The 288,358-nt window shown below is 37.6% G+C and overlaps 1 protein-coding gene across 8 annotated transcripts; it reads left to right on the top strand.

Annotated features, from left to right (window-relative positions):
• Nucleotides 1-46,582: 46,582 nt before the first annotated feature.
• Nucleotides 46,583-214,901, top strand: LOC309806369 (histone-lysine N-methyltransferase MECOM). Of its 8 annotated transcripts, none has more exons than XM_082625161.1 (16): nt 46,583-46,737; nt 154,480-154,614; nt 166,699-166,801; nt 170,418-170,634; nt 175,767-175,914; nt 177,222-177,378; nt 181,700-183,056; nt 185,665-185,752; nt 191,394-191,420; nt 197,513-197,679; nt 198,759-198,836; nt 202,330-202,499; nt 204,431-204,575; nt 208,152-208,388; nt 209,223-209,406; nt 213,342-214,901. In XM_082625161.1, exons 3-16 carry the CDS (start codon nt 166,753-166,755, stop codon nt 213,474-213,476), a joined length of 3,159 nt encoding a protein of 1,052 aa, XP_082481287.1. In that variant the 5' UTR covers nt 46,583-46,737; nt 154,480-154,614; nt 166,699-166,752; the 3' UTR covers nt 213,477-214,901. The 8 variants fall into 8 exon arrangements, with proteins under 8 accessions (XP_082481287.1, XP_082481289.1, XP_082481290.1 ...); XM_082625163.1 differs by having other exon boundaries at nt 177,225-177,378; XM_082625162.1 differs by lacking the exon at nt 46,583-46,737 and adding an exon at nt 150,966-151,581.
• The last annotated feature ends 73,457 nt before the right edge of the window (nt 214,902-288,358 follow it).

Here is a 288,358-nt window from a genome sequence, read left to right on the forward strand (position 1 = left end):
GCTCTCTAGGCCAGGCACAGAGATAGCATGTACTAAATGTATGTTGAACAGCTGAGTGAACGGTAGTGGAGATAGAGACATATCCGTTTTAAGTTGGTTCAGCTACACATTCCATGAGTGAAACTTTCTGAAAATGCTATCAATGTGTGTCATTCTATGAAGACGAGTGAATGGCAAGGAACTTTCCTGTTCTATGGGAAGGGGGAGTGTTAAATTTTTGATGACACTACAGATTATTGGCTTGGGATTTGTTGAGTATATGGAAAATTGTTTCTTTTTTCCAGTCTTTCGACTGGAAATCCTAAGACCTCTCTTACCAATACTTGTAATTATCCTGTTCTCTATGTGTTCTATTTAACCTTTTCCTCCCCACCATCCTCATCCTCATCAGGACAAGTTGTTCATCAAGCTGATTGGTGATGTGAATTAATCAAACAGTGTTGTTTTTCATGTGACTTTTTAAGGTGATCATTGTCTTAAAAAGGAAGGATATGTATAAGAGGATTTGTGCCACTTCTATTCAAATAAGAAGTATTAAAGTTGGGAAAATAATCCGAAAGAACCCCCCACCTCATTGTGCTCAGGTTTTGGCTTTGTTTAAAATTAAAAACAAAACAAAACAACAAAAAAAGCTTTTAGACCAATTCAGTAGAATCTTGGTTGATTCTACAATATTACACTTTAAAATTTCATATTCTTTCACTGCTTTCCATTTGTTCAAAAATATGTTTATTTATTCTTTCAATAAATATTTACCAAATACCAATAATATGCTAATCATATGAATTCACAAGATTTCTTTTTCCTGTTGTTTAACAAAAATGACAAAAGAAAACATTCACGCAAACAGGATAGGGCACATGAAACAAACTCCACCAGTTGCACACAGTAGCCACCAGGGTATTTCTGGTCCCTGTGCTTTGCCTTGAACGAGAAGGGCAGATGGTGTGTGAGGACGTGACCTTGGAGCGCTGATTGTCTGCTATTATCTAACTTATGCTACCTTTCAAACAGGGCTTGGTGCATGGATTGCTTTCTTCCTTTTCTCTTGCCTGCTTTGAAGTCACAGATACAGATTCTGTGTGTTCAAGTTCAGCAAGTATTACTGGAGTGCCTAGTCCCTGCCCAGCCCTGAGCTTGTTTAAAAAGACAAAGTAGTGTAACTCTCCCATATTCCACATCCTAAAGAGAACATTTTACAGCCTTCCCTGACATTTAGACAGGCATGTATACACTAAAAAACCCCTGTCTAACATCTCCTAGAATAACCACATTCTTCTAAACATCATCTGGGTATTTAAACAAGCTGCACTGATGTTGGTTCCAAACCCCCTCTCCTTTGTGTTGCTTCCATCATATTGATTTATACTTGAAGGAAACTGACATAAAAGGATCCTGTGTTTGGGGTTTATAAATTTCCTGGGATAGTTAGGCTATAAATGAAGGATTAGTTCATAAGTTTCACCTTGGTACTATTCTGAATAATATAAATCCTGTACACATACTTTTTTTTGATCAACAGTGGTGAAAACTGTCATCAAAATTAGCGTATCTTTTGAATAGCAGAAGCATCTTACCTCTTGGTAATTATGTTACATTGATTTTCCTAGAGTAATGGGGAAGAATTTAATTTTGTTTAAAATATGAATAATGTTCACACCTGCAAGCCATTATTCTGCCTCCTTAAATTTCAGGGTCTCATTCACATCATCTTACATTTCATTGCTTTGTTTGGGGATGGTGCTGAAAAAGTAAAATCATGAGACGTGCCACTATTGTTGATTCTAAGTGAAAAGCCATAGGCTATCAACACTGCTAGTGCTTATTTTCTGTATTATGATAGAAAAAATAAAAGACATATTTTCTCCCAGCTTTCCCTAGGGTGGATTGGGTGGCATCTTACTTCATGTGATACGAATCATACATTTTTCTTCTATGCAGAAATCTGTATTCCTGTAATCACTTTGTCAGCTTTAAGAGGGAAAGGAAAATGTTTTGATTGGAGAAAAAAAAATTCTGTTCAGGTTGGACATAATCTAGTCAGACACTCACCTTGTGCAGCTGTTTCAGTTTCAAAGAATAATCACGACGTTGTAGAATGATGATGAGATGTGTTATTACCTAACAGAATCACAGTGATGTTTAATTAATTCCATATTAACCAACATGACAACATGTTAAACAGCAAGAGGTATGGTCAAGGTTGGAATACTGAACCCACAGAACAGTTCAAGAAACGGAGTTTAGAGAGACTGCTTCAGGTTAATCCATTAACTAGTAGCAGCACGCGAAGCAGGAGTAAAATTCATGAGTTAGTTTGGGCCATGTATTGGGCAAGGCCTTGTCAAATCATAATATAACCCAACAAGGTGTTGGAGTGGCTATAAAAGCTAATAGAACCCCAGACTCCCGTATAGAAGTACAGTGACCAGATTTAATAGGGGTAATGGTTAGCTGTGTGTACCCTCCTCTAGTTAGATCCTATTTGGGTTATTGTCTTTATTCGGGGGGTAGTTTGTTTTAAAAGAGATATTCATGGACTGGAGAGCTTCTAAAGAAAGGGCCTAAGATAGCAAGAAGTGAGGCTATTTAGAGAAGAGAAGGCTTAGAAGGAACATGGCACTCACTTCAAATATTTAAAGGGCTGTCATGATGTAGGTAGCACGGTTAGACTTATTCATTATTGCACAAGCCGGTATAGAATTAATTAAAACTGTGAATCTAAAATTTTAAGGAGGCATAGAAAACTTTGACAGAACTATTTTGACTGAACTGAGCTAACTCAAAAAGTTGTGAGATAGCGTAACCATAGGTATTTAAATAGATGTTGCAAGACCATTTGTTTTACAAATAATTTTTCTATTTTAATGTTTTATAAGAGAGGATATCACCTAAGAGCTCCTTGTTCTAAGATTCTAAGGCCTCTTCTAACTTAGCATGAGCATTTTGATGATTCGATATAAATTATAATTCCTTCTCTTATTATGAGAGCAGAAACGCAATGTTTAGTGGCTTGCCTTTTCTTTATTAACAGAGTCAAATCTGTAGGTATGACAGTGGCCTGGACTTCTCTTGAACAAAGGTTGTGGCTCCTTGACAATAGGCTGAGGGCCAAGAGATAATGATCTTATGGGGACATAAATCTGAAACACTCCATGAAAATGTTGAAAAATATTGTCAGAGTGCATTCAGTTAAGGCTCCCATCTTAAGCAGAGCGCAAACAATGAATCCCTTAATCTTTGCAAGGCGTTTGTGAGAGACGCAGGGCTCTGTTGAGCATGCAGGGGGAGGGGGTGGAGTGGAAAGGAAGGTGAAATGAAGTGGAAGGAATCAAGAATCAACAGGTATGTGACATTCAAAATACAAAAATTTTGAAATCAAAATCCGTATTCATATTGATAGCTTTCTCTAGCCCATATTTTAGGAAAAAATTATGTGATTTATTTTATTTTTGTGCATGATTTTTTTGGGGGAGGCAGATAGAGAGTGGGAGACGAAATATATTAGTATCAGGACTCAAGGTGCATTCCCCAGAAAAAATGTGTAGCTACACTAATGAATACACAAATTGAATGAAAATATGGGAATCAAAATTCCCAGAGTGGCTAAACCGTATGCTGGTATTTTTGGAATGGGGCCATTGATTCAGCAAGTTTTGCAGAAAAAATAAGCCTCTGTGGATCATATTCTGATTCATAAGGACTTTGAGATGAGCTCTGGTCTGATTGTAGTGCACTTTATTTTGAAAGACCTTAAATGATTTGCCCAAGGTCATGCTGCTAGTAAATGGCACAGTGGTCACTCAGACCCAAATCCAGTGACCTAATCCTATTCTCCACACCTAATCCTCCATTTAATTTCATTTCAAGAACATTTTGATCCTGGTGGAATCAGACGAGGAAGAGAAAGCAACCACAGCTTTCTCTGGGTGGGGAGAGAAATCATGAGAAGCCCCAGCATGGGTGTGTGCTGCATGGGGAGCCATGGCCCCATCTCTTTGCCTCAATTTGGGTGCAGGTTTATAGTCTCTCTTCACACTGGGAGAGCTGCTTTTTGAACCATTACCCATCTGTCTGCAATAAACAAGTCCCTTGAGTGCGATGTCTTGGGTCCTAATCTTTGAGTAATGATTATAGGTGGAAAGTGTCTTTGAGGCAATTCCTATTGAGAACTGAGAGTCCTAGAAAGGCTCTATTTATTAAAAATCAGCCAACAGCAATTTTCCCTTCAACTGTCTTCTTTGAGTCTTTGCTTCTTAAATATTCATGAAACCTGCAGTGATTTCAGATTAATCTCCACAAGATGAGTCATTCCCGGAATCTTACATCTATGGTGGTATTTGGATTTGTTTCTAAGTTTCCCCTGTAATAGTTTAAAATCCCTTTGCAAAGCTTGTATTGCTTTCATTTACTGAAAATGAACAATGCTGAGCCGGGCCCAGAGGACATTAAAACCCCATTATAGTTCACTTCCTGAAACCATGGATTTGGTTAGCCTACAGGTAAAATCACTTCCCCGTGTGTACAGGGAAGTGTAGTGTTTCCTTCTCAGCACAGCTGCAGTGTCTCTAATATAGTGCCTTTACCAAGTGTTTGTTGACCGAACAAATACATTCAGATGATTCCATGCCCCAAGCCTTCTTGTTTTGATTGAATTTGGTTCTTAGAAGAGAGATGGAATCTATGTGAAATATTCTGTACTACATATCTTTAAATCATTACAGTACGCTAGGATCAAAGTCAATCTTTGATTTTAGTTAAATACTAACGTAATTAAATACTAAAATAATAGTTAAGAGACATATAAAAAGAGAAACATTTTATATTCATTTTCATACTGGTAACATTTAAAGAGAAGTATTTTGATATCTATTTCCATTCCATTTATTCTGTAAAGTAGATGGCATATAAATACAGATCCAACGAGGTTAATCCACTCCTTAAATAAAAGATGTTTTTATAACACACAGATTTTTCCAAGAAGGAAATTGGTTCTTCTCCCACCCTCTAAATTGCTCTTTATGAAAAAGAAAAGTGTTTGTTCAGTTTTATTTCTCTCAATGCTGGATGACAGTATGGCTGTGGATGAGGTATAATCAGTTTTTATGAGTGATGTTCCCACAAAAGGGGTGGTTTAGAAGTGAACGAGTTACCCTATGGTATTCAAAGTTCTCACTTTGTCATATTGGACACTCATCTTACTCTGTTTCTGTTTGTGGTTTCAAATCATAATGAACTTACGTAAATTTGTTTCAGGTATTTGAGGTGATAATGAGCCTTTCAATTTTTTCCTTGAAACTCTCCTGAGGGTTTGTGCATTTGCCACGAGAAAGAATTCCAATGGCAACCCAGCAGCCTTGTAGCTCTCTGACTTTGTTTTTCTGAGGTATTCCTTCCTCTTAAGTTAGTCAGTGAAGCTTGCCATAAAAATTAACACAGATGTCAAAAGTTGATTTTTTTTTTAAAGTATGAGTATCAACAGCGTTTGAGTCATAAAAGAGACACCTCAGGTTGAACTTGGGGTAAGTTCTCACCCATCTTAGTGCTATTGCTTCCGTTTAAAAAAAAATCAGTTGCAACAAACCAAGGCAAAACAACTTTAGATATTCAATAGGAGTTTTAATTGCAAAGATTTCCTCTGACGTGAGTGTTAATGACTGTCACAGCAATAGCATAAAAAGACATTACTAGTTTAATGATTGATAGACTAAGAAAAACACAAGGTCTTTTGTCAGATAAATGACTACTGTTTGGTGTTCCTTTACCTTAGGAATACCAAAAGTGATCTCAGGATAGGTAATAATGGCCTAGGAGCAAGGCAGCAAGTCATTATGTAGCCTGTTATAAAATAACCAAAGCAGAAAGGCTAATTACTTGTTTTCTCACTTGGCAACTTTGACATTATTTCAAGTTTTTGGATTTGTTTGGATTCTCTGTTGAAACTTTGTATTTCTGAAGACTTTAAATAAACATATAAAATTTTATGCGATTGGCTTTGTATATCTACAGTCTATGTGTATCACCAAAGAAAATTTAAATATTGCCCCAAATGTTGGAAGAGCACAGCTGGTAGTGTTTGGTTTTATAGAGATGATGCTGTGACACAAATTTATGAGACAAAATGACAGTAGGAACATCTAACAATCACAAAGTAATGGTTATCAAAGAGTTTTCTTTTAAGCAATAGTTTAAACTATTTGACCAGTATTTGCTATGACATGTTCTTAGCATGCTGAAAGACTTAATGGTGACACACATAATGCTACACAATTCAAATCAACTTCTGCTCCGTGTATTGTTAAATATGAGAAACTTTGTAGGTTAGTTCTCATTTTTATCTCGAGAAAACACCCTAAATTTCAAAAAGTGCTATGTTGATTCTTGTTACTTCCTTGTCCTCACTCCTCTATTAATCTCATTTCATTACTTGTTTGTAAATCAAGTCATTTTTTATTCCTGTAGTTGCCTCCAGGAAAAGCTGGTAAATAATACTAGAATGAGTTTCAGGGAAACTAGGCATGGATTTCAATGGCAAACTATGCCAATTTGCCTAATTGCTCTTTGCTCAGAATACCATGCGCCTACTGATGGTCTAGAAGAACTTGTAAGATGCAATCTTGCTGGCAAATCCACATCTGATACAAAATAATCTTGGCATCCTAAGGAGCAAGTTTACTGCAGCTGTTGAGGGGCCATGAGACTTCTTTCTTCTGTGTCCTCCAGGCTGCCACCAAAAATATTTCTTTGGCATTGTTACCCTCACTCCCGCTCACTCTGTTCTCCGCAGATCTGGGAGTGTTGTAGGATGTCCCTGGTCTGTCCTGTTGATTCTCTCATGTCCTGACTGCCAACTTAACCTAAGATCATTGCTATGAGCAAGGGGACAATAACTTCCGGGTCATATAGCCAGAGGAGAAGGGCAAGGGGCATCACATCATGCTGGGGAGGGGTCTCTGTGGGTCTGGACAGAGAAGCAACTGAGAATGGCAGGGCTCGGGTTTCATTTCCTTCTTCGCTCTCCAGGTGCTTCACTTACTGGAACTGATTCCTGAAGGCTAAAGGTATTGTACCTGAACAAAGTATTGTCAAATCAGGCCATGGCAAGGTTAGTGTGGTTAAACAAGACAAAACCAATATAATATATTACTATTATGTGAGAGCTGAAAGGCCTGAAAAGGAAGAAACCTCACTTTCTTCCTCCATTCCTCCATGAATGTGCTTGTTAGTCCTTGTTTTCTGTTCTCTTTGTTCAGTCATTTATAAAGGTCTGTGAGAAGGTGTCTTTGGTTTTTGCTTTGTTTTGTTTTGGTGGAGGTGGAGAGTAGCCTAGAGGGAATGTCCCAGACAGAATTTATCCAGGAACTGAGTATTTATATTGACTCCAAGAATAAGAAGAAATGAGACTTTTCCACAGCTTTTTGAAGATAAATAATACTGATGTTCACACATTAAAACAGAGAGAATTCTGTTAGTTTATTTACCTTACTGCAATGTTGGTTTTAAGGCACAATGAAAACATTTTCTATAAGTAGTATAAGATCCAGACAACAAAGTAATTCTTTTATGGTACCTTTTTTTTTTTTTTTTTTTTTTTTGCAGTACATGGGCCTCTCACTGTTGTGGCCTCTCCCGTTGCGGAGCACAGGCTCCGGACGCGCAGGCTCAGTGGCCATGGCTCACGGGCCCAGCCGCTCCATGGCATGCGGGATCTTCCCGGACCGGGGCACGAACCCGTGTCTCCTGCTTCGGCAGGCGGACTCTCAACCACTGCACCACCAGGGAAGCCCCCTTTTATGGTATCTTAACTCAAGTGCTATCACATTGCATTTTGAAAGTGATGCTGTAGTTTTTAATGTATTTTTCATAATTATACTTAATCCTCTGACACATTTCTGATAGCTCTTTATAATTTTAGGATAGTAGATTCAACTTAATCCTTCTGCTAAAAATTTAAGTATGTTGAAATTTGGGTATGCTGCCACCAGGTGGTGGCAAATCCTTTGAGTCATGTGTTATTGTAATTTATAAGTTTTTTTTAAAAAAAACTCTTTTAAATAAAAACAGTAAAGATATTTCTTTAAACAATATCTTACTCAGAAGCTTTTCTATAAAATAGATAAAGTCAGCTAAGTTACTATGGTGAGAATGGGGTAGGAGTTTCAAAACCCAATGTCTGTGTCCACCTCTTTTATCTGATGATCTCAGAGGAACCACAGGAACACAATTTGAAACTTACCAATTTCAATTATAATGTTCACTTTTTTACCTGGCATTAAGAAATGAAGCATTTTTAGATTAAAAAGATAACTATTTCAACTGTTAAACTGTAATCTTCTAGAGCGAGAAGGAGAGTCTAGGAAAACACTTTTTAAAGTTGGGGGTGGAGAGGAAATATCCTTCCTTAGGAACCCATATATTAAGGTGAGAGGAAGAGACATGAGCAAGAGCACAAATGTAAGGCCAGACTACTGAGAGCCCTGTCCAAACAGACCAAGCTCTATTTGGGCAGAGTTAGGACATACAGGAGATTCTGGAAGAAGGAGAGGTCCAAGAGGGTGTGATTTTTCTGAGAGTCAATGATTGGTTGAACTTCTTCACATTTTTAGATTCATTATTGTCCAGTTAGTTAATTAGTCCCAGAGCTGGAGCCTGGGATCCCAAGTGGGAGGTCACCATCTTCCAGACTGTCAAGCCCTGGGCAGTCTTCTTTCTGTTTTTCTACTACCTTCTGTCCCAGGTCACTAGAGAAGACAGTCAGAGAGCAAACTACATGTCTACCTGCTTACCCACTCTGTGCAATGGGACTCCCCAGGCTACTGCTGCTGCCTGTGTTGGGCCACGTGTTGGCTATCATTTTTGCTTTGTCAGGGACCACACATCAGCTCCCTCCTAAACGATCAGTATCTTAGTTAAAAGCGATGTTTTTACTTTGTATATCTTTGCCTGGGAAACACATGCCTGTAGAAATGGCAAACTCTCCCAGAAACTACTTGTTTCTAAAAGCATTGTTTTCTCTCAAAATATCTTTAAATACAGAACCTAATACAACCTTTGAACAGAGGAGTAGATAAGGCAAGTATAGTAATATAACTATCCTACTATACAGGAAACCGAGATTGTGGGACGGTTGAATGGGAAAAAAAAGTCACCAACCAAACAAATGAAAACCCCAAGAAACAGTTAATGATAAACCAGTAAAACAACCAGGGTGTCTTACTAGGGTTGTTCTAAGTTACATAGTTGCTCTAAGAAATATATATTCAGAGAGAAAGAGAGAGAGAGAGAAAGAGACTGAGGAGAGATTGACTGGTAGTTCATAAGAGTGTCAATTCACTGATTCAGTGAATATAAACTGAGTACCTACTATGTTCCATGCAGTGTTGTGGAGTCTAGACAAATTCCATGCCCTCCTGGAGTGTTTTAATGGGAGAGAAGACAGTGAACACAAAAATGGGTCAGTATATAATGCTTGGTAAGGAAAACTGCTATAAAGAGAAATGAAGATGAGCAAGGGGACAGAGGGTAAAGGGGGAAGGGTAGCATGCAGAGGAATTGGTCCTTAAGAGAAGGAGCAAGAACAGTCCCTCTGAGAGGGGACATTTGAGCAGAGACCTGAACGCAATGACAGAGTGAGCCATGTGATAACTGTTGGAAAAGGCTTCCAGGCTAAGGGAAGAACAGCAAGGGCAAAGAGCCTTGGGAGGAGCAACTTGCTGTTCAAAGAACCAGTGACTAACCACTCTAGGCCAGAGAGAATGAATGAGGGAAAAGTGGTGAGGTAGGAGGTAGGGCCTCACAGGCCATGGTGAAGGGTGTGCATTGAGCGTGATGTGAGGACAGGGCAAGACCTTGACTACTGTGTGGAAACAGACTGTGGAGAAACACAGAAGCACAACAGTGAGTTAGGAGCCTTCTCTGGGATCCCAGGTGAGTGTTGATGGTGGCCTGGATTGGCAAGCACTGCTCATGCCAGGCAGCTCTTTCTCTCTGAATCTCTGCATGCTCTGTTGATGTATTCCAGCTAACTTCTCCTGGGACAGGTATTCACAAGACAAGTAGTAGCCATCTGTTTGATAGTCATGGAGCTTCCTGCTGTGGGTTATAACAGGGATCCCCAACCCCTGGGCCAAGGACCAATACTGGTCTGCGGCCTGTTAGGAGCCAGGCCGCACAGCAGGACGTGAGTAGTGGGCGAGTGAGCGAGGCTTCATCTGCCCTCCCCATCTCTCCCCATGGCTTGCATTACCACCTGAACCATTCTCCCACCCCCCACCCCGGCTCCCATCCGTGGAAAAATTGTCTTGCAGGAAACCGGTCCCTAGTGCCCAGAAGGTTGGGGACTGCTGGGTTATAAAATGGCCTGCAACTGAGGTCTTGGCCAAGTCACTTCACCTCACTGAGTTTAGGTGGTCCACATAGCATCTTTCTCAGGTCTGACATGCTCTGAGTCCTAATTTTTGTGATTGAACCTTAATGAGCTCCACCACCCATGATGACCACAAGGGTAATGGAAGTCATTAGAATGCCCCACATGCCTCTGAATTGAATATAATTTGATCCAGATCTTTTCCACTCCTTGGGAGCCTGCAAACATTCTGTGATGCCCAAATTCAGATCTTCAATCTCCTATCAGACTGATTTGAGGAACTCTGATGACAAGAGTTGTCACTGGGTAGAGGAGGCCCCACCAGAAATCCCCTCCCCTACTGTCATACAGCCTGTGGCCCTTGTGAGCTTTTTCAGAGCCCTCCTTAATGTTCATTTGAATCTGACCCTGAGGGTCTGGGAGGCACACTGGGACTTGCTTGCATCTTGTAGGATTAGCACAGAGATCACAGTGAAATTCTGTCATCATCTTCTGCAAACAAAAAGTAAGGGGACATAAAAAAATTTTAGTCATGAGTTTCAGGAAGGGAGACTGCAGCAGTGTTTTGTTCTTCCACGCTAAATAGATGCTGCTTCATCTGCTATCAGTTCAATCTCTTTAAAATGTAAAGTTCTGAATCATTTCTAAGCATTTGTGGTCTAGTATCAGGGTCATGTTTCATGCCCTATGCAGAAAAGTTAGGCAGTAAATTAAAAAATATAAAGCTGTTGACCTAAATATCAGCTCTTGAGTTTTGCCTGAAGTACACGGCTCCGTCTGGCATTAGTCACATGATCCAAATCTGATTCGGATCCCTGATCTTCAAAGTGACAGTCTAATTTGGACAGAGACTACTCTAATACCTGATGTGAAACATGCAGAATGGTCATCACCACCCAAAACAAAGCAAAACAAACTTTTCTTGGGTCTGCGTGTATGCACTGCTTAAAAAAGCCTTTCAGAAAAGTTTGTACATTTGAGGCTTGAAATGGAGCCCACTTTCAATAAATAGATGCTCCGATGAGGACTGTGGGCTCATTAACTTACCTTTTCGTTTTGGAGATCTTGTCTTAGGTTACAAGGGAACAGATTTCCCTGGTTTTAATGTGTTCCATACCAGACATTTGCCTACTTCTCCTAAATATAAACTGGTCTCCCCTGTCACTGACGCAGAGGAGTGAGCATTTCTAAAGCAGGCTGAGGTAGTCAAGGAGAAATTTGAGAATTTCCTGAGGAATTTAGAGGAAGGCATAAGCCAAGTTTTATGGCAATTGTATTTACTATTTAAAATGAATAATCATTATAGTCTTTCATAGTATGTAATGTTATAATTAGTCATAATATATGACTAATTCTCCCAGGAACTCAGTTATTCCTTGACAGTGAATTGGAGGTTGAGAGTTACAGAGAAAACCCTGGGGAGTTGGGCTTATTCAAGTGGGGGAAACGAAGGATAAAGAGTGATTGATTGACTATTTACAGATAATGGATTTTTCCCATAAAGAGGTGATGTCGGACTACTGTTCAGAGAAGTTTGAGTAATATGAAATGAGCTTCAACTGAAGGATGCAGGATTTAGGTAAAGTACACAGAAGGATTTCCTTTTAATAAGTGGAATTCAGCATAGATGGATTCCTAGACCACAGAGGTGGTGGTGGTAGTAGGAAGGTGGCTCGTAACTGTTGAAAACATGAGAAAACCACCCAAAGTAAATGAAAGTATGGAGTGTAAGCCATGATTTTGCTTGCTCTGCTACATTCTGCAAATTGAAAATTTTTCATCAGGACAGAGCTTAAAACCACCACCATACCCAAGTACAGTCCATGCCCCATTGAAAGAGACTCAAAATATAGAGTGAAAACTGATGTTGCTCAGCCAGAAACTTAAAAAAAAATTTTTTTTTTACCATTATCAAAGGATGGTTATAGTATTTATGAATCTAGAAATATTGCTTTATTTCACTTTCATGGCATAATCTATTTAAAATTAAAATATGTCATCAGCATCATTAAAGTTTGTTGTGTCACCCAACAGATTTCAAGAGCATATGTCTTCATTTCATCCACAGTATCTGAGACATATCACTTTCAAAATTTGCCTATGTGACTGTCACTAGGAGGTTCATCTCAGGTGCAAGTACCCAATCATATAAATTCAGAACTATTTATTTTTTAATGTGTCCTATGGGTGTGTATTCATGGACTCCACAAAGTAATTTTTTGCTGTATACTTTTAAAGGTTATTTTATAAACTTATTTATTTATTTATTTTTGGCTGCGTTGGGTCTTTCTTGCTGCGCGTGGGCTTTCTCTAGTTGAGGAGAGCGGGGGCTACTCTTCATTGCAGTGCGCAGGCTTCTCATTGCAGTGGCTTCTCGTTGCAGAGCACGGGCCCTAGGCATGCGGGCTTCAGTAGTTGTGGCTCGCGAGCTCTAGAGCGCAGGCTCAGTAGTTGTGGCACAGAAGCTTAGTTGCTTTGCGGCATGTGGGATCTTCCCAGACCAGGGCTTGAACCTGTGTCCCTGCATTGTCAGGCAGATTCTTAACCACTGTGCCACCAGGGAAGCCCTTAAAGGTTATTTTAAAATTATAGTGCAATCCATCAAACGTTTGCAATTGTCAGATTATATCCAAAGGGAAAGCTAATAAATCTGGTTTAAATGTTGTTGCCTCTTCTTTTTTTTTTTTTTTTTTTTTTTCCGGTACGTGGGCCTCTCACTGTTGTGGCCTCTCCTGTTGCGGAGCACAGGCTCCGGATGCGCAGGCTCAGCGGCCATGGCTCACAGGCCCAGCCGCTCCGCGGCATGTGGGATCTTCCCAGATGGGGCACAAACCCGTGTCTCCTGCATCGGCAGGCGGACTCTCAACCACTGCGCCACCAGGGAAGCCCTGTTGTTGCCTCTTCTTAAAAATAATTTCGGTATGTGACATCTATAGCCATCCAAATCAACTTTGTTTTCAGTTTTTTTTTCCAGCTAATGAATTTTCCCCCCAAATTATCTTGAGCATGTTCCTTATAATATAAAGAGACTTTGTTAACATCTGAATATAGCATGTTTTCTCTTTTCTAAGGGAAAACTTGGGGGGAAAAGACCTTTCATCAGGTCATATTAAGGCATCTGTGCTCTCCCAACACTATTTTCTATGGTGGTATCAGGGTTGATATGCTTAAAATGAATGATGTTGGCTTGTTAAGATGTAGTCTAAGCACAGAACCTTTCATTAGAGGGCAAAGCTACAGCGATCCAAAACAGTTACAGCTCCCAGAGTCTTCACTAGAGGGGAATCATGTCCTAGAGCAGGGTTTCCAGCCCTGGACCAAGGGCCGGTAGCGGACTGTGGCCTGGTAGGAGCCGGGCCGCACAGCAGGAGGTGAGCAGCGGCGAGGAGGCGCGAAGCTTCATCTGCTGCACCGCATGGCTCCCCATCGCTCACATTACCTCCTGAACCATCCCCCGCCCGGTCCATGGAAAAATTGTCTTCCATGAAACCCGTCCCTGGTGCCAAAAAGTTGGGGACCGCTGTTCTAGAGAATGGCTCACAAAGTTGCTTTTAAATTATGTGTCAATCTGATGATTCCAATAGATTTTAACCTCACTCAGAGACAGGGTTTATTTTCAGGTTTCCAGATACGAGGCACAAAGAAATGACTACCTGAATAATAGTTGCTACCTAACATTGGATGAAAAGTTGGAATTCCTGTTTTCATTTACTAAGCTAAATCCTCCCCTGTCTCTATCCAAGTGATACAAAATTCATCGGGAATTAATTTTTTTTCCCTCTAAGTGGTGATCATTTGATTTTAGTCAAATTCCAACTGGCCAATGTAAATGCCTAGAGAGAGATAAGGGTTGCATAGCCTGTCAGGAGTAGCTCAAATGGCTGTTTGTTCAAAGTATGTGCTGAAGCAGAAACAACCCTTTTTGTTTTGAAAGTATGTTAATGTGATAATGAAATGCACAAAGCAAAGAGGTTCATCCATATAAATGGGTCATTTAAATAATGAGCAGGGAGGAAGGATGTGGGTTGGTGTCACTACTGATTAATTAGGACATAAAAATAAATAACCATCCCCACATTGGCTGCCTCCCTTGAAACTTACTCTATTAGTGGGCAATAAAGTTAATGCAATTGACAATATAATTACAGGTTAGTTAACAGAACAATCCATGAAGAGGCTCTTGCTTCTTCTACAGCTTTAATTAGCTAGATAGCATCTCTGTTAATTTTCTCATCTCTATCTTGCTAATCTGATCCTCGTAGAGAAATTTAGTGTTTTCAATAAATGTCTCATATTATATTAGGTATTGGATACAGATAGATAATATTGTTCTAGGTATTCAATTCAAGCAACTTTTATTAAATGTCTTTTATGTGACATTCTCTGTGCATGCACATGGTAGTGAGTTTATACACTTCAGAAAAATGCAACAATGTTGACCAGTGACTTTCTTCTACTATTACCCTTTTCTCTGGAATCTTTGCACACTTCATAGGTATATTGTCAGATTTATTCCCTCACCAAAGAGGTGAACCTTGAGGCAACTTTATTCAGTCTATTTTACACAATCATAATTGAGGATAATGTAAGGTAGTTGAAAGTTAATAATCAACTCAGCTTCAAATACTCAAAGAACACATAACCTGAGATCAGTTAGCATCACTAGAGGTCACTGAGACTACTGGAAGGGTACTTGGAACACATACGCAGACACACAGACACACAGACACACACAGACACACACACACAGAGACACACACACTATACTACAGAAAACAACAAAACCTCACATAAAACCACTTGAGATGCCTCCCTATCCCCATAGTATACCAACAAAGGTGAATGTGATTTGGTTAATATCTTCTTGCTATTGTTAAATGATGAATCTGAGGCTGGTTTTTGCACAGGACGAGTCAGCTGTAAGTTGGTGGATATTTTCAAAGAACTCATTTCATTGTGATAGAGAGAACCCTTTCAATGTTATTTTCAAAAGCCTATTTCACCCCTCCAGTGTAGACATAACCTTCTTAATCAAAATCGAATTGTGCTTTTGAGAATAAACAAGAAAAATGCTCTTCATGTTGCAGCAATGATTGTCTTCAGATCCCTTCTCTAAGATTTATACTTTTATTTATTTATTTATTTTCCCCTGCATAATTCCCCAGGTTTTCAGTTCAAAGTAAAGATTTTCTTTACCAAAACTGGCCCCTTTCCTCCTTCCCTCTCCTTCTCCCTCCCCCTGCCCTCTCGCACAGTGTAAAACATGGATAAAGCAGAACATTCTGTTTTTTTCACAATGGTTCATTTGTATTCTCTGAACCCAAGACTAAGACAGGTTCTGGTGTCTAACTGTTTTATATCACCATTGAGGTAGCAGTGACATGCTGGCTGCTGATGAATAAATATATTTATCTGGCTTCTAAACCTGCATACACTGTTGAATAATGAGCAGATGTTAACAATTACTTTAAATGTCCTGGATATTTTGTAAAACTTTTATCAAACTTAGAGTGGTTTATTGATTTTGTCAGAACCATGCCTTGGGCACAAAACATATTGTCATCTGGGATTCAACATGGGCAAAATGGATGTCCATTAACATTTTAAACTCAGACACTATGGTCTTGCTTCTGGAATCTTCTGAACAATAGGTCTCTCTAATACGTCCTTACTCTTCCTGCATAAAACAAAGTACATCCATTGGCAAATTTTCTATAGCCTCACCTTTTAGGATATGGCACAAAAAAATTAGGACTGAGAGGTAATGAATATGAAATTTGAACACCAGCTCCATGCATTTCACGTAAACATTACAACCCAGCTCGGTGAAAACGACCCGTGTTTGTTTTTAAAAGAAATGAACAAAAATCTATATTCCCATTTCTCTGGAGTTATGTTTTGCTTTTTTGTTCCTTTTTGTAACATCTAGCCATTTGAGTGGAATGATACAGAAAGTCACTTTGGATTCAAATATAAAATAAGGCCATCCATCATGTTAACAATTTAATTACCTGAGTATGTATTTTTCTAGCAAAAAACCCCATTATTTGTTGTGTATCTTATTACTGAGCCATTGCCCGGGGAAAACTTGGCTGTCGCCTTGTGGTAAGAAATGGCGAGATAGGGAGCAGATAAGCCGAGCTGTCCTCTGCTGCCCTGCCAGGCCCGCTCGGAGCCTGTGTTTGCTTGAGGCCTCACCTGTTAGAGCCCCTGTAAGCTTTGCTGCGACGGTGAAATGGTGACTTGTAAAGGCAGCCACGCGTGACAGCGAGACTAAGGGGCGAATGAAATAGAAATGTGATATTTTCTATCTTCCGAGGGCCCAGGAAATAGGACCCCTGTTGCCGAGCTGGGGCTTGACATTCGCTGTCACACTGAGCGCAAGGGCAGTGGTCAGATTGACTGTTCAGGACTCGAGAAAGAGGCCAAGCACACAAGGCCCGAGGTTGCTCTGATCGTTTAAGCATCTGCCTTCCCAGAGATTGCAGATTAAGGAATAAGTTCATCGCTGAGGAAATGAGGAGATTAGACTGAGGGAGGCAAAGTGGAAAAGGACAGCTTCTGGGCCTTCTCAGGGCACCCCCCAGCTCTCACCAGGTGGTGGGCACGTCTGGGATGCCAGCCTGTTGTTGGCTCTTTTCTTAATCCCATGCCCTGTTACAAATATGTATAACAACATAAGCTGATAACTTGATAATATGGCAACAATCCTATCTGTTTAGGGGTTTGATGGGCATAAGGTGGCAAGGACATTTTTTTCCTGCTTTTACAGGTTTATGCAATGTGGTGTGGTTGGCAGTTAGATTTTGGTCTGCTCCCTTGCAGCAAGCATTGTCAACTGAGGAAGACAGAAAACAAAGACCAGACTTCAACCAACCATTTGTACATGCTGCCTGATTCCTGGCTGGATAATGTTACAAGAGAGGAAGGTGTTATTCTTATTAAAGCTCTGAATTGAGGATAATTCTTGCATTTCAGAGCAGAGGCTTGGTAAATGATAGAGACAGTAAGGCTTGGTGGAAAACTCTGGGTATGAATCTTCCAGGTAGCAGGGGGCAAGCTGCCTAGTAGAAAACCTTTGCTTCTGAACCTTGACCAGGTGGTCCTATTGGGTCTCTCTCTCTCTCTCTCTCTCTCTTAGTTTCAGGACACATAATTCTAGAAATAGGCTCACTCCAGTTCTTGCCTGAAGAAGAAATGCCGATCATTTTATGGTTAAACAAATGCATGGAAGTTTCTTCCAAGCAGATTTCAGTGGAGATGATTCAGCCAATGATGACAAGGAGAGGGTCGTTTGTCTTATGAGTTCCTTGATAACTTTACAAATGCGTCTGATTTTCACAGCCAACGCATGTTTTCATAAATGGAAACAAATAAAACAGTAGGCAAGGGCTTTCTCAAAAGGCTTGCCAAGTACATTAAACACACAAAAGTACATTCACGGTGAAAGTTGGTTGAAAACAGCTGTTTTAAAGGATTTTGGGTGGATGCAGTTAACAGCATCATCATTATAAAGGCCTGAAGCGAACGTGTTACTGATTATATCACATTAAGAAGTTGGAATGTGTTCCCACAGCACATGCTGTTTGAAAATAACAAACAACTCCCAAACACTCAGCTAAGACTTTCTTAGGGGTTGTGCAGCCTATCTATAAAGATAAAATTCTCAGGAAAATGAAAGTACATCTTATCTTAACCAATCAGAATATTTTTATCAGTATCGTGTGAGTGGAGTTTTCCTTAACGTCTCTCACCTTTTCCCCAAACCTTCTCTGCCTTCGCCAGTCGTACACTCTGTTGAAGTTGTGCAAGAAACCAGATATGAGGAAGTTTAGGGCTTCACTTGGCTATAGCATGCAAATCTAGCTGGCCAGTTTGTTTGACTGTAAAACGTGATGCAGTTCTATGTCAGCCCCTCATGGAATGTGTTTGCCCTGGGAGGAGAGAGCGCCCTTCAGGGTGGGTGGGAAAGCTGTGGTGGGGTCTGTGGGATATGGAAAATTTAATAAGGACCATGGGATTACTGCTCCGAGAAGTAATATTCATGTGTTGAAAAGGCACTGTCAGAACGCCACGGAAGCAGGGCTGCCGCATGTCTGCAGCTCGGCTGTTATTGTTCGGCCTGTGTCTGCACTGCCCGTCCACCGTGGCTCTGAAGGGGTTCCACAGCCACTTTTTATAATGGCCCTGAAGCCTCCCCAGGGCCATTGGGGTTAGTTGGGAAGGAATTTAAGTCCCATACTCGGTAAGGAAAAAAAAAGGGCTTTTTCACCTTTCCACACATCTGAAAGAAGGGTCAGATTTCTCCTAGTGATGAAAGAGTCACCGCTGGGGACTAACCTCCTTTCCCCCCACCGTGGGGGCCACTCTGGGGGTCGTGTTAGGAAGGGCAGCCTCTCCTCTCCTGCTTCCTGAGCAGGGAGGGGGAAGCACCCCGATGTCCAGGGAAGTAAGGGCGTCCTACAAGCACATGAAACAGACAATTGCAGCCATGCTAATATAAAAATATGATTATATAATAAGAAATTTCTGACTATTTCACTTGTGTGAAGCATGAGTCCCATCAATGGGACTTTAATAAGCTCTATAAACTTTGTGAGCCCCTGTGTGCTTATTTTTAGAAAGAGAAAAATAAGACCTACCGTACATAATTTTTGTGAGCAGCACATACTAAGCATATATACAGATATGTATATGTACGGATGCAGCACATACTAAGCATATATACAGATATGTATATGTACGGATTTGTATATACATATACGTGTACAAGCACGTATACGTATAAATGTGCGTGTGTTTTGTGTGCACATATACTTTGTAAAAATGTATGTCAGCAGTTTTGCTACCAGAATCCCTTGGGGATTTGGGGACCATTTGAGATTTCAGATTGTGAGAGAGGTCTAATTGTTTGCTCACGAGGAGGAGAAGGGTTCCTGGGGAAATCCTCCCCCAACCAACTGGGAACTTTGGAGACCCTCAGGGTTAAGCTGAGGCAAAAATAGATTTTTTAAGCTAGAGCACATCCCTGCTCAGAGTGAGCAGTGATCCTAATCTAAACACTCAGGATTCCCAAGGCTGCTAGAATGTGACCTAGGGATTCCTGAAAGGCTATTACACACCAGATTGTAATATCTGCAAGCATGGGGGTATCACAATGCAGTTCCCTGCATGGTAACTTCGGATTCTTTTTCCTTGATGGGACAGTGCTCAGAGGGCGGAAGGCTCTGTTCCAGCAGAGTCTTGATGGGGGCGTTCTGAACTCAACAGAGAAATCTGGTGGCAGAACCTGGCAAATGGTCTGTGCACCTGAAGGAACTGTTTCTGATGGGGACACACTTTACAAAGCGCCCTTTGTCCAGGCCGACGGTGAGTGGGGGGGAAGCGGGTGGAAATGGTGATAAGTTTATTATACCAAAACTTTGATGTAACAGATAAATATATTATTGATAACACTGCAACCATGACTCTTAGGAAATGTTTGTGATAACATGACACAAATATTAGTATTACCAACTATCAGTAGAAGTCGTTTGACACAAAGAAAATACAGTTGATTTTGAATAAAGGGAATGGCTATAGGTGTCAGCTATGGGGCTGTGTAACTGTGTAACTATGTCTCTCGCCATTTCCCTTTTCAGTGAATTATGGGTAAGGTAAATAATTTTAAGGAATCTACATGGAAATGCATTTCAAAAACCATTTTTTTATATTAAAATTAATTTTTTGTGCATTAAAAAAGAGAAGAGGGACTTTCCTAGTGACGCAGTGGTTAAGAATCCGCCTGCCAATGCAGGGGACACGGGGTTTGAGCCCTGGTCCGGGAAGATCCCACATGCCACGGAAAAACTAAGCCCATGCGCCATAACTACTGAGCCTGCACTCTAGAGTCCGCGAGCCACAGCTGCTGAGCCTGCACGCCTATAGCCTGTGCAGCAGCAAGAGAAGCCACGGCAGTGAGACACCCGCATGCCGCAACTGGAGAAAGCCGGCGCACAGCAACGAAGACACAACGCAGCCAAAAATAAATAAATTTATTTAAAAAAAGAGAGAAGGAACCCAGGAAATTGTACCCAGAAATTTTGGAGGTGAGATTTATGATTAGATATTTCAGCTTGCCAAATGGAAGTGAGCTGGAGATGAGTTCTTTTACATAGGAACTATATTCTGTTTTATTATTATTATTATTATTTTAATAATCAAGATAATTTATTATTTTTTCCTGACAAGCAAGCTATTTTCTCTTATTGTACAAATAATTCTTTTATATAGCACATATACTCATTGTCTCCCCTCACCCCTCATTCTTCCCTTTCCCCCTCAATTCTACAATCATTTACTGAACATCTACTGTGCCCTAGGTGCAATTTAAGTTACTAGACATGCAAAGAGAAAGTAGATTGAGTTTCTGATTCTGAGCAACTCATATAATTTCTTTTGTTCAAATTCTGGAGGTGATGGAAGTAATCATCTCTTCTGAAAAACATTGTCCCCATGGAAAAAAATCTCTCTTAGAAATTACTCTAAAAGAGGGATCTCCCAACTGGGTGTTCATATGCCAGGGGCTATAAAAGATGATCTCTTAAAATCATCTTAATAAAAATATTAAGACCTGTTTTTACTTTACTGTCATATTTTAGATTTGGATTTATCAGTATTATATTACTATTTATGTATTAGTACATTAGCATAAGGAATAATATAAAAATAAATATATACACATATTGGGGATGCATGCTGAACAAATTTTATTCACAGGGAGTGTGATGATATACATTTGAGGACTACTTTCTAGGTTATATTCTTCATGAAGGCAGAGAGCCTCCCCATCTTTTTTGGTCCTTTACTGTGAGTGACAGTGTCTGGCACATTTGGACACAATAAATATTCAGCAAAAGAATCAATAAATGAATGAGTAAACCAACAAATGGCTTATGTCCCTTTCCTTCAGAGTTGCTAAATAAAAGCTGCTTACTCTAATAAACCATTAACATGTGGCATATGTTTTTTAGAAGACTCATATGGAAATACTATCTTTTCCATATATTTGAGTCTAACTGTGGGTCTGTACAACACCATATTAGAGGGGAAATCTTCTGGAGGGAATAAAGACTTGTTCTCCCTCAAATCACACCTTATGGGCTACTGTGCATGCTGTTTACTTGCTTGGTCTTGAAAATAGCCTATCATGGAGCTAACACTTGAAGGAACTCAAAGTAGGTCATCTGGTTGACCATCACTTCCTTTCTAGGCAGGACGATATGGACAAATAGGTTTGCACTCTAAACAATCTTTACATCCTCCCCCAGGAACCTATTTTAATGCTGGAATTTGGGTGTCCTTTTAAATATAATGATTATTTGACCAGGAAAAAATATGGTAAAGATAAGCTCCTTAGGCTTGCTGAATGAGCTTACCAGGGTCATCCTTTTTCCTCTTGTTTGTTTCAGTAGCAAGGAGGAGGTAGGTTTTGTGACTTCATGGAAAGCTTGGAAGTATAGCAATATAGTCCAAAGGAAGTAATATGCAAAAAATTCCAAAACAAACCAAACAACCCTGCTGGTTAACACTCTGATGTTTTCTCTGCAAATGTGTCCCCTTTACCATTTTTACATTTAGGGTTCAAAGAATTCTTTTTACAAACAAATAGAGCATATGATTTTGTTATGAGACGAGATGATCACAATGACAAAATGACCTTACATCTATCTGGTATGTGCTTCAGAGTTCATGAAGCATTTTTACACTGGTTATCACATCTAACTCTTACAGCTAATCACTACATGTTTCCCAATTTTATGGAGGAAAAAGTGGGAATTCCAAGAAGTAAGGCACAGAACCAGGACCCCCTCCCCACTCTTTCTAAGCCCAGGGATATTTCCTTTACATCAGTACTTCTGACTGTAATGCGAATGTGTTTCCCTCAGGCCTTGTTAAAATGCAGATTCTGACTTGGCAGTTCTGGGGTGAGACTGAGATTCTGCATTTCTAACAGGTTTCCAGTTAATGCTGATGCTTTTATCCATAGTTCATACTTTGAGTAGCAAGATTATGCTTGATAACTGGTTCCTATGTGATGTGGTTAAAGACAGGCTTGCTGAGGAGCTTGGTGTAGTGTGTTTAGGATAATGAGAGCAAAAGTTTCAAAAATGGTTATCACTGCTTTTCAGCTGGGCCATCACAACAATCCCAGACTTTAGTTAACATCTCTTCCCTTCCCCGTAGCTTCCTCCACTGCCTTCAGTTTTTTTCTGTCTAAAACACAGTCTCATCATGCCATTCCCAGCTGTAAAGGCCCACACTGGTGCTCCATTTCCAGTAGGCTGAATTGCATCTTTTTTTTTTTTTTTTTTTTTTTTTTTGCGGTACGTGGCCCTCTCACTGTTGTGGCCTCTCCCGTTGCGGAGCATAGGCTCCAGACGCACAGGCTCAGCGGCCATGGTTCACGGGCCCAGCTGCTCCACGGCATGTGGGATCTTCCCGGACCGGGGCGTGAACCCGCGTCCCCTGCATCGGCAGGCAGACTCTCAACCACTGCGCCACCAGGGAAGCCCTGAATTGCATCTTTTGAACACTGCCTATGAGGGCCTTAACTCTGCCCCTTTACCCTTTCACCCTGCTACAGCCTACACCATGGCCACACCCCTCTCCATCCACATCTGCTTTATTCCATCCACCCCAAATACAACATGCTTGCTCTTTTCCTTTCACGGAATTTCATTTCTAAATCGGTTCTAGTTCTTCACACAATTATTTGTTTATAAACTTCTCTCATTGGGCTGAGAAAAGTTATAAACAACTATGTTTATAAACTTCTTACAAGGAATTTGTAGGGTATTGTGTGTGTGTGTGTATGTGTGTGTGTCTGATACTTGGCATTCTTTATATAAGGAACATACAATAAATATTCGTGGCATGGATACACTAGATGCCTGATACAACCACAATCATGTTGGATTAATATGTGAGATTGGTGAATTGTTCTAAAACTTGAAAGAAAATGAATTGATTAGGTTCAGAGAGTTGTCTGGATTTTATAACAAATTGCTCAAGATAATCATTTTATGGTTAAGGAAATGCATGAAAATCACAGACATATCAGAGCAGTTTTTTTAGCTGGTTTTGACCAATGAATAGCATGTTTAGAGTAAGAGAGAAAGATGGCTCTAGCTTGAGATTGTGCCTCATCCCATGGAATGTTCCAGAGACTTTTCTCCCCCTTCCTGCCAACTTTATTTCACTCAGAAGAGTTATGGTTTGGGCGACTTATGACCAATAATGATAGCTGGCCCATTTGTCTTTCTCCCCTCTGCCTCTCTGTCTTGTAATTTCTATCTGTAGGATTACTGTTCATTTCAAAGAGATCTCTGTGGAAGAACTTTAAAGGGTGGTGCTTTTAAAAATCTTGACCCTTTCGTAACAACAATAAAACACTAGCCTTTGGTTTTGCAAGCAAAATAGCAGAGCATTTGTGTTTGGGGAAGCAATAGAAATGTCAATAATCAAAGGGGTAAGCTTGTTTCGTTAGAACAGCAGTACTGGTTAAGAAAAGAAACAAAACAACTAGTCACCAGGCGACCTTATTGTTAATTAAAATGTAGATTAATATTGAATAGGATTTATAAGATGTACTTAAATAAGTAGATATTAACTAGATAGCATTATCTTTGATTTTGGTATCACGAAACAAAACTATATGTGCATACAGTTATATTTTCACACCCACAGACACATATACATGTACATATACAAGCATGTAAAATATCTTTCATTTCCTGGAATGAATTCTCAAGCATTTCTATTGCTGGGAATCCCGAAGGCTCCCTTTTTCTTCTTTTCCTCTCTTTTCTGCTCCCCCAACTTTCCCTTTTTGTGCTTCTACCACTATCACCCACATACCCACTCTTCTCTCCCCTCATATGTATCACATATTTCCCACTCAACAACTTTTTTTTTTTTTTGCGGTACGCAGGCCCCTCACTGTTGTGGCCTCTCCCGTTGCGGAGCACAGGCTCTGGACGCGCAGGCTCAGTGGCCACGGCTCACGGGCCCAGCCGCTTTGCGGCGTGTGGGATCTTCCCGGACCGGGGCACGAACCCATGTCCCCTGCATTGGCAGGCAGACTCTCAACCACTGCGCCACCAGGGAAGCCCTCAACAACTATTTAACAGGCAACTTGCTCTGGTCTTCATATGTGTAGTAGGAGGAGGGAAGGGAGAGTGGTATTGAAAAAATTTACCCTGTAAATTCCAATGTTTCAGCCAGGCAACAAGACCCTGATTCTAAATACAAGGCAAAGGCATGACTCAAACCACAAGAAAGATTGGGATTTGTGGTCAGGCCCTAGCCTGACTCTAGGTTGCTGAGGTCTTGGTATTATGGTGGTAGATGAGGTATAGGGAAGCAGAGCCCCTGACCAATTTGGAGGAAATGCTTAGAAATTCAAAGTAAAGACCAAGTTGGAAACACACTTGGGTGAACTAAACCAACCCTGAACGGATCACTCAATTTAATTTTATCTAAAGTTCTGTCAAATAGTGAGGGTAAAGACTGTTCAACTTTTTCATTGAGAACCAACTCAGGTAAGTACACCTGAGCCTCCCAGGACAGGGCATCAGTGACCCTCTACTGGGAGGAGTTGGGAGTGGCCAGTAGTGCAACATAATTCATGGTTGGAATGTCCGTGTTTTCAAAGTGCTGAGTGTTTTCTAAGTGTCTTGACATCTCTGGAAAGACTCGAGAGTGAGTGAATCACTCGTCAGAGCCCTTACTGCTCCCTTTGGACCGTGCTGGCCGAGACTGCTCTAATGCAGCTCCCTTTGACCACCCGGCTTCCCCCTTTTCTTATTTTGTTGTCTACCATCCTAACATTTTAGTTATCAAAGAATTAGGGAATTAATATGAATAATCTCGCAGTTGTATGGATGAACCTAATGAAACTTTACATCCAACCTTTGGAAACAACCTCCATAGAGTAATGTTTCTGAGATTATACAAACGCTTTTATTTTCTATGTTGACTTTTATGTTACTACTTTCAAAATAAATTGGAAGCCCGCTAAGTATTTACTGCATTAATTTGACACACTGTGGTTTAAAATTTACCTTCAAGCACTAGAAATAAATTGGTCCTCAGTTGTAGGAATTTAGGATTGGATCTGGATTTGCAGAACTGAACTTGTCTAAAATGTAGACTGACCAAATGACCAGAGATTTTGGCAAAGTCAAGAGTTACCTTGGAGTGAGCACAAAACTGTGATGGCAGCCTCAGGTATATCTGGAGGCTTAAGGCTAATAGAGCCCTTTAAAGAGAGAGCAAGAAATAATGGAGCATTTGCTTACATATTTGTACAGAGCCTGGTGGAAAATATAAATATAATGTACAAATGAGATCCCCATACATCATATTTGTAAAAATGTGCCATCGTTCATTCAACAACAAATGCTTCTTGAGAGTTTGCTTTGTTCCAGGAACTGTGGTTGTTGCTTTGTTTATAAGTGTAGCATCTACGATGCTTCTTCACTAAAAGAATCTTGAGTTTGTCCACTCAGAAATACTTTGAACCAGGAGAATAATGAAGATTTCTTCAGGGTGGGCTTCCCTGGTGGTGCAGTGGTTGAGAGTCCGCCTGCCGATGCAGGGGACACGGGTTCATGCCCCGGTCCGGGAAGATCCCACATGCCGCGGAGCGCCTGGGCCCGTGAGCCATGGCCGCTGAGCCTGCGCGTCTGGAGCCTGTGCTCCGCAACAGGAGAGGCCACAGCAGAGAGGCCCGCATACCAATATATATATATATATATATATATATATATATATATATATATATATTTCTTCAGGGTTAGGAAAGGAAACTCTGAGACTGCCATGATTAATGGAATGGATCTGAGTTTTGCTGGAGCAGATGGCATAGGAGCATCTCTTTGGGAGAAACCCTGGTTGGAAGTCAAGAAGAACGGATTGTGGTGTGAATTCCCTTGTTACAGTCTTATTTAGTAGTTGGAGCAGAGTTCACGTCTGGAATCCCTCTGAGAATTAGCCATTGTGGAGAACAGAGAACCAAGAGGAAAGAAAAGTAATATATATTGAAAGGCTTAACCTGAGCTCTTGCCTGTCTTCAAAGGAGGCTTCATTTGTAAAGGACATGCATGATCCTGAAGAAAGGACCCCCATTAGGCACTGAAGAATTAATGAAAGACTTTATGTCCAAAGCCTCTGGTACAGGGAGGTTAAGGGACTTGCTCTGTGCCCAGTTGGGAGACACGATGGAGTGGGACTAAAATTCACCTATTGGATCCTTTGCTCAGTAGAGCACAATTCCTTTCTTTTACTATAAATTAAGATTTATCTGACAAGATCCTTCCACATGGGAAACAGAAGAATTAGAACCTGGCAGAGCAGGGTTCATGCTTACTCGATTTTGTTGGCTTCTTCTCTCTTATTCATTTCTTTGTTTTGGGGGAGGGGTTATGTTTGAATTCTCTGAGTGCTTATAGAGTCAAGGACAAAATGAACTATCCGTGAAAGCTACTAAGGGGGAGGACCAGAGAAACACCATTGAGGCAGATCAAACACACATTCCACATCCTCTCCTACTCTATTGTGTTTGAAAAATATCCTCATGATGTAAAAGAGCAGAGGAAGCCTCAGGCAGTGAAAGGAATCTTGAAACTCCTAGAAAATATGTGGTGTTTGTGTGTGTGTGTGTGTGTGTGTGTATGTTTACCATAAATTGGCTCATACTGTATCGTTATGCAGTGTTTGTTTATCACTCTCTGGCTCGCTCTCTCCCATATATCTATATCTATATCTATATATATATATACCCCTCCCATATATTGGTAATAGCAAAAATTTTATGTATAGTGCTCATTCTGTGTATGTACTTTCTAAGCACTTTAGATACTACAAACTATTTAATATTGACTTACCACATCTTTTAAATTATAATTAGTTTGTTTATTCCCTGAAGGTTGGATATTTAGGGTGCTTCCAATTTTTTTGTTGTTGCAATGAAAAATGCTGCATCAAATCTCCTTATCTTATGCATGCCTTCCAGGATATGTGTGAGTAGTTGTGAAAGAATAAGAAAGATCTTGTGCACATCATTGCTGATAACAGTAGTTGCCTCTGAGGATGGAGAGAGGACATGAATGTAGCTGTGGGTAGAGGGGCTTTAGCTTTATATATAATGCTGTACAAGATTTTCCAAGGAAAATGCATTTCATACATTGCTTGTGCAATTAAAATTAATTTTTAGAAATTAATTCTTGGCTAGAAGTTCTTAGGCATATATCATAATGAATCTGATCTTTTTCTCTCACTTTTAAGATACCACCTGCCATAAAATCCTGGATGTGGAGCCATGGCAGACAAATGCAATGTGAAATGTTACAGTGCTTTGTAAGATGCTATATGCATACATTCAAGTGACTCTTATTCTAACATACCTGGATTTCAGTCAGTGAAAATAACAGAGAATCCACAAGAAGTAAATGCTCCAGGGAGTATTCCCTAGTTTTGAAAAAGATGTCATCTAGATTGAAATAAAAAGGAATTTGAGTTGTATTAGTAAAGAATCAATTCAATATGATAACATATAGTTTTGAAATTTTGTAATCACTGCAAGTTTATTTTATTACAACTGTACTAATTAGGATTAGGTATACTTTAAAGTATTTTCACTACAAACCAGTTCAATCTCAGCTCACACTGGATATGTAATTTCTGGAGCCTTAGATCTGTACAGCTGTTATAACCATGTGACCGTCCACACGGGCAAGCATGTGGGCACACACATTATCAAATGGGAGCAGTAAAAAAGAAAAAAAGGAAAAGAGTGAAATCAAATAGTGTATTTTAAATTAGTATTTGTGTTTCATTGGAAAACTAAGATATTTACCAGGATATCAATGTTCCAACACAGAGAATGACCTTGGGACGTTATCAAGCCCTCCTGCTCACAAGATACGGAATACTTTAAATATTCCAGGCATGAGATTTTCCAAAAACAGACCCAGTGACAATACCTGGATAACCATTTCAATCTTGAGCAGATTTCGATAATAAAGACTGCTTTGAACATTTCACCCCATGAAGAAAGAAAATGCCTACTTTCTCTATTCTGTTTAAGAATGACACTTTCTCTAGCAATCTGTTTTGAGGTCAGATCAAAGGGTGCCAGGTAGTTTTGACTTCTTGTTTTATTTAAAGTCCTTGCCTTAATGTCACTATTCTGGGCCATCCACACCATTTTGGCAGGTCCTAGGATGAACATTTCTCTGTACAAGGTCATGCTTTGGACACCCCAGAGGATACTGGCACATGCACATGCGCACACACACTCACATTCACACACACAAACTTACATCTGTACCTTTCCAGTATAAAAGAAGGACTTCATTGTGAACTCTCCCTGAAACTTGGCTACTTAGCCTAAGTATTGCCCTGCCTGTTCTCTATTTTTTTTTCCTAAAGATTGAGTCAAAGCAAGAATAAAAGTTTTTTATGGTTTCAATATGCTACTTCCTATTGTGCACTTTGTGGAGTCATGGCTTTTTATTTCAGCTTATACTGTATATCCATGCTCACTTTAAAGTCCATTATGAGCTCTGGAATCTGATCTGTCCAATAGAACTTTCTGCAGTGATGAAAATGTTCTATAATCTGTGCCGTCCAATATGGTAGCCACTAGTCCTATGTAGGTATTGAGCACTTGAATGTGTCTAGTGCAAATGAGAAACTAAAATTATTCTTTATTGAAGTATAGTTGGCTTACAATATTGTGTTAGTAGTGAGTTTTAAATTGTATTTATTTTAATAATTTTCAGTATAAATAGTCACATATGGTAAGTGACTACCGTATTTGACAGTCTAGCCATAGATCATTTTGTCACATTCATATAGATCTAGAGAAACTTCAACATTTATATTGTAGCCTTTTCATGTGAAAAAGCTACTCCTTTGGGTCTGTTTAACATTATTTAATTTGCCTCTAGCATTTGGATTCTAATCTTGTCCTCCAGGGTTTATCTTGCTCTAACCTTTTGATTTTTCTCTGCTCAATCCCCATACTACCTTCAGCTAGTAGCTGGTTTTTTGTTTTTTGTTTTTTTTTTTTTTTTTGCGGTATGCAGGCCTCTTACTGTTATGGCCTCTCCCGTTGCGGATGTGCAGTCTCAGCGGCCATGGCTCATGGGCCCAGCCACTCTGCAGCATGTGGGATCTTCCCGGACTGGGGCAGGAACCCATGTCCTGCCCCCTTTGTCCCCTGCATCGGCAGGCGGACTCTGAACCACTGCGCCACCAGGGAAGCCCAAGTAGCTGTTTTTTTGAAAACTTACATTTGGAAAAGATGTAATGCTATGAAATAGGAAAATATGCTTAGTTCATGAAGTATATAAGTTTACAGAATGGCTTTCTTAGATTTCTAGTTCTTATGATCAAATTTACTTGAATTTAAACAAATAATGTTTCTCGAACATTATCTTATCTTTCCTTTCTTGAAAATCAGACCGATTTTACAATGAGCACTAGTCCTCACTCATCATTAAGGAACTTTGGAGAGGTGTGACTCATTCCTTCCTGCCCGTCCAGATTTAGAATGGGCTGACTTTAGTAGCCTCCACACAGCCATGACTTAGCACATCAGGGACAAAGCACATCTTCCTCCCAAGGTTTCCAAGAACTAAACTGCCAGTAAGTAGGAACTTCCTGCTGCCCTTGTGGGGCTTAGGATGAGCAGTAATTATCCAGAAGTGGGTAGAATGTTGAAGCAGTAAACATGCAGATTGCATGCTGTCCCCACCCCGTACTTCACACATGCCGCCTGGGACAATAGTCCCATAGAGAAACCGCAGGCTTCCCAAGTACTACTCACAAGCTCCTTCTCTTTACTTAGAGACCAAGCAGGATGCACAGAAGACATAACTGATACCGCCTAGATAATTATTGACTAGTTTTAGTATTAATGATGGGGGCTGCATTCATTTTCTCTTCCTGGTTGTGTTTCATCTATGTAGTTTGCTTATTTCTATGTAGAAGCATGATGGTTTTCACTCCTTGCGATGAGAGCTTCAGTGACCCAGACAAAGGTAATTTGCTCGAGTGCCCCTACCTCATACAGGGCTTTCACATTTCGAAACGTTCCCTTTAAAGTTCATCTTTGTGGTTTTGAATGTGCAGGTGGTGGCAGATGGACAGAATCGTATAGCATATTTTGTATACCTTTGCTTTTTGACAGATGCTGTGCATTGTGAAGATGCCTTATTTGTGACAAAGGGGTGCTATGGAGATGCGTCTTTATAAATATCTAAATGTTCACATAAAACAGCACGTGGGCAGCTGAAAAACAACTCACTCAACCTTGTTTGTGTGGAAGCAATTTTCCTCTTCTGTAGCTGTCTACCTCTTTTCCTATGCTTGTGTCTTGGGGAGATAGATGTTTCCAGCAGAAGTTAATGGGGTAAGATATCTCTCTTCATCCAGCCTGCTCCCTCCTGCCCCAGCTCGTGCTCTTCCCCATGCTCTCTGCCTCCCCTCCCCCCGGCCTTCAGCAGATGTGAGGGAGGTAGAGTTGACCTCCTGCACACGGTGCCCACACCATGACCCTTTGCTCTCTGTTGGAAAAGTGTGAGGCGTGGGGTGTGGGGAATTACATTGCCAGACAAAGAGGAGATGCTCAAAAGTGTATGTTGGGGCTTCCCTGGTGGCGTAGTGGTGGAGAGGTCGCCTGCCGATGCAGGGGGACATGGGTTCGTGCCCCAGTCTGGGAAGATCCCACATGCCGCGGAGCAGCTGGGCCCGTGAGCCATGGCCGCTGAGCCCGCAAGTCCGGAGCCTGTGCTCCGCAGCAGGAGAGGCCGCAACAGTGAGAGGCCCGCGTACCGCAAAAAAAAAAAAAAAAAAAAAAAAAAAGAGTGTATGTTGAAGTCAATGTGCAGCCACTGACTTTCCAAGGTCATGGAGGGCTAGCCAGGTGTGTAAATCATTTGTGTTCCCTTTGTTAGCGCTCTTACTGTGAAGCCGCCATCCACTTGCAGCTTGGGAGATGGTCTCCTTCGTGTCCCGATATAATTTAAAAATTATACCAGGACCTTATCAGAACGTATCTTAGGGATTATCTTGATACATAATATTTTATCCTCATTTACTGTTATGTTTCTTTAATCATAAAGTATGATATTTTCTTTCTCTATAACCAGGTTCCTTCAGTCCCTATTTCTCTCACCACAAAATACTTTGGGGCAGTGGAGAGAAAGCTAGACTGCGTTTCTGTCACTAACTAGTTGGGTGGTGCATTGAAAGGGCTGTGCTAGGTAATCACTATGGTTTCTTTACCTCCAAGACTCTGCAGTTCTATTTCTTCCAGAGCCTAAGAGGCACCCCGATTCCCATCTCAGCCACTTCTTCTCTGTCTCTCATGAATCATGTGAGACCCCCAGCAGTCCCTGGGTCCTACTTTGGGAGCTAATGCACTTTCATAAGCCTCAGTAGGGACTCTCTTTGCATTTAGCAATGTGAATTCATACTGCCAAAGGGTTAATCTTCCTAGACTAAATGCAGATTGGGTAGAATAAGAGAAGATCAGTGGTTGTACCCGGCCATGAGTGGGGTGTTCAGTCATGCAGGTTTCTAGCCAGATTTTTAGAAATCTGCATCACAGAAGTCACCTGGGTGTCACACCCTGAGGAACTCTAGGTTAATGTGTGGTGAACAGAAATATCAAGTTTATGCCCATAGGGTAGTGTTCATTGGCATGAGCTTAAGCACAGAAAAATATGGCCTTGATAGTGTTAATTTTTTTATGGGCAGTTGCACCATGGCTGGTCTTGGAATGTTATCAGCACTGTTGCAGAACTAAAAATGTTACCCTGAGACATTTTAAAAGGGCAATAAATATCTGGTTTTAAAACACAGACATTAAAAGCAGTATAAACTTGGAAAGTCTTTTTCGGTTGTTGTTGTTTTAACTTTGGAGTGTTAAAGCTGCCTTTTCCTTCCCTTTCTCAATAAGCAGTTGTTTGGCTTGGTAAGCTAAATGATTCTTTGATGATATGACATTGAGATGCTTCTACTTTGACAAAAAAATGTCTGGTGATGAGACCCTGTCCCCTTACCAGGCCACTTTGGCTTCACAGGCCGTGCTTAGAGCTGGGGCTGCACACTCTCTGTGTGCTGTGCCAAGGACAGTCCTTTGATGTAGAGGGAGTGGCTCTCAGGGAGAATGGACATCATTTCACACCGCGACCGCTTGAGTTCAGCACATGCTTAGAAAGCCAACTGCCATACCAGGGGCACCTGGGGATAGCTGTCCTCTGGGATTGACTCTTACTGGAGAAATGAGACTAGTCCCTACTACTGTCTACAGAGAGAGGGGCCTCAGGACAGGGAGGGTCGTACCTCACACGTAAATGTGGCCAAGGAAGCCTCAACTTCTTGTCCTCACTTTTAAAACATAAAAGCAGTATTATAAAAAAATTGAAAAATTGAAAACAACTTTACTCTCTTATGTTTGGATTGACTCTGCCTGATTAACTTTCTTACCGTTTCACCTTTTTCTTGCTTAATGTTTTATCCTAAATATGGGCTTATATTTTCCCATTAACTTTATAATTATTTTTGCAATTATGGGTGTTAGTCTATCTGTGTACAATAGTTTAGTTACTTTTCCCCCTATTATTAGTCTCTTGCATGATTTATAATTTTATACCATGAAATGTAACACTACAAATAAACTAACAAATGTAACTTCTACCTGTCATTGGTATGTATTTAGGAAAATTTCCAACAATAGAATTATAAAGACAAAAAGTATAAACATCTTAATTGTTTTGTACATACTATATGTATTTTATGTATCTGTATCTATTTCTTTCCTTGCTTTTTTACAGGTTTCTAACAGTTTTCAAAGCCTCTATCATATGAGTGTACTTACTTGCACTGAATTTAATATTTAAAGTATATTTTAATATATAAAATTTAAAATTATAATTAGATATACAAATTGTATAAATTGTATATATATATATATCTATGTATATCTATACAGATATAATATGGAATACTAAAATTTCTTTGTTATGAACTTCAATTATCTTGAAGATGAGTAATTTGTTCATGTACTTAGGATTTGTTTTTCTCTTATTTGAATATCTATTCCTGTTCTCTCTCTATTCTAGTTTTTATAAATTTGAATTAGCAAGTTAGCTAGATGCCAACCCTTTGGTATAATACATCTTTTAAAACTTTATCATTTATTATCTGGATTCCAATGCTAGACACTAGTACATTGTTCCTTTCTGACTGGGGGTCAGTGAGTTTGTAAATATTTTGTATTATCCATTTTTATTGTGTGTGCTTGAATGTACACAGTGAAATAATTCCTTTTTTTGTTTGTTTGTTTTGTTTGTTTTTGTTTTTTTGCGGTACGCGGGCCTCTCACTGCTGCGGCCTCTCCCGCCGCAGAGCACAGGCTCCGGACGCGCAGGCTCAGTGGCCATGGCTCACGGGCCCAGCCGCTCCATGGCATGTGGGATCTTCCTGGACCGGGGCATGAACCCATGTCCCCTGCATCGGCAGGCGGACTCTCAACCACTGCGCCACCAGGGGAGCCCTCCTTTTTAAATGACCGTTAGGAAAATGCTCACAACACCTATGCTTTGGGCCAAGTGAGTGTGAATAAAAATTAGATATATATTTTGAAAATTTAAATATATAAAAATTTATATATATGATAGATATATATAAATTATAGATATATACATATGAATATGAAGGCAAGACTTAGACAACACTATTGCTGAGTCCACTTAATGGCAAGCTGTGCCATAATGAAGCCTACTCTCTTTTTAAAGTCCAAGTAAAATGGAAGACACCAAAGGTTTTACGTACTAAAAAGAGCACTGAAGAACTAGCATAATTAGCTTTAGGTGTCAGAGAAGTCTTACACAAGTTGAGGAGCTACTCAAGGTGTACTTGAACACCAGAGGTAAATGATACCTTCATTTTCCTGGCATCAAGTGAGGCTGGGGTTAGAAACACTGTTACAGAGAGCATGACCAGCACTTTTACTAGGCAGGGTGCCGAAAGGTTAGGAAACCTGTTCTAATTTGGCAGGAGATTACCTGGAATCCACTTGTGTTTTCTGCCATGGTTAACCTGTAAAGCATGGTGATAGTTTTCATTTTTCAGTCACACCGTGAGTGTGTTTTGAGTTCATCATAACTAAGCTTAATGCATTCGAAGTAGAGCATTTTGTCCGTTCCATATTCCAAATTTGTTAGCAAGGAGATTTTTTAAATAGGCGACTTCTATCACAACGAATCCATCAGCTGATATATTTTCTTTTTCAAGCTGGATACAAAGATATAAGATAGAGAAATCAGAAATCTTTTTCAGAGAGTTAGAAACTTGGCCCTGGGATGACAACCCTCATTTAATCATTAACTTAACATGCTACCTAAGGTAGATACAATATTCAACAAACTCTCCACGCCTAAGCATATTAATCTTAGAAAATGAGGGCAGCCACATAATGGCAGCCTGACCACCAAGGAGCAACATTAGAACATGCAAGTAAGCACATGGAAAATGGGCTTTGGTGTACTGAGAGTAACGCCACTAACAGTATTATGATATAGTAATTTTATATATTATATATCTACATTACAGTAATGTATATAGTAATAATGCAAAGTATTATTCCAAAACTGAATAAGAGGTGCTTATTCCCTTCACTCCTTAAAGAACTCCTTGACAATTCAGCACCTTGGTCTAACAATTCCAGACTTGACTTGCTGCTGTTTACTAATTAAATCCACTCAGTAATTAGAAAGAACTTGTGTGTCTCCCCTGTCCCCATCCCCCTCCCTGCCTGAACTTCTTAAACAAGCATCGGGTATGTGGTAAATGGTGCGTTTTAATAAATGTTTTGTAAAGGCCAATTATTCAGTCAATATTGAATCCTGTGATAGGAAATACAGCTGCGTAGCTACAGGGAAGATGTCTACATACTGTTGGCATCTGTTTGCTAGGTAATGTTCTTAAACGGCCTGGCCTTCCTCCAAACTTTGATTATTCATAAATCTGTTGAGTGTGGTAAATTGCACTATTAGCGTTTAATCTTTTATTGAAGCAAACTCAGGAGACTGAAATCTATTTGCTTTAGCAAGCTTGTTCACTGATAAATATATGATTTAAAATTTTCCTTTTGTGAATTCCTCAGTGCAAGAAAAACACAGCTGGGCACGGCACAAATCATATTTATCTTTTCATTAACTAAAGTACAAGAAGATAGTATCATTGGAGGCTTATAAGGAGGGATTGCTAAAGAACAGTCCTCCTCCTGTTTGCACACCCACTTGAGAAAAACTTTCCAAACAAGTATTTGAGATACTTGTGAGAAAAGCTGGTTGAATCGTCAAAAGAAGACCAAGGGAATGTATATAAGGTAGTTGGATTTCAGATAACATTTTTCCCCTGAGTGTTCAGATTGGTTAAATATTAGAGGAAGGGAGATAATGACACTGTTTGCCGCCATAAGCTTAGACATATACCTTTTTTCACAAGGTTGGTTTGAAAGGCATATCAAAGATTTTCCATCCCAGATGCTTTAGTTTCAATGTGGTAAAGGGCATTGTAGGTAGAGAAAGATTGCTTGGCTCTGCCAGACGGGGACATAGAAACTTTATATATAGACTTAATAATAGATATAATTTTTTGCTTCTTGTGAATAAAACAATAAACTAATTGGCTGTCATTGTGGGATTTTTAAATACACATATTTAAAATTTTTCAGCATTATTCCCTCTGCTAGCAGGAAGGTTATGAAAAATTCTGTGAGATTTTTGAGGGTGCTTATTTGCAATGTGCACTAAACCAGGCCATTAGGGGAAATCTTCCTGAATGGAATAAGTGACTTCTGGCTTACATGTGTTAACAATAAATTCTTCAGTTGGGAGAGTAAGATGAAATTACAGGAGTCTTCCCCAATTTTCCCTGCATCTCTGGATCACGAGGAATGACATTGTGTTTCTCTAGTACCTCCAACCCATGGCAAAATGACATATACACAGTAGGTGGCTAATAACTACAGATTGTGTACCTCTGCAGAACTGTTGGTCTCTGCAAAAATGGACTATGCTATAGATATGTTCTTCTGTCGCCTTCCTACCACACCCCAGAAGCACTCAAGAAGAAGTAGGGGGACTAGAGAAGGGAGGCTCCTTTCCAGCCAAGGGCAGCAGAGCTCCAACCACCTTGAGCTCCACCCTGACCCAGGGCTACCCCCAAATAGGCTAATGCTCCATCGTAAGAGTGGATCAGCCTGGGCCGGGGTTAATCTCTTCCCTACTTCCCACCCTCTAAGGCTCCTAAGTCCCTTTCCTAAATAGAGCTAAAAGAAGGCAAAGGCAACTCCTTCTTGCCTCAGTTTACCTATCCTAGTCAGATTCTTCGAGAGGCCAAAATATTTTCTGTTAGTGATGGCATTTATTAAAACATTAGCTTACTTTAATTAAAACTTGTTTAAACTGTCATCTGCTGGTTTGTGGATTCTAGGGTTTGTAACTACTTGTCCTTCTTATTCTTCTTTTATTTTAAAATTCACCAACCCAATATTAAGTTTTTTCTTTTTCACATGGACATTTAAGGATGGTATTGGAAAAGTAAAGATGGGTAGTTAAAAAAATCACAACTAGTAAAATGAAAGGTGTTTTCTTAATATCATTCAGCCCAACTCAATATAAAGAGAAGATAACTGAGGTCATGAGATGTAAAGAGAGTTTTTCAAAGGCCACATGGTTCATGGAAGGGCAAGGACTAGAAACCAGGCCTCAAGCCAATACTTTTTCAACTTCCTTGTTTTTATCTGTATGAGTAACAGAAACTCCAAAATAGTGGCTTAAAATTTAAAAGAAGTATGAAGGCTGGAGGCCAGTCATGGGTACGGCAGTTCTATGTTGTCATTAGGACTCCCAATCCTTCTAGCTTCTGCTGTACGGTTATTAGGTGTGACCTCCACCCGCACGTTCTCAAGATGGTTGCAAAGTGCCAGCCATCTTGTGCACATTCTAAGCAAGAAAAATGTTAAGAACAACAAAGAAGAATGGTGCATGCCAGTAAGTCAGTTCCCCTTGAAGGGCATTTCTGGAAGCCCCTACCCAGTGATAACTGTATATCTAATTGACCAGAACCAGTGCAGCTGCAAGGCAAGCTGGGAAATGTATTCCTTCCTTCCTTCCTTCCATCCTCCCTCCTTCTCTCCCTCCCTCCTCCTTTCTTGCCTGTCTCTCTCTCTCTCCCCTACCCTCTTTCATGCCTTAAATAATATTGGATCTGTTATTAGTAAGGTCAAAAAGAAGAATTGATATTGGGCAGGCAACTTTTTGTCTCTACACCCCTATGTTTCATATTAAGCAATTATTTTAGGGTTTAGAAGCATAATATTTTACAATATTTTTTCTTTAATGGTATTTCTTCAAATTGCCAGTATGAAAAGACCAAGTATAATATGGGATCAGGTATCACTTTATGTGAATGAAACAATGGGAGGATAACTTAGGAACTATCATGTCTGAATTGTGTGTTGTCTTTCCCTGTTCAGTGAGACGTTGTTTCCATTGTTTCCATTGGCTTGAAAGTGAGCCTGACAATGAATACCACGCTGACCTCACTGAGGCATGCTTCGTAGATAACTAATGAAGACCATTTAAATATTTAGAAGTAAATAGCAAATAGTTTGCTTACTTCACCCTGCATATTTTATGCGTACATAATTTTCAAATGCCTGAAATTGCAACTCATATTAAGTAATTTAAGATCATGACTAATAATGACAGAATCTCTCAGGCCTTACTGAGACGAAGTAAACTCACTAATGCATAACTTTACCAGCAGATGCATTTGTGGGCAGCACCGAGGAGAATTTATTTGCCAATATCTTCATTGGTCATGAGATTTATGGTGCTGTCTGGCTATGAATTTGTCTCTAACTAAGGTTAGTTTCCTTTGTTAATTCCTTTTATTTATGTTGATTTTAATCTAAGATAATCATTTAGAGTGAGAAAGTGAAAACCCTCCTGAATGTCAGACTGGCAGCTGTGTTCCTCGTAACTAGCACACCCTATGTATAGTGTTTGTTCTTGGCAGGATACAGATTAGAGACTTCTGAAGACATCAAGGAGGTTTCGAGAAGCAATAATGCTGGGAGGCTGCCACACCCGGAAATCCATTAATGTCACTGTGTCCTCTTAGTGGAGAGTGGCTTTACAGCCTGGCGCTCCCGACTCCTTAGCCACTGACTACCTCAGTGCCATAGTGAAGAGGAAGAATTGGAATGTGATATGTCACCCGGTGTGCATGGGAAAATGTAGTCAATAATGGGGTAGAACCCAGCCTCTTCCATTAGACCTTTCGTTAAGTATTTGACTCCATATGCGTTCACTTACCACTTTGTTCTCCTTCTGGTGTTCTCTGATGTCACACACCCCTTCACTCCAATCTCTAACCCAAAAAGAACCGAACAGCAAGGCTTGTGAGCCTGAATCTTCCAATGATTATTTCTGTGTCAAATTCCAAACTCACCGTTTTGAAAATTGAACCTTTACAACTACAAGTTAGAGACATTAATATTAGTATCTATAAAACATTGGAGTGCTTCTTAAGTGTACTTTGCCAGATAATTGTTGCACAGTTTTGCTATCGAGGAAGAATATTATGAATATATTGATTTTCAAATAACAGAGTGTCTTTGGAGCCCATCTCTGTCTGCACACACGGCACGTCCGGCTGCCTGTCTGGATTCCATCATGCCAGCTGCCATATCTTATCAGTGCAGAGCCCTATGAAGAGGATCCTATATATTAGCCACAACATGACCTGTGTGACCAGGATCAGCCCCGCCAATTACCCCACTGATGGTGCAGTGATTTAGAAGGAACAGCTCAAGGATGCCATTATTTACCATATATCACAGCCCAGGATAATGTTGACAAAATCTTTCCCCAAAGATTGGGGTTTTATATATCAAGAATATTGGCAACTGAGCTTTCTCTTAACTTCTTTCTGTTTTGCTGCCGCTTAAGCAGATCCTAATTGGTAGAGATCCTGACAGGTCTAGCCCCTGACTAATATAACTACTCAGAGCAACAGTTAGTCCTGAGCACACAGTCCCCAGCCAGGCTCCTGGCAGGAGTCCATGGGAATAATATCCTTCCTTTGGCAGCTGCCTGAGCAACAGTCTATGGAAAGGATGAGAGTGGGTCTCCGTTTAGCACTTTAGGTTGAAATACTCGTTCTTTACCTAGAAAGCTTCAAAAACTTGTGAAAAATAAATAAATTAAGCCAATATAGTATGTGCTGATATGGACATTGTATTTGAAGCAGAGATACATCTCATAGTGAAAGGGAATGAGATGCTACAGGAGAAATGGCCCCTAATTATCTGTGTGTCTTAGGTAAGTTACTTAACTTCTTTGGATCTGCTTCCTTATCTACTTAGCAAGCTTTTGGATTAGATGGCTTCTAAGACCCCTTCCCTTCTAACATTCTGTGGTTCCATTTGGAGTAGATAGTTTCAGAAATGCAATCCTATTTGTACCTGACACTTAGCTGTTTTAAAATTAAGTGGTTTTTAAAAATTTATTGCACCATTATTTCCACAAAGTACTTGAGGCAGCTTACAAGAAAAATACAGGTACCAAAAAAAAAAAAAAACCAACCAAAAAACCAAAAAACAAAACCCAACACTATTATCATAAGATAAATACTGAAGAGTAAAAGAAGAAGGGGGAAGGCAGCATATATAATAACCAATTCTGGAAAGAACTATAAGAAAGTACTGACTCTTTATCTCTGAGCTTCCCAGCAACCAAAGCAAAAATTTATGGAAGAGAAAATGGCACATGGTGGTGTTTATTTTCCCATGTTCCATGTTTGTTAGATTCAAAATTTCCCCAGGGATTTAGAAGTTAAGTATATCATGACATTGGGAAAAATCTACCTAGATTTCAGGTTTAAATTCTAGGGCTATCAATCATGCACTTAGAATGCCTAACATTTGAATCTATCCTGCATGGAAGTGTTCATATTCCTTTCAATCTGTTAATTAGTACCATAGTTTATTTTCCTATCTCTACATTTACTTTAACTAGCGTCCTGGGCCAGACTTGTTTTTTTCCACATGGAATAAAAAATAGTTTTGGTTTGTTATCTTTCTATCAATGTAGTATGAAATTTAACATATTAAAAAGAAGCAAAAATAATTTTACTTAATAATAAATCTTTCATTAAGATTGTAGGATTTATACTCATGTTCCCCTATTTCCCCAATTCCTTTATGCTAAATCAGGGAAAGGGACATTATTAAACAAGCAACGGCTCCTTGTTTTTAGCTATTATAAGCAACCTTTTTTTTTTTTTTTTTGGCTGGTTAGGTTTTTTAAAATTTATTTTATTTATTTATTTTTTCTTTTCCATAGTAATTTATTTGTTCCCTTTAAAGTACATTTATTTTTTTAACATCTTTATTGGAGTATAATTGCTTTACAGTGGTGTGTTAGTTTCTGCTTTATAGCAAAGTGAATCAGCTATATGTATACATATATCCCCATATCGCCCCCCTCTTGCGTCTTCCTCCCACCCTCCCTATCCCGCCCCTCTAGGTGGTCACAGAGCACCGGGCTGATCTCCCTGGTACGCAGCTGAGCTATTATAAGCAATCTTTTCTAATCTTTGATAGTCTAACTTCCATTTACTTTAAGAAAGCAAACATAATTTTCTTTAATATTTCAGCAGTGAAATTAATTGGAATCTAGAATTAACTTTCTCCTTTCTTTCAACCATCCTATTTATGAGTGAAAGAATGTTTAAAAGTAGACTGTGTGTGTATGTGTGTGTGTGTGTGTGTGTGTGTATGTGTGTGAAGTGCTCTGTATATGATCTAAAGAGAGATTTACACACGGACCTCCTGCTCCTTCAATTTTCAGTGACAGGACTTAAATACCTTTTATCTTGAAGAAAAAGTAACAAATAGTTCATGTATACTCAGCTCATTGTTAAAGGGTGATTTATGAGTTTTCCTGTTTTGGATCAAGAGAAAAGACAGGAGAAAGTGTTTGGGAAAGAGGCAGCCAAACTGGGGAAAGAAGTGCCCATCCCCAGCCCTGCTCCAGCCACTGTAGAGGTAGTAGCAGCCTGGTACATCTTTAACATCACTCCTTGTTTCCTATGTAGGAGATATGCCTCTTTGGGCAAAAGCAAAACAAGTTCATTCTTTCTGTCACTGTATTAGTCACAGTCATTAATGTCAGTTGCCTCAACAGACAATTCCCCCAATCTCATGGCTTAACACAGCAACAGTAGATCTCTCGCTCCATCAGTGTTCAGTGCTGGTTGGTGGAGGTTTCTCCAGAAATGAGCTTGAAGACTCAGGTTTCTTTGTGATGCTACCATTGCAACACAAGCTTGTTAATTACCCGGGGAGAGGAAGAGAGCAATGGAGAAGAATCACCGACTCTAAAGTGCCTGGACTCAAGTGACTCATCACCTTTGTTTACCTCCCATTTGTTATATTCAGTCACATGGCTCTAGCCCAGTGCAAGAAAAGCTGGGAAACAAGGGGATTAAATAAGGAATTGATGTGATATGAGAATTGGAGACATCATTTCCTTGATATCTGAGAAACATGTTGTGTAACCTAAAGTTGATTTCCATAATGAGTCAGAAGTCCTCCTGGAGGAAGCATTTGAGCTGAGCTTTTTCATTTGAGTAGGAGTTTGGTCAAGAAGGGCACGTTAGGCACAAAGGCCTTTTCTCCTGTTGTGATAGTCAAATACCAAAGTATGTGCCAGTATGCTGTGAAATAAAGGCATATTGTTATCAATAATGTGACTTTGGTCAGCAGCAGTCTTCGGCCAGGAGTGGCAAAGACTTATTATTTTTAAAATTTAGGATGTTGCTATTAGAAGTTACAGTGGAAGCTCCTATGGAGCACCATGTCTTCTGATCTATCCACCAACTTTTCCAAGCACCTGGATCAGGGCCTGGCCCAATGTAGACATTCCATAATTATTTGATGAGCAAATAATGGAACTTGCAAAGGACTCAGCCCTGTGTGTCTATTTCCTTTTTCCTGCAAAAAAAAGAGAAGCTGACTGTGGCTGATCTACACAGAACTTTGAATGTCTTACATCAATAATTTGACACACTGCACAATTAGTCAATAAACATAGTACTCTCCATGCACGTAAAATCTGATATTGAATAAAAGCCAAAGAAATATAGTTTAGATCTTTTAGTCAAATAAATTTTTTGTCTCTAGAGTATCACTTTGGCTCTTATAGCAATGTAAAATTACATTAATTTAACTTTAATTTAGGATCTACTATTTCAGACAGAGGCTGTTAATGTTTACACTGTTTATAAAGAAACAACTTGAGAGGAAAATTTATTATGCAAGTAGGATTCCAAAGAGAATGAACAAACTACTTAGGGAAAAAGTAGTCTATGATCATGGAATGTTTTTCATTGTTTCTTTCTCATATCCTTGGAATCATATCCTTGGAACCAACCACTAATCTATACACTGAATTCTGACACACATTAAGGGCCATCTTTTCATTAATGATTTGTTGAACATCTGTCCTAAGTATGACTAAATAGTTTAAAATATTCAGTGACAGAATGCATTAACAAATGACAACCAAACCTGTTTCTCCGCCTGCAAGGAAATTTAAGAATAACTATTTATCCTGTCTTGTTTCTCTCAGAAACTCCTGTATTGATGAACAAATAGAAAAATCTAGATTTTGTTTCAACATATATTATCATCCTTGACAAGTGTAGAAACTGAAAAAGAGGGAAAAATAAAGCTCAGTGTATAGCTATTTTAGCAGACTTTGATCATGTTGGAATATGGGCAGTGAATAAAGACTGATAAACTCATAGAGTTCTTTGCCATGAAGGCTACTTTAGCGTGAAGCCAAAAAAATGAGAGGGGTAGGCTGACTTTTCGCAGATTTAACCAAGAACAATGACACCATTTGCAACCACAGTACAGAGCCAAAAAAAATCATTGCCAGCATGCCAATGTATACTCCCTAGAGAATAACTGGAAAATGAGAAACGCCTGTCAGAGATTAAGTTCTATTTCTAATGGAAGCACAGAGCAGACTGATGTCTTTTTAATGAAAATGAACATATCACAACAGATGAGTTTTATTTGTTAGTTTCAATGTGAGCTCTTTAGAACTCTGGTCACTGGATATATGCTTTTTAAAAGGCAAACTTCACAATGTGATAAGTTTAGCCAATTTTGGAACCAATGTAAATGAAACATTTAGTGGACCAAATGTAAGGGAATATAGCATTATCAAAAAATAAAGGGACACAAAGCTATTAATACCAACTGATACAAGATTAGAGATTAATGACCATTTTCTCCATTTTATACATGCTTTCATCATAATAGGTAACATGTAAATAGTTACTTTGTGTCAGTCACTATTCTAAGCACTTTATAAGCATTAACTCATTAAACTCTCCTAAGAACCCATTTTACAGGGGAGGACACTGAGGCACAAATAGATTAAATAACTTGATCAAGGTCACACAACTAGTGAGCTGTGAAGTTGAGATTTGAATCCACATAATCAGGCTCCCGAGACGGGGCACTTACCTCAGTACACTCCTCTGCTTTTAGTGACTATATTCTTTGTTGAATGCTTTGGGTCAATATTCCCTGGACTCAAGTAGGCCTTACACTGAAAAATAGAAGACATTTTGAGGAAAAGAAGAAAAAGCATGATCACAACAGAACCAAAAAACCTAATCATAACATTAAATGACGTTCTCAGGACTGATCTTTAAGCCAGACATATTGGATAACATAAGTTTTCAGTCACTACCTTAAGATATGTGGGAAAAAAAGATTGAACCATGGAGAGTTGCAAAGTGGTAGCTATTAGGGCAGCCCAGATTGTTTCTCCAAGAGAAAGTAGCCAGCATTTAAGGAAACAAAAACAAAAAAATGTGTAGGACATTTTGCCCTATTGTCTCGGCTTCTGTCTTGGCTCCCTTGACCTGGTAAATATGACACAACTCATTAGGACAGACCTTGATAGAGGAAGTGTCAGCCATAGTAACTCAGTATTTCAACTTGAAGAATTTTATTCATTAACGATAAAGTAGACAGTGACTGAGATTTGGGATTCCAAACCCCAGATACCACATTGTCAGTGTCCAGTGTGTGGCCTCAGTCTTATCTATAAAATAGGGGGCTTCCCTGGTGGCGCAGTGGTTGAGAGTCCTCCTGCCAATGCAGGGGACACGGGTTCATGCCCCGGTCCGGGAGGATCCCACATGCCGCGGAGCGGCTGGGCCCGTGAGCCATGGCCGCGGAGCCTGCGCGTCCGGAGCCTGTGCTCCGCAACAGAAGAGGCCACAGCAGTGAGAGGCCCACGTACCGCAAAAAAAAAAAAAAAAAAAAAAAAAAGGAATGCTAAAATGGTCACTTTATTCGTTTTTTTTGAAGTGTTAGATGAGATTTAAACATGTGGGTACATTATGAAGGCACTTTTTAACTGAAAACAGATAATAGTTGATATTATTAATCTTAAATACCTCCATGTGACTTGATAGGTTTTAGAATTCTTTAGGGCAGTGGAGGTGCTTAAATTCTTTGTGTAAAATTTTCATTTTGTGACTTTGAATGACATAGGCATATTGATCACTCCCCATTCACAGAAAATTGGTACAGGTATACTCAGAGTTGCTAGACAAAATCCCTGAAGTAAGTATCATCTAAAAGGTGAGCTAGTACAACCTAACCAAAACAACAACAACAAAAGGAAGACAAAAAAAAACCCCAAAAGCAATAACTACAGCAACAAACTCAGAAGCACAAAGGTCAGAGAAAGAAGCCAAGAAGGATTTGGTGAAGGGATTAGAGCAGGAGAGGTTAATCCTTGGTTTAATATGGCAATCAACTCAGCAGAATTCAGGAGAACAGCAATGGAGATACCAATGGATTTATCTTTTTTAAATGAGCAACTGGAAATAATCTATGGCTTAGGCAAGTTGCCTTACTTCCCTGGGCTTCAATTTCAAAGCTGTGAGAAAAAGGTGATTGTGAGTAAATAAACTCTAAAGTACCTCCTACTCCGGTTTTTACGATCTTTCTATGATTCTACCCCAATGTATTTGTCATGAGTTTCTAAAATCTACTTTTTCTTTTAATGCATTCATTACCTCTGTTTGCACATGGTAGTTGCCTCCTTGTGAAATAAGATATCAAGATAAGCATGTAACAAAATACAATATATATTTGACATCTCTAAAGAAAGTAGAAGCAATTATCCACATAATTCAGGCAGCTGTTCCACAGTTCACTGGTTTTACCTGATGGTGGAGAAAAAGCCAAAATATTATGTGATAGAAGGAAAAAAGGGAAGGGAGAAGAGAATAAACCAAGGTCTTTCTTTCGAGAAGTAATTATTTTCACCCTCCTTGGCTGAGTTGCCATGGTCCCCAAATCGGAAGAATTAGTATCGAAAAATTGCGCAAAAATTGGTCTACACGAAGTTTGGGGATTTTCTTCAATGAGGCCCTGACTAAAAACCTTAAGATTAAATAGCTGACTAGCCTCAGTCTAACACTGCATAGAATAAACTGTTACTCCAACACAAATACAGAGTGGTAACAGGAGATTGATCAACTTTGGTAGAAAATTTCAGCTTTGATGCCAGAAATTCAAAATTATCCTGGCAGAGGAGAAGGATACACTTAATGTTTTCTGGATGAAGCATGTAAATTACCTCATTCTTAAACATTCCCTGGAGGCCATTATTATTTTTTTATCCCATTCCCAAGTATTACTCACAAAGTGGTGGAAAGGGATGACCAATTTCTTAAAATGCTCTTGACAGTGTTTGGTGTTTATAATGTATATTGTAGCCTTAGCTGAAGGCCAGGTACATTTACACCAGGCTATTTATACTTCTCTAGCTTTGTTCTGTCCTTTCCTTTCCTTTCCTTTCCCTTTTTCCTTCCTTCCTCCCTCCCTCTTTCTTTCTTTCTCTCTTTCTTTCATCATGGATATCGTTTTAATTCATTTTTTTAAAACCAGCTCTAACATCTTATGAGTCACTCGTCTTACATCCATTATCACTGTGCTGGCCGTCTCCCTGGAAGGCTGCCATGAAGCAGTCTCTGCCCAGCTCCAGCTCTTCCTGCCCTAGGACTTATTTCAAGAGAATCAGCATCTTGGCATCTTGGAAGTTAGATGGCTGTAAGCCTGCTCTGATGGGACTGGGACCCTTGGAAATTACACCTACGTTTCCACATCTGTAAGATCCTGGAAATGAGGGTATGAGAAGGTAAGAGCAGGGAGCCTCGACACTCTCTTCCATCTTTCCTGTCTGTGGTTCAGAGCTTACCTTTCTGAATTTCCTTCTGCTGATGCCTGAGCATATCTGCTGGATCCAGCTTAAAACATTTTGATATCAACATCCAACAACTCCCCGAGTGGAAACATGTCTCCTCTTAGACTAGTTCCATCTTCTGCCAACTTGAAATCTGTGCTATTGAATCCATTTATTTTCCTCTTACTTTCTCTCAGTAAATGTCATGTCCTGCATAGCACTTGATTCCTTAAAATCACTGTTAGAAATATTTGATCAAAGAGTGAAATCATATGTTGGTGCTAGAATGTGTATGCCACTGAATTACTTTTATTTCAGGATAACTTATATATAACCTGGAATTTTAAGTTCAGTAGAACAGGCAATGTATTTGTTTGGAGGGCAGGACCATTAAAGTCAACTATTTTTTTTCTTGTTTGAATTGGATAAGATTGTACTATGTCCTTTACGTCACAGTAGCACCCTAGTGGTTATCATATTGCATTAGTTACATGAGTTTTCAGGGAACATTATACAGTATATACTGCCTCCAGTAAATACACCAGTCATGCTTATGGTTACATAGTCAGAGCCAGGAAATTTAGGATGACATTCCCTGCAGGTTAGTAATTCTACCCATTATTTATATTGGTTTGATTTGAAACTAGATGAGGCTAAGTATTTTTGAAGAGTTTTCTGACAGAATTCTAGAAAAACTAGAGAATGAATATTTAAAATGGGTGAAATATCTTTGGGTTTTCTTTTTTTTTGAAATCACCTAAATTTTGTCATAAAGTCAAATTATTGAGAAAGTCAGGAGAGGACTTACCTGGAACATAAGGTATAAACACATCTCATCCGTAAATTGAAGCCACTCATAAATAAAAGTCTGACTTGGGTGTGCACTTACAGCCTGCTCCAGGGAAACAAAATTATCCCAATTCTTAAAAAATGGAGAAAAAAATTAGTAATGAGGCTGTGACAGAGGAGTTGAAGCAGATGTGGAAATTGTGGGACATCATCTTGGCAGTTGAAGTAAGCTTACCAGCTGGATGTCTTCTGAAAGTGGGAATTTATCACGTTTAAGCCACAATACAGAAGTCAGGGCTTGAAAATGGTTGTCATAACAACACAAGATTTTGATGCAAACACTAGAGAATTGTAATTAATTTGACCAATAAAGTCTGTGCCGCCATAGCAAATTAGGACTAGATTATTTTGAGCTTCTAAACTAACATCTTACTTCCAAGGAGATCAAACTAGTTCACATCTTCTAGCCTATTTACCTCAAGAAGAAATAGAAAAATAAAGAGGCTGATCATCGAGGCTTCCCCTGAGCTACACCATTTTGTTTTGTTTAATAATCTACAACTACCTACGTCCCCCGTGAGAGGGTCCCTATACCTAGTGTCCAAAAGAGACAATACAAGCACAGAGAAAAACCAGATTCTGCAAGTTTGTTTGTTTGTTTTGGCAGTTTAGGTATGGTATCTGACTAGGAAGGATTGCATGGGCTTCTAATGTATAAAAGGGATACTACTTAGTTCACAAGATTGGTGTGTTAAGTGAGATATTGTGTTGGTTTTGTATCCTGGGCACTTGGTGGATATCAGCTTTCCGCACTTGGTGGATATCAGCTTTCCTTTCTCTTCCACTTAAGCTGTTTGCTTCTCTGTCAATTATGAAAACCATTGCAAGCAACGTGAAGCATTAGTAGCTGTGTGACCATGGGCAAGTTATCTAAACATGAAGGAGTTGGATTATCAGGGAAGCCAAATAGGTTTCAACTCTCATGCATCCTTTGCTTTGGTAGATCTCTGATCCTTTGGACAGTTTCAGAAGCTGTGATCTGGCTCCATGGTCTGCTAACAGCAAAGCTAGCCACGCGTTGTGAGGAGAGAAGGACACTCGTGGGTCTTGGTTTTGCCATTGCTGGACTAGGTGAAGTTTAAGACTACACCTAGAGCTATCATTCTGCTCTCCTGTTTGCATCATTCATCAGCCTTCTCTGTCCACTTACAACATTTTTCATTGCTCTAGAACATTCTAAGTTTTCTGGAATGTTTCCAAAAGTTTTTTTTTCTTTCCTCATTTTCCTTATGATACTCAATAGATATCTTTTTCCTTTTTCATACCTTATGTGAGGGTTTATCTGAAAGTAATATTATCATGTTTGTCAAGAACATGAAAATTTGGGAAAGTAACATTCAATGTGATTTCTTAATATTAAAAATAAAATGAAATGCACAAAAATCATTTTGTTTCTGAGTTAATGTGCTATTAAAGTGGTGAAGTCACTATTAGAATGTAAACTTCAAGAGGGCAAAAACTTTGGTCATGAAGAGTGTCCAGAACAAAGTAGATGTTTACCAGCATTTGGTGAATGAACAAATGAGTATCTGCTGAATTGGGTTAGGAGAGACTCTTGGAACATCTCTTGGCTTGAGAATCTCAGACAGTGACCTCACCACTCTAACAGCACATTGTCTCAGGAACAAAAAAGAAACCAAGTTGAATAATACTTTCCTGAGTTTTTGTGTTCTTGACAAACATGGTAATATTACTTTCAGACAAACTCTCATATAAGGTATGAAAAAGGAAAAAAGATATCTATTGAGATATCTATTGAGTGTCATAAGGAAAATGAGAAAAATGACTTTTGGGCTAGAGTAAAAGCTGAAAGTTTGTTCCTAGGTTTAGAGGCCGAGTCCTTTGATGATGGGTTCAGGGGATTGCCTTCCTGGAAAGGTATTTGGGATATGCTAGATGACTCATCACACCCATAGACCTCAGCCTTTCTTTTGCTTCCCAATGACAGCTTCTGGTTGATTTCAGATGTTCACTCCAAGATTTTCACTTTCTCCTCCCTGAAACTTAGTGCTATAACATAGTTGTAACTTAATGGCGATGGGAACTCAGAAGAGAGAATTTGAATTGATAAAAAAATGGCATCACACAATAGTTATGAGGAATAGCTTATATATATGATTTTGACAAGAAATTATTAAATATATTAGAGGAATTACAGTGTCATTATTCTTTGGATCATCACAATGTAACTCATCACTTATGCTATCGGATTCAATTCAACTTAATCTGATAAGAGTGTATTGGGTGCCTGCCATGAGCCTAGCTGTGTAAAATATGGCTGGGCTACAAAGTATAAAATGTGATGAGGGTAGGCTGTCTGATTGCTTCTTTGTTAGGGTTGCTTTTCTAAATATGTTTATATTGAATTTATATGTTGGCATTAAGTTGTATTAAGCCATTCTAAAAATTATCACTGCTTTTTTTTCTGGGAAAAATGTTCTGCAAATATATAAATTCAAAAAATAATATGAAGTATACACTGATGTATTCCATAAGCAATAAAGTTTCTGAATAAATATATAATACATAAATCTATGTCTTTCTATCATGAAAATATATAACTTTAAGGTCCTGATAATTAATTTATTTCTTACTGGTATATATTCCAAACAATTTTTAGAAAATGAAATATAATAGCTAAAGAAAGAAAGAAACAGCAGTTGCTCATTTTACAAATGGATGATGAGAATTCCTTTTGTGAAATGCTGAAGAGATGTTTCTTGCCCCTCTCATTGGTCAGCTTTGGTAAAGTTTGTTTTTTAAAATTCAAATTCTGTCAGTCATTGTCTAGGTTCAGACAGATTCACAAAGGAATATTTTTAAAAAAGTTGTGGGCACTTTTGTGAAGTTGAAGTTTCCAACCAAATTCAAGCCTTTTGGCATTGGATTAACATATTGTATTCATGTTCACATTCATTTATACTTGGCAGATTGCGACTTCCTGTTTTGAGGGGGGGAAATGCTAAAAACCTTTAGTTTAAAAAATAGCTGAAAAACTTCTAGTTTTAAAAAAGACTCACAAGGCTTTTGAATGTCAAATGGCTCTTAGAGAAAAATATTTGATGAGTTAAGTGTAAAAAAATAAGAAACATATGGATTAAATTTCACTGAAAATGCACATGGGCTTAAAAATTAAGGGAGAAAGTACTTGGCAAAATGTGGTTTTGGTTTTGCCAAATCCAGAGTTTGAAAATAGATTAAGACATTGAACAAACCCAAACCATACCTGGCTTTAGCCATCTGCTAGCCTGCCATCTACAAAAGCCTTCTGACGAGGCCAGGCCTTTACAAAACTGTTGATGACACCTGAATTTGCCATGTGGTGTCGTTTAGTGCCTCTGTAGGCCAGCTACCTAGAAGGTGTAAATTCACAGCCTCAAACGTTGTTAACAGATTTGTTGTGACGATACTTCCAAGTGTAAACTGTTAATAAGGAAGGAATTAGTCTGAGACATAATTATTATTATTTCAGTGGATGTTATATTTAAATATACAAATTAAGTATTTATAAAACTATACATTATAGTTGTAAATGTTAAACTTGTTTTATATCAAATTTAAATATTTGAATGTTACTATATTTAAATATTTTACTATACTGTAGTACAGAGTTATTAATAGTAATATGCCCTTGGGCATATCCCATAAATCTCCACTTTCTGATCTACTGAAACACCTTTTCTGTTCTCTTCTGATGTCTAGCATTTAGAGCATTTATCATGGTAATCTCCATGTATGTCTTCTCTCCCCTCTCAAACTTAAAATTGATTTTGTGAAGAATTTTTGTCTGATTTGTATTCTTATGTGTCAAAGATACCTAGACTAATATATCTATCTAAATAAATAACTAGATGAAATTTATTGCATGTAAGGATAAATATCTTACAAAATATTTTGATGTAATCTTAAAAATGAACTATTATACTATCCTGTCCAGAGCTATCTCTTCTAAGTTTCTTATAAGTTTATAAATAGTGTAATTTTATATTTGATTAAAACTGATTTACACCCACTTCTGAGCAAGAACAAGTTTATAATACATTCCAACATCAAAATCTCAATTAAATAAATGTATACCAAAGACTATACAACAGGTATACTATACACGATATAGATGGTTCGGATTGTCTTTTTTCCTCTGCTTTTTCAAAGACGGTGTAGCAATAAATTCATATGCTAAGTAATTAGAACTCCCCTGAAACACACACATGCTCCCACAGTCAACAAGGCTTTCAATAAATTAGTACCACTTCACTATGCAAGCAGTAGTATGATGTGCCTACATTTTAATTGCACACATATTCAAAAGTTCCACATCTCTCTGTAGTGCTGACCACATTTCATGCCGGAGACACTTGGCCAAGACTCGATTCATATGTCCTACAGGGTTACATATGATGTGGCTCCTCTCCCACTGGGTTACACAGGATATGAGCTGGATCCTGGCGGCTTCTGAAGCAAGAATGAGAGAAGCTCTTGTGAAGTGAATTTAAAGAGAGAGAAAAAACCTTTCTCTGGCATTGAAGTCACTGGAAGTTTGGCATGTCTAACTGGGAGTAGACCTTGGCTCACAGAACTGAGAGATAGCTAAACAAAGATTTGTTCAATTTGATAAACTCCCTGGCTGAGACTGCCTTGCCAACTTTCTTTCTAAAGCAACTTTTCACAGCTGAATTATAAAACCTTGAAAATCAAGGGTTTGTAATGGAAATGCTGACAGATGCAACTAATGTGAAGTTGTACCAACCAAGCATTGCTATCATATTTTATAACTGTCTGAGAAGCTTTTAGAAAGGAATGGTACATTTGCTTCATGGAATCCATTTCCTTTGCTAAAAACTACCAAATGGCCTCATGGTAGACTCCGTCACACTTAGAACTGTCTTGATACTGTTTTTTAATAAAGAGAAATGTTGAAACTACCAACTTCCTGCAAGGCTTGAAAGCAACTGTTGCCTCATCCTATATTCTGGTTTCAAATTGATAAAACTCAGACCCTGCCATTGGTGCCTCAGTATCCATTATTTATGTGTCCTTGGAAAACCGTTCAACTTTTTAGCAATTTTATGAAGAAAGATATTCATAGAGATGAACCTTCTTGTGACTTTTGACCAAATAGAAAAATTTACTGTAATATCAAATTGTCCATTGTGGGCCAGTAAGTGAAAGAAAATTTCAATGCAGTGTTACCATCATCTTAAATGTGGTATAATTTTTATACAGATACGGAAGTACTAGGTTCCATTATACATCTTTTTGAATTCTTATTGCTTTTTTGTCGATTCTTAAATTTTATCTAAGGCCAAATATATTTTTTAATTAATTAATTAATTAAATTATTTAATCAATTATTTATTTAGTTTTGGCTGCCTTGGGTCTTTCTTGCTGCCCACAGGCTTTCCCTAGTTGTGGCGAGTGGGGGCTACTCTTTGTTATGGTGTGCGGGCTTCTCATTGTGGTGGCTTCTCTTGTTGCGGAGCCTGGGCTGTAGGCATGAGGACTTCAGTAGTTGTGGCACATGGGCTCTAGAGCACAGGCTCAGTAGTTGTGGCACATGGGCTTAGTTGCTCCGCGGCATGTGGGATCTTCCCGGACCAGGACTCGAACCCATGTCCCCTGCATTGGCAGGTGGATTCTTAACCACTGTGCCACCAGGGAAGTCCCAAGGCCAAATATTGACCATATTTTATGTATGCTCATATTAGATTTCATAAACAATTATTGGTTAAAGACCACAGTCTTTGGGAAATAATTACTCACAGAAATAACAAGCTACAGTGTTACTTCTCCCTCTACAATAGCTGATGACACTTGGATTTCTGAGAAAATCAGAAGGTTTAAATATAGTTTAAGTTCTAGAAAAATCGGATGGATATCATTTACTCTAATATTCATGCAGGAGAAATGATTGCTCTGGAGGCAAAAGAAGGGCTGCTTGGTCAAACATTTACCTTTTGTTCTTTCATTTTTGCATAAAGGCCTTCACTTGGTTTGTGGGTTCCTCAGCAGAAAGGAGAAGTTACAGTTAACAAATTAATGAAAACCAAGTGATGCCTTTGAAGAATTCTTAAGTGAACCTTAACCAATGCCTTGGGCTACATGTTCAATGTGAACAAAAAAATTAAGGTGAACTGGCCACTGCTACTAAGAGTCAATTGACAGAATACATGGGTCATTAATTTTGTGTCCTTTGTTTTGTCAGTGTGTTTTCGTGAGGCCTGGTAAAGAAAGTAAAACCACTGAAGCTGAAAATTGTCTGCTCTGTAGCTCATTTCCCCTCCCAGCATGCACTGACCCAAGGGAGTGGGCTTCAGGTCACCTGCCCCCATTTCCCTTCAAAACATTCCTGGCTCCTGCAAGTTTGATAACAGATGCAATAGGTTGGTGGAGTGGTTAATTCTTTGCAAGTTTGTGCTTAATCGTATGCAGAGTGTAAGTACCAATAAAAATAAGATGTCCGCTCACACTGTTTTATTGTATTTTTAAAACAAATTTTGAAGGAGGCTCTGTAACCTCAGTTCCAGTCAATTATAGAAGGGGAGAGACTGAAACTTAAATTGCTTGGTTCACCTTCATTCCCTATTGTGTCATTACACTGTGTGTAATCCCTGAGGGCCACCTTCTGGCTTTTTGCGCTATGAATGAGTGATAGAAAATGCCCATAATACGGGGGTGGTATCCTAGGACTCTGTCTGGCATTAAACTATGTTTAAAGTCACTGTACCCAAAATGTTATTACTTATCAACACTTCCATAATTCTATATCGATGCAATCCAGACTTTCACATTTTATTACCACATAACTTTATTTAAAAATAGATTCTTAAGGATCAAAGTTTTTAAAAGCTCGTTGCCATATCAGGCCAGATTTTCAAATCTCAGCAACACTTTGACAGTCCTTAAAGTAGAAAGGATACAGATTGGCTTGAATTAGAGTGAACATACCTCTGCCACGGGCAAGGAGCCAGGGAAGATTTGCAGATCTTAAGCAAGGAATATTTGTAGGGTTTTTTGATTGGATTGTGCAGAGTAGTCCAGAGATCATAGAACTGTGTGTTCTTCTGTCCTATTCTTTGGATATTTATGTCCGTGTGCTTTGCTTATCAGTGGCACTAGTAGGTGGCACTACATATCAGGTGTAGGGTTTTGAAACAGTCAGAAAAGGTTCTGTTATGGGAGTTTCTCTTCCATTTTTTATAAGCACTCATTTACTCATTTTTCATTTATTTGACTTAGTAATCGTTTTGGTGTTTGTTCATTCATTCATTCACTCATTCATTCAGCAATTATGCCAGGTACATGGGTAGATGTTAGGTAGACAAGGATAAATTAGATAGTCTCTAATTTAAGAAATCTCAGTTTTGTGGGCTTTCAGACATGTAAATAAATGATACATTATAGAATGTGTTGGGCGATAGAACCTTTGTGAGAGAGGGGGATCCTGGAACCCTACCCATGGATGAGTCAATGAGTGGGAAGATGAATGGAGTTGAATTAGTTTTCTAAGGTTACCATCACAAAATACCACAGACTGCAAGGCCTTTCTCCTCGGCTTATGGATGGCCACCTTCTCTCTGTGTACTCACATGACCTTTCCTCCGTGTGTGTGTATCTCTGGTCCCTCTTTGTGCATCCAAATTTTCTCTTCTCCTGAGGACACCAGTCAGATTGGTTTAGGGCCCACCTTAATGACTCATTTTAGCTTAACCACTTTTATAGACCCTATCTCCAAATACAGCCACATTCTGAGGTATTGGGTTGGGGTTAGGGCTTCAATATATGAATTTTTGGAGGATGTAATTCAGCCCATAATGGTACTGAAGGAAGAGATGAATGGAGAGAGGTCAAATAAATATGAGACAAAAGGTTATTCCCTGAACAATGCTTAGGAATGCATTCTTGAACATGTTTTACCATGCGTAGAAACAACTCTAAGATCAAGAATTCATGCAATGCAAACTGAGAGGTAGATTTAGCAGTTTTCTATTTTATTTGATAATTGCACATCTACTATATGCAAATCACTGAGCTAGGCTTTGCTGCAGGAGAACACAAGGAAGTAACCAAAGCAAATCATTTGGGGGTTTCCAATCTGTAGAATTTTAACATCTTCATCAGAGGGTCTCAATTCTAGCTACACATTATATTTACCCTCATAGATTTGGATTAATTGGTTTGGGGTAGTTTTCACAAATAATTTTAATATGATTCCAATGATGTTAAATGGTTTAAAATTTGTTAAAAATTCTGAAAGCAAACTTAATAAAAAAATAATAGCTAATATATTATTTTTATGCTGTGCCAGATACTATCCTAAGCTCTTACATGTATTATCTTAATAATCTTCATAATGATTCTATGTTGTAGGTATCATTATAATAATTCTCATTTTAAAGACGAGGAAATTGAGCAGTTCAGTAGAGCAACTGGTGAAAATCACCTAGCTAGTATCATATTGATTCAAGCTTTGGTTTAATTTTATTCCATCACATTTTTAACAGAGCAATTTAGAGAAAAATATATTTTGTGTAGTCAGACTTGGTGTCCCAAAATTCAGTTTATATATATGCCACTAAGGCTTTTTTAAAAAATTTCTCAGGGTCAAAAGTACTATAACATATCCATCACATTTTAGTCCACATTTTGGGGGTTGTGAGCTAAGCACATAGTAAGTGTTTAATAAATGTGTATTGTCTAAATTGCTAATAAATTTTAGAAATTCTTTTAAGGATTTACAATGTCACAATGTAACATTGTTACATTGTAACAATGAGTCTCATACATTTCATTATATGCTGTTACATTGTTATAGTAAAGTCCTTTGTTAATCCTGGAGTACAAAAATTAGGTAGTTAGCTTTTCTTCCATACAAGGATCTTTTTAAATTCTAGACAATTGCCAGAGAAATGGGTGTATGTTTCCTAATATTATTCATAGGATCTGGAGCTAGTGCACTAGTAAACAAAGAACTGGCCCTATGTCTTTCATATGACGAGAGATCTTACTGCAAAGAACAACAGCAATAGGAAGCAGACACATAGGAGGAGAGGTAAACACTTGAAAAGTGTATATGCACTGTTTTAGTTAATAGATGGGATGATTTACTTACGTTTTATAGTATATGATAGCATTTAACATATTTCTAAGAGTGGTAGGCTTGTGTGCTGCATCCTAGTAAAGGGATGCTGTAACAGCTGTGGCTTGGGATGTACCTGTCCATGGAGCCTCTTGCCTTCCACATCAGGCATCATCTGCCAGATAAAGAGCTTGAGAATGTTGTGTAAACATAGTCTGAGCCTGAGACTGCCAGCCTCTCTTTCGCACCATTTTGTATTTATGTAGCTTACAATGTGTTTTTCTAGGGGATGAAATAACTTGTTCAATGGCCTTCATTATTTATCAAAGCAAAAAACTGTTTTGTTCATCTGATAATGTTTTTAGAGAAAGAGTAGTTTTAATTTTTTTTTTCAGTTAGGCTCAAAACTTTCCCCTACAATATGGATTATTTTTGGAAAATATTTTAATTGTATGGTTGCTTATTATCAATAAATCAGGCTCAGGGTCAGTATCTAAGAATGTTCCATTAACTCCAAAGAGAAACGTTCACTTTTATTTGGGGAAAAAGTCTTGGCAGACAAGTGGGGAACTACCAGATGGCGAAAGCTGTGCCTCATGGATTATAAGTTTTTCCCTCTCTTCTTATTGATGTCTTAAGCTGAACATGTTCCATCTGTCCACTCTCAATAATGAATAGCGACTTTTTTATTGTAAAGGTAACAAATTCCATATAGGATAAATTAATTCAAGCATATAATGAAATGTACAAGACTCAATGCTCTGTACTGTGTAGATTTTGAGGATTATGTGGGGAGGTGTGGAAATCCAATACAATTTCTAGAGCAAAGCATATTTCTACTTGGGGAAGGCATTTAAAAAATTCTCTTCCTAGACCTCAATTTTGTTCTCCTCTGAGGGATTAAAAATCTGAGTGATCGGTTGTAGGTATTGTTTGAATCTGACTTACCTTTTAAAGTATTAGTTTTATGAAAATGATCATTTAAAACTAACTAATTTCCTATCTCCCACAGTAAGTTATTTTCCTGTCACACGGTAAATAACCGAAGAGCTCTAAGTCACCTTCCGTATGTGTTGACTACTGTCTAAATCCAGCTTGTCATATGTAATATGTAGATAAGTTTTAAAATTTCTTTATTCATAGCTTTGGTCTTTTTGAGGCTAACTCCTCTGGTTTGAAGTTTTTCTTCTATCTTGTGGCAAGGATGGTGGTTTTTCTATATCTAAACACCAATATTCTGTTGCTTTTTACATATTTCATTATTGATGCTATTATTATTGATAACACCTACACTTTAAAATAATAATGACAGATACTATTTAAGTTTTGCATATTTTAAATAATTTTGGCAGGACTGAAACTTTCTTCTGTCTCTTGTTAAATGGGTGCCCCAAACACTTCCAATGGAAAACCAATAAAAGAGTCATACCATTCTTTTATTGTTTAAGCAGGATTAAAATTTAAGCAGCTGTTTGGCCTGGTTACTACATGTATTTTTAAAGCCTTGTGTTTTTTTGGGGGTGGGGGTGGGCGTTGTATATGTCAACTATTTGTGGCAATATGCTTTGAAATGCTGACTCCTTAAATAGCTCAAGACCCTTGGTTTTAATTTCTGTTGTGACAATCTTTCCTTTCTGTGAATATTTTTTTGGTCCCCCTTAAATCTGGAACTGGAAGTTACTCTTTTTTTGCTTACAGATAATTGAAACCGACCAAACTTGTTAAAGTCAAAACCAACAACGCCAGGCTTTATTACACGCTCCCATGTTTGGTCACAGACTCTGGTAGATTCTGCAAATGGCACAATTTATGCAGTGGCATGTCAGAAACTTAATGCTGTGATTTTCCTTTTCCTAATGGAGAATTAAGAGTCTAAAGGGCCTGAGCTGTTCACATGGACTGAATCCCCACGGCTTGGGTGCAGAGGTCTCGCAAAAATGTAGTAAGTGAGAAGGAGAACAAAGATTCTTAGTTGGAGGGGAAAAAAATTGGATCGCCTGTGGCTGAGAAGCTGAGGGGGACAGGTACGCACAGTGGGGTGCAGGATAATGAGGCACATGGCAAATGTGATGCACAGATGTGAAGCCAACTGTAGCTCCGGCTCCCAAAGTTGTGCATGCCACAGCACCATGCCTGGGGGCTATGTCTACACCAGAACATTTGGAGCAGTAAACGACAGCAACATTAGGTTCAAATTAATCTATTACTCCAGAGCTGTGAAATGTTGGTTGCTTGTTTCAGAATTACATTGCCTGTGGGTGAAATGTTTTAGGTAGATTTTAATGCAAGCTCATGGCTTGCTGAGGAGATTAAGAGGAGAAAGGGAAATTAGAACAGTTAGGAGAGTTGCAGAGGGGCACATTTCTGGTTAAAGTATATGAAAAAGTATCACATATTTCACAGGCAGGTCTGGTCTCCTGTTGGCCACCTGCTGGGACTGAAATATCCCACATCGTAATGAAGGCAGGTTTGCAGAAGTCTTGTAAATACTTGAGCCCTGCAATTGAAGAAGGCAGACAAAGGCGGCTTTGGGGTCTCCTGGAGACTTTTGAGGGTTAGACCTGTCAAGCGGGTGCTCCAAATGAAGTTGGTAATTTATTATTCTGCACTTGTTAAGTGGAACATGTAAAATTTTGCATTTTGGTTTTTACCTTATGAATTTAAGTAAACTCCCCAGTATCGGGTAGCCTCATGACTCTTCAGAGTATGTTACAGAGTCATCTTGTCCCCCTCCCTCTGCCCTGGTTCCTTCACTGATATTGGCAGGTCCATTTTCCCAAACCTGTGTGGGACTCCAACCCTATATTCTTCCAAAGTGGAAAAACTAAAACTTGAATTAACCTGGAATTTTTCTGTCAATTAAATAGAGTTTATTCAATCAGAATGGGGGAAAAAAAACTGTTTGGAAGTATCTATAAAGAATTTTTTTTTTACAATATTGTAGTTTTTCTTATAAAAACACTTAATTGAAATGCCTAAGAGCTGCCCAGCACAAAAGTCAATAAAACCCTAGAATAGAGTTTATAAGGGTTGTCTATGTACATAATTAAATCCTTCAGGCACTTTAAAACTTTGCAAAATAAATGGTTATGCAAGAATAGCCTGCTGAGAGAAGAAATGCTTGTATCAGCTTTAACCAGCTGCCCTGTGTTCCATGTTCCTGGGTTGGAATGAGAAAGCTATTAGAACACTGGAAGACTGCAAGCCACATACAAATCATCTTTGTTACTGACACTTGGGGGAGTACTTTATAGTGGCTGTCAAGACCAATACAAAACATGGTTTGTGCCTGAAAAAGTCAAGTGCCATTATTTAAGAAGAAGATGTTAGTAATCCGAATAACTGAACAACATCCAGGATCTTCATTGAGTTGAGCTGCTAGAGAAGCAGATTTATTACTGGGTCTGACTTAAGTAAATGAACATGGAGGTTTGCATTCTAGATTTGATGGAATAACAAAGGTTAATTACTTGCAATGATCTATGCTGGAAAAGGAGTAAAAGGGGGAGAACTGTATTGAGATTTAATTTCCCCGTTCTTTGGGGAACACTATTGAGGGGATGGGATTATTATGGGGGGCAAAGGAAGGAGTGCTAAGAAAAAAAAAAAAAGGAAGGCAGTCTAATGAATGTAACCAATAGAAAAATTGTAGGTTTGTTTCTCTCCCTGGCCCTCAAAGTTATGATAAATGATAGCACAAGGAAAAGATAACCTACCATGAGAGTAGGATCACCAAGGCCAAATACTAAAACTCCCAGCTGACTGGCCCATACACTGCAGCCTCTGTTCGTGTTTATTTTTTCTGCTCACTCTTGGTTTCGTCAATCAGTATGATAGACGATAAGTCCTGACTAGAGCAGCCCGCGTCCTGCTCTCTCACGGTGGGTAGCATGTTGTGGTTGGCGCCAAGCAGTCGGAGGATCGCCCGCATCAGGAGCACCAAGGGGATGAGGTTCCGAGCAGTCTTCCAGCAGCCGGCTCCTTGGAGAATAGCAAGCAGGGGCGTTATCAGCCGAGACTGGAGTTGCCAAGAAACTGACCACACATTAGTAGCTTTGTTTGGGTAGAGTCTAAAGGGGCTGTAGCTCACCGACTTGAGACACTTTCTGTTAAATCATCCCTGGCTTTAAGTGTTAAAAGAAAGCTTGTTCAAAAAGAAACCATGGGCTGATTGCCGCAGGCAGTCCTATGACAAGGATCCTGAGTTAGGGATTTCTGGAATTACTGTGCTGTGAGGTGCAGACGGACATCAATTTAAAAAGAAAACTAGGAAGAAGACTCCTTCCTTGGGTCTGCCATTCACTTCTAAAGAAACTATCTCCTAATGTGCAAAACGATGTTAAAATGCCTTTAAAGGAAATCTGTGCACACAATGGGGAGCTTTAGCTAGCTGGTGACATATGAAACACTGCTTGGTTAGCCAACAGCTCATCAGATAAATGGAATTTCCTGAATGCTATTCACAGATCACTAATGTTGTTTATCTACTCTCTCAGCACTAATACATTTTTACATTTCATTCTAGAAGAAGAGTTTCACTTTATTTCACTCATTGGAAACTTTTAGAAAAATTTTAGTATCACTAATTTTGTTTTAAAAATTCATTTTGTAGAAGCTCGAGACTGTGAAAAAATCAAGAATGTCCTGACTTGATTCACTGAAGTAGCCAAAGTGAAATTCTTTTGATATCTTGTGATGCAACATTGGTCAAACATTTCCTGTTCAACATTTTTTTCCTAGGTATTAGTGGTTCTTTTCTCAAGAACAAATGTTTCGGAAATCTGGTGCTCTCTATTTTTGTAGGAAACTTCAAATAAGTGATCAGCCCACCTTCCCCCAAAAGTAATGCTTCTTGATAGAAAAAGCAAGGGAAATTTGACAGTTCTCTCTGTGTAGATAATTTTTCTCCTTTTTAGAAATAACGTGAATGCGTTAAGGAATGTCTCCCCTTACCTTAAGGTATATTCCATAAACAAAATGAATACTTTCTGATTATAACTTTTTATACCTGGTGTTATTACTTATAACTGCTGATGTATGTTAAGGTGAAACTTAACACTGGAATATTAGTTTTATTTCAGTTAATTATGTTACTAAAGGCTCATGAACCCAAAGATTTAGGGTTGGTCTGTTTCTAGTTATCCTGCCAAGTTTTGTACTTGATGGAGGGGGTCTGTTTCATTCTACTTGGCCTCTCCACCTTTGTAACCCCTGGTTTCCTCTTTTCCTGAATCACAAGTTTACGTTCTCCCCTTCTGTGAGAAGATTGAACGCTTATTCAACTCCAAAATGACTATGGTCACAAAATATCAACAGTGATTTTAATAGATCTTTGCCTATCAAAATATTGTTGCTGAATAATAGGGTAAAGGTAGTTGTGGCTGCTGATAGGAAGGAATCTGACTATTAATAAAAAGCAGACAAGGATCTTGAAACAGTACTTCCACTGTTAAAATTTAGACACTTTATATTACTTTATTTAGTGCAACACCTGCAGCTACTCACATTGCTGGTGGCTGAAATAATCCAGGTCCATGCTGAGAGAGTATTACAATTTCATTGTGCTGCTCGTGCTTACTGTTTAAGCCTTTCTCACAGGAGAAAGCATTAGCTAAGTGTACAGTAGATAGTAAAAAGGGGGATTTGGGCTCATCTGTTCCCCTTAAATCTAATAAAATCTCCCTTTGTAATTAGTATTTGACTTCTTCTCTACCACTGGCTGGCACCTGGAGGTGGGTGGTGGCACAAACTGGCATTTCTTGAAGTTTTATCAAATGTCCCCACATTTCATGGTTTTATGGATTATGCCCTCTTCTAAGCCTTGGAAACAGTACACAGTTCCTAAGATCCACTTCTGCAAATGCTGTAATAGATGTTTGCGATCTCAACCCCACAAAGAGGGTGCCTCATTTTAAGGCAATAGTAACGAGCGATTCTTCATCTTTAATTGATAGCTTAACTTAGGTTTCACATGGGTCCCTTTTAGGGATGCACTAGTTTACTTTTGACCAAAAATGCTGATAATCATGGATCCAAGAACATAGTCTATAAAAAAGTTCAAGTTAAGCGAATTTCTACTTTAGGCAAAAAGATCTAGTGGAGGGTTTGGGGGCATGCTGTAGGCTAAAACCAAGCCAGGGGTAATTTCTTCCTCATCTATGTTGGAACAGCTCAGAGTTCAGGGGGATTCATACCCTTTTGACTTTAATTGCTCTGGGCCCACTGAGGCAAAGCAATGGTGCTCTATTTGTTTTGGGGTCAAAGAGGCAATCACAAAGGCCTTCAGAATATTTTCAAACATTTGGGGGAGATAAACAGTTTTCAGGCATTTTATAATCATAAAACTAGTTTCTAGATAGTTGTCTAATTTCCTAAAGTATGCTTGCTGAAGTTTATTTGGTTATTGAAACATTAAGCTTAACCAGTCATGTTCTTTTTATTTTATGAAAATGTAGACAGGAAATTATCAGCAAATTGCTCGTTTAGAATTAAAGACAGGAAATGAACTTCAGCAGTTGAATTCTTGTAGTAAAATCTTCTACCTAAAGCAGAAGTAAAGCCAGCAAACCTTGCTTTTGTTTTTAAGTCTGGACTTTGTTATATCAACACAATAGATTTAGATTCTCTATCCTTTTTCTCCTCAAAATTTCCACGTTGCTTTTTATAGTATCCACAACTGTTTCTGTTAATAATTTCTCTGCAATTTTTAAAATGTAAGTGGTGTTCTATTCTTTACTTATTTGGGAAAATACCATTTCTTGGATTACATTAATACATTAAAGTAGGCTATGACTCAGAAATAGTAACTTTGTTCATTTATTTATTAGGGCATCAAAAAACTTGAATATCTCCTTAAGTTCCCATATTAGTTTTTTATCTGAAATTCCAGAACTTCGTATTTGAAATCTTGATTATATTTTAAGATATATTCCTAAATAGTTAATAGTTTTCCCTTCAGGTTAACTTTTGGAGCTATTCTTTTTGACAGTTATTACTTAGATTTTATTCTTTATATATTATATTGTTAGTATGACCAATATATCAGTGGTATGTACAAAATTATTCCTGTACTTAATTTTCTTTTATATTTTTGTATTGCCATTTTTATTTCTCTATATATTTCAAATACTCTAATATTCCTTAAAGTTCCCCTTATTGGTATTACATTATTTAAATAAACCACAGACATCATTCTCCTCCAACAAAATTATTTGTACCATGTCTGACTATTTTGATTACCTTTAAGGAAAAATGAACTGCTTTGGATTAAACAAGAAAGAACCTCAAACTTTAGCCAAACTTTGAACCATTTATTCAACTTAGCTTGAGGAAGTTAGAAAATTCTGGTTTTGTGATTAGTTTAAATTTCACTTTAACAGCAATTCACATCTCTTACACTTCTTTCAGTATTTTGGAACCCATAAAAGGTGAGAATTCCTCTACATTACAAAAATATATGTTATTAATCTGGTATTATAGATTCTTATTACATACCTGTGATGCTGAAGATGTAATGTATTCAAATAAGATTTAAATAAGCACAAGACATTCTTGTATTTATTTGGTGTTAAAATTTTAAGGGCTCAATTATATTAAATTTTAGCATTCATCAGTTTATAATCTTTTGTTAAATGACTAAATGCTGGATGTAAATAGTCATAGGTGTTATTCTATCACCATTTTGAAAGTGAAAACTCACATTTTTCTTTCTTAATATTCAAACTGAAATTTCCTTAATTGGAAAGGAAGATCTTATTTAAGAGGAAGTTGACTTTCAATCAGATTGGGTTTTTTGATCAGTTTTATGTCTTTTGCAAACTTTTAAAACAAAGTCCAGGTGATATTCTAGCTAACCTTTGGAAGAGATTGCTTTCAAATTGTTTTATTTAATAATTACTTTGTCCAATAATTATTTTGTCCAGTCCAGTTTTTTTGTTTGTTTGTTTATTTTGTGGTTTCTGTCTGAGTTTTCCACAGTAATCTGAAGTGCATTGTAAGTTTTAGCTGGAACATTCTTAAGTATAAATATTTTGTGGTCGTTTCAGGTGGCAAAACATTAAACTTGGTATTCTCTAATGTTTCATAACACTTTTCATATCACTGTGAATCTAAACTAGTTTTCTATTATATGAATCCAGAAATCTAATGAAAGGAACATGACTCTTCTAATTAGCAAGATGTGTGACTTAAATCTTAAATCTGTACTAGAGCTGGCATTTGAGAATAGTAATCAGCATTGATTAATCTTAGAGATTTTGAGAGGGGTCTTTGTTTTTGTAGGAGAAAAATATCTTAATGGTAAGAGTAATAAAAGTAAAATAAGATGCCAATATTGAAAACCTCAGGATACATTTTAAAGGGTATTGGTCTTTTGAAAAATGGGTGAACTGTAATTAAAACTTTAAAATTAGCTAGGAAGATTTACTTTAGACTTTTGTTCTGGTGTGCAATTATGTAAAGTGATGTTTGGAGAGGACACTTGCATTTATGGTAGACATTCTTTTGTTTATTCAACGAATATTCAACAACTAGAAAATGCCAGATGGTCTTTTTGGTGATGGAGACTCAGCAGTTCCCACAACAGACAAATTTCTTGCCTTCATGAAGCTTGCACTCGAGTGGGGAAGGACAGATAGCACATCAATAAAGATTATTTCAGATGTTAATTAGTGCTACAAAGATAATAAAACAGTGCTATAGAGAGTGAGCAATTAAGGGTGATCAGATAGCACTTAACTTATACCCAATTTTATATTGAATACTATAGTGAGTTACACAAGCTTTATCTAGGTAAAATCTTTTGGTCCCTCTTACACAATAATTCTGACTCCCATGTTTGAGTAATAAGATGATAAAATTCAGTATTACTTACATTAAAGGTGTTTCATTTTTAACTGGAGTAATTTAGTTAGTTTTTTTTTTTAAATATGATCAGACCAGAGAAATATTCTCTGGAAGTGAATTCTGCATCTTTTGCTTATAGCTTAACTGTTATGAACTATTTTATAATAATTTGATGTATCATGGTCATTTCTTTAAAATGTTATTTTTTACCATTTACATATCATCTTAATGGGTAGCCAATTATTTTCAGACATCTTGAAATGTTTGGTCCTATGTTTCATCTACTCAGACTTAATTCAGGAGGAGCTTCATCCAGATGTTTTGTTTATTTTTTCCCCAATTACATGTATGAGATTTCAGAATTTATGAGATCACAGGTCAAGTGAAAGGTCACAATGGAGAGGTCAAGTGAGAAGCTAGAATTTGCAAAACCAAAGAAATGACAGGACAGTGCCAAATGAAAGGTCGAAAGTCAAGTGACAGACTCAGCGTAGATGAAAGCGAGTGGTATGTTTGTTGAACGTCTGAGCACAGTGAAGTGTCTCAATATTCATGCACACAAAGTCAAAGGTTCTTAACCTCGGAATTCACAATTAATGATCACGTGCCACTTGTTATTGTACAAGTATATGCTACTTATTCACAGAGAAAAGCACCGTTACATAAATTAAAAAAGTGTTTTTGTTCACTGATTATCATCCATCAGGGTTGCCCTTTTCCTATGATAGCTCTTTGAGATACACACAGAGTACCCAATCTGGGACATTCTGAATAGATTTTTGTTTTTGTCAGTGTAGGAAATATGCACATAGCTTATCATCTGAGATGTGAAAAAGCTTACTTAAAATCAGTCTGGTAGTGGATTTCTTCTCTTATAGACTTCTGATTGATACCTCCATGTGGTTTTACTTCTCCACTTTATTCATTTATTTCTCCGTTTACTTGCTTATTTAAAAAATATTCATTGAAAACCAAGTCATTGTGGTTACTTATACTGCAAAACTCTAAGAGAAAGTTTATTTGTGAAGGAAAGTTTCTGCTTGAAATATGGCTGGGCCAGCATTTCCAAGCTTTATGTACTTGCTCAAAATTTCTTGATAGTACTTATTTTTTAAGCCAAATGTTTTGATGCTAGGGCTTATTAGTGAGAGGTAGTAAATTTTTTGTTATTTGGGGGAACTAAGAATGAAGATATAAAAGATCTCTGTTTTACATGACTATGACATATTATTATTAATTAATTCATTTGCTCTTACTATAAACAAAATTAATACTTTCCTCTGTCTGCCCTGGTTACAGAAACAGCAATCTGTAGTTCTAATTTAGATATGTTGTCATTTATCTGTAGAACCTATCACTTTATTTTTGAGGAATAGTAAACACTATTAATATACTTGAGAGTTGTGTGTGTATTTGTGTGTGTGTGCGTGCGTGTGTGCATTTGTCATTAACAATAAATGGGTCTTTGGGATTTAGGGGAATTTTGTCAGTGATTTGTTTTATGGGTCATATAAAGTGACCATTCTTCAAAAGCTAAGTATTTTTATTTCTGTATTCTAGAAATAAAAAGCAACATTTTAAGACAAACTCAAAAAATAAATTAATATGTTAAGGATCTCTAGCTCTAAAAGAGAAATTCACCATAAGAGAATTTGGTTTATATAGAGCCCTGTATTTTTTGCTGATAGAGCGCATTAGGCTGGTAGCTTATTTACAGGTAAAAATCTCATTGAGGATCGTAGAAGTTAGTGGAAAATGAATAGGAGTTTAATCTCTACCAAACTATAAAATCAGGCTTTAAATCATAGAATAAGTACTATCATTGTCCAAAACCAGTGTTTATTTTTCCTAAGTTTTGCCTTTCATATCACTCTCATAAATTTTTTTTAATATATACTTTGAAAAGTTAAGGGCAAGCCCTGAAGGGTGAAATATTGCAAACCAATTAAAAACAACTGAAGTGAGATTCTAAAATACAGGAGTTTTCCAACTCATGAACAATATTTAGAGAGCTGGTTAATTTTAATTCCTCTGGGAACCATAAGTCTGGGCATTAATAGGCTTAGAGTGATAAAAACGGCCATATACTATGCACATATAGATGGTATTGTCAAAAAAGAAGCAATTAGTGGCAAAGAAAGCATAAGTATGTACACATATGGTGAGCAGGTTGAAATGTGAAATATGGCCAAGAATAAGAGCCAATGACAAAAAAGAAGTGGAAGTTGGGCTACTGTTTTAACTTACTTACACAATGGCAAATAAATGATTTGCACACAAACAGATCAACTTAGTGATTGCAAATAACTAAAGGATTTTTAATGTTTGTTAGAATTTTCTTTAACCAACATAGAATCTACAGTAAGTGGATTCTTTCATTTCCTTCTCTTTCATTTTTCTTTTTTGCTTTTCTTTCTTTCTTTTACTTTTCTTTTCTTTCCCTTTTCTCCTTGTTTTCCTCCTAAATTGCTTTTATATCTCTTATCTCTAGCCTGCCTTCTTTCTCTTCCCAGCATTTTCTCAATGACATAATTGACTAAATTGATAGTTTAATTCAATTTGCTTAAAGATACTGAATACTCTTGATGGAATCTAAAATGCTGATTTTTCCCAACCAAAAGAAGACAGCACAGAAAGGGGCCAGATGACCCTTGACATCATTCCCAGTGTTTATCGTTTGGATGGCACAGAGTACCTCTTTGGGGGATGGTGAATGCACAGCTTCATAAGCCCCTTATTTTAGGGCCTGTGTGTCCACCCCCAAAATCTGTCTCATCTTCTTCTTTGTAAAAAGTTATACCACAAACATTTCTGTATGAAGTTGACCCAAAGGGACACTTTTACATTTCAGTTTTTAAGTTATACAGCTGTCACTATAAAGTGTAACAGGCAGTTTGTAACCTTATCTACTATGTTATAGATTTTGTGATACTTTCAAGAGAAAGAAGTGGATGTGAAAGGGAAATACATTTAAATATCTGATAACCAGCAACACATATTTTACTCCTCCAAAGTCAGGAAACTGGGGAGACATGCACAGGTTCATTTCCAGCATGAAAATCGTATTACTGTGACTAATTTAGGTGCAGAATGCGCTTTACAGTGGAAGGTCCTGTAGTATGGAATAAATAGTAATAATTTTTAGTATCATTCTCCATCTTAACCCTGTTTGTTTTGGCTATGATTCTCTTGGGGGATGTCATCTTTCCCAAAACACAATTGACAAAAGCTGATTTCACTGGCAGAGAAATAAAAAAGACAGTCGAGGGAGGTTTAGAGAGCACTGCAATTAATTCTGTGTGTATGGAACTGCTTATCTGCCCACAACTGAGTCTGAGGAAACTCTGCTTAGTATTTATTAGGAGTTGAATTTATATGAGAAAAAAACAGATGCTCAACTTTGCTACCTTTCCTTTTAAAGTTTAATGTGCTGTAAAATAAAAGGATCTGTACAATTAAGAAGGTGCTTTACCCTTTAACATGTGCCAAATGCCTCTCAACTCCCTTTTCTGCAGATGCTCTCCTGTTTCTACAAAGCACCCAATAATAAGTCCATCTCCAGATGAGATTCGCAATTCCATATGACCCAGGTTGCCAGAATCTAGGCGACATGACCTGAAGAGTTATCAAATGTGATAGCTGGAATCATTTTCTGTATTCTCTGGTGTTAGTCCAGGATTGTGCACTATGCTGGGGATCCAGGTACTATAAAGAGAACCCTTCAAAGGCAGCTCCAGGGTGCCCCACAATAATTGAAATGTAGGAGAATCAGTATCAGACATCAGTATCTTTCGTTTGGATTTGGAAACAGGAAATGAGTTGGCATTTCTAATCTTAACTGGGAGACAGGCCCTGACTCCACAATTACAGAGCATAATTACTCCAAGCTCAGTCTACGAAGAACCCCCAACTGCTTGTTGAGGACCTGCCAGGAAACTGACCTGGGTGAATGCTCTGGAAGAGAACATGAGGTGACAAGAGGCTGAGATGCCATTTTCAAGTAACTCTACATGAAAGGGCTGCTTAGAAAGGTAGAGGTTGTTAAAATCAGCTTGGCACAGGGGCATGCTAGAGTTTACGCTGAGAAAAACTGGCAACATGCAGTGTTTGGGGCCTGAATCAAATATTCATTGAAGCTTTGAATAGTGTGGTTAATAGAAATCTTTTCAAGAATTTGATTTTTATAAATTCTCATTTTGAAACCACACCACAAACATCGTTGAGAACGATGTATATATGTATGTATGTTTTTCAAATAGTTACTGGATTTCCATGTAAAATGGGGCCATAGTCCCCCATAGTCCCTCTGTGACTCACTTCCTCCTGTAAACGTATTACTCTCTACCAATGTGCCTGATGCTACTCTCTCCAGATTCACAGCTCACTGTGTAATTCTTATGCCAATTTCAGTACTTACGTTCTCTGAAGATTCCTGCCCCATTTTTTGTTTGTTTGTTTGTTTTTAAAGATCAACCTTTCAGCTATTAAATTGACTCCTAACAAAAGCTTTTGTTGTGGTTTGCTTCTATCATGCTTGGAAGGACAGCAAATAATAGGTTACAGTAGTGCAGCTGGAAAATTTCAAAAAAACATGATTCTTGTGTCCAAGTTGTTTTTCACTTTGTTGTAGAATGGCCTTAAAATGGCAGTTTTGGGTATGGTCTTTTAGGAAGCCCACCAGAATTTGGAATAACTCAAAAAGGTGAATTCAAGAGAAAAATGAGAAATTCACAGAACCCCTGGAACTGAATTCCTTCTCACATGACCAGAGAAGAGGAAAAGCTTTAAATCTCTTCTGGGGTCTAGCTACACTGGCCCGTCATTTTGTCCTATATGCATTGGGTCAGGGGCAATGTCATCTCCAAGTACAAGGGTACCATGCAAGGTGGGCTTCAGCTCCTCAGAACTTGTGCAGAATGGCTTTAAAGTGGCGTCATCTGGTGTCAAATTTTGAATGCTGAAAAGATAGGACTAACAGTTAGAATGAAAAAGACCCCTATTACTGAACTTCGTGAATTTGTGACAAACTAGACCAAATCTATAGGAGAAATTTACATTTGCATGTCATTTCATTAAGCAAACAATAAAAAATATAGTGAGTACTTGCTATAAGGAATAATATCCAAATTCTTCCCCAGCCATGAGGCCACAGGTTATTTGTCTTTTTACCTCTTTTTTTTCTATATATATACATATATATATATATATATTTTTTTTTTTTTTTTTTTTTTTTTTTTTTTTGCGGTACGCAGGCCTCTCACTGTTGTGGCCTCTCCCGTTGCAGAGCACAGGCTCCGGACGCGCAGGCTCAGTGGCCATGGCTCACAGGTCCAGCTGCTCTGCGGCATGTGGGATCTTCCTGGACCGGGGCACGAACCCGTGTCCTCTGCATCGGCAGGTGGACTCTTAACCACTGCGCCACCAGGGAAGCCCTGTCTTTTTACCTCTTGATCTCCCTTTACTCACTTTGTGTACTCCAACCACACTGGCTTCCTTTCTGCTCCTTAAAGATTTCTCTTTCTGGGGCACCTCTTCCAGATTCAGGTCTTGGCTCAAATATCACTTCCTTCGTAGAGACTTCTCTGACCACAGCTGTCTAAAGTTTCCTACTCTGTTTCTCCTAATCACATCATCCTGTTTGCTTTGTTTTCTGCATGGCAATCACCATGGACCACAAGTATCTTGCTAGTTTATTTATGCATTTCCTTGTTATGGTGTGTTCCTCATGCCTGCCCAGAATATAAGCTCCTGAAAGGCAGGGCACTCGAGTGTCTTGTTTACTTCCTCATCCCCAATACTTGGCCCGGCTCCTGGTGCAAGTAGGTGCTCAATAAATGTTTTTTGAATAAATGAGTGGATGAATGAAAAAGTGAATAAATGAAAGAACGAACAAAATACATACATTAGTGCATGAAATGTGTTTCTTTTGAGAAGCTTTCAATCTGATTCAATAGACACAACAAAAGGAAAATAGGAGACTATAATTGAGAGAAATCTGAGAGATCAAGACTATAGATGTAATAACACCCAGAACTGTGAGAGACATCATTGCGACCAAGAATATTTGGGGACTCCTTTAGAAAGGGCATACTTCTTATGATGGAATGAAGGATAAGGAAAGAAAAGGTATTTAAAGAAAAAATGTCTGTGAATGGTGGTAAGATAAAAGTTCCAAAGGCAAGTTAACATAAGTTATATTATTTATGCTGCTGTGTTAATACTAAGAACAAATTTATGCTCATGGTGGGAGAAGTCACTGAATATCCTGTGGGGAGGGGGGTCAGTGAGAAGTAGTTCTGTATGTGGCAGCAACTGTCCTTGTCTACTGGGAAAGTGAGTCAATGATTGGCCATCACAATAACCAAGGAGGAAATAAAATTAGGCCTAAGGTAAAAGTTTGACTATGGACCCTAAAAGGTGAAAGCCCCACTTTCTCTTTTCAGCAAAACCCTTGAGGTCAAACCCATCAGTCCCAGTACTGTGAGTTCCTTCAGAGCAGGATTTAACCATTCTAAAAAAGAGCTCAACGTGTGATTTGGGTTTCTGAGGAGAAACCTTAATTTAGAGCCTGATAGATATTCATTAAACATCTTTTTAATGATTGAATAAAAAATGAGGAATTAAGTAACAATGAATTGGGATCTTGAAAATCCATCCAAACTTCCTTTAGGAAGACTGGTCTATTTATAACAATCCTCATGAAGACCACCTTTGACCTAGTTTCCTAAAGAAAAGCAAATTGTCCTCTGTGTAAGGTACAATCACTGCATCATCATATCTTCAAGGAGGCAAGATGCTTCCTATTCCATTTCTCAAGAAAGGAAAAACTGGTATACTTGATAAAGGGAGCCTGCAAGGCAGAATTTTTTTTTCTTTTTTTTTTCGGCACTAACAGAGAACATTCAGAGAAAGGCCAAGATGGCAGATTGAAGTAACAAAGGTCTGGCTTAGGGGGAAGTAAGGTGAGTATGTGAGTTAGTGGCTTCTGAGGTGAGTATGTGAGTTAGTGGCTTCTGAGAAGAGGTAGCTGCCTCAAGACATCCCAGAAATTTTTTGTAAGATGAGAGGTAAATTCCCAGAAATTTTTTGTAAGATGAGAGGTAAATTCAAAGAGAACATTTGTGTATTCAAGTATAACCTATAAAGGGCCCCTTGAAGTAATTCTTCCTTGACAGAAAATGCTGTGGAGTGGAAGAAGACAACTCAAAAATGTAATTAAATTGAGATCTTTAGAAGTTTTTAATCTTCTTTTACTTGGACTTTTCTTTGTTTAGGTCTGTTGTATTTAATCAATTCCATGCTTCACAAATATTTTTGACCCACGTTAGATTATGACATGAAAATAATTCATAGCTGAAGGAATAGAGAATCAATACAATTAATTAGAAAATAGTCTCATATTTGTATGATTTAAAGCACAACAGTGCCTGATTGTAGAGGCTTCTGAGATACATAGAATCTCATCCTCATGGATCTTGTCAACAGGGCATGATCAGAGTAGCTGCCTCAGCCAAGCTGCTCAGAGGCCCAGCTTTTAATAATGACCTGCATGAGGGGACCAGAGGCTGTAGAGAGTGGCAGAAATAGAATCCACATCCAGGCCCTCATCAGCTCAGTGGGCCACTCTCACCTTGAAGGACCCTCACCTGACTCCTTATCTGGTGACCACCACTGACCTGGGATAGTATCCTCAGCCTCTCTGTGTATCCAGGATGAAGCCTCTCCTGCCTCTGGAAACTGAAGGGCAAGCAGGTGGTGCCATGGCCAATTGGAGAATGTAATCTCTGGGCCTTTGGTTTCATTATTTGGGATTAGGATGCTATTGTGGCTTCTTTGGTGTCTGCTGACTGCCTTTTCACTGGCCTGTTTGGGTGGCCACCAGCCATCTCACAGGCAGGGATGGTACTTTCCAGCTCAGTATGTCATATTTTCAGATGGCATAAGGAAGCTCTTCAGCTCCTGTGTGAGGGGTTGGTAAGGTTGGTAGTTTCTTTCACAAGCAGAGCAGACTTTTATGGAATCCCTCTGGAAGATTGTACTCTAAGTAAACGGACCATTAACCAGAAAGCCACAACCAGAGTTTTCAAGCCAGTGCTGTTAATGCTCATGTACATGTGAGTGTGAAAAGCTTCGACTATATAATCAGCATGTATTTTATCAAGTGATTTTGCATTTTATTTTAAAAACATTGAATAGCATCTTCACTGTGTCCGATGTTGTCATACCCAGTGAACCAAAATATTAGTGCATGGTGTGAGCTCCAAGAGCGCCTCAGTTTGGGATTTAAAAAGTACATGTGAGTTAAAAGCATAAAAAAACCTTAAACTTTTAAAACTGCAGACTATTGTATCTTTCTAACTCCAGAACGGCTCTGTCTAATGTTGTCCAACTTGGCAATAAAAACAAAATGAAGAAAGCCGAAACACTTTTAGACTCACACCAAGTATGCAGTATTTCAGCCTGACAGGATTATTCCTTGCCTGAAGTGACTTATGTTGGAAAGGGAAGTTTGCATGGAAATGACTTTGAGGTTAATTGTCTTGTCATTAGCGTGATGCTATAATCACATCTCTGAATTTCCTTCGTAAATTTCTTTTCTATTTTTATCCTGTTTTTATTTTTAATATACTGCTTTCTTGAAAAAGTCTACTGTAGTCTTGCAAAAATACACCCCTGTTTTTTTTTAAGCCTCTTGAAAAACTGGTCTCTGCATAAATTATAGTTTATAGGAGCACAGTCATCTGTCCTCTTCTACTTTTCAGTTCCTTTTTATTCCTTGATCATAACATCCACACACATAATGAGTGATTTTAAATGATCAAATGTAAGTAGTAACAGGTATTGCACTGAGACTAGGAAAAATAAGTCATGTGCTAATATTTCCATTATGACTTCCCGCTAGAGTATCATCCGAAATATGGCTTAACCACCATAGATAATTCTTTTTAAGAAAATCATCTGTTGAGCCAAATCTGTGGTAGATTTGCGGCACAGACTACAGTAGAGGAGGAACTCCGTTGAAACCACAGAAATTGCTCAGGAATGCTGCGAGATTGTTCTCATCAGATCCCTTCAATCTCCTTGGGCTGTTGTCAGTTCTCTCTGTGGTGACGGAAACACCGGGGAACTCGCCACTGGGTTCCCTGGAGTTCCCAGCATTGTCTGTTCACTTGACCTTTGAAAGCATTTGTCTCAATTGTTCTTGAGCTCTGGGAGAAAGAATCTCAGATGAGAAAACAATTGTTCCCACCCGGAACACTGCTCCAAACCCACCCTTTGTTTTGGGCTCACTTTTACAGTGATGAAGTCCCTCTGGCCTCATGCATACTGATTCCCGCTTCTGGAGACATATCTCGAAATAATGTGCCTCATCATGAAATATTGTCATGTTTCTAATCTTGTTTCCTTTTCAAAACAGGCCACTTTATTCCAGGCTTTGCACAGTTCTACATCTGTATCAATAACTTTTTGCACTGAGGTCTCCCCTCCCAATGCATTTCCTGAGCAAAATAATGGATCCAGGCTGCCAGTCAGGAATGGCCAAACTGGCTAAGTTTGCTGAGAGCAGATCTTAAAAGTTCTCATCTCTCAGGTGTGCTACTTTATGGTCCTAGTTGGAGTCAAAGCCTGTTCATGACATCCCTATCCCCATAGCCAGAAAACCAATCACACTGACTGATTACTATCAGCTCCTGTGGTCTGATACAGAGAAAGGAAAACCTGTACAGAATTTTTCAGTTAGAAGCATTTACCCAATAAGGCATTTGGCAAATACATTCCTGGTAGAGGAAAGATAGGATATTATACCCAAATCACATCAAATAGGAGACAAAATTTTAAAAATAAGAATTGTGAAGTTCAGAATTCATATGTGTGTGCTCTCTCTTTCTCCCCCTTTCTCTCGTATGTCTTAAAATCAAAATATTACAGAGAACTTACCTTTTGCTTTTTTCGGATTATAAGCACTTAAAAATTTTTTGTTCAATAAAAACTCTCTAGTCCTTTTCCCATTTGTAAATATGAGTACTCTGTGTGTACAATATTAGTACAATCTTAACCTATTTACTAATCCATCATCATGGGCTGCTTTATAAAATAAAATAGTGAGTTTGACTAAAGAGCCCAGATATTCTTTTTCAAAGAAGGAAGATTCAGTGTTCAGTCAGTGACTTGCCTAAGGCCACGCAGTGAAGACAATGAAGACTGATGAGGTTAAGCCCCTCTTACAAGGGTCTGAGAGTGGGGGAAGGGAGCCTTCTTATGGTCTATGAACATCTTTTCTCAAATCAAAAGATGTCAAAGGCTCTCCTGTCCAGTGCCACGGATACAACAAAACAAAACTTTTCTTTGGAAAATGGGGGAAATAGAAGTACTTCTAGTGCAGTTCTGAGATACAGCACAAGTCAGTTAAGTTCCTTGCAGTCAATAAGAGCTTTATGTAAAATCTCTGTATGTGAACGTCCCTGGATAACTAGCTGACTTCCCTTTCCATTACTGATCATTGCATATAATCTCGTGAATAAAAAGAATACATTCACATTGTATGTAGATATCTAAAAGGGAAAAATGTAGTTTCAACCCTCTGTTAGAGTGTTAGTTTTATGACCCTGGGCAAGTTACCTAGATTCTCTATTACTTCATTTCCTCATGTATAAAATGGAGGGAATAACTGCACCTCCTTGGCCCATAGTAGATGCTTGATCAAATATTAGCTCCAGGCACAGAACCAGTATGAAGAATTTATGGAAAGGTTTAGGAAATAAAATCTATGTAACTCATGAGGTTTAAATAGGTAAAACGCTTTCTGGGAACTTCTCACAAATTGCTTTATGCATCTTCATAATAGAGCTAGAAAAAGAGCTTCCCTTAGAAGCTCTGGGCCCTGTGGAAAACCACACTCTGCTTCTGTCCCTTAGCCTTTTTTATCCAGGTAAAATTAGGTCGAATGATTCCCTTAATGGGTTCATGGTTACCCATAATGTTCGTTTCATCCTCCTTGCACTTGGATTAAGAAAGAAGTGTAGAGCGTGGGTGGGGAGAACACAGCTTGAAGAGAACAAGGAGATAATTGGCCATCAAGGGCAGTGTGTAATGGAATGGATGAAAAGAGGCAGTGGAAGCTTACATGCTGAAATCAGGAGCCCTTTGCCAGCTTCTCCTCTTCTATGTCACAGGAACCTTTTGGAACCATTACCGTTGTATGTTACTTATTTCCCTTACCAGTCTGTGGGCTTTCAAGAAAAGATCTTAGGATAAGCCAGCTAATATTTCATCTCCATCTGCAAGACAAGATGATGGAATGGGGTGCCATTGGGTATGGGTCCTTTTTTTGTTTGGTATTGCACATTTGGGAGAAGATACATCTAAGACCACTAACCCTTGATAAGGCAGAGATGTTTCTCTCCTACGTGCTTCAAAAACACAAGCAACTCTTCTTACTCTTATTGACCCACTTCAGCTTACTCTGTCCCCATTGGTTTTCTAGATAGTGAGTCCAGGCATGCACCTCTAAGCAGCTGAGGCAGCAGAATCCTCACTTACCTAACGTTAGTTCTTAACGTACAGGTTATGGGATATTGAAAGTGAAATCCAAATATCTCTACACTTAGAATATATTTTGAATTTTTCCCATAGTTAAATATTCTTAATATTATATAGTTGTGTGGCTTTCATGCTAAAATTCACCTATTGATACCGAATGATACTGTTTCTCTATAAAATTCATTTTAGAGCCCTCCCAATCAACACTTTCATTAGGATTGTCAATATCATCTGTCTTGATTTACCTGAATACTGTGTTCAAGTTAAACAAATATTTAAGTATGTGAAAATCTGAGCAATGTATTTAACAGACTTTGTGAACTTTTTTTTTTTTTTAATAAAACTTGGTTTTGGAAAATACACACATACATTTTGCCAAGACTTGCCCCTTAATGTTTAATCTTGTGGCTTTCAGGGGAAATCTAATTTGTATCCTTCGTTTATGCTCAACTCAACAGATTGTTGCAGTGTTAGCCAAGTGCTGGATGGCCTTACGGCCGGTGGGGCTTTTCAGGTTTCTTGATTCTCTGTGGTCCCTGTTGCTTTGCTTCTCGATCCCTGGTGGATCACAAATACTGTATGTTTTATACTCAGCCTCTCTATTTAAAAATTAAGTCACACTGTAAACAATGGGCTATCTCAGTATTTACAAGGGCTGGGAAATTATTTGTCGCCCTTCTTCCGATCCGCAGTAGCCTCACTCTATTTTTACTGTGAGGTTTGTTGAGACAGGTCTAAATATGAAGACTGAGGCATAGGGTTTTCCACTGAAGTGACTGACTTAGGATAGAATTGTGTGTTTCTGGGTATGGATGGCAGCGACCTGTTAAATGTCTTGGGGCTGGGTTTTGAGAGCACGTGATGTCATGGTTTCTCCTTTAAGCCATTCAAACACAGAAACCACTCACTTGGATGTGCATTGCTGGATGACCACCGAACCTCCACCTGACTCCTTGCCGTTGCTTTGAATTTCTGTCCACCTGCCTTCTATTCACATGCTCAATCATGGCTGGGTCTTTGTTTTTCCACAGATACTCCATGGCTGGTCTCGAACATAAGCTTAGGTAGCAGTAGTGTTGGTGATGAGAGGTGTAGCGGGGGGAAGACTTGAAATGGGCCCTGCACAAGCTGAAGTTCTCCATATCCTCTTAGATTATTCTCCCCCTAACCTCTAAGCTACTTTCTATCGTGCTTTTTAGTACAGCTGTCCCACCACATCCTAGATTAAAAACCAGAGTCGGTGTGTATAGTTTGGTTTTTTCCCCTGAAATACAGTCTTTTTATGTTTTGGAGCAAAGACTGGGTATTCCTGGCACTTAAGCAGTCTTTGTCTTTTTCTACAAGGTATGAATGTTTTTTAAAAAGTTCTTTTTAAAGTTTTTAAAAAACTGGGAAGAACTCTAGGACACAGTAATCAAATAGAGCATTCCAGGGGCTCAAAAGAAAATTCTAGAGTCACTGTTTTTCTTTTTCTTGAGAAAAGCTTCTGAGTTTTAAACCTGTCATGAGTTCTAGGTCTTCCTCAGTGCTTTCCCTCCCATGCTCAGAACTTCCCTTTCCCCACCTTCCCTTCATTACTGCTGCTTTGCTTCTCTTGGTTGGGCCCCTATCCTGCTGGAGGCCTACCTGAGGTCCTCGGAGTCACTACTAGTGGGTTGGAACTTGAAGGATGATGGAGGGGCTGCAGAGTCTTACACAAAGGAGATACAGTTTCTGATATCCAGAGTAAAGGATGAATAATTTTTCCCATATATGTATTATTGAATCAAATGATTGTTACTATCAGTAATAGAGTACTTGTTCTATCATGGTACAACCATATTTCTTTCTTTTTTTTTTTTTTAACATTTTTACTGGAGTACAATTGCTTTAAATGGTGTGTTAGTTTCTGCTTTATAACAAAGTGAATCAGTTATACGTATACATATATCCCCATATCTCTTCCCTCTTGTGTCTCCCTCCCTCCCACCTTCCCTACCCCACCCTTCTAGCTGGTCACAAAGCACCGAGCTGATCTCCCTGTGCTATGCGGCTGCTTCCCACTAGCTATCTATTTTACATTTGGTAGTTTGTCCATGCCACTCTCTCACTTTGTCACAGCTTACCCTTCCCCCTCCCCATGTCCTCAAGTCCATTCTCTAGCAGGTCTGTGTCTTTATTCCTGTCTTGCCCGTAGGTTCTTCATGACCTTTTTTTTTTTTTTTTTTTTAGATTCCATATATATGTGTTAGCATACAGTATTTTTTTTCTTTCTGACTTACTTCACTCTGTATGACAGATTCTGCATCTATCCACCTCACTACAAATAACTCAATTTTGTTTCTTTTGAGGGCTGAGTAATAGTCCATTGTATATATGTGCCACATCTTTATCCATTCATCTGTCGATGGACACTTAGGTTGCTTCCATGTCCTGGCTATTGTAAATAGAGCTGCAATGAACATTGTGGTACAGGACTCTTTTTGAATTATGGTTTCCTCAGGGTATATGCCCAGTAGTGGGATTGCTGGGTCATATTGTAGTTCTATTTTTAGTTTTTTAAGGAACCTCCATACTGTTCTCCATAGTGGCTGTATCAATTTACATTCCCACCAACAGTGTATGAGTGTTCCCTTTTCTCCACACCCTCTCCAGCATTTATTGTTTGTAGATTTTGTGATGATGGCCATTCTGACTGGTGTGAGATGATATCGCATTGTAGTTTTGATTTGCATTTCTCTAATGATTAATGATGTTGAGCATTCTTTCATGTGTTTGTTGGCAATCTGTATATCTTCTTTGGAGAAATGTCTATTAAGGTCTTCTGCCCATTTTTGGATTGTGTTGTTTGTTTTCTTCTGCCCATTTTTGGATTGTGTTGTTTGTTTTTTTGATATTGAGCTGCATGAGCTGCTTGTATATTATGGAGATTAATCCTTTGTCAGTTGCTTCATTTGCAAATATTTTCTCCCATTCTCAGGGTTGTCTTTTCATCTTCTTTATGGTTTCCTTTGCTGTGCAAAAGCTTTTAAGTTTCATTAGGTCCCATTTGTTTATTTTTGTTTTTATTTCCATTTCTCTAGGAGGTGGGCCACAAAGAATCTTGCTGTAATTTATGTCATAGAGTGTTCTGCCTATGTTTTCCTCTAAGAGTTTGATAGTGTCTGGCCTTACATGTAGGTCTTTAATCCATTTTGAGTTTATTTTTGTGTATGGTGTTAGGGAGGGTTCTAATTTCATTCTTTTACATGTAGTTGTCAAGTTTTCCCAACACCACTTATCAAAGAGTCTGTCTTTTCTCCATTGTATATTCTTGCCTCCTTTATCAATGATAAGGTGACCATAGGTGTGTGGGTTTATCTCTGGACTTTCTATCCTCTTCCATCGATCTATATTTCTGTTTTTGTGCCAGTACCATACTGTCTTGATTACTGTAGCTTTGTAGTATAGTCTGAAGTCTGGGAGCCTGATTCCTCCAACTCCGTTTTTCTTTCTCAAGATTGCTTTGGCTATTTGGGGTTTTTTGTGTTTCCATACAAATTGTGAAATTTTTTGTTGTAGTTCTATGAAAAATGCCAGTGGTAGTTTGATAGGGATTGCATTGACTCTGTAGATCGCTTTGGGTGGTATAGTCATTTTCAAAATGTTGATTCTTCCAATCCAAGAACATGGTATATCTCTCCATCTATTTGTATCATCTTTAATTTCTTTCATCAGTGTCTTATAATTTTCTGCATACAGGTCTTTTGTCTCCTTAGGTAAGTTTATTCCTATGTATTTTATTCTTTTTGTTGCAATGGTAAATGGGAATGTTTTCTTAATTTCACTTTCAGATTTTTCATCATTAGTGTATAGGAATGCAAGAGATTTCTGTGCATTAATTGTGTATCCTGCTACATTACCAAATTCATTGATTAGCTCTAGTAGTTTTCTGGTAGCATCTTTAGGACTCTCTATGTATAGTATCATGTCATTTGCAAACAGTGACTGCTTTACTTCTTCTTTTCCGATTTGGATTCCTTTTATTTCTTTTTTCTCTGATTGCTGTGGCTAAAACTTCCAAAACTATGTTGACTAATAGTGGTGAGAATGGGCAACCTTGTCTTGTTCCTGATCTTAGTGGAAATGGTTTCAGTTTTTCACCATTGAGGATGATGTTGGCTGTGGGTTTGTCATATATGGCCTTTATTATGTTGAGGAAAGTTCCCTCTATGCCTACTTTCTGGAGAGTTTTTATCATAAATGGATGTTGAATTTTGTTGAAAGCTTTCTCTGCATCTATTGCGATGATCATATGGTTTTTCTCTTTCAATTTGTTAATATGGTATATCACATTGATTGATTTGCGTATATTGAAGAATCCTTGCATTCCTGGGATAAACTGCACTTGTTCATGGTGTATGATCCTTTTAATGTGCTGTTGGATTCTGTTTGCTAGTATTTTGTTGAGGATTTTTGCATCTATGTTCATCAGTGATATTGGTCTGTAGTTTTCTTTTTTTGTGACATCTTTTTTTTTTTTTTTTTTGCGGTATGTGGGCCTCCCACTGTTGTGGCCTCTCTTGTTGCAGAGCACAGGCTCCGGATGCGCAGGCTCAGCGGCCATGGCTCTTTGTGACATCTTTGTCTTGTTTTGATATCAGGGTGATGGTGGCCTCGTAGAATGAGTTTCGGAGTGTTCTTCCCTCTACTATATTTTGGAAGAGTTTGAGAAGGATAGGTGTTAACTCTTCTCTAAATGTTTGATAGAATTCACTATGAAGCCATCTGGTCCTGAGCTTTTGTTTGTTGGAAGATTTTTAATCACAGTTTCAGTTTCAGTGCTTGTGATTGGTCTGTTCATATTTTCTATTTCTTCCTGGTTCAGTCTTGGAAGGTTGTGCATTTCTAAGAATTTGTCCATTTCTTCCAGGCTGTCCATTTTACTGGCATATAGTTGCTTGTAATAATCTCTTATGATCTTTTGTATTTCTGCAGTGTCAGTTGTTACTTCCCCTTTTTCATTTCTAATTCTATTGATTTGAGTCTTCTCCCTTTTCTTCTTGATGAGTCTGGCTAATGGTTTATCAACTTTGTTTATCTTCTCAAAGAACCAGCTTTTAGTTTTATTGATCTTTGCTATTATTTCCTTCATTTCTTTTTCATTTATTTCTGATCTGATCTACAACCATGTTTCATTGTAACATCACCTATAACTGTGATGTACCATGTGTCACATGGGAAGGGAAATGTATCACATTTTTTTATGGGAAAATGTGTTCTAATTTCCAAGCAAGAAATATATAGTTGGACTTATACAATCTACTAAAATTTTTAATTGGGAGCTATTTTATTCCCAAACCTCATATTAAAAATAGAGGACTTTGGACATGAGATTTGCCAATAGAGAAGCATGGATCCTTATAGCCATTCTTTTTTTTTTTTTTTTTTTAAGAAGATGTTGTGGGTAGGAGTTTATTAATTAATTTATTTATTTTTGCTGTGTTGCGTCTTCGTTTCTGTGTGAGAACTTTCTCTAGTTGTGTCAAGCGGGGGCCACTCTTCATCGTGGTGCATGGGTGTCTCACTATCGCAGCCTCTCTTGCTGCAGAGCACAGGCTCCAGACGCGCAGGCTCAGTAGTTGTGGCTCACGGGCCTAGTTGCTCCGCGGCATGTGGGATCCTCCCAGACAAGGGCTCGAACCCGTCTCCCCTGCATTAACAGGCAGATTCTCAACCACTGCACCACCAGGGAAGCCCCCTTATAGCCATTCTTATACCACAGAATCAGTGGTTACCATATCCAGTCCCATCACTTCATAGATGGAGAAACTGAGGCCCAGAATGGTGAAGTCATGTCTTCTCTGAGTCCTTAGTATTCCCTGCCTTTGCATTTTCTTCAAAAAAAAGAAATGTAAAAAAAACCTAATTGTCCTATGGAAGAATGCACTATTCATTCTTAATGGAATTTCTTTTTATTCAATTTTGCGGTGTCCACAATGAGATTATACAAACAATAATTTGATTTAGAAATCTTTCCAGCTTCAGCAAGGTTACTTTGTGGAGTTGTAGATAAATGACCAGAAGAAAACTTCACAAAATTAGCGTTTACACTTAATCTGGCAAAGAGCTATAATTTGATTGGTAAAAAATTCATTTGGTGTACCTCTGGCCCTTTGCTGCTGGATAATGAAAATTTATATCTGTGTTTTAGACATCTGGGGAGGGCCTGACAGCTTTGGGGCTGAATGAAAGATGATGTCACACTGACCCCTGTCAACATTTCCTCACAGAGTGGTTACCCAAAACCCAACAGCAGTCACACTTTTTTTTCCCCTGCCAGAGCAGACTCTCATTTTATTTTGGAAGGTTAATGACACTGTAAATCTAATAGGCCATTTTAGTGCCATCATGTGGATATTAAAAAATCATGTGACCAGTCAGGGCACCATATGTGGGGTTCGCTGTTGTCTGATGGCAGGAATAAGAGGCTGTAACAAGGCACTGAGGGCAGCCAATGTTTGGAATTAATTTCAAAACCATAGTTACCTTTAAATTAATTTGGAATCTCTGCTAATGATTACTGCTTGCTATTTCAATTAAGTTTGCTTTAATAAGCTAGCTAATATTGGACCCCAGAAAATTCTTTGTTACTTTTAAACTTATCAGTAACTCATATTCTGGGAGCAGCGCTGACCAAGAGAACTTGCTGTGATGATAAAAATATTCTCTCTGTGTGCTGTCCAGTATGGTAATCTCTGGCCACATGTGGCTACTGAGCATTTAAAATATTGCTTGTGGTCTGAGGAAATGAATTTTTAAATTTAAATAATGTAAATTTGAATAGTGACATGTAGTTAGTGGTTACCATTTTGGATAGGACATCTATGGAGCAATTGTAAGATAAGATCAGGAGTATCAGAAAACAACAACAGAAATACCATTTCACTCATGTCTTTAGTCTGCCTCTCACTGGTGCCAAACTACTTGGTGACACAGATGAAGATGACCTTTGTACAAAGGTCTGTACAAAGATGACCTTTGTACAGAGTCAAATTATGTAGAACAAAGGAATGGATAAATGAATGAATGCAGTGAATACATGGATAATGACTAAATGAAAGCAAGAAATGTAAGTGATTATTCCTGTTTTACGTTTCTCGCTGCCCTTTCTCTGAGTGACAAGTTAGGCAAATATCATAAAATTTAAAAACCAGAAAATCCTTAATGATCACTTAGCCCAACCCATTCAAAACCAGACCAACTGACTTCCAGAAGGTGCCCGCTGACCCTCCCTGAAACATCTCTTTCAGACCCTGAAAAGCCCAAGGGCCCAAGGTGGCCATAGGCAATGAATGGACGGTTTCTGGGCAAATACTTCAGCTCCTTGCACGGGAAGAAGTTGAGGAGGGAGGAAGCAATTCTCTTTGGATAGTGGGATCTTTGATTGTGTGGCCAGACAGAAGTATGTAAAGAGACACGAATAATTTGTGAATTTACTCCAAAATGTCATTTACTGAAGTATTTTTATTGTTTTTAATTTATTTTAATTCTTATTCTTTGGCCTTGCCATGCGGCATGTGGGATCTTAGTTTCACTACCAGGGACTGAACCCCCTCCCCTTGCAGTGGAAGCGTGGGGACTTAACCGCTGCACCACCAGGGAAGTCCCTGAAGTATTTTAAAATACTCATTCATGGGCTTCCCTGGTGGCACAGTGGTTGAGAGTCCGCCTGCCGATGCAGGGGACACAGTTCGTGCCCCGGTCCCGGAAGATCCCACATGCCGCGGAGCGGCTGGGCTCGTGAGCCATGGCCGCTGAGCCTGCGCGTCCGGAGCCTGTGCTCCGCAACGGGAGAGGCCACAACAGTGAGAGACCCGCGTACTGCTAAATAAATAAATAAATAAATAAATAAATAAATAAAATATTCATGATTTGTATCTAATGCTACCCTCATAAAATTATGATGAGGAAGGTGGCTATAGTCATGATGATAATAATAATAGTAACACTATTAGTTAACATATAGTTACTGCATACTGTTTCAGAAATGGTGCTAAATTCTATGCAAGGGTCGTCTTTTTAATCCTTTTAATACTGTGAGATAGTTCTGGTATTTCCCCCATTTGAATGATTAGGAAAAGGAGAGGGTGTACATAGCTTGCTCAAGGTTATGCAACCAGAAAAAGACAGAAATGGCTTTTGAGTCCAACCAGCCTGAAAGCAGTACCTACACCACTGAGCGTTATTCTATACTGCGTCTTTCCCTAACCTCCCTCTTTGGTTTCATTTATTTGTTCATTCATTCAGCAGATATTTTTTTGAGTCTCATCTTTGGGCCAGGCACTATTCTAGTCTCAGGAAATACACTAGTTGACAAAACAGACAAATATTCCTGCCCTCTTGGACTTTTCCTTCTCCTGATAAGAACAGTCAAATAAATTAAGAAAAATATGTAGCTTATTATATAGAAATAAGTGTTAAGAAGGAAAAAGAAAACAAGTAAGAGGAATATAAAGTGTCAGCAGGTGGGGGGGGGACAGGTAGAAACTCTTCTCACAGTTAGGTCTCACTGAGAAAAGAAGTAAGTTTTATTTTCTAATTATACATTAAGGCTCCTAATTTTTTGCCACAAAGTTAACTATAAGTTTACCTTATAATCTAGGAATGATCTTAAGATTTTTAAGAAGACCTGATATAGAGTGATATTCAGTAGAAGCAGAACAATTGAAAACTCAGTACCTTTGCCCTTAAAAGTATTTGCAAGTGACTCCTTTGATTCTGTGACCCTTCAGTGTTTGCTTTTATAGCAAGTGAGGATAATGTGCTGAATTTTACAGCTGCTGCAAAAATGCAGTGACACTGGGAGGTACAGTGTGCTACGGATGTGGCAGGTACAACACACTCAGGAGCTTACCCGTAGTTCAGGATATCGGAGAAAATCACACACGCACACACACGCGTGCAGCTACCCAAGTGGAGCTGGGTGAGTGGGAGGAAGAGAGTGTTCACTGCTGACTTTGCAAGCCCACCCAAACCCATTGTCATGATGAATTTAAATTCAATAAGGTACAACACTCTCTGTCAAAATAAGATTGTAAAATTAATTAAAGAGAGCAAATTTAAATCCCCAGAATGAATATAGGCAAGAAGTAGCAGGCTTTTGCAAACCTAATTCAGGATGATTAAGAAATACAAGTTAACAGGGATACAGATCTCACTTGGTAGTATTCAAACACAGAATAGAAACTTTTACTAACCTGACATAATATTCCACAGCTTTTGAAGTCAATGTGTGTGGCCACAGGTTGTGGGCTTTCTCAGAGACACTGCCTCCCCCTGCCCCGCCTCCCCCTGGGTGCATAGCACTTGGAACATTAAAATATTCATTCCAAGCAAAAGGGAAGTGTCCTTTTGTGATCCCTGGCATCACTTCCTGTTTTTCCTTATAAACTTCCCACCCAAGTGTGGCATTATTGGGATCACTGCCTAAAGTAACTTTCCATCACATTGGCAAGTCCTTAAGGTTTTTAGTGCCTGCATACACCTGATTTTAGAGCCCTCCATTAAGATTTAAAAGATTCTACTACAAATTAAATAGTAGCCCTGCTTTTCTGATGACTCTGCTGAAAGTTTTATTTTCTTATATTAAAATATTTTGTCAGAATGTCACAAATTGTCACACAACTTTGATTAAATGAATCGTTTTTTCTGTAACTTTTCAGAATTCATGGATTTTTGAAACTTTATTTTAAAAGCACAAAGTAAGACTCCTCTTTCCTTCAATATAAAAATGTAATTTCTAGATCCCCAGCCCTCGAGCTATATTTTGAAAGCTTTAGCCTGGCATAATTTAAGTGGTCAAATCATTGCTGTCATAGGCATTAACTTCACTCTACAGTTATTAAAAAATATTTAATCAGAAACACTGAGAATTTAGGATGTATAATGAAATTGTTGTCAGTGCCTTGGCCAGGCTCTAAATACCTATTATGTTTGTGGGTGAGTGAGATAAACTACTCTATGTTGGTATTTTTATAACTTTTAAATTACAGACACGATATTTATTTTGTCAAGTATTTCATGTGAGTAGTTTGTTAATTGTGGACAGTTTACCAAAATACTAAAGAATTTGTTACTTTGTCTTTCTGAACTTGAGCAGTATGAAGTGCAATGTTCTAGCTTAGTACAAGCCCCAAATGGAACCCTGTAACTGAACCTTTCCTCTTTTTGTTTTATGCCTTCTTGAATCCACAGAAGTGTTTTATCAAAAATCAAAGGAAGTATAGCAGTGTGTACATGTCAATCCCAAACTCCCTAACTATTCTTTCTCCCAGTAACCATAAGTTCAGTTCTCTAAGTCTGTGAGTCTGTTTCTGTTTTGTAAATAAGTGCATTTGTATCATTTCTTTTTAGATTCTGCATATAAGTGATATCAACGATATTTCTCTTTCTCTGTCTGACTTACTTCACTCAGTATGACAATCTCTAGGTCCATCCATGTTGCTGCAAGTGGCAGTATTTCATTCTTTGAGTAATATTCTGTTGTATATATGTACCACTTTGCTTTGCTGTACACCTAAAACTATCACAATGTTATTAATCAACTACAATATAAAATACAATTTTTTTTAAAAATCAAAGGAAGATGCCAGGAAAATAAATCCAAGTCTAGCTGTAGTTCACTTGCACAGGCAAGAGATAAGAAATTTGATCTGTGGGGGTCAAACAGAAGTGAGGAGAGAGCCACATGGTCAGTGCTTACTCTGGCATCCTAATCCACATCATTTTGTCACCAGTTCATCCTCTAAGTCTGTGGTGCCCACTATCTGTATAGTGGGTAACCTGCCTTCCTGTTACCTGGCTGTGCAAGAAAGCCAAGGTCAACCCATGGGGTAGGGGTGTCAATTGTTCTACATGGTACTATTCCTGTTTGTGTGGCTATTAGTGGCTAAACCCTGTGGTGGATTTTTATGACTTTTCAATTATGGAGCAGTATATTTATTCTGTTTTAAGTGGTCTATGTTAAATAGTGGATAAGGAGAGGGCTTAATGTGTATTTTTGTTTAGAGAGAAGTTTGCTTAAATAAGTAGTGCATTCGTTTCTCCTCATTTTAGAAATAGCAAAAAAGATGAATTCAGGAAGCTGGGGGAAAACCACACCACCTCATGACCTGGTGGCCAGTGATCAAATGTCATTTAAGAGATTTGGGAACGTTTCAACTATTACTTTTAAGATACACCTACACCTAAGCACTGCTAGAAGCAACACAATTGATTTCTATATTTAGGTTCAGTAGGATACAAAGAGATGATTTTTATTTTCCAAAGAAATTCATCTATGTCTCCCATACCCATAAGTTCTGAATAAGTAAAAGAGGATTGCTGTGAATCTGGTTAAAACAGTAAATTCTTTGGGGAAAAAATAGTTTTAATGGTGGTCATTTTGACATCAAACAATGGCAACCAAATGTTATTTTCGCCATCCTCCCATTAGAAAGGAGAGATCTGGAACTTAGGGATCGGTGATAGCAGACAGCAAACTTTCTTATTGTGCAACAAACAAGAGGTGGAAACACTGCTGAGCTGACTCCACTCAGAGGTCCAGAAAAATTAAGGTTGACACTAAAATAACTTTGGCTTACACACGACTCACAGCGAACGCTAAATAATGAAAAGATATGTCTTTTAGGTCTAAAATTTTCTGGGTTGTGAGAAAATACGGAGCATAAATCATATCAAACTATTCCTGGCATTAGGCCTTCAGGATGCATTTGTTTGAAATCAAGGGCCAAATTGTCTGGAAGAGTGAAAACTGCTAGATGCCAGCGGAGGCGGGATGCCGGCCTTGGAACTGAAACGTCATTTCTGGAGCGATCACGACCCTAGTTTGCCTTGAAAGTGGTTCCCTTGAATTGCTTTTGTAAATTAACAATATTAGGCCTTCTGTAGGATAGAAAGTGCATTAGTCACATGGCTCTTACTGTACCCAGCAAGGAAATCTATTGTTCTTTTGTAATAAAATGGTCCTGGGGGGTGGGGGTGCGGCGGGGGAGGATGATTTTGCCACATCGGGTGAAAGGAATTACATTCCGTTTTCAGGCAGGTTTAATGAGGAATTTTAATAATGAGAGTAAAAATCAACAAGCATAACTTCACTAAAAGACTCTTAAAGGGAAAGTGATCTGACTCCTGTTTTTACAAGTGTATGTAACCCTCGTTGAATGGTGCCAAGCATCAATTGTTCCTAGTGAGTAAGGACATAGGATATGGCAAAAAACTCACAGCAATTTATTACCAGAAATTTATTTATTTATTTTAATGTTTTAAAAGAAATGGAGGATTTCAGAAAAGGAGAGTTTCCATGGATTCATGTTTAAATTTACCATAAGTGATTAATCTTTGTGTTCTATTTTTTCCCCAAGGTCGGTTTTACACACCATATAAAATTGCTTCTTTAGAAGAAAGTCTGCTTTTTTCAAAAAAGGAAAGGGAGGGGAGAGACAATGAGTCTTCTGGAAAGTACTTCATAAGACTTCTTCTGATTGGTTTTTTGTTCTTTATTTAGGGAAGAGTTTAATCCAAAGAATATTGTGTAGAGAATAATTACATAGCATGGAACTTAATATAAACTTAAACAAACATGGCTTCTTTCAGTGAATGATACTGGCTTTTTAAAAATTGCCCTTCTATTTTCAAATGTCTATAAGAGAAGCCTGGGCATTTGGCTTTCTGAATCTCCTGAGTTTTGCAGAGGGAATTCTACTTGGATTTTAAAAACATATAATATATATAAATAATATAACACTATATACATATATATATAATATAACACTATATAATATATATTTTATATATTAGAGAATATTTTTCCTTGTAAACTTTCAGACTTATTTTTTTACGTGGTAGAAAATTATAAAATAACAATCATTATGTTGGCACCTCTAATGAAGGGAAATATACTTATTAATGAATCCAGGTATATATAGCTATTTTTCAGAATCATCCACTACAACATTTCTTAAGACTCATTTTGAATTACTTATCTTGTAGGATTTATTAGTATTAGGTTACTCAATGACTTAAAGGCTAAAGAGAGTTAAAAACAAACAACAGAAAAAACCCTTTTCCTCATTGAAATGTGACCAAGAACTTGTGAAAGCTATACCTGAAAAAAGATTTACGAATTTGTTTTTCATCAAAACGGAGTTTCCTAGCGTTAGTTTTCTTTTTTTTTAAGTTAGTAATAAATGTAGTGCTCCTGAGCTCCATTCTTCCTGTTTGCAAACGTCAATGTGTCCCTTCAAATGTGTCTTTTCCATTATTTAATATTAAAGACCTAATTACATGATTAAGTTAAATTGGACAAATATATGCTGGGCATCCCCTGTGTGTTTAGCTTTTGGCTGCTGGCACTGCAAGCTGAGTGAGGCCTGCTTAATCCCACTGACACCCATACATGTTACTTTTCTTAAATGTTGGCTTTTACAAAGCCACAAAAAGGAACAAATATAGCTGTTGCCTGCCTTCAACCAAAATGCTCTAGCAGTTGAAAGATGGGGGCAGTGTAGACACTCAAAAATGCTTTGGGATCTTTAGATGAATGGTATCATACAGATGTGTGTTAATGCTAATTCTTTGCTCTCAATCACTTGTTTTCAAGGACACTAAAATCCATGTAGCCTCTAAAAAAGATAAATAAGGGCAAGTCACTTTTCTTCCTCAAGTCACAGACTAAAGAAATTATTTCAGATAATATATGGCCCTTCAGCCATGAGAGCAGGAAGTGTTTACTGCTGAAGTCGGGGTCCCAGTTGGTAAAATAAACGGAAACTTCTGCTTCAGGTTTAGGACCCTCTTTCAAATAAAAACTTCATTTTCTCTGGGTAAAAAAAATTGACTTAATTGTATATTATTAACAAAATATTAATAAAGCCGGGCAGTTTTTAAAGAGTACAAAATATAACTATGCTCTTTTTTTTTTTTTTTTTTTTTTTTGCATTAAGGGCCAGCTAAGTTTGTTTAAAAAGAACCTAAAACCATCAAAAGAGCCTATGGCATTTCCTTCTCTGACGATCTTTAAAACTGGTTCAGGCTCATCAGTTTGGAGTTAATCAAGTGTGTCCTTATTTGAAGATGGACCCCCATCTCACTCTCTCAGTAAGGTGAAAGTTGAGATGTAGAGTAAAAATGGAGCAAAGAGATGATTATTTCAAATGGAATAAACATTTTTTAAAAAGGAAAGTAAAGGAAATTATCAAAATACCAAAACAGGATAAAATTAACTAAGCTCTCATACATTCCTTTCTAATTTTTTTTCCTTCTTTTTTGTTTTTTGATCTTCCAAAATACTTTTAAATTTGAAACTTAACCTAACTCTACTTTCACAGGCATATTTCTCATTTTTTTTTATTACTATAAAGACCCATTACTTTAACAGCTATATTTTGAGCACTTACAATGTGCCTAAAAGCTACAGGTCAAGCATAAAGCAGATAGATATTATCTCTGGCCTCATGGAGCTTCCCTTCCTGCTGTGAAAATTGATATTCTATTAGTAAATAAATAAGCAAATTCCAAACAGTAAAAAATACAAAGAAAGCAACAAAGTGAGGTAATGTGACAGTGCATAAGGTTAAGCTTTGTGATGGGGGGTGGCTACTTTAAAGGAGGAGGTGAGGGAAGGTTCCCTGAGAAATGGGTTGAGTGAGGTCTGAATGATAGAAGGATCTGGTGATGTGAAAATCAGGCAGGAGAGCATGTCAGGCAAAGGCAACATCAGGTGCAAAGGCCCTGAGGCAAGAAGGAGGTTGCCCTATTTGGGGAACATCAGAAAAGCTAGAAGCATAGTAAACAAGGGGAGAGTGGAATAATAGAGGCTAGTTGGGGGCCAGAACTGTACACAAAGTGAGGTAGCTGATTACTTCGGTTGCCTGTGTTGTTAGGTCTTCACACTGTTTTAGAAGACAGTGTAAATGGTCACTTGTTAAGTTTGGTCCCCTTACAAGCAGTTAAGCACGTGTGTTGCACCCTGTCCCTTTTATTCATTAACATTACAGTTAACTACAAGCCCTGTTCTGCAAGCAGGGGAGTATGGTAAGGCTGTATAGGTCATGGTATAAGTCTGAATTTTATTCTAGATGCAATAGAAAGCCATCAGAGCATTTCAACAGGGGGGATGGCATGACCTGATTTATGTTGTCTAAAGATCACTCTGGTTGCTGTGAGGAGAACAAATTGTAGGGATAATAGTGGAGCGACTGCTGCATTGAATGGCGATAACTTTGAGGAGGTGGAAGAGGGAGAGAGAGAGACATGCAGACAGTTTCTAGATATATATGAAAGAGAGAACTCCCCAGAGGCTTTTCTGATGGATTGGAGGTAGATAGAGAGAAAAAAGAGAAATTGAGTCTAACTCCTATATGATTGGCTTGAGGTAATGGATGAGCTATTTTTGGGGTAGAGATGAGTGAGACAAGAGAGGCTTAATGAGGAGTGGGTGGGGAGGGAGGTACTTCAAGAGTTCTGAATGGAGGAAACGAAATTTGAGATATCTATGAAACATTTAGATGGAGATGCAAGTAGGCAACTGGATAGAAAGGTCTGGAACTCAAAAGTGAGGTCAGGACTGATGATATAAATTTGAGAATTGTGAGCATAGATGGTCCTTAAAGTCCTGGAACTGGATGAACCATTTTCAGAAGAGAGTGCAGAGAAGGAAGAGAGCTTAAATCTAAACTCACAGGTACTGTAACATCTAAAGAAGGAATCAGTAAAGGAGACAAAGTCAAGGCGCTCCGTGAAATAGAAGAACCAGGAGTGCTGTGTCACGCGAGTCTGTGAGAGGGCATATTTTAAGAAAGAGGTGGTGGTCAGTGGTGCTGCTCAGGAAAATGAGATTGGAGAAGACATCTTCAGTTGGTTAATTTCACAGGAACACAGAAAGCATGGAAGAGACCCCTACCTTCCCTGCCAGACAAAGACAATAGAAGACAGGCCGACAATTAGGATGGTTGATATGTAGCATCGTGTTTTTGTTTGTGTGTTCATTTATTTTTTTTGTTTCTGTTTTTTGCTAACCTGTCTGATCATTGAGGTAGTGTCTCCAGCCTCAAGGGGCAGTATTTGGCCCTTGGAGGTTGAAAAGTGTATCTTAAAGTAGAGAGATCTCATATATGGCTGGTGGGAATGTAAAATAGTGCCTCCACTTGGAGAAACAGTTCAGAAGTTTCTTCCTCTGTAGTCCAGCAATTCAGTCCTAGTTGTTTACCCAAGAAAAATGAAAACTTGGGTCCACAAAAAAACAGGCATCACACATTCACTGTACTGTTAATCACAATATCACAGAGCTGGAAACTACCCAAATATCCACTAATAGTTGAATTAATAAACAAATTTGGTGTATCCTGCACTGGAATACCACTCAGCGATAAATAGGAATGAACTATTGATATATGCCATGCAGTGAATGAATCTCGCAGACCTTGTGTTGGGCAAAAGAAGCTAGACACTAAAGAGTATATACTCTCTGAATACATTTATATAAAATTCTAGAACAGGGAAAGTAGTCTATACTGATTAGTATAGAAAAACTAATCTATACCGATTAATAATTGCCTGGGGAGGGTCATGGAGAAGGGGAAATTGACCACAAAGGGACATGAGGGAGATGGAACTGTTTTATGTCTCAATTGTGATGGTGGTGATGTGGCTATATACATTTGTCAAAAGTCATTGACTTACTTAAAATGAATGAATTATATCTCAATAAAATTGATTGCTTGATTGAGAGAGAGAGAGACTGAGAGCACTGTCTCTTCTGATTAGTTAGCCCTAAGTCATTTTCTTATCACATTGGTAACATATTCTCCTTGATTACTTCGAGAACTCTCTTTTCTACTGCTTAATATCTGTCAAGGTGTCACTCAATTACTGATATCTATTGTATATTGATATCTATTGTGTATTTCCATAGAATCCTTAACAGTAATGCCTCTATGCCTTTAGAAATACGCTTCTTCACCTTTACATGGCTATTTTGATCCTTACTTTAACATATACGCTGATTTAAATAAAATATATCTAAATATGTTCTAAGTGCTAACACCATTAGTTTGCGATATCTATAACAATGTTATTGACTTGACAAATTCCACTCTTTTTTTAATAACTGACATCTTCAATCAAAAACAGAGGCTGTTATGAGCTTTTTTGAATAGATAGGAAACTGGAGGGAGAGCATTTTATACAAGAAACATCACAAATTTCAATAAAAGTACCCAACTGTTTCGTTTAAAAAATTATAGTGTATATATATAATATATATTATATTATAATATAATATATATATAATATAATATAATATAATATAATATAATATATAAAATATTATATATATATATATATATATATATATATATATATATATATATATATAAAATCTCTAGCAGAGTGCATTATAATAGAAAGATGAAGGGCTTTGGAATACATCTGGACTTGAATCTCAGCTTTGCTACCAGCCAGCCATGTGAGTGTGGGCAAGTTCCTTACTCTCACCGAGTTTTAATTTCCTTATCTGTAAAGAGGTAAAGTAATAATTAGTTTTCTATCTTGTTGTAAGATTTAAAGATAACACATGTAAACTTTCCAGCACAGTGTCTGACTTGTTATAGGGGCTCAAATATGAGAGTTGAAATTCTATGTGTAACTCCTGTTATCGTGCACATTGTCAGCATGGTGTGAGGTGGGGAGAGGAGGGAACCGAGAAGAACTGCTTCTGAATTTTTAAAGGACTGCAGAAATTGAGTAAAATATCTCTGAGTTCTAAACTATAAGCTTTTCAATGTGAGGCCACATTTGATGAATCTTATCAGAAGACATGAGCAATTAAGCATTAATTACCTAAATCTTTTGTGAAGTTCATGATTTTTTAGCTTTGGAAATAGAGTATCAAGAAAAATCATCAATATCATCTACACTAGGAAGCATTCTTTTATTCTTAGAAACAGATAGAACATCATCTGCATATAACACACATACACACACACACAAATATACATTACGTATATACATGTACGGTTTTTTTGTTTGCTTAAGAAAATTATGTATTTAGCACTTGTGCAACCAGGATTCTGAAAGCTAATAAACGTCCCTGTTACCTTGTAAAATTTTGTATAGTCTTTCCATTAACATAATACCCATATTTTTACAAAGAGCTTCCTACGTGAGTAATTGCTGCTCTTTGGATTTTACCAGATATTAATTATAGTTTATTCTCTGCTTAAGCTCAACTCTTACTGTAAATGTGACTTCCGTCTTCTGTGTATCCAGATGGGATATTCTGAGATAGTCTCTTCTTCCTGAGGATATGGAACTCCTTTCCAGGAAACATTGAGAACTATTCTTAACCTGGAACTCCTCTACATCTTGTGTCATCCTTTAGAGATACTGCACCTTTCCTTGCTGCCTGACCTGTCATTTATGTGCTCACTGTTTATTTCGCAGCTATTTTAGGAAGACCTTTCTTCCTCAATGATGAAAGCACATAACCATGAAGTGAGTAGCTATGGATAATCTTTTAACTCCTTCGTTTAGGAAAGAGGTCACTATGTTTCAAGATCTTTTTGTTCTTTACCCTCTATCATCATTTTGTTTATCGAGAGACAGTTTAAAACTGCTTTTCAAGCCAGTTTCTATTACACATAATTTTCCTACCCCAAAATATGTTTAATATTTCCATTTGAATATAATAAAATAGTCAACTACCTTCTGGACCAGTACCTGTTAACCCTGGCTGTTCACTAGAATCATCTAGGGAATTGTTTTGCAAATATTGTGCCTGAATCTCCCACCTAGAAATTCCAACTTAATAAATCTGTTGTGGGACTCAGGCTTCATAATTTTAAGCACTCTGCAGGTGATTTTTGAGTGAAGCCAAGGTTTGAGAAACAGCGTTTGAGACGCAAAAAGGTTTTGAAAGAGTTAAAACACTACACCCTTTGGAATTATAGAGGTTTTCTCATTCCTCTGAAGAGCCACCGAAGTATTCAACTAAGCATTCTATAAATTGGATGGCAAGGGGGTAAAGGAAGCCATAGTTGCTGAAGACCCTGAGTTTTTTGAGTTTTGCATTTATTTTTCTCTGGGCTCATCTTTCACTCAGCAGGGAATTGACCAAGGAAGGGAACTATGTTGGGGGATAATGTGCGGATAGTGCAGAGCGGGAAATGTGTTAAGATTTGACCTTACTTTCATCCCAACCCTGCCACAAACAAGCTTGGCTTCCTGGGCAAGATAATCTCCAGACAGGATTCACAAACATGATGCATCAGGGGCCGGGAAGATAACATGAATGTGTGAAACAGGAAGAGTGGACACTGGCACAGCAGAGGACTCACTCCCATTCTACAGGGAATTACCGATACTCATCTCTGGCCAATCATTTCTATGGGAGAATGCAAGTTAAGTGTGTTCAAATCTTTCCAGTTTTTAAGAGAAATAGAAGTTCTCCTTTTGGGGTGAAATTTCCCAATTACTTATTGACGTCATTAGATGCCAACCTTTTTATGTGCCTTACTTATATTATGGGACTTAATTTGGACCCCAGGCCACAAGTTTGCAATGTCTAGGTTCGATGATTTGTAAAATTCTTTCAATTTTAACATTCTAAGATTCTAAGAGACCTAATTAGGAAAAAACAGAAAATACTCCCTTAAGATGGAAAGTTCCTATTTGCATATGTGCTTCTGTTAATTTTCCTCTTCTTGAATCTTCCCATTTCCCCCTTATTCCACGGGTCCTGACAGTTCACTCTTTCTATTCTGACCTATCCTAGAGTTGACATCTCAAGAATGTATACAACTATTGCTAACACACTCTCTTTACATTATATAGAGGATCCTGGTGTTATGTCAGAGGAAAAGCTTGTCTTAACTTTTCAGAAGGGAATGGAATGTACAGTACGGTGTGGCCTATAAATCATTTTCAAATTAGTATTCTGTACATCTGGAGAAGAGTACATTTCTACTCATGCATAAATTGCCTATGAACACATTTCAAAACCTTACGCTTAATCTCAGCAATGAACATTTCAAAAAGTAAATTAATATCTTCAAAGGGAAGAAATACAGTATATTAAACAGGAACCCACTAGAAACTCGATAGTTAAGAGTCTGTCAGCGTTTTCATTATAAACCCTGTTTTTGAGGGGTTTATAACTCACTTATAAAAATTCATCCTAGGCTGGGACTTGGCATGTAAGGTCTCAGCCCGGCAGCTTGACGTGATATTAGGTCTGAAGGACCTCAGATTCTTGTCAACGGGATACTATTTTAAAGCTCCACGATGAGGTCTAAATAAAGAGAAGGAGTTGATTTAAACCTGCAGAATCCAGGAACTGCAGAGTAAAACTAAAATAACCGCTCTAAGATCAGCAGGCCGTGGCTGGTTTCACAGAGCCCCTCAGCGTGGTCTCCTCTGAACTGGACGTCTTGTACTGTGTAGGGCGGAGTGGCTTCATTTCTTGTCTGGGTCACACTCAATGTAACTGTAATTCTCCTTTTAATAGCTTAATATATTGTCTGTTGAGGTTACAGGTTTAGATGCACGTTTATAAATAAGGCTAATTAACATTGAACGTGTAACTCTTTTTCTTTTCTTTCCATTTGAAAAAAGGTATTCCTAGGAAGTAGGGTTGGATTATAAAAATGTCTTAAGCCACTGTAAATTTCTTGTGTAGATAGCTCTGTGATATGTTGCAGTGTTTAAATTAGCACAATATGTATTCATTTAAATATTGATCTTTAAGGAAGTAATGTAATAAATCTGAATACTCTTTTGCATTACTGTTTACATTAGGTCTACTGTAGATTAAGAGAGACCGTTGCCTTGTAAATTTGCTTGAAGAGTAAGCAGGGACATATAAATAATTCTGTTTCTAATTATACAAAACAATGATGATAAACTGTTGGGAGCTGGGAAGATTGTGCAGAGCTTGGCTGAATCACAGACCCAGACCAGGCCTGTGAGTAGCTGATGTGCAGCTGGCAATTGGGACTATTGTTTAGATCAGGAAACCGATGAAAAAGTGGCACAGAACAAAATTCTATAAATGTAGCTCCATCAAGATGTAGTTCCTTTCCAGCTGTGAAGTTTCTAAAGAGTCATCGAAACTATTTAAAAATATAAAAACACAATTGTTTGGCTTGGTAATGGTAGCAATTTGTCTGTAACAATGTTAGGTATGTTGTGGTAACCTTCATGGGGAAAAGCCCTATGGATGGACTTGGTTGTGGTTTGGGGTTTCCACCTTCTCGCAGCGGTGGTTCTTGGGCTGTGGCATGAACTGGACTTTGAACAATTTGATAGCTCAACCAAATTTCAGCTAGGAATGTTAAAACATAATAGCTGGAGATTAAGAATAAATTTACACCTAGGCCATATAACTCCAAGGCCAAGATCAACCCATTCCCCTTAATGTTCCCATCATCTATTCAGGAGTGTAAACATTCACATGGAAGTGAGGTTGGTTGAAATGTTTAGTTTATATTGGAAAACATATCTGCTAAGCAGCTGAGAAATGTATTCATTTCAGTCTTTCCATTTGACAAGGCTCATTCTCCCAAGGAAAATACTAAGAATGCAATGACAGCAACTGAAGCCGTTCCATTTCCTCTTCTGACTTTAATCTCTCCCTAGGAAAAATATTTCTAGAAATGCTATAATGTGTGCATATTGACACTCTTACTTAGATTTTTAAATAGTTTTGACCTTCTATTTATTCCCTATGTCCAGCAAAGTTCTTTTAATGTTTTTTTTAAAGGGTGTCTATTATTATTCATGATTAATAATGATTATTATAATCAGACAGTGTTTTTCAGTGTTATAAAGTGTGTTCATGTGCATTATTATATCATTACATCATGGTCATCATTATAAGAACTTCAAGAAATGAGTTGGATCAAGGTTGTTATTCTTTTATACCAATTTTTTAAAAGAAGTTCATTGAGGTTAAGTGATTTGTCCATGTTTATACATCTAGTAAGTGTCAAGCCTAGACTCCAATCCAGCTATTTGAACTCTAAGCACCATGTTCTTTCCACTGTGGTTTTAAAATGACCTGTTTTTTAAAAGAGCTGCAGTTAGCATGGGGAGTCCCATGGAAGACGAGTGTCGATCAGTTGCCATAATGCACATCAAGGATTCTTGCCATTCATCTCTGTGCTGCTTCCTGTCGAGGTCAAGTGGGTGGTGTGAACCACAGACAGTTCTGAAATTTGTTGTCAAAGGCTCCAACAAAGTTCGTGGGTTCACCTTGACCGTGTTTACCTTCAACACAATATGAAAATGCCTAGTAATATAGTGAAAAGGTGGGAAACAAGAGGAGGTTGGTGAGAAAGGCTGAGTGATGGCTATGGTTAGTTCAGGGCTGTTTTTGGTTTGCTATTTTAGGATGTCATTTGGTTGTTCCTTGCAGTCCCTTGTATAATACATTTCAAGAATATATGCCTAATAAATCCATCTGTTTGCCTGTCAGAGCTAATTTTGATTCTCAGAATGTTGGACTAAATTGTTAATTCTAAACTTTTACTAGTGGCAAGGTATTTTACCAGATGCTCTTAGTATTGAAAGAGCTTTGGGGAGTGAGGTTTAGGGGGGATTTTTTGAGATGCATGGAAACTGAAGTGGTCCATTGAGCACTATCTCCCCAGACATCAATACATTCTTACACCATGGCTGGTTAGGGAGGACTGTACCATAGAAATGATAACCCTGTTAAAATTGTGAAAGCCTCTCTATCAATTATCTTGGGGAATCAAGAGTATTATGTAACTGCATTGGAATAAAACTTTGGATGCTGGAATCTTGATATAAAAAAGCATCAAACTTTAGCAAGTAATATGGAGTTTAGTCTATTTTGTTTCAAGCCTTTCATTTAGTAAAGATTTTCTGGCCAGCTCTAGGAAGGAAAACATTCTATAGTAAAATAAAACACTAATGACTCAAGAATACTATTTGACACCTAATTTGATGATTACCACCCAAAATTACTTTCACCAGTTATAAATCAATTATGGGGCATAGTTATAATTACATTAATAACACTGGTTTGCTTTTCCAAATCCAAATATTATATGATGAGGAAATGTTCTGACTCTAAATGGTTTTAATTAAAAAACCAATCTTTTTTTTTTTTTTAAGGTGGTAAGGAAGTATATTATTTCTCTTCACTTTTGTTTTTTGTGCCCATGGTTTTCAAGAAAAAGGAAAGTAATGATTAGAGTAAATTACAGGAGTCAGGCAGTGGGGTAATTAACAGGTAATTATCAATAAACAATTTAACCACAAAAGCTTGGATCCCACCTACCACTTGTCAACAATAAAAGCTTAGTAACTCTGCATGCCATTGGAAACAGTGTCTACAGGGAGCCCCAGAAAGGACTGCTAATATAAATAAACAATTCTTTCTTGGGAGCATACACAAAGGCCAGGCTGTGAGTGACCACATGGAAGAAGGAAAGAAAAATCCAGTAGACAGGAAAAATATTAGGAAACCAAACATTTGGTTTCAGATTTAGGAGAAAAATATGAATGTGCTTGGTACTGAAGCCAGAAAAATTATCTATGAATATCTTTCTCATCCCATACATAAATTTTATATTTCTTTAAGCATGGTTAGAAGTGTAAGATTATTTAGCCAACCTGGCATTTTGACATATGGAAAAAATGGACCTTATCCAGGTTTAAATATAGTCAGCATGCTTTATAGATGGAATGATTGGTGAGTAATCCACCATAAAGTATATTTATTATAGAAATCTACAACAAGGTTTTGAAAGCACCTTTAAACTTTATACAAACCCTGATTTGAAAACTCTTTTTAAAATGGGCTGGGTCTCTAGTAGTACAGCTTGAGAGGATGAAGTTTTCTAATCAGCTAATGAAAAAGGAACCAATTAATTCAGACAAAAAGACCTGACCCTACATAAAATGGATAATAATATAACCCTCTATTTCCATTTCATTTTGGTTCTGTTAATGTGGTATTGGGATATGGTTTGAAAATAGCTAAATCAGGGATTGAATTTTACTTCAGAGGAGATTTTCTCTTTCTGAATTTTATTTTGTCTACACATACACACACACACACACACACACTTCTTGTGTGTCTAAAATGACATTTGAATATGTCATAATCAAACACACTTGTTGAATATTTTCAGCACCTGGTGGCATGCTAAGAATAATGCAAAATGCATTAAGTATATATATTCTCTGTCATCTAAGGTGTGAGAGATGAAACTGTCATAGAATACATTTGAAAGATGTACATGCAACTGAATAAACTTTGAGCAGATGTACATATTCAATAAAGATTTCATTATCTACAGGCCAAGGGGTAAGTGTACATTGTGGAGTGATGAGAGTGAGACAGCTTGGGGGAGCTGCAAGGTTTGATAAGGGAACCTTGAGGAGAAATCACCATCTGACCATAGATTAGTCAGGAAAGTTTGGGGGGAAGAAGGTAGATTCCATGTACCATTTGAATGATGGTCTGCAACAACCCTGGCACACCAGGGATAGGGAGACCATTCCTGGAGAGGGAGGGCAAAACTGGGATGAAACTCTGGCCTCAACAAAAGGCACAAGCCTGGGCAGATGGTGCTAAGTGATCTGGGGTAGACCTGACTCTAAAGCAACATTTTTAATGTTTAGTGTGATATTTTAAGTCTTGCAAGACCTAATTGCCAAAATACCTGACTCTACTGTGCACTACGTTTTGCCTGAACTTCACCTAAGATCGTTTTCATTTCTCTCTTGCTTGGCATTATGTCTGTCTAAATTTTTTCCTTCAGATTGCCCACATCCAGTTGCATTCATTAGAACTTCGCTAAATGCCAAGTTTCCCATGGTTTTCTTAATTCTCTTTTGAATTTTTTTTTTGAGACAAACCTAGATCTTGTTAAAAAACCCTCCCACTGTGTCTTCTGTTACTAAAAAGTAATTAAATAAAAAGTGAGGTTTGGATCCATCTATCATTTAATTTGAAATTACATATGAATATAGAGAGGAAAAGTGACTTTGAAAGATCAATTCTCAAATTTTGATTTAAGAACTGTGTTATTAGCTGAAATAATATGAACTGAGTCCATTCTTTTGACCTTTGCAAAGTCTAACCTAGTCAATTATTGCAGCCGAGCAGGGAACCGAAGAATGGCTTTGAATCGGTCAGACCCAAACTGATTTAAGTTTGCATGTGGTTAAATAGACATTAGTTAAAAATAATTAATGCTGTCTTTGACCTTTGAAATGAGGAAGGACATTCATGGTCCTCCCCCGACTCCCACTCCATACATATGAATCTCCTTAACTCATTTCATTGCTTAAAATAGAGAACATTTTAGTATTCCTTGATATTAAATATCTTAAATAACACAAGCAAAGTTGTATTCTTCCCAAATGGATGCTGTCAACAACTTTCCCTTGGATATTTAGACCCTACATTTTTCACAGCTCACCAAGCTGACTTTTAAAAACATGTGTATATTGAGACTATGTTTTATGAAATGACCACTAATCAAATTTCTTTAACACAGTTTGGCAAGATTCCCCCTTGGGGTGTTATAAGAAGGCCATTGCTTGTTCCCTTTCTGGGTTTTGTTAAGACCCAGAAATGGATGCAGTTATGTTGTTGTATATGTCAAATATATAGTGTTTAGGGAAGAATTTCTAAAGTGCATCACAATGCTAGCTACCAGAAAGAAGAGTGAGGTGTTCTTTTTTCCCCTTTCCTCCCATCATTTTTCCTTCTCCACCAGTCCCCACTGCAATGTGAATGAGGGGGCCCCCATCAGCAGGAATCCACTCAGCTATTGCTGGGGTGGAGACAGAAGGGAAAGAATAGAAGTATCCCCAAAGCAGGCTCTAAACAAACAGTAACCTATAATGTAGTCTTCATTTCATTCTCCACTGTTTCTAAAATTAATTTCTAGGTCAGGTTTATTTGGGGATTTTTTTTTAAATCTATGCACTCTAATTTCCCAAATATCACAGTTTTAAATCAACAAATGAAAGACCAATACAGGTGACATAGGAGACAGGTAAGATGTAGGCACATAGGAGGCCATCAGTAAATAAGTAGTGAACAAATGAATAAACGAACTTCACCTGGGCCTTTATACATACCACCCCTGGTTCCCTCTTCTGTATCTAGAAAACTCTTATTTGTCCACTGGGTTTCCATTTAATTGTTACTTCACAGGAAAAACTCTCCTGACTGCTCTTCACAGACTAAATTATGTTCCAGTTATTTGTTACCATAACACACTCAATTTCTACCATATCTTTTATCAAATATTATTGGGATTTAGTGTTCAGTGCCTACCTCCCCTCTGCTGCCCAGGCCTGTTATGTGTGGTGTTCCGTCCCCATTTCCCAGCATGGTAATTAGCAAAAAGGCGCTTGAACCCGAAAAGGGCAGGAGGAAGAGTGGCCAGGAAGTAGATTTCTACTGGAAGGAGCAAAAAAGAAATGAACAGTGGGTTAGGTCTGCAAAGGAAAATGAGTCGATGGTAAGGGAAGAAAGTAGATAAAGGAAGAGAGGCTGGGAATGGAATGAGGGGAAGAGAAATAAAGACTTTGCGATGGGACCTTCGTGCCTAAGCCATGGAGGAAGCTATGGCACCAAAATAGAGGGAGGAAGTAAACCATAAGACAAGTGAAGAATAACTTAGAGCAATAGTAACCAGAATTTATAATATTAAACAACATAACAAGGCGGATTTCATCCACCTATTTTTATTTCTGACCTCCCCCCTGCCCTCCCCACCGTCCAGGAAAGGAGAAAGCAACGGGAAGTGACAGTTTTATATAATGATTTGATTTAAGATATGTATTTTCCCCCAAAGTAAAACCCTATTTTGTAATAACTAAATATAAAATATTTAAACCGTTTTAATAAAGAAGGCATCTGTTGCTGTGAATTGGTCCCACCAACTTGACATCCTCTTTTATTGTCATAAGAGTCATAATTAGTTTACATATTTTTAAATTATTTTTTTAGCATTCACACATATATAGTTTTAAAATTTAATGTTGGTGAATAAAATCTATGTTTTAGGATTTCCATGAAAACATGCTCTTTATATCATTTTGCACAAAGAGGACATGATTTGGTATTTGTTTTAACAAATCTGTCATTCACAGAGATGAGCTTTACCACAGACTTTTTACTCTGCCTCCAATTAGAAAACTATAGCTCGTAAGAAGTGTCTTAGAAAGATCAATGATAAATCAAATGCATGTCATAATATTACATTGTTACCTCTCCTGGGGTGTGAGGGGCAAAATGTTATGTCTGCTCTGGCACAGTGCCAGACCAGGGGTTTTAAAAAGGGACAGTCGGGGCTTCCCTGGTGGCACAGTGGTTGAGAGTCCGCCTGCCGATGTAGGGGACACGGGTTCGTGCCCCGGTCCGGGAAGATCCCACATGACGTGGAGCGGCTGGGCCTGTGAGCAATGCCGCTGAGCCTGTGCGTCCGGAGCCTGTGCTCTGCAACGGGAGAGGCCACAACAGTGAGAGGCCCGCGTACCACAAAAAAAAAAAAAAAAAAAAAAAAAAGGGACAGTCATTTTCAGAACATTTTAGCCCTTAGTCTTTATTGAGCTCATCACTTCAGAAACCTCAATTTTCTTCTTAGTTTGCACACATACAGTGAGCTTGCACACCCTCATTGCTCTGCAAGTCCATTTGCCTTTCTGTAGGCAATTCTCAGGAGCGCCTATATGATTAGAGAATTTTATGATGCAAATACCAGTTTCTTGTGACTCTACTGTGGCTCATCTGGCTTTAAAAGCACACAGTCTTTGATGGTCACTGACATTCTGATTGGGATCACCTGTATTCAGAGAAACACGGCTACAGTCCAAAGCTGCAAGAAAATCTGTCTTGAAACCTAGGAAACCTCGGGACGAGCAGACATCATCTGAAGTGGCCTGGGACATACTGACAACTCTATCCATTTATTATATTATAGGTCACATATTGTACTTTATTTGTATTTAAAGTGTGAACACTCCCCATTTTTGTTTTTGCCCTCATTACTGCTGAAGCATGATCCTTGTTATCAAAACTTCCCAAGAAGTAATTCCAAAATGAGAAAATGGTTCATAAGTGTACTAAGCAAAAATCAAAACGAGACCATGTTCATATTAAAGCTTTATGAAAATTTGAGGCATTCTTAAGAGTGAGGGGTGTGTGTGTGTGCGTGTGTGCTTATATACTGGGCTGGCTAAAACGTTCGTTCGGTTAATGAATACGTTGTTCAATAAAGTTCTCGGTGAAAATGAAAAATGTGCGTTTTATTTTACTTAAAACCAAAAGAACTTTTTGGCCAACCCAATATTTATCACTAAACCATTCTGTGTCTCTAACAGCTCTATTTTTCACATTAAGGCTCTATTATTGTTGCTGTTCTTAAATTTTTCTTTCCTCTTACTTAAAAATATCTTAGGACATATGATACCTGAGAATTGGGAAGGAAACAACTTATGAGCACCAAGTGAGATATAGTTATAAAACGCCATCTCATGTAGGTCAGTCATATTTAAAATTATGTTTCCTTTAGCGAAGAATGTACCCATTGATAAGCTATCTCAGATAATCAATGGGCGTAACTTCCACTGAGCTCTACTCATGCTGACTCCCTATAGTTAATTAGTAGTAATAGGAAAGAAGGAACTTGAAATACTCTCTTCTATTTGATAACTGTAGAATCCTGACTAAGTACAAGGTTTAGCCAGAGAGCATATTGGTTTCAGCAGACTATGGTAAAGTTAATTAAGGATGATTAATGGAGCATTTTCCTTCCAATGATATCTGTGACAGAACAAAGCTGTCTGAGGCTTGTCAAGCAGAATTTGAGTTGAATGAGTATTTATGTGATCAAATCTGAAGTCTGCCTCTTGACAGAGCAAGGATTCATCAATCAATTGCTCCAGCTCGCAGTGGTGGGAAATTGGTCTATTCCAGTAGGTTCTGCTCCCATCCCCCGTTTTTTTCATTCAATCATCCCTCGGGCTACAATGCATCTTTAGCTTTTACCTCTGACCACCTTAAGGGCTATCAGAAAAAAGTAACGGTGAGAGGGAAAACATCTATTATGATGGTTATTTCTCAGCTGAACTCATGCAATTGATTTCTTTTAAGCAGAGGGTTATAAAGTGACACAGGGCTGTGCAAGGAATTAATTGGCATTAATAAAAGTTATTTTACAGCCTGACGAGAAATGATTGTGGGCTTAGTCAAAAACTATCTGTCACTTAGCTGTACCCTTTTTGTGCTTGTACCTTTTTTCCTTATAAAATTGTAAGCCATTTCGTATGCTTCTGTAAAGCCAGTTAATTCTAATAATAAAGAACAGACACAGCTAACACTTCAGGTTTTTGCTTTTAGCTGTATTCTACAATCTCCAGTGGTCAGATTTGGATTCTACATGTGATGGCCACTCGCCCTGCAAGGAAAGGCACAGCTGGCCAGATCTACCTGGACAGTGGGCTCATTTTCACTCAGGATATGCAGATTCTTGTCTAATTACAATGGAACAGTGACAGTGCAGAGATATGAACGGGGATTAGCTGAAACAGCAATATTTATTTTGCAAGGTTTATTTATTCAGGTGATTTCCCATGCATTATCTGATTTGATGCTCACAAAAAATTTATGCAAACAGGGGAGCTGTAAGGATTCCTATTAAACAGATGTGGAAATTGAGGTTGAAAGAGCTCTCATAGCTTGCTAGAATAATAGTTGTAGGTGGCTGAGATGGGACATGGGTTCAGTTTTGGGCACTGTCACCATGTCCTTCTCTTTTGTGTACTATGGTCTTTTGGGGTCGTGGCTAATTGCCTATTTGCTCTCTTAAATGGCACAGTATTTGCACTCAGAATCTAAGTGTAATCATGTGAGTTTGTAATAGTAAAAGCCATTTGAGCAAGTTCAGTCTGATATTATGTTAGCTGATGCTATATTTAATTCTGAGGTTGAATGATTGAAGCTGGGAGGAGACTATTCCTGGTACAGATAAGCCTAGGACTTTTGGTGCTTTCAGGAGTAACACCCAAACTGCATATAGTCTCTTCATAGTGTCAGCATGAAATATACACACAAATGCAGCTTCCCAGAAGAGCAATTCCTGAGGCATGTTGTTCAGAAGAAAAAAATATATGCATACATGTCCATATTATTGTTGTTGTTATTTATTGAGATGTTTATAAAGAGGCATTTTTGAGGATTTGGTTTTTATATAGCAGAGAAGATACTTTTTGTTATTTATCAGAAACTTTTACTTGTTTCTCAGATGATGCTTACTCATCTTGAAATGTTCATTGATTTTAAAATCTACAGTCTCACCACAATGTGAGTAAACATACAATAAAATTCACATTTGGTTTTACGTAAAAGTGTTGTAATCATTTACTAATACCATATTAGTATTTGGGGGGAAAGTTTTGTTACCTTTGTTATGTATTTTCAGAGCACAAAGTGAAAAAATAAAAGGAGAAAAATTTAATAAAATGAAGCCATTGGATTAGATCAATTTCAAATACAAGTTATAAATAAGCACAAATGCTGTTTAGTTTTTGGTACCTAAACAAATACCAGTGAGTTTAGATTTGTAACATCTTTTTGAAATCAGTGATTAACATTCCAAAAATTCAGGATAGGCCTTAGCTTTTCCACCCTGTAATCTTTACAAATTACATTAAATGTTTATTATTTAGTATTTTTCTTCAGACGTTTTTCTGTGAAAATATTGAAGTCTTGCTTTCGTTTGTTTTCCTTTTTCACATATTTTTGTGTAATAATATGGAAGACCTCTTTTGTGTTTCTAAACATTTTTAGACTAATATTTCTTCCTTCTGTAAATGTTTTAGGATATGAAAACTTATTTATGTTAGCTTTATAGGAAAAATCCAAAGGGCAGAGAGGGTTGATTCAAAGACCGCAGCACAAAGAACTGACCTCCTCAGTCCTTAGTTTATTCACTCTGCCCATTTGATGACATCATCAATACCAGGGATGCCCAGCAAATGCAGAGAAGAGAACTATTTTTTCCCTTGCTGTGAGCACTATATTTCTAAGAATACTCTTGGACTGTAGTAACTTTTTGGGTAATCATATCACAGTCTGAGCTATAGAACTTGCAGTAAAAAAAATCCCTATGTCTGTGTCATGAAAACTATGATAGTCAGGTCTTTCTCCATTCAGTATTTAGAAAATTAAATTTTTAGATGTAAGTGCAGGACATTCATGTCTGTTAAATTTTAAAAGTTAATTTAAACATATAGCTCTGACCTAATATCTAGGTTCTGTATTTCATTGTCTTTCTACTTTTACCCAGGCCTACTCCGTTTCTCAGGTTTCCGTCACTTGGATATCATCCCCTCCTCACTTCATCCAAGTCACTGATAAAATGACTGAATGGAATAGGGCAATTTCCAGGTTGCTGTTGAGCCATTGATTGTCTCTGTTTGCATATCCTTGAGCTCCAATATCCAATAGACTCCAATGATAAAAATGAATAAACAAGATATCACTTTCATATCTTGACTGAATGCCTATGTCGTTTTCCAAATTAGAGTAACAGTATAGGTAGTAGTAATTCAGGGTGGATTTTGCAGCAGGTTTGGTGAAATGCACTGCAATTGGAAAATTGGTATTCACGCTATCTGTGACAGTACGAAAGCACTCCCAAATAGGGTAGACAATTTGGTTATTCAATGGACATCATTAATGTGGCAAGCTGGACCAGTCTGAGTTCTCTTGATTAATCCTACATGATCCAAAGTAAGTATGGCAAGATACTGGTTTGGCAGTTGACAATTTAAAAATGAAAAGGAATGTCAATGCATACTTTTTTGCATATTCTTTTACAACAGTGTCCACATTCTTTTTATAACATTTTCAACTGGGTTAATTACAGGATAATAGAACAGAGAAAATTGGTCACAATTTTCATCACATGGAAGGCACAGGAGTATAGGTAAAAAAAATTTTGATGAAAAATTATTTGAAATTTTGGAAAATGCTAAGAAAATTTTCTCAGAGAGGAAAAATTATATATTATATATGAATATATAGAGAAACATATAAATGGGAATATATATAATATATTCCTTTAAAATATTGGTAGTTATATCTGAATAGTGTCATGTCTGATATATTCTGCATCACTACCTTGAATTAGTAAACATATTTTATAAGATTACAACCAAGAGGTATGGGCTCTGTCGTTCCAATTCAATATTTCTAGAAAAAATCTTGAATCAAAAATAAACAAACATTAAAACATGGGTTCTCAGTGAAAAAAATTGAGACTTCATTCCAGGCCTACAATGAATCCTTGGCTGTGATCTCAAAAGTTATGCCCAGAGTTTTGCATTTTTAGGTTGACTTAGTGGCTGAACAGTCTAGTAGGTAAAACTTTTTACTCTAAGGCCAGACAGAACCAGCAGATGACAGCTATTTGATGCCACTGAAATGGCGCTTACAGGCTTATTCTATCAACCCTAGTCTTTAACCCGAACCCCCAATGCACATGCATTTTTTTCCCAATTTTTCCGAACAATCCAGTGTATTTATAGTGTAAAAAATTCCACCAAATCAGGTTTTGAGGATTTTGCTCCTATTTTTCCTTTTTCTGTGATGTGACAAGGATATTTTTTTCTCTCTCTTCTTCCCCTCTCTTCCCCCTTTCACTGACTGTCTCCCCACTTTCTCCCACCACCCCAAATAAAAACACCCCAACATATTATTCATCATCTCATCTCCAGCCTCTAAGACACAACACTGCCCTCCTCCATTTTATCTGGTCAATCTTACTTTCCTTTAGCTTTTAACTTAAATCTGCCTTCATCTGGGAAATCTTACATATGCCCTCCTGGCCCTTTGCCTGCCACCCCACACCTGGTGCAGGCAGGCGCTCTTATCTGCTCCCTTCGACCTGACAGTGCCTCCTTATGTTTCTGTATTTGCCAGCTTAGTAGGTGCTCCACAAAGCCTAGGCCTACGGCTACCTTGCTGATGGTCACGTAGATTGGCATGTAATAGGAGCTCAATAAATAATAAGGAATGAGAGAAAGCAAGGAAAGAGGGGAGAGAGGAACAAATGCCATTTTATAGAAAAATATTTTAAGAACTCTCTCAAATGCAACTTCAGTTGGAGCACAGCTACCTACTAGGAATCTGCCGTAGAGGTGGGAGAGGAGTTAGCACTCCAGATGGGAACAGGCCCTCCTATTTAGAGGCTGAAACAGTGCACCAAATCACAGATTTCTTTGTAAAATCATCCACTTTCGCACATGCTGAAAGTCTGAGAGTAGAGTTGGCTCCCTAGTAAGGTAGATTTATATTGATACACAACATAATTGGCTTCAGGCCCCTCTTCCCAACTACCAGGCTGGTCATTTGTACAGGCTTTGCCCCCATACCCTTTTATCACTGGCTCTTCTTTCTAAGTTTGCTGAGGTACCATGGTTAAGAGAACTGGCACTTGTTTAGGAATCAAAAACCTCTGCTCAAATCTTGGCTCCAGCATGTATGAACGTGTGACCTTGGACAAGTCACTTCTCTGAACTGTATTTTCCTCATCCGTATAATTGTTGGCCCATGTTCAGGTTTTTGAGATGACCAGACTCACTTGAAAACAGTTGCAAACTCTAAGCACTATCAAGGTCACAAATTGATACAAATTGACAACAGGGTCATGGACCCCATGTTGTCCATCAAGAGAGATATTGAGTTTCCTCTATCGTGAGAAATAGATCCTAGTTTAGGAGGCTTTACTTAATTCTGGAATTATAGGTGGTGGGGTATCTGTTTAAAGAGATATTCATAAGCGCCCTCTCCTGTTTTGAGTACGTCTGGAAAAGGCCTCTTACTTTATCGTTTGCTACTCTAAAAATTTACCCAGATTTTTAAAATACCGTGCATCCTGAATGTTTAGATTTAGATTATATTTATATTCTGGTTGAGCACCATTCTTTCCTTGCCTAGATATGTGAATGCTATTTTTGTGTGCGAGTAAGCTTAAAAATTGACTGTCTAAATATTTAACCAGAGTTATTTTAAAAGAATTTCATTATTTATCTTCTTTATGATTTATATTATCACATTCTGTGTCTGTCGTTATGGTTTCTCATAAGCAGCCCATCTGCTACGACAGCCAAATTGGAACATTCATATAAGATGAGTTCAGATATCATAAACATGACAAGAGATGGATTACATTTAGTCTTTCTCCATGTTTAACCAATTTAATTTGTTTCCTATGCAGAAGAGGCTCTAAATTTACTTAATATATGTTAGCACTTAGGAACATAGTTAGAAACAAGGCGAAGGTCTTAACCTATTCGTAAATAAATGAGAAGATTCCTGTCGGAGTGAAAGAGAGAGAGAGAATTTATGTCAAACAATCAGGAATTTAATACATAGTGGTCTTTTAGGATGTCCAGTTTGTGTACATACTCTTAAGGCGTGATTACGAATAACTTCACTTCCTATAAACAATGTGACTGGAGAAATTACTCACAGATACAACAAAAAGGGGAAGAAAGGTAAGACGTTTTAACTAAAGCCAATAAGTGAATTACTTTCCCTGAAAAGGTTAAAAATGGCAGATTTATTTTTCATTGCCATAATATTTGTCTTTGTTGGGCTAGCTATCTGAGGTATTCTCCAGAAGATTCAGGACTCATTGAGACATCACCATATGACTCCAAGTTCAAAGTTACAGCACAGTCCCGAAGGATTTTTTCCTTCTGCAGTTTGGGGACTCAAGGAGCCCTAACTGAAGGCTAAGTCTGTTGGCTAAATGAAAGTATTGATAGCGCTGTAGGCAAAGCTTTCAGCGATTATACTGGATTTCCCTCTGCCCTTGGTAAATGTCAAATAGAGGACTTTTTAGTGCAAGCAAAAGAGTCATTCATTTGTCACTCTTTAGGTAAAGGACTTATGTCACATTATTAGTGAAAATGTGATTAACTGTTAAAGCAACATAGGCCTTAATGATATCTATAAAGCCATTTCTCTCAAAGTTATGGATTCATGGCTCTGCAGTACTAAATATATGTTGTTCTAGGATCATGCAAGTCATGAATACTAAAAATAAAAACAAACATATTTCTCTGATGATGATTTATTACCAAACAATTTGGAGCTAATACATTCACATTACAGGATGCAAATACAAATGTGACACAACTGCGTGGGCCTTTAAAATGAAGTGTCATTACTTTAGGAAATATGGGCAGTGCCTCAACTTCATCACAGCCTTTGCAACATAATGTTCTGAGAATCTGTGACTGATGTTTCAACTTGCAGCAGTTTGGTTCTTAAATTCCATGCTTAATAAGAGAATGGTTTCATTCAGCCTTGTTGATGACCTAAAAACCCACATGTGGGGATATTATGTGACATTGAGAATTAGAATTTCAAGCTGGTAAATGGGATTGGGTGGCTCCTTTCGGGTAAGACTCTTGAGTTCACAATGTTTGCACAAAGCAGAGCCATGCAGCGGCAGACTCAGCAACAATGGTACCATAAACCTCTATCCATAAGAGCAGGCACCCATATTCCCTCTACAGGTGTCAGAAATACTCCTGTACTGGTGTCAGCATCTTGGTTATACATGGCGGTGATTTTTCCATATCAGGGTAAAGCTGTCCAGTTACTCCCAAATTACTCAGCAAGGTAAAAAGCTATACAGAAGCTGAGCATGTGTATGTCCAGTTGACTTTTTCTTCTTTAAGTCTCCACCTCTTGTCTTTCGAGGTCCACAATTTCCTATTTCTCTCTTCATTTCTCTCATTCTTCTGTTTATTTTCTTCATTCCCTCTCCTTTTCTTTCTTTTATTTTTCTCTCCCCTTTCCTTTCTCCATTTCGTCCTGTTTCTTGCTTTCCACATCAGGGTGGGAAAAAGTTGACATTAAGTATATTGATAGTTAAATTCTTGGCACTGTCAAGAACTTGCTTAAAGGAAAGAGGTTTTCTGGTATCAAAATAGAATCACGTTCCTTAAAACTGCATATGTGACTCTTTTCCAATTCCTATTTTGGTGTTGCTAATTTTATTACTAGAATTTATATTTACGTTATTTTCTCAGCATTTTTCCAGTGGGTACAATATGAATAATAAGAGAGTTAAAACAGTATCTGTGCAAAGGCCTTTAAAAAAATAACTTAGCAAGTAGGAAGGAGGACAAAAGGAAGCAAATGATGCAGTGAAGTACACATTCTGTGAGCACTGCAGATGACTGTACAGGTTAGACTGCCCCAGTGTGCGTCTAATTTATGTAGCTGATAACCCAAGTTAACAGAGACCCTGGCACTATTATGGAGGTAATATTTTCTCAAGGATGTACAGTCTTAAACAACTTCCTCCTGTATTAGGTTCATACATGCTTTTCTTTAACATAAAGCAGGTATGTCTGTTCTCTTGTTCCATTTCATTTTCTTGGAAAAATAAATTTATTGCAGGTCAGCTGAATGGAAATTCTGCTTACTGTTTACGACTGAAGTTGCTCTCCCCCTCTCCTGTATTACCCAGGGAATTAGTTCAATATAGAGTCTTGTTCCACACCCATTTCTTTATTTTTCCTCTCTCCATCCTTCTTTTCAGGGTTCTGTTTCCAAACCTATATTGCCGCAGAGCAGCTGGTAGCATTTAGCAACCACCTGCACAAGTAGTTCTGTTTCCAGTGGAAGAAAATTTAGCTTACATAAGGCAAAAAACTGTAAGGTGTCGGCTTTTCCATTTTTATTTGTATTTGTGTACATTTTCTTACTCATTGATGAATGTTCTGCTAAGTGAAACTTAACTCCTTGGTAGAGAATGAGAAACAGTATGGTGTAGCAGTCATTTGTTTCAGTGAGGTTTGGCTAAATTGAAACTCTGTCAGTAAGGCGAGAGGTTGATCATAGCCAGGAAGAGACTGAAAATCTGTAACTTCTTTGAAGGGTGAGAAGGCACCCACTTGAATTGGAAACCTCTACCGCAATTTTCCAGGCAGTAGTCCCTGTTGAAGAGTATGACAAGCATCATGACGTGTGCTGGGTTCCCATGAAAGGCATGTACACTCAGACTTTCAGTAGCTAACGGTAAATAAATTACCTTCCTATTGCTTGGGAATAAGTTTAAATCTCTAAGTTTTTATTAAATTGTTTACATAACTATACACTGAATATTGATTGTAACTGCACTAGCCGTGACTAATGTATCAAGTAGTGACTTTGCTTAAATCAAGGTAGCTGTTCTGTAAATGAAACTCCCACCTAAAAGCTGGCCACCTACAAATATTATCTGATGACTAACTTATGTAAAGCCAACGGCAGCTCATAAGTTATTTTTGCTGCTTACCCCCTCTCATTTACTCCTCTGTCGCCATTTTTTTTTTCTAGGTAGAGGAACTGAATTGGAGGAAAGCTATGTCATTTGGTCAAGGTCACTTAGGTGTAAGTGTAAACTCATCCAGACTTCTAGCATAGTCATCTTTTAAGGAGAAAAGTTCAGTAGGTAATTGTTTTATTAAGGCTTAAAAGTTTTGGGGAGCCATGGAATATAGTTATGGAGTTATTTTATCCAGAAATATGAAGCATATGTAAACGCTGGATTTCTTTTTGAATCTCATTGTAAGATGGAAAGGATCCTAGAAGAAAATTAATATGATATCATGGCTTTATAGATTAACAAACCAAAATGTAAGACCAAGGTAACCCTCTAGTTAACGACAGTGCTGAAACTAGAAGCAAATTAAATTCACTCTTTCTTCTTCCTTCCTTCCTTTCTTCTTTCCTCTTTTCCTCTTCCTTTATTCATTCCTCTCTCCCTTCATTCTTCTTTTCTCCTCTTTCCTCAAATATTTGAGCCCATAATCTGAGCCAGTTACTACTCATCTAAGCTAGTTATTAGAGATAATCCATGTATAAGATATTAGGTATGGGTGATGGTTGGAAGGGACATGCAACCAAGTCTAGAGGGGGTCAGAGAAGGTTTCCTAGAGGGAGTCTATCTAAACCAACACTCGAAGGATGATTGACTTTGTTCCAACGAAGGGGAGTTAGATAGTAGTGAAAAAGAATGTTCAGGTATCAGCCCAGGGGCAAGAGAAAGCATGGTGGAGTCCATGAACTAATAAAAGTTCAGTGTGAGTGTTGGAGGGCACAGAGAGTAGTGAGGGAAGAGACTGAGTTGAATTCCCTAGAAAGATAAATTGAATTCAACAGACATTAGATGCTTATAAGATACCATTAGGAGCATGAAGTTTACAAGATAATGCTCTTTAATTATAATAGAATAATCTAGAGTAGTGAGTGATAGAGTGATAAGTCCCCAAACAAAGGACACAGATTATGAACCTCCCTTGGAGTTCAGAGGAGAAAGTGGTCATGGTGGGCTATGGTAAGCAAAGAAGGCTTTAAGAAAGACTTTGAAAGATAAGTAGCATATCTATAGATTTTTATCTTCTTGCATTCCTTTTCTCCACGAACAAATAGGCTTTACCATTCTGTCTTCATTTCCATTCTGTCTTCATCTTATGACAACCCTTATTTTGCCTGTAATACTTGAAAAGGTCAGTAATCATCCCAACAGCCAAATCCATGGTGTTTGTTAGTCCTTGGTCCACTATAATGTTCTTTCTCAAGACAATTCTCTCTTTCTTGGAACCTATTCCACCTCTGGCTTCTGAACCACCACTTACTTCAGGGTTCCCTTCTAATTCTGTCTCCTTCTCTGGGTTCTCCTCATCTTCTCCTTCACAGACCTCAAATGGTCCCCGGGGTCCAGACCTCAGCTCTCCTTTCTTCCTGTAGTCTTTAATTTCCCTGGATGATATTCACCTAAAGATGCCATCTATTTATCCATCAAGGACTCCTAAACTTTTATATTAGGCTCCACACCTACAATTTCAACCTCTTGCTGAAGATCTCTACCTGAGTGTCTTGCTCCACTTCTAATGAAGTGAAATCCATCCTCCCTCCCCTTATTCCCATTGCAATTAGTGGTTTCATCATCTATCTTATTTTGCAAGCTAGAACTTGGAAGTCTGCCTTGGCTTCTTGCATTTCATTTTCTCTTCACCCCTGTTCAGTGATTTGCTAAATGTAGTATTCTACACACCAGAGATAGTTCTTGATTCTGCCTGATCCCTCAAATCATACTGAATTCTGAGCTTCACCACCTATTGCTAAGACTGGTCTCCCTTCCGTTTAAGACCATCCTTCCTAAACATCAAACATCAAAACCGAGATAGTCTTTTATTTGCTTAAGGGACTACTATAAGATTTTGCTTGGGAACAAAAAGTGTTCTGTGGCTAAAAACTTTCAAAAATTAGGAAGCCAAACTCTGTAGCCTGATAGACACAGTCCTTGGTGATTTCGTTCCAAACGCTCTCCCCTTGCTCTGGCCCCCACCCTAATCTTCATTCACTCAGAGTTCTCCTGACAGCCCTGTGCTCCACCACCACTGCATGTCTTTGTTTATGCTGATTTTCCCCCTTGGAAGTCTTCTGCGTTTGCTCTCCATTTTCTCCACCATCTCTACGTGGCCAATTCCTGATGATTCAACTCAAATCTTGTTCTCACAGCTCTCCCTGAGAGAGGAACCTGCAGAAAGGCATTCTTCATAAGTCTCTTCTACAGTCCCTAGCACATCAGTGGCCTCCCCCTCCAGATTGTTTTCCGCATGGCAGAGAGTGAGCCTTACTTCTATTTGTAGCCCAGCTGATAGCCCAGCAGCTGTGATCTAGGAAGTGTTGCTCGCTTCATGTGAACTGTGGCTGTTCCTCCTCTTGCTGCTGTTGCTACAATGGCAAAGCCAGAGGACATTTTGGGGCAAAAGAGTGAAATATCAAGAATGGTATTTTAGGTGTTTAAGATGATTGATCTTAAAAGCAAGTGCAGAACAGGTAAAAGTGGGGAAAGTCTGGAGTCAGAGCGATGGGGTCTCACAGAGATTCTCAGAATAATACGGTATGAGTTAGATTAAAATCTACTACAGACTCATTACTGAATTGATGGGATGAGAGAATAAATCTCAGAGGATAAATGTGGAAGACCAAAGTATATCATTTTCTTTGGCAATCCCAACTACGGCAATGAGTGCTTCTGTTCATTCCCTCACACCGTGTATTCACTCCATAGATAAACTATTTGCTTCTACCAGCCCTCTCCATCCCCATCGCATCTCTGGAGTGGCAGTAGCAAACAGCAACAATGTGCCTTTGTTACTACGGGTCAAACGCTGTGCCGTACACATCACTCACATTACCTCATGAGAGTTAGTGAGATAAGTACTATTGTTACCTTCACTTTATTTTGTTCTATTTTAAAAATATATATATTTATTTATTTTTATTGACGTATAGTTGATTTAGAATGTGTTAGTTGCAGGTGTGCAGCAGAGTGATTTGGTTATACATACATTTTTTTTTCAGATTCTTTTCCCTTATAGGTTCTTACAAAATATTGAGTAGAGTTCCCTGTGCTATACAGTAAGTATTTGTTGATTATCTATTTCATATATAGTAGTGTGTATATGTTAATCCCAAACTCCTAATTTATCCCTCCCCCCTGTTTTCCCCTTGGTAATCATAAGTTTGTTTTCTACGTCTGTGGGTCTGTTTCTGTTTTGTATATAAGTTCATTTGTATCATTTTTTAGATTTCACATATAAGCGGTATCATATGATACTTGCCTTTCTCTGTCTGGCTTACTTCACTTAGTATGATAATCTCTAGGTCCATCCATGTTGCTGCAAATGGCATTATTTCATTCCTTTTTATGGCTGAGTAGTATTCCATTTTATATGTATACCACATCTTCTTTATCCATTCATCTGTCGATGGACACTTAGGTTACTTCTATGTCTTGGCTGTTGTAAATAGTGCTGCAGTAAACATTGGGGTGCATGTATCTTTTCAAATTATGGTTTTCTCTGGTTATATGCCCAGAAATGGGATTGCAGGATCACATGGTATCTCTATTTTTAGTATTTTAAGGAACATCCATACTGTTCTCCATAGTGCTTGTACCAATTTACATTCCCACCAACAGTGTAGGAGGGTTCCTTTTTCTCTCCTGCTCTCCCCAGGATTTATTATTTTTAGACTTTTTGATGATGGCCATTCTCTTACCTTCACTTTAGAAATGAGGGGAGTGAGGCTCAGAGACGTTAATTAGCTCAAACAAAGCCTCTTAGCTGGGAAGTTGTGGACCCAGGGTAAGAACTCAAGTCTGTCTGACTCCACATCTGACCCCTATTCCACTCACTGCTCAATCTCAACAAGCTCTGTTTAGCCAAATATTTTTTGGATCAAATATCGGAATACTCACAGGTGTTTGGGTAATATTTCCTTTATAAATGCAAATCAGGGAAGTTAGTGTTCCAAAGAAACGAGTTCTCTAGATATCTGAAACTCACATCCTTGAGCTCCGTGGCTTCTATAATGTTACCACAAAGGATGAAACCTTTTCTAAAATCATTAGTCCAGGAAACCAGAGAGCCAATCTTGTTGGATTCTTTTCCTAAATCAAAGTAAATTGGCACTAAATGACTCTCTTTTAAGAAAAGTGTATAAGCTTTGGCACGTGGGCTTAACCTCTGTGCTGCCCAAATTAAGGGCAATTTTCCTACACTTTCCAACATAGCTGGTGTTGTTTGATAGCATCCCGGCAGATGTAGACTCAGAGCTTGCTTCACTGCTTTAAACAAGTTAAATCTCTTAAACTTTTCAAAGTGTGGTCCATGGACCCCATGCATCAAAAATAAGGACACTGTTTTAAAATGCAGATTTCTGGACTCAAACTCAGGTCTACTGATTTAGAACCTTTGGGGGTGAGGCCCAAGAATCTGCTTATTTTTGTGAAATAACAGTCACAGTGAACAGGAGTGTTGATGGTCCTTTGAATCAAGTGAGACTAAAAGTGCTAAGCATGGTTGTTAAAGTACGCAGACATTTAATAATAGCTGTTAGCCTTGGCAGCTCTATTTTATATTATGCTCTGCCAAATGCCTTTCAGCTAAGTGACCTTCTGTGGTAATTAATCGTAAGCATATCAGCTCTGTAAATGTTTAGACTCAGTTCAAGCAGCTCTAGCACCTGCCTAAGTGATCCCTCTTCCTACCCTTCTTTATTTTGTTGTTTAGTTTTGGTCTTCATTTCTCATCTCCAAATACATATAAGTCATTTTCTAAGAGGCTCCTCTGAGCAGGAGCTCTACATTTATCTCATTTAATTATTGTAAGATCCTGCTAAGGAGACATTATCAGTCCCATTGCACAGATGGGAAAGCTGAGACTTTGCTCAAGGTCACATAAACAGGGAGTTGGGACTAAAGTTTAAACCCAGATCACCTGACTCCAAAATCATGTGACTCCATAAGCCTTTCCCTGGTATTCCGGGTTGCTTCATCTCAGTTGGCTTCTTTCCCAATAGGTGCAGATGTAGCTTCAGTAAAAGCATCCTGTCCAGGACCTCTGGGTGCCACTGTCATCAAGACTGTTTCTGTGACACATATGTCTGTGGTACTTTTCAGATCCTCGCCTTACAAAGTTATATCCTAGGGAAGAGGAAGTAAATGGTATCACTTAAGCTTGGAGGCATAATTAAAATCTGGAATTATTTTTAGTAGTAGTTTTGTTTGTATATTTCTTTTTCCCAGTTTCACTAACCTAATGTGCGTGTAGTTAAGAGATGACCTTTTCCCCTAACACCACTGCTGAGTTTTTAGGGATCTTCTGCAAAGACAGAAATGTTCTGTATCTGCATCATTCAGTACTTTTGGCACTGGCCACATGTAGCTATTGAACTATATGGCTAGAGTGACTGAGGAACTGGGTTTAAATTTTTAAATTTAATTAATTTGTTTAAATTTAAATATCCTCATGTGGCTAGCAGCCACCGTATTGGATAGCACAGGCCTCGTTAGGTCTACAGGAAGACGATGATGTCCGGTTGCTAAGGATTCAGATCTAAAGACAAACCGGCTCATCAGCCTGTGTGACTTTGTGCAAGTTATTTGATATCTCTGTTTTTCATTACTTTGAATATAAAATGACAATAATCATAGTGTGTGCCTCACAGGTTAGTTGTGAGGATGACATGAGCAGTTTTATGTAAAGATAAGCACAATGCCCAGCACATAGTAAAGGCTCATCAATCTTAGCAGCTGTTATTTTACCATTACTATTATTAACTTCCTAAATAACTTGAAGTTGCTTGCCTTTTTTGTGATGTGAAATCTACTTAGAAGTGCTGACAACATGGGAGCTGCTTCATAAATATTCATTGAATCACATTTTTGAAATCTCTCAGATTTAGGACTTTTGATGCAGAGAATCTCAGAAAATGCCTTCCCTTCTTCAGATATGCAGTTAAAAAGTGCAAGTCTGTTTGTTGGTCAAGGTGGATGAGAAGAAAAAGAAGTGAAGAGACTCTAATTCTTACTAAGAAAAAATAAAATTCGCTCATCTCTTGTCCCATTCTCAAATACACATGATCTGAAAAAGTCCAGGTTTGGCATGTGTGAGAATGTGATCAAGGGAAAGTCTATTTTAATAGGACACGTGATAAGTAGCAGGAAATCATTTCTCATCAGGCATATTATAGATTGATCTTTGTGATTTTTATTAGCCAGTCAGTATACAAGGACCTTGTGCATCAAAATAACTGTACGCACCTAAAGACACTTGTGCACCACATATAGTGTGTGTGTATATATCTGTTTGTGTGTCTGTGTACAAATATTAATACTGACATTAAAATTAGACAGTAAAACCTTTTCATTTAGTGCCAACTAAGTCTGGCCACAATAAATTGAACCTTAGCACTACCTTGGCATGCCTTCACTCCATAAGACCTTGTAAATGGTGATACAAATATTTTCTAAATGGAAACTCTATTAGACCTGAGGTTTAGAGTACTGTTGATAGGAAAGAGAGGTAAATAATTGCCTTTTTATTTTGTGACCATATTATAAATGCCAGACAATGGAAAAAGTCGTAAAATTAAAAAGGAATTCCTAAAGTAAAACAACACACTGGCTCATAAAGTATCTTTCTTCTTCATCTGCGATCGACGTTGACTACATTCCCAACAACTCAGTTTCATAGGGAACCACTCAGACTGCTGAGCTTAGGCTGGGCTGCAGGCCTAGGACAGAGATGGCATTGGCGGGGGGACGGGGAGGCACTCAGGAGTCACCATGCTGTCAGTGAGAGCTCATGCCTTCTTGGCTGACAGCTTCAAAAGAGAGACCGACCACAGGACTGAAGGAAATAGAATATGTCCTTTTAACAAGTTGAATTTGAAGAACTTTTTCAGGAAATGGGAACTGAGCTCCTTCTGAAGGGTTTTGCTGATCACAGTCACCAGCCTACACCTTTAATAGCTGGTAAAAGGTGCCCAGCATAGATATTTTTCAGTTTCCTATGAAGTAATTCTCTCCTTTTAAAACCTTTCAGTGGCACGCTATAGAGATGGCCCTGTTGGTACAGCCTGGTTTAACTGTTGACTTTGTGTCGATTTTATTATTCAAGGAGGCCCCGCCTATTGTTTCAGAGGTCAACGAGCTTTTTCATTGCATTTCATCTGAACTGTAGCCTTTGGTCAACCACACTCTTTCTTCTTAGGCAAACATTCTGCAGCAGCTGGGTTGGAAACTATCATTCCACACATCACAGCAAATCTCAGACAACTTGAGTTTAATTATTCCCTGTTGACTGGCTTTGCCATTACTAAAATCTCTTTTAACACACTGACATTGAGAGTGGAAGTGTAGGGTTTCTGAGCTCTCAGCACAATAGCTTTTGCATTAATATCTCATGGTTTATTTCATATAGCAAAGGCCTGTTTACAGTGTCTAAAATTTGTTTAAACATAAATGGCAAAGAAAGGCAGGGCTGACACAATATAGCTATCTATAGTGAAGAGAAAGGCTGTGAATTGGCTTAGATACTTTTTAAAACGTACATTCCTTTTATAAAAAAAATTTTTTTTGCCTTTCAAGTGCATGTCAAAGAGATTTTAATCACCCTTTTGTTTTTGTTCATTTTTAAGAAACATTTACTTTTTATTACTCTGCTAAAGAAATAATGTAGGTATAGTCTATCCCAAACTGAACTTTTCATGGTTTAACACACTGTAATTTCGTGATTAATAGTGCCTAATCTGAATGCCCCATGAAAGCTTTGTGCAGTGAGAGGTGTTCAGTGTTACTAAAGGTTAGCAACCTCACAAAAGGGACAGTTTAGTGATTGTTTCTAAGGAGCTTTATGGTCTCAAGAGTTATAAGAAAAACAGTAAAACTTTGGCATTGGATAGCTAGCATAACATATCCTAGGATTTATTACTACCTAGAAATTAAGTAACACAGAGAGAAAGAACTGAACAATTTATGTTTTAAAAATTCATTTTGAAATATTAAACATGGGAGAACCTAGCACGTGGGCACTATTGTTCCAAAGATAGTGTGTGTTTAGTGAACTTGATCTTAGCTGCCAAACACTCCCTGATTCCACTAAATACATGGCCAAAACCTTCTGCTTCTTTCCTGGCCATACACTATTTTCCCCACCCGAGCTCCATGCTTCTAGCTTCTGCTTGTAGAACCCATTGAAATGTGGTAGGATTGATTCTGAGGAACCAAGGTCCTTCTTGATGGTGACATCTTAACTTTGCTCTATTTGCGGGTTAGGACCTATCATCAATTTCACAAATAATGTTAAATCTGGATTATGTCTGTCTTCTGTCAAAACCCTCCTCTGTTGCATTCATAATAAAGTTCAACATTCATATCATCACTTATGAGACCCTCCATCATTTGACTCTCCAGCAAACCTCTCAGCTTACCACCTCTCTCCAGTCTGCAGCCACTGTTCCTCTCTCAGTTCCTTTAACAGCCCACAGTCTCTTAAATATTTTGCACATATATTTGTTCATTCATCCATTCATTCATTTCTTCAATATCTATTGAGCACTGACTGTGCCAGGCATCATGCTGATTTTTAAGGGCCATGTCAAAGGGTAAATAGACATGGTGTGTACCCTCTTGAAGTTTACAAACTAGTCAGGAAGCCAAAACCAGAATAAATAACTACAGAAGCTGTCCTCTCAGACAGTTTTTCTTTTGCACATGGCTATCTCATTCTTATATTTCATGTCTCATTTAAACATCCTCTCCTAGGGAAGGCTTCCCTGATCCTTCCTCTAGGTTAGAGCCTACTGATATATGCTAAAGAAATAAAACAGAATCAAATTAATAGAAGCTAGATTTGCAGGCTTTATAAAAGCCCAGTTTGACTCTGTGGTTCTGGGCTCCCCTTTAGTCTTCACTGGGCATCTTCATTCACTTGGTGGTGTTTAGCTCCTGTGGTGTAAGGGCGTGCCTAGGTGTTTGGGTGAGGGGCTGGCATACAAGATAGAGAGGAATGTCTGAAAAAGCTAGAGGGAATCATTTGTTGAGTACCTATCCATCACAAATATTTTACCCCTATTAAAGGAGAATTGACCCTTAAACAACATGGGTTTGAACTGCATGGGTCCACTTATATGTGGATTTTTTTCAATAAGTATGTACTTTAGTATTACATGATCCAGATCCACAGATGGTTGAATTGCAGATGTGCAACAGCAGATAGGGAGAGCTGACTATGAAGTTATATGCGGATTTTTGACTGGGCAGAGGGTGGGTCCCCCTAACACCCCCATGTTGTTCAAGGGTCAACTATATTTGATCCTTATGCAAACATTGTGAAATGAGTATAGAAAAAGGGAAGAACATAGAACTACAGCCTCAAACTCTAGAGACAGACCATTTAAATGTGCCACTGGGACCTCTCTGTTTCCTCAACTATAAACTGGAAATAATAATATCTGTTTCTTAGGATCGTTGGGAGAATTTTAATTATATAAGATAATATTCACAAAGCCATCAGAATATGCCTGGCCCATTTTAAGTTCTGGCTCTTATTGTTATTCCCATGTTATAGATGAGGAGAAAGGGTTGGAAGGGTTGGGTAACTTTTGAAGATCATAAAGCTAGAAATAGAAGGCAACAGAGGCAGGGTTGAGACACAAGTCTGCCCAGCTTCAGACTCTAGTATTTACTCTCTACACTGGAGCAGATAAATATCCACCCAGTGAATGAAGTTCACAGAAAGGCAATCAGTAGTTACCAGAAGAGAAAGACTCTGCTTTTAAAAGCCTGAGTTTTAAGAAGTTGTCTTCATGTCTGGTTTCTGTGAATAAAATTGTGCTTGATTTCCTAAGTAATGGGCAGCAGTGGTCATGTGAGTAATATACCAGATGGTTGCTTAAATCCTTAGGAAGCAGCATATTCTTCTGTTTAATTTAAAAATACTATGTGTCAGGTTGAGAAGGGAAGATAAGAAAGGAATGACCTTGTCTTGTGCTGATAAATTGCTTTCTCCAAATATACCTTCAGGTGGACAGCACTCTACAGAATCTCAGAGCTGGTGTCTTTCCTTAGACGGTACAAGGAGTCATGGTTTTTTAAAAAGAAAAATCTCTGCATTAACCTGATATGGACAAAATTTCTTTTAAAAATTGTCCGTAATTGATGTGACTGATAATTTAGGTGTGAAATTATTGAGTGTAGATTTTTCTTTATATAAAGATGTTTTTACACAAGATTCTTTTTTGCAAATGATTACAGTTATTTTTTCTACCTATCCTTTGTAGCAGTCCAGAGTATTAAAAAGAAAACCTCTATAATTTTGATGCCATGCATCCATTCCTGTCCCTTACATTAGTAATGAATAACAGTGCTGGAAGAAAATGATTACTGGTAGGACCATTACTAATTTGTTCAAAATTTAGTCCCATTTTAATTGAACAACTAATATGAGCCAAGGACAAAGGTATCAGACATTTTCTCTGGTCTTGGAAATCTTAGAGTTTACTGGTAAATATACATAAATATATATTAAGAAAATAGATATATGGCTGTGAGGGTGTGGAAACACAGCAAAATGCCCACCATTGGGATTTTGGGAATTTGTTGCACATTTCTGGAGATGAAGTCTTTAAAATGATGAACATGAGTTAGGCGGGTAAATAGAGGGTAGAAAGGGTGTGCTGAGAAGGTGGAGCCTGCCCAAGCAAAGGCTCAGAACCTGAATGTGAGGACTTAAAGACTGGTTTGTACTTATAGACTGCAAAGCATGAGGTAGGGAATAAGAGGACATGAGTTTGACACAATTGGTGGAGGCCACATGGAGTATTCTGGGTGTCATGTTCAGTTCCTTGGTCTTCAGACAGTCATTTATGACAGTCACTGAAGGATTTTAACCTTGAATTAACATGGTTTGATTTGAACACAAGCTAACTCACTGGCTGCATTTGGCAGAATGGGTCTACCATAAGCAAGCCTGGATGAGAGGAGTTGAGTGTGATAATTAAATAGAGAGAGAAGACAAGCAATGGTGAGAAGCACCTGATATGAGAAATATTTAAGAAATACAATTGATGAGGCTTGGGGACTGGCTGGATTGGGGACATGAGAGGAGTCTAAGATAGTACAGACCAGAGAAAGAATGTGAACACAGAATGTTTTCAGAGTTGGCCACGCTGAATTTAAGATGCCTCCAGGACAACTGGATATACCAGTCTGGAGTTCTGAGTGGAGCTTATGGTTAGAGCCATCAGGGAGTTACCAGCCTAGGGAGGGAGGAAGGATTAAAGCTTTGAGAACGGTTGGAAGAATACCTAGGGGGCATGTTAAAGGGATAATGGGCTGAAGACAAAACCCTGGAAGAAACCCAGCATTTACTCAGCAGGGGGAGAAAACGACCCCGGTGGAGGATCCTGAAAAAAAATCCAGAGTAGAAGGTGAGCCGGGAGAGAGTGAGTCATGAATGTCAAAGAAGTAGACCATTTCAAGGAGGAAGTGGCTATTAGTGTCGAATGTTTTCACTCACTTTCACCTATATTTTATGTTTGTTCCTACGCTAAATTTTTTTTACTGCATTTGCTAATGATGAAAACAGGTATGGTACAAATAGGGCCAAAATGTAAAAATATTTCCTCTCCTTAGGATAAGCTAGGGAAATACAACATTTTCATGTAAATAAAACAATTATAGTAACAATCCTTTAATTGATAATTATATGGAGTTTATAAAGTGCCCTGATATCCAATGTCATTTTATTTTCACATGAGTCCAATAAGACAAGCATTGAGACCTCAGATTTCTCCCTTTTTTCAAATCATAGAAACTGATGCACTGTGAGGTTAAGGGATTTGTCACAGCTAGCTGCACGTGAGTTGTAGAGCTTGGACAATACAGTGTAATGTCCTCAGCCTCCTGACCCACTAGGCCTTCATGAAAGCATGGTAGGAATCCAAACATGACAAAGAATAGTGTATATTCCTTTAGCCCATGGACACAAAATATTCATATCCCTTCTTCAGATTTATTACTTTCCTCCTAATCATGAGCATTCAAAACCTTCAATTTCATAAAATTGCAATCATTAAAATATCTATTACCTTTCTTACATAATCTCTTTTCTGTTCCATTTTCCATATCCTTAGAAAACAATTTGCAGTCACAATTTGTTTCTTTTGAGATTAAGTTTATTTGAGGAATAACGTCCAGACGCTTAGGCCTTTAATTATATTATCTACAAGGTTATCTGCAGATAACAGATAGTGAATAAAGTAAAAACCCATAATACGGTAGAAAGAAAGAAAAGAAATTGACATTTGTCAGCATTTTGTGGAATATTGGGAAACATTATACTGAATAAAATAGAGAGTAGTCTGTATAAGACAACTCAAAAAATTAAATCCATGTCTTTGGAGGTGGCATGATTACATTACTTGGTACAAGGTATCTGTCATCCTAGTTCTTAAACATGAGTAGCATTTCTGAGTCAGGTAAAATCATGGACAGACATGAAAAAAATTTGTTTTTGCATATATTCCTCTTAGTAAAAATTTATAACATCCTGGACAAAAGGAGAGTTCCTCTGGTTTCTCATTCCTCAATTCTTTCTTTGTCAGTGTTGCCTGTTAGATTTCATATGAGTTTCCTGTCTTACACTGCACTCTGGATGGAGCCCATTGAATGTTGGTTTAATTTCCTATTGCTCACTCTGAAGTGACCTGGTGTTCCTTTAGCATTAATGTTTTTTCTCTTGGGAACTTTCTATTTTGCTGGAATCAGTTTCCTGGCTTCCCTTGAGAAAACTAAGGCCAGTAGTTCTTCCTTGCCCCACCCCTTCATCTATATCTTAATAGTTTTCTCTAGTACTTCTTCCAGGCAAGTTTCCCTGTTTCTCTTAATGGACTTTTCCATCTTACAATAGTTGAGGAATAACTTCTTATCCCTGTTATTATGTATTTTCATCATTTCCTTCCTCTGCCTCAGAGTAACGTGGAGTGCTTGACAAATGAGTATCGAATTATTTATTCTAACAATCACTTATTTCATTTATAATTATTTTTATTTTCTTTTGAATCAATTTCTAAATACATTTTTAAGATTATTTTTACACTTCTCTTTCAAAAGGACTAAAATGGCCATGCTATAAATGTTAAAGAGCTTAATAACTGTGTTCTAACATAGTATTTCAAACTTGTATTCCCTCAGACATGTAATGGGTACCTACTATGTACAAACCACAGAACTAGGCATTAAAAGAGATATAAAAATTACAAGAGCCATGTCTCCAAGAAGAATAAAGTCTAACTGGGTATTCAGGATGAATGAAAATCTAACAATCTACCTTGAATTATTATTGATTATTAATAGATTTCTTCATGAAAACCAAAGTAATTTATTCTTATAACATAGAAGAATACAATAACATTTTACTTGCAATATTTTCTTCCTCCAGGTCTTCACTATTGCTTCTCCTTTGCTAGATGAATAAATAAATAAAGGATTTTCTGGTAGAAAATTGGCATCTTTAAAATTAAACTATGCATGTCTATACTTAGAGAAGAGATACATTCTTAAAATAATGCAAGGAATTTGTAAGCATACAGTGATATAAAAATAAAGAGAAATTCTAGGAGCACAGTTTGAAAATTTCCTGGTAATTTAACAACATGGAAAGCAGAATATCCAGTTTGGAGTTTTATTGTATGCATATGGAAGACTGTTCTATAATTTACAAATGAAAAACATTGCCCACTGGATTTAGAATTTGTAGTCTCAGAATGGAAAATCAAAAAATCTACAGTGTTGGCCATTTCTTGGTGGAAAAGAACATTATGGGTAGAATCTCAAAAGCTCCAGTAAGTTTATTTAAAATAGGTTAATATAGTTTGATTTTCCTATTAAACTGCCAAGTTCTCCCAATCCTAGGTAAAGTCTTGGGGGAATTCCCTTTGGAGCTTTGTGCAATGTTTCCAGAATTAGAGAGGCTGGCTTATAATGCAGAGTAGAGAAATCACCACAGCATTAGCCACTTGGTGCAGAATGGAAAAAAAAAAATTGGAAAAATTGGCCAAGTTCACATTTTTGGTACTCACAAAAGTGTGTTTACCTTTGAATTGTGCCTTCATTTGGCTTGGAATAACTAAGTGCCATGGGAAACAATATAATCTGAGGGTTACTTCTGAGAGAAAAGGGAGGCTTGGTGTGGACTTTTAAGGTCTGAGTTGGAACACACAATCTTAATGATTAATTTTAATGATATCACTAAATCAACAGAGGTTAAAATAGAGTGATTTGATCAAAAGAGGGTTTGCAGCATGAGGAATGTATATGAAATAGCTTTTGTAACAGTCTAGGGATTTGATTTCCAGTACGAACTACATAAATGGCTAAATATAATTTTCCTAAAATATTACTTCGTTGGGCCAGTAGTAAGATATCATCTTGGCTTTTGTATTTTGGCTGGCTGATATTTTCTTCTTTCCCATGAAAAAAAAAAAAGGTAGAACTGCCCTCATAGAGAATTGAACAGAACAGAGTATCATGCTGCCCCTCTCTGTTTATTAAGATAAACTTCTGATAAGATGGTTAAGCAGGAAGTTGGAATGGTTCAGGGAAACCAAAAGCTACTTCTTGCTCTCACTATCTGGGACATATTATTTTACAGTTTGGACTTCTATGTTGAAGGTTTCTTTTTCTTTTTTTTTTTTAAAGTACAAGATGTACTGAGGTTTGAATGATACTTTAGGTTTCTTTTCAGTGGGTATTGAATAAGTGTAAAAAATGTCAATATTTTTATTTGTATTAACACTCTGAGGTCAGAGCAAACATTTAGTAATATGAGAGAAAATATGCCACTTGGATTCTGGAATGTTTTCAAAGGACATAGCAGAACACACTTGGAAGTATAATTACCATCATTTCCATTGATAAATAACTTTTATAACATATTGATTATTTCTGTCCAAATTAATGAGATTAATTAACTTATTTTTGATAACTCCAGACGTTGGGTTTCTTATCGTAGTTTCTTCTACTTAGTATTTCTGAATTAAGGAAAGATTTCACTTATGACCCAGATAAGATATTAAGTATTATATTTCTGCTAGAGATCATGTGTATTTTTTTTCCTTCATTAAATAGTAAAACAGAAAACAAATTCCCCTTGATAGTTATTGTTCTCAGCTAAGACACATTGTTAAATTTAACTTAGTCTATGCTTATGGAGTGAACTTATGCTAGATAAAGGGGAAATATTACCTATAAACTTTTAAAGAGTAGAAACCAAAACCTGAGCATGCATAATTTTCTTTGTTATTCCTCACATGGCAATTTTTCTATTAATAATATGTCTAAATTTAATGTGGATAACTTTTATCTCTAATCTGTTCTGAATCATAAATACTTTGCTTTTACTATATCCTTTGAATTTTTATATATGTTAAAGAAGGTAACTCTTTGTATGGAAATTTGAATCTTTTCCTAGTGTTCCAACTCTTCTATGTGACTTGTCACTTATCTAGTTTTAGTCAGAAGAGGCTCCTCAATGAAAACCATGTACTAGTTCATTATTTTTAGCTCAGTCTGACTATAAGGTTTAAGCACCAAGGATCTCACAAAGTGGACTAATAAAGTCTCCAAGACAGTTTTGATATGGAAAAAAAAAAAAAAAGATGAGGAAAAAAAGAAGATGAGACATAGGGTCAGCACAGAACATTTAAGTCAATATAGGAAATGAATTTAGAAACTTTTTGGTTTGCCCATAAGCAATTACAATGCAATTCATGTTAACAAACCTGACCTAGCAGGATTTTAATCTAGAAACTGGCAACATTTACCAATTTCACAGCTACAATTCTTTAACCTAATATATCTCAGTCAAACCAAAATAAAACTGTACCATAATTTAATAAAGAACAAAGTAGCTTAATTTGAAGCAGCATGAAAGAAAAAAAAATAGGTCTCTAAGATGGGAAATTAGCAGCATTAGTTCTGGAATCTGAGGCATTTTCAACAAAATCTCATTATGAAAAGTCTAAAACTGATTTTTAAAATTCTTCTAAAAGTGATCAAATTATTTACCAATAGAATTGCAATTGTTTTGAAAATATCTTTTTTCCCTACCAATGTTTTCACATGAGAAGCTGCCATTCTCTTTCATTTCTCAGCAATATTTTTAATTTCAGTTATTTCACTTATTTCATTTCACAGAGAATATTTTAAAGACATATTCTCTGAGGGGATCAGAGGCAGTAGCTGGGTGGATAATAACACTGTTGACTGAAGTATGGAACCTGGTAGGACAAGTACTCAAAAGCCATTTAAATGTGTGCATTCTGGTATGTTTTTATGTTAAAAACAATGTTGAAGCTGTGGGGTGTGTATGTTTGTGTGTGTGTTACACACAGAATCAATTTTTGTATATGAGGGTTACACGTCTATTCATAGATGTATAGGTCATTATATGTATTAAGTGAATTTTCAATTATCCAAGAACAAGTTAACTATTTTGGGAGTAGAGTTTGGAGTGTACAGATCAACCATGGTGAAAAGCAATCATAGAGGATTTGTGAAAGCAATTTAAATGATTGTGAATCATCTACCTGTTAAGAATTGTTTACTATTTTGAACTTCACAGTAGGTAATAAATACCACAGCATCTTTTCTTTTACCATGTGGAACTTTTGAGTTTCCCGGCCAATCAGATATGTCATTTAATGGATGCATGTTGTCTTCCTCCACTCTCTGCCCGACCTTAGAACTTTGCAGTGGCCCTTAGTAAAGTCTAGAAGGTCCCATAGTTTGCAATAGGATGGGAGGAGGTAGTTGAGGAGGGAAGGCACAGGGAATGAAAGATACATTTCCATTCAATTCAACCCCTAAATTCGAGATAAATAGATTCAGAAAAAAGTGACATTTTCTAGGAAACAGAAGTAAATAACAGATTATAAAAATAGACAATGACATTTTTGCTATTTCTTGCCAAGCAGTTTACATAATTTATGTATATTTATGAACATAGTTTATTTACATAGTTTGTATATTTAGTGTAGGCAAATGTTTGAACTATTGTTTTTACTCTTTTGATTGTAAAACAGTAAACCTGCTGTTAAATGTAAGATGCACTTTAACTCAGTACATTTGCATTAAGTAAATATTCTATAATTTGGGGGCTTTTTTTTTTTACAATGATTATTTTTGTTGTCACGTGGAATTGACATGTGTGATTGCCATTCACACTGTCTTCATTAACTTACTTATTACAGTCACATAAATAAGTACTGACACATAGATACACTTATGTACATCTACACGTACTTATGTGCTTATGTAAGTACTTATGTACTCACCTGGGAAGGGGTTTGAAGATAATTGTGAAATAATTAGTTTTGAAAAAAACTCCATTTGGGCATATGTCTGGAGTAATGTTGAGAGAGTGATAAAATATTAAGGCAGTTCAGATAATGTGTACTGTAATGTTCATTAGCACTTTTGAGAAAGCTACAAGAGGTCCTGAAAATAAATGGAATCCCCCCTCCCTATCACACAGTTATTATTATTATTCCAATATACACTCACCTGCTGTTTTCTACAGCTGCCACACAATACATTATAAAAATTAGCATTTTTGTGAAGGAAAATTTTATGTTTTGCTCAAGGGAAAGTTCTTTCAGCAATCACTGCTGCAAGCATGACCTATGAGAAAGCCGTGATAATAATGGAAAGCTATTTAGATGAACAGGCAGTAATAACAGCAAGAAAGAGAGGAACCTCTCGGTGCAGGGAGGGAGATGGGACCCTTCAATGAGAGTGGAATTCATGCTACATCGTATGGCCCAGCTGTTTGGGAACATTAAAAATCCCTTCACTTAAGCTGTTGAAAGCTGCAAAAAAGACCAAATGTTTTCCATCTCAAAACACATTTTACTTAGCTGTGTTTTGAAAGCTGTTATCTAAACATTAAAAAAAAAAACCCAGCATATTTTAACATGATTTCTTCCTCGGGTGCAAATCAGCAGTTATAATTTAATTTAGGAAAGAGTGAAAAAGGTAGAAGGGAAAGGCACATTTGTTCTCCTACCTTCTTGTTTATCTTTCCTTAAAGTACTCGAAGGACATAAAACTGGGAAATAAAAAAGTCACTAGTATACAGTTTTGTTAACTTATCTTGTGAACGTTAAACATTATGCCTCAAATTTCTTATGGTACATAAAGCGTTTCGCCTTGCAAGATTGTGTATACAGCACTTCAAAAAAGCCAGGAGGACAGCTCACTAAATGTAATGGATGTGTAACAGCAGATCTTTAGATCTCTTGTATTTAGCATGACAACTCTGGGTTCTTTAGGTGCTTTAAACATGATATCTAAAACCACATATTTTTTTCCCCTAGTGATGAAAAACATAGACTAATTACAAACTTCTCTTACACTATAGATGGCTTGAATGTCCGGTGCAATTGCAACATTTTGATTATACTCTATCTCCTATGGTTGCTGAAATTAATCAGCTTCACAACTTCATTTTCTTAATACATTTTCATGTTAAGTCTCACTAGAATGAATACCCGCTGAGCATAGTCACAGTGGAAATGTGTTGTCTGATGATGCAATGAACAATTTATTTCTATTAACAGTTTTAAGATAGGAAGACTTAAAAGCTTTCCTATTACGCACATCCTGATGTGTCTTCACCAAAATCTTCAAGAACTCTCATTAAGCAGTTTCAAAAGATATCTTGAAACAGAGGAACTGATTCCCACTTTAAGACTTACTTTTATAAACCAATTTATTTCCTATCAAAACTTATGTTGGCTATTATGTTGACAAAACTTTTGTCAGGAAACCTTACTGGGAACGTGGCTTAGACAAGGAATATGACATGGGGTCAGTGCCTTGCACCCAGGATGCAGACCACAAGTGGTTTTTGATGATAAAAGCACAAGGAAGTTTCAAACAGTGTAAATAATCAGATAAGGAAGCAGATAGCAAGGGCAGACATGCTAGATTTAAGAGGAAACCACTAAAAACCCCAAATGACCTTCTTTGGGCTATGAGACATAATTATGGTTTAATGCCATAATGTTAAAAATCAAATTTCAGGCTTCCCTGGTGGCACAGTGGTTGAGAGTCCGCCTGCCGATGCAGAGGACACAGGTTCGTGCCCCAGTCCAGGAAGATCCCACATGCCGCGGAGTGGCTGGGCCCGTGAGCCATGGCCGCTGAGCCTGCGTGTCCAGAGCCTGTGCTCCACGATGGGAGAGGCCACAACAGTGAGAGGCCCGCATACCGCAAAAAAAAAAAAAAAAAAAAAAAAAAAATCAAATTTCATTGTTTTTATTAGCATCCCTATTATGACATATTTATAGTTGTGGACAGAAAAATAAGAAATTGTTTTATCTTCTCCTATTTTTACCTTTATGCTTTTACACAAATCTAAGTGAAGAATGTAAGATGAGGATAAAAGATACATTTTCTAGGGCCACTTTTTGAGAACCTTAGTAGATGAGAATTTTACTTCTAAGTGCCCCTCTTCTTTACTTCGAGTACTGAATTCCTTTTTCATGTGTATTTTCCTAACAGACTACAATGAAAATACATTAATCAATGACAGGGTAATTGAAAAAATGTATGATGCCACAAACCAAGCATCGGTTACATTTATTCTTACTCCTATTATGATTTAGGTTTGGGAAAATCAAGTTCCTTCTCTGGCCTCTGTTTTCACATCCACAAAATGACTGTGTTATTACAAATATGCAGTATGGGTGCACTTGTGTCTCAGGAGTCTCTATTGGTCTTGAAAACACCCCTAGTGAATACTTGCTTTATGTATCTGATATTTATTATTAAACTGAGGTTAGTCTTCCTTAGGGTCCCTGTCAGTTAGTGGTTGGCCCAGAGTGATACTCATTGCCAACTCCCAATATCAGAAAGATGACATCTTTGGCAAGTTAGCAGGGCAATCTTTTAGGTCTTTATGTCTGAGGTATTGTAGCTTTGGGTAAAGATCACAGCAAAATATACAGTCAGATTAATTAGAATTTGAATCCCATCTTTAATACTTACCAGCTGTGTGACTTTGGGCAAGGTATTTACTCCATCATACTGAGTTTGTAAATTTTGTCATCTGCAAAACAAGGATAATAATCACTTATGGTGGTTAGTGAGTTGTTAAAGGAAATGATGCATAATAAGCACCTGACATAGAGTGGACACTTATATTCTACCATCTTGCCATCATCTCTTGCTTCTATTACTTCAGTAGCTTGCTAATTGGTCACCAGTATCCACTTGCTGCACCCCAATACGTTTGCCACATTGTGGCCATTATGGGTTTGTTTGTTTGTTTGTTTGTTTTTTTGCGGTACGTGGGCCTCTCACTGTTGGGGCCTCTCACTGTTGTGGCCTCTCCCATTGCGAGCACAGGCTCTGGACGCGCAGGCTCAGCGGCCATGGCTCATGAGCCCAGCCACTCCGCAGCATGTGGGATCTTCCTGGACTGGGGCACAAACCCGTGTCCCCTGCATCAGCAGGCGGACTCTCCACCTCTGCGCCACCAGGGAAGACCCCCATTATGCTTTTTAAAGATGAGGATTTGACAAAGACCATGTCTGGTTTCTTTTCAGAATGAATGAATAAATGAGTGAAATTAACAGGACAGACTAATGTTAGAAATAAACTATTTAAATAAACAGTTTTTTAAAAAAGCTAATGGATATATTTTGCCTACATTTCCAATCAACATCAAATAATTTACAAAAAAGTGATTACAACACAGAAAACAGCAGTGGGTTGTATGTATTTAGGCATTGTGCTTATGATTTAAAGTGTTTTGTGATTTTTGTTATTGTTTTTATTGTTATTGCTATTAAAAATGATTTGACTAGGTCTTCACTGTTAAACAAAATAGGAAGACTCATTATCTGAAACAAAGTGTTTCTAGTTTATCTACAAAGCACTACCTAGAGGTGTACCTTCAGTATGTTAACAGTTATTCTTAACTTTAAAAAAGAATTACTCCAAAAATTTCTTGACCTTACTTACTGCTTTTAGATTTTATCAGAACAATTATTTTTCACTGTTTCTTTAATTTATGCTGGCAGATTCACCCAGCATAAATCCATTTATGTATTAGAATCCATCAGGAAAATTAATCTCTTTGTTTAAAACACACACATGAATATACATATACCTAAGCTACTACAGTCTATACTTCAAAAACATATGGGGATGATTTGGGGATCATAAGGAACAATAGGATGCTGAGTTTTATCAAAGAAATTGAACAAACATTGAAAATACCTTTAACCTAACTCTAGCACATCGAAAGCTCCCCAGGAATATTCTTTTCCACTTCTGCCCAGTCTTTGAATGAGTGAAAGTCTCACCCTTCCATAAAGCTTCCCCTACCACACCAGCATCTCTTTCCTGCCTGAATCTCTGTAGCACTTATCATTCGAGCCACATAATTTAGTACTTAATGACTTACAGTCTTGTACTATTTGTTGTTCTTTCAAGTAGCTTAGTCTTGTCTCTCTAAATAGATTGCCTGGGCCTTAACAGCAGGGACAATGGTTTATATTAATGTTTCACTCCTTTTGGCTTCTAAACCTTATCTGGCAGCATATTTAGTAGGTCATTTCAACCTGTGAATCAAGAGCCAAGGAATTGAAGAGAGTGGTGTGGGATTGGGAAGAAATCTCAGAGTTATTCTGAAACCCAAGAGTCCTTGTAAAACTGTCTGTGTGTGCATGTATGTACATGTGGCTGTATGTACACAAAAACAAATTAGAAAAAGAATTTTAACTTAGATATTATAGACTTTTAAACTTGTAGTGTGTTTGTGATATATTGTCACATGCAAAAAAGGAAGTTATAGAATAATACGTAAAGTATAACTTTATTTTGGTGAATTTTTAAAAATTTGGTGTGAGCAAAGAATACAACAAGAAAAAACCCACATGGGACTGAATATCAATTACCTCAGAATGGTGAATCACCACCGTGTTGTGTTGTTTAGTTGGTAAAACAGTACGAATTGCTTTTATTATTTGAAAGACTTCCAAGAAAATGTTTAAAAATGAAAACTTCAAAGGAAATACCAAAGTGAAGTGAAGTGATAAATAAAATTACCAGGTCTCTAAGAGGAAAGAAAATTAAATTTAAATTCCGCCTCTTTGCCTGGATAGATGGAGAAGCACTGGTACAGCAGGCAAAAACATTAGCTAAGAAGTTCTATCTTCCAGCCGAAGGTCTACCACTTACCAGCACGAGGACCTTAGGCAAGTTCTCTAATGTCTGCATCTTTTTTCTCATTTTTATTGTGATAATTTTACTTGTCATACCATCTCATAGATTTGCATCATTTGTGACTTTTAATTAGCTAATCTAGGTGAAAGCCCCTTGCAAAGGATGATGTGTTATCCCTACCATGCTCTCTGTCACATCTGTTATGGTTTGGTTGGTAGTTTTGAAAACCTGGCAATCTCTCTGGGAACCTGTGGGAATAGCAGCCCACAGCTACTTTATCAGAAGTGGTTGCAACTCCCAGGAGAGCTCCTGCTACCACAGAAGAGGGGCAAGGTTCTAGTCCATGGCAGTGATGGGAAGGGAGAGAAACATTGATTGCTAATATTACTTTTCATTGCTGCCTTTGGCAGTGATACTGTTGTATTACCATTTTTCTAGGTTTAAGCTAATGTTGAGGGAACTCCTGATAACCAGTTTATCAGAGCCCCTTTACATTCAAAGATCAACATCTTAGTCATTTTATACACAATAATGAAAAATCAGTCTGAATCGGCAAAGCAACTTAGCCCTAATTTGGTACATGCTGCCAAACCCGTTGAAAGTTCATGATACACTAAATGAGGACTCTGGAAATAGGGAAACAAATCTTTCTGAAATCTGTTGTCATAATATCACCACCCTGAAACTTATGATCGCTGCTTTTTCTGCTTTCAATCCAAGATAGCCTAAATTCCAACAGGCTTTAGAAAGCTTTCCATAATTTGGCCTTATCAAGTCTTATTCACTGATGCTTCTCAACTTCACGGCTCTTGGGATATCCTAACGAGTTTATTGAGCAACAGTTCATGAGAGGAACCAGAGGCGAGTATTTGTTAGATGGGGGTGTGAAACCATCTCTTTCCAGCTGCAGGAGGGAAAGGGCAGGCTGAGGCTAAGTGCAGGCTGGGACGGTCGGGGTGCCCCTTCATGGGCCAGAGGTCTCTGACAGTCAGAGGACGCCAGGTGACTGAATTCTCCATAGGCACCAAAGGTCTTTGGCTGGTGTTTTTGGTATCTATTGCTGCATAACAATTTACCCCAAAACTTAGTGGCTGAAAACAATAATAAACATGTATTGTCCTCAGATTCTATGGTTTAGAATTCAGGAGCTGCTTAGCTAGCTGGGTTGTTCTAGCCCAGGGTCTCATCAGGTTGCAGTTAAGACAACAGCTACAGTCATCTAAATATTTGACTGGCTCTGGAAGATCCAACCCCACTCACCGCCCACTCACATTTCTGCCCCAGCCAACAGAAGAAATTTACACACCCCAAACTGAACAACCTCTGCTGAGATCCTCTAGATTCACACGAACATCTTACTTTGTGTGTGTCCTCTTTCCTTTTCCTTGAATGTTTCACCTCCCATTTTCCCCATTTTATTCACATTTTGAAGAATTGTATCTTTTAATAGCCTACTTTAAATATCGACTAAAATGTACTGAATTTCTGTTCAAGGTCTATTTTGAAAACATGAATCACTTCAATAGAATCATGAAGATTCCAATTTCTCTTCATGTGTTTTCTCTTACCTATCTCCGAAAATATTCCTTTCTTAGGAAATATTTCTCCCCGCTCCCAAGATTGGAATTCCTAGCTTAGTTGTTAGATGCCATAATGAATTTGCATTCTTGTCAGTTATTTTGGTTCTTTTCCTCTGCTTCTATATGTTTCCATTTTGTTTCTCAAAAAACAAACTGCTGCCTGTGTGACAGCAGATAAATTAGGATAAGAAAAATGCTTATTCCTCTTCTGATGTAGAGATGTCTATGGAAAAAAAAACATAAAGGGCGTTTATATAGAAGCTAACAGCTATTTTATAGAGTTAGAACTCCATTTAATAATAGTTAATGTTTATTAGGTGCTTATGTTCTAGGCACTGAGCTAAGTGCTGTGCATGGATTATCATGTTTAATCCTCTGTAAGATACTATCATTATCCTCAATTACAGATGAGGAAACTGAGGTGATAAGTAACTTGGCACATGTCACTCGCCTAGCACGTAGTGAAGCTCTGATTTAAATCCAGGCTGTCCTACTCGTGTCTGTACTTTTAATCACTATACTATTTCCCCTCCTTTTGAATGTCTACTATGTAGCAGGCATTATACTAAGAGCCATATATATATATATATATATATATATATATATACATATGTATATTCTCCATTGTTTAATTCTAATAACTTCCTATGCTATAGATGCCATTACCACAATTTTAAAGATATTGAAAGAAAAATTCAGGAAGTTTAAGCAGCTCAGTATCACATAACTAGCAGCAGATTCTATCCAGGGCTCCAACATCAGAGGGCTACAACTTAGCAGGAAACCGGGGAGAAACTGATTGCTCATGAGCCCAAGTGATTTTAGATTTGCAGAGAGGAAACCTGTGGTCTACTGAGCCCTGGGAAGAAGATCTTCTTGCTTCATTACGGCAGCTAACCACATTCAGCCCATCGCCTTCCCTGCTAAAGGCCACAAGATGTGGCATATTTGTGAAAACAGGTGATAGCATTGCCACCACATCCTAGGTGTGAATGATTTGACAGCAGGTTCATGTGAGTCATGAGCCACTGGGATCACCTGGACCATATTAAACAAAATCATTGGGAACAGGGAATAATTAGAGAAGAAATGTTGGTTTGCCATCCACAGGTTCTTTGACTGGAAGATACTTTATTTACCTTAATTATTTATCTCATCACTGCTATGGAATACTTTTCAAAGTCTAAACCAAATTCAGCAAATTTGCATTTTACTGAGGGCTTAGATTCTGCAGTGAACCAGTAATTGAAAATCAAGTGTAATCAAAATTTCCCTTGCTCAGCTCTTAAACCATCCAGTATGGACATAGATCACCTTGGCTTTGGTTGACCATGGAGAAAGTGGTGTTTTTGCATTCAGGTGCTGCATGGTGTGAAAAATACATATCTCTAAACCTAAGAGTCACACTCAATGCAGCAAGATACTCAATACAAAATACATTTAAACACTGATTCCTACTGAGGGAACAGATGATTCTTTCTCCATCTGATGCTCTTTTCTGGATAAAGGATCATTCATTCTCATTCTTGTTCTTGTTCTCTCTCTTTCTCTCTCTCTCTTCTCCATCTCCATCTCCCTCTTTCTATCTGTTCACAGTAGTTGAACATTAGTAACTTGAACGTGTATATGTTATGTTACAACACCACTGGGCTTTCCAAGACTGAAATGTAGCAAAATATACTTTATAAAGACTTTTAATGACTTTCTTGAAATATTCCAGCATTGGTTACCAAAGAGATATGTATAGGAAATGATAAACATTTATTATGATAATTTCTGCAGAGACAACAAAAACCACAGAATTAATACAAATGAACATGCTAAAGGACTTAATGAATCATTTAACTTTGATTCATCCAACTTCCTTTTTTTGAGGACATATGAACTTTGCTAGCTCTTAGAAGAGTGGAAGAGGGAAGAATATAAAACTATATTAGATACAATGTAATATTACACAAAAGCATGAATTTAAAATTTAAAATCTATAGCCATTTCGATCTTACCATCCTAGGCTTATAATTTTGACTTTCTCCATCTCATGACTGGATTCCATGGTTTATTTGTAAATTGATAGTCCAGATCACATGGGGAGAGAAATTATGTGTGAATCAAAGTGTGTTTCTTCTTTTCTTTTAAAGTATTTATGTCACTTCTGGCATTCTCCTTTCTAGTTGTAGGCACTGCATTAGCAAGCCTAGATTTGTTTTCCAGTCAAGAACTACATACCAAAACACAAATACCTATGAGAATCTGCATCTTGGAAATTGACCGGTACTTAATTCTGGAGTTTATAGACAGGCTATATTAGGATTTTATTTGAAGTTGAAGGATTGACTCAACAAAATTAACAGAAATATATTTTTAAAGCCACACCTGAAATCATGTCCATGTTTTCATAATGATACTGAGATCTTATTGGGTACTTTAACCACTATTGGAATATTTTGAAATTTTACTATTTGATATGTATCAAAAGATATGACACCCATTAAATGGATTATAAGCCTCACACTTTTCTGGCTCTACAGAGTTTTTATTTTTAAAGTGTCTAGTTATAGTCATTGACATAATAAAATGGAATTTTAGGATTTCTAATATAGGGAAGAGTGATATCTCACTACATCACTGGTCAGAACTTAGCATATTGATTGTTTTTTGATAATTCTGCAACTGGGACATCATAACTAGCATCCACCATCAGAATGTTGAAATAGGGCAGTAATTCTGGGCCAGAAATGCCTCACCATGCCTCCCCCTTTGTTTAGCACAGGCTTCTTTAGTTAGCAGTGAGCACTTCCAATAGATCACAAATTAATCACAGCCATTAGTGCTCTTTACAGAGGAGACTGTGTGGTTGCTCCTGCGAAATGTTCTGTTCCGCAGGATGATAGTTAATTCATCTGGAACAACGTTAGTTCATCAAGGTTTGTGGTTTATATAAAGATCAAATTCCTGTAATTTTGTACGCCATCTGATTTAATGTCCACTTAGTTTAGCAGTTAGACAGCCATTGGCAGGCACAACACAGGAATCCAATATCAAAAACTGGAGAAAAGGCCAGTTTAATTCTTAAATGTTTAATTCAGGCTTTGGTAGACTAAGATTAAATGACTGCTTTTCTTTCTCCTGGGGAAATATATATCTAGATAATGCCAAATCTTATTAAGAAGAGCCTAAATAATATAAAACATTGTGTGTAAATATGCCCATGGTAAAAAATCTATGCTTTAGAAGGGCTTATAATGGAAGAGGATAGGAAGGTGTGGGTTGATTTTGAAAGGAAATTGTACACATTTCTTTGGAAGGTTCTCAGACCAGATACTCAAGTAAAATTACAACAGTTCACAGGCAAAGGATCAGTTGGAGAGAGTTTACTGATAACCTCCTTTCTTTGTGAGTTTGATAGACCTTCCAAATGCTTTCAAGCTGAATGAAAAGTTGAGGCTTGCTTTTGTCTCTCTTTATCCAGCACTATTTTTTAGTAACAGTTTTGGTCAAGAGTGAAAACAGTCAATTAATAGAAAAATATTTAGGCAATACTTAGCAGTTTTTACTAGTATCAGCTTTGCTGAAACAGATGCAACATAATAAAAAGATTTATTTCCAAAATTGTTCCCCTTAGGTGTTCAGTGGAAGGGGAAAGGGGCTTTCATACATGTTTAACTATCTTTATTGATGCTCTATTAAACAAGCCAAAATAGGTTTCTTCACTGAAGGGCTTCTTAGACTTCTAGAGTCTTAGAGCATTTACCAGATTAATGTTTATTGTGAAGCTCCAAGATGGAGCTATCTTTACCTCATTTGACCACGGAACACATTTTCAGAGAATACCTGGTAACAAGTCATTGATGAGAAAATGCTGGTGTAAAGTGCATTTCTTGCCATCAGACAACTTATAGGTAGATCAGCAGATGACAGAAATATCCCAAATGACCCTAAATATGATGACTGACAAGTGAATGTTTTTGATAATGAGCACTGTAAGAATTTCAAGGAAAGAGCCTGGAGGGCTGTGTATGAGCTTGATAGATAAAACTCTGACTTCTCCTCCTTGAGCTTTTGTTTCATCTCCTGAATGCTCTTGAGTATCAGGGATAAGTAAAGCAAAGGGCCTGCGTGAACACAGTTAAAGGGCCAAGAGCTTCTACTCATCTCCCTAGTTAACCAGAACTTAGATTTGTTTAGAGGGAAGAATCAGACCATGGGCCTGGAAAGATAAATTTGACATCCACTTATAGAGAAGATTGCATTTTGAATTAGGAGCTTTATTTTCTAGCAAATTAGGAACAATTAGGGTTTTATTAGTGTGGTTTTTCTTTTTTAGCTTTTGTTTTCAAGTAAAGCAAAACATTGTCATAACTTTTTTACTCAGGAAGACTAATTTTTCATGTGAAGATGCCACAGAATTCAGGCCTAAAATGACAAGGGCCTGCATCAGGCCAGTGCCAGTGGGAAGGTGAGGGCCCTAAAGAAACAATGTAATAGCCGGTGACTGCTCACTGGGGATAAGGAAAAGGGAGGCATCCCAGATATTGTCCAGGGTTGGTACCCAGGTAAAGGGCCAACTCAGGTAGTTGGTATAGAAACACAAGTATGGGTGCATGGGGGGAGCAATAAAGTGCTACTCCTGGGAAGCAGCAGTGGTAGAAATTTCTATCTCTAGATTCCCTAAAAGAGAATTACCAGTGCATCAATTGATTCCCATGGGGGAACAGTGGTAAATAGTCCAGTTTCCTTAGATATTAAATATAACAATTCCTGATACAGTTGGCCATAATTAATTGATTCTTGCAGCGCAGTTCAAAGGTAGTTTAGCCTATTCTGAAAAGATGCTATTCAAGATGTGAATATGAATCAAACTTGATTCCATCCTTAAGAATTTTACAACAACCCTTTAAGGAGGACCACTGACAATTTTAATAATGCACACTGAAGAGCATTACAGATACAACTGTAACGTAAGGTAGAACTGACTGTCAACCAGGAGATGATTTGGGATAAAAGATGAAAAGGTCAAACCTGGTAGTTAGGGACCAGTGGTCATAGAAAAAGAGGTGGCTTTGAAGGATAGATAAGATTTCATCCAAGATAATGATGGCAAAATAAATTATAGGCTGAGGAACAATAATGATTAAAATTATAGTTATATTAGCAATATCAATAATAATAATAGTTATGTTTTCATTGACCATATGCTAGGTGTCATGCATGAGTCTAAGTAATTTACATACATTACCTCATTTCATTTTCAAAAAATACAATGAGTTTATACTGAATTGTTAGGCAACTGGAACCCATTGAAGGATTTTGACCAGGGGAGTGAGTAACAGCTGATGCATGGGAAGATGAACAGTGTTGAGCATAAACTAGTGGGCGGGTGAGTGATGGTCAGAATAGGAAGTTATTGTGATAATTCAGACTAGAGGTAACAAGCATCCGAGCTAAGCATCCAAACTACATAGGAATGAAAATCAAGGAAGAACCCAATACACTTTTTTCAACAAACCCCTACTGAATACCTATTCCATGTCTGACGTTATGTTAGTATCTGGGCAATAGAGGCAAATGAGAGAAACCCAATTCCTACCATACTGGCACTTAAAGTCCACCAGAGGACGTTGCAGAGAATACATTGATAATGTATGTCCAATGTATGTACATTGGACCTTGATAATGAATATTGACCGAAAACTAGTCTGGATGTGTGTGTGTGTGTGTGTGTGTGTGTGTGTGTACATGGCCTCCTACCCCAGCTTTTAGGGCTCTTGGATCTCAGTGGTATTTCACCTCTGTCTCAGAATTCTCCCACTTACTGATTGGCAGAGAACACAGTGGGTGGGACAGAGCAGACTCAGCTGCAAGCCAGGCAAAGACGGACATCTTTGGGGATAGCACAGCTTGAGAGAAAAAAAACATTTTTCTTAAAATTCTTCTCTTCCATAGGTCAGGGTAAGGATTAGGGCAACTGACACTGGAATGGAAGAAAGAGGATAGAAAAATACTTATACTTTGCTGTTCCCTAAAGTACAAACCAGACTATCTTCCTCATTGTGTGTGTATGTAAGTCTAGTCTAACCCATTACCCAAACACAAAAACTGTGAAACTTAGTGTTTTGACCTGTTCCCACGAACTCAGAGCAGTTCACACTCATATTACCCAATTTATTTTCCCAACACTCCTATTAGGCTGATACTGTGAAACTTTCATAGAAAGCGACTCAAAGGTTAAGTGACTTACCCAAAGGCAAACAGGTAGGAGAAGAGATGGGAGCAGAGAAAGGTCTTCCAACTCACTTCTTCCACAAGATTACAAGTCTAAAAGCACTCTGAAATGGTGTTCCTAAAGCCTCAGGAAAGAAGTTGACTGTGGATTTATTACATAATGTGCTAAATGCTGTCTTGAAAATTGACTTAATTTAAATTGATAAAATAATAAAAAATTAATTCCTAGCAGTTGAGGTTAATTCCTAAAGCCTTAATTTAGGACCTTAATTCTTTGATCTAAAGTGAGGAAGAATGAGAGATTTGGCTTTTTGGGACAACTTATAATCAAGATCCAAGTTATCTTTTATAAAATAAAAAAGATTATAGTAATTTTTTTCCAGTGATCTGAAAATGCTTATTGTCTGAACAACCAGGTTGATGTGTTATGTGTTCTTTTATGAATATTTATCTCAGTTTTGTGGATATTTATTTCCTCATCATTTTTTTCTTGAATATATCTTTTGAGGCATATGCATCATTGTATTAAACATATATACTTTTGAGGGATAAGAAAGAGAAAAATAATGATATTTTGACTCTTTTTCTCTACCAAATTTTACTACGACGTATTTTATTAAAGTTTTTATTTTATCACAATGTATTCATTTAAACTTGGTATAAATTTTTTGTTGTTGTTGTGCTTTAGCCACAAAATAACCACTCAGCATAATGGCTTAAGACTGAAATACATCAAAATACCCCAACAAAAAATATTTTAAATATGGCAGCCTTAATTGGAGTTTTGGAAATAAATCTTTGAGTATAATAATTTTTCACTAGAGCTGTTGTCTCAGGAAAGTATTTCATCTTAGTTTCCAAAGAGCTGCTATCATTACTAAATATATTTAAAGTTGAAGCAGAAAAAAAAAAAAAAAGGATCACGTTTATTCTGGGCAAATATACTATAAAACACTCATCTGTTAAGAAAGTCATCTGCATTTTTTAAAAAAGATCAGATAGGTGATTATGTTTGTGTAGTTAATTAATAAAAAGGGAAGTAGGTAATGATTCACTAGGGAAACTTTTCTATCACAGTATCTGTTAGGAGGGATCCCATGCTGGAGGGACAATAACGGGGTGCTAATTCTGAACGCACACAAGGCTGTCCTACAAAGACATCGAGATTTGTAGGAAATCAACCCTCCAGCAGTCCTGGCAAGCCAGACTGACCCCAGCAAATGAAAATAATCAAAAGTAATTAGAAGCGTGCTGGACTACTCCTCGGAGAGCCAGGCGGGAGAGTAAACATGCCTGAATCCTCGAGCCACTGCGAAGGCCCATGTCTGAGCTGTTAGGTGCCCTGACCTTGTCCACATAAAGATGTGATTTATGAAGTGCAGGGCACAGCAGCAGGGCTTCTGTCTTCTCCTGGAGAACCAAATTACTGAGGTGGAGATTAACATGCTTTCAGTCGGGCCCATTTCCAGACCAAGGGAAATTTTTTATTTACATTTTTTTTTACCTTTAATTTCCTCTTTTCTTTCTTTCTTTCTTTCTTTCTTTCTTTTTTTTTAACAGTTTCCCCACCCCCATAGAGTTAAAAAAAAAAAAAGTCCATCAAAAGAGACCAGAAATATCTCTCCTGAGCAGTGGTAATAACGTATGCTGGTGACCGGACATCCAGAGCACTTTTTATTTGTAAACTCTTATTGTGCGTGACCGTTTTTTTTGCTGGGTCTACCTACCCAACATAACAGGATTCATCTTTAAGTTTAGGGAGCCAAGCTTGTGGAATACTCCCCTGACTAAAACATATAACTTAAAATTAAAATATTACCTTTGATTCCATGGCTTCCCAATCTAGTTTATCTTGCCTATGATTCTTCATTACAAGGCTTACCTATTAAGTAAAAAGATTTGACAGAAGAAATTGTAGGTGGTCAAGAATTTGGAGGGAAGGAAAGAGGAGAGACAAATTGGAGTTTCTGTATTGGGAGAAATATTTATATGCAAATCAGTGGGAAATCTCTTGAGTCCTAAAGATGTACTTATATTTTTTTCTTAGCTTTGTATCAGTTAAGTTAGGTAAGATTTTACAAAATCCGATTCTGATGTGGAAAAGGAAGCATTGATTTTCTTTTTAAACACACATCAATATCCATACATGAAGCTAATTTAATTAGCAAGCAGTTATTGTTCAGCCAAATGTCAATTTCTCAGATTATTTCATGCTTCTTGATGTGAGCTGTAAGCAACAGGATTTAACAGGATCTCTATGAATGAAACTGAACTTGAGAAAGTAAAAATGCACTTGTATGTTCTTGAAAAGCTACAAAAAACAAAACAAACAAACAAATAAAAAAAAACCACCAAAAAACCAAAAAAAGAAACCCAAAACAAAACAGCATTAAAACAAAAATGTCAGGCTTGGAGCTCAGTGTATATTTAGTGGCCTCAAGAAACCCAAATCTACAGAATTAAGGGAACTCTACTTAGGCTGAGGTTATAAAGTGCCTTCCTCTATAAACTAAAAACATAATGTCAGGGTGAATGGGAACATACTTTATTAACTTTATGGTATTGAAAACTGCCAGCAAGTTGTCTTGTTTTTAAATATTGTCCTCTGTAGAGTGTTACAGGGTTGTTTGTCCACAGGAAGCCTATTAAAAGTGGACAGTGCAGTCATTTCATCTGGCTTTGGCTGGACTGCTTTTCTTTCCTTTAATGATGTGCTGGAATGTACCATGCCCATAGGGTCTCCATTAGCAGAACTTTTACTTCTGGGACAACCATGAAGTTTAAGGCTTAAAAGAGGCATCAGCTTACAGTCTTGTGGGAATCACTTGAATACTGGGGTACTAACTTCTTACTGCTTTAACTAATATATTGACTTATTTTAAATAAACAGTTACACAATGAAGGCAGAGCCAGTGGCCTTATTGGAAATCTTTGAGCCTTTTAAAAATTCTGCAATCCACGCAGATGGGGGAGGAAGGAAGGGGCCTGAGGAGGGTTTATGCCCTTTTCAGGCCAGGAAGAAAACACATTAACCTCTCCCACCCCAGCCCTGCCATCAGCCAAAGGGGGATCTTTACAGCTCCCAGAAAATCTATCAAGTCACACTCAAACCTCATATTTTCCAATGACTTTTTCCTGGTAAACAACAATTAACAGAACAGGGCAGAAAAAACGATCATTCCTTCTGGAAAAGTGTTTTTAAAGTATGATTCTTTTTTAAAAAATTGCCACCAAATCACTCTATGTTCTGCTTTTAAACTGTACATTTGTTGTTGTATGTTCTCCTATTCCGTTCCCTTAATACTTAGATCATCTGTGCTGATACATGTTTGCAAATTAAAGCTGGTTTGAGATTATAGTAAAACCATTATTTTTAATAGCCCATTTCAAGGGCAGCGCTAAACACTGCAGAACACGCATGTTACTGATTACTGCTGAGCAGACAGCAGCTTTTGCAGACTAATTTGTAACTGGGAACTACTGTAAACAGATTTCACCAGAAATCCCAAGGAATAAAGGGAATTGGTGGTGGTATTTGTCTCCTTGTATTTGTTTATTGTTTTAGAAAACTCCTGATGTTGAGCCAGTTAACCGGGGAGCAAAGCAAGCCCCCCACTGCAAAAAACCTTTTCCTACAGCCCTCCGGCTTCTCTTCCGTGTCACTTTTGATCAGGGGAGGGAGGTCAGGGTCTTGTCCTAAAGGGTTATTATTGAAATAGCCAGAGGCTCCTTTCATGAGAATCAAGGCCCTTCTAGCTACTCCGGGATTTCAGGACCCCATTTTTAAACTTCAAGTTGCGTCGTCAGGAAGAAGCGAGGTCCGTGAAGTTATCACAGTATAGTCAAAGAGGGGAGGGGGCGGGGGTGGTGGAACGAGAGGGAGAGGAGAGAGAGAGAGAAGAAATACTGAGATCTGATGTTTGCCGAGGTCCTTTAGTCTTTCTCACAAGTTATTCAGTGGAGAACCTGACTGAGGATGATGACATTAATAAAATAATAATGATAAGGCTAAATAATCCCCTATCTCTCTAGATCAATCTTCCAAGGACTTAGAAAGAAAGTGTTAACTCTTTTGGGCTCTATCTGAGGAAGAGAATTTCATGCGTAACAATAGCCTTAGCTCAGGTCCGTGTCTGCGGGGCTGGACTGCAGGGTGCACCCATCCGGGCTTGAGGCTCCGGAAGGCGCAGGATCGCGCGGGAGGCAGAGGGCAGAGCTCGGCTGCCGGCACCCGGCGGGAGGCAGCGGGTTCACCTGGGTGGCTGGAGCCGCCAGCGCCGCTACTTAATTCGGGGCGCAACGCCATCTACCGGCCTCCTGACGCACCTGCAAGTGCTCAGACCTTGAAAGTCGCCCCGCCTCCCCTACCCCGAACCCAATATAAGGGAAAAAACTCCGAGGCCCTTTCCACGATTCCTAATTTAGCCAGGACCTGCCACTGATTCCATACGAACTTCTGTTTATCCACCGACGTTTCCTCCTTTTCAGAGCAGCTTTGTAAAGGGCAAGGAGGTGGGGGCCAGAGACAAGGGCAGGGGATTGGGGCGTTGAGCTCTCAGACCCCCTGATCAGGCCGCACTGTCTGAAGCAATCGGTTCCCCAGATTACTTGTATTTAACACACAATGCATCATAAAACAAATCCCTCATCCTGACAGGAAGAAAATAGAACAGCTCATAGCTCGAGCCGGTCTAATTTATGGCTAAATTAAAAAGAAAAAAAGGGGTCGGGGGAGCTCCTACAATGGGCAAGTTGAGGAAGGGCAGGAAATCAATGGCAGCAGCAAGCCCGGAGCTCTTAAAGGTTCTCAAGCGCCGAATTCTATGGGAATATCTGACCGGGTTTTAGGTTATTTACAAAGGATTTTTCCTGTCCTACCTACCATTGCTGTGCGATTTTCCCGCAAACAATGGCCATTATCTGAAATAACAGTTCAATGTCACAGATAACAGGCCACCAAAACGAATTAGTCACCACCTCTTGTCATTTTCTCCCTTCCATCCCTCCCTTTTGTTACTATTTTTGTTTTTAAATCAGCATTTTGAGGAAATACAGATCTACTAGATTTACACGTCTATTTGCACTTGGAGAAAACAAAAAGGGACTTGTACCGTCTCCGTTTGCAGATGAAGTTTAACATAAACGCGCTTTCCATCCCGTCTCTCTCCACCCCTCCCCCTCAAGTGTCCCTTGACTCGCTTACTTTGCTTAACTTTCCATTGTTGAGCTGAGAAGTTGGATTTTGTCCATTTGTTTTTATGAATGGAGTTTTGTGATAAAAAGCGTTTATTTCCATTTAACCGATGGATTTTACTAAAATCTCCAAGCTTGGCTGGAGTAAATCCGTAGACACTTTTATTTTGCCATGCATTCCCTATATTCTTTCTTCCAATGTTGTTTCTGGAATGTGTTGATAAAAGCTGACCATATATATTAGAAAATTATTAATCACCATATAGTACTGATTCCCCCAAAACAACAGTTATGATGTTAAAAGTTAAAAAATAATCTGAGTTATCAATTCCACTTTGGAGCATTCATGATGTTTTAGTTAATGTATCAGAGAATATAGCAAACACTCACCAGACAATCGTCTACTTCTCTAAGCCCCTAATACGCTATTTGGGCAGGTTATATGCAAATAATGTTTCAGATTTTTAAATTCCTTCTTCTAAGAAAAATATGGTTTAAAAAGTAGCATGCTCTTCTGCTGACCTAACTATGATAATGAAGGGAAAAATCAAAGTACGAATTTCAATAATAATAATAAATACTTAACAGAAAACTGGAAATGTCCTTTTCAACTTTTTAGGCTACTGTTTTCGGAGAATTTCTAAAGTAATTATGGTTAGCGTGAGCCAGCGTCTCTTCACCCTAAACCTCCTCCTCGTCCCCTCCAGCGCCTCACCCCCAGCCTCGTGCACACACCCTCACACCCCGAAAGCCCTTCTCCACCCCAATACTCCCACCCCCAACACACACACACACACACACACACACACACACACTTACACTTGGGCTTTCAGGACACCGAAACAGAGGATATTTCCCTGGGGAAAGAAATCCTGCCTGGCGAGATCACCCCATTGGTTGTTTACCCAGAGAGATCTACATGTTTAAGGGGGATGGTGCATCCGTAATCAGTCTGTCCCTATAGGACTGAGTCTTGGCGACCTTTTTGTGACCTCTCTCGCCAGAGGAGGCTGCTGTCACTTTAAAAATTTACTGAAAGAGGAGCCTGTCTGGCTTCCGATCACTCTGGGCGGCGGGAGATAGCTCCCTTTCTCCCTCGCCCCGGGTTCTTTCTGGATGGCCGAGCAGATCCTCTTTAAAGAGACAGTTCATGAAATAGAAACCCGGCGGCTGAGCTACGAGTTGCGAAAGGGGACGATCCCGTGAGGGTCTAGGACCGGGCAAGGCTCAGCGGAGGATCAGAAAGGGGGCTAGAGCTCCCCTCGCCTCCCCAGGCCCCCCCACCTTTTCAAACTCTCCTCCTCCTGCTTGTATCTCCCCCCACCCCACCCCCCACCCCACCTTGGAACTGGGAGAGAGAAGTGGAAGAAGTTTTAGTGGGTTTCAGATAACTTTCATTACACATCGGGCTGATAAGAGCAAGAGAAAGTGAGAAAAGAGGGAGGTGATGTGAACCAGAAGGAATAGCTCGGAACTCATTTAGGAAGGGGGAAAAAAGCCAAAACACACCAAACTCGGGTCACCCAGACGAGAGGAGACTTCATTTCTGGTCTTAAAAATACACTGTTGGCGGACAATAAATCTGAAACTCGTGGTCCTGGCGAGCAGATCCTAGAGACGGACAAAGTTATCAGAGACCATTCGGAAATCGAGACGCGAGGCTTTTTTTTTTTTTTTTTTAAACATCTCGAAATGTGGCTCGGGATCGTATGAAAGGATTTTCGTGCAGGAAACCTGGGGGCTGCTGATTATTTTATTTTGTTTGTTTTAATTCTTCTGTGATTGCCTTTTATTGCTGAGTTGAGGCCATAGAAATCTTAAGGTAAGAGAACTCACTTTAAAAAAAGAAGTCCTGGCGATGTGCATAGTTTGTTACTTGGGACAGTTTCCTGCCTTGACACCCCTTCTCCGGGGCGCCCCCCGCCCCCCAGCCTTCTTTTCCTACTTGCCCGCAGTCTCGCGGAGCCCTGTGCTTATCTACGTTGCCGGGACTGGCGATTTCCTTGTTCCTCCTGTGCAACGGTGTGGTCTGGACGCGTCTCCGGGGTGGGTCGTCCGGCCTTCGGTGGGTCTCTCTGCCGGCTGTCGGCCTCCTTTCCTCGCGCTCTTCTCCTCCTTCCCCTCCCTCCGTGTGTCTGTCCGTCGGTATCAGGGACTCAGAAGGTGGGGTTGCCAAAATCTGAATTCCTGGCACCGGCCACGCGACTTTGGAGCCGCTTTCGGCCGAGTTCCACCTTGCCAAGTAACAGCTTTGCTGTCCAACATCGTGTGCTGCTTCGCGAGAAAGTCACATTCGAACCCTTTGGCTAGATTGTGGGGATTTTTTTTTTTTTTTTTTTCCTTTCGCTGTTGGATTTTTGAAAGGGCCTTTCTCTAAAGTCCACCTAAAGGGAATTTTTTTTTAAAGCTATCTTTGGAACTTGACAGCTTTTAAAAACACAGGAGTGTGTTCGATGAAATGACGGAAGATGTGTTGTTACTTTATTTTATTCGAGATTTCCGAGACGATTAAGACATTTGGGAGACAAATGCAGTTGTGTTAGCAAATCAGAAGCGAATAATTCACCCAGGGGGGAAAGGTTTCTGGAGAAAGTTAAGCTTTTGTCTTGGGGCAAGAATACGGAGAGTAAGAAAGTTAATACGTTGGTGAAATATTTGAATAATCGTATTGCATGTATGTAAAAAGACATTCTTTGGAAATGAACCTGTTTTTAAATTAATTTCACTGTTGACAGTGGCAATGGCAATAATGTTAACACAGAGTAAAATTACACCTAGAATTTTTATGTGCATATGCAGTACTTACCCTGCCCTTGCAAAAAGGGAATGCTAGAAAGCTAAGGGAATAAATGATTTTTGACTTTGAAATTAACAAGTTTCCCACATCTTTCTGCAAATATGAAATGGAATTGGTGTTGCATTTCACTGCCTTCACCCTGTTTCCTTCATTAAACATTTCTCTAGTGTGTTAGTAGAACTACCTTTTTTGGGGGGGAGGGGGGCTAGTCAAGAAAACAAACAACAAATATCAACCAGAAATCAAAGAAACCAAAAAACAACAATCCCAACCTTTTACTCTTTTAAAGTGTGTATTGCTGATGTTATTTATGCTCCTTCCAGACATGTGAGGAGGGGGGTAATCTCAAGTTGCCATTTAAGCTGCTCAGCATTGAAAATTGAAGAAAACAACTTAAAGTTTGTAATTTTATAAATGAGAAATTGTTAAAATCTGTTCTTCTCACTAGAGAGGGTATTTAATATAGACTTTTTGTTGGTGGTGGTGCGAAGAGGCCTCCTTGAAAAAGACTTGATTTGTGTGTGTGTGTGTGTGTGTGTGTGTGTGTGGCAATTATCATTCCTATCTTATGTTTCAATTTTTCTTTTTAAAATTGTGGGACTACTTATTGCCCTTTAATTGCCTCATGGCCAAAGGCTTATTCATAATGCCTCTTGACTAGAGCCCTCAGAGTACTGGGCTTCTTCTTGAACTTTGTGGTGAGTTAATGACTTGAATCTGCAACTGGGTGATTACCTGAATTCTGTGCAAAATTGCTTTTGGTCTATGCACCTGAGTGTATAGTTTTAACTTTTATAGGTATAGATACAGCAGAGTTCTGGGGGGGGGCGGGGAGGGGGTTATTTAATTCATCAATTAATTTTCTAGACTATATTGTTTAGTCTTTGATAGGAAACTCCCTCAAGTTTGTGCTAACTGATTGACATTAACATTACCAGACTTTCTAGCTATTTACCACCAGGTCAACAACTATGCAGCTTTTAATATTGATGTTTAAAACATTATTGCTACTATTGATTCCGAATAGCCTTGTTTAAGTAGACAAGACCTTAAAAATGGACACTTCCCATCTTAATTTTTCTTTAATAGGTATCCTGAGTAGTGATTAATATTTAGCATAGGCCAAACATAAAATCTCATGAAAAATAACAACACTAACATACACAACCATATATAATGATGGCAATTTATGTCAACATTCTTACATATTTTTTACTTGTTCACAAGCCAGTTTTGGTATTTTACTTCCGAAACATAAAATTGAAATGTGCATTGGCATGTGTTACCTAAAAATTTAGGTTGACATATTTTGCACAAGTGTTTACCAATTATTTATTTTCATTTGTTTTTCTTTAGTTTGGTCGGAAGCATCAGTGAGACAAATCTTATTATCTTCTTCAATTACGGGTGTGATTTGTTTCACAGTAGTGCAATGCAAACTGAAAAGGAATTTGACAATATTTAGATTAAAGTTTTTAAATTGCACTAATTTAAAGTGAAAAAAATGTGAAAGTATACACTTACAAGGGAAGATTATCTGAACCTAAAATATTGACTTGTATAGTTTAGAAATATTATGTTAATATATGCTGTTCAATATTATTTTTCGTAAAAATCACATTGGATAAAATTAAGGCAATGGCACTCATTCATTCATAACAAGGAATCGAGCATTTTAAAAACCAATTAATCAGTTTTTGTAATAATTTACAATTGCTTTGTTCCTTTAAAGGCAGGACATTGCCACTTCTAAGATAACTTATTATTATTCCTTCTTTATTAATATGCATGCTGTCTGACTTTTTTTCTCTTAAGGATCCAAAGGAGGAATCATATATTTGAATAAAATATTTTCAAGCAATTAACCATTCTAATGAATGAACTGATAATGGAAATTGATTGTTCTCGTCTTCTTCCTTCTAGATCTTAGATGAGTTTTGCAATGTGAAGTTCTGCATAGATGCTAGTCAACCAGATGTAGGAAGCTGGCTCAAGTACATCAGGTTTGCTGGCTGTTATGATCAGCACAACCTCGTTGCATGCCAGATAAATGATCAGGTATGTTGTAAAGATTTTCTTGTCTTTCTTGGAGAGCACTAAAGTATCAGTGAAGCCTGAAGAATAAAAATAACAGTGAGCTTCAGTAGACCCTTGTGGCCTGTTTGTCGATATGGTGAAAGGTAATGCCCAAATATAAGATGCATAAAGTCATTTTCAGTACTTCTTTTTTGGGTAGTTTTTTCATTTTGTGCTAGTAAACTTCATAAATGCTCTAGTTTTCTGGGAATGACTGAATGATTTAAAAACTGAATACTACTTATTAGTAGCTGTTCTTTACCTTTTTTTTTCTTTGCTATCATAATAAGGAGACATTCATAGAAAGTACTGAACTAATCAAGAACATTGAATTTATGCAGAAATTGGAAGTGATACACTTGAAATATTATATAGATTTTATTTTAAATAATAGGTAGAGGTATATGTCTGATCTATGTGTGAACTTGTCTGATTATGCATTTGATTTGCCTAATTATAAATGAGAAACACTTTTAGATTAATCAAGTAACATTTTTTGTTGTTGTTTATGTGAAATGTTTAAAAGTATCACTGCTGGAAATTGCTTTATGGAGGCTCATGCAGTGAGGTTAACTTTAATAACAATAACTATGAAACAAGATCATGAAAATATCAAGAAACATAGTTTGCACTCAATAAAGTGAGGTTATGAATCTTGTAACTTAGTATGACAATACTTAAAACAACAAGAACTTCAACCTGCTAAATTTTGTTTTATAAACATCGTTGAGTTAGAATATAGTTATATTATCATCGTTTATTCCTTTTAAACCGATGGTTATGTAAATCAAATATGTTTCAAAGACCATATTAAAATGGTTGCTTGGCAAATCTACTATGAAAATCACCACCAAGAAAAAGAAAAGTTTAAATTAGATGTTTCCATTTGAAAGCTGGTAAGTAATGCTAGCGTCATATGGTCTAAAACTCTGTTTCAATCATTGTTATGAGATTATTCTTTGGCATTTTACCAGCTACTAGATAATTTTTACTGACTAAACTGTATAAGAGGTAGTAAATATAAAATTAGGTTTAGATGGGAGTTATTTTAAAATCTTCAACATATATCAAAAATAATAAACCAATCAACTGTTTTTTTCCCTTTGTTGTAAGAAAACAAGAGACATTATTGACAAAGGAAAACATTATTAAATTAGCTATTGATCGTAAGCAGAAAATATCCCAAGTCCGTCATATGAGTTACTGTCACCATCAACAGCAAACATTTCTGAGCACTGACTATATGTAGGTGTGGGAATTACATAGGTGTTGTAAATGAGTGAATTGTGCGTGTGATGCTTCCTAAAAAAGGAACTGAAAGACCTCAAAAGGCAGCTGTAAGATGAAATAATGTAATTATATCATAATAGTTATTTGCTATCCATATTTACTGACAACAGGAGCTATTTCCTTAGACAGATAAAACTGTTGTAGGATCAGTGAAAAGATGGTTGAAGAATGAGACTTGTGGCCAATACATTTTTTCATTTAATAGTTATGGGTCTAATATTTTTTAATAAATATACTCTTGTCCTTGGGAATTGTGATCTCATTAAAAAGGAAACTATTTTGCTGTTCTTAAGTATGAATTAGATTGCTTATTAGAGTAGGCATTTATAATTTTCACATGGTTCCTTTTGAGGTACACATTGTAAAAGGCATTGCTTTCGAAAGAAAATATGATGGTTTTGTATCTTAGTGAAGAGCATGTTTACATATTTTAACTGAAGAATCAGGGAAAATAGTTAATCAAGAAAACCATAAAAGGCCAATATTAGACATACACTATTATTTCTGTAAGTTCTCATTTTAAACTTATGTATTATGCTGGCAGAAATCTAAGATGGTAAGAGAGTACATATCAAATAACATAGTTGTGAAATTGACATTATATGGTCAAGTACATTCACCCATAAACAATGAGAGGAAAGTCAGAGGTAAAAGTCAGACTTGTGTGATAGACATATATGCATACAATCACACTTAACCCAGTTGACAAGACAAACGAGAGCAGACATCAAAATAGTGTATGCATATATTATAAACATACTCATCTATAAGCATGTATGCATCTTTTCTAAAAGCCAATTAAGACTAGCAATTCCAGGCAGCTTTGAAATGTGAATGTTGGACTAGGTGCAATGATAAAAGAGCTGACTAAAGAGATTCTCTAGGTCTACTTTTTCACTCTGTTTTCTGTGAGGAATAGGAGCTGCCAAATGGTGAATAAGCACAACTCATCTCATAATGAACGCTCCCACTGTGTGAGATATTATTTAATATCCAGATATAAAGAGACACCCTGGATCAGGAGTAATTATTAAACATTAACAACATCAACTCACCTGCACACACAAAAGCAAATTAAGCACGCGACAAAAAACTGTAAAAAGTGTTCCTCTTTGCTCTGATTCTTAGATAGAGCTCAAGTTTATAAAATGAATTTTAAATAAGTCCTGGGCTTTAAAAATGAAGAATTTCAGGGGAATCTTTCAACTGCAAGCTAGTCATTGTAATAATTAGGGCATCCAACAAAGAGGGGAGAAGATGACCTAAAACAAAAAGGAGGGTATAAATTATAGTTTACTTTTGCAAAGATATGTATTTTTTAAAATTCTAATATTAAAGATCAAGTTTAGTCAATTTGGATCAGTTTTATAATGATGTGAAGGAGTTCTACAAAAGAGAATTAATGTGTCTGCTAAAGATGATAATACAGTTTGATAATAGTGGGACAGTCAAAACACGTTGTCTTGGGTAAAACTTGTATTTGATTTGTTTGGGGTGATGAGGTACTTAGAAACAGCCTAGGTTTAGATTTTCAGGTAAAGCTGATAAAGCGTGCAATCTGTTTTGTATCATAAAGGCAAAGGCTATTCAATGAACATTTTCCTAATACCTCTCTACAAGCATTTTATTTGAGGGGATTTTTCGGAGTTTAAATCTTCCAATAGATTTCTGCACGTTATTTTATTGCAGATTTCTTTTTTTCAGGCGAGAGTGAGCTTTGTGGCAGCTTTTTTCTTGACAGTGCTGCCTAGAAGACTCGAGTTTATTGTTTTTTAGATGTCTTTTTCCTTTCATGTTTTCAAAATTATTGCAGTGATGTTTTTGGAGATAGAAATTCTGAAAACATTGGCATACTTGCTAAACCATAATTTCTAAGCAGCTGCAGCTTCTGACTGATATCCTTATTCCCCCCTGAAAATATTGTATTAACTACAGTAATTTATCTTTGTAAAAGAAGGCCGCACCAAAGACACTAGTAAATTAAGTCACACTCCAGTCATAAAATAGTAGATCCACTAAAAACACCCAAGGCTCTTTATCCTTGAAGTCCTAATTATTTTTCCCCTTATTCCTTAAAGTTTTTGTACAGTGTTACATAGCTATACTACTGTGGCACAGCCTTTAGCTGGAAATTTTTACTGAGACAGACAATGCTTCAATATCTTTACATTTTAATGGTCTGAATTATCCCTGGTTGAGGATCCAGAACTGGCACTGGGAGGTAGATCAGGGCAGAAGCAAAAGCGGAGAATTGGATAATGAAAGTTCTTTCCAGAATAGGTCCTCAAGAGGACCAAATATGTAGAGGAAGCATGAAAATTGTTTATTAATTATTCAGAGATTTCATTACATCTGGAAGCACCCATGTGTTTAACGTCAAGTGGGCCAAACACCTAGATGATTTACTGAGTGTTTTTTTTTTTTAATCTGGATATTTTGATGTCCTTTTCTTTGTTGTCTTGTAGATATCTTACTTTTACACCCATTTTGATGGGTGGATGGAGCATGTTGCATTAGATTTGTTCTCACCCTGCTCCCGCCTTTCCCTCCATCCTTTGATGAGTTTCCTCAGACCTCCACATTGCTATACCCTTCACCTAGATCAAAGGCACAGACCCCTAGGTACCTCACATCAGGCCAGTTCTTATCTAGGATATGTTCATAAGTTTAGTGTACTTATGAAATAGCTCTCTGGACACAAGTTTTCCTCTAATACTTCTTCATGGTGAAACCATTTTGGTTGTAATCAGGTCACTATGGCCCAATTCATGTAAGTGAACTTTTTTGACTTACACAAGACCTACCCTTCCACTCATGATAATGAGAAAGATCTGGGCATGTGATTTGGGGTAACATTTTATAGGTGTGCATCACAGAAAGGAACACAATTTCATTCAAGCTCTTGGCCTGCCCTAACATGGTCTACAAGTGGAATAAAGTTCTCAGAAACCCAAGACATTATTAATCTTGTCATTTACACAAGGTGATAAGTTCTTTCATTTTTAAACGGGCCCTTGACAGCTGGTATTTAGTAAGTAGACTGTTCCCTCTGAAGAAAACAAAATGTGTCGATAAGAGACTATCTAATGCCTGATGTATATTTTGAAGAAATAAGATCTAGAAGAAGGAATGCCCTTCAGAGGATACAAGGTCAGAATTCACTTAGGGGATTCTGCCAGCTCCCTTGTCGTTGAGGAACAGCAGCAAGATTCTACAGTGTTTTCAGTTGGATCAGGCATTGTTCTCGTTTGTGCTTTACCTTATAAAGTTTTAACTGCTTCCAGGACCATCATGGCTGAACTGGCACACCCACTTTCCCTCTCCCTGGGTCCACGTCAGCGGTGCTATCAGGCTGCTGTGACACTATAACAGTATTATTACTGCAGGCTTATTATGGACTCAGTTATCAAGTTATTTTCTTTGGCTTTTTACTGAAAAAAAAAATGTATGCCTACATCATTCAATTAATGCAATTTGTGCAAAAAAGCAAAATGTAGTATCTTAGCCTCTCTCTACTTTTTAAACATGTTTGCGTCAACTGTCAGGTAATTTGTTAATTTGCTCTTCCTTTACAAGGATTTCTGTCCACATTTTCTATGACCTCTTTTGATGTTAAAATTATTATTGGCTTTGGCCATTTTCTTTGCTTTGCTTTTAAGTCAAGTTCCACTTTTATACCAAAGTTGTGCTCTGCTGTTTTAAGATGAATGCCAGCTGGCAATACCCAGAGACTGGCTTTGTGAACGGTGCCTAAGCTGACTTTGGGGGGATGCTGTCTGGCTGATAAGTTACTTCCTTCACCCGAAGATGAAACTGTCTCAGACATAGTCTGTCATTTGATATTTACATGATAAAACGAATAGCATCCCCTCCCCACAAAAAAGTTTCCCTCATGTAATTATACCCAGCACACAACCCTGCCATAGCACTACACAGCCTAGGAATTTTTACCAAGATCCACAAACCACATAAATTGAAAAAAGATGATCTGCACATTCTAAGTAATTAATATTTGCATGTACGCAACACTTTTCATTCAGGAAGATCTAAAAGCATCACAACCATACCAGACTCCAGCTATTTCTGGAATGGTACCAAAAAGATAGTTGTCAGAATTCATTACAAGCCAGTCATCAGGGAGGAAAACATGTTGGTCAAGAACACAAGAAGCACCTCCAGTCTAATAAAAAACCCAAAGAGGATCTTTAGCTTCCTCGCTTTCCAGGCATTCTGAAACTGTTCAGAATGATCAATTTTCACAGAGTCAGACAAAATGACCACATTGAAGACAGGTGGCTAATGAATATTTCTTGTGGGGTCTGTAGAGAGATCCTTAGAGGTTATTTAACAGGACAACTTGCAAGGCTTCCAGGCTAGGTACACTGTAGGCTCCAGGTATAATAATGTGTATCTTTATCACTTGCCCTGTTCTTGCAAACTAGAGTCAACAGTCAATCCTTTCTGTTTTGTTTCATCCAATAAATTACACTTGGCTTTCTCTTCATGTTCTTAATGAAGAGATAAAAATGTGTGGAGCAGAACTTCTCCTTCATTAATATTTTTGTTCTGAAAATAGCCAGTGGATACATATAATTTTGTTTTGGAAGCAGATACAGCAAGACAGTACCTGACATTTCTCAGTTAATATTTTATAGTCTTTAGACTGTTACCTTAAAGACGAATTCAGGATACTATGTCTTTGGAGGAACTAAGGAAACTAAGGATGGTTTGCTTTAGCGAAGCTTGGCCACGATAATGCTTCCATTCTGTTGGACAAATATCTTTACATTCTGTCATCAATCTCTGTCTGCTGAAGATACTTTTAGTTATCTCTTACTAATCAGGATTAGAATGTGTAATAGGGTCCTTCTTTCAGAGGTTAAAAACTTGTCACTCCTGCCCTCCTGAGTAGGGGTTTCCCATGTTGCTATGGAAAGATCAGGGGTCCAGAGCAAGTTTCCTAAAGCCAGCACATATGCACACGTTGTCTCTGTGGACATGATGTTACCTCTGTAGCACCAAGACTGACAGATGTGTTCATATCAAATATTGACTTTGTTCAGACATGCAAATGGTCACTTATCTCCCCTTCTATCCACACTCTAAACATTAAAGTTCCATTCAGCTTTTCCTAGTCTTCGGACTGGTAAATTGAATGAAGCTATAGAAAATAAAGCATTCAGGCTGATTGTTGGGAGGTGGGAAGGAAGAAATCAACTGTCTACTTCAAAGTGAAAAGACGGCAATAGTCTGAAAAAGCTGCCTCTCGGTACAGATTTTGCAGGGAGTGTACATTTCTCTATTATTTCAATTATTACAACTTCCTGAATAGGTTGAAGGTCACTCATAATTCACACTTCTGCCATTTTCAGACATGCCAAATGCAGTCTATTAAGCATAAATAAAACTTCCAGTGCTTGACCAGGAAAAATAAATGGGAATTCATAACAATGAGTCCTTATTCATCTTTTTAAAAGTAAATGATGTTTTCTTTCTTTCTTGTTTTCCCTCTGTGCACTGAATTTTTCTTCTGTCTCAGTAATACAAGCATAATACGTTGAATCGATCCAAGCATAGCAAACTAGACAGCAAGTCTGGTCTGACAGATTCTAGATTTTTCTATTTTATAGGATAATAAACAAGAACCCACATTATTGCCATTTATAAATACAAATGGTAGCATCATCAATTTGATGGAGGAATAGGTTGAACACAGGCTGTGACAGTACAAAACAGAATTAATCTGAAAGTCTTTTATAGCCTATTACCTTTGCTATCAGAATGCTTATAACTGTCCATACTCTCTTTAGTGGCTGTCCTCTTGGGCTTAAATAACAAAAGGAAATGAATATTTAATAAAGTGTGATTAATTTCGGTTCCAACTGTATATAATAAATAGTTATCTATAACACATATTACATATAATATGCAATTTATAAAATATATAATTGTATATAACTTATATGATATATAATAGAATTAATCATGTGCCATTAAATATTAATTTATATTAATATGTAAAATATGAGATTACTAATATCTTGTGCAGATTTTAAAATGTCCCTAAAATGTATACTTTGCCACACTTATAAATCACATATAAATATATAATATATCCAAGCACATATATACTTATATATAACATTGTATGAAAATATTCATTTTGGCAGTCTAAAATTTGCTAAATCAAATCCACATCACCACTGCCTTTTACCTTTAGCTTAGCCTTATGAATATTAACTGAACAGATATGCTTTTGACATTTGGAACCATTTCAAGGTTTGATTAAAATAAATTAAGAATAATAATTATTTTTTAGAGTAATTCCTATATACATGCATAATATTATATTTATGCCTTAAATTGTGAATTTCACCAGTAGTAAAAGTGAACAATTTGAGGGATTTCTCGTTTTATCTTCAAATATCTGAATGCTTTAGAATTTTTTTAAAAAATATTAAGAAATTTCACTAGCGTGATATTTTGGCAAATTTTAAAATAAAGAATATAGAAAGATCTATTAAACCTTTTACTATAATATTTATTCTTATAAATTAAAGTATTCAGGGATTTAGTTATAATATCCATACTTACAAGGACAGAGATAAAGCTTTCTGGAAAAATTAAAAAGAGTCCAGCAAGATATTGGAAAAATTAAATTTTTCCTATGGTAAAATGAAAAGACTACCTCAACTTTCAAAAGTTTCCGATATATGGAGAGTTAGGTCATGTTCATAACATGTTGTGTTTCTGGAATTTGGTATTAGCTACCAAATAGAAAACTCTAAAGGAGTTAACACAGTTTAAAAATATTTATCATGACTTTTAAAAAATGGGATTCTCATATAATCCTATTTTCTTATACTAAAAGGCCCCATTCCTCTAATTTTTCACCTTATATTGGGAGAGATTGTGTTCTCCCTTCTAGTAGAGCATTCTGAGAGACATACAGCAAAATAATAAATCAACAACCCTTTTGTATCCATTCCAACTTTTTCTAAGTGGGATTTTGAGCCCCTCTTTAAATACCTGAGTTGAATTCATCACAAAATCCCAGATCCAGGACATTTTTATTTTGGTTCCAGATAACTTTTTCCATAAAACTCCCTGATGGAAGAGACCTGTTAACTCTTTTATGGAATTTAACAGAGGAATTGATTCCCTTCCATTTTTATCTAACACAAAACCCGGAGAGGTTATATTAGTCGTGTCTCTGCTTCGGGTACATAACTCAGATGACATGTAATTCATAGGACTGTAATATATAGCCGAAATTTTGAGAATACACTGATTTTAAAGATGTTATGATAACATTTTTATAAGCATGGTCAAGCATACTTAATAGACAAACCTGCGGGAGAAGCTACATAAATCACTTCCATTCTTTATTATATTTTTAGTTGCTGAAAGACCCATTTTCTAATATAAAAGCATAGATGCGATAACGTTTTTTTCTGAAAGGCTTGATTCCTCCAACATTACATTCCATCTTTCCCCCACATAATTGTTTTGAGGCAACAAATTGTCATTATGTTTTCATTTAAACTATTTCTCTCACTTCTCAAACGCCTGCTGGTATATTGTTATTGCTAGAACATAAACCAACTTTGTATGTAGACATCTCTGGATTCAAGCATTCAAATTACACTTTGGGACCATTGTAATTATAAGAGCAAAGACATAATTTTGCTTAAGTCTCTGTAAAATCCAAAGAGTTGAGATATAATGAAATGGCAAGTGGTGACAACACCTTGAAAAAAGCACTGGATTTCTAAGGGTGGTAGATGGGGCTTCAAGGCACATTCTTACTGCGATATGAGGAAGCATGCCCAGAACCTGCCCTCATTACTTCGGGCTCTTGCCAGTTCTTTTCAAACCTCAGTTTCATGAGCACCATAAAAATTCACTTAAAATCGAAAAGAACACCTTGAAGTTAAAACCCACTCTGCTTTGCCTTGCCTTTCGTGGCCTGGAATGTCACCTTTTACCTCCAGTAAATAAAGCCAACATCAATGCTCTTCCGTGTCTTTTATTTTTTATGCGCTCAGTATTGTTCACATGACAATCTGGACACTTAAAGGGAAATTACAGTAGTGATCTATGTCCCGGCAAAGAGAATTATCTTTCTAATGTATAGTTACAATGTATCTATCACTTTCTTTTGTTTCTTGGACTGTTCACACTGGATTGAGTAAATCTAAAATGGAATTAAAAGAGACATGATTAATAGTGGACTCTATTATTCAAAAGAAATAATGATATCATAATACTTTCTTCCAATGATCTGGCATGTGTGTCTCTGCAGCATTCCCCAACAGAGACAATTGTACTGTTTTACGGTCTTTCGGAATATTGTCTCTTTAACCTCACTGTTTCCGAGAAGCCACTGAAAAGTTCTAATATGTCACAATTCAAATATCAACATGTTGTTGGAAAGGAAGCTAATAAGTTAAACCTTTGAGAGATGCCAAAAGAAGAGGTGATTCAAACTGTTGAGAGAAGTCTATTGTTTTCTAAGGGGAAATAGAACTCTAGAATGAAACAGGGCACTAATAAGCATTTAACTGGAAAGTTTAGGGGGAAAAAGCAAACGCACACTTTTTTTTTTTTTTTTTAAATCTGGTAACTTTTTGAGCAGAATTATTCCTCTGAGTGTACTTCCAGAGAAGGGAAAATGTGAACGTTAGGGTTAATAAGATACAAACTGTTAATTCTCTGGTTTTTATAGAATCACCACATAACAAAGAGTAATTTTCCTAAGATAGCCTGGATTTTATCTAAGGATAGAGATAAAGAATATTAGGTTATATTATATTAGGGCAACATTTTATGTTTGGCATTATTTTCTATAAAGCAACTTCATGTGGTTAAATTACTGTTGCATGAAAAAAAATGATTTTATTTTGACAGGAAAGAAACTAAGCAGAAAATACTCCTCATTGAGTTATTTTTTGAATTTAGCACAGTTTTGTACTCTGGTCTTTTTAAAGAAAAATAAACAATTGGAGTTTAGAGCCACCTACTGGAATGAAGAGGCACGTACTTATGTTTAATGTCCTCTGCTTTTCAAGAGATAAACAGATAAATATAATTAAAGCTATGCACATTTCTGTTGATCTTATAAAACGTTAAATTACTCAACTTTTCTCAGTTTGAAATAAGTGGTCCTGTAAGAAACCACAGATAGAGCAATGTCTTCTCAAAATAGATCCTTCCCATTTCTTAGTAGGGTGTGCCAATTTGTGTTATGTGGTTTTTCTCCCCGTTGCATTGAGACTGAGCAGAATTGAATCCCTAGTTTTATTGTTGCCATTGTTGCTTTTGGTGGTATGTGTGTGTGTGTGTGTGTGTGTGTGTGAGTGTGTGTGAATGTAATTGTTCTCATTTTCACCAGTTAACTGTATAACTTTATTCTTTCTTTCATAACCTCTATCTGGTTACAGAATCATTGTTTAATAAATAATCCTAGAATAGAATTAAAAACTAAGAACATATTATCTTAAAAAGGAAAGGCACCTCAAATATTTTCATGATTAAATCCTTTTTATATTGAGATATAATTGACATATAACATTATATTAGTTTCAGGTGTACAACATAATGATTTGATGTTTTTATATGTGGCAAATCAGAATTAAATACTTTTATAAATGAAGAAACCCGGAATCCTGGACAAGTAGATTGGGCAATGACCTACCTAGGGTAACCACGCGGGTCAGGGGAAAGGTAGGCAGCTCTTGGAAATTATAGGTCAGGGTTTTTTCCACAGTTGCTCCACTGCTTTTTAGTCAGTTATTAATGGATTTCTTAAATCCTTCCTCTCATCAGCATTTTGCTAGAAAGTAAGAGGAGTAAGCACCACCCCCAAACCCTGGTAAAGGAATCAATTGAAGGCATAATGCCTGCTTTCAAAGAGTGGGATCAGTATCTGGGTCATGAAGGCAGGTCCTGGACCTGTGAGTGGCACTTTTTTTTTTTTTTTTTTTTTTGCGGTACGCGGGCCTCTCACTGTTGTGGCCTCTCCTGTTGCGGAGCACAGGCTCCGGACGCCCAGGCTCAGAGGCCATGGCTCACAGGCCCAGCCGCTCCGCAGCGTGTGGGATCTTCCCGGACTGGGGCACGAACCCGTGTCCCCTGCAGCGGCAGGCAGACTCTCAACCACTGCGCCACCAGGGAAGCCCGTGAGTGGCACTTTTGATTGGTAAAAGAGGGATTAAGTTTTTAAAAAACAAAATGCTCTCCTTTGACTATGTTCTACACAGATTTTGTTGTCATGATTCTTTATGTTGTGTCCCTTCAGCCTATTACCTTAAAAGCTCCTTGTTGAGAAGGTGCTACTTTTGAGAACATGCTCGAGGGGAGTAATTGTGCCCCTGCCAGTCTTTGCTAGTCCACTGCTGGATAACGCAAGACACATTCAACTCTCTGAGTATGTGTGTGGCTCCCTAGAGTAAGGAATTCAGAGAAGGGATTGTTCTTTGTTAAACATTACACAGGGTGTATGTGACACAGCAAGCCTCGCATTAAGAAAATTTGATTTGTGAAGTGGGAGCTGGAAAAGATTTATGAATTGGCATGAGAGTCACAGCTTTCCATTTGTCATCAGAGGGCTAGTTCTCAGTGTATAAAACAGGAAAGCTAGTTCTTTAGATGAAAATAAAAAGGAATATTTTTGTTAAGGTATGGGAAAATGTACAGCTATCTTAGTGTATATCTTGCCCTTTCTTAATATTCACTTCTCTTTCTCTCCCCCCACCCCTTCATGGTCTCTTGAAGATATTTTATAGAGTAGTTGCAGACATTGCACCAGGAGAGGAGCTCCTGCTGTTCATGAAGAGTGAAGACTATCCCCATGACACTATGGCACCGGATATCCACGGTTAGTACCACTCATGCCACCATCCGCGCCACCCTCATTTGGAGACTGTGATGGAGCATGCCAAAGGGTCCATCACACTTGGTACTTGTTAGTTTCCCTGGGTAGTCAATGTCAGTTTTAAGAAATTCCTTCTCACAGAGTAGCTATTTTCTTGGTCTGACATCTGGCTAATATTACGGTGAAGCTAAAGTAAGCAGAGGTCTTCTCTGAAATGGAGGTCAGAGGAATTTTGAATATTTGGACTGAGACATCACATAGGTAAACCTTGTGTCAGTGCCTTAGACTATAGTGAGAGTCCTTTCACTGGACAAAAGTCATTTCAGGGAACTTGGGCTTGGGCTTTTGTATATCTAGCAGTTGTTTCTCCCATCTAATGTTCTAGTACTGGGAAAAGTATTTCTACTTGAGTAAAATCCTAGCCAACATGAGCATATGGGAGAGGGCTGGAGGGATGAGGATTGGGAGAAAAGTAGAGATGAGGAAATTTTTGAGCCAGAGGAATTTGTATTTGTCAGAGACCTATTCTAAATTAAAGAAGGGGGGATCAAAAAGAATTATAATTACTAGGGATGTATATTCAGGTAAGAATAAAAGGAAATTTTATTTGTATTGATTTGTATCATCGGGATGAACGTTTAAGACTGTTTTCTTTCTTTTTCCTGTTTCTCTCCCCTCATATAATGTGATTTGATTTAGCATAATCTAGTGGTGTCTCTAGAGTGTTTTTATAGTTGGAAGGACCACTGGGAAGGGTTACCAGTGAGAGGTGAGGATGGCTCCACTTCCCATCTCTCTGGCATTCCAAACAGGAGAAACTCAGCCTCTGCATCTGCAGCTCCTGCAAAGAAAGCTACCACTGTTGGCTGGCTCTTTACTTGAACATTTTTCTCCTTTGGCTGAGCTGCATTCTGCCTCTTTGTAGATTATACCAGTTGTATTTTGAGGAGCCTTTTGGAACTTGTTTTCTTCTTAGAAACTGTGACAAGTCAATGGCCTCAGAAACCCAGACTTCTTAACTAGCCTTGTAGAATTTGAGCCTGAATGGGGAGCCTGACCCAGTGGGAAAGGGCTCTTTGACAGCAGGGAGTGCTCAGATGATTAAAAAAAAAAAATTAATTTGGGCTGTCTCTGGTACAAGGCATCTTTCATCAGTGAATGTTTGCTTTAAAAAGGTTTTCAAACAATTATTTTTTTTTAAATATAAATGGTTACTGTACTATTCTAAAAAGCCTAAATAGAGGTGACTATTTTTCTTTTAGGGCTACCATTCATAAGTTACCTGCCTTTACAACACTCTGGAACCCATCGGTTGCTTTTCATTTTCACTGTGTCATACCCATATCCATACATATACCCGATATGTTAAATATACTGTTTATAATGTTTACATGGTGATTTGTATTTCATACTTCTAGGATTTAATGTTTCTTAGAAAAGAGAAAATAAAACACATGCATTGTACACCTACTGTATGCTAGATATTTTATGCTCTCCATTTAGTGTCTCATTTAGTCTTTTAGACATAGATCAAACCTGTAAGAAAGGAATGATTTCCATTATACAGATAGGAAAATGAGGCCATATAAGACTAAGTAAATTGGCCAAGACCACATGGCTAGAAAGTGGTAGAGGCAGCATTCAAACCAAGGTCTTGCTGTCTCTAAAGCCTATGCCTTTTCATAGGCCTGGAGGTTGTTTGTGTTCAGACTGCTGGCTGAGATCCTAAATTTAGATCTTAAACATGTGAATAGTGTCACAAACTATAGGAAACGTTTCCATTACCTAGTTTATGTTATTGAGAAACCTGTCTTACAGCTGAGGTGATTTATTTTAAAATAGCTCCCTCTTCTTTAACCAAGTCCAAAGGTGACAAACCCTACTGAATCTACATACTAATTTCTTTACTTTTCTGGCCCCTGTGTTATTGGTTTAGTTTAAACTAAACCAGTATCGTATATGGATCACAGCAGCAGCGACCCGTTTGACCTCTCTGCTTGGCTTCTCAAGCTGCAATGGGGCATTCCAACTTTCAGTGGCTTTCTGTACCCTTCTTAGCATGGACCTAAAAAGCCCCTAGTGACCTGCTACCCTCTCTAACTTCATTTCCCACTCCTCCCCTACATGCACCCTATAAACCTGTCACACTTTACTATAGCTTTGCCTTTCCACGAGCCTGCCCTGCTCTTTCTTGCCTTCATCATTGGTCCATGCTATTCCCACCGCCTGAAATGTCTTCCCTCATGCTGCTTCACCTGGCTGATTCTTCCTCATTACAAAATCTTTGCTGAACCTCTCTTCCTCAGGATAGATGGATTTGGTATATTCCTCTGGGCTCCTAATTTAGGCCTGTGCATGCATCTGTCATAAGATGTATCACACTAGTTGTTCACATGTGTATCCCCTTGGGTTTCTTATGTATTCATTCCCTAGCAAAATGCCTCACATTCAGTAGGTGACTAAAATATTCCCTCAAAAACGTTCGGTCAATGAATAACTGGATATAGGTCCTGGCTGCAGGTCTGTAACCCAGGGATGATGTATCGTGTTGTTGTCCTCTGTGTCTTTCAGCATTGTGAGCTGTTTGCAGGACTTCTGTGATGATATCTGTGTGATCAGTGCATAGTATGGCCTCATGAGTGGGCTGAAAGCTATTCCAATAAAAAGAATAGAAACAATGGCGTCACTACCTGACACTCCATAGCCTTGTTATCTCTGGTCCCCACTATTACCATTTATTTATCTTAGTGATTTAAAGTGCAAACGCATGATATGCTGGCTATTTAACGAAGCCATGCCAATTAGCACTCTCCCTGAGGGAACATAAATGAGCCTAGAAAAGTGCTAAAATCATGCTGTGTCACATTATAAGTAATGACAAATGTCACAGCATTTCCAAGTTTATTGATATTAGCCAGGCTTAAGTATGGCTCAGATAGGGACTCTGTCCCATGTCCCGTCCAGGTAACATGGCACAGCGACAAGGGTATGGAACGGAGATGTGTGTTCAAAGTCTGACATAACCATTTAGCTCTATGATCCCTGACTGGTTACTGAACTTCTCTGAGCATCAATACTCTCATCTGAAAATTGGGATACAAATCTGACATATCATTCCTCACAGTCAGGTTTTAGGAATATCAATAATCCATGTACAGGATTGAGGACATAATGATGCTCAGTAAGTGGTCATTATGACTTTTAATATCCTGTGAATATTAAACCCTGGAAGGGTTTCGTCATAAAGTTTTATCTGATAAGAAAGCTATACGAGAGCCACAGCAATCACTTCTGTTATTATTGTCCTGGCTTCTTTACATTTATTATTTCTTTTTTTCTTTTCTTTTCTTATTTTTGCCACACTGCACGGTATTCGGGATCTTAGTTCCCCGACTAGGGATCAAACCCGTGCCCCCTGCAGTGGAAGTGCGGAGTCTTAACCACTGGACCGCCAGGGAAGTCCCTACATTTACTATTTCTAATCCATGTTAAAATGGAAGTGGTGGAAAGGACAACCAAATAATTTCTATTATGTCTTCCGTAATTCGATAAGAACTGCCAGTGTGTGGTGGCACTTCCTGATCACCTAGTTCTGATAACACCTGAATTATTTTCACAGAAGAACGGCAATACCGCTGTGAGGACTGTGACCAGCTCTTTGAGTCCAAGGCTGAACTAGCGGATCACCAGAAGTTCCCATGCAGCACACCCCACTCGGCATTCTCAATGGTAGAGGAGGACTTTCAACAAAAACTCGAGAGTGAAAATGACCTCCGAGAGATACATGCAATTCAGGAGTGTAAGGAATGTGACCAAGTGTTTCCCGATTTGCAAAGGTTAGACATGGCATGTTGCACTACAAAAACATGTTTATTTACTTTACAGTAAAATGTTTATGCTGAATTTTCAGAATTGATGCAAATGGGAAATTTGGAACAGCAATGAGCTGGACAAATGTGTTAGTCACACGTTCGGAAATCATTTCCCCCTGGAAATTCTCACCTGTCAAATATTTGCAGTGAAGTTAGAATTAGTTATTTTGATGCCAGATAGAAAATAATACTTTCATTATTTAAGGAGGGTTATTGGCAATTGAAAGTTTAACATTATAGTAAAACCGTAACTTAGAGGAGGTATCAAGAGTAGAGGAGGCAGCAATGATGCTAATTAATCTAATTATACACTAAACAGAGAAGCGACCCTCTAGAAACATTTAGACAATAAAAAAGAGACCGTGCTGGTACTTACTTAATGAAAGATAGGTAGTCTTTTGATAGATCAGTGTAATCTATGGATTTAATTTCAACTATTTATCTAAACTGCACATATATAAAAGAATAAGAGAAGCATGTTCAGTGAAGAAAATATTGAATTTTCAAAAAGGGAAAAAGTAAACATGATCTAAATGAAATAATTCTATAATACTTATTTTTACCAAAACGAAAATCATATTTCAGTGATAATATTAACTTTTCATAGCCCTTTGAATTTAGTTCAAGAACATTTTTTAAATTTCTGTTAAAGAAAACAACAACCCTGGAACCTATGTTTTGAAAACTATATTGAAAATTATGCTACAAAATGGTCTTTCAGATCAGAAAGGTGTTTAACCAGCTAATAAGTTTTTTGTTTGTTTGTTTGTTTTTTCTACCTAATGGTTTTTGCCTTGGTCCACAAACAATTTTAATAATTGTATTCATTACTTTGCTTTTAAATCTGGAACCTATAATCAGAATTTCAACTGAACATAAAAACACTGTGTTTAAATGGGTATGGGAGTATATCAGCCGGCCTTAGTCAAGGATGTGAATTACTCACAGTTTGTCTTGGACACCTCACCTCTTTTAATTTACCTTTTTGTTTCCTTTCTTTCCTTAGTGCCTCCTCTTCCTCTTTCTCCTTTCACCTCCGTTGATTGCCCCGCACCTCTCTTCTCATAGGAAAGGGTTTCATTCCATTTTAATGCATAGATGACCAAAAAGGCATCAAGTATAACCCATTCCTTGAGGAGACTGAGTCAAAAGAATGAATCTGTCTAGCTTTGAAAATTCAGGCTTAATCTAGCTATTAGAGAGAAAACATTTTGGGGGCTAAGAGGGTTTTCCCAGTACCCTTTAAACTTATCTTTACTACTTAATAAAAACCCACATAGAGAATAAATCTGTTATGTATGTTTGGTAAAACATGGATTTGTAATCAAAAACCGTCACAGTATGTCTCCTAAATACATTGTGTCCAAATTAAAAACCAAAATGAAAATACTTTCCTTACCTGCTACTAAATACCAGCAGGTAAGAAAAGTACTTATACTGTAAAGCCATATGATGCCAGAGAGTAAGTATATCTCTTTCTATTTTGTTATAAAAAATAATGGACAGCATTATAAAACAAAAATTGACAGACTGAACACTAAAATGTTGGGTATAGCAATACTTCTTAGGTGGAGAAAACTTCTTACTCTGACTAGGTATAAGATTAAGCCTGAGTCAGTGCTACTCAATGCCAAAACCAACTGTCAATTTAGCTCCTTCAGTCAAACATTCAGTAGAAAACAATAAGGAAACCTAATTATCTGGCATTGGATGAACCCTCAAAACTCACTTTTCAGTAGCTCAGCCAGATGGATATATCATGTCACTATGTGGCCTGATATCAGTCATCCAGGTGATATTTTGGGTTATATAATTTAGCCAGTGCAGAACCTATGTGCCCTGAATATTTTCCACTTTATTGAAACTGATATTGTTTTATACGTTAAACAAATGAGAATTCCTTTCTTGACATGATATATTATTCTGTTCTGTATCTTTTGTGTAAAATATTAAGAAAAGAATACCATCCTCCAGAAAAAAAGGGGAGGGGCGAGAAACAAAGGTTGAACACAGAAGGCTAAGCAAAGCTCTATAAATTGGGATAAAATTCTATGAAAAGTGAAGTTTCATTAATGACTGACTGGATACTTCTGTGTTTATGAAAGCAATGAACATTTGCTTTTGCAAGAACCACTTGCCTTTTTATTTTCTATCACTGATTAGCTGACAGCTGATCATTCCATGGAACAATGTGAGTTTTATGCTGGATTAGAAGAAGCAAAAAAAAAAGAAAATTTCCTTTACTTTGCTATCTTTTTCCCCCTTTTGTGATATGTACTATACTCTTAAAACAATATCACACCCTTGGAGTTAGGAGGCAAGAAAAAGTCTCAATGTATAGGACAATCTTTTACCACTAGGTTTCAGAGTTTATGATTTGAGATGCATATTGGAATATAATATATACCATAAAATGGCATGCCTTGATAGTTTGCTAAAGACAGTAGTACGAATAGCAATCTGTACAACGATTTTGGAAGATGTCCCTGACTCAGTTCAATGTTAACTGCCATTGTTGATATCTTTCCCTTAACTCTCTGATTAACATTTCAACTTGTGTAACAAACAGAGGATTACATATTGTAGATAAAGATAGGGACATTCTTGTGACTCCACACACCTGTACTCTCCTGGTACCTTTTGTTCACAGAGATATCACCACTGGTGCTCAAATAGAATAGCATTACCAAGTCGACTGACTCATAGGGCAGGAAAAATAAGTTCATGTGCCAATATGAATAGAAGTGGAAGGAGGAAACTGAGGAGGAGAAAAATATGGAAAGGTGTTTCTAATTTATCAAGATATGAGAAAGGGCATATCATTTTTTCACACACACTCCCATGCACATGGTGTATACAAACACTGGATAACATATTCTAGGCACACAGAGGTCTTGATTCTCAAACTTAGAATGTTCATTTCACAGAAAAATAAAATATAGGGAAGAAACAGTGCTCGCATGCTTGGTAGTTAGTTTTTTTTTTAAATAACTTTTTATTATGGAAGATTTCAAATACACACAAAACTAGAGAGGGTGGTGTAATAACACCCATACACTCAGGTTCAGTAATTATCACACGACGCCTATCTTGTCTCAGCTATACTCGTTTTGGATTATTTGAAACAAATCCTGGACATTTTGTCATTTTATTCATAAATGGCTTAGTATGTGTCTGTAGAAAGTAAGGACTATAAAACATAAGTTCATTTAAAAAATAATGGTTCCTTAATACTATCAAATATTCAGTCGGTGTTCAAATTCCCCCCAGTCATTTCATTATTTTTAGAGTTTTCTAGTTTGAATTAAGATCAAAATAAGGTCCATAATAGCAATTGGTTGACGTCCCTCTTATATTTCTTAATTTATAGGCTCCCCCAGTCAAAGCCAGTAAGTCTCCCTCCCTCTTTCTCATTACAGTTTATATGCAGAAGATACTGAGTGTTTTTTCCTGTAGCATTTCCTCCAGTCTGTATTCTGCTGATTATATCCCCTTGGTATTGTTTAACGTCTTTCTCCATCTCCTCTGTTTCCTGTATACTCATAGTTACATCCCAAGCTGTGATCAGGTTCAGGCCCAGTATTTTAGGAAGAATACCTCATTGATGGTATCATTTATTTCCATCAGGAGGCATATAATGGATTGCCTAGATTCATTAATTCTTTAGGGGCTGCAAAATGAATGTATTCTAATTCCCCCGTTCTTTTATTATTTATTATCTGGATTAATTCTATGCAGAGAAACTTCCCCTCACTGTTTATTTGCTCACCCTGAAGTACAGTTTGTATAGGAAAGGCAGGATGTGTACATGAGTTTTCCCCTTTATTTACTAGTTTTCAGAATAATGATTTGGCTTCTCAGCATCTTCCTGGGGTAACTAGTGAGGTTCCGTTTGTTTCTGAGTATCATTATCGTTGAAAGGTGAGATTATTACTCTTACTGATGCTTAAATTTCCCCATCTTTAGTCAGTGGGTGTCTCTTCAGGTTGGCACCCTATTTTTTTTGACACGATCTATAACTCTCTTGCTTTTTGCCATAACAAGATGTTCAAGGCCCATCTTGTGTATTTCATGCTTCACATTTGAAACAGGCTATTTCTCTGAGGAGCTCTGGTTACTTTATTTGGGAGTAGTATCCTGATGTGTTATGTGTGTGTGTTTAATTAACAAAAATGTTGCAGACATCTTCTGAATATCACAGTAATCCATGATCTATAATATGTACTTTTCATTATATTCATGCAGATTTCATATTCAAATTTTAGAGAGAGAAGGAAACATTTGAGAAGGTAAAATAGTCTAAGCTTTAAAACATAGAGAAGCTATGTTTGTGAGAAAATTCTAACCCTGTTTTTCTTTTGAGGGGCTTTACTAGTGCATCCACTTATAATATGATATACTTTTCTTTCCTCCCTCATTCATAGGTTGTATATATATAATCTTAGGTTATAGTATATATACATATATATATTTTTCTAGTTAATGTTTCTATCTATATCTACTTCTATATCTGTATGCATACATGTTCATTCATCGGTCCATCTGTCTGACCATCCATTATATTGGTTGTATTGAGAAGTTGCTTGTTGAATAGTTAGCTTTCAGCTCACTTTCCCATATGGTGATTTGAGTAGGAATAAAAGTGCTTTTTTGAATGTAAGGGTTATATACATTAGATAGAATAGCTTCCTGCATGTTCTTAAGCACTTTCTTAATGTTTCCTATTTGAGTGTTTGTGTTTGAATTAAGTGGGTAGCAGCAATACATGTTGCGGCTAGAACTGTGTAATGAATCCAGAACTGGACAAATCGCTAGTTGTTTATCATTCCCCTAAATTGGCACCTAAACTCTACTAGCTGAATCAGATTTATTTCCTAACAACAGGGGTACTTCTCTGTATTGCTGAGAGACACAGTCTAGGGAATATAAAACGTACTTTTGTCTGTTGCAAGCCTGTTTCCTCTCTTTCTTCTCCGACTCAACTCCTTTCCCTCTTCTTTCTTTAATTGCCAGTTGGATTAGTAATAAAGTGACGTTCTGTTTATGAATGTGTTCTTGGTCACCATGTCCTATTAAATCAATTGTTCTCTTAACAGCCTGGAGAAACACATGTTGTCACATACTGAAGAGAGGGAATACAAGTGTGATCAGTGTCCCAAGGCATTTAACTGGAAGTCCAATTTAATCCGCCACCAGATGTCACATGACAGTGGAAAGCACTATGAATGTGAGAACTGTGCCAAGGTACAGTGAATTTGTAGACTACTTGGCCCCTCTGTGTCATCCTGCTCTCTCTTAATCCATCATTTGCCACGGTATATAAAAACAAGCCTTGAGAGGGGAAACTATAAATATCCTGAGAAAAGTAGACGGAGTGTTGTGTGCTACAAGGCATTAGTACAGTGTATAGAAACACTTAGTGGGTATCCTTTTATTTTTGTAAGGGAGGAAGCAAGGCTTGATGGTGAGTTCCAGAACTAAGTGTCAGACATCCTTGGTAAATTCCTGGTTCTGCTACTGGCTTTCCAGCGTGGGGTCGTTTTTTAGCCTTATGGAGAATGAAAATTGTATCCAATGCACATTACTAATTTCTTTTAAGATCAGTTTGTGAGGAAATCCCATAAAGTTTCTGAATGCCTGTTCAGAAAGAATGGGAGACTCCTACGTTTGCAGATTTTTCCACCGAAGTCCCCACCATAAATTATGACTCGGTTCTAATTAAAAGTGTAGTGCCTTAGTGGCCAGGGCTGAACAATGTTAAGAGTGAAACGAAAGCCCTTCACCTTGACCATAACTCTGAACAACGGGAACGGCAATTCACATCATTGAATTTTCATGTTTCTCAATTAACTAAAAGATGTCCTGGTGTCATGAAAAACTGAGTTCTCTTTCCAAAAACTTTTCATAACATTTGAATATCTTTTCTCATGCCAGTGGAAATTGGGACATTTGACCTTATCTTTAGAGATGTTTTGCTCCCTGATGTGTGGGTAGCTTTTTCTTTTTCCTATTTCTTTTTTTGTTTGTTTGTTGTTTGTTTGTTTGGTTTTCTTAGTACCATGTGGAAGGAATGATTTTAGCTTAATGGTAACTTAATGAAACACTGTGTTAGAATTTATACCCTAGAGGAACTCCTTGAATAGATTTGGGATACTTTAGTCAAAATCCCCCCAATATTGTACATAGTGTGTCTTTGTTTAAAGCGTGTAAATAGCACACCATTTTTTAATAATGTCATGGCCTGCATTTTATTATCCAACTCTATTCACTCTAAATAGAATCAAAAAGCCCTTGAATATGCTCTAACAATGCCATTAATTATTCTGTTCAACTGATACCAACGGGTACTTTGTGCTAAGTATACAAAACTGAATAATTTGTAAGTCCTGACCCTAGAGAGGCTGACACTTTGGAAATATGACTTTCTTTCGGTCTTTGGGTAAACAAATAAAAACAAAACAAATACACAAAATTCCTTCTTGAGTTATTCCCGGTCTTCTTTCTTGTGTCCTAGAATTAAGTTTCTTGATTAATCAGTACTCATTTCCTAGCAGGTTTTCACGGACCCTAGCAACCTTCAGCGGCACATCCGCTCTCAGCATGTTGGTGCCCGGGCCCACGCGTGCCCGGAGTGTGGCAAAACGTTTGCCACTTCGTCGGGCCTCAAACAACACAAGCACATCCACAGCAGTGTGAAGCCCTTTATCTGTAAGTTTTTCACACTCCAGCCCTCCTTCCTGCAACTGTCTCTTATCCAAAAGGCACTGTGATCAGGAGGGTGGGCCACGCATGGCCATGAGGGGGGCCTCTGGATTAGCGATTTATGGTCTCATCCAGTTGGGCTATTTTCTATTACAAGAAAGTCTTTTATAACCAGATCTATGGTGTTTTGTCTATGATGCCTGGGGTGTTTTCTATTAGATGGAATCAATAACAGGTAGAGAAGTCGTTAAATAATGTAAAGGAAGCCTCCCCAGATTGTGGGATTTAATAGAGACAACGAGATTTGTCTCATACTGAAAATGTGTGTGGCTTTGTAAAACAGCAAATCGCAGATACCACTAAACAAGATGAAGTGAGAAAAACCTGTTCTGGATCAGAAAGAGCTAGGAGAACCCCACCTGGCAAGGAGGCTTATTAGGACTGTGTGTGTGTGTGTGTGTGTGTGTGTGTGTGTGTATGTCGGGGGTGGGATAAAATGCCCTTTAATCTACCCTTTGTTGCTGATCACAGGTTGCAGATCGGTAGTTCTCAGTTACTTGAAAAGCAGAACATATTTACTTTGATGCTGGACATGCTGCTTCTATAACCCACTGCACTAAAGCAGATTTACGGGCAGTGTATTTCCAGGGGACATCCAATCTGACCACCTACTTAGAATATCCTTGTACAGAGCGCTTTAGTACAAGTACAGCTCAGCCCTCATTTGCCTCTCTTGTCCACCCACCCCTCTTCTCTGTATTGTGCTGAAATGTTTCATATGGAAAATCAGTTGTTCTTAGTCCATCTGGGCAACGACTCTGGACTTCTTTTCATCTATTGCTCGGCTGGGCATATAAACGCAGTGACTCACTGAGCTGTGTTACAAAATTTAAGACAGATTTTGGATCCAGATAAGCATAGAACTGGATGAAACATACTCAGGAGTTGGCAAAACCTCTGACTTGGGAACCCTTGCAAAACAGTTTCTCTGACAAATATTTGATGGTTTGTAGTAGGTATATGAGACACTACTACAGGACCCAATGGAAAAAAACCTAATTTTCAGTGCCAACATGGAGATGCCAGAGACTAGCGCTCCTCCTTTTTGCCTTTACACAGCCCTCTTTTGTGTTTCCAAGCACCAAGAGAGCTTTTCTTTCCCTTTCCAGCTTACCCTAGCATCCTGTTTTGCTCATATGTTCTTCTGTTCCCTGGTGGAGTAAAGAGGCCTAGCAGAGAAACAAAAGGGTGCTCTCTAGTCTCCCTTGAGGAAGCACTGTTGAAAGTCATGGGAAATAAAGTATACAATGGAAATTTTAGACTTCTTGTCTCAAAAAGACATTCCTGACTCTAGGTCGTAATGCCCTAAAATGTACTTGCAAGTGCTACAGACATACATAGTTCATTTATTTCTGATTTTTTCAGAAATGAATTTGGATAAATTTCTCATGTTTTGGTGGAAAATAGGGAGGAATTGACCACAGTGAATTATGATCACCCATTTAATGCTTTCTTTATTATTTAAAGTAAAAGTCAGAAAATAGAAATTCCTATCATCTAAAATTCTGGGATCTGTAATTTTAATTGTGTTGAAATCAAGTGTTTTGCTTTAAAGCACTATAGGGTGTCCCTTTCCAATCAGATTGTGCAGACTATTTCCCATGAATGTATTTTCAGTAATTATTGGTAAATTTAAATAGCAGATGGCATTCTTCAAATATAAAATCTGACAGAGGACCATGGGGTAATTGTGAATAATAGCCGTGTAATTTCAGAACAAAAGAGGAGTTGGTGTGGAGACTTTGGAGTGGAGGAGGTTCACCTAGAGTTGATATCTGTTTCTCACCAGAAGGCCACACACCACGATTTACCCCCCCTGGTGTGTTTATGGCAACTGTCTCTTATTACAGTGTGCCACCAAGCTTGAGCCCAGAGTCATCAGTGCTAAGGCAATTACTCACTGCCTTTACAGAAACCTCCAGCCTTCCCAAATAGAAACCACATGCTCTAATAGGCTGAATATATTCAAAATACCTCTTAATTTGTTTAATAACTAGAAAAATGCAATGTTAACTGCTGGCTAATTCCTTATTACTGAGAAGATTACAGTAGAGTATAGACTGCAGCATCAATTGAGCCACTTACCTGGAGGCCTGGTGGTTTGTGGTGGGCCAGGCAAGATCTTCAAGTGAGAAAAACAAAGCCTCTGCCTAAGGAGACATCCCAGATTCTGTGTTCTTGGGACCTGATACAAACACCATTCACTGGTGTAACAGAGCCTATAACCAGGAAATTCAGATGCACCTCTGTGACTCTTGATTTTCTTAAATCTATCCAGCTATTAGAAAGAAGTGTAGAGAGCAACATTTCTTTGGTAAAACATTGCTAACCTTTCAAAAACTTATACCTTGTTTGAATACCCATCAAGATCTTTTCTCAACGCCTTTTAATGCCCAGAGGAGAGGTGTCACTTTCTTAGTGAGTGCACATGTATAATTCCATCAATATTTTATTTACTGTTTCTTGTTATTGCTCATAGCTGAATTAGTATAACTAGCAAAAGTCTCATGTTTCTACCCTCTACTTCATATGGTTTTAATTAGTGTATCAAAGAATTTAAACAGTATGTGTATTTATTGTATATGGTTAACTAGTATATATTTTTAAAGCAGACTCTGGTCAATATTCCAGTAGAATAACTTGAAAAGAAATCACTCACATCTTCTCTTCCCATTAAAATGTATGTTATAGTCTCTACAATGTCATAAATCATTCCACAGTTGAAAGCTCCTTTAATATTACTAAGCACATTGATAAGTGTAGCAATGCATTTTAATTGTTAGTGGTAAAAGAAATAGACATAGAATCACTTGGTACTTCCTGTTTGGTTGTGTGTGGGGTAATCCAAGTTCTGTCTGGATGAGTTTTGTATGACTGAAGGTCTATAAAATCTTCTTTGAATTTTCTTTTTAAATTGTTATTGTTTTGACTTAGGAGCTTAAAGGCAGTCATCACGTGAAAGAAATAAATGTTGCATTTTGTCTTCAATTTAATTTCTTATATAAATTGGTTTCAACAACTACCAACAAGGCATATCATGTTTCTGCATGTATTAAACATGCACAGAAGCATGAAAGTAAGCTCACACATAAAGGGAACTCATCTTTATTAAAGTAACGTAAAAGCTGTGATGCTTGGGAAATGGATACTATAATCCTGCCAGGCGTGTATTGAGTAAGATTCCTACCTAGCAAAGGAATTATTAAGGGTTATGGATTTCCATCTTAAAATGTACTTAGATCTATTCACACATATATGAGGAAGAAGATGTTTTACTTTTCTGGCAAATTCTCGGGGACGAGAGTTATTTCCCAGCTGCACCCACTGCTGTGTTCTTACTGGATTATAGCATTCAGCACACTCTCCCCTGCTTACTGTAGTTGGCTGTACCACATAGAAGTCAAGCCCGGAGATAACCCGTGAAGATATGACAACAAGTGGACATGTTTCCCAAGGACGGGGTTTCATAAATGCAGGAAGGTTAGCACAACCACTGGTGTGAGGGGAAGTCAGAGGACGTGATCATAGTTCATGGGAACCAGCAATGCAGGATGGGCTACATTCAATTTAGTTTCCTTTGCAGGCTTAAAATAGCGCCATTGTAAGTTATGTCAGTCTTTCTCAAATCATGAAAATGATTGTTAAAAATGTCTCAGAATACACAATGTGCATTGTTGTGTGGCTTTGATGTGTGAATGATGAGAGCATATGATATAATACAAATTAAATAATAGTAGAGCAGTCACGGGCTTTTTCCCCAAGGGGAGAGGGAATAAAGGTGAAGTTTCTAGTCGAGGGAAAGGCTGTTTTATTTTGTGTTGATGCCTACAATATAGAATTCTTTAAGTGGTCTAAAATTTTAAAGGGGTTCCTGTTCTGTTTAATGTTTAGTACATCTTAAGAATTTAATCGTAAAGATTCTGTTAGTGTAGTAATTGGGTGGGGAATCAATGCATGCTGGAATTTGACTTTTTAATTAATATTTAAATACACAAATATGATACAAAATATTATGCAATGGGGATGACAGAATATTTATATATATATATGAAATATTTGTGCTGTCTCAAGACATTTGTCAGGTTGGATGCCTTGCTTTGGAATCTAGTGAAATGGGGTTTTCTGTGTTTGGAGCACCCACTTTGGTGCCTCCAACATCTTTTCCTGGCTTCCTAATTGAAATTTGGGGTAAACCAATTGTGATACATGCTAAATTCAGAAGCAATTGCCATAAAGCCTGAGATTCTTTTTTGTTGTTTGCACACAGGTGAGGTCTGCCATAAATCCTATACTCAGTTTTCAAACCTTTGTCGTCATAAGCGCATGCATGCTGATTGCAGAACCCAAATCAAGTGCAAAGACTGTGGACAAATGTTCAGCACTACGTCTTCCTTAAATAAACACAGGAGGTTTTGTGAGGGCAAGAACCATTTTGCGGCAGGTGGATTTTTTGGCCAAGGCATTTCACTTCCTGGAACCCCAGCTATGGATAAAACGTCCATGGTTAATATGAGTCATGCCAACCCGGGCCTTGCTGACTATTTTGGCGCCAATAGGCATCCTGCTGGTCTTACCTTTCCAACAGCTCCTGGATTTTCTTTTAGCTTCCCTGGTCTGTTTCCTTCCGGCTTGTACCACAGGCCTCCTTTGATACCTGCTAGTTCTCCTGTTAAAGGACTGTCAAGTACTGAACAGACAAACAAAAGTCAAAGTCCCCTCATGACACATCCTCAGATACTGCCAGCTACACAGGATATTTTGAAGGCACTATCTAAACACCCACCTGTAGGGGACGATAAGCCAGTGGAGTTCCAGCCCGAGAGGTCCTCTGAAGAGAGGCCCCTTGAGAAAATCAGTGACCAGTCAGAGAGTAGTGACCTTGATGATGTCAGTACGCCAAGTGGCAGTGACCTGGAAACCACCTCGGGCTCTGACCTGGAAAGTGACATTGAAAGTGATAAAGAGAAATTTAAAGAAAATGGTAAAATGTTCAAAGACAAAGTAAGCCCTCTTCCGAATCTGGCTTCAATACATAATAAGAAAGAATACAGCAATCATTCCATTTTCTCACCATCTTTAGAGGAGCAGACTGCGGTGTCAGGAGCTGTGAATGATTCTATAAAGGCTATTGCTTCTATTGCTGAGAAATACTTTGGTTCAGCAGGACTGGTGGGGCTGCAAGACAAAAAAGTTGGAGCTTTACCTTACCCTTCCATGTTTCCCCTCCCGTTTTTTCCAGCATTCTCTCAATCAATGTACCCATTTCCTGATAGAGACTTGAGATCGTTACCTTTGAAAATGGAACCCCAGTCACCAAGTGAAGTAAAGAAACTGCAGAAGGGCAGCTCTGAGTCTCCCTTTGATCTCACCACTAAACGCAAGGACGAGAAGCCCTTGACCCCAGTACCCGCCAAGCCTCCAGTGACGCCGGCCACAAGCCAAGACCAACCCCTGGATCTAAGTATGGGCAGTAGGAGTAGAGCCAGTGGGACCAAGCTGACAGAGCCTCGTAAAAACCACGTGTTTGGGGAAAAGAAAGGAGGCAACGGTGAACCAAGACCAGCATCTGATGGTTCCTTACAGCATGCTAGACCCACTCCTTTCTTCATGGACCCTATTTACAGGTAAGGGTGGATGGGAGACCGCTAAATGTGGACAGAAGAATGAAAGGTAGTTTTCACACTATAAAGTTACGGCTTTTAACAAACCTTTTTTATTATTCTTATAAAGCAGAAAGTAAAGTTGTTTGATCTGGTGAGTTCATTTTTTATTCGGAAAGTCAACTCATTAGGTTTGGACTTATTTTTGGATGTCTCCGAATTTGGGGTTTTGGAATAGGCCCACAGAGTTCTTTCCCTTGACAATAAATTTATTTTTAAACACATTTTTTTAAGTGGAAAATATGGGAAAGCCATATTTAAAGCAAGTTGTCAAGTGGCGGAAGAATGAGGCTCCTGAAGGATTAATGCAAATATGTGTTGGTACTTGAATGGGTCAGGTTATTTGGAATGAGATGGGACATAGCAAGCGTTTCCTCTTTGTTAACCTACCAACACATCCTTAATAAGTACTGGTCCTATTCTGTTTCTAAATAAATCTCCTAGGAACCCCATGTAACTGAAATATTATTCACAAAAATGCTTTGTATATAATGTGAGTGGTCAGCTTAAAAAACACATCTCTGTTTAATGCCTTCATTATCCAGTTTCCTTTGGTGCATCCAAAAATTTTTTGGGGGGAATATATGCTAATAAACAGCCTCTTAGACAGTACTCTGTAACACTCGACCATTCAGAAAGATTTAGTTTTTAAAAACTAGTCTTCTTCAAAGTGTATGAATAACAATAATTAATTTGCGATGTATTTTAAATATTACCACAAATTTTCCCATTTACTTTCTCATTCAAATCGTGAACATTGTCAAGAGTTAATGGAAAATGTGGATAATTTTTTATTGGACTTATTTAAGCTGGGAGAATTTGATATTTTTGCCTGATTCTTTTTTTTTTATCAAGAGACAATTTTGTTCAATTCCTTCATTCAACAATATTTTTTTTTGAGTGCCTATGACTTAATAGGTACCACAGCTGCAAACTCTTTTCCCTTCAAACTCTTTTTCTACCTTTATTATCTTCAATGCATTAACCAAGGAACATTGCCAGTATGTTACTTGAACATGACAAGGGGCATAGAAAAGGACAGTACAAAAATGTCTCAGAGCCATCATTACCATGCTTGGGCACTTTTTTTTTTTTAAAACAATTATTATATTTTCATTTCTGTGGCAGAGGAAGAAAAAGAAGGAAAAACAGATCTTCCATATTTTGTGTGTAGCTCATATGTTACACATGGCCAGTAAGGTTGTATTTCCAACTCAGCAGTATGTCTCAGCCCTTTGTGAAGATAAGTTCTCAGCCTCTCTTTCTTAGACCCTTCCAATGGCAATGGGCTTCCAGTTCCTTCATACACCCATTCCACTCTTCTCCATCACCTCCTGACCTCCCTCCTGCTGTCTCTAATCTCAATCTTTTCTCTGGTACATTAGTGTCAATTGAGGCTTTAGGCATGTCACTTTACCAAACTCATGAAAGACCTAAACTTACCAGTTTTAGTGTAAGACCTGGGTTGAAATCTCAGCTTTCTCATGTCTTAAACTTTTTTTAATCCATCAAATGGGTATAAGAGCACCTATTTCAATAAGTGAAATAGTATATGTAAAACATAGCATACGTACAATTTCAGGAAGTGGGAGGGCTTCCCTGGTGGCGCAGTGGTTGAGAGTCCGCCTGCCGATGCAGGAGACATGGGTTCGTGCCCCGGTCCGGGAAGATCCCACATGCCGCGGGGCGGCTCGGCCCGTGAGCCATGGCCGCTGAACCTGCACGTCTGGAGCCTGTGCTCCGCAATGGGAGAGGTCACAACAGTGAGAGGCCCGCGTACCGGGGGAAAAAAAAAAAGTGGGAGCTGTTTTTATTCGTTTTGATTCTATTTTAAAGTATACTTATTTCACAGTTTTTAAAAGGAAATCACCAACAGTTCATGAAGGAAATTAATTCAGTCCACGATGTCATTTCCTATATGATTAATAGAAAATAGAATGACAAACATTTCTAAAGCAGAAGGGCTATATTATAAGTTTGATAATGTCTCTCCCCGTCTTCAAAAAGTTCCTCATCCTCTCCCTACCACCCCCCTTTAACCTACTCTGTTTATCAGCAGCAGTATCGAAAAGAAGATACCTATGCCTGAGAGCGGCTAGCAGGGTGTGTAGTTCGCTTAGAAACGCTCCTGCTGACATTCACAAATGTAGAAGAAATATGATGACGATTTGAGGAAGCACCTTCTTGATAGAAAATGACTTTAATTTTTAAAATGAACCCTGTTCTTATGCTTTTGAAATCACCAAGCCTTTTTGTGTACATTTAAAATGGAAAGGTACAAATTTGTGACCAAATCCTCTGATTTCATGACTTCATTTTTTACATTTCCTCATTATTATTATTACTAGTCATTCAATAGGATTTTCCATTATAAAAAGACCCTTCTTTCTCTGAGCGCCTAGAAGTGCCAGGAGTATTCTTCAAGAACTGAACAGATGTCTTTATATTTTTATTAGTGTGCTTCCCAGCAACCTACCATTTGCTTTATTGTTAGCTGTTTAAATGTCAGCGAGTATGCAGGGATTGATATATGAGACTGATTCATCTCCAAAATCTAATTTTAACCTTTCAGAGTAGAGAAAAGAAAACTAACTGACCCACTTGAAGCTTTAAAAGAGAAATACTTGAGACCTTCTCCAGGATTCTTATTTCACCCACAAGTAAGTATGTTGAATTTGAGACTTCAAGCTTGTAAACTAACTTGTTGATCCTGAAAAGCAGGTGCAATGAAATGAAAGAAATCTTGAGAACACTAGGATTTCCTATGACGCTGGTGTGGAAGAACACAGGAAATTCTAGCAGAATTAAAACCCAAACTCTTTAAAGAAAAAGTAGTTAATATATGTGAAAAAACAACATGGTTTTGCTGTTAAATTATTCTCTATTAACTACTTACTGAGCCAAAGTGTATTTTAGGGTGAGTAGAATTCAGTTAAGAAATTAAATATTGAAGTTGCCTTTCATGTTTAAAAATTTGTGATCGTAAGAAATGGATCGTAGTGTGACTTGTCCCAAACTCATGAAGGTCGCTCATGTTCTTTCAGTGCTTAGATAAAAACAGGAAATGAGTCTACCTGACAAGTTGTTACCATAGAGGGTGAAGGAATTTATCTAGAGACCACTGGGCATTCCAACAAAATTCTGTAATTGCACAAGAATCCACCACAATACACAGAGCTATTTGCTGGATGGAGTTGTGTCCATTTATCAAAATATGTACAGTTTCTCACTGCAAGGAAAATACAAAGCAGCGTTATCTAATTGGTTCATCTTTATGTCCCTACATATTTGGTCATTTTTTAAAAAGCTGACTTATGTATCAATAAATATGCGGGGAATTTTATTGAAAGAAGAAATATATAAATATCTTGAGTCTGGTTTCTTAATGATATTTTATTTTTTGTTTACTTATTATTAAGGATATGTGCTTTGGTCTCTATAGATAGTAAGCAAAATTTTTATGAAAATGCTTGAAAACAGAGTTAACTGATTTGTTCTGTTTCAATATATTCAAACCAAAAATTACGCTTCTCTAATAAAATTGGTGGAATTCTATGCAAGCTGTCTTATAGAACGTTATGAGCTAATTAAATTAAGTCATGGGATATGACTCTTCCTTCCACCTTTCACGCCCCTGCCACCACCTCTTCTTTCTTCATTTTTTAAAGTACTTTCCTAAATTCTGGACAACAAAGTATGAGAGCTGAAATACCATATTATGGGTTAGCTGGAGAAATCTATCATTGCTCAAAAATTCTCTCTATTTTAAACTGCAAAAATATATGATTTAGTATTAAAGGGGTTAGAAATATTCCAGTTAGTATTCATTTTGTGTAGGAAGACTAAGGGATGATATCACTTATTAAATTATTTTATGGAAAAGAAGCAAGTTTTAAAATAGTAAATGTTTATCGGGTACTTATTTTCCACATTTAGGTTGACCTAAATTGCACTTGCCAGCCTCATGGGCTAAAAAAACTGAACATAATGTGTGTTTTGTGTCAGATATCACCCCAAAGTATGTCTCTCTTGATAACTTCCTAACTAAATGCTTATAAGGATATTATAATTATCTACATTTAATCACAATAAATCAAGTGGTTTTCATATTCTAATTATCTTTAAAATCTAGTAATTAATCATTTCAAAATTAAGTGCTGTGAGTACATGGTATAAGGGAGGGAAAAAAAGCCACTGGGATTCAGTGTCCTTGAGTGACTCAGTCTACTGGCTCTTAGTTTCCTTACCTGTCAGATGAGGGAGTTGGGTGTAAGGTCCCTATCCTCTCTGAAATTCAAGATTTCTAGCTAGCTAAGGTAAATTTACTGGTTCAGAAGATGGGCAGTGTTATCTATCAATATCTTTACATGTGCATGCAGCTGCTGTAAATATAGTATATACATGTATGGAGGTTCCTTAAAAAGCTAAAAAGAGAACTACCATACGACCCAGCAATCCCACTACTGGGCATATACCCTGAGAAAACCATCATTCAAAAAGAGTCATGTATCACAATGTTCACTGCAGCACTATTTACAATAGCCAGGACGTGGAAGCAACCTAAGTGTCCATTGACAGATGAATGGATAAAGAAGATGTGGCACATATATACAATGGAATATTATTCAGCCGTAAAAAGAAATGAAATTGAGTTATTGGTAGTGAGGTGGATGGACCTAGAATCTGTCATACAGAGTGAAGTAAGTCAGAAAGAGAAAAACAAATACCATATGCTAACACATATATATATATATATATATATATATATATAGAATTTTTAAAAAAATGGTTCTGAAGAACGTAGGGGCAGGACAGGAATAAAGATGCAGACATAGAAATTAGACTTGAGGACAAAGGGAGGGGGAAGGGTAAGCTGGGACGAAGTGAGAGAGTGGCATGGACATATATACACTACCAAATGTAAAATAGATAGCTAGTGGGAAGCAGCCGCATAGCACAGGGAGATCAGCTCGGTGCTTTGTGACCACCTAGAGGGGTGGAATAGGGAGGGTGGGAGGGAGATGCAAGAGGGAGGAGATATGGGGATATATGTATATGTATAGCTGATTCACTTTGTTATAAAGCAGAAACTAACACACCATTGTAAAGCAATTATACTCCAATAAAGATGTTAAAAAATGAATTAAAAATATAGTATATACATGTTTTTAATCAAATAATATTAATATAAGAAAATCTGCTATGTTTTAAGATTCCCAAAGTTAATGAAGGACCACAAAAGATGAGGCACATGTTCAGTGCTTGGAGTACAGTAATCACTCACTCAGACCATTGAAAATATGCCTGTGAGAGTCACAGTGGCAGAGAGTTTTCTTCCCACACCAGAATGTCGCGTCTTGGTATAAGGGACTGCCCACTGCTGCGTGTTGCTATAAGAACAGGACCTAACAGTGATACTCAGCTATTTAACACATCATATGTAATGACTACTGATCAATCAGAATGGACTCCTGCCATTCTGGAGCCAGGTCCTGGAAGCCCTGGCTGCACCAACTGTTCATGCTTTAGTTGCTGGCCAGTGGGCTGTCTGAAAGGTCTTTTGGAAGGAGGCCAGGGCTGCAGGAGGATATTCAGGGTAGTTGGGGCAGAGGCTATTTACCAACGACTACAGAAATATTTCATTATTTTGATAACCATGGTGGCTATTTTCATGTGTAAGGGCTGTATATCAGTGGAATACAGGTGGCATAAAAAGCGTAGCCTGAGAGAAGCTCGGGTCACTCAGTTTTCACCAACCGTTCAGACCAGTCTGTTCTTTCGGAAAATCTGCCTCAAATGTTCTGAAGTTTCTGCAGAACGTTTTTGTTCTTTCTAATCCTCTATCAATTCTGTCCTAGCCTCAAGATCTACTTTCCTACAAACAAACAAATGAAAACTAAGAGAAACTGCCCAGGATTGGGGGCCAGAAATAACTGCTTTAGAACTGGCTTTCCTACTTATTCACAAAAATGTTTCAGTTTTGTGCAATGTAATTCATCTCTCCGAGCCTTCTCTATCAGTGTAATGGGAACACCCCTCCAGCCTTACCAGGGGAGCTGCAAGGATTAGTGATCACGTACATTATGTGTTTAGCATTGTGCTTGGCATATGGAAGGACCTAGATGAGGAAAAGCTCTTATTATTATTGGTTGCAGAAGTATTCCATTTTGAACATAAAGGGTGTCAGTAAAACACCCTCTGCCATCCTCTGAGCCCAGTCTTTTTGGTGGGGCTATACCAAGTATCTAGAAGTCCTTGGAAAGGTGCTTACTGTGTTCTTCGTGCTGCCTTGTTGGGCGGCAATCAGGGTGGCACAGAGCAAGAAGCCAACATGGAAGGACTTGCCTCTGCTCCCAGGGCTTGCCATGATTTTGTAGCTACATAAGTGCTTGGTTAAGACCATTCGCTGCTTCATTTTTCATTTAAAGTATATTGGAGCAAATCACATGGTCTCTCTGGGCCTTCTGTATCTTCATCTTCAGAATGAGAATAATACCTACCCTATCTACTTCTCAGTGATATTATAATAATAAAGAGGAGACTACATGTTCTTGCCGCTTCAGGGAAAACCTATATATAGATAGATATGTAAATGCTTGGTAGTGGTGTTCTCTGGGCAAGGCTGATTTTACAATTTTTTGTATGTCTTTGTATTCTGCCCTCCTCCTTCCCCAGTGAACAGTGCCTAATCAATGAAAGTCAAACACCTCAGTGGGTATTTATTAAATGTTATTGAAAGATTATTAGGCCATCTTACTGCTTTTTGGAATAATGTGTATTTTTCAAATCCTTGTCAAAAATACCCCAAACATATAGGAACACATACATCAAAATCAAAAGGTAAATGATGGTTTTATCATTCTTAGGGTCTAAATTCCTCTCAGTTCAGTTCTTAAAGAAGTATGTTTGCTCTGTCGGGCCACTGGAGGACTATTTAGCTTTATATTTTTCTCTTATAAATAAGTTAGTTTAATATAGGGGTGAAATAAACACTACAGAGGTTCTTCCTGAATATGTGGTTGAAAATTACTTGTGGAGTCTCAGATTATAATTTTGAAAAGAAGATGACAGCCACAGGAGGTGAGATGGAGGAAATGATATTGCCATGTGATCTTTGGAATGTCCATTTCATTGGGTACTTTGCATTTTGGGTACTTTGCATTCACTTCGATAGCTCATTTGAATTGCCATAGATATCACTTGGCAATTATACTGTTATAAAAGTGGCTATTATTCCTTTGTTTGATTTTCCTATAGTTTAAATATTATTTTTGGTTATTTATGTATTTCATTTTCAGATGTTTGGCTTTGTGTTGATCTGCAACAGAGACTCTATTTTACTTCCATTTCTGTCCTTTATGCATTCGTTTTTTGAATTTTCTTCCTTTAAAATGTCTACTTGCTACTGTATCCCAAGGAACTGGGAAAAAGACTAAGGTCTTTTCCCAAGTTATCATTTATACATGGGTGTGAAAATCACTTAAGTCTTTTGCCTTTCATCTTCTTTCTTGCTTTCAACAAGTGTTTCCTGTGTTAGATTTCTTCTGTGATAAACCTTTTATCATTAAAAACTGTGCATCTTCCTTATTAAAGATACCATAATCTAAGAAAGCAAGATATATCCCCTTTAACCAATCAAAATGATATTTTTAAAGATGTAACATTTGTGTTTTCTGATAGTGCTTCTAACTCACTGAAGTTTTCTCCATTGATTCTTGTCATAAGTTGTCATAAATAACTCGACATTTGTAATTCTTTTCATTGATATCCTTCGGTGTTTGGCCTACTGATGGTCTCAGTCCCATCCTAGTAGAAGTCAAGCAGTTTTTTTCCAAGGACATTACCTTTTTGTTACTCGGTGATTCACATTTGAGTAAATATCTTATTTTCTTTGTTACTAACATTGTAAAAATGCAAGAGACTCTCTTTTTTGCAGGAAATTGCTTAATTTTTAGTTATTAAAGTAAAATTTAGGAATCTTGTTTTGCAGTGAGTAAAACAAATAAAAAGGAAGTATCTACTTTGCTATTTAAGATTTGATAGTAAGTAGTGTTTAGCTTTCTTGGAAATAAGCACATTCTGGTTTATAACCATGATTCTAAAATTTAATTTAGGTAAATAGAGGAAACTCAGCAGTGTTATAAAATTATTAATTTTCACTTCCAAAGCTTTTGCTCAAGATATAGTTACATGATAAACAAAAATTACTTAGTATAAATGTTAATTTCTCAAAGGATAGATTGCAATAAAGATACTGATACAGAAGTAATTTTTTGTTTTTTGTTTCAATTTTGCTCCCAGTTCCAACTGCCTGATCAGAGAACTTGGGTAAGTTTCCTACTTATATTTTTGACTAAAATAACGTAGAATTAAAAGGAAAACAACTTATAAGTTGCCATACAGACAAAGAATTCTGAGCCCTCTCCATAAAATGATATGGCTTTAGCAGATAGATTTCCAGCTTTGTCAAGCTGCAGAATGCTTTCAGTTATAATTGGGCATTTAGTGTGCTATAAATTGTTTACAGAAAGAAGTTTATTCTCTAAATCTGCCCCATTCCATGTAATTATACCTTGATGTAGAACTCTTTCTGGGCACTTGGGAGCATGTTGTTAAAAGGGACTTCGAGATGGGTCACTAAGTGGAAACAACCATTATTTGGGGGAGCCTGACCAGCATGTTAAAGATGCTTATGATGAAGCCTTCAAAAGGATAAAACCTGAACTTATGTGTAGACACAAGATGACATTGGAATTCACATTCATATAACCCGGGGCAAAACTTGGTTCTGGCTATGTGGAGTCATAAGACTAAATGTTTAAAAATCTTTATCTGACTAGTGAATGTATCCTTTAGCATTGGGCCCATTTCCTCAACTTTCTTTTTTTTTTTTTAAGTTTTAAAAAATTTTATTGGAGTATAGTTGATTTACAATGTTGTGTTAGTTTCAAGTGTACAGCAAAGTGAATCAGTTATACATATACATATATCCATGCTTTTTAAAGATTATTTTCCCATATAGGCCATTACAGAATACTGAATACAGTTTCCTGTGCTATACAGTAGGTTCTTATTAGTTACCTATTTTATATATAGTAGTGTGTATATGTCAATCCCAATCTCCCAATTTATCCCTCCCCCTCAACCTTCATTTAATGTTTCCAGATACAGTCAGTTGTAAGTTGACATCAGTAGGGGAAAACTTTATTTTTTATTCAAGATACAAAGAATACTATTTATTTAGTTTTCACTACCAAACAAACCTTGAGTCCATGGAAATATATGTAAATAACATATATTACAAAATCTCCTCTAAGTGTATGTGCTTTTACTCCTTCATTCTCCTCTTCACTCAAAATTATACTGATTCTGAAGTATGGGTAGAATCTTGGAATGTAGTTAAATTTTCCTTTAGTCACCATATAATTATATATAAATTATTTTAAGTTAGAGCACTTTGGCAGTTACCTATTTCCTCTATCTGATGTTAGTTTTCCTTTTAGAACAGAAGTTCTTCTATTTTATTTCTTCTGTGGAATATGTGATGAATTGTGATTTTTCTCATCCTATCAACTTTTAAGGATTAAGTTCATTTATTTCAAAAGTATAAGAGTAGAGAGACAGAAACTTCCTTATTAGGCAAAGTTGTGCAGTAGGCAGCGTTGTTCTTTCATTATCCTCGCTTATATTTCCAGTGTTTCTTGTCTGCCTCTCCTGGCAAAGGTCTGTCTAGAATATCGTACATCATTGTCCTCATTATTTCTAATGTAGAGTATTACTTGCTAGTAGCTTTGCTGTTAGGTGCTTCAAGCATAAGGTGCTGTCTCCTACACAAATGGCCAGTGCTTCTACCAACTTACAAAGCCAGTTCAGATTTTAAGTTAGACACCCTTTCCTGATAGTACAATGGTATAGCAACTGCCATTGCAATGCTTTGGAAACACTCCCATTCTTTGAATCATAGGTTTTTCAAAGCAATAATTTATATTTGTACTATAAAATATAGATGTTAGTGGAAAGTAGTAAAATATTAAAGTTTATAATTTTTAGTAGTTAAAAAACCCTATAATTTTATAATCGTGACTGCAGAATGTGATATATGGAATGAGACAACCATAAAATATGAATATGTATTTCTCCCCCAAATGGCCATGATTTGAAGATTTCTCTAGATTATCAAGTGAATAAATATAGAAAACTACCAAATCTACAAACTTTCCCATCATAAGTTATTTATGAAAAGTTAGTTATTTTATGATAAAGCCATGTGTAATCTAATTTGTGAAACATTAGGTCACATAATTCATGGTGCCATTGGATATATCATTTTGTATAATCAGATCGTCACTTTAATAGTTTTAATGAGAAACTTCTTTATGTCATCAATTATTGGCTGCCAGATAAAAAATGTTAAGCTAAGTGCTTCAGACCCAGTTGATGATATCTTGCCTGCTGAAATGTTTTTACAAATACTAACTTTATTTGACAGGAGAGATAACTACATTTTTTGGTAGGAGCTAGGGAATTGTGTCTAAATATTAGTTTGCGTCAGTATAAAGTTAATAGCCCCTTGGGGACTGGAAGGGGGTGAAATGACTTCCTTTTCCAGACATCTGGCTGCAGATACCATCAACAACTACAATATATGTAAATAAAAATTACTGTTCCATAGGAAAAAAGCTGCCATTTACTGATCGGAGATTAGCCTATGACATTAATGGGACAGAGGGCAATACGTTTTTAAAATATATGATGTGATTTTTCCTCCTTTTTTCCCCCATTCTCAGCAAATATCCTCTTCATTGTAGTACACATTGTTCCCCCTTCATTGGTTTCTTCATAGTTGAAAAGTATATCTAGCTAGATTCTGTTTCATTTATCCCAATTCATCTCGATTTTTAAAATACCAAGTCAGACTTTAAAATGAATGTCAAAACTTACCACTTCTACAAAATGCATGTTATTCCAAGAGGAGTATCACATGAGTCAGCCCAGATAGCTAGAGAAAGTTGAGGTTTGGACCCATACATTAGATAAAACTCATCTTAATCCAACACCTTAATCCAAGATATGGACCAGGGCTGATTGTTGGTCACATAATGGCTAAACTACCCCAACTAGCAGACGTCTAAGTCACTTTTTTAAAAAATAAATTTTTATTGGAGTCTAGTTGATTTATAATGCTGTATTAGTTTCAGGTGTACAGCAAAGTGAATCAGTTATACATATACATATATCCACTCTTTTTCAGATTCTTTTCCCATATAGTTCATTACAGAGTATTGAGTAGAGTTCCCTGTGCTATACAGTAGGTTCTTATTAATCTATTTTATACATAATAGTGTCTATATGTCAATCTAAGTCACTTCTATCTGTCCTAATGCGGAAACTTACTCTTTTCAGCTGATGTCAAGTGCTGTGAGAGCAAATCTTTGGAAGTTGAGAGGAAGGATTCAGTGATGGCTTATATGTTGTTTCAGTGGTTGCTAGCTGGAAAGAAAGTGGAGAGGGGGTGTGTGTCTGCATATGTGGTGTTAATAGCTACCCTCAGCTCACTTCCCATCTTTCTTCTCCCCCCCTTCCCCACTCTGACTTAATCCTCTTTTCATTTGACACCCCAAGACAAAGGTGGGGGGTGGCTTATAAGAGAGGCACTTGGGTAACCCCATTCTTTTTCTTATTATCTTTAAGAATGTTGTTATTTAGTCATCAAGTCCATACTATATTTTATTATTTCTTAATGCTTTTCCCAAATTGAAACAGTTTGAGGTAAAGTAATCACAGTGATCTTCCTTTAAAAGGAGCTATTAGCAGCTACTAAAGCAAGACACATTTCTCAACAGCCAATTGCTCTTAAATAACTTGAAGGACTTGTAGTTTATATGTGCTGGAGATGAAAGCCGAGAATAATGATAGTCATGAGTAAGCTATTTTCCATATAAAAGGAAAGTGTTTCTACAAGATGTATTGCCCCAGGAATCTGCGTGTGTCGGCAGGGCGGACACTCAAATGATTTAAAACCACTAGATAATGAAACTTTACTCAAATATTAAATGTACATAAATAAAACATTTATAATCATCATCCATGCACTTACTATTTTTCCCAATAAATATATGCGATCATGCCCCTTACCCCTGCTAATCAGCTTGAAGGCCAGAGGTCATTTTTCACTCAGACAATTTATTCCATGGAGGGTGGAATATCAAAATGATTTTCTGCAAGCAACAATTAGAAGGAATAAATGCAAATAAAATAGTATCATAAAATATTTCTGGATTGATTTTTAATAAATAAAATCCAAAGTAATATGAAAATGCTAATGCTCTGGTTAGAGGGGTATAATGACCATATTCAGCAGGGACAGAGTTTCCTTCAACCTCTCTGAGCAGCAGCATCATTTTATATCTCTGCCCTGTGATCAGTATGTGTCAAAATCCTTCATAGTGACAAATGTGCTGTCCACTTGCATCTGTGGAGAATGTTTTAGCAGCTGAGTGATTATGAATCAAACCCCTGAGCTTATAGCCCCTACTGCCTCCCAGTGTGTTCACATTTGTCGTCTGACAAGTAAATGTATCTTGACTTTCCTCTGAGATTTTTTTTGCACCGTGTTTGATGAAAGACACTTGGCAAATTGGCAGTGGTACCCTGTACATTGCAATTTGTAGCTAGCATTAGGAGTCTGGGCATGAAATGAGAGGGCAGGCTCCAGGATAAAGGGAAAAGAAAGAAAGCTAACTACAACATGAGTAGTCATTTGAAGAATCAAGCATACAATATTCCCTTTGTAAGAATAGAATCATGTTTAGGCCATTCGGTTAAGATTTTGCTCCAGCTTAAGAAGTCAGTGGTATTCTGTCCGGTTGTGTGTCTGCGGAGTATAAATTTTGTTAATTTTCTTTTTGAGTATGAAGTGTTGCCTTTTATTTTTAACCTGGACTCGTAATAAATTAGACTTCCAACTCTGTCTTACCATCTTATCAGCAAAAGAATCTTTTTCTTGGGTTGATCAGTTGCTTGAATGTATAGTTGCTAACATTTTTAATCCTTGCATGGGGTCTTCTGGTCTACTGCCCCAGCCTTTTGAGAAACATTCAGAGTGCATACAGAACACAAACACCTTTTAAACAGCTTTGTGAGTTCTCCAGTGGCATAGTGCCCTGAGAACCAAATAAACAATGGGTGAGTTGATTTTACAAGATGGCCTAAGAGTTTGCTTTTTCTTCTTAAAAATTCAGTAGGAAGCAGCTTCCAAATAAAATGTGAGCATGAGGGAAACAACATTTTGGGAGAGTTGAAGGAAAGGTGAGAGAGTCTGTCTAACTATAGACAGTAAGGATCAAGCTGCCTTTGAATGTAAATGCCACCCTCTGTTTATGACTCTGTCGAATACGTGTGCAGGTAGACAAAAAACTTGAAGATTATAAGCAAAATAAATTAGGTTATTTGAGGGGAAGAACCAGGCAGGATAGTTTTTCTTCAAGAATACTGCTCTAAGAGTTTGGTCTTACTTACAATGCCCATGACAGGTTATGTGAAGTTATGATAATATATCATGAACTGTCATTTCAACTTAATCTTTGTCCAGGACAAATGAATATTTCACCAAAATTCTTTGTACATAATCACACTTAAAACTCTAGTATATCCAGATATTAATTTAACACAAAGCACTGTTTACACATTTAATTTTTTCTTTCTGCATTACATACATTTGGCTAAAGCTATAACTTTGGAACACCTGATGTTTTTCATGCTGTGAGTTCTTTTCATGGGTCTCCCTACTTCCTATGGTTTTTATTACCTAGACAAGGCATACAGGATCTCTTGCTATAATTTCCAGTTTACTATTTTTTTACTGTTTATTTGGAAATCTCACAGACCGAGAAGATGGTGGACTTGTGTCCCAAAGAACCATCTTGCCAGAGTTAGATTCAAGCTTCTTTTATACTAAAAAGGGAGGGAGTAAAGTCAAATATTTCCTGGTTCCAGTCAGCCTCTGGAGGGGATGTATTAATTTCTTCCTTCCTGCAGTCATTCACAGGTGGGCCTGGTGATTGTTGATAGCATGATACTAATGCTGTCTCTTAATTTAATAAAAAATCTAACGGTTTTATTCTCTCTCATGTATTTCATTGCTCAATTGTATATCAACTTATTACAAAATGGTCTAACTAAGGGCTTATGGAAAAGTTCACTTGGCACTTTGTAAGCTTGATTCTACCTTTGTTATCTTTAAGATCAGTGAATTCTCTCATTTGTTTAATATTTGGACACTACAATCTCTTTCTACAGCCCCTTGCGTTCAGCAGATTTGATGCTTCCCTCTTATTAATCTGTTCTTGGTTTGCTAGAGATGATTACAGAAGGAAGGATGTCTGCCCCATCCTTCATGGTCTTGTGCTTTTGCCTTGCAGATGTCAGCCATTGAAAACATGGCGGAGAAGTTGGAGAGCTTCAGTGCCCTGAAACCTGAGGCCAGTGAACTTCTACAGTCGGTTCCCTCCATGTTCAACTTCAGAGCTCCTCCCAATGCCCTGCCAGAGAACCTCCTGCGGAAAGGAAAGGAACGCTATACCTGCAGGTAACTGCAAAGTTAATCATGGCCTGCTTTCCAAAAATCTCCCCTCTGATTTCAAAAGGCCCTGCTGTTTGTTTTGGAAATTATTCTTGATTGGATGATTAATAGCAACCATGATAGATCTCAGACACTTCAAAGTACTCTTTATTTAGTGGGATATAAAAATAATGGTTTAAAAAATTATTATTAAATGAAAATTTTAACACAGGCCATTTGGTTGTGATAAATGAGGTTGGAAATGGTCCAAGTGCTATCTACTTGTTTCACTTTGATATTTATGAATTTTCTTTCACAGTTAATTATTTTCATCCAAAGGTATAATACTACTGTCCTCAAGCATATATTTATTAATTGTCATGGCATTGAAGAATAAGGCTATTAATGAAGGACAAATAAGGTCGATAAGTGAAGAAAACTAGTTAATAAGTTTCTTGTTACTCATCAGTAGTACAGTAAAGCTCTTTTTTAGTTTCTGTTTTCTTTTTTAATAAATCATACTTACAATTTCTGAATTGTCTTCAGAAATTTGTGGCATCTGACTCAGGCATATCAATTTATCTGCTGTTTGGTAAATGTGTCACTTTCTTTCCAGAAAAGCTTTTATAGGAACATACCTTGATGGATGAGGTCTTAGAATCTTGTCTGATCTGATACCACTCAATGTACAGAGAGTTGTCACTGTGCCTAACATGTAAAATGAGTTGAAACATTTGAAATCTGTTTACATCAACCCAGAATCACAGGCTCTTGTCATTTTTTAATCCCCTTGTCTGGTTCAGTTTTGTGAATGTAAAGACACAGAGTTAATAAAAGAGGAGCATGGGGGTCATCAAAACTCAAGTCTGTTTTCATAAACTGCTTGCTTATGCATGAGCAAATTCAACCGGATCTCATAACGCAGTCTTTATTTGTAGAGTTATTTATATCTGTAGAATGGCTTTGTTGCAAATTTTAAATACCAAAGACATGTGAGTTCCATGCAAGATTAATTAATTCAGGAATAAGCATCTGGCTTCTATGCAGCTTGAGTGGAATACAGTCAATTGTGCTGACTTTCTCTTATAAACATCTTTTCATAATAGATACTGTGGCAAGATTTTTCCAAGATCTGCGAACCTAACACGGCACTTGAGAACCCACACAGGAGAGCAGCCTTACAGGTTTGACAATGATTTTTACTAAATACCTTGATAAATATTGTAATAAAGTAGGCTCATTGCCACAATTTTAAAAGAGGCTATTTTTGTGAATGTCTGAATGTATGTCTGTTCAAGTTTGAGTCAAAGAAGAAGTAACTAATGGATGGGGTTAAAATTTAGAAAAGTCCTAATTTCTTGAATCATCTTCTTATATCTCAGTTTAAAAGTTCTAACAGTGTCTAGTATAGAATAAGCGTTTAAGAACTGTCAGCCATTTTTAAAATTAAGTGCTCTCTCTCCTCAGTGATTCATGCCATTTTAATTGACAATAATCATAATCTTGCAGCCTCCCTCTTCCAAGCCTTAAATCTCTGCTAGGAATTAACAACCCGGATATATCTTTGTTTTCCCAGTACAGCTAAGTCAATGTCTACAGGTCCCATTAGGAGGTTTAAAGAATAAACTTTAAACCTGGAGAGGAGGAAGAAAAGGGAGCTAGGGGTAGAACAGATAAAATAGAATATATTATAGGAAGAGAGCAATTCTGTCAACAATTTCTCAAGTGCTTCTTAGCTTATTCTCTTAAGTGTCAAAATTAGCCATATGACACATGGCACCTGTGTTTAATTTTAATATTATTGTTTACTAACAAATGAAACTAACCACAATTCTCCATTCCAGTTTTAAAATATCACCTACATTGTTGAATGTGTAATGCCTTGCACACAGTATTAGGTACTCATGAATATTTCTTTAAGGAATGAATGTTATTTACCTTAAGTAATATTGTAATTTTATTTTGCTTTGAAACTCTTATGCATTGCATATGTGTAAACTTATTTTTGTCTGAATGTTTTTGTCATTAAAATAAAGCTTTCAAAGACTTTTTTACATACGAGGATAAGAAAATGGGCAGACCAATGTTCATTTGAAGATTGTTCAAATTTTAGGAGAAATTTTAGGAGAAAACTGGAGGGACTTAAACTCAGAAAATAATAAAGTATTTTCTTAAATTCTTTGCTTTCCTACATGTTTTATAAATCGCTAATCATAAGTGATATTTATATGTGATAGAATGTGCTTGATATAGTAGGTCTCAGAGAGATATAAAAATGGGAAGTGTTAGATGATTTCCCTTTTTTGAGAAAATGTCATATCCAAGGAATTCTGCTTAAGTGGAGGAAAGATTTCCACACTTACATTTTGTTATGGCCAAGGGTCTGGTATGCAACTATAATACCATGCTCATTTTACTCTTTTTTTGTACCTGAATTCAGTGGTTTCATTCTACCCTGTAAATGGTGCTATTATTGTACGTATATTTTTAAAAATGCAAACCAGAATTTTTCATAGCTGAAGACCTTAAACAGTTATTTGTCCAGCTCTTCTGTTTTATAAGTAAAAAAATTTAGATCCACAGATGCTAATTGCCTTCTGTAAAGTCTGGTATTAATAGACCCAAAATTAAAACCCAGTTCTGGAACTCTCAAGTCAGCGTTTTTAATCTCATACCATGATCTGAAAGGCTCCCTTGACCCCTGTGTTTACATCCAGTAACCAGGAAAGCTTAATCGTGTATGCTCACGAGTGTGTTATGTACTCCTCTTTAGAATTTCTGAAACTTAGGCTCTGAATTGAGCTGTTTCTTGGCCACCAACTAATTTACTGGAATAGAATGGAATGATTATTATTTAGGAGCACTCAGACATTTGGCCAAGATATTAGCAGAGGAAAGATACAAAGTAACAGATGGTTTTTGGTTAAAACTTCCTTATTGACTGATTATATTAGAGTGGATGATATTTATTGGATTTACAGCTTCTGTGCCTATAAGCAGACAGTTGGAAGCATGTCAAAGACAAAATCTCTCTTCCTCATGATATGTGCAGAAAATATTTTGAGTGAAACTTTTTCTAAAAAGTTTGATGGGAGTGTAAATTTTCTCTATCAGTGTTTCCTAGGTTATTCTGCTTAGGACAACACAACTGTGCTAACTGTATGATGGTCCTCATTGCAGTGGGCCTTGGAAGTTCAAAGAAAGCCAAGAGTCCATATATATCCATATATATATATTTTCAAAAGCAGAGGCTTAAATATTACAACTACTATCAATGTGGGATTTTACCCATTTTAAAATTAATATTATTAATTTAAATTTGAGGAACCTCCTGATGCCAGAATGGTTGTTTAGGAGGGAAATTAAATCAGGCCTTGAGTTGGTTTACTGATACTATGACAAAGTAACTAGTTTAACAGATTTATTTCCCCACTAAACTAACTAGACATCTGGCATCATGTAGAGACAGCCATAAAGCCCAAACACTTTGAATGGAGTGAGGTAGTTTCTGATGTAGAGTCCCTCGAACTGCTGAGCCTGCATTCAGAAGTGGGAGAAGGGCCCTTCACACATGGAAGAATGAGTTTCAGATTTTTTGGCTGCTAATTTAGAAATTTTCACTTGAAAGTTATCTAAAGAAAGTTGATTTTTCCTTTTACGCAACACACGTACAAAAAAAAATCATATAAACAGACAATGCACTCTTTAAAATGCCAGAGGAGAAAATCTTGTCAGTTATCACTTTTCTTCCTCACCATAAGAGCTGGTGGGAAGGGGAGAGGGTGGGAGGTTACATTTTTATTTTGTGACTGAAAGAGAACTTCAGTAATTTATGAATTTTTATCTTAAATATCATGGAAGGCAGAAACAATTAGCCAGGCAATAATATGTGCTTTCCTGAAAAAACGGACCTGGTTCAGAACTGCCACAGACTCTAGGAAAAATAAAAGTGGAAAACTGGGAGGAATCCAGAGAGAGGAGGGTTAGCAAAGACCTTGTGTTTTTATCCGAAAAGGAGAATTTAGTGGTACTCTTTCTTTTGTGATGGTTTAAACGTTAACACAATAAAGGCTTTGGGGGGCCCTAATAACTATAGATTATGAAAATCAGTATCTTTGCTATCAGACTAAACTATTACATTGCCCCAGTTTTAAGAGTTTGGAACCTTTATTGTTATTTTGGAGAAGATAACAGAATTTCTCCTTCAGGATTAGCAATTGAGAAAGTGAATTTACTAAGAAAGTATTTAATCAGGCTCAGAAGTTTTGAATTAAAAAATGATCTTTTTACTTTGTTTGAACAATATGTGAATCTGTTTCATGTTTGTTTACAGAAGATTTAATTGTATTGTCCTAAGCAGAAGATAAAACAAAACTACTATTTCTTGATGTTTTTAATTTCGTGAGCTTTACTTGAAGTATTAGAACTGATTACCTTCATAAACTTGTGATTTTATTATGGTGTTTTATGAAGTATTTTATTATGGTTTTTTATGAAGTCATGAAAATCTTTAATGCAATCAAAGTCTATTTATTGGAATTGAAATTTTGGCTGTGTGGATAGTAATCTTCTCTACAGTGTTGTTTTATGGGTGATAATTTTGGAGATCTGGTTTGCTTGTCTTGAGAAATATCTTTTGATTTGCTTGTGAATATTTGTTCTGTGTTTGTTTTTCAGATGCAAGTACTGTGACAGGTCATTCAGCATATCTTCTAACCTGCAGCGGCATGTTCGCAACATCCACAATAAGGAGAAGCCCTTTAAGTGTCACTTATGTGATAGGTGTTTTGGTCAACAAACCAACTTAGACAGACATCTAAAGAAGCACGAGAATGGGAACATGTCTGGTAGGTCATCAATTGTGTTTTGAGGAGGAGACGGTAGCTTATTTTTCTTATTTTAAAAGACAGCTGTGATCATTCTTTTGTTCCACTTTGACACGAGAATCAGATCCTGTTGTGCAAATTTGCAGCACGTTTCCCTTGAGATTTTTGAATGAAGTGAATGATGTGATCGTTGAATAATATACAACTCAGAGCTTTATTTGGATGATTTTATTTTCTCCTGGATCCATCTCAGTGGGCAATCTCAAGCAAAGAGAACCATGACCCGAACTCACCGGAGACTGATGAACCAAGATTTCCTAAATTGCAGAGAACAATATTTCCATCTATTGGCACGGAATGTGGCCCCCAGCCTGGCAGGATGACCACAGTGGAGCCCCAGAATACCACGCTCTGAGTATTAACCTAGAAACCATGGCTGCTTTTGCAGAAGGCCTGCAGTTCAGAGGACCTCTCCAGGGGACCTTGTTTAGAGATGAGTGATAGAAGACTGTCAACATGATCAGAGTAGCCCGTAGCAAATGATAGTGGTGTGTGGTTTTGGTCACAAATTCCAATGTAGAATTAAGTTAAAAGTGGCAAAAAACTAGACTTCCCTTAATCCAGACGTACCAGCGCATAGTTAGCAGAAGACATGGTAGGTTTTCTTGCCTTTGGCTTCTAATACTTAGATAATAAACCATTAACGAATGTTTAGCAGCTGGCATATGTGTGTGAAACCAACTTATGTAGCCATAATTTGTTTCTAGAGAATTAAGCAAATGACTTAGAAGTGAGGAGAGGGGTTGTGCACGCAGCTCCTGAAAAGGATTTTAAGAACAGAGAAAAGTTGGGTTTATACAAAGTAGTAATCTTTACTGAAGGAAATTATTTTATTATTAATCCATCCTCTATTGTACAGGAACATTGCTTATGATTTTGAATGAACTATATACTGTTCGTTTCCCTTAAAGCCAAAAATCTAATGATCATTGTTTTAAAATATTGGATTTTAGAGGCAGAAGTCTAATCCAATACACAAAAGTGGCTACACTTTCTTACAGTATACCACTATAATTTTTCTAGTCAAAATTATTTCAGAAAATAAGTAAGTTAAAGATTTAATGTGTCAAATTTGAATACTTGTTTGTTGGTCCAGGTTATAACTTTGTTAAGCTGAGGGGTGTTCTAACCTCTTGTTTTTGTCATCTAGACTATTGTGATGAACTATTATACTGTAGATATTTTGTGGGCACGCTAAACAGCATGAAGCAAATGTTAGTATAAAGTTTGACCACATGTTATAAAGTGTTTATAATTTGTAAATTTATGGAAACTTTGGAATAATCTGTGATACAGGTATTTTGATTCTAATTTTATAGGTAAGGAAGCTGACAATCATTCTGTAATCCACAGACTCAATATTGTCCTCTTAATACTATACCACAACTGTCTCTCGACTGGTGTGTCCTGAGTCTACCCACGGCTTAATCCACCAAATCAAAATGCAGTATTTCCAGCATGTGTTCAGTCTTTATTTGATAACATACTTTAGCACAGGGGCAATAAATACATATTGACTGCAACCAGGTATACAGTTTCTTCTGCAGAATGTATGTAAGACCTCTCTATAATTTGCCTCACCCCATATTCTCATTCTACAAATTAAAATGTTCCCATGTCACAGTGGGAAAAGGAGGAAGCTAGTGGGAGAAGCGGCATCTTTGGGTGACTGTATCTCACTATTTCAACGGTTCAAAATAGTCCCCATTACTCACTGGCATGGGTACTGTGGTAAAATTGGGAAGACCTTGACCTCCTAAAGTTATCATTATTAATATTTGAAAAAGCCTGTTTTAGGAAACAACACTGATCAAATGAAGAAGGTATGAGATTCAGAATAAGTTGCCCTATAAATAATAGTCTTTTTCACAAAAGGCTTTCTCTCCCCTCAGGTACGGCCACATCGTCGCCTCATTCTGAACTGGAAAGTACAGGTGCGATTCTCGATGACAAGGAAGATGCTTACTTCACAGAAATTCGAAATTTCATCGGTAATAGCAACCATAGCAGCCAGTCTCCCAGGAACACAGAAGAGAGGTAAAGCTTGTTTTTTTCCTCTTTAAAGTCGATGATTTCACAAATGAACGTTTTCAAATACATTTGCAGTGCTCACTCTTGTGACACTACTTTACTCCTGCCACCAATGGCTGGTATTTATTTAGTGCAGATTAAATACCAAATGGTCTTCTAAGCACTTTATATTATTAGTTAACTTAATTACCCTAATAACCCTATGAGATAGCGACTACTGTTTTATAATTTTATCAGTGCAGGAATGGAGACATCGAAGGTTAAATAACTTGCCCAAGGTCACCTAAGTAATAAATGGGATTCAGCTGGGCTCTGTGGTTCCAGAGCCCAGGCTTTTACCACCGTTCTGTTCTGCCTCTCTTGATAGCTAATTAGAGTATTTTATCAAAACTTTCCAACTATGGCTTCCCTGGTGGCGCAGTGGTTGAGAGTCCGCCTGTCGATGCAGGGGACACGGGTTCGTGCCCCGGTCCGGGAAGATCCCACATGCCGCGGAGCGGCTGGGCCCGTGAGCCATGGCTGCTGAGCCTGCGCGTCCGGAGCCTGTGCTCCGCGATGGGAGAGGCCACAACAGTGAGAGGCCCGCAAAACAAACAAACAAACAAACACAAAAAACTTTCCAACTAGAAGGGAAAGCCACCACAGGAGTTCAGTTGAATCACTGGCTAACAGTGGTTACTATTATAGATCATATGATATATCATGTATACAGAGAGTATATGATTATGTATATTATACGACTATATATATCTGTATGTATATGTATCTGTACATATTTATACATACTGTAGATATTTACATATAAAATGCTTATTGAATGTCATCCAAATATCTTTTTAGAAACGTTTGCGACTTCTGAATAAGATTCTATCCCTTCCTTATATGCTCTCAGGTGCAACCTCATTTAATTCTAGCATGTTTGTTTCGGTGGGTATAATCATCCTTGTTTTTAAGGTGCACTGGTTCCCTCTTGTCATTATCAACATCAAGCACATATGGCTTAATTCATATAGAAAAACTTTTAATGATGCTGATAATGATAATGAATACTTATCTAGTATTTTACATTTTATGTGATGTAAATGAAACATTATTTTACCCAAACTACTGGGTTTAATTTTTCTTATCTATAAGTTACAATTAAATATCTGATATTGAGAACTATGTTGTTCTGAATATAGCTATCCAATGGCCTATTAAATTAGGATGCTGCAATGTACCTTTTAATGTAACAGGAAATTAATGAAAGTTCCATGACTTTTTATCATGCAAGTGTTATTGTTAGTGTTTTCTGTTTTTGATGCTATTAAAAGTCAAAGTTAATTGTTCTAGGTACTTTTTTCCATTAAGGCAAGTATCAAATAAACATTATTTTCCAAGATAACATAAAAATATATGACCACTCTGTTCTTCAACTTGTATAAAATTGTTTCTACGGGAACAAGGAGAGAATATCTGCTATTGCATGACTCTTCCCAGCCTCTCAGAAGTCTGATAAAACTATAACTTTGTGCAGTTGGATGTCTTTCCCTCTGCTTGCTCATGCGTGTGTGTGTGTGTGTGTGTGAGAGAGAGAGAGAGAGAGAGAGAGAGGTGAGGAGGCAGATATCAGAAGTACAAAGTACTAAGGACAAGTAAGAAAGACAGTCATGATCTTTTGATAATTTTGACATTTTGTTAATGATAGTTACATGATACAAATAAGAAATAGTGAACAAAAAGCACCATTTGTGTTCTGAGACTCCTATTCAGATTTCGAGCCCTTAGCTGGAGGTTTGTGAACCATAAAGCTGCAACATCTGGCTTCAACATGTCTAAACAGCATAGAAGTAAGAAGACTGAGTCATCCAACTTTTCTCCCCTCAACTCCTATCAGACTACTTTTGATGAATAATTTAACCCCCATAAATTGCCACATTTGAAAGCATAATTAACAAATAGGTTTTCTTAATCACGTTGGCTTTGTTACTTTTGGTTTTCATCCATGCACTCTTTTGTTCTTTTACTTTTTCTTTCATTTCTTTAAAACAACAATTTCGATCCATTCAAGCTAGCAAGTTGGCAGTGTAACTGGAAACTAATAATTTATGTCTGTGCAAAACATGTTTTCATCATTCTTTGATAAAAGAGGTTAAGAGACGGATTGTATAAAAAAACTTAATGATGATATGACTTTTTCTGGTCAAATGAATTTTTACTGTGTGCATCTGTCACATCCACAATTGTTTTATTTATGTGTTTTTTTGCCCTGAGAAATCTAAGTATTAAATTATACTCATTTTTTTAAATGTGGGAAAGTGATGGGGGTCTATCGCTGATACCTGATTTTCCATAATCTCAAAAATAGTTACATTAAATGTGAAAATTGTACATGACTGTAACAATAATTTAGCAGTCTCAGCAAGTTTTCTGAATTAGTAAATAGGTAAAAGAGCGAGACAAAATTGAAAGATTCTGAATGGCCCAGGAATCAGGACACCTGGATGCCTAGGATGATTTAATTTCTCTCAAGCTTTCTGTACTTGGGCAAGTGCCTTAACTTCCCTGATCATATATCTTTAAAAGGAGGAAGTTAGGAGGAGAGATTCAAAACATTTATAATTGTTTTATAACACTTTCAACTTTAAAATCTTACAATGAAACTTAAATTCAAGTTACACATATTTTAATGTTTACTTTAAAGCCCGAAAAGCTTATCCTAGTTTCATAAATGCCCTCAAAGTTTTAAACAGGGACTTCTGTTATTAAGGGTTTTTTTTATAATTAAACGTTCGAATCACATATTGCAATCCTTGCCACCACCGACTAAAATATTACAGATGACTTTTTAAATATAATAGCCTTCTTTTGCATCATTATGTTATACACATTTGCTAAGTAAGCTTCAAAATATATTTGTACAATTACATTTTTATATCATTTCCCACCCCAACGTTATCCTGGGAAACAAGGAATTTTTTTACATTCAGATCATCCAGGATAATTTGAACAAAGTACGAATAAATGAACACTCAAACACTTTCAAGTCTCAGTAGAGTGTTTAAGTGCCATATGCCCACCAATGTCACCTAGAAATAGCAAATACTGGTTAATCCTTGGCAGCTATTTTAACATTTTCTTTGAACTCTTAGATTCACTTGAAACATGTGTATTGAAGCTTTGGCAATGTTGCTCAGGGGTATGAGTTTTCCAGAAATCTATTCTTTTAAATGGTGCGTACTTATATGGTAATTAGGTAACTTTACTTAGAGAAAACTTTTGTGTGCTTTTTATATCCTATATAACAATATCATTTATCAAGCAAAGGCCTGATAAGAAATAGGAGACTGAGATTGTTTTCCCAGTTCGACCAGAGGCTCTATTTATAATCCGAATAATCACACAATTATTTTTTTTCTTCATTTTCTCATTTGTGAGGTTACATTGTTTTCCCATGGTTGCCATAAAGCATAAACAATAAAAAATTTGCTCTAGAAATGTTGAAAATTAAATTGTTGCTAGGAAGACGTGATAATAGAGCTAACTGCATGTTTAAAAATGATACCAGTAATTGAACCTCTTTCTTTTTTATGCTTTTGAAAGAATGAATGGCAGTCACTTTAAAGATGAAAAGGCTTTGGTGACCAGTCAAAATTCAGACTTACTGGATGATGAAGAGGTGGAAGACGAGGTGTTGTTAGATGAGGAGGATGAAGACAATGATATTACTGGGAAAACAGGAAAGGAACCAGGGACAAGTAATTTACATGAAGGAAACCATGAGGATGACTATGAAGACACCAGCACCCTGGAGATGAGTTGCAAGACGTCCCCAATGAGGTGAGAAGCAAGAGTAGATCCACATAGGGTTACAATTCCTGCTGCTCTGTTCTTCCATTAGTGCACTATTCCAGGTGATAAGCAATTTGCGAACAATAAATTATAAAAACTAAACTTGAATTAGCAAGGCATACACAGTGGATTAATTTTTAAAAGATGGAAACAAAGTGGCCATCAACATAATCCACAAGCATAAGAATACATCAGTATTTGTGGAACTCTGATTAACCTGAGGAAGGAAGGGTAAATGAAAGCTACACAAGTACACAATCACTTATTTAGACTCTACCTATTTCTACTCAAAGAAAAATAGAGATTTCAACATTATCTAATTTATTCAATTTATCTGGTGTGTTATTATTCAAGTATCATTGAGATAAATTTCACCTTACTTGATATATTTGGAATCTATATAGATGATAGATATTTAAGTGGAAAAAATTAGCCCAATAGTTAAATTGATGGGAATATTATATTTTCATATGGATAATTGGTGCCAAACGAGTATAATCGTAACTGGCTTTATTTTAAATGGAAATTATAAACATATGAATTCTGTCTCCACTGCACTGCTGACTTCCCATGTCATTGACTTTAATTCTTTATCTCAAATATACTCTTGCTTTAGTCATGAAAAATCTGAAAAGAAATATATTTATAAGATAGAATATTTGTAAGCTTTTTAGAGAACCCAAGAATTGATGCAGGCTACTTTCTACTGCAAATATAATATGTCTGACAAGTGTATAGACTCAAATGAAAAGTGATTTGGTTGGATATCAAACTGAAAAAGAAAAAAAAAAACCTCTGTGCTTTCCCATTGGTTCATTTTAGGTATAAAGAGGAAGAATATAAAACTGGACTTTCTGCTCTAGATCATATAAGGCACTTCACAGATAGCCTCAAAATGAGGAAAATGGAAGATAATCAATATACTGAAGCTGAGGTGTCTTCTTTCAGTGCTTCCCATGTGCCAGAGGAACTTAAACAGCCGTTACACAGAAAGTCCAAATCACAGGTACATACTTTCCTGCAGTATAGCATCCTGATGACATTGTGCCTTTGACACCAAAGGCAGATACTTTTTGCAATGTTCTAGAATCTGAGCAGGCTCAGGTGCTTTACTCAAAACGTTCAAATCTTTGTCTATGACCGAATCCAAAACAGTCAACCCCTACAGCAATTAATATGACTGGATTCTGCACAGAAATTTCTGTGTCAAACCCTGACCTCCAATAATCTTCCCTTTCCTTTGCAATTACATTGCCTTTGTATAGATGGTCCATAATGTTTGCTTGCACCTATTTGTATATTACTTCAGAATTATTTTCTAATGCTTTGTGTCTATAATTTTTGTCAACCTAATTGCATTTTGAGATTGTTGGAAAGTGAATTCTGTCCTCTATTTTTGTTTCTTACTGTACATAATTAATAAACAAGTCATCTAATGATAGAATTTAGGAGTAAACAGAGGGTCAGAGATGAAATGAATTGCCAAAAGTCTGTAGCAACTTAATGGCAAACCTGGAAATAAACCCTATCGATTTTTATTGAATGAATGAATGAATGAATGAATGAGTGGTACCCAAGTTCATTGAGATCTATAGCAATCTATCAGCACTATGGTAACCAAAATAAATCCATTTAAGGATCTATAACTACCAGTGAACATAGCCTCAGTTCTTTTTTCACAAAAAAGGGAAGTCAGTCCTTTCTACTTGACATCTGCACTCAACCAGGTTGTTTATTCAGGTCCATTTCTTTCTTTAGAAAGAAAAAAGAAACTTTCTGTTGTTATATCTGTTGGTCACTTTGGTCTAACTGTTTGATCCAGAGTTCATTTTAACGGTGGCCTGACATATCAAACCATGTGACCATATTAACTCCTACATTTGGAAATTTCTTATTTGGATGAGATGTTTTGCACTGGTCTTAACAGCAAATGTGCTCATATCGCAACTAAAGTGGGGAAAACATTCCAGTGGGATAATACAAATTTGAAAATATCAGTAAAGTCAATAAAAAGTCTTAAGATATCATGTATGGTAATAGGCAACATAAATGTTCTTTCTGAATTGAAGTGAAAGCACCCAGCCTCAACTCTGGAGTTGCCTAGCTGCATGAGCTTGAGAACATCACTTCACAACTATGGGTATCATTTCCTCATTGTAAAGTGGGGTGAGTGGAGAAGATGTCTAATATCCCTTCCTGCTCTATCATTGAATGAGGATAAAAATGAATTTTTCATTTTCTAACATTAAAAGTAAACCAGCCAGAGAAGACATCTCATTTTCATGTGGAGACAGCCGTAAGAAGTGTCTAATATATTTTTTTAACTCTTGATTTCCCATTCTTCCTTGCTAGTGGATCAGAGAAACTGGGGGAGCCAGCTTTTCTTTCTTTTTCTAAAATTTCTTTTAATTAATCCACCCCAAATTATGACATTATAAGGCACAATACCTAAAAATTCCTGAAACTGTGAAAGCAAAGGGTCCTGGGAACTTAAAGATAATGGAAATGATGTATTTCAGTACCAGCATTTTGATATATAAAGTCCCGGCCCAGCTGGGCTAACAATTACCTTCACAAGAAATACTTGCATTTTGCAATTTTAGCTCATATTTTTATTATTACTTGATAATGTCATATATATATATCAATCTGAAGATGGTCGTGCCTTTTTGCAAACTGACTTTGTTTCATGAGACTTTATTCATTCATTCAGTTGTCATTAACTGTCAGTTATGTGCTCAGCCCTGATCCTTGTGCATGAAAATGTTTATTTCCTTTGATTACCAAAAGGCAGACATTCCATATTTATCATTTTCTAGAACCTGAATAGATTCATATGCTTTACTCACAACTCATATATTTACTCTGTGATTTTTATAGTGATTGAATCCAAAATAGTTGACCAATACAACAGTGGCTGCCTTCTGTATAGAGTTTTCCCTGAAAAATCCTATCCTACAAAAATTAGTTTCATGATAACAGGTACTATTTACATCAGGAACACTAAGCTAAGCACTTTATGTAAGTAAGTACTTGTGGTTCCTCCACAACCATTGGAGCTAAGTTTTTGTTATTATTATCCACATCTCATATGAGGGAAGTAACCCTGAAAGATTAAGCAAGTTGCCCAAGGTCACGCAGCTAGCTAAATAGAGGCAGGTTAAAAGCCAGGATTAAAACTCAGGATTTCAGGACTTCCCTGGTGGCACACTGGTTAAGAATCCTCCTGCCAATGTAGGGGACACGGGTTCAAGCCCTGGTCTGGGAAGATCCCACAATCCTCAGAGCAATTAAGCCCGCCAGCCACAGCTACTGAAGCTCACGCGCCTAGAGCCCGCGCTCCGCAACAAGAGAGGCCACCACAATGAGAAGCCCGCACACCACAAGGAAGAGTAGGCCCTGCTCGCCGCGACTAGAGAAAGCCTGTGCGCCGCAATGAAGACCCAACGCAGGCAAAAGTAAATTTAAAAAAATCAAAAAAAACTCAGGATTTCAATTTTTTTTTCTTGTAATCCCTTTTATTTTTCCACATATCAGAATGAGTTTTTTAAAAAAAGAATGAGTTTTGTTAAAACCATTTCAGAATAGTGTTCATCTTGATCTCTAAATGTGGGTATTTAATTGGAATAAAGTTCAATGCTCACTTCCCCCATACTTTAAACCCTACAGAGGACAAAGACTCTATGTTATTTATTCTTGATTCCCTGGGACCTAGCACAGTGCCTGGCATAGAGTAGATGCTTAAGAAATATTTGTAACATGTCTGCTGAGATTTTGTGGAGGTCCAGAAGGCAAATAGCATACATAAAAGTCAAATGTGTACATTGAGAGCAATGACCCAGCAAATCAAAATCAGTCTGCGAGAGCAGATTTTCTAACTGAATGCCATGATTACGGAAGAAACCACAGACCGGCCACATGTCTCAGCACGACTCCCAGAGATGAAATTCTGCTTAACAACGGAGGCATTTTGTCTTTGTTTACCGACGGTGGAATGTCTTTGGCAGGATTTTAATGATTCCTCTTCAGCAGCATTTTGACAAGCAAGTTTAGCAGTGGATGAGACCAACAAATCAACAGTGAAAAGTTCACTACTAAGTCAAGACCAAACATTTCATTTGAAAATTTTACTTGGCAGCAAATGGGGAGAGTCTCTGAACAGTTATTTAGACTTTGACGTGATAATAAGGAAGAAAGAGCACTTCTCCACAGAGCACCCCTGTGCACCTTCTGCTGGCAGATACTGGAGCACAGGGGTTAGAACTTTGTTGGGTCTTGTGCTTTGTTTCATTTTTTGGTAGAACCGACTTGATTTACCTCGACTTTCAAGGTCTTTGAGTGTCAGCATTGAATACTTCAAGCGTGGAGGGGAAGTACACAAAGCATTTAAAGCTGGGCAGAAATAAGTTTTACTTATGCCTCCTACCCTCTAGGTGAGTGACCTTGGGTGAGTCATTTCATCTTCAGGGCTCTCAATTATCCAGTGCAGGAGTCCGTGGGACTGTTTCCTCTGGACCACAGTACTGTCAAGGCAGGCCTGTCTCTTATTTGTATTTGCAGTTTCAGTTGTAAGCATTCAGTAATATTTTGGGTGAGTTGAACATGTACATAAACAGTGGATGGATGGTTATTATAGTTATGGTCGGGGAGGGGGGGTGACTCCTATTTCTTAATGGGGGCACTGTTGTCATTCTCGAGGTTGGGTCATTAATTTTTTTGTTCTGCAGATTGTGTCACTTTTGTGGCCCCGAGGCCATGAAGGCCAGCAGTAACTCCATGTCATTATAACACAAGAAAATGTCCCACACTCTTCCAAACACACCCATGAGGGATGCTCCTTCTCAGGGTCCCTTCTCTTTGTAACATTCACCAAAGATATCCTTCGAACAAAAAGTGATGTTTTTCAAATGCCATTTACCGAGTCTCTCCTTTTTACCTCAGGCATATGCTATGATGTTGTCATTGTCCGACAAGGAGTCCCTCCATTCTTCATCCCACAATTCTTCCAACGTGTGGCACAGTATGGCCAGGGCTGCGGCGGAATCCAGTGCTATCCAGTCCATAAGCCACGTATGACATTCCCAAGGTCGACCAGAATGGGACCAAGTCCAACGGTAGCATGGCTTTTTCACATAGGACTATTTAAAAGACTGCTGAGCAGAATGCCTTATAAACCTGAAGGGTCACTCATGTAAAGTCTGGGGACCTTAAACTGAATGATTAAAAAAAAAAAAAAAAAGAAAGAAAGAAAAAGAAACTATTTATTCTCGATATTTTGTTTTGCACAGCAAAGGCAGCTGCTGACTTCTGGAGGATCGATGCGACTTAAAATGATTCAATAAAAATGAAAAACTTGCTGGGCAGAAGGCGTCTTCCCGTTCACCTTGCCCCTGGGAGTGGGTGGGTGAGAGGAGTAGTTAAGATGGCAGCATTGATACGAATGAACACTCCATAGAAACTGAATTCTTTTTTGTACAAGATCACCTGACACATGATTGGGAACAGTTGCTTTTAATTACAGATTTAATTTTCTTGCTTTGTTAAAGTTTTATGTAATTTAACCCTTCGAAGACAGAAGTAGTTGGATGAAATGCACACTTGATTATTATAGAAACTGATAACAGGGAGTATTTTTTTCCCATTAACTTTTGCCTTCTTTAAGTACATTGTTTAAAACGAGGGAACAAGGGTATGTGTATATTGTAAACTATGGATGTTCAATGCTCAAAGAGGTTAAGTCAGTGAAGTAACCTGTTCATCACCAGTACCGCTGTACCACTACGCTAATAGAAGGTTTGCCAAATCCTTGTAATAACATCTTAATTTTAGACAATCATGTCACTGTTTTTTAATGTTTAATTTTTTGTGTGTGTTGCGTGTATCATGTATTTATTTGTTGGCAAACTATTGTTTGTTGATTAAAATAGCACTGTTCCAGTCAGCCACTACTTTCTGACGTCCGAGGCACACCCCTTTTTGAATTTCAAGGACCAAGGTGACTCGACCTGTGTATGGGAGTGCCAAATGGTGTTTGGCTTTTCTTAACATTCCTTTTTTTGTTGTTGTTTTGTTTTCCTTCTTAATGAGCTAAATACGAATAGATGCAACTTAGTTTTTGTAATACTGAAATTGATTCAATTGTATAAACGATTATAATTTCTTTCATGAAAGCATGATTCTCCTGATTAAAAACTGTACCCCATATTTTATGCTGGTTGTCTGCAAGCTTGTGCGTTGTTATGTTCATGTTAATCCTATTTGTAAAATGAAGTGTTCCAGACCTTATGTTAAAAGAGAGACGTAAATAACAGACTGTATTCAGTTATTTTGCCCTTTATCGAGGAACCAGATTTGTTTTCTTTTTGTTTGTAATCTCATTTTGAAATAATCGGCAAGTTGAGGTACTTTCTTCCAATGCTTTGTACAATATAAACTGTTATGCCTTTCAGTGCATTACTATGGGAGGAGCAACTAAAAAATAAAGACTTACAAAAATGGTTATTTTTCCCACAGTGTGGTATTTTCCCTTCTCATGCAATTTTGGTTTCCCTTTGGGATCCAATGATTTAAAGATATGCTGTCTGGGACTTTGATGCCCTAATAGATACATGGAATGTAGAGCATGTGTGTATAGTTTTGAGATGACATGAAGGATAGCCCTTGGCCCAGAGGGACTTGGACTATCTCCCACTCATTGCTCTGGACTTTCTCCATGTGGTACAAAGTCAGGGCTCAGGTGCAACACTGCATGGTCCTTGGGATCACCCCATGTCTGCAGTACCCATTTTAGTTAGGACAGAGCAACCTACAGTCTTTTTTCTCGATTTTACCTAGTGCCTGCCAAAAGGTGTTCTGTTTCTTATTTTTGTTTTTAATTACCCAAATACTGTTAATTGATTCCCAAAGGGGTGGGGACCCTTAAACTTTTCTATGATCATTTAAAATCTTTGTCCACATGCAAAATATCATATTTTCATGGTTAGAATCAGAGGGTAGATTTGATTTCGAGTTTTCTTCCTCTACCAAAAAACCCCACAAAAACTGCATATTGCTACAAATTCTTCAAAATAATCATTGAGCAGTTGCCCCGTATTCCATCAGATTTGATCTACTATGATGTCTTTAACCATTCAGATTTTGTTGAAAATTTATGTTTTCTGCTTTTCACTAGTGTAAGCAATGGTATTTTAATTTTTATGCACGCAATTGCTTCTGTGTGTTCATATATGTACACACAGAGTTGGAATGTGAGGGGTGGTATTTCCATACAATAAATTTGCTGGTGGGGGAGCCATTATGAATATTTTTTTGCACCTTAAATATAATGCCAACTGTTTTAGAATATGGTTATTTCAACTTGGCCAGCTATAGAGGTTTGAACAAGGTCTGCATATTAAATAAGTATGACACGTGGAAGTAGATCCAGACTAATTTCTCCGTTTGTTTATTTATTCATTCTTAGCCAAAATGCCAGATACAGGGAAACCTCCTCACATCCTTTCTAAATGTCAATAGTATAAGAATTAAATATGTGGGGTATAAATACTGATTTTTTAAATAGAAAGTGTGCACAGGAAGTACTGAGAAAATATACTAAAGCTATAAATCTGGTGTATACAGAAGGAGAAGAAGAATCTAGTGTTTGAGACATAAGAAAAACACATTCGAGAAAGTGGAGACTGGGAAAGTGTTGTGCGTTTTCCTTTCTTTTAAAGAAAATACATATAAATTCTGAAGCCATTCTAATACTCCCATCGCTACTGAATTCTTGTTAGACTCTCTGAGCATGACATTTCAGTAGTTTGCAAATGCTTAGTGCCTCCAAATTCCAAAGAGGCTTTCAAGCCTTACATTTCTGCTTTCTTTTACATTCATCTCTCCAGCAGTCCACCGCACGGCCCTGTGGGGAGGCCGTGAGATGTGGTAGAGACAATATTGGATTTGGAACCTGAAGGCCTGGGTTTGAATTGTGGCTCCATTACTTTAGCGGCTTTGAGGTCTCGGGCAAGTCACATACCTTTCAAAATCTCATCTGTGAAACAAGGGTAATAATACCTGCTTCTCCTGCTACTGCACTGGGTTTCTGTGGATGTTGAAAATCGAAGTACATTTTTAGAAATATTTGGCAAAAGGTCTACACATGCAGGCACTTCATAATTTTTATGGTGGTAGTTAAGAGAATAGAATGTGTGTGTGTGTGTATACACACATACACAAACACTGTGCTAAGAAGAACCTTTTAGAATATAACAGAAATCTGTTCCAGAGTGTATAAAAGTGGATATGGACCTTTTTTTGGAAAAGATGTTAGAGATGTTTCTTTATAAATTTTTTTAATTGAAGTATAGTTGATTTACACTGTGTTAATTTCAGGTGTTCAGCAAAGAGATTCAGTTATACATATGTGTGTGTGTGTGTGTGTGTGTGTGTGTGTATATATGTATATATAGAGATGTATATATATATATATATATATATATATATATATATATATACATATATATATATATTCTTTTTCAGATTCTTTTCCCTTATAGGTTATTACAAAATATTGAGTATAGTTCTCTGTGCTGTACTAGGTCCTTGTTTGTTATCTACTTTATATATAGCAGTGTGTATCTGTTAACCCCAAACTCCTAATCATGTTTCTTGAACAAATATGTAGCTTTGAAAAATAAAGAAAACTCAGCCCTTTGAAAACATGAGCCATCAAGTCTGATTGTTGAGAGCTCTCCAAAAATTCAATGACAGTTAAGAAAACACATTCAAAGAATAAGCACACTCACACTTTTATTTTCAGATAATGACCATCAACCAGTCTTTTTTTTTTCTGCACAGAATAAATAAAATGAGTTATTCATTTTTTAAACTGCCTGTTACACCAATGTCATGCTGGGCATGTGTATATCCATTAGCTTCATTAATTATCACAGTAAGCCTGTATGCAGGAAGTATTTTTCCTGTTTCACAGATGAGAAAGCTGAAGCTCAGAGAGTTTAAGAACCTACTTCAAAGTCACCCTGCTAGGAACTGGCTGGCTGAGAATCCAGGAGAGCCTGCCTCCTTAGCCCACACTTAGGCAAGCAGCTAAAGAACTCCAAAAAGGACTGTTCCAAACCAAGGCTATGTGCCCACAGAGAGTAAGGCTGTTGGACATACAAATGTGCCCCGGAGACATTTAGGTGTCTGAGTCTTGGCTGTGAAGAGTTTGAAAAGTGAGCGCCAAGCACTGGTTCCCGGGCTTTTTCTATTCAGGTTATCTCAAGTCAGAACCAATGACACTAGTGCTTTTAAAAGATCCTAAATGCTTCCTTAATAAGAGAAGGGCCTGAGTCATCTTGTTTGCAAATTTTTAGCAGGTATCTTGAGTTTCCTCCTAATCCTTTTTGAAAAAAAACTTTTGAAATTAGTAACATGGCATGAGTTAAGCCCTTTTTAGATGGTTAGCAGCCTCATCATGAGAGAAATCAAATGTGAAAGCAGGTATAGTTAAAATGTGTACTCATTTCATTTCCGCCAGGTTCCAAGAATTCTTAATGGAAGGATTGTAGAGAGAAGTGGGAAGAGTAAAATGAAAAAACTAATAGACTGGGTCCAGGAACCCCAAAGAGAGTTTAGAGAGCCAGCCAGCTCTTCCCCCAAGAGACTTAGGTTAGAATTTAATTGTTCATTATATGCTGCATAACTCATTTCTGAATACAAGAGACTGTCCTTGGTGCAACATTTAGAAAGTGTTTAAAATATTTAGAAGAAAGATGTAGGGTGGTAACTATAAAAAAAAAATCCAGAAACTAACAAGTGCTGACAAGAGTGTAAAGAAATTGGAACTTTTGTGCACTGTTGGTGGGAAAGTAAAATGGTGCAGCCACTATGGAAAATAGTATGGCAGTTCCTGAAAATATTAAAAGTAGAATTATCATATGATCTAGCAATTCCACTTCTGGGTATACATCCAAGAGGAATTGAAAGCAGGATCTCAAAGAGATTTTGTACACTCATGTTCATAGCAACATTATTCACAATAGCCAAGAAGTAAAAGCAACTCAAGTATCCATCGATGAATGAATTAGATAAACAAAATGTGTAATATACAAACAATGGAGTATTATTCAGTCTTAAAAAGGAAGAAAATTCTGACACATGCTACAACATCGATAAACTTTGAGGGCATTATGCTAAATGAAATAAACTAGTCACAAAAAGACAAATACCGTGATTCCACTCATTTGACGCCCCTGGAGTAGTCAGATTCATAGAGCTAAAAGTAGAATGGTGGTTGCCAGTGTCTGGGGGCAGGAAGGAATAGGGAGCTGTTGTTTAATGGGTATAGAATTTCAGTTTTGCAAGATGAAAAGAGTTCTGGAGATTGGTTGCTCAAGAATGCACTTACCGCTACTGAATTGTACACTTAATATGGTTAAGATGATAAATTTTATGTTACATATATTTTTATTCCAATTAAAGGAAAAGAAATAATACAATCTCTCTCTCTATGATTCTTTTTTTTTTTTTTTTTTGCTGTACGCGGGCCTCTCACCGTTGTGGCCTCTCCCGTTGTGGAGCACAGGCTCCGGACGTGCAGGCTCAGTGGCCATGGCTCACGGGCCCAGCCACTCCGTGGCACATGGGATCCTCCCGGACCGGGGCATGAACCCATGTCCCCTGCATCGGCAGGCAGACTCTCAACCACTGCGCCACCAGGGAAGCCCTCTATGTTTCTTTAAGGTGAAAGAACATAATTCTATTCAACTCAAACAGAAGGAAATTAAGAGAGCTCTTAACTGGTGCGTATAAGAGAGCTCATAACAATTGAAGGGAAAGCCGGGGACCCAGGCCTACAGCATAACACAGAACCAGTGGGTAGGCAAAGCTGGAACCCACCTCTTAGGCTGTTATCATCAAGATGAATCAACTACCATTATGTTCAGCTTTTTTTTTTTTGTCAGTCGGGGTCTAGATTAAAATTCTAGAGATAGAGCATGAAAATGGCTCTACTTAAAATCCTACTTGAACAAGAGAACCATTAAACTCATCTAAAGGTACAGGGCAGGAAAGGCCAGTCTCCATATAGCCAAAGTGAGAGAATCCTCTCAAATAAGTGGGAATAAATTATGGATGTCAAAAACAACAAATATCCACACCATCTGATTGATAGGAAAACAAACAAATATGTGAGGGCCAATATTTTCACGGCAGGACACAGGGCTTGGTAATGTCAAGGGTAAACAGAGGCATAACATGATAGCACATGCAAAACTAGAACTGTTCCAGAAAACATAGGACTTAACCATCCTCAAAGGAATAATTGCTTCAGTGAATTCTTGAAGTTAGGATTGTTGTTATATTTTTTTAAAGTGCTTCAACTATGACTCCTACTAATGACCGTACCAAGACTGGCAATAAAACTGTAGCCAAGTAGCCACGTGTTACTGAGAATGAAAGCGAATTGATTCATAAAAGTATTTTGCAAACTTCTTTGGGCACATGCAGTAATCATGGTGAGTAAGAAACTAAAGCATTTGTCTCAATAAAAAACATTCAGTTAGCCAGTGTCTAGAAAGGAAACCAGAAGCCACTCTAAATATTTTAAGCAGAGGGGGATTTAATACAAAGGGTTGCATACAAAAGCATTAGAAGGGCTTTGACATACATACACTACTATGTATAAAATACATAACTAATGAGAATCTACTGTATAGCACAGGGAACTCTACTTAATGCTCTGTGGTGACCTAAATGGGAAGGCAATCCAAAAAAGAGGGGATCTATGTATACGTATGGCTGATTCACTTTGCTGTACAGAAGAAACTAACACAACATTGAAAGCTTTGGAAGGGCTGAAAGAGCAAAAGGAAGAAAAGGATGTAAATCAGACTAGGAAGTGGCCTGTGACCCTCACCACGGAGTTGTGGAGCCAGGGCTGCTGCTGCTGGAATCTCCCTTCCTGCTGCCTTCTAGCCTCCCACCAGTGCCTTCCAGCTTCCCACCAGTGCCTTCCATTGCACGTCACTGGAAACCAGCTGGCAAGGGAGTCTGAGGAGTGAGGTTTTCAAGCATCCAGACTCCTGTGATAAAGATGAATGCTAGGCAAGGTGCTGAGTGACAACAGACCATATCTGGCATGGGACCACCGAAACTAGATATACATACTAATTTAATAGGAAAATCCTCCTATAACTTCCCACTGTTTTTAGAACGGATATCAACACATCATGGCCTGCAGGGCCCTCCATGACCCAGTTTTTGCCTACCTCTCTAGTCCGTTCCCACTTGCTTGTCTCACGTGTTCTTTACTTTCAGTCATCAAGTTCAACTCCACTCCCGAGAACTTTGCGCATTGTACGCTGTGAACTTGGAATGATTCCCCTTGTCTCCTTCTCAGTTCAGAACCCCTCTCCCCCAGCTTCTCCCTGTTGCCACGTTCTTGGTTGGCTAAATTAACTTACTCTTCAGATTTTAACTTATCTCTTACTTCTTCAGAGAAACTTTCCCTGATAAGTCCTCACTCTTCTCCACCTATTAATGTAAATTAAGTAGTCCTGTTGTAGTCTCTCATCAAAGCATTTACTACGTGTTCAGTGCACCCACTACCATTTGTAATTGTATATATATTTGTAGGTGATTTAAGATCTCTACTCCTAAATTGTTAAGCTCCATGAGTGCACTAACTATGTGTACTTTGATCAACGTTTTGTCCCCAGTGACTAGTACAGAGTATGGCACACTGTGATTATTCTGTAAATTTCATTAAATCAATGGATGGACTCCAAACCATTCTCAGTGGTTACCTCCAGGAGTGGAGTGGAGAGAGTAATTTTTTACAGTGTACACTTTTATTTTCATGCTTTCAACGAGAATGAATTACTCTTGTGTTAAAAAAAAGCATGTATTTCTTTTTATGAGCATACCTCATGAACATGAGACTCTCAATTCCAAGAATTCATCCTAAGATATTAATTAGCATTACACACTAATATTTGCATCCATGGATGTTCATTAAACATTAATAGCAATAAAAAATGTTATCAGCATAGAAGTCAAACGAAAGAGACTTGGTGAAATAAACTGTGCTATGTCTGCATGACCATGGTTAAGGACATGGACAGATAATCTCAACGTATTATTAACCGAACAATCATGTTACAAATGACTGGAAGTTATATACTGTAACATTTTACTGGTTAGTAGGATTTTGTGTGAATTTCACTTGCTTTCTTCTTTTTGCTTATCTACATTTTTACTTTATCTAAAAATAAACGTACATTAATATTTAAATAAGAAAAACATTATAAAAACAAACAAAAAGCTTCTTCTAAATTATTAAACAGGACAAAAGAGAACAAAAAGGAGGTTTTGTCTGAGGAAGTGATGTATATACACTTCAGATCATCAACTATGACTGTTGGATGGGGCCAAACTTCTTACGCTGTAAGTGACAACAGTGAGCTCTAGAAAGAACAGTAATGGTTTTGTCCAAGGTCCAAGGTTACAGAGCTGATGTGGAGTCCAAACTCAAGTTTCTGTTTTCTGGACCACTTCCCTGTGAACCATTCTCAGGGTGAGGAGTGGGGTATGAGTGGACTGGGCTGCAATTCTGGTGTTCTGTGAGAGAGCTGTGGTCAAGGGTTTCTATAGTGAGTTCAGGGGTTAGAGTACCTCTGAATGTGCCTAAATCAACACCAACGACGTAAGTGCTAGACCATGTTTTTATGTTCAACATAAAGAAAAGGAAACATGTCTTTAATGCAACACACTTATTGTACATATTATAAGAATAGAGTTATGGTAGCCACTTCTCGCATGTAGATTCGTGTCGGTTTCATTTCAGTTTCGAGTTCTGACTGCTCGTCAGAAATGGGGCTCATTTGACTAACTAGCTGAATGGTATTGAGCCATATAATCAAGAAAGAAGTGGTCAAAGGCATCTTGTTTAAAAACCCTGCCCCAATTTGACATCTCAGAAGGCAAAACTGACTTTTAATACTTCCTCTGCATTATTTCTCTGCAAGATAAAATTTTGGCTTTTTCCAATCATCTCTTTTAGGCAGCAGCATCTCTAAAACAGGATAAATAAATCAGGAGAACAAAGAATCAGAGAATCCCCCAAAGAAGCAGAGTTAACAAAGATAGCAGGAGGCCAGTTAGTGTCATGACCTTGTCAAAAAAGATCTCCTCACCACCAGCATTGAAGTCATCCTGGTCTGTGACAGTCACATTCTCCTCACTTAAAATAATAATGGATTATTCTAGGAGGGGTGACATATTAAGTGATTTCAGTCAGCATTATTTTGAATTAGTGAATCTGATCGGCCTTTTCTCTGTGTTAGCAAGGGGAAGCCATATTTTTTGAAGAGGTCAGAGTCGGGTGAAGATGGACAGTAAGGAGAAAGATTTGAAGTACTCTCTGAATGGGCAAGACTGGGGCTTATGAAGCAGAAGATGGTAGCTGCAATCCAGATCTTGCTCTGTTGACCTGGGATGGGAAAATGTGTTGTAACAAGGAGAAATGAGTGCAGATTTTTTTGTTCTGCTTTGCTTTGCTTTGTTTTTGTCAAGGACCAATTCTTTCATCAAAATTCATTTGCTAAAGACAAAAGTAAGGATTAAGGTTTTCAACTGACAGATTTAAAAAATAACAGAAGGATAAATTGGAAATCTCAGTGAAGAATTTTTGATAAGCAAATCTATGTGACAATATAAATTGGGAGATTCATTTAGCTCTGTGGCTTTGTAAACCTCTTGAGCAAAATATAGGGGCTAAAAGATAAAGATTTAAATTGTTTAGCTCTGAATTTCTCTAATATGGCCTTTACTAATTTAGTGTCTACTGTTATTTAAACTAGTAAATGGGTGACATTTTTTTACTGTTCTTTCATTACTTAAAATCAATAATTTCCTCTCCATATTCTTCCAATAAGTCCAAAAACATTTTAAATTGACTAAAAAGCAGTTTGCCCTTCATTTTTTTTCTTAAAATGCCATCGAAATATATATATATATATATATATATATATATATATATATATATATAAAGAATAATTAGAGAAAGTAGAATTTCTCTCTTCAGTATGTTCACATTTGGAAGAGATTTAGGATTATCATGTAGGCTTGATTGTCTGACACAGTTCTCGGAAAAGCAACAGCAATATGAGGAGGGTATGGAGTGGAGTCAGAGACCTGGAATTCTATCATTTTTGTCACAAACTAGCTGTGTGACCTTATGCAAGAACAGCTATTCCTAATTTTAACAATTTAAGTATCACCACAATTTTTGCTATATCTGTATACCACTTGAGTCATTGCTTAGTTTAACTTTCTTTTTCTTTTTTTTTTTTTTTTTTTTTTTTGCAGTACGTTGCGGAGCACAGGCTCCAGACACGCAGGCTCAGCGGCCATGGCTCACAGGCCCAGCCACTCCGTGGCATGTGGGATCTTCCCAGACCGGGGCACGAACCCGTGTCCCCTGCATTGGCAGGCGGACTCTCAACCACTGTGCCACCAGGGAAGCCCAACTTTCTTTTTCTTGATTTATTTTTTATACATTGATAATTTTATCTTAAAAGAACATATACATAGAAACCTACTTTTCATAAATATCACTTAGTAATAAAAATAAATACAATGAAAAACGACAGCAATATTACTAGATTCTAGGGGGATGCTTGTAGTCAACATTACTACTCTCTGGGTGTATTGAAAAGCACATGTTCCGGTTAGGGAGGTCTATGTGACTGGTTCTGTCTAAAAGACTGTAAGGGGAAGTGACACGTAGCACTCTTGGGCCAAATAATTTAATTGACACTACACAGTTCTCTTCATTCCCTTCCTCTGATGTGACAAGGAAGAAAGCTGCAAGTCCCAGATGATGCAGCTATAAGATGGTAGCCTCAGCCCTGTCCTCTGAGTGGTGACGGCACAGACTTGCTTCCACCCTGAACACCAACCCATTGAGATATGAATGGTGAATAAGAAATATACTTTTGTTCAGTTCAGACACTGAGACTTTGAGTGTGTTTTCACCCACAGCAAAACCTGACCTATACTGATCAGTACAACACTCTTGCCCACTTAAGACTGTGGTCTCTTTGTCTACTTGTGCTTTATTGGAAAAGGGGGATATTAGGAAGTGTTAGAATGATGTTAGAGAAATCTTAGCTCTAATTTGAGACTTTCTTCTTGATTATGATGAAAAAGTTAAGAATCATTAAAAGAACAATTTCTTAAAATATACTGGAAAAATATGAAAATTCTTTGATCCTTTTTCCTTTCTCAAAAAAAATAATAGAAAATACTTGGCTCTATGATGATGAGACAAAAACATGTGAAGATGGCAATTGCTCAGCATACAATCAAAATATTTTAGTGGGTCTTATTTTAAAGCTGTATGATATTATGCAGTGTAGCACAAGGGTATTTTGAAGGGCAAATATTCCTTTAACAATATACAAAACAAAGTGGTACTTGGTTGAGGCAAGCCTATCTTGGTAGGGTAACATCCCCATAGAGACCTCATGTTGGAAAGAGGTCCTCCATGAATAGTCTGGGTGAACTGTATAGAAGAGAGAGGGAGAAGTGTGTTAATATCCTCAGACACCCTGAGATATGTGGTGAAAGAATGGAATAGGGGAGATCAGATAACCCAGGAACCAGTGGCAGAGGAAGTGAAAAAGTGTCTCATTTGGGTCAGGTTGTAGAGGGAGAGCCAATAAGGACTTACTGATGGTTTGGCTTGTAGGATATTCAAATAGTACCTAAACAGTAATTATTATTTATTGAATCCTTAGTATGTATTTAGCACTGAAGATAATGCTTTTATTTCTTTTGTTACAACGATCCTACCAATGAGTTAATATTATTATTCCCATTTTATCATCTGGAAAACTGAAGCTAAAGCAGTTAAGAAGCTTACCCAAGATTGCACACCAGGTTTATAAAAGAGCTGTGAACGCACCCAGCTGTATCTGTCTCCAAAGGCTATGAACTCAATCACTCTTTTATCCTGGTGGCAAGGGATGCTATTTTACCTTCCCATTGATTAACCAGCAATTACATTTTTTTACAAACACTTTATCCTTCTCCTTTTCTTTTGAATATTTGGAATCTGATCATGAAGACAACCTAAGATATATCCATGTGCTTAGAATTTTGCCTGTGTAAACAGAACAGTTTGCAGAGGAATGCAAGGGTTGAGGGTTGCATGAACAGTCCAGCTATGCAGAGTAGGATGGATGCCACTTAGCTTTGAGCAATTATTCACATATGTCTTGAGCATGAAAGCTATTTATTGGTTTCCTACAATTATCCGTGGAACAGTGTAAGGTTCTGGGTCACTTCACAGTAGGTGGTTGCTTTCCAAATAAAGTCATTTCTGTATGTATACGAGTTGAGTTTGTGTGAGCATGAGGGGGCAGAGAGGGAATTCAGAGGGGCAAGTGAAAAGATGGATGGATTAGAAGTTGACTAGTGGGATATGGCACCATCAAGTTGGCTTTAAAAAGAATCCCAGTAAAATATGTCATAGCAAGAGAAAGCACAGTGGAAAACGTTCATGGTTGGAACCAGACACACTGGGATAAGGATTACAGCTTTGTTATTAATGCAGGACCATGGGGGAATAGTAATAACTAACACATAGCGGGGAAGAAGGTTGCAAATATTGTTACACATGAAGCTTTTGGTGCATAATTCGTGTGCTATTATAATCCTTTCTGTTTTTTTTCTTTTTAATTTTTATTGTTATTTTATTCATCTTTTTGCATAGGCAATATCTGCTCTTGGTAAAAATTTAAAAATTATAAAAAGGGAGCAAAGTAAAAAATAAATTTTCTTTCTTCCCTTATACCCCAGCAATCTGGTTCCACTTCACAAATGCAAATCCTGTTGTACAATTCTTGTATATCTTTCCAGAAGACATACTTATTAGTCCTTTTATTTCATAGATGGTAGAACACTATATGGATTTTTTTAACTTAATTTTTCTTAAAAATCATTGCCTCTAAATTCAAATAAAGTTATCTTCTTCTTTTTCTCATTCTCCCCTCCTGCCTTCTCTTCTCCTTTTTCAAGTACATAATATTCCACTGTACCATAATTTGACTACCTAATCACCTACCAATGACCATTTAGCGGTGTTTCCAATATTTTACTACTGGAAACAACATTTTAATGAATATCCTGGTAAGGAGTCATAGAAATGCAAGGTCAAAAAGTGTGGGCATTAAATTAATCTCTAAAGAGTTGTCATCATCATTGTGTGAGAGTGTTTCTGTATATCAAAGTAACAAATAATCTGATAGCTTTGTCAATCTAAAGTGATAAAACATAGTGTATTTCCTTACTGTGAGTGAGGTTGTGTGAATCTTTCCATATGTTTAAAGACCATTACTTTTTTTATATTTTATGTAAGTTATCTGTTTAGTTATCTGTTCCTATCCTTTGCCTGTATTTCTCTAAATTTATTGGTTTTGTATTCCAAGGAGCTCTTTATTTAAGTAAACAGCCTTTCATTTGTGATATTAATTATAATTTTAACTTATCTTTTGCAAAGATTATTTTTGCAGTGGAATTCATCAATCTTTTCTTTCTTTTATGGTTTGCTTTTATGTAGAGAGAAGTTTCCCACTCTGATTATTTTTAAATTATATTTTGTTTCGCCTCAAGTTTGTTTTGTTGTATGATATAAGGCAGAGATTATATTTAGTTTCCTAAACATCATTTAATAATAATTGATCTTTTTACAGCTGATTTGAAATGTCACCTTTTCATATACTAGATTTCTATATGAATTTTGCTTTATTTTGGGAGATCAGTCTACCTATTGAGTGGCCAACAACACTGTTTTAATCAATATAGCTTTTTAGAAGGTTTTATGGTAGGGTCAAGGCTGTTCTGTACACCCATGTAGGCTGCACATAACTCCTTTTCAGGACCATTTTTTACATAAATTATAGGGTTAATGATGCCCACCACCCTACCCCATGCCAGAATTGTTCAGTGCACAGCCTACACAGCTAATGGGTCAATACCATGCAATCGTTTAACTTTTTCAGAATTTGCTAACCATTACTGTTTTTTTTTTTTTAAGGAATTTTAGAATTAACTTATTAGTTTTAAAAAGTCCTATTGACTTGTTGTTTTGCAACTGGGACTCATTCAGTTCACAAATTGATTCAGGGAGAATTGACACTTACCTCACACCATACCAAAAAATAAAATTATTTCCAGCAGAATTGTATGTCTAAAAGTAAAAGTTAAACAACAAAAATTAGACATGACATACAGTAAGGCTATCTTCGTGAATTTAATGTAAAACATCTTTCTTAAATGGGATGCAAAAATTCTAAACAAAAGTATAATTGGTTAGAACATTTTGTCTTCTAAATATATGATGAATTCATACTAATCAATACACAATGAACTCCTCCTAATCAATGAGAAAAAGATAGATAATCTCAATAGAAAAATAGGGAAGAGACTTAGATACTTCACAAAAGATGGTATCTAAATATTCAACTTCATCAATAAGCAAGGAGTACCAATTAAAGGAAGCCTTAATGAGATACCCTTTCCCACACTTTAGACTTACTAAACTTAAAAAGACTGACAATACCAACTGTTGGTAAGACATAGAGCAATGGTAACTTTCACGCATTGTTAGCTGGAGCATAAATTGGTACAACTACTTTGGAAAATTATTTAAACGTCACCTATGAAAAGTGAATATATGCTATGCCATAAGATCCAGCTACTCAACAGAAATATGTACACATCTGCACCATGATTCATGTACCAATGTGTTCACAGAAGCATCATTCGTAGTAACCCCAAACTGTAAATTATTCAAGTATCGATCAGAAGTAGAATAGATAAATATACAAATGACTGTTATTTGTATACAGGAAACTACTACATAGCATTAAAAATGAAAGAGTTCAGCTACATGAAACAACATGGATGAATTTCACTAAACATAATTTTAAGCAAAAGAAGCTTCTTTTACTTCAAGAGGCAAAAGAATACATACTGTGTTATTTAATTTATATAAAGTTAAAAAAAACTAGGTAGTACTATTCTATGAATTAAGTAGTCAGGATAGTGAATCACTATAGGAGGAAAGGGTGAATGATGTGGTGAGCGTAAAAAGGAACTTTGGGGTACTAATATGTTCTGTTTCTTAACCTGTGTGATGGTTACATGGAAGTGTTCACTTTATGATAATTCATTGAGGTAGGACTTATGATTTGTCCCCTTTTATAATTGTGCATTAAAATATATATGTATACCTAGGTATACATATAGATATAGGCTTTACCTTAATCAGTTTATTATTTACTTATTATCAAGTTGAAAAATCAAATTATTACATACCTTATAATAAATATTTTTTTAAATCCTTTGGCCTCCTGTCTGATTCCCTTTCCTGCTTTCACATGCACATAATTTCAAGCCTTTTAGGTATTTAAATACTCATCTATAAATAACATTCTTATATTGCAATAAGAATTTATTATATTCTATGCTAATATATAATGTGCTTATATTTATATATTTATTATATTTATATGTGATAAATTATAGTTATCCATTGGTTTCAGTTTTAGATACTATCCTCAGATTCCTGCTATAGAAAATAAGAATTTAGCTGTCTCACATAACTCCTCCATACTCCTTTCTCCCATCTCCCCACCATGGTTATATAACAATTACTAAATAGCTAAAAAAATTGTGTTTAAAAATTATGATAATGAATATATTTTATATTGATTCTATAAATATTACTCATAGCTGACCCATGCATGACATTTTATTTTGTATTAACTCATTTTCCTGGAAGTAAGACTTGCCCTAAAATCTCTAAATTATATCTAAACTTTTGAAATCTGATAGTTCTTGCCATTGAAACTTCTAATTTAATATATTCACTCTATACATTTCCTCTAATTTATTTTCCATAATTTATTAAACTCTGAATGCTTCAACTATTGTCTGTATGTTGAAGACTCATCAAATGATTCTATTTGTGCCAACTCATCACTGTCCTCTGCAAAACTTCCCTCCAGGATGTTTCCTCTCTGTTCTGGATCAGAGCATCACCTAATAGAAACACCTGCCTCCACCTGATCTGCCACATGGGATCTTTCACCAAAGCCCATCAGTTCCTCTTCACTAAGTTCTCTTGTATCTGTTCCATGCCTTCTTTCTCCTTTTTTTCTCATTGGCTCTGCATTATTTTAGCCCTCTTCATCTCTTGTCTCTTGCCTGGCTGATCAAGTAGACTTCTGACTCATTTCCCTGGTTCTAGTCTGTTCATACACCCATCAGCCCTTCATACCATCAGCAACTTTATTTTTCAAATCACTAGCCTGATAATATATTTTAAAGATATTTACAATGCTGTGCTAAAAAAAAAAAAAAAAACAGATAACACGGAAAAATTCTTATGATACCATGAAAAAGTAAAATGACAAAAACGGAACTGTGTATGATGTAATTAAAATTTTGTAAAAGTTAGCATATACATTGGAAGAAAATACATCATAATGTTAATTTGTATGTGGGGCATGGAAGGATCCTTGAGTCTCCCTGCCCTGCACTGAGGAAAAAATTTGGAAATTTTGCTGACTACCGTGAAACCATCTGTGGGTATACATGCAGAATTCTTCCCAAGGAAGTCTCGGGATGCTTCAGGGATACCAGTAGCATGAAGCATACATGGTAAGTATTGTAGTTTAGTGAGGCAGACAATGGAGGGAACCACATTCTGGATAAAAGAAGCAGCAGTATAAGAGCCCAGAGCCACAAGAAAGAATGCTGGGTTCAAGGAATTGCAGAGGACTGTTTGGATAGGGATGCATATGGGGAGGGAGTAGCAGATGAAGCTGGAGAATCCAGATGACTAAACATCCCTAAAGCTACATGATAACTTTGGATTTACACTACAGGTGACCATGAGCAGCCACTGAGAAGTTTAGCCAGAATGTGATCAAATTTAGAACATAGAAAGCTCACCTTAGGAGAAAAGACTGCCATGGGCAAGACTGGAAACTGAGAGAATAATTGATTCAATTGTTCTCAAATTTTTGCAACTGTTATCCATAGTAAAATCATAATTTTTAATTTGCAATCTAAGTGTGGTATTGCAATTTATAATAAGAAATATATATTTGGTCTTCATCTCCAATTCTGGCACAGAGCTTTAAAAACTCTTGGAATTTCCTAAGTGATGAAAGCCAATAAATGTATGTTGTTATGTTCATGAGGTGACTATGTTTGGACCGCACCTGAGGCTGGAGGCTGGTTGCTAGTGGAGCCAGCCATGTGATTAAAGGGTTGGAAATTTTAGTCTCACCCGTCTCCTTTTTTTTTTTTTTTTTTCGCGGTACGCGGGCCTCTCACTGTTGTGGCCTCTCCTGTTGCGGAGCACAGGCTCTGGACGCGCAGGCTCAGCGGCCATGGTTCACGGGCCCAGCCGCTCTGCGGTATGTGGGATCTTCCCGGACCGGGGCACGAACCCATGTCCCCTGCATCGGCAGACGGACTCTCAACTACTGCGCCACCAGGGAAGCCCCCCCACCCGGGAAGCCCCCCACCCCTGTCTTCTGAGGATGGGAGAAGGGCTGGAGTTTGAAGCAATCAGCAGTGGCCAATTATTTAATCAATCATGCCTAAGGAAAGAAGCCTCCCTTAAAACCCCCAAAGGACAGGGTTTGGAAAACTTCCGAGCTGGTGAACACAGCACGTGGGGATTTGAGAATAGTGGCTAGCTTGAAGAGGACATGGGAGCCCTGTGCCCTTTCACCATCCTTTACCTTATGCATCTCTTCCATCTGGCTGTTTCTGAGTTCTATCCTTTTGTAATAAAACAGTGATCTAGTAAATAAAATGTTCCTCTGAGTTCTGTGAGAAGCTCTAGCAAATTAATGGAACTTGAGGAGGGGTGGTTAGAATCTCTGATGTGTAGTCAGTTGGTCAGAAGCACAGGAAACAACCTGAAGTGGGGGTAGGAGCACTCTTTTTGGACTGAACTTTTAACCTGTGGAACCTGATGCTAACTCTGGGTCAGAATTAGGTTGAACTTTAGGACACCCAGCTGGTGTTGGATTGGTATTGGTTGCTTGGATGTGTAGGAAAACCTCCCCCCACCCCCAAACACACACCCTGGAATTGCTGTCAGAATCCATACTAGGTAATACATATGATACATATATCTATACTTATGAATGTGTATATGCATAAATATAAATGAATCAAAAGTTTCAATAAACAGCCCTTGCCTTTAACTCATGCACTTCACTCTGATATTTTTTCTTTTCTTCTCTTCTATTTATTCCATTTTTAAAAAAGTGCTGGTCATGATCCATTGCAAAGATTTCATAACCACTAATGAATCTCATCCTATAACATGATAAAGACTGAACTTGGGGGTGTTATAATAATCTATGGGAGAAATTGTGGATGTGTATTAAAAACTAAACATGTCTTAAGAACTGTCTGGAAGAATGAAGGGGAGGGACTGGAAGTCAGTTGGGATTTAAGAAGTAGTGTCAATAGCAGCTGGTGAAGGACTAGATATGAGATAGAAGGAAAATCATACTCAAGAGGAAGTTCCAGATTTTTGTTTGGGGAACTAGGGAGAAGGTAGGGCCATTTGTAGAAGTGAAGAACGTAATAGGAGGAACGTGTGTGAAGGGGGTGGTGGTGCAGAGTGAATAACTAGTTTAATTTTGGCCATTTTGAGCCTGCAGTGCTTGTGGACAGTAAGATGGTATTGCCCAATGAAAAGAATTGTCTGGATATAGGAAAATGGGTCTTGGCTGAGATCAGTTGAGGTAAATTATAGATTTGGTAGTAAAAATCTATAAACGATAGGAGAGAATGTAGAATGAGAAGGAAATAAGGACAGAATTCTGGGAAATATTACTATTTAGACGATTGATGATGGACTAAGCACCCATGAAAGACCAATAAGAAAGGGCAGAGAGGAAGGAGGAGAACTGGGAGAACTGGGATACAACTGTGGTATTTTAAGGGAGGACAGTCTGGAGGAACGATTGGCCAATAGTGTCAAATGGAAAGAACCGGAAAAGGATCATTGATGACTTTAACAATAAGTGTTTCTAGAGAATGGTAAATACCGGAAGCCAGCTTACAGTAGCTTGAGGCAGGACACCCTTTATATTAACAGGGTCCAGGCAAGAGTATCAATGGAGGCAAACATACTGTATGTCTAATATCTATCTGTGAACCAATAGAACAAAACTGTTAAAGATGTTCTACTGTTCTAACTTGACAAATATACCTGTATAGCCATCTGGAAGACCAGGCTTGACTTTTTTTTTTTTTTTGCGGTATTCAGGCCTCTCACTGCTGTGGCCTCTCCCGTTGCGGAGCACAGGCTCCGGACACGCAGGCTCAGCGGCCATGGCTCACGGGCCCAGCCGCCCCGCGGCATGTGGGATCTTCCCGGACTGGGACATGAACCCGCGTCCCCTGCAACGGCAGGCGGACTCTCAACCACTGCGCCACCAGGGAAGCCCCAAGCTTGACTTTTGAGCTCTTTGATTCCTCAGAGTTCTGCTCTGGATTGTGGTAGCTTGGAGAGGTCAACCTCAGCCTGCAAGAGCCCCAGCCTGTAAGTCCAAATTCCATCCATACCTCTTTCCCTGCCACCATCCCCCTGATGGCTACCCGTTGGTCCTTGGGGTGTGCCTAGCAACAGGGGTGGTCTGCCTTCTAGAGAGCTGACTGGAGAAGCACTCACCAAAATAATGGGTGAGCAAAAACATATTTACATGCTTGGGGGGAAGAAACTAACCTTGGGGGAATAGTTGAGAGCTTGAAGAGACTGAGTGACTGACAGAGCAAGTTCCTGTAGGAGATAATAAGGGTCAGGATGTAGTACAGAGCAGGGACCAAAGGAGGGCCTTGGCCTCCACAGGAAGAGAGAGAAATTATGGATCCAGGGTAATTTGTAGATGGAGGGGTAGTTTGAGAATGCTCATGCTTTATGCTTTAATTTTCTCTGCAAACTGGGAACCCGTCTCTGTGGAGAAAAGGTAGTTGAGGTTGAGAGGGCTCTGAAGAGAGAAACCCTGATGAACACGGTTGTTTTTCTTAGAAAAATCTCCATTGCAGTAGCAGGGGGAGGTGCTCAGAGAGGAGTGAAAGACCACCAAGTGGCCATCAAGACCAAGCCAAGTTTGGAAAAAAAAAAAATTCCAGGTTGCTACAAACTGCATGACTATAGGATTCGGATTTTTCTTGGCTCTAAAGGAACAGGAGACATAATGTTCACTACAAGGTAAATGCAGGACCTTGCTCAGAGGTGGCTTGGTGAACATTTAATGGGTTATTATATGATTATTTCTGAGATTTTTCCTTAATATCAGGTCACAGAAAATGGAAACGGAAAGGATCTCCTTCCTCTCCCCAAAGCAAAACGGCTTACTATAAGGGACTCGTTTCCAAAGTCCAGCATAAGGAAGAGGTCTCCACTTCCCTTAGGAATTGGTTCATAGCCTAACAGTTATTGTGGCCAGGAAGCTGATTTTTTTCTCCTCTTGATATTTAGTCCAAATTATATTCTTCTTGATTTCAACCTATTATTGTTAGTCATTTCCTCATGGTTAACTTAGGAATCTCTATCCCTTCCTGGTATTTGCACCTTCCAAATATTATGTCAACTTATCACCTGACCTGGCAATAACTGTTTAAAAATATACATTTTTGGTTTATATATATAGGATGATGGTTTTCCATCCTATAAACACACTATACATGGATGTCTAGGGACTCGAGAAAATACACTTTTGTGTGAGTGAAAATATGTAGGCCATATATACCTGATACATGTAATTACAATCTTCATAATCATTCATTTTAGATTTTCCAACTTGCACATGTGGAAATGTTCAATTTGTAATGTGATTATAACACAAAAACAAAGCATGTTTGATACCTGTGGCTTGGTCGTTTCATGGTAAGTGCAGAAAATTCAAAAAACCGTGTTACATTTCATACTCCTGGCCAAGTCAAACTCTGAAAGTAGCTCTATAATTTTGGGGGAATCTCTTTAAGCAGACTTGTGTCAAGGTCAATTAGAATCCAAACAGCCTTTTTCTAATTGGGGTGAGGTATGCAGCTGAACAATTCTGTCATTAAGCAAACCCCTTATAAAGGTTACAACTCCAAGGCAAACCTCAGCCCCAGGGCTGAATAAACACAGGAGGGTGGGAGTGCAGCATTCCACGACTGGCACTTTCGCCCCAGAAGCCCTGGAGAGGGGCGTCTGGGATTTCTTTTTATGCTGTTGCCATCCACTTCTCCCTCCTCCCCTGTCTTTTCTCATACTGGGCAAAGATATAACAGAATTAAGGGGGCAAACATAAATTTTCCATTAGCTTTAGCCTTTTCAAGAAGCCATATTGCTTTTTCTTTGGGGAGATGAGAGTATCATTTGAGAATTTTACAGAATTGTTTCAATTTTTGGGTAAGCCCATGTCTGCTGTGGAATTCTTGGCTTATCCCAACTTGAACTCTTCTTTTTTGGATTTATTTCCTCATATCTCTCCTCATGTCCCCAACTACCAGCCACCATTCACTACTACCTTTAATGAAATACTCTGTACAGTTCATCTATATCTATCTGCCTATCTATCTATCTATTTATCTATCTAATTCATCATCTACCTATCTATATCTTTGTTCATGCAATTGTCTCTGACAACAATAATCAGCCATTCATAGTACTTTGCACAGGCTTGAGAAGTTTGCTGACCTGGTTCAGACTCTGACTCCACCAGTTATAGGTGGTGTGATATTGGCTGAGGTATTTAACTTCTCTAAATCTACTGTGCTACTTCACTCCTCCATTTACCATCAAAATTGGTGAAGAAGTATCAAGAGACACTCAGGTAGATCACATGAGTACCAAACATATTCTTCCCTGCCTCCTTTGTGTGATGGCATCTCTCCCTCCCCTGCTGATCAGGATTAATTATCCCTTCTAGCATAGTCATCTCTTCCCTTGCTGCTGGTCTCTTGACATGATAAGCCCAAAGTGAGCGGCAGATGAAGCTTTGCTCATTCACCCACCACTCGCCTCCTGCTGTGCGGCCTGGTTCCTAACAGGCCGTGGACCAGTAAGTGTCTGTGGCCTGGGGGTTGGGGATCCCTGATATAGAGGACTCAATATTATTCTCCAGTGATGACTGTTTGGACATTTGGCAGCAGGTGTAGCTAGATCAGCTTCAGTGAGGGAGAGCTTGTGCTTTTGGTCCTGTGCAGAATCTCCATTCCTCCCATTCTTGCATGTACTGTGCAAGAATGGAGGCTGCCAGTGACAGGAAGGGTGATGTCAAATAGCTGAGTCATTTTTTCTATTTTGTTGTTTAAGGCCTCTTCTCCGGCAGCTGCTGTCTTGTGAGAGACATTATGTGATACAAAGATCTTCATACTTCATGATCACTCACATTAATCTATCCATATTCCTTTTCTTTTTTTTTTTTTTTTTTTTTTTTTTTCTTTTTGCGGTATGCGGGCCTCTCACTGCTGTGGCCTCTCCCGTTGCGGAGCACAGGCTCCGGATGCGCAGGCCCCGCGGCCATGGCTCACGGGCCCAGCCGCTCCGCGGCATATGGGATCCTCCCAGACCGGGGCATGAACCCGTATCCCCTGCATCGGCAGGCGGACTCTCAACCACTGCGCCACCAGGGAGGCCCCATATTCCTTTTCTTAAACTTCCCTGTCCCTCACCTGCCAATCTTTCTCCATCAGGGTCCAGAATAACCAGTCAAATTAGTTACAAGGCTGTATACGTTCTAACCTGAACTACTTATTTTTTTATACAAAGTGGGTGACCTGGTGAACAGGATAACTGAGTTTACGCCCAGTTCTCATTAAGAGAATTTCCTGTCACCACTCCTTTTCAGTACTACCTATTAGTGAGGCAGTCGAACAGTTGTCATTTAGTTTTGGTTTGCATAAACAGTCTGAGGTAACACATCCATGAATCCACCTGATGGGAAGTTCTGATGCGTCCCAGATCACTGCATCTCAAAGATCTTCACTGACTGGCCAATCTCCTAATTTTTGTTGGGTTAATTTCTAACCTGGAATGTGTGTTTCTTATCAAGATCTCCAATACACTTGCCACTTCTTGATCATTCTGTCTAATTAACATGACATCATCAATATGCTGTACCAATGTGATTTTCTGCAGAATATCTATATGGTGAAGGTTTTTGGATGATCCTCTGACAGGGGGTAAGGGTTAACCCCAAGGACAAAATAACACATATACACTGTTGTCTGTCTCAAGTGAATATGAACTGTTCCTGATCTTCCATTCTGATACAATTAGAAAAGAATGCACTTCCTCAGATCAGTGGCCATATTCAATGTACCTGAGGCCTTATTAATCTGCTCTAGCAAAGATACCATATCAGGCATAGCAGCTACAAGTAAGGCTACTACTTGGTTGATTTTCTTTTCTTTTTTTTCGGTACGCGGGCCTCTCACTGTTGTGGCCTCTCCTGTTGCGGAGCACAGGCTCTGGACGTGCAGGCCCAGCGGCCAATGGCTCACGGGCCCAGCCGCTCCGTGGCATGTGGGATCTTCCCGGACCAGGGCACAGACCCGTGTCCCCTGCATCGGCAGGCGGACTCTCAACCACTGCGCCACCAGAGAAGCCCTTGGTTGAGTTTTTAATTGTCCATCATCATCCTCCAGGATCCATGCTTTGCCCAGTTTCTAGACCTGAGCTTCCAGCATTCACTTGCAAAAGGTCAAAAGAAAGCATTTCGATAACTATTAGATGCCCTCTCACCTGTCTCACCAACCTTGGTGCTCATTATAATAATTGTTCCCAACTTGCTTCTGTTATTATTTTGGTTTCTATCACTGACACTGTTATCAGGAAGCACAGTTCCAAGGTCACTACCAGTGAACATTTTAACAATTGCACGAGGACGATAAGTCAAGTATCACTGGTGCTCTCTTTATCATCCTTGATGGGGTTTTCAATGCTGACTGGTGATCTAGCACCAAGATTCTATTTGTGAGCCTGAGTAGATGATAGATAGGCAGATGGATGATATAGATAGATAGATAGATAGATAGATAGATAGATAGATAGATGATAGATAGATGATGGATAGTGTCACCTCTCCCTCTCCCTCTCCTCTCCCTCTCTCTCTTTCTCCGGAATTTGACTACTTTCACCACCTCCTATTACTCTTCTCCAAGCCACCACTATATCCTGTCATGGTCCATAGTGCCCTCATTATCTGGACCCCAGCTCCCTCTCCACATTCCTCTCTGGACAGGCTTCTCCTGGCTCACTCCTCTCTAGCATAAATGTCACCTTAACAGACAAGTCATATCTGCCCATCTTATCCTAAAGACCACTTCCCAGTATTCTCTATCTCCTTACATTGTTACATTTTCTTTCATGGCACTGTCACTATACTAGACATGTATTTATTTGCTCTATGTTTATCTTCCACACTAGATTGTACTCTGTGTAAGGGCAGAATTTGTTTTATTCCATTCTTTATCCTTAATGTCTAAAACTGTACCTGATATACAGTAGGCATCAATACGTATTTGTCAGACTTCCCTGGTGGTGCAGTGGTTAAGAATCTGCCTGCCAATGCAGGGGACAGGGGTTTGAGCCCCGGCCTGGGAAGATCCCACATGTCGCAGAGCAACTAAGCCTGTGCGCCAAAACTACTGACCCTGTGTTCTGGAGCCCGTGAGCCACAACTACTGAGTCCACATACCACAGCTACCGAATCCCACATGCCTAAAGCCCATGCTTTGCAACAAGAGAAACCACTGCAATGAGAAGCCCGCACACCGCAACGAAGAGTAGCCCCTGCTTGCCACAACTAGAGAAAACCCTCGCACAGCAACAAAGACCCAATGCAGCTATAAATAAATAAATAAATAAATAAATAAATAAATAAATTTTAAAAATACATATTTGTCAAATGAATGAATTATTGACTTCTTAGTGTTATCAGATATTGCACTGACGATCTCTGTTGGACATATTTGTGGGTTCTGAGTAAACCAATGACAGAAGCCACAGACCTTTATTAAATTCAGAATTGTCTTCTCTGAGTTAAATTTGGCTTGGATTTTAAGACGAAAGGCAACATTCTGTTTTCTAAGTGCCCCAATTTCCTTTTGCATTGACATCCATTTTGGAGCACCTATTGTACTGTGAACTCTGCTCTTACAGAGTCTATTGTTTGCCTTTCAACCAACATAGAATCCCTTGGAATTAGAACAAAAAGGATTAAAAGACATATCGTATCAACTCTTTTTCCAAGGTTTCTTTTCAACTCTTGGCATCTAGATTCTCACGTATCGCCATGACCAATCTGATCTGGAGACTGTTAGGCATCTTGTTCTCTCCGTAATCTCTCTGCTACCCAGCTGGGTGTTAGAGGAAATGAAGAGGGGCAGAGTCACTAAAATTAACTTATTCTTTGTAAACATTTTGGATAGAATTACTTAGTGTGTGATGCATGAGGATCTTAGCATTTTTGTTGCTTTGAGATGTTTGTTATCCATATTCAAATAATATTTACATAATTTGTTTAGACATAAATCTCTGAATTGGCAAATCTACAAAGAAGTTACATCCACCTGTGCTTCAACATTTATTTAAAGTCTTTTCCTTGTGTCTCTATGCAATATCTAGAAGATTCCCTAGGAGATTAATGGATAGGAGAGAAAACATTAATGTTTCATAGGTCAACTTTAGAAATATTTAAGTTTTAAAATTTTGATCAAGTCTGGGTGAACACCTCATTGTTTTACTTTTTTTTTTTTTTTTTTTTTTTTGTGGTACACGGGCCTCTCACTGTTGTGGCCTCTCCCGCTGCAGAGCACAGGCTTTGGACGCGCAGGCTCAGCAGCCATGGCTCACGGGCCCAGCCGCTCCGCGGCATGTGGGATCCTCCTGGACCGGGGCACGAACCTGTGTCCCCTGCATCGGCAGGCAGACTCTCAACCACTGCGCCACCAGGGAAGCCCCATTTTTTCCCTATTTTTGTATATTTGATTAACAATGCTATTCTACCAGAATATAAACTCCCTGAGGGCAAGAATTATTTTCTATTTTTTTCACCCTGCATCTAAAATATCTAGAATAGTTCCTGGCATATATTAGGTACTTGATATGCAAATTTCCTGAAAGAATTAAGGTCTGTTATTTTTCCTGCTTGTCTGACATGTCTTTATACCAATGTTTAGTTATCCTGAACATAACCTACATAAAATTTTTATTGCTTTTCATCCTTGGAGAAATAACCTAACACTTTTTAAAGTATACTTTTGATTTTAGAAGTTTTCATAAAGGGTCTTCCTTTCTCTAATTACGTTTTGGGTTTTTAAGACATATGAAGTTTTCATCATCTCTGAAAATGTAAGGAAATTAGAATTTCACATCTTCAGAATGCCTGGTATTAGATCTAAATCTTTCCAATAATTCATTTTCTCCACAATATATATTGAGTTATATTTTATGTCAAGCACTGTCCTCATTTGACATTAGCAGGTGTCCTCATTGATGTTATACTCTGGTAGGAAAGACAGACATTGAACTAATGAATTCAACTGAGTTGAAAGTTGCAAGAGTGATAACTACGTGCCATGGGAGCACACATTCACAGGGGTGACCTCCCTGAAAACTTAATACTTAATTTGAAATGTAAAGGCTAAGTTGAAGTTATCTAGCCTAAGGGTGGTAGAACAAAAGTGTTCCTGGTACAGGAAGTAGCAAGTACATAAGTCCTGAGGGGATAGAAAACTTGGTAAATTTCCATTTTTGAAGGTAAACTCTATGGGTGGAGCACTGAGAGCAAGGAGCAGAGTGGTATATGATGAGGCCGGAGAGGTTGCCAAGACCCAGACTGTGTGGATTCTTGAAGGAGATTTGAATTTGAACTTAGAGCCTGATAAGTCTTGTTTTAAACATGGTGACATGATCAGAACTGGTTGGAAAAATTGCTCTAGCTGCAATGTGGAAAATGGGGTTAGAATTACCTTGGAATGAAACTTAGGAGGCATTTGAAATATTTCAGTGAGAGACAATGGTGACTTGGACTAAGGTGACATAATAGTGGACTAAGATGACATTAATGCCAAGGGATGATTATTCAGTGTCTGCTCCACTTCCAGCAGGAGGGCACTCACTCTCATGTTCTAGAGATGCTAGTGACTGTCTGTCTTATGCTCTCTTCTAAAAGAATCTGCCCATTGTCCCAGTACTTGGCCAAAGGTCTTGGTAACTGGAACAAACCCACTTAGCACAACAAATTGAATCAGGTGTGGGAAACTGGACTCAAGAGGAACCAACAAAATCCTGTTGGAAATATTTGAATCATAAAACCCAGAAATGGCAGAGAGATGCTCTTGGGTCCTAGAATGCTGTTGGGTAACAGAGTTGTTGCTATGGCCAATCAGAACCACATGCCTGTTGAAATTATGGAGGCACAGAAACCAGAAATTTCTGAAGATCAATTCGTCCTGCAGAGAGAAGAATGTAGTAGATTTAAAGAGAGAAAGAGAAAGATGAGTCCGTGTGGCTCCCAAGAGGAAGAAATGGGGAGAGAAGACCTGATGCTCTTGGTTTTTAGGAAGCCTGCCTATACTGTCTGCAGTTGAGTCCTATAAGTGTCTCCTTACTCTTTTTTCTCTCAATAATCTACTTAAAAAATTATTCTACAGTAAAATCTTGTTAATTGCAGCCATTTAATACCTATCTCGGATATTTTCATAAAGATTCTCATTTTTACCAGATCTCTTGGGTACAGTTTTCTGCTATACATTGAGCTGCACTTTTCTTCCTTTAGCTTGTGGGGTTCTCAGGAACCATGCTGAAGAAGTTTAACTCCTCTGCTATATCACTGTCCACTAAAGATCATGGGCCCATCATGTCTCCAAACCTTCCCTTCTCTACACAACACATCTATAGTTACTTTAATTTTTCTTAACATGATTCGATTTTCAGACCTCTCCCCTTTTCTGTCATACTTATCTAAATACCTTATGATTTGTCAATCCTTTTAGAATAAGGAGTCCAGAATTAAATGAAATACATCACATACGATTTGACAAACTCAGAGAAGCATAAGGCTATCACTATCCACTGTAACTTTGCAGTTAACTAAAATTTCTTTTCAGAAAATTTCTGTGTTTGAGATATTTTTTAACATAAATAAGTTTCTATAAAATGTACCCTGAAAAAAACGATTCCTTTGGATTAAGACACTGTCAACTGACAACATGAAAATGCTCTTTTACAGCATTAAGTTGTCACCAGCTACTCCAACCTCAGCTTACATTCTTTCTAATGGGTCAGCTGATATTTCTCTCTCAAAATGAATTGTAAAACATACATTTTGAGAGAGGAAAGGGGAGTCCTGAGCCAGAATCCAAGCAGCCCTTCATGGAAGTTGGGTGGGGACTAAACTTCTAAGTCAATGAGAACACTGGGTGGATTGCGTACATTTGAAAGAGGGATCAACATAAGTAAGGGCAATAAATGAGAGGTGGAAAGAATTAAAAACAATTCATTTCTAGGTAGCAGTTCTCTGCTAACAAGCCACTCTCCAAGATTACTTTGAGATGGCTGCCTTCCTAAGAGCCTGGGGAGAGGAGAGTAAAGTGTATGCAATTTCTGTACTTGTGGTCATAAGGGATTGCCCATAACCAATGAGAATGATAAAAACATAACAAAAATCTTTACAATGCCAGTGACTGGATGTAGATCTATTAGTCTCTACAGCCAGGCCTCACAAACTGGTATACCACCTTCAATGTATTAGACTAGGTGATACGTTAATACCTGACCTCACAGATCCTTATAGAGGAAGGTCAGTGATCAATTGTTAAATTTCATTTTCTTTGTGTGTGTGTGGGAAACAGGCAAGTGTGAGAAGACGTTTTCCACCGTTACAGATGACTCCAGGGGCAGAGCCAGGAATAGACACTTGTTTTTCATACATATTTCAATTTCCAGCCATGTTGAGCCCTGCCAATTGGAAACTGAGCTGGTGTGTGCTGGCGATTTGTCCATGCTCACAAAGTGAGCATGAACTACACTTTCTGCAACGAGGCACTATCATCCGTGTCTGACAAGGTTGCCTGTGTGGGTAGAAGGGCTGCTAGACTGTGGCTGAAGTGAAAGAAGACATAGGGTTTCTCACTATCCTTCTGGGTATGCTTAGGGAGAGAAGTGCTTTGTCAAAATAAGAGATGAAAGTAAGACTTCTTATACCTTCTCATGTCTGTCTTGGAGACACTCTGTAGCTGAAGGTTTCATTTAGCTTTCATAAGGTTACAATGCTTAATCTCAGTAGGGTTATCAGTTCTGTCATGTATTATAAACCGTCCAATCAAGGCAGTGGGAAACAGTGTTTCTATTTAATACCCGGAGAAATGGTGGAAGTCAGCGATTGATACCAACACAATGATGGGAAAAAGTGTCCAGAGGTGCTACTCACATAATCTCATTTTACAACATCTTGAAAATTCAATAGAAAGGACTCCACTAACAATACCATTACACACCACTGATTATTGTTCTCAAATGTTCCTAAAGCTCTAAAAGCATAACCTAACAATAAAAATGCGCTATAAATACATCCCAACAATGTACTTAACTCTATTTTTTCTTTTAAAAACAAAAGCACACAGTGTTAGTCACAAGTCATATAATTTCACTTAAGTAATTTCTTGACTAAAATTACATTATCGTTTCTTAAACGTTATATAAATATAAATAAATGAACTATTCCTTGACACTGGAAAGTATTTCCAAATAATTAGGAAAGGTGGGGAATATTGCACTTTGGGTTAACTACCTACTTAATATGTGATCTTTTTTGCAAGATACATCTTGTTTATCATGAGCTCTATGTTATTTGAAAAGGCATATGGGGAAAAAATTTCCTTGCAAAAAAACCCACAAGAATATAAGTTTTCAAATTTCCTGCTATAAACATGTCAGTGATTCTTGGTTTTATCTTTTGTCATTAAGACTTTTTGAATAAGTATATTTTTCAAATGGGTTAAAATTGTAGGAAGTTACTGCTATATCCTGTCTAAAAAACAAACAAATAGCTGAGAGCCGTACATGCAAAGTAAACTCCAGTTCTTAAAAAAAAAGATTTCAAACTAGTTTAGAAAAATATATTTTGTGCTTCCCGTTTGTGCTCACACCATGGAATGAGGAGAGAGTACATACCAGTCCACATTATTGAGAGAAAAAGGTCAATATTATTTCCCTAAGAATATTATATTATTTCATTCTGTAATGGAAAGAACTATGAAATAAATATTTTTTTGCAAATAAATATTTTTGACTTAATAACTTATTAAAATATATAATTGTTAATTTTTTAGTTTAACAAATTTCAATTTAAATTATTTTAATACTATTGACAATACAGAACACTAAAGTTAAAACTATTCTTAAGACGATTTTCAAAACTATTGGAAAAGTCTGTGTCCTTTAAAAAAATTCATATTTATATCAACACTCATTTTCAAAGTGTCTTATGGAACTTCTTAAAATTAGTTGACTTAAAAATGTAATGCAAATTAAAATTCAATGGTAATTTTTAAATGAAATCTACATATATTATTTTTGATAATGTCCCAAAATATTTTATATTATTACATTGTATTAATTTCTGTTGTCGAAGAATCTGGTGTATTATTAAAATATGTATCTAGAATATCTTTTTCATAGCTTGACTATCAAGACAAATTTCCAAAACATGTTTTCTACTAAGGATCTGCAATATTATCACCTTAAAATTCTTTTGAAAATGATTACTTTAGGCTATATTCTTAGATGGTAATTTTGTGTATTCAGTCAGATTTGTTTAGTTTTTATAAACAACATTTACTGGAGAATGCAAGAAGCACCAGAAGAGAAAGTTTTCACTCCCTCAAACACAGTAAAATGATCAAACGTTTGGAATAGAAGCAAATTGTAAAAACGTGTCTTAAGTGAGCAGTTTTGCCCTAAGGAACCAAGCCTTTGTGTTTGATGATTCTTCGGTAAACCTGAGTTTATTTCTAAAAATTGATCCTTTTAATGTAAGAAAGTTGATGGAGAAAGAATTCCACTTACGAGTTTTTCCACTAGACACTATAAAACACCATCATAGCACCTTGCATTTTTGGCCTCTGCAGTTGAACACCACAGTCGAATGTTGCCAGATCTTATTTTGAAAAAGGGTGTTGTGTCTATAGGATGCAAATCATTTGGATGAAAATTCAGGTCAAATAGAAAAACCTGCTTGGTCCTAGATGCTCCACTTGAGTTGAGCAGTGAGAAGGCCAAAACTTCAATGGAACATAAAGAAAAGAGAGGGGAAAAGGGAAAAGGCAAGAGTAAAAAGAGAAAGCAAAGAAAGCTAGGTTTGATTTGGAGAGACAGATTCCACTATAGACTTTAGTGCCGTTCCACCCAAGTGATGTTGCCTTCCCCCCAACTACAAGGATGGCTGGTCTGCAACGTACCCTGTATGTGATCACCCTGTCGCAAGTACCTGACAGCTAGTTGAGCAATTTTTTAATTTTTCCTTTAGATAGCAAGTGTTTATGACTTTTTCTTTGCTGAAGAAATTAAGACTGCCACATATCAATAAAGAATACTTTTCTGAGCTAGGTGTTTGGATATTTTTAAAAGGATACCAGAATAAAACTTTTATTAACTTGAAAAATATGGGCAGGAAAACTTTTTAGAGCTCAGTCGTCCTTGATGGCTCATAATTTGATAAAAGCTGGAGACTTTTCTGTTTCCAGATACAATTCTCATAATGCAAAATTACTGTTTACTGTTTTCCATTATATTGGCAGATTCTGTGCCTACCTAAACTCTCATTTTACCTTGGTTTATATTAAAACTCTAATGAACGATGTATTCACTTTGCTGAACAACAAAGTCAATCCGGAATGTAAAAGCAGTTATGGAGAACTCTTTTTACATAAATAGGGGGCTCGTGTGGAATTCAGTCTTATATGTGCTTTATCTTTCTAAGGACAACAGTTCAAAACCAGTGTTAAAATCGGCAGGAGAGTTACAAACTAAGAAATTCTAAATATTTTATGGATGTGCATGGAAATAACGTTTTAAAACTGGAGTCAGAAGCAGCTGCTGGAGGAAAAATGTTTTTTTTGAGTCACAGTCAACAACAGTCATATTATGTCAGGTTAGCTCACACCATTGTGTGCATTTACAATGCAACGTTTGTATGCTTCCATTGGTTTGGGAAAGAAAATTTAGAAGACTTAAAACACACAAACAGCAAATATAAAGAATCCTTTCTAGTTCTCGCAGACAGTATGACTCAGTAGTAAGAAACACCGTTCTGCTTGCGGAATCTACACTAAAACATGATTCTATACTTTTAAAAGTAAATCCAAACCCTGAGTCTGAAGCCAGAGAGTCCCCCATCCATAAAATAAGTACAAAAAATAAGACAAGTTATAGTTTTCTGTTTTTTCCTTTGTTTATTTCACAAATGTCCCTTACTACTTACATAGATTTAGGGTAAATTCTACGGGAGATCCTTAACAAATGAATAACCACTCATTATTCAGGTAGGTCATTCACAATTCTAAAATTGAACAATGGCATAGAAGCAAATTATTTATTTTTCGTAATCTCTGGATTAGACGTGTGAATGTAGTAATTGAAAAAGGAAAGTAATCAAAACTGTTTGAAGATAACTATTCAGGTAAAATAGGATATTCTTCAAGATCTCATTTGGAAAAGAGATAACTGATAATTATTTAAGTGGGACCATTCCTCATCAATTCATTTAAATTGGCTTTTACTTCAGCACCCTTTTCATGGTAAGAACTGTTGTTCTAGCTCCCTGGACTGACATAAAGATAATACTTATCAATATATTTATTGGATTTGGGTATTAGATGAGTCTAAATTACCCTAAAGTCTCAAATAAAATAATGAACCATATTATTCATGCTTTAAGAAATAACTCAGTAATATTACAAGAATACAGTCTGGAAATTAACTTTTATATTAATATTTTAAAGTTATTTATACTAAATATTTTCCTTGAGTGTTGGTGATGTTGACCCAGTAATTAATTGGGAAAAAAAACATATTGTTCATCTTTAACATTCAGGAGAGAACTAGCTTCTTATTTCATATAACTCAATGAAAATTTCCAAATTTGTAAGTCAATCTCTCTTCCTAACAGAGTGTATGTTTGACCTTATTAAGCCATGAGGCTTTAAACAGTATATTTTGAGTGTTTTTAAAGATACTGAACAGACTAAAATAATTTATATTGTTGAATGCTAACTGAAATGATTATATTTTAAGTATTAATTATCTCTAACCAAGGTTTAGATTTCTTAATTCACATCATTAGTTAACACTCAAATATTGGCTTTACTTTATCCTGGATCTATGGTCAAGCAGTGTCTGAGTCTGAAGTGACTCTTTAAATGCACACCTGTAGTTGCAATTTTCTTTCTTTTCCTTTTAATTATTAAAGGTGCTGTTTCCTGCTTTTACGTGTTATTAGTTCTGATAACCAAAAGGAACCTCAGTGCAGTGGGTTCAAATCAAAGCCAAACATTTCTTCTGGTCTGTGACTTCCCTTAATCAGCTGTCCCATAAAATTACAATTTAAAACAACGCCAGCCCCCATTGTCCCCTGCAAGTTGTAGTTCACATTAAAGCCATGATATACCACATAACTTGGCAGTAGAAACATGGTGAGTTGGGGGGATATGGAATTTGATGCTGACTTCACTGACGCTCTGCATTTCCATTTTGACCATCTTGTTATTGACTTACTCTGCATCCATCAGCCTATTTGGATAATAAAACATGAAACAAATGTTCTACCTTTACATCTCTCTCGCTCTCCCTTTTTTTTTTTTTTAAAAAAAAACCATGCCCAGGTTGTCTGAAGTCCTGGAAATTTTCCCTCAGTTCTTTCTTTGGCGGTTTATTAAGAAGGTGTTTCTCGTATGTTTACTCTATATGAGAAAACTCACTTCCATTTGCACACAGCTCAGGAAGAACAAGGAGGTTTCATCTCCTTAAGTAGCTTTCATGTCTCTGCAGCAGCTCTGTGGTGAGATCTCAGGCAGGCTCAGAGAGAAAGTATGCCATGATCAAAGTGGAGATGTCAACTCTTAGTTGCAAAAGTGAAAAGTCTGCCATCCAGATATATGTGCAAAGATCACAAATAACCAGCCATGCATTGCCAAAAATCAGAAAAAGATTTTCAGTTATTCATATGCTAACTTCACTTGTCTCTGGCTTGGTCTGAGAAAAAGAAATACGTAAAAATAGGCAATGTAAAAATACATGTATAAATTTTAAAAATGAATGTTGATCTTTCTATTAGCACTTTTTAAAAAATTCATTGACGACAGGTGATGCCTTTAGCTTGGACTCAGTTCTGCTGGGAGCATGTTCTGCATTTGGAGGACTCTATAGACAGAAGAGTGAGGGTGAGGTGGGATACCAAAAAAAAAATGGGATTGGAGGAAGATGGCGGAAGAGTAAGATGCGGATATCACCTTCCTCCCCACAGATACATCAGAAATACACCTACACGTGGAACTGCTCCTATAGAACACCCACTGAATGCTGGTAGAAGACCTCAGACCTTCCAAAAGGCAAAAAAAAAAAAAAAAAAAAAGGTTACTCAGTCAAACATTTGGCTTCAAAAAGAATCATCTAGTGGTCTAACACAAATGTGAAAGCATTTCAAGGAAACATCAAAATATTCAAAAATTATGATTAGGTACTTTATTCTGTGAGATTGAAGACTTTTTTAATTTTAATTTTCATTCTGGTTAGGGTTCAAATGGGGTAACCATCAGTTGTCTCAGTCTGAGAAGTAGACTTACCTACTTTTCTCTCCCAAGGTAAGAAATAATTCAAATATTCTGATTATATTTAACGCTTAGAAAGCTTTCCATTTCAGATCTGATTGGTCTTAAACTGTTGTATTGCTTTTTCCTTGGAGGCATAGCTAATGAATAGTTATTACAGGTTTTTTAAATTATTATTTCTATTTTCTAGTTGTGTTCATGAAGCAAAGAAGAGAAAAGCCCTCCTTTCCCATTAAGGAAGATGTAAATATTGAAATATGTTTTTATTAAGTCTCTCACAAGTATACGGTCACTATTTCTCACAAATAGCATATGTACAGATACAATAGCCCACAAATGTGTCTGATTATTGGGCCATCAATTTCACTCTTATCAACTAAAGTAGTTTGACTTTATTATTTACATGATTCTTAAAATATGCAGGCCACTGACCACACAAATAAACATGTGCTTTTGGATCTGTAGAAAGCCTGGTGTTTATGAACAGGGTTCTTTGTATTTTTAACAATATCTGGCACATTTAAGCAAAACTCTTTACTGAAACATGGAGCCTGGATGATTGTGTGCTTTGTGATCTATGCTGGGCAGGGGCCCCAGCCTCTGCTCTTCAGGCAGACAGAAGTACAAAAATCTGTGATTGCAGTTTGACATTTTCTTTGCATGATTAGGTCAGTTGGTAAATCTCCACTTTGCAGTTCTTAGAAGCCCAGATTTCCTGTTACAAAGCAATGTGGTTCTGATTACAGCCTTACTGAAGTCCAGACATAGTACCTATGTTCTGCTAGCAGTTCTATTTCTCATTTTCCATGTTAACACCAGCAACTTACTGACCTTACCTTCCTCTTCTTTGCCTGCAACGGTTGGGGAGATTGAGAATCCAAGGGGTCGTAGTGAAGGAGGTGAACACAGAGTAAGTATTATCTACATTATCAGTTCTGGTAAAAATGCTTTTAAGTTGGAGAAGAGAATCATAATGAATCGAACTCAAAGAGAAAGTGATTGTCTAGTGCAGAGCAGTAGTGCATCGTTTTTGTACTTTAATTCTGTCACCACCAAGTTCATTTGGTGAGACGATTGTCATTATCTTTCAAAGGAACATTGCCAAAGACTTCTAGATGTACTATAAAGAGCCCCAGTCCTACCCAATATTAACATGGTGAATCTGGTCCATGGCACCATCTTTGCTCACCTGAATTACACAGCTTCTTATATAAATTAATATAAGCTTCTTCATAAGCTTATATAGACCTGCAAGCTCACTGATAAAGCTTCCTAACTTGTCTCCTTCCTTTCATTCTTACTCTCTTACAATCCATTCCTCACAGAGGAGCCTGAATTTTCTTTAAAAAATGAATGAAAATAAGATCTTTTCTTTCTCCTGCTAGAATCCTTCCTCCAATGACTTTTCAATGCACGCTGATCAACATCCAAACTCCTTTTTGTGACATCCAAAACCTGCTAGAATCTAGGCCATACTATTTCCCTGACCTCAGTTCCTATCACTTCCTCTTTGCACACTGTATTTTATGCACAATGACTTTCTCCCTGGCTCTGCCTTGAAGACTATTTACTGGTTGTTCCTTCTTTTTGAAAGACTTTTTCTCACTCATCACAGTTCTGACTTCTCAGCCATCGTTTAGGTCTCAGCTGACTCATCATGTCACCAATGCTAACAGTTCTTTCCAGAACCACCTTATCTAAAGAATCCTCTGAGGGTTTCTCCTTCAACTACCTTATTTTATTTCCTTCACAGCACTCATTACTCTCTAGCATTATCTAGTTACTTCACTGGCTTACTTATTTTTTGTCTCCCTATACAGGAATGTGTACTTCCTGAGGAAGGGGACTTTATCTTACTTTTGGTGGGCCGTTGCCTGGCCTGGTAGAGCCACTCAATACATTTTTTGTTGGATGGATGGATGAATGACCAAATCATTGAATTTATTTAAGCCCACTGGCCAGAAAAAGCCCAGGACTGGTCTTACTTAATCTACTACAACTAACTCAGGGTCTATTAAATTTCATCCCCTAGTTCCTATAGTTACCTTAATTCTTGCCAGAGCCCTACATTCATTTAGCTTCTATTAGTGCCTAAAGAGAGAACCCAGGACAAGCTAGGTACCTCATGAATGTTAGTGGAATTGGAATCTGACATTTTATTTTAATTAAGTTGAGCAACCTCATACTTGCCATATAACGTATTAGCTTTACTAAAAAAGCCAAGTTTCCAAAAAATTAGTGATCACACTCCCCCGTTTTAATGTCAGCAAGGTACCTTGCCATGATTTCCAAAATGTAAAGGCTAAGCAAGCTGAGAGATAAAGAGAATAGTTGAAGTTTTTATGGGAACATTTTTCTTTTTTTTTTTTTTTTTTTTTTTTTTTTTTTTGCGGTACGCAGGCCTCTCACTGTTGTGGCCTCTCCCGTTGCGGAGCACAGGCTCTGGACGCGCAGGCTCAGCGGCCATGGCTTACGGCCCCAGCCGCTCCGCGGCATGTGGGATCTTCCCAGACCAGGGCACGAACCCGTGTCCCCTGCACCGGCAGGTGGACTCTCAACCACTGCGCCACCAGGGAAGCCCCTAGGAACATTTTTCAAAGAGGTTTTATATATTACTGTATCTGCTCACATAGAATTCCTTCAAGGAAGTATTCTTACATCCCCTTTGCCAGACAAGATTACTGTCAGGTGACTCACCCAAGCCTGGTGAGCTGGTAGGAAAGGAAGTACCGTGTTTCTAATCTCCTGCCCCACGCACAGCCCTTCCCTTCATCTCCTACATCTCTGCCTTCCTGCCCATTTGCTGTTTGAATGTCTTTGCTCTGTTTGGTTCCCTTTAGATTTTTTTAAAGTTCAAACTTATTTTCTTGTTTTCAGCATATTGTTTAAAAGCATACAGGAACAAAAGACCTGGGAGTGGGAAGAGACTGGTAAGAATCAAGAGATCCTCTGAAGTTCAAGAAACCTGTTTACCAAAGAGGACAAAGGTCAGGGTATGGTGAAGTAATTCCTTTTCAAAGGTAGCCAGAAGGGAGACTGGAAATGACTAGTGCATTTACTCATCACTGATGGCAATGCTCTCTGCATTGTGCAGCCCAGACTTTAACGTCCTGCTTCAAAGCCATACTGTGAGCCACAGAGTTGAGGATATTAAAAAGCACTGGCTATTAAACACAATTTGATTGGCAGCTAAAGACATTTTCAGATGTGATGGAGGAAAGAGAGGCACTTATTTTCTGATTTCGCATCTCCATGACACATCCTTTAAATTTTTCTAAGGAGGATAAAATCCATTTTTAAGAGGGGTGGAGTTGTAACTGACCCACGAGTGTGGCAACAGCACCTGTTCTGATTTTGTAGACGGGGAACCATGGAGTGCAACAAGTGGGCGATTGCCTCAGGGTGATTCAGGCCATCGGTAGCGTGCGGGGAAGGGGGCTCCCGACGGGCCCACTGGGCTGCTTTGCCTTGCACCCACCCTTACAGCCCAACTCTAAATTTCCACGAGCATAGGCAGGAAGACAATTACAAAACTTTGAGACGGTGTTCACAAAAGGCATCGCATAGACCTTTTTGGGGGGCATCTGGAAGGGTTCAGGGTCGGAGGAAAATGGGCCTCAAATGGTGGAGGAAATGCTATGAGGAAAAAAGTGTGCAGCTGGGGGAAAAAAGGCCTCTTCCATGTTAAACAAAAGAAAAATGCAAATCTATGGGGGCCGAAAGAGTGTAGAGGTTACCCCAATCCTTCCACTGTACCATTCAGCCAGTTCACCTTCCCAAATTGAGGCTAATACTTGCCTTGCAGCTAGCTTGTCTTGAGGTCTAAACTGGTACTAGATTCACAGGAGATAGTCAGTAGTTGATAGTTTCAGAAATCATAAGATAATTTGAACTGTGTTAAAAATGAAGGATTGCTAGTAGTTTATAATAGGAAAACCTCAGATTCCTTTCCAAATCTGCAGCAATTGAAAGTTATCCTTATATAGGAGATCTTCAGCCACACAGAAGCCGAATTCAGTAAAAGTCCTTTCAAAAGATATTTCATTATTTTATTTGTAGGTTGAACATGGGCCTGAAAATCAATGAGAATATGACCATTTAGAACATCTGGAAAAAAATGAAATCGGTTGGATATCAGGTCACTGGATTGTTCCTAGGTAAAAAGGGTGAGGAAGATTATTTTTTTCCTCTTAAAAAGTAATGTTATTTACCTTATGAAGTAAATCAACCATGTGAATATTTGTTTTTAATTTTCATCTAGTTATATTAGCAGCATATAGACACAAGCTGCATATAACCTGGTAACTTGTTGCTATGTAGTTTTCTTTCATATAACTGTACTAAAAATATAGATAACCACAGATCATATTTATTAATCTGTGTTTTCATAGAAAACTTCCTAGATAAAGATTAAACTTCAAACTTCTTATAAATTCGCCAAGCCAACTTATAAGTTTTTCTAAGGATGTTTTCAAGTGTAGAAGAAGCTTTTTGTGCATTTGTGAATTTTATAAGTAACTTGTATAATTGATTAAAAACAAACAAACGAACACAAATGCAGACTATACAAGAAGTTCTGTAGAAGAAAAAAAAATCACCTGAGTCCATTACCTACAGATAATTGTTATTTGGTATATATCATCCAGACATTTTTCTATGTAGTTAGTCACAGTTTCTTCCTATGTGAAATCACACTGTGCTCTTTTCAATCTCATTATAACTTAAAATATACCAATGGCTTTCAGTACCAATAAATGTCTATTTGTAGTGTTTTTAATGATTTGCATAATGGTCCACTTGTATGGCTATGTCTTAATTTATTTAACCAATTCTCCTTTTGAGACAATTTAAGTTTTTATTTTCCCAATTATTTTTACTATTAAAGCCTGTGCTTGTATTTGTCTGATTGTTTCTATAGGATTAACTCCTAACAGCAAAATTGCTAGGTGAAAGAAAATTCACACGTTTAAATTTTTTATATATATTTCCAAACTGCCCTCAGGAAAGTTGTTCCACCAAAGGCCTCGGTGCTTATGGGTGGCTGTTTTCTCTTGTTAACATTGGACTTTATAATTCTTTTAAATCTGTGCTTATATAGTAATATAAAAGTACCCCATTTTAATTTGCATTCCTCTGTTTACTGTTAAGCATGAATAATTTTTCCCTATGTTTATTGACTAGCTGAGAGTCTACATTTGTGAATTGCTTATTCCTGACCTTTGTCTAGTCTTCTACTGGCCATTAATCTTTTTATGAGACTGATTCTTAACAATGTCTCGTATATTGGAGCTATTGCTGGTCATTTTGCAGATTTATAATTTTTAAATTTAGAATTCATGGCATCCAAAATTCCAAGTAAAAAGTGACAAAGTTTGTATGGGCAGCAAAGTGCAGGGCGCATATAGAAAAAGGGACGGGCCTTGGGGAAAGATCCGAGGTCTCCCTTGATATTATTTAAAATAGTAGCTAAATTACAACATGAGGGAATAGGATTATGCATAAAAATATATTTCCTCATAGTTAACATTTTAAAGTGTTGGTTATGTTCTAGAACAGGATGATGGGATCTTCTTCTGAGGGACTTTGTAAATGAGTTGCATTACCTTTCTGTCAGGCTTGAATAATCCAAAGGGATGGGTCAGATGACTGCTCAAGAGGTCTCTTTGCCCAGAGTAATTATTTTCTTCTATTTTCACACTTGAACTTGAGGTTTTTAAAAGTCTTAGCTCAAGATTCTTTTCAGTAAATTTCAGCTAATGCTATCTATATTGTCCTTCCTAACGGGCTTTACAAAATTAAGAAATTCTAAACTATATTTCTAAGCTTAAGGACAAATAGAAATAGGTCTGTCTTTCAATTCTTCCTAATAGCAGAACACATACATATAAAGTGTGACTATGAGTCATCTTCCTAAGTTTTAATTTCTTACTGCTCTCTTGTGGCCATTCAAATGAACTGTCCAGATACGGTTTTTTTTTTGTTTGTTTTTTGTTTTTTAACAGATCTTATTAATAGGAAAATTTTTTTCAAGCAGAGTCATCAAATCTTTTGTGTGTAGTACATTTAGTGTCCCTGACATTTGAACATCAAGGCCACAAAACAATTCCTTATTTTTTTAATGAAATACTTACTGCAGTGGTGTTGAAGAAGAGGAAAGTCTTGTTTCTCATTGATTTTTTAGTAAAACCAACCACTTGGTTATTCATCTATGAAGTCATCAAAAGGCTGAAGTTTGAAATAGTTCTGACTATTCTGAAGGTAAAATAATGCAATTCCCAGCTTGTTCCTTTATTGGAGTTTTGGGAATATCAGTAGGGTCTAAGTTTAGTCATCATAATATAAAAGTTTCTTTTTATGGAAAAAAATTCAAAGACTGGCTATGTATTATAGCACACATAAGATAAAGCTGAGAAATAAAATCATTCTGTTACATTTTGGCCATGTAATACTGCCCATGAGTAGACAGGACCCAGGAATTGCAGTCTCAGCAGTCTTAAGAAGTCAGAATAAACTGAAATGCTTTACTCTCCCAAGTCTGATTGTCAGTCATGCAAATTATGATGCTGTCTAACAAACCTTTAATTCATTTGACTTCAATTCCTACGACCACATCTATTCAAACACTGGCAGGTTTTAAGTACAATTAGTAGCTACTCTGCCATAATTAGCATATATATATATTTTATTCATGGGGCTAATTCTTCTGTAAAATGAGGTCCATGCACTCCAGGCATTAAGCTATAGATATAGAACTGAGCTCAGATTGTCCAGGGTTAAGTTACTGTAAATCTGTTCTGGAGCAACATTTCTAAGCAGTCCTGGGGATACAATACTAACCACCCTCCACCAAGGCACAGCCTCATAGAGTTTACAGTCTAATTTATGAGACAGACATAAACTGTGAAGGAATGAAACTGTCAAGGAATGTGGAAATACAACCATGATAAATACTAGGAAGAAAAGAAATGTGAGCAATCTATCTGACCAGGACGGTTAGATGAGGCTTTCCTGATGATGTAATGATACAGCCAAGATGTCAAGATGAATAGGAACTGAGGAGTCATAGAGAGAAAGCAGAAGGACCAGGGTGTGCAAAGGCCCTGCAGTGAGAGGGAGCAAGGAACTTTTAATGAAATAAAAGAAGGGTCGGTGACTTGGTAGTAGGAAAGCAAGAGGAAGCGTGAGAAGATTTAAAGCTGTTGAGATATGGTTTTGTGGCTCAGTCAAGGGGTCAGTCTTTATTATAAAAGTATAAGAAAGACATCAAGATGCTCTAAGCAGATAATGACAGTATCTCCTTGTGTTTGAAAAGACCATTCTGCTTGATGTGTGTGGTCAGAGTGATGAGAAGATGACACTTTGAGAGCTATTGCACTATTCCAGGTGAAAGATAACTGTAGCATTGATGGGGTGTGAGGAATATCTAAATATGGGAGGTATAAACTTCAAGGCTTAGTGATGGTTTGGATGCTGGAGGTGAGGGTGACAGAAGCGTTCTGGATGATTCCTTGGTTTCTAGCTTCAATAACACAGTGACTGCTGGTTGTATTTACTAAGAGAAATGCCAGAAGGTGACAAGTTTGGGAGAGAAAGATTGCGTTTAAGTTGTATGTGAGATACACAAGTAGAGATATTAAAAAGGAAGGTGGCTATGTCCACCAAGAATTCAGGGGAAGGGTCTGTCATGAAAATATATATTTGCATGAACCTGGTATTCTAATGTGTGACTTTTATGAATTGCTGAGGGATAGAAAAATGATACAAATAATCTACCTTGTAAATAAAACAGAAAGAACTTAAACAAAAAAAAAGAGAGAAAGAGTGTCTGCGAAGAAGAGTGAGAAAAATTATTGGAGCGGATAGAGTAGATTCATGAGAACGTGGTGCCAAAGAGATCAGTGGAAGACTGTGATTACAGAAGAAAAAATTTTTTGCTGTGCTGAGCAGCTTAGAAAATAATAAATAGTAACAGCCAACACCTGGAGCATTTACTACTATGTGTCAGATATTTTTCAGGGTTTTACCTATATTAATTCCTTGAATTCTTCCACCTGTACTATGATACAGATACTGTCATCACCCCATTCTCTGGGTGAAGAAAGTGGAACATGGAGAGGTTAAGTACCTTTTTTGAGATCACAAAACTAGTAAACAGGGCTTCCCTGGTGGCGCAGTGGTAGAGAATCTGCCTGCTAATGCAGGGGACACGGGGTCGAGCCCTGGTCTGGGAGGATCCCACATGCCACGGAGCAACTAGGCCCGTGAGCCACAACTACTGAGCCTGCCCGTCTGGAGCCTGTGCTCTGCAACAAGAGAGGCAGTGATAGTGAGAGGCCTGCACACCACGATGAAGAGTGGCCCCCGCTTGCCACAACTAGAGAAAGCCCTCACACAGAAACGAAGATCCAACACAGCAAAAATAAATAAATAAATTACTAAACTCCTACCCCCAACATGTAAAAAAACCAGTAAACAGAGGAGTTAGGATTCAAAACAAGGCAGTCTGACTGCAGAGTCCTGTGTTTTGTTTACCACTACGTAGTTCTGCCTCTTGACAAGTCAAAGATAGAGAAAAAACTGTGTTTGACTTCAGTGACATGAAGGTCTATGCCATAGACTGTTTGAATGGAAGGACAGGGCCAGGCTAACAACCACACTGAGGTGAATTGCAGAGTTGAGAGGAGAGCGGGAGGGGAAGAAGTGGACGTTGCATTTAGACACAGCTAGAAGAGCAGCTGTCCAGAATCATGGCTCTGAGAAATGTAGTTTCATGTGTGTGTGTGTGTATGTATTTCATTTCTTTATTTTTTAATTTGTTCTTATTTTTTACTTTATTTTATATTAAAAAATTTTTTTTGAGTATAGTTGATCTACAATGTTGTGTTAGTTTCAGCTGTACAGCAAAGTGAATATATGTGTGTGTGTGTGTATATATATATATATATATATATATATGGGTATAATATATACATAAAAAATATATATGTATATATGTATGTATATCCATTCTTTTTCCACATAGTTTATTACAGAATATTGAGTAGAGTTCCCTGTGCAATACAGTAGATCCTTGTTAGTTATCTATTTTATATACAGTAGTATGTATATGCTAATCCCAATCTCCTAATTTATCACTTCCCCCCACGTTTCCCCTTTGGTAACTGTAAGTTTGATTTCGAGATCGAGAAATATAGTTTGAAGCAGTCCCAAGATAGAGTCATGCAAATAGGACTTTTTGAGGCCAGGCAGCTATGGAATATTCCAAAGATTCATATCATCTCTAGCTGTATATGAGGGAGGAGTTCTGAAATGCATCAGGCTCTTAGTTCTGTTTTAAAGTCAGACAAAAATCATTGGGTTACCTCTGATGTTAAATTCCTGAGGTTAAAAACTATTTTATTCATCTGATTATCACTCCTATTCTCAAACTCAAACCCTTATTCCCGTGCGTTATATTTAGCAGGGAGCAATGGGGTTCTGGGGAAAGTCACTCTGGGGTTAGAGGACTTGAGTGCTTACCCTGCTCTCTATGGGCTGTGACTTTAGACAAATCCAAACCTCCTGGTTCTTCAGTTGTAAAAGAGGAAAAAACAGCCCCTTCCCAGTATTGCTGGTAGGGTTAAGAATCAAAATATTTTGTTAGCTACACAATTCTATACAAACATTGGGTGCTAATATAGTAAACTTATTGGAAGAGAGAAAGAAGGAGAGAAGGAGTGAATGACCCTGGTCTGAGAGTTTCATTAGATGAAAAGAAATATAAATCTATTAAAAATGTGGGCACATAGTAGGTGTTCAATAACTATTTTTTGGTGGATTAATTGATTTTTTTTTCCATTTGGGAAGGGCTAGAAACAACAGCATGCATCCAGTGGGGTCAGACAAAGATCACCCTGACCTTAGCCTGAGCACCATTCACATGAGCACATTGGCCAACAGAGGAGGAGTTTCATGTCAGCAGTAGTGATAGAACAGGCATCTCACATAAATGTTTGTTGGTTGATTGATTGAACTGGGCATATCATCAACACTGCAGCACAAAACATTTCGACAAGTGATCTTGGGAGATTTGTAAGGAACAGGCTTGCCAGCACTTGGGCAGGCAGACATTTCCTGAATAGTCACACTGCAATGTCCCTAATGAATTGCCCACCAGTGCCAATTAAATATAGTTGTAGTTAAACCTTCAGCGTGGTAGAAAATGATCTTTAGGACAGCTTCGGATTCACTGGGGAGTAGCCAGTTCTACAATGCTATAGTTTCACCCATAATTTGAGCAAAGAGAGGTGGCGGAAGATGAAGGACAGCTGATTGATGTCTGCATGGAGTATAGATTCTTCCTCCAGAGCAAGTCTGAGAATGTTTAAATTTTTAGAAAGAGAGAGACTCCTAGCTCTTTCAGATGTTACACAATGTCCTCTGAAATTTTTTCTTCAGGTTTTTAAAAATATCACTTTTTTAAGGTATGACTTTTCAAATGAACAAAACAAACACACAAGAGCAACAAAAACAATGAACAAAGCAAATGAACAAAAGAGAAGAATAATGAAATTAATAATGAGTACCTGTCTATATTTGGGTCTGCAGGACCTGAGAGAGTTAATGTGAAACATGAAAAGCAAACAGGAATTTTCTTCATCACACCTCTGGAGGAGATTCCATGGACCCTTCATCTTAGAACATACTCAGCTTTCGCTGACCATATTCCAGATGTCTCCAAGTGCAAAACCACAGGGGTGCCTAGTAAGATCAGACACTAGAACAGGTCAAGGTGAAATGTAGATTTTCTATGTGGTTGCTGATAAGACTAGCCCAGAGAAAGGTTGTTTCTTTTTACTTTCTCTTAGATGTGCATATGCTGTGTGGGCAGGGGCCCTTGAGATAGTTGCTTTTTGGAGCCTGGAGTCTTACTCCATGCAAATTCCAATTTACAATGAGACTATTTGGACATAAATTGTCCACTAAATTAATTTAAGCATGGAGCGGGGAGACCTTCAAGTAGGCATAGGAGTAAGACATGGAGATTACCTTCCTTCTCACAAATACATCAGAAATACGTCTACATGTGGAACAACTCCTACAGAACACCAACTGAACACTGGCAGAAGACCACAGACTCCCAAAAAGGCAAGAAACTCCCCATATACCTGGGTAGGCAAAAGAAAAAACAGAGACAAAAGAATAGGGATGGGACCTATGCCTCTGGGAGGGAGCTGTGAAGGAGGAGAAGTTTCCACACACTAGGAAGCCCCTTCACTGGCAGGGACAGGGGGTGGGTGGGGGGGAAGCTTCGGAGCCACGGAGGAGAGCGCAGCAACAGGGGTGTAGAAGGCAAAGCGGAGAGATTCCTGCACAAAGGGTCAGTGCCGACCAGCACTCACCAGCCTGAGAGGCTTGTCTGCTCGCCTGCCGGGGTGGTGAGTGCTGGGAGCTGAGGCTTGGGCTTCGGAGTTCAGATCCAAGGGAGAGGACTGGGGTTGGCTGCGTGAAGACAGTCTGAAGGGGGTTAGTGCAGTACAGCTAGCCAGGAGGGAGTCCAGGAAAAACTCTGGACCTGCCAGAGAGGCAAGAGACCATTGTCTCAGGGTGTATGAGGAGAGGGGCTTCCTGTTCCATGTACCCACAGATGACAGAGCACCATCTAAGTGAGCTCCAGAGACAGGTGCAAGCTATGGCTATTATCTCCGACACAGAGGCGTGCACGGACCACTACCACTGTCACTGCTGCCACCAAGGATCCTGTGTGCAAGTGCAGGTCATTACCCATACCCTCCTTGGAGCCTGTGCAGCTTGCCACTGCCATGTTCCTGTGATCCAGGGCCAACTTCCCCAGGAGAACACACAGCATGCCTCAGGGTGTTGCAATGTCACACCCTGCATTCCAATTGTGACTACCATACCCCTCCCTCTCCCCAGCCTGAGTGAGCAAGAGAGCCCTAATCAGTCACTGCTTTAACCCCCTCCTGTCTGGGCAGGGAACAGATGCCTGAGAGCAGCCTACACACAGAGCTGGGGCCAAAACCAAAGCTGAACACCAGGATCTGTGTGAACAAAAAAGAGAAAGGGAAATTTCTCCATGCAGCCTCAGGAGCAGAGGACTAAATCCCCACAATTGGCTTGGTAAACCCTGCATCTGTGGAGTACCTGAATAGACAATGAGTGTTCCCAAAATTGTGGCGGTGGACTTTGGGGGCAACTGTGGACTTAGGGTTTGCTTTCTGAGTTTGATTTCATTTTGGTTTTATGTTTATCTTAGTTTAGTTTTTAGTGATTGTTTTCATTTGTGGGTTTGTTTATTGGTTTGGTTGCTCTCTTCCTTTTTTTTTTTCCTCTTTTTGTGAGGGTGCGTGTGTATGTTTCTTTGTATGATTTTGTCTGTTTAGTTTTGCTTTTACCATTTGTCTTGGGGGTTCTGTCTGCTCAATTTTTTCTTTTGTTTTGTTTTTCTTCCTTTTCTTCTGAGCCTTGCAGCTGGCAGGGTCTTGGTGCTCCGGCTGGGTGTTGGGACTGAGCCTCTGAGATGGGAGAGCCGAGTTCAGGACATTGGACCACCAGAGACCTCCTGGCCCCATGTAATATTAATCAGTGAGAGCTCTCCCAGAGATCTCTGTCTCAACACTAAGACCCAGCTCCACCCAATGGCCAGCAAGTTCCAGTGCTGGACGTCCCATGCTAACCAACTAGCAAGATAGAAACACAAACCCACCCATTAGCAGAGAGGCTGCCTAAAGTCATACTAAGTTCACAGACACCCCAAAACCCACCAGTGGATGCAGCCCTGCTCACCAGAGGGACAAGATCCAGCTCCACCCACTGGGACACAGGCACCAATCCCCCCTCACTGGGAAGCATACACAAGCCACTGAACCAACCTCACTCACTAGAGGCAGATGCCAGAAATAAGATGAATTACGAACATGCAGCCTGTGAAAGGGAGACCCCAACACAGTAAGTCAAACAAAATGAGAAGACAGAGAAATATGCAGGAGATGAAGGAGCAAGGTAAAAACCCACCAGACCAAACAAATGAAGAGGAAATAGGCAGTCTACCTGAAAAAGAATTCAGAGTAATGATAGTAAAGATGATCCAAAGCCTCAGAAATAGAATGGAGAAAGTACAAGAAATGTTTAACAAGGACCTAGAAGAACTAAACAGCAAAGAAATAATGATGAACAACACAATAAATGAAATTAAAAATACTCTAGAAAGAATCACTAGCAGAATAACTAGTGGCAGAAGAACAGATAAGTGACCTGGTAGATAGAATAGTGGAAATAAATGATGCAGAACAGAATAAAGAAAAAAGAATGTAAAGAATTGAGGACAGTCTCAGAGACCTCTGGGACAACATTAAACACACCAACATTCGAATTATAGGGTTCTCAGAAGAAGAAGAGAAAAAGAAAGGGTCTGAGAAAATATTTGAAGAGATTATAGTCAAAAACATCCCTAACATGGGAAAGGAAATAGTCAATCAAGTCTAGGAAGCATAGAGAGTCCCATACAGGACAAACACAAGGAGAAACACAAGACACATATTAATCAAACTATCAAAAATTAAATACAAAGAAAAAATATGAAAAACAGCAAATAACATAAAAGGGAATCCCCATAAGGTTAACAGCTGATCTTTCAGCAGAAACTCTTCAGGACATATTTAAAGTGATGAAAGGGAAAAACTTAAAACCAAGATTACTTTACACAGCAAGGATCTCATTCAAATTCAATGGAGAAATTAAAACCTTTACAGAGAGGCAAAAGTTAAGAGAATTCATACCACCAAACCAGCTTTAAAACAAATGCTAAAGGAACTTCTCTAGGAAAAAAACAGAAGAGAAGGAAAAGACCTACAAAAACAAAACCAAAACAATTAAGAAAATGACAATAGGAACATACGTATCAATAATTACCTTAAAGGTAAGTGGATTAAATGCGCCAACCAAAAGACACAGACTGGATGAATGGATACAAAAACAAGACCTGTATATATGCTGTCTACAAGAGACCAACTTCAGACCTAGGGACACATACTGACTGAAAGTGAGGGGATGGAAAAAGGTTTTCCATGCAAAGAGAAATCAAAAGAAAGCTGGAGTAGCAATTCTCATATCAGACAAAATAGATTTCAAAATAAAAACTATTACAAAAGACAAAGAAGGACACCACATAATGTTCAAGGGATCAATCCAAGAAGAAGATATAACAATTCTAAATGCTTATGCATCCAACATAGGGACACCTCCATACATAATGCAAATGCTAACAGCCATAAAAGGGGGAAATTGACAGTAACACATTAATAGTAGGGGACTTTAACACCCCACTTTCACCAATGGACTGATCATACAAAATGAAAATAAATAAGGAAACACAAACTTTAAATGACACATTAGACCAGATGGACTTAATTGATATTTATAGGACATTCCATGCAACAACAACAGAATACACTTTCTTCTCAAGTGCACATGGAACATTCTCCAGGATAGATCATATCTTGGGTCACAAACCAAGCCTCGGTAAATTTAAGAAAATTGAAATTGTATCAGGTATCTTTTCCGACCACAATGCTATGAGAGTAGATTTCAGTTAAAGGAAAAAACTGTAAAAAATGCAAACACATGGAGGCTAAACAATATGCTACTAAATAACCAAGAGACCACTGAAGAAATCAAACAGGAAATCAAAAAATACCTAGAAATAAATGACAATGAAAACACGATGGCCCAAAACCTATGGGATGCAGCAAAAGCAGTTCTAAGAGGGAAGTTAATGGCAATACAACCCTACCTCAAGAAACAAGGAAAATCTCAGATAAACAACCTAAGCTTACACCTAAAGGACGTAGATAAAGAAGAACAAAAACATCCCAAAGTTAGCAGAAGGAAAGAAATCATGAAGATCAGATCAGAAATAAATGAAAAAGAAATTAAGGAAACAGTAGCGAAGATCAAGAAAACTAAAAGCTGGTTCTTTGAGAAGATAAACAAAATTGATAAACCATTAGCCAGACTCATCAAAAGGGAGTAGACAGAATTAGAAATGAAAGAGGAGAATTAACAACTAACACTGCAGAAATACAAAGGATCATGAGAGACTACTACAAGCAACTATATTCCAATAAAATGGACAACCTGTAAGAAATGGAGAGATTCTTAGAAAGGTACAAGCTTCTAAGAACCAGGAAGAAATAGAAAATATGAACAGACCAATCACAAGCACTGAAATTGAAACTGTGATTAAAAATCTTCCAAAAATAGCTGATTCACTTTGTTATAAAGCAGAAACTAACACACCATAGTAAAACAATTATACTCCAATAAAGATGTTAAAAAAAAAATCTTCCAACAAACAAAAGCCCAGGACCAGATTGCTTCACAGGTGAATTCTATCAAACATTTAGAGAAGAGCTAACACCTATCCTCCTCAAACTCTTCCAAAACATAGCAGAGGGAAGAACACTCCCCAACTCATTCTATGAGGCCACCATCACCCTGATACCAAAACCAGACAAAGATGTCACAAAAAAAGACAACTACAGGCCAATACCACTGAAGAACAAGATGCAAAAATCCTCAACACAATACTAGCAAGCAGAACTCAACAGCACATTAAAAGGATCATACACCATGATCAAGTGGGGTTTATCCCAGGAATGCAAGGATTCTTCAATATATGCAAATCAATCAGTGTGATAAACCACATTAAAAAACTGAAGAATAAAAACCATATGATCATCTCAATAGATGCAGAGAAAGCCTTCAACAAACTTCAACACCCATTTATGATAAAAATCTTCCAGAAAGTAGGCAGAGGGAACTTAACTTACCTCAACATAATAACTGCCATACATGACAAACCCACAGCCAACATTGTTCTCAATGGTGAAAAACTGAAACCATTTCCTCTAAGATCAGCAACAAGACAAGGTTGTCCATTCTCACCACTATTATTCAACATTGTTTTCGAAGTTTTAGCCACAGCAACCAGAGAAGAAAAAGAAATAAAAGGAATCCAAATCGGAAACGAAGAAGTAAAGCTGTCACTGTTTGCAGATGACATGACACTATAAATACAGAATGATACACCATATTAACAAATTGAAAGGTAAAAACCAGATGATAATCTCAATAGATGCAGAAAAAGCTTTTGACAAAATTCAACACTGATTTATGATAAAAACTCTCCAGAAAGTAGGCATAAGGAACCTACCTCAACACAATAAAGGCCATATAGGTCAAAGCCACTGCCAACGTCATTCTCAATGGTGAAAAACTGAAAGCATTTCCTCTAGATCAGGAACATGACAAGGGTGCCCAATCTCACCACTATTATTCAACAAAGTATTGGAAGTTTTAGCCATGTCAATCAGAGAAGAAAAAGAAATGAAAGGAACCCAAATTGGAAAAGAAGAAGTAAAACAGTCACTGTTTGCAGATGACATGATACTATACATAGAAAATCCTAAAGATGCTACCAGAAAACTACTGGAGCTAATCAATGAATTTGGTAAAGTAGCAGGGTACACAATTAATGCAATGAAATCTCTTTCATTCCTATACACTAACAATGAAAAATCTGAAAGAGAAATTAAGGAAACACTCCCATTTACCATTGCAACAAAAAGAAAAAAATACCTAGGAATAAACCTACCTAAGGAGACAAAAGACCTGTAGGTAGAAAACTATAAGACACTGATGAAAGAAATCAAACATGATACAAACAGATGGAGAGATATACCATGCTCTTGGATTGGAAGAATCAACATTGTGAAAATGACTCTACTACCCAAAGCAATCTACAGATTCAATGCAATCCCTATCAAACTACCAAGGGCATTTTTCACAGAACTAGATCAAAAAATTTTACAATTGGTATGGAAACACAAAAGACCCTGAATAGCCAAAGCAATCTTGAGAAAGAAAGAAATGGAGCTGGAGGAATCAGACTCCCAGACTTCAGACTATACTACAAAGTTACGGTACTCAAGACAGTATGGTACTGGCACAAAAACAGAAATACAGATCAATGAAACAGGATAGTAAGCCCAGAGTAAACCCATGCACATATGGTCACCTTATCTTTGATAAAGGAGGCAAGGATATGCAATGGAGAAAAGACAGTCTCTTCAATAAGTGGTGCTGGGAAAACTGGAGAGCTACATGTAAAAGAATGAAATTAGAAAAATTCCTAATACCATACACAAAAACAAAGTAAAAATGGATTAAGGACCTAAATGTAAGGCCAGACACTATAAAATTCTTAGAGGATAACATAGGCAGAACACTCTATGACATAAATCACAGCAAGATTCTTTGTGACCCACCTCCTAGAGAAATGGAAATAAAAACATAAATAAACAAATGGGATGTAAGGAAAGTTAAAACCTTTTGCACAGCAAAGGAAACCATGAACAAGACGAAAGGACAACCCTCAGAATGGGAGAAAATATTTGCAAACGAAGCAACTGATAAAGGATTAATCTCCAAAATATACAAGCAGCTCATGCAGCTCAATATCAAAAAAACAACCCAATCCAAAAATAGGCAGAAGACCTTAATAGACATTTCTCCAAGGAAGATATACAGATTGCCAACAAACACATGAAAGAATGCTCAACATCACTAATAATTAGAGAAATGCAAATCAAAACTACAATGAGGTATCACCTCACACCAGTCAGAATGGCCATCTTCAAAAAATCTACAAACAATAAATGCTGGAGAGGGTGGGAGAAAAGGGAACACTCTTGCACTGTTGGTGGGAATGTAAATTGATACAGCCATTATGGAGAACAGTATGGAGGCTCTTTAAAAATCTCAAAATAGAACTATCATATGACCTAGCAATCCCACTCCTGGGCATATACCCTGAGAAAATCATAATTCAAAAAGAGACATGTACCACAATGTTAATTGAGGGTCTATTTACAATAGCCAGGACATGGAAGCAACCTAAGTGTCCATCGACAGAGGACTGGATAAAGAAGATGTGGCACATATACACAATGGAATATTACTCAGCCATAAAATCAATGAAATAGAGTTATTTGTAGTGAGGTGGTTGGACCTGAAGTCTGTCATACAGAGTGAAGTAAGTCAGAAAGAGAAAAACAAATACCGTATGCTAACACATATATATGGAATCTAAAAGAAAAAAGGTTCTGATGAACCTAGGGGCAGCACAGGAATAAACACGCAGATGTAGAGAATGGGCTTGAGGACACGGGGAGGGGCAAGGGTAAGCTGGGATGAAGTGAGAGAGTAGCACTGACATATATACACTACTAAATGTAAAACAGATAGCAAGTGGGAAGCAGCTGCATAGCACAGGGAGATCAGCTCAGTGCTTTGTGACCATCCAGAGGGGTGGGATAGGGAGGGGTTATGGGGATATATGTATTCATATAGCTGATTCACTTTGTTATACAACAGAAACTAATGCAACATTGTAAAGCAATTATGCTCCAATAAAGATGTAAAAAAAAAAATAAGAAAAAGAAAAAATAATTAAGCCTGGAGTTCTGAAATTAAAAGCTGGATGCTGCAATATAGCACCAGTTGAATGTAGGACTAAATGTTATATTTGAAATATAACAGTATGATTAGTTTTAGCAATAACATTTTAAAAGACTAGTATGTTATTAGTGTGTGGGCAGTCAGGCCCCTAAATACGCTTGCAAAAAAATCCATGATGGGCTTCCCTGGTGGCGCAGTGGTTGAGAGTCCACCTGCCGATGCAGGGGACACGGGTTCGTGCCCCGGTCCGGGAAGATCTCACATGCCATGGAGTGGCTGGGCCCGTGAGCCATGGCTGCTGAGCCTGTGCGTCTGGAGCCTGTGCTCCGCAACGGGAGAGGCCACAACAGTGAGGGGCCCGCGTACCGCAAAAAAAAAAAAAAAAAAAAATCATGATTATACCCGGTTACCTGCATGATGACAACATCCACATTCCTTCTTGTAGGTAACAGACACTTACCGGGACTTTATACATCTGTTGGAACCCACTGGTGAAATTGCTGCTCCTCCCTAGTTGGGGGAGTTAAACGCAGATGCTTCAGACACACAGGCTTTCAGAAGATGACTCCATCCTCCTCTTTTAGCTGCAACACCCTGCCTTGCTCAGCCCTAAGACTTCTCCTTAGCCTACAGAGTCTTCCTTTTGCCCTCTTCTAATGTGGCAGTGTTAACTTCAGCTTGCTCTTGTTTGACTCATACCTGACAGTTCCGTATTTTCTGTATAAAATTTGCATTAACTTATATGAAAGAGAAAACTGCACTTCCATTTTTAAAGCCAGACAAGTAGGTGATTTATCACGTGCATATCCAGCTATCGTGGTCGTTTTTGGCATAGTTGGTAATATTTCTTTCCCACTCCAGAAAATATCAGAATGAAAAATGGTAAGAATGATGTTATAACAGAGATGACAGTGAATCCTCTTTAATGTAAAAAGAAGACAAATATAAGCCTTGGTATTTTGGTATTAGTAATCACCAGTAACACACTTCACAGTTGGTTGCCACCATAGCTGAGTACTGTTTACTAGGACAAGTGCCCCAAAGAGAGGTTTGACTCAGAATGAAGAGTCAGACCAGCTAATGGGTTAATGTCTCTGTGCCTACCACCTCCTTATAACTCTCACCTCGTAAGCCTCAAAGACCTGGACTGAGGGGCTAAGGCAAGAGCTCTGTGCATGTGGACTGTATGAGAAGGTTCAGGCAAGGGAAGGAGACCAAAGTCAGGCAGACTCTGACATTTCCATGGCTGTCCTGACAGCATTCATTCTAGCTCATTACTCTCTAAGTGTTATTAGATTATTTTTCTAAATAAAAGTGTACTTCAGTAAACAACATTAATCTCTTCGTTATAATTGTGACAAGAACTCTTAATTTCCATTAAATACTTTTGTAGTACTTTTATTCTCATTTCAAACTACTCATATATCCAAGTATTAAATGAATATTTAATAAATATTTATTGAGCATTTACTACATTCTAAACTCTGTGCAATCTCTGCAGATGCAACAATAAACAGAATAATTTCTGTCATCGCAGAGTTTACATTCTTAATGGAGAAATAGATAATTAAAAGCAATTATAACACAGTTTTATAAGTGTTATAGAGGGTGAGCACTTGGTACTGTTGGGGCAAATAATAAAAGGCACCTAATCCCATCTGCAAGTATGAGTCCCCTGACTTCCTGGAAGACATGGTAACTCAGCTGTTGTCTGAGGGATGACTAAGCATTAGTCAGGCTAAAGGATCAGTGTTAAGGAAGTGAGTTCCAGTCAAATGGAATGCCATGTGCAAAGACCTCAAGACAAGGGAAAGATGGTGCATGCAAGGAACCACAAGACGTTACCTATGTCTGGAGTCAAAAGTTCAGGATGAGAAGGGGCAAGATTAAGTAGAAATCAGAAAATGTAAGACCTCTAAGCCATGTTAAGAATTTGGACATGGGCTTCCCTGGTGGCACAGTGGTTGAGAGTCCACCTGCCAATGCAGGGGGCGCGGGTTCGTGCCCCGGTCTTGGAGGATCCTACATGCCGTGGAGCGGCTGGACCCGTGAGCCATGGCTGCTGAGCCTGCATGTCTGGAGCCTGTGCTCCACAACGGGAGAGGCCACAGCAGTGAGAGGCCCGCGTACCGCAAAAAAAAAAAAAAAAGAATTTGGACTTTATTGTAAGGGCAATAGGAAGCCATTGAAAAGTTACATATGTGGTAAGGTAAGATTTATATTTTAGGAAGATCACTTGGATATTACTGTAGAGGATACAGGAGTCCCTTGTTACCCACATTATAATTAGTGCAGCTTATATTGTCTCAATTCAGGGGTAAGGAGACTCAGATACACTTTTATATAAATCTCCCACTCTCCATACCTTTGCTAATCACTATGCCAAATAGATTGAGAACTTAATGTCTTTCTCTATCTGAATTCCTGCTGTGCAAACTGAGGAATCAAATAGATTCAGAAAATGAAGAACATTTGTAAATTTAAGTGTGATAATAATGGAGGGTAGAGCCTAATCAAGGTAGTGAATTGGCAGTGGCCTGAGGATTTGAGAGGTATTTAGAATAGAGCATCAATAGGCCATTTTGATAGATTCTATATAGAGGGGAGTTCAAGCATGATGAAGGCAGAGAGTGAAGAATGATGTGAAATTATCTGTTTGGGAGAAGTCTATGGTGTTTCTACTGCTGTGATAGGGAACAAAGGAAGAGGACTCATTTTTGGTGAAGGGAGTATGGGGATCACGGGATACAAAAAAATATAGATCCTATTTGGGACACACTGAATTTAAGGTGTCAGTGGGAGAGAAGTGAAACTGTCCAGTAAGCAATTAGATGTTTGGGTCTAAAAGTAAGGAAAGGGATTGGGGGTGAAGATACAGAATTTCTAGCTATTGGCTTATTGGTGTAGCAGAGACTGCTACTTGTCCACTAAAATCTATCTGCTGCTTCTCTCTAAGGATGTGCCCAACCAAAATCCACATTTTCCAGCTCTCAGTGTGGAGACATGTGGTCATTTGTCCACATTCTCACCAGTGCAATATGAATAGATGTGATGTATGTAACTCCCATGTCGTTGGTTTAAAGAGTAGTCCCTACCCCTGAACTTCCTCTTTTCTTTTTGCCTCCCTCAGGTCCCTGAACTTAACAGAAAGCCAGCTTCAAACAGCAGACAGTGGTGATGCAGATGATTCAGGGATGCAGAGCAAAAAGACAAAAGAAGCTGGGTTGCTGAGTGACAGCGTAGAGCAAGGCTGGACCATGTGCAACTTGGCTTTTAGGTGAGAAAGAGATAAACCACATTATTTAGACCACTCCTCTTTTCATTGTAGCTTAGTCTCCACCCTAAAGAACAGAAATGGTAATCCTATAGGAATATATTAGATACACCAGGGAAAAGTATGTAAAGTGAGAAAAGAAAAACCCTATCATAGGACCTTGAAAAAAACATTGAAAAAGTAGGTGGACAAGAATCTTGAAAAAGGAGGTGAAAGGTGTAACCTGAAATATGGGAGGAAATCAAGGGGTGTGTCTCTTTATGTAAGCTTAGGGAAGATTGTTTCAAGAAGAAGAGAGTGGTCACTAGTGTCAAATGATGCTAACAGATCAACAAAATAAGAACTAGGGGAAGGGTCAAGGAGGCCATTGGTGACCTCCATAAGAACAGGTTGGGAGTGGTGGTGTGAAGAGATCCAGAGAGGTAAGAAAATGGAGTTTACACAAACAGCATTTTAAAGAAATTTGGTGTGACAGAAAGGAGAGAGATGGAGCCAGAATTATGGATGGGAATAGGATCAGCAACTAATAGCTAACATTTTCTGAATGCTTATGAGGGGCCAGGTCATATTTCAAACACTTTAAGTATGTTTTCCCATTCAATCCTTACAACAGCCCCATTAAGTTGGTTCTACTATGTACATTTTACGGAAAACCAAGGCACAGAGATGTCAAATAACTAAGTTTTGGGGGCATCCTTAATCAGCTTGTGCTATAGCAGCTGGTCAGACAGCTTAGGGAAGTTATGTATGCTTGTTCTTTCTATATGCATAACATATAGCATGGAATATGCTATATGGAAGCATACTGGAAGCTTCCTTCTTTAACTATTTTTGCTGAATATAAGCTGAAAGTTAAAGTGAGACCCAACAAAATGTTTAGCATCAAGGCAAAGCAAATCAGTTGCTCCACCCCCAGCAAGGCCCAGAACCTTTTCTATTTGCCTCAGTCTCTGAGCCCTGATTAGTTAGGGAAGGATGCTTCCAGATGTTCTGCACTGATAATAATCACCATCATCTGTTAGTCACAACATGAATTATAGATTTGATTTGTGGGTCCATTTGGAAATGCTTGCCCTGTATGCTAACATTAATAACCTTGCTGTTTATTTGAAATAAGTACCTGGGGATCTAGAAATACAGCTAGGAAAACATAGAAGAAAGGATTTCTGGGGAGGGGTGAGGGCCCCATTGCTGTTGTGGTGACTATGAATTTATTGTGGTATTTATCTGCACAGTTACATGATTTCCTCCAAGTTGTATTCAGCCACTGAGATGAATATGATGAGAGGGAGGTGGTCAGAGTTCTCTAGTCTTGGACTTCTGCCACTAGGTGATGGAAGAATAATGAGCAAAGTGGTAAGGATATTAAAAACAGAGATGTTGAAATGATGGACTGTGAGACTTAAGCTGTGTAGAAAAGGAAGATATGGTAGAGTTGATCAAGAGACTGAAGCAAGGTCAATGATTTTGCAAATAGGTCCATGAGAGCAGGCATCTTTGACTTCCTGATTCACTCCAAGATATCCACTGTCTAGAACAATATAAGGTACCAAGTGGGCTCTCAGTACTATTTGTTAAGTGGCATAAAATTGAGATGAAAGACTAAAGTATTGGAAATAATTAAGCAACAGTCAAAGAATAAGAGTTTTGGGTCAAATCCCTATAGAGTATGAATTTGCAATTTAGGAGCTAGACCAGTTTCAGGTAAAGATTAAGGTCCCAGATTTACAACTTGGTGGTGGGTGCCTGAAGGGCACTGTGCAGGAAAGTAAGTCACTGGAGATGAGGTCAACATTCTGAGAGCTAAGGGTTTGTTTGACTTGAACACACATTTTTCCAGGTGCTCAGAATTATAACAGAACCTGTGGAAGGGAGGAGAATTATAAACCCCGGTGCCAAGGCAATCAGTACGTGAAAGGGTATGACTGGATCTGAAGACAACACACTGAAGGACAGAGGATGGTATAAAAGTCAAAGACAAAAATTCCAGCTAGCATCACTCAATAATAATAATGCTTAATGTGTTCCATTCACCTGACTAAAGTGGCTGACAATGGATACTTTATAGCCCGATTTACCTGTTTTCATGGTCTAAAATGAAATATTGATTACCTGTCTGGAAAATTATTCCATTCTGTGCCATATGACATTAATCTTCCTTCTTTTTTTCCATATGCCAAAATTGGATGAATCTATAGAGGCGAATTTATTTGACAGTAATGATCAATCAATCAAAAAAATTCAAGCCAGTTTCTGAAAATGTATATTGTTTAGTCTTTGAGTTTCTGATATTTGTCTAATAATGTGTTTGCAAATTCTTATTACTATTCTTTCTAGATGATAATTTTCTATTTATTTTTTATTTTCTTTGCAATGGTATGCATAATTTGGAGCTGTATATGTCAGATATCTTTAGTAGGCGGAAGTCTTTCACTTTTTTATTGTTGAATGTTGTTTACTTGCTGATGGAATTTGAAATTAACATTATCCAAATTTGTCAATACAAATATTTCCTTTTTAAATGACCAGTTTTTATTGTGATGATATTGTGTATAGTTCTAATTATTTTGTTGAATGTCTTGCAACTGAAATTTATCTCAGCTTTTTTATGATGTCTAGAAACAAATAAAGGTCATAGGTTCCTTCGTTTGTACACCTGGAAGAGAAAATGGAAAACTGAGGCAATCATATCAATAATTTAAGTATATAAATGAGTTGGCTATTTCTTTCAAAAGTGTTTCTTCATCTGTGTTACCTGGATATTTGTTTAATTCTCCTCACTCCTCTCTTTCCATAGTGAGACAGTGTCTGAATCAGAAACCAAAGAAGTTTCTAACACTTTGGTTAAAGAATGGGTGAAAATGTTCTGATGTCTGTGCTGTAATGTGTAGAACCTGTCACAGCCCAAAAAATATTAACAAAGGATCCTTTACCTTGACTCTAATTAGCTAAAATTTAAGGAACAGAATCCCTCCGTGAGTAGACCATTTCAGAAAGAGTGTTTTCATGCTGAACTCTTGATTCCTTTGTCTTTGTAAAGCTGAAAGTCACCAGACACTGATAGCTTGTTCCACTATTCTCCAGTATTCTTTTCTTTTCATTACTTCAACTATGCTAGTCAAATGAGTTTCCATGGCCCCGTCCTCAAAAGTTGTACAGGGCATGATGGCTTGTTTTGCTTGGCAAAATTCTCTAGAACGTGATTCATTGTCTGCAGGTGATTCATGGTTAGGAAATTAATTCTGAACCTGCCAGTGATTGAGGTTGATTAAAGTCCAGAAGTCCCTGCCGTCTATTCACTAGCACTCTTTGTCAACTGGAATATTTCTATAATAAAAAAAGAGCCGAAAGTAGATGTGCTTGATGCGTGGAATTTACATGCATGTTTGCATCTTTTGAAAGAGCTACTCAAGACTACACAATTTTAACACTTGGCATGAAAATCACTGTAAAAGTGTCTGACTGAATGAATCACATTTTACAAATAAATATCTGTCAAATGGTGCAATTACTTCAGATCCAGTCATTAAGCAATAAAATAAAGCAGTAAATAGGATACATCTGCTGCAAAGTGCTATAGAAATGTGAGTTTCCTTCTCAAGTTACTTGTCTTTTAATATTTTGGCCTAATTGGTGGAATGATTCACTAGAAACATCAACCATTCAACCTAATCATGGTACCAAAAAAGGAGGGAAAAAAGGCTTCCTATACCAGTCAATCGGACAAGAAAAAAAAAAAAAAGCCCCTTACCCAAGAAAAGAAAGCATAAAACAGGGATGGGGCATAAAGCATTGCTTTTATGTGCCACTAAAAGGAATGCTTTGAGATGAAGGATCATGCATCCTTTGAAAAGCAATAACAGCATCTCAAGGTGTTATCTAGCTTCCTACCATTAAAAAGTACCTAGTTGTGCCCATGCACGTAAAAGTAAATTCAAGGAGATAATTACCTTTGGAAACCAACTGAAATTCTTTAAATGTTTGGTTTTTCTTAAATAAAGTAAATAAACATGGATGATATTATCTTCACAATTCTCTATCACTTTGTCTGTTGTTACAGAGTTTATATTGATAGGGAGGCCAGGCAATACATTAGGTAATTATGATCTCTTGACATATGGATAGACATCATAAAATATTAAGATTTCTTTCTCCAATTGTCCTCCCTTCTATATGAGTAATTATAAAAAGGACTATAAGAAATAGGAAACCTGTGAAAATTCAGTTTGGTAAAATATTTAAAATAAGTTTTTTGGGGGATTTGATTATGAAAAGTACATTTTTTTGTTGTTGAAACTTTACAAAAAATAAGCAGAAGAAATTAAAAATCACATAATCCTTTCATTCAGGTAACAAATGTGGGTACCTAGGTGTCTTGTGATTTTTCTACATTTTTCATTGTATATTCTTAAGCCTGGACCAAAAGAGGCTTCCTTTATTTCTGTTTTCTCCCTTGTACCTCTGTCACTATGACAAAAAAAGTATGCTCAAACTATCACACTGTTCTGAGGGGGATGAGAAACATGTGGAGCAGAGCTGTTTCAGCCAATCCACATACCAATAGTGATGCACAAATGCATGAGTGATAATAAACAATTGTGGTTTGGGTGATTTGTTATGCAGCAATAGCTAACAGATGCAATGTGCATATATATATCTGTGTATGAGTATATACATATATGTGAATATATGTATATATACATATATATTTAATAAAATCAAAAGCATAATGTCCTTTAGCCTGTTTTTTCAGACAATGTATGTTAATTGAATTAATATAGAATAACTACACTATCTCAAGTATAAATAAATAATTATTTCCATTTTTGTTTTACTGCTAGAGTGTGAGGTCTTTGAAAGCAGACACCACTGGATGCTAGTGCCCGGCCAGGATCTGTCTAACAGTAAGAACTAAACAAGTATATACAGACTAAGTTAAAATCTTCAGACACTGTTTTAATGGTGGCATTTTTTACATTGTATATATGCATGCATTGTGATATTTCTAACCAGTCTCTTTTTTTTATTTTTGTTGAAATTCTTTTCTGTGCACATTTATGATTATTTCCTTAGGAAAAAATCTTAGAAGTAGAATTTGGGGGCCAAAGTGTATGGAAAGGATAGCTATTTATTTATTTATTTATTTATTTATTTATTTATTTATTTTTTGCGATACACAGGCCTCTCACTGTTGTGGCCTCTCCTGTTGCGGAGCACAGGCTCCGGATGCGCAGGCTCAGCGGCCATGGCTCACGGGCCCAGCCGCTCCGCGGCATGTGGGATCTTCCCGGACCGGGGCACGAACCCGCGTCCCCTGCATCGGCAGGCGGACTCTCAACCACTGCGCCACCAGGGAAGCCCTAGGATAGCTATTTAAATAAAATCCTTTTTATCAGCATCTTTGCAGTCACAATTTGGCAAAGGGTTTTGTTTTGTTTGGTTTCTTTTTCTTCTATCTTATTTGATTCATAATGTGGCCTTTCTAGATTAAGGTGAGAAAAAAAGTGGTCTCAGATTGTTCCTCATGCAAGGGAAGGTTAAAAGTGGGTATATTTTCCCCCTTTAAAAAGATAACCTGTAACCTCACCCTATTCTATCATTTTCTCTTTGCTGCCTTTTAGTCTTTCTTTCATGTCCGGTCAATAAAAGTCTATTGAGGTTCTATGTGTGGGGTTCATCTGTCATCAATCTCTTCTCTAAAGGCACTGCCCCTCCTCCTCCATTTCACACCCAAGGGAATGTATACATGGAGTAGCAGAGTGCAGCGACTACTAAAAGTAGGTTGAAAATTCCAAAGATAGGACTTATCAAAGAGAAGAGAGTGGCAATCTTACCTTCTTTGGGCACACTCCTTTTGTCTAGCTTGAGGAGACTTTTCGTTGCCTTTCAGTTTGGACGGGTTTTAGAGCAAAGACCTGGATGTTGACCAGAGGGGCAGAGATCTTATTAGCAACCATAAGTGAGGGTGGGCACGCTACCACAGAGGAGCTTACACCCACACCATTATACTGAGCGGTAGCCTTTCAAATAAGCCCTAATTACGTCTGAACCTCTTCCTTCCTCATCTCTAGGGGTCATTCTACAAGCAGACTTCATGGTGAACAAAGACACTTGCTTTCTCATGGTACCTGTTCAAAGTATAATAGACTTGTCAATCCATGTTAACGTTATTCCCACATTCTGCTAAGCACTATATTTATTACAAAACATAAAAGATGATAGGCTGACAGTTTTTTTTTCCTTTTTAGTACAGACACTAGATTTTACTATGCCCACTCTATTTTAATTAATGTGTATTTCTATAGCTAAAGAAATTTCCATTCGTTTTTTCTAAACTATACTAATTTCTATTTTAATGCTGTTATTATGTCTGCTTCAGGGCTGTAGCTAAGGAAATATGATCAGAGAATTTAATTCTATCTTGAAACAGGTATATTGTTAGTAAATGTCAGAAAAAAAGAAGAGGGGGTGGATTTCTTTTAGTTTCAAATAACTGTAATTTTGGTCCACTTCTGATAGTAGAATTGTCTTGGACTAATTTGGATATAAGCCCTTTTAACTGAGTTGAAACATTTTCTCCAGGGTCAGAATTTGATTCCGTGCTTAGAATAAAAGCTGAAAGGATTCTGAACTCTGCCCCACCCCCAATAAACACCCACGAAGGCCATGACTTGTCACTCTTGTATGAAGTTGTGCTTGTAAGCAGCCTATTTCAAACCAAAATTACAGTTGGAAGTACCATATTTCAGTAAAGATTTTCCCATTTATCCACAAACTCCAATTTAATAAAAAAGAAAAAAGCCACTGGATTTTGAAACAAATTAGAAGGGGAAAATGAAAAGTAATACTCTATTTACATTGGAAAGATTGGAGACATGATTCAGAGCCTACCCTTGTCCCCTCCTCCACAAAAAAGACCAGATTTATACATTATTCAAAATGATATGAATAATTGGACAATTATTCAGATATTTGGCCTGAAATATTCAGACATACTACATAAAAGTGTTTTGGTACTTTTGGGCTTGAATTATGGAGGTAATTGGACCAATCCACTATTTCACTTTGCCTCTGTAAGTATAGCAGTACCTTAACTACAGTCTAATTTCCAGGGTTTCTGTTCCTCCACAGACACTTTAAAAATACTGGATTTCAAATCAGGAGACCTGAGCTTGATTCTCTTTCACTCTTCTTAGCCATGTGATGTTGGACAAGCCACTCTCCTTCGGGGGTGTCTGTTTCTTGACCTAGAACAAGACTGTGATGTGTATCCTACACATTTCATGAAGTTGAGAAAGGTAAAATAACATGACAGGAGGAGCTACCATTTACTGGTCATATACTATTTCATTTAATTTTCACAATAATTGCAACTGTGTAGAAGAATCGATGTTCAGAGAAATTGAGAATGTTGTTAAACTCCAATAGCTAGAATTGCCCAGAGCCCAGACTCAAACCCCTGACTTGGATTCTAATGTACATGTTATATGGTCTCTCTAATGAGACAAACTCCTGCACATGCATGAAGGATTATTTTTCATATGATTCTAGTAAGTGCAGTGAACCAGGCAACCTACAATGAGTTGAACACACTGCCATGTTGGGTGGGTATTTAAAATTTATGGATTTTTCACCTTTGTTTTCAGCAAGGATTCTAGGACACTTGAACAAATGACTTTTCACGGTGTCACTCTTGGGGCTGTAGCCATATGTTCATGAAGGACATGTGAAACCTGTTAGCTTTGGCACCATCAGCAATAATAACTTTGCCGTTTCCCTCAGCTTGGGAATCAATCCCTGGGGTTGGATTTGCTAACAGCAGCATGAAGTCCCTTATCTAATCAGAGCTAGACCTAGCCATATTTCAGTGCATTTGACAAGGAATGATGTTAACGGTCTTAGTTGAAAATAAGATATGCATTTGACATTTGAATATCACACAGCAATATGATTGTCAACTAAATTGCCAATAATAGGTTTAGTAAAAGCCTAGTTTAAAATAGGGTAATGGTTTTACTCTAGAGCTTTTTACCCCTGCTCACCATGTTACTTACCCACACGCATGTATATATGTGTTGACACACTTATATACTCACTTATCTGTGAAATAATAATGATACGCCTGTGAAAACAAGCAGGTTGTGTCAGTTTTAAGTATGGAGAAGTCACTATTTTTCCACACTCAAGATTTTCCCACATACTGTTGAATAAATAAGAAATCTTCCTGTTTGGATTCCAGTGGTGAGAATTTCCCCATATGTTCGCCATCTCTTTACCCTTTAGATATTTCTGAAGGTAACAAAATAGTACATTCCATCCTCAGTAAATTTCCACCAAACTTTCTTATCACAGGTAAGGATTTTAAGTTAATTAACCAGAATCCTACACAAAATGTACGCCGAGTAGGCTAATTACCATTTGCATTGCTTAAAAAGAAGGAGTATTTGCAATGAATAAAGGGCATATTTGACCTTTCTACAAATAATAGATAAGGTATAATATATAACATAACTCCATGAAATGTAGAAATGCTACTTATAGGCTAATTTTACATTAAACTATTGCTAGAAAAACTGCAAACGGTGGTCAGTCATTGACAGATCTAAAAATATAGCCATGTGGATCAAATTTTCCAGTCACAGCTTCATCTCTGTAGATTTTCGTTCATTTGTAAAAATCTTGCTGTTTCTGCAGAGGAACTGATTAGACTGTCCACTTTAGTGCCGAGCAATGTATTTCTGAACGTGAGCTTCAGCCTACAACAGTGCAGTCTATTTGCTGTGTGTGTTTTTTTTTTAATCTGTCCAAGACCAGCTTTTAGGCCTTACATTTCAGATTTGACAATTTGCCTTTGGCATAAACTCTCTCTTAGTGGCAGCTCCTTGAATTTTCACATAAATAGTTTTCCAGTTGAGAACTGTATCTGTATAGCCATATCATTGGAGCATACACTTTTAAGCTTCCTCTAATGATTAATGTACATTTCCTTGTATTGCTCTCACAGAGTTTTGCCTTTGACCTCAGGATAGGAGAATAATATTATCCATGTTCACTTCAACTTATAAACGAATGCTTCAGAGCAGTTGAGCTAGAAGAGGAAAAGGTCCTTGGAATATTTTACAAAAATGTCATTCTATCAAGGACTCCATTTTTCTCTAGGACTTCAATCACATCTTAAAGGGCTTTGTTTTCTAGGCCACCTGATTGGTTAAGCAACTTAATGCTCTGTTATTGCTAAGACACCATTGGCAAAAGGCTTTGATTATTTGTTTTGTCCCATATAATTAAACAATGAAATGCCCCAAATAAATATATTTTCTAGATAACTGAACCTTATTCCATTAAGTACCCAACGTTTTATGTTTAAAATTTGTTCATAGTTTGGTAGAATTTTCCCTAAAAATTTTTAATTCACCTGAGGGCCAGATTTAATAGCTGCTAATTGTGGTGTCTCCCTGGCTTATAATTTGCTTGCCTATAGGACCAACGGCCCTAATATTGAGGTTGGTCCCTCAGGGACCTTTTTGATTTATGTGAACTCTTTCTCATGGACAAAGCTGATTGACTCATTGTTAGATACCTGACCTAAACGAAGTAATAGGGTCTCTATCCATGATTTTCAAATAAAACTAAGCTATATTCCCTGGAATTTACATGATGGGAGCTCCAAGAGGTAATGCTAAGGTACTCCTGGTGGCCGTCATCCACAACATGGAGGAATCCAGTCTGCAGTGGAAGAAGATGACAACGGGAGAGGCCAAGGTGAATAGAAAGACAAAAGATGAAAGAGGGGCTCCTGGGGAAGATTGATTTCTTTGTTCACTTATCTCTGAAGCTTAGTTGTACCTTCCTGAATTTAGAAAAGTAGTCTTCTCATAAGTTTCCCTCATCATGTAAGCTGGTTCCCTTCGAATTTCTGGCACTTGAAACCAAACGATCTTGATAACATCATCAAATGTTTGTTTTATCTACAGCTGATTCAGGCAAACTTCTGAACTCCATTACAAAACAGATTAGGTGATTTTTTTTTTTTTTTTTTTTTTTGTGCGGTACGTGGGCCTCTCACTGTTGTGGCCTCTCCCGTTGCAGAGCACAGGCTCCGGATGCGCAGGCTCAGCGGCCATGGCTCACGGGCCCAGCCGCTCCGCGGCATGTGGGATCTTCCTGGTCTGGGGCACGAACCCGTGTCCCCTGCATCGTCAGGCGGACTCTCAACCACTGCGCCACCAGGGAAGCCGAGATTAGGCGATTTTTATGCAAACCTCAGTCAGTGTAATTTTATGAAGCAATGGAACATTTTACAGAAAATTTTTTTCTTAAAAATGGCAATGTCATTGATCTTCCTAGACATAGCATACTGAACACACCCTTATATTTTCTTGATAATGTGGAGCATGTATATGAAAATAAATTAATTGTTGCACTCATAATTCAGTAACACATTCAAGAGCTTTTTGAAATAGGAGAGGCTGTTGATACCCACACTAAATGGCCCCAGACAGCTGTGGTTTGTAAGATAATGGGTCTGATTTATAAGAAATCTCTCATTCCTTCACTGGCTTGTTGTTGGCTCTCATATCCTGCCACTAGAAAGAAGTGGTTTGAGAAATAACGTGACCATTAGAAGTAGAGAAATCTGGTTTGGTCAGAATGTGTACTCTTTTGCTTACTAGCTGTTTGATCTTGGGTAGGTTATTTCAGTGCCTGACCTTATCTCTTTTATTACAAAGTTGGCTTAATAGTAGACTTTTTCTGCTATTAAGAAAGAATAAATTAAATAATACATGTAAAAAGCATATTAGGAGTTCAATAAAAGTTACATCATTCCTGGTGACTACGTTCCCCCCAGTTTACTACTCCTAAATTGTCCTGGGTTAGGAAAACAAATCTGAAGATATGAAATCTGAAGTTCTGATGGTGATTAGAGGTGACTCATTTAAAAAAACACTTTAAAGATCATTTATTTAAAAGCTTACTTAATTAAAAACCACTTGACCATATTAAGTGTTCTATACAAAGTCCCCATCATATGCTTAGACAAATGCTTCCCCACCCTCCCCTGAAGGATGCCTGTTTGTTTATTCCACCCTTGGGCGGCTATGGTTATTAGAAAGTTCTAGTTACGTTGAGTTCGTTGCACCCTGGAATTGGTTCCACCCATCATTGCCATGTAGGTGGAAGTATGCATGTTTCTGATTAATGACTGTTCAGATATTTGAAGGATACTGTCTTGTCCCCAAAACTTGTTTCATCCATGTTAAAAATGGCTACCCATTTTACTTCATCTTCTTTAATCATCTTCTCAATATTACCCAGTTTATCATTTTGAACTATTGTGTAGAGGTGTTATCTGAGTCATTTGGATTAGAATCAGATTTCTCTCAGAGCAGCCCCAGATTTCAAACAGGGAGATGTTTGTATACTGAATTAGATTATCATTTGTGAACCTAAAGTACAGCCTAGTGTCCTTCCCAAGAATCAGTTAGGAAAACTCATTCACTATCAATCAAAGCTAAATCTGATCTCTTTTTACTTTACCACAGATATATATCTATGCACAATTACAAAATTCTTTCCCTTACCCATTTTTGAAACTAGATTTTGCATTTTTCTGTGATTTTCCAAGATTACCACGTGGTTCTGTCATCTCAGTTGTAAGTGATTTTAGTACATTGAGCTGGCCTTATTTAGAACATGTAGAATACTAGGTATTCTTATAATCATGATTGTCATTTTGATCTAACTCTAATCAATTCAATTCTTGTTCTATATATTTCAGTCTGGAAAAATTTTACCTTCAAAGAATTACTTTCTCCATGTCATTAACAAAAATTGTTTCAAGTAGAGATCCAATATTTTCTTGATGGCTTTTCTCTCTATATCACTGAAAACTGAAAAACTCTATTTGATAACTTTTCTCTCTCTCTCTCTCTCTCTCTCTCTGTGTGTGTGTGTGTGTGTGTGTTAAGGGGTTAAGTGTCAAGTTATTTAGAACTTTAACCCAAATGACCAGTATGAGAGTTTAAGCCAGCTGAAAAAGTTTAAGGGAAACATAAGAGAGCACCCTCAAGTTTAATAATTTGCAAGAAGGGTCTCAGAACTCACTGAAAGTGATTATCTTCATGCTTACAATTTATTACATGGAAAGGATACAGATTTAAAACCAACCAAGGGAGGAAGGGCATAAGTCAGAGTCCAGGAAAAGTATCAAATGTGGAGCTCCCATTGTCTTCTTCTTGTGGAGACATAGATGTGTTACTTTCCTGGCATTGATGTCTGACAGTTCACATGGAATGATAACACATGGAGTATTGCCAACCAGAGAAGCTCATTAGATGCCAGAGCTGCTGGTGTCTTGTTCTTGGACTTTCCAGACTCCAGAACTGTGAGAAATAAATGTTTATCCAGTGTATAACCATCTAGTGTATACCATCTGTTATATCAGCTCAAGCTGACTAACACATTTATCATTTTTTCTCCACAAAATATGACACATAATAAGTGATCTATAAACATTTTTGGAGTAAGTAAATTAATGTATTACAAGACTTCTTTTTTTTTACTAGGCTCTTAATACTTTCTTATGTTTAACTTTCCTTGAGTGCTCCTATCATTTTTCATGTGTCCTCAGAAACTCTGAAGTTATTTTACATAAAACCAGATTTCTATCTTCTCTTGTGAAATCAGGAGCCCAAGCAGAGTCCTCAGTAACAACAGTTGTTGAAGCTCATGAGTGTCCATTCCCTGAACAACACCTCCAAGTTCGTCACATTGTATTTTCTGCTATCTATTCCCTTTGTGATAGCCATCTCTTCCTGATAAGAATGGATTAGTGACCCCCTTATATGAAAATAATTCTGACCTATTTTGAGGTTTCAAAGATAGTCTCACTGGGGTAATTACCAATAATAGTCAATTTAGAATAATAAAATGACAAAAGAAAATACATTTTAAAAAAGACATAAAATCACACCTAAGAATAAACTCAATTAAATTGAGAGTATCTATATGTATAAAATTTTATTGAGAAACATATAATTAGGTTTGATTGTATAGAGATGTATGTCATGTTCCTGAATGCAAATATTATAAAGGTGTAAGTTTCCCCAAATAAATGTACAAATTTAAAGCAATTACAATAAAATGGATTCTAAAGCCTCTATAGAAGAATAAATAAGTGAAAATAAGCAAACAAAAAAAGCAATGAAAGAATAAATAATGAGGAGAGCTCTCAAAATTATATATCATGTTATCAAAAGTATAATAATGACTCTGGTGTGGTACTAGTGTAAGGACAGATGAATTAATGGAAGGGAATAGAAACTGATAAAGTGACCCAGGACACATTCATCACTTTACTCAACCAAATTGTTGCTACTTCGAGAATATCTTGTGACAAAAATTTGAAATTCATGCCATATTTGAACACAAATTTATTACTTTGCATATATAAGTCAAGTAAGAGTGATGAATAAATAGCCCTAGATAACCAGAAAAAATGTGTTTTCTAATATAATAAAGAATCCATTCTCATTAGTGAGAAAGAATGGCTTAATTAATGGGAAGAAGGATGGCATAATTTGTTGAATTAATTAGAAATTTTTACCTCATAATATTTTTAAAAACTGCAGATGGATTAAAATGTTAAAGAGGATATAGTTTTAAATTCATAAAATAATAATGTATAGATGAAGCTAAATCTGATTCTTGGTAGATACCCAAGTAAATAATAAAAAATTTAAATGTTAATATATTCAAGTACATAAAAATGAAAAACTGTTTTCATAACATATCATAAATAAAGTAATGGTAAACTAGTAAAAATTTTAAAATGAAGTAAAAATAGAGAACTGTTCTTATTTATGAAGAAATTTATAAATTAATAAGGTACACTAATAAGAGGAAAATTGATAAAAGAAAATAACTGACTACTCACCATACAAGATATGAACAATACAAGAAAGTGTCTACATCACACACACAAAAAAAATCGAAGAACTGATTTTTCACATGTAACACTGGCAAAGGTGAAAAAAATGATCATATTCAGTTTTGGCAAGGGTGGTGGGAAACGAGGACAATTATAAATTAATTTTAGGAATGTAAGATAGCTTTTTAGAGAGCAATATGGGTCTGATATAACAAAAGCCTTAAAAATACTCCTACATTTGAGCCAGCAAGTTCACTTGTAGGAAGGTACTCTAAGAAAACAATTTGGTATATTAAAAAAGATTTATGCTCATTTTGTTCTTTGTAACATTGTTTACACTGCCATAAAAATATTCAGCAATAGAAGTATGGTTAAATAAATTAAGATCAGTGAATGAATTCAATATAACCATGAGAAAGTGAATTGAAAGAGTATAACCAAAGTTTTATAAATATATGTAATTACACATTTATACAAATAGAAGAGTTACTAGAAGAAAATACACAAAATATTAACAGCAATATGTAGAATTTATTTTTCTACTCTACCATATTTTTCAAATTTTAAATTTCCTTTTTATTTTACATTTTTAATTATAAAATGATACATAAATACATTCTTACACAAAAAAAGAAACAAAGTATAACAATGAAATGAAATTACCCTATAGCCTCAGCTATTCCATTCATTTCTCCAGAAGAAACTATTATTCCTGTGTGAGTATCTCTATGGACTTTTAAAATATTAGATATGTATTATTATTGTGATCAGAAGTAAAGGCTATTTTAATGAGTGTTGATCCAGACAGAAGAGAGTAATCTTTCTCTTATACCCATAGGTCTAAACATTAAAGGCAGTAACTATGACAAACCATATAATAATATAGGGAAACCATATAATGGACTGATACCATCTAATGATATTAGAGAAGATGTCTTGCATTATAATCAGATAAATCACTAGCCTTGGTGATTAGAAAAACCTTCTAGCAAAGGTAGAGAATACAAACATTTCCAACAATGACAATACATTTTATCAGGAAGAAGATGTATTCCCAATCTTTGGGCTTTTGCCTTAAACACAACAATCTTTTTACATAAATTAGTGTTCATTTTTTCCCCAGTTTTACTGAGATATAATTGACATACAGCACTGTATAAGTTTAAGGTGTACAGCATAATTGATTTACATACATCATGAAGTGATTATCACAATAAGTTTAGTGATCATCTCATATTGACAGAAAACTAAACGGGAAATTTTTTTTCCTTGTGATGAGAGAGCTCTTAGGGTTTCCTCTCTGAACAACTTTCATATGTAACACACAGCAGTTATCATCCCTACTGCTTATTTACCTTAGAACTGGAAGCTTGTACCTTTTGACAGCCTCCGTCCAGTTCGCTTCCACCCAGCCTCTGCCTCTGCTAACCATAAATCTGATCTCTTTTTCTGTGAGTTCATCTGTTTGTTTTTGAAGTATAATTGACCTACAGCACTGTGTTGGTTTCTGTTACACAACATAGTGATCAGATATTTCTATACATTTCAAAATGATCACCACAAAAGTCTAGTTACAATATGTTATCATACAAAGATGGTATATAGTTATTGACTATATTCCCCACACTGTACATTTCATACCCATGACTCATTCATTTTGGAACTGCAAGTTTGTACCTATTAATCTCCCTCCTCCCAGCCCCCTCCCCTCTGGCAAGCACCTGTTTATTCTCTGTATCTATAACTCTGTTTCTGTTTTGTTATGCTGGTTCATTGGTTTTGTTTTTTAGGTCCACATATAAGTGAAATCATACAGTATTTGTCTTTCTCTGTCTGACTTATTTCACTCAGAATAATACCCTCTAGGTCCATTCATGTTGTAGCAAATGGCAAGATTTCATTCTTTTTTATGGCTGAGTAATTTTCCAGTGTGTGTGTGTGTGTGTGTGTGTGTGTGTTTATACTACATACATTTATTTTCCTTGAGATTCTTTATACTTCTTATATTGGTAGGCAGATTATTTAGATCACATTTTTAAAAATAGCATTATTTCTTCAAATATTTTTTTTATTCCTTTCTCTCACCTCTCTTGAAATCTAATGACACACGTATTAGACTGCTTGTTTTTGTCTTATAGGTCACTGATCTTTTTTTCTGTGTTGCATTTTGGGTAGTTTCATTTAACATGCCTTAATAGTTTCTACTACTTCAATAATTTTTTTCAAGAGTCTATTATTGTATTTTTTCTGCAGTGACTAATATAATGCCAATTTCACCTAAATTATTTTCCATTTAATTTTTCTTTTTCATCTTTAGAAGTGGTCTTTTTCATATCTTTAACTTTTCTTTTCATCATGCTCATGTTTTTGTCTACCTCCATAAACATATGGAACATATATGTATAACTATTTCAATGTGCTTTTCTGGTAATTCCCTTATCTCTGTCATTTCTAGGACTGTTTTTTTTTTATTACTGATTTTCTACTGGTTAGAAATGATATTTTCCTGCTCATTTGCATGTCTGGTAATTTTTTTTTTAATGGATGCTGGACAGTGTAAATTCTCTATTGTTCGTAGTTGGACCATATTGTATTCCTTTAAATAGGGTTGAATTTTGTTTTGGTGTGCAGTTAGGTTACTTAAAATCGATTAGATCATGTTGAGACTTGCTTTTAAACTTTTCTAGAATGGAAGCAGAGGATCCTTTGGTCTAGGGCTAATTCAGTCCACCACCAGTGCAGAACCCTATCGAGGATTCTACCCTATTATTGTAATCTAATGTCTTCCCACACTGGCTGGTGGGAACTCAGACTACTCTCAGATTGATGTGAGCATCAGGAATTGTTCTACCCACTGCTTTCTGGTGGTTTTTCTCTGAACTTGGATCATTTTCTCTCAACTGGCACTGATTAGTACTCAGCCAGAAACAGAAGGTTTCCTCTGCAGATCTTTGGAGTTTTGTCTCTGTGCAGGGAGTAGGCTTTCACTGAAATACCCTCCTTTCTGGCCTCCCTGAACTGTTTTCTCAACTCAGAAAGTCTGTAAGGCACTTTTGTATTTTTCTTCCCTGATTCGCAGCCTGGAAAGAGCCTCCAGGCATTAGGCTTGAATGACTGTATGCTTCACCTTATTTGTTTCTCTTCTCTCAGAGATTATAGCTCTCTGGTTGTGCTGCCTGAAAATTGTTGAAACTTTCTATATCTATCTATCTATCTATCTCTCTATATATATTCAGTTGACCCTTGAACAACATGGGTTTCAACTGCGGGAGTCCACTTATACATGGATTATTTTCAATAAATACTACAGTACTGCACAGCCCGTGGATGGTTGAATCTGCAGATACATTTGAAATCATGGATACAAAGGGCTGACTGTAAAGTTACACATGGATTTTCGACTGGGCAGGGAGTTGAGACCACTAACCCCCGGGTTGTCAACTGTGTATATTCCCCCCACACCCAGGTTTTCCAGTTGTTTAACATGAGAGGGTAAATCTGGGTCTGTTGCTTCATATAAGACTTATAAGACTAAGTCAATATACATTTATTTTTATGATGGAAAATTAAGCGTTTGAAAACAGGTATTCATCTATTAAATGAATTAAGCTAGGCAAGTTACTAAACTGATCAAAGTCTTAATTTTTTTGCACATAAAGTATTAATGCTTCCCTACTTGATGATTGGATTGTAATTAGGATCCAGTGTGAGAGAAGAAATTCTTTGTAAAGTGCAAAGCTCTATGCCAATAACAAAGTTGAGAACTGTGGTTGGGATGGGGTGATGGAAATGTTGATGATTGTTTCATTTGCATAACTATTCAAAGACTAAGACTATGTTTTAGAAATACTTACTGACAAAAAATCCTGTGAATAATAATAGTAACACATACTCTGTGTCTTGTAGTGAGCAAACAGCATCCTTATCCAAACTGGTTTTAAACAAAGAGAGAGTATATTTACTGTTTAACTGAGAAGGCCAAGTAGTGGGTCAAGCTCAGCCAAATCCAGCGTTTCAGTGTTGTCAGTTTTCTCCCTCTCTCTTGCCTCTCCTCAGCTTCCTTCTCAGACTTTCTCCAGGTGGCAGCAAGATGGTTGTTGGCAACTCCATCTCGTATTCCAACAGCTTGGCAAAATGAGTAGACAGAATGAATCTTTCAATAATTGTTCTAGCAGAAAATTTCTGAGTCTTATTTGGGTGATTTTCCCCTTTTCTGAACCAATCACTGTGACCAGGAGAAAGTGATATTCTAATTGACCAGGTCTCTGAAATCATGGACATTTCATTAGATACTTAGGATTCAAAACTCAACAGAATGTGATC

This window comes from Mesoplodon mirus, assembly GCF_964341445.2.
Source record: "Mesoplodon mirus genome assembly, chromosome: 6".
Classification (NCBI taxonomy): Eukaryota; Metazoa; Chordata; class Mammalia; order Artiodactyla; family Ziphiidae; genus Mesoplodon; species Mesoplodon mirus.

Coding starts and splice junctions, on each gene's coding strand:
- LOC309806369 (XM_082625161.1), top strand. CDS start 166,753: ATGAAGAGTGAAGACTATCCCCATGACACTATGGCACCGGATATCCAC. Junction 183,057..185,664: donor TTCATGGACCCTATTTACAG/GTAAGGGTGGAT, acceptor TTAACCTTTCAG/AGTAGAGAAAAGAAAACTAA. Junction 202,500..204,430: donor CGAGAATGGGAACATGTCTG/GTAGGTCATCAA, acceptor CTCTCCCCTCAG/GTACGGCCACATCGTCGCCT.